At 41.6% G+C, this 229447-nt stretch overlaps 4 protein-coding genes across 4 annotated transcripts; 2 read left to right on the forward strand and 2 right to left on the reverse strand.

Annotated features, from left to right (window-relative positions):
• The first annotated feature begins 2877 nt into the window (after window positions 1-2877).
• LOC139368277 (calcium binding protein 5a) lies at window positions 2878-8886 on the forward strand. The gene is made up of 7 exons (XM_071107006.1): window positions 2878-3083; window positions 3993-4042; window positions 5403-5433; window positions 5831-5974; window positions 6300-6409; window positions 7992-8139; window positions 8457-8886. Exons 2-7 carry the CDS (start codon window positions 3995-3997, stop codon window positions 8483-8485), a joined length of 510 nt encoding a protein of 169 aa, XP_070963107.1. The 5' UTR covers window positions 2878-3083; window positions 3993-3994; the 3' UTR covers window positions 8486-8886.
• A 7828-nt stretch (window positions 8887-16714) lies between these two features.
• LOC139368278 (NIF3 NGG1 interacting factor 3-like 1 (S. cerevisiae)) lies at window positions 16715-25869 on the forward strand. The gene is made up of 8 exons (XM_071107007.1): window positions 16715-16759; window positions 17876-18045; window positions 18139-18498; window positions 19468-19624; window positions 19729-19852; window positions 20876-21014; window positions 22173-22256; window positions 25157-25869. Exons 2-8 carry the CDS (start codon window positions 17886-17888, stop codon window positions 25339-25341), a joined length of 1209 nt encoding a protein of 402 aa, XP_070963108.1. The 5' UTR covers window positions 16715-16759; window positions 17876-17885; the 3' UTR covers window positions 25342-25869.
• Window positions 25870-60868: 34999 nt separating this feature from the next.
• Window positions 60869-120121, reverse strand: LOC139368285 (eukaryotic translation initiation factor 3 subunit C-like). The gene is made up of 24 exons (XM_071107020.1): window positions 119999-120121; window positions 119848-119913; window positions 117033-117222; window positions 116818-116943; window positions 114938-114989; window positions 114387-114499; window positions 106058-106186; window positions 105683-105847; window positions 102825-102953; window positions 102421-102514; window positions 101922-102109; window positions 98018-98242; window positions 76429-76620; window positions 75210-75381; window positions 72619-72778; window positions 72250-72315; window positions 71407-71494; window positions 71045-71210; window positions 66319-66360; window positions 65746-65790; window positions 65511-65558; window positions 64877-64918; window positions 64353-64394; window positions 60869-61495 (listed from the first exon to the last, which is right to left on the reverse strand). The coding sequence occupies exons 1-24, from the start codon at window positions 120097-120099 to the stop codon at window positions 61269-61271; spliced, it is 2868 nt and encodes a 955-aa protein (XP_070963121.1). The 5' UTR covers window positions 120100-120121; the 3' UTR covers window positions 60869-61268.
• Window positions 120122-127414: 7293 nt separating this feature from the next.
• On the reverse strand, window positions 127415-198758 carry LOC139367292 (uncharacterized). Its single transcript, XM_071105517.1, has 13 exons — window positions 198683-198758; window positions 190324-190635; window positions 189666-189968; window positions 177447-177755; window positions 176833-176943; window positions 152816-152977; window positions 150985-151218; window positions 149398-149505; window positions 148857-149111; window positions 137556-137900; window positions 137022-137300; window positions 136332-136598; window positions 127415-127446 (listed from the first exon to the last, which is right to left on the reverse strand). The coding sequence occupies exons 1-13, from the start codon at window positions 198732-198734 to the stop codon at window positions 127415-127417; spliced, it is 2769 nt and encodes a 922-aa protein (XP_070961618.1). The 5' UTR covers window positions 198735-198758.
• Window positions 198759-229447: the final 30689 nt, after the last annotated feature.

The following is a 229447-nucleotide window of genomic DNA, read 5'->3' on the forward strand; positions in this document are numbered from 1 at the left end:
GTGCAAAAGAGCCGAAAAGTAAATAAAAACGATATGGGGATGAGGTAGGTAGATTGGGTGGGCTATTTACAGATGGGCTATATACAACTGCAGGGATCGGTTAGCTGCTCAGATAGCTGATGTTTAAAGTGACTGACCAGGTTTAGCAGCTCTTTCAGAGCATCTGCTATCTGGATTTGGGTGAAAGAGACGCTGGGGAGGCTCGGGCAGGTAGCTGCGTGGGCGGGGGGGGGGGGGGGGGGGGGGGGGGCTGTTGGCTGGGGTTGGGGTAGCCAGAAGGAAAGCATGGCCAGACGTAGAGAAATGCTTATTGAAATGTTCGATTATCATGGATTTATCGGTGGTGACCGTGCTACCTAGCCTCAGGGCAGTGGGCAGCTGGGAGGAGGTGCTCTTGTTTTCCATGGACTTTACAGTGTCCCAAAACTTTTTGGAGCTAGAGCCAAAGGATGCAAATTTCAGTTTGAAAAAGCTAGCCTTTGCTTTCCTGACTAACTGCGTGTATTGGTTCCTGACTTCCCTGAACAGTTGCATATCGCAGGGACTTTTCAATGCTATTGCAGTCCGCTACAGGATGTTTTTGTGCTGGTCAAGAGCAGTCAGGTCTGGAGTGAACCAAGGGCTACATCTGTTCTTAGTTCTACATTTTTTGAAAGGGCATGCTTATTTAAGATGGTGAGGAAATTACTTTTAAAGAATTACCAGGCATCCTCCACTTATGGGATGAGGTCAATATCCATCCAGGATACCCGGGCCAGGTCGATTAGAAAGGCCTGCTCGCAGAAGTTTTTCAGGGAGCATTTGACAGTGATGAGGGGTGGTCGTTTGACCGCAGACCCATAGTGGATGCAGGCAATGAGGCAGTGATTGCTGAGATCCTGATTGAAAACAGTAGAGGTGTATTTGAAGTACAAGTTGGTCAGGATAATATCGATGAGGGTGCCCATGTTTACGAATTTAGGGTTGTACCTGGTGGGTTCCTTGATAATTTGTGTGAGATTGAGGGCATCTATTTTAGATTGTAGGGCTGCTGGGGTGTTAAGCATATCCCAGTTTAGGCCACCTAACAGAATGAACTCTGAAGATTGATGAGGGCCAACCAATTCACATATGGTGTCCAGGGCACAGCTGGGAGCTGAGGGGGGTCTATAACAGGCGGCAACAGTGAGAGACTTATTTCATATGATGTATATGAGTCTTTCTATAAATATTGGGGCCAATGTGTGACATTGGGATGTCACACATAAAAGATAAAAGGCCTGCTCGGTCCTCCTTTTCCTGTAGTTCACAATCATCTCCTTTGTCTTGATCACATTGAGGGAAAGGTTGTTGTCCTTGCACCACACAGTCAGGTCTCTGACCACCTCCCTATAGGCTGTCTCATCGTTGTCTGTGATCAGGCCTACCACTGTTGTGTCATCGGCAAACTTAATGATGGTGTTGGAGTCGTGCCTGGCCGTGCAGTCATGAGTGAACAGGGAGTACATGTGGGGACTGAGGACGCACCCTGAGGGGTCCCCGTGTTGAGGATCAGCATGGCGGATGTGTTGTTACCTACCCTTTCCACCTGGGGGCAGTCCATCAGGAAGTCCAGGATCCAGTTGCAGAGGGAGCTGTTTATTCCCAGGGTCCTTAACTTAGTGATTAGCTTTGAGGGCACTATGGTGTTGAACGCTGAGCTGTAGTCAATGAATAGCATTCTCACATAGGTGTTCCTTTGTCCAGGTGGGAAAGGGCAGTGTGGAGTGCAATAGAGATTGCATCATCTGTGGATCTGTTGGGGCGGTATGCAAATTGGAGTGGGTCTAGTGTCTTTGGGATAATGGTATTGATGTGAGCCATGACCAGACTTTCAAAGCATTTCATGGCTACAGATGTGAGTGCTACGGGTCGGTAGTCATTTAGGCAGGTTACCTTAGTGTTTTTTGGCACAGGGACTATGGTGGTCTGCTTGAAACATGTTGGTATAACAGACTCAGACAGGGAGAGGTTGAATGTCAGTGAAGACACTTGCCAGATGGTCAGCACATTCTCGGAGTACATGTCCTGGTAATCCGTCTGGCCCTGCGGCCTATTGAATGTTGACCTGTTTTACAGTCTTACTTGGGTGTGGAGAGCGTGATGACATAGTCGTCCGGAACAGCTAATTCCCTCATGCGTGTTTCAGTGTTACTTGCCTAGTATCGAGCATAGAAGTTTTTTAGCTCGTCTGGAAGGCTCATATCACTGGACAGCTATCGGCTGTGCTTCCCTTTGTAGTCTGTAATAGTTTGCAAGTCCTGCCAGATTTGACGAGTGTCGGAGCTGGTTTAGTGCGATTCGATCTTAGTCCTGTGTTGACGCTTTGCTTAACGAAATGTTAAGACGTTACACTGCATTTCTGAGCGGTCTATACAAAACACTGTCCAACAGTTAGATCCTGGATTCTTACAGGGTTCAAGTTCAATGTCTAATTTAACTGATTAATGCTTAATTTATGATATAATAACAACTTACACTGCCATAAATGCAAGAACAGAAAAGTAATGTTTTAAGTTACACGATTTTGGACAAATCCCTCAAGACACCGACCATGTCCATTATAAAGCGTTAAACAGGTTTTAAATCAACTCATCAATTGTATTGAATATAGCTATGATCCCCCTTATATCTTCATGGAATGACATGAAAAAATTGGGCAGATTATTATCAGTGACTTATCAACAGTTTGATAACAAGTTGTCCAGTGTAGGAAATCCTCACTGTTACCCTAGTTTATAAAAATACCCATATCAGTTGTAATCATTTACAACCGATTCGATCATCCATGACCAGCCTTCCAAACCCTCCCCCATCCCACTCCTGTCACTCATATACCCCTCCATCCTAAATGCAGCCTTAGACACACCACACCTTCTCACCATCCTCACAGAATTCAAGAGTGTCGGTCAGTCAGACAGAGAGGCAGGGCAGACTGCTGAAAGGGGGAGTGGACACATATAGAGCAGAGGGGAAAAGAGGAGAAGAGAGAAAGAGGGCTATCCACTCATCTCCGACAGTAGGGATATTGATGCACATACTTGAGTGAAGAGGAAAATAAAACGGTAAGTGAATATACACCATTCTGTTTTGTTTACAAAATAGCAACATTTGCAGATAAACATCATCATGATAATGCCTGCATTAATTTACTGTGTGACAGTCATAGATGCTGTATGTGGATTAAAAAGCCTACAATAGAAATGGAAAGGAAAATACAATGGATTTTCACCATGCATATAGTTTTAGTATCAATACATATGTTTTATTGAAAAACAACACACACTCTTATCCAGAGTGACTTGCTAGGGTTAAGCGCCTTGCTCATGGGCATATCGACAGATTTTCACCTAGTCGGCTCGGTGATTCGAACCAGCAACCTTACGGTTTTACTGGCCCAACACTGTTGACCGCTAGGCTACCTGCCGCTATACTGTTAGGTTACCTGACACACACACACACACACACACACACACACACACACACACACACACACACACACACACACACACACACACACACACACACACACACACACACACACACACACACACACACACACACACACACACACACTCACACTCACACTCACACTTTTAAACTAACTGAATTTGCTGATAGCTACTTTACTGAGGAAAAATGTTCTTACTGTGACTGAGATATGTGGTTGTCTTACCTAGCTATTTTAAGACGAATGCACTAACTGTAAGTCGCTCTGGATAAGAGCGTCTCCTAAATAACTCAAATGTAAATGTGAAGTACAAACACTCAAAGTACAAACATATACTTTAAATATTAACATGTATAAATATTCAATCCTGTAGATCACAAAAACAGACTAGTCAGTGCAGACTAATCCTGTCCCCCCCAGTGATGCCAAACACAGAAGAGTAGAGTACAATAAAGTAAAATACATTTAATTAAAGAACGACAAGGGACCTTTGCTAATCTTTGACTGTTTCCCTATCTAACAGACATGAGTTTAGGAGCAGCATGTGTCTTCCTGAGGGGAGGGAAGCATATTGTAAGTTTTACAAACATTTTATTCTAAAATATGCTGTGTGTGTGGAAGTGCTGGCAAACTAATATGATATGTTGAGTGGATTGTGAAGAAAAAAAATATTATAGAGAGAGAGACATATTTATGTTTATTTATTTTCCCTTTTGTACTTTTAACTATTTGCACATCGTTACAACACTGTATATAGCCATAACATGACATTTGAAATGTCTCCATTCCTTTGTAACTTTTGTGAGTGTAATGTTTACTGTTCATTTTTTATTGTTTATTTAACCTTTGTTTATTATCTATTTCTCTTGCTTTGCCAATATATCCCTTTGAATTGAATTGAATTGAGAGAGAGTGAGAGAGAAAGAGAGAAAGATGGGCATTATCTCTCTACCTGCTAGCAGCGCTGGGGAAGCTACTTTGAAAATATAGTTTACCAAGCTACCAATTTATTCACACTGGAAGAAGTTAAGCTAACTAAATCTACCCTTAAGAAAATGTAGTTTACTTAACTAAAGTTACTTTGATAAAGTCATTCATTACATTTATTTAAAGAACAACACACATACACACACAAAAGCTTAAGGATAATTTTAGTATAGCTTAACTTCTTCTAATGTGAATAGACTACAATTTGCAAGACAGATCACTTTCACAGCCATATGCTACCAGAATGTGTAATATAGCATATTTAACATTACAAAAAAAATTTCAAGTGACAATTAAGTAGGTCTGATGCCGAAAAAGAAAATAAATTATTGCCTACATCACCTATTTTATGTTTTATTTTTGCAAAAAAAATGTAGTTCCTGTAGTTAGCAACACCACTACATGGCAAAAAAGTATTTAACCAATGAAAAAACTACCTAGATTTGAATTTGGTTCAACTACCACCAAGCTACTGCAAATAATGTAGTTAAATTACTAGCTGAACTACATGTGGTTCATACTCCCCAAATATTGCCTGCTAGATGGGCATTATTTTCATATATGGGTAGCCTTGCACATGCCTTGCACATGCACTCTAACCGCTCTAAATATCTGGGCATAATCTCATTTCGGTTTGTGTCATTTTAAATCAAAATGTTGGGTGCAATAGGGAAAGGATGCTTTTCATGTGTGAGCGCGCACGTGCGTGTGTGTGTGTGTGTGTGTGTGTGTGTGGGGGGGGGGGGGGGGGGGGTGAGAGAGAGTAGAAAAATATTAGGTGTTGTGTTATAGAGAAATATTTGCATTATCATGTATCAAATGAAAAGCACACTTTATGGTAATATGTTAAATTGAAGTATTCTTCATGCAACTTACTGTACCATCTCTCTAAGCAGACATTCTATCAAATCCGACATAAATTTACTCTGGTAAATACTGTTTGCAGGACAGAGAGCTGGCCGATGACGAAATTGAAGGTAAAAGAAAATTGTGTCAGCGTCATCTCACTCTTTCCATTTGTCCTCCATTCCATTTGGTCAATGTAACAGGGTTTCTAAGTTATATTAGTAACTTTTTACAACCAATTTCTAAATAATGCTCAATGTTGGTTGATTTCTGATCAAATGGAAAATACTTTTTTATAAGATTATCCTTACAGTAAATTTCAAATGTCCATCTACCAATTATGTTTCATGTATCATGTATCTTGAAGAAAACTCAAAAACAGTCTTCATTCCATTATAGATGTATGTACCCTCTGAAGCAAATGAAAATACAGAGAAAGAAATGTTCCAACTTCCCCAAGAGGTTTGCCAACTCTTGGTCTCTCACAGTATCTTTTTAGAATGATAAGTTGTTCCTACTGTCTCTCAGAGCTGCGCGAGGCGTTTGCTGAGTTCGACAAGGACAAGGATGGGCTGATCAGCTGCAAGGACCTGGGCAACCTGATGAGGACAATGGGCTACATGCCCACTGAGATGGAGCTGATCGAGCTGAGCCAGAACATCAACATGAACCGTGAGTCATTAGACAATTAATTCTCTGTTGAAAATTCAAGAAACTTTCCCAGGTTCTAGAAAATTCCCAGGTTTGTCATAAATCCCGGTTGCAGGAATGAGGAGAGAATAAGGAGGGAGGGAATTCTCCAACTGGGGATCCTCCAACCAAGACTTCAGAAAAACCTGGGAACTTTGGGAAAGTTGCATGAATTTTGCAACCCTAGAAGTATTTCAGATAAATATACTGAAGAGGACCACAGTACCAGAATAGCAGTCATAACTAGAGCAAATTAAGGTTAGTGGAACTCTCGTTATAATTGATTTAATCTCTTTCAATTTCCTAGTTGGTGGGAGAGTAGACTTTGAGGACTTTGTTGAGCTGATGGCCCCAAAGCTGCTGGCTGAGACTGCTGGGATGATCGGCGTGAAAGAACTGAAGGACGCTTTCAAAGAGGTGAGAGAGAGAAGTCTTCCAAGTTCCCTGAATAACCCATATGAAATGGTCAGGGAATTGTGCAAAGACAACCAACATGATACCCTAACAAAAAAAAACTTTCCTGATGCTCTCCCTATTCAACCATATCCAGTGGTGTAAGGTACTTAAGTAAAAATACGTACGTCGTTTTTGGGGGTTATCTGTACTTTACTTTGCTATTTCTATTTTTGACAACTTTTACTCCACTACATTCCTAAAAGAATCAATGGACTTTTTACTCCATACATTTTCCCTGACACCCATAAGTACTCGTTACATTTCTAATGTTTAGCAGGACAGGAAAATGGTCAAATTCACACACCTATCAAGAGAACATTCCTGGTCATCCCTACTGCCTTTGATTTGGTGGACTCACTAAACACAAATGCTTTGTTTGTAAATTATTGCCTAACTATTGGAGTGTACACCTGTCTTGCCGTAATTAAAAAAAACAAGGACATTTTGCTGTCTGATTTGCTTAATATAATGATTATGAAATGATTTATACTTTTACTTTGACTTCTGATACTTAAGAATATTTTAGAAATTACAGTATATTTAAAACCAAATACTTTTAGACTTTTACTCAAGTAATATTTGACTGTGTGACTTTCATTTTTACTGGAGTGTCACGCTGGCATAAAGGATCCGGAGGCAGACGCAGGAATGCGTAATCGTTTTTTTTATTAAACCCAAATTACGGCGTGCTGTGTAAAGGCACTGGGACGAAGACCAAACAAACACTTTACAAAAACACAGGGTTGAAACCCAAACAAAAGAGCGAAGAGTACCTCAAATAAATAACACATGCGCACAATGATCATCACACGGGACGAGACCCGTAACCACCTGCGCAATCCACAAGGGCACGAAAGCCCAGGTACTCACACGCACAGATGGATATTGTAACAATAATCGACAAGACCATGGAAATCAAAGGGCACATATATACCAATACTAATCAGTGGGAATAGGGGCAGGTGTGCGTGATGAAAGTTCCGGAGGGATCCGTGACATTGAGTTATTTTGTATCAAGGTACCTTTACTTTTACTCAAGTATGACTATTGGGTATTTTTTCCACCACTGACCATAGAAAATCAAATGCTATTTGTCACATGTTGTGTAAACAACAGGCGTAGACTAACAGTGAAATGCTTACTAACAGGTTATTTTCCATCAGTGCGGAGTTAAAGAAAAAGATACAAAAATCTCAAATAAAAATAGAAACAGTGACAAGAGGAATAAATACATAGTGAATAACGAATAACAATAAACGAGTCCAGTGTGCGTGCATAGAGTCAGTGCAAGATAGTTAGTTCAATATCACCATATCAAGACCATAATCCTACTCAGAACCACTTTTTTCTAGTTTTGTTATGATTTTGTATGATGGTAAGACTTTGTACATTCATACCATTCTCTTAACCAGGGTTTGGATCAATATGGTTTCAATTAGTCTGACTCTTTCATTGGAATTGTACTCTTCGCTACCCTCCGTTTAATAATATTATCTAGCTGGTTGATTATGCAAACTCAAATCCTTGCCCCCTCTCTGGTTAGTTTGACGCGGACGGAGACGGAGAGATCACAACAGAGGAGTTACGAAACGCCATGACCAAGCTGATGGGGGAGCACATGTCTCGAAGAGAGATTGACTCTGTGGTACGAGAGGCTGACAACAACGGCGACGGGACAGTAGACTTTGAAGGTAAGGAGAATTGACAATGGTCATCTAAACAAAAACAAATAACATAGTCAGACGCTACAGTATTCTAGACACAAACAGCAGTAACACAGACGTCAACAATGGCAGCATAGACAAAACAACAGATGACAAAAAACACAGCACCAATACACATTGACATTGTTGTTGTTGACCATTGAATCCTACTGTAGGGAATGAATGAGGAGCTATTTGCAGAATATAAGTGATACAGATGTATATATTAATGAATGAACTGTATTTATATTTTGTACTGTATGTTTTGTGTAGTATCTTACATTCTCGTTTTTTCTCTCCCACAGAGTTTGTTAGAATGATGTCACGCCAGTGAGGAGGACTTCTTGGAAAAATGATTATTTCTCACACACACGTTTGTATTACTATCCTTGTGGGGATCAAACAATTGATTCCCATTAAAATCCTATTTTCCCTAACCCCTAACCCTAAGCCTAAAATAGCCTTTTTCCTTGTTGGGACCGGCAAAATGTCCCCACAACCAAAACCAAACACAAACACAGCCACGCGCGCACACACACACACACACACACACACACACACACACACACACACAGGGCTGCAATTGATACACAGCCACACATTAACAGAAAGATAGAATGTCTATGCAATCTTCAGGATGTTTTTATGCAATTTGAAAAATGATATTAATACAATTATTTTATTAACACACATAATACAATAAAAATATATAATACAATAATTAATAACATGACCACAAATGCTTTTTTCAAGCACATACATTGTTTTATGTAATTTGTATATATATATGGGAAATTATGCAATTCTATTTGTCTAGCTTGTTTTTTGTTTCGTTTTTGAAGGTATTCTACAATAAATTATTCGGAAAAAAACACTTTGGTTATGTTTAACCTATGTCAAAGGAGCGTTAACATACCATTCTGAATCCAATTTCGGTTGAACAATCATCCGTTATCAATGTCCATGCATATGATATTTGGCAGACTTGATCAAATATATGTATCTTTACACTAACGGGGCATTCACATGGTCGTCGGATGTGGGAAACTTCCCAATAAGGAGGTCATAAGTCCAACATGTTTGTGTTCAAGTGCTTTTAAGTCAGAACAATTGTTCAACCAATACGATTTTAGCTAGCTAGACAAAGTTATCTAGCTTGCTTATCATTGACAATATGGTCAAACTAGCTACATTATTCACATTTACATATTTGTAAATATGTAAATATTTGTCAAAAACTAATTTGTGGTAATCTTTTAGTTGATAAAGTGAAAAGCCAGTGGTGAAACGTCACAACTTGGTTAATTAACATTTTCTCTGAGTTTCCCACTTGTAATTACGATCAGGAGGGTCATTCAAGTGAGATTTCCCAGTCGGAACTACGGACTTCAGATAACTCTAATAGCATGTGAACACCCCATAAATCCAGACCTCTTATATAGACGGTTAGAGGCAACTCAGTGTGAAATAAGAGTGACACCATCAATTTATGAATGGAGTCAGACAGGATTAACCCCTGTAAATAAACAACATGTCCACTAATCTGCATTTCTTTGAAAATCATCAGAATATCTGTAATCTGTGTAATGGAAGTTTGGTAGAGAACAGATGGTGGAGAAAGAAAGATGGAGTGGGAAAGCTGGGGAGTGGAGTTACTTAACGTAGCTGTCTGAAAGTGGCTTCATGAGATAAGGGGAAATATTTAATGTAAACGAGTGGAGAAAGTGATAAGGGGTAGAAAGGCAGATACGAAGGAAGGAAGATATGAAATAATTACACATACATAGCTATTCAATGTTATACTTATACACATAGTTAATCAGTCTAAATAAAAATGCTTGTAACTGGTATTGACAGATCATCAATAGGTCTTCATATTCTAACAATCACACTAAGAATGAATTTATCAAACTACTATTGACCCAACATTACCATCATCGCGATTCTATTATTTGAGTGCTGACCCTTACGTTGATTTACATAATCGTAGAGCAAAGACTTCAAAGAAACTATACATTTTGGTATAAAAAATATTTGTATGATGAGTAAGATATGACGATGAGTTTGCATAACGGAACACGTGGGTACTATGGGTATTTGGCTTGGGCAATGAAAAAGATAAGTCATTGTGATTACACTGTGGGATAAAAAGGTTCAGGATTTGATGTTGGCTGCATAGGGATAGGAAGGACGTTTGAAGGTTAAAAGTTATTGCGTGACCGAAAGTGGACACTCTAGTGATTTAACAGAGCCCCTCTCATGCTATGCAGGCTCAAAATGACGACATCGTGAGTCAATTGGTCAAAACATCGGATTTGGAGCTATTAAAAGCCGAAACACTGAACGTTTTCTTGAGCCCAAAAATCTGGCAGAGGAAAAAGTGCACTCTGAGTCCCTCCTTAAATTAAGAAGCTCTAACTTTGATTAAATTCTCACCCCCTCTTTTGGGTGGGGGGGGGGGGGGGATTTGTATGTTAATCTGACCAGTAGCTTTCTAGTGTAGTAGAAGTGGGTTACATACTTTTCCACTTCGTCTTTGCACATTTGTTCGACTCATTAGACTCGGAAGCCAATTATTTTTGAACAAGAAACATAGTGCAGGTGCAGCATACTGACAGTGCTGACGTGGACATTGTGTGAGACTCCGATATGGCACACTATTCCCTACGTATGCACTACTTTTGACCAGTTGTGCACTACATTGGGAATAGGGTGCTGTTTTGGAAGCCAACTTTTCTACAGAGGCCTGGTAGTGTAAGATGCGTGACAGACTGGGCAGGTTATCAGACCGGGTTGACAGCTGGGGCGCGATGGCTTAGAGCACCAATTAACAAAAGTGATGTGACACCCTCGCAGAACACCGTTTCCAGACCTAATAATTTATTTGCAATTCTGTCAAACAGGGAATCTAGAAAATAAATACAGCTGTGTCGAAAGTGCATACACCATAGGCCTCGTACTACAGTGTCAAATTGTGGATTCATACTGAGGTAGAAAATAATAAAATTCTGTGATTTTAGTGAGCTTTGAAAAGGGATGCACTCCTACAGCTGCGTCAGAATGTTGCTGCGCAGATTTTTGTCACAGTGTTGGGATGGATCCCTAGGAGTCCCTTGCAGGTGCACTATAACATATTATAACATGATATTAAATAAGTTGTTCCACTATACTTGCTTAATTGTAAAGTTTGATGATATCAACATTTGCAGGAGAGAGAGCGAGAGACAGAGAGAGAAATTTACATTTCAACTGGCATTTTTTGGCGCATTTTAAAGTCAAAAACTTGATTTTCCCGTGTTTGATATATATTTCCACGTTATGAGGTTGGAATAATAAAGGGAAATTGTGAAAATTATAATAATGCCCTTTGAAAGAGCTGTTTGAAAAAACCGCCTGAAATTTCAGCCTGTTTTGGTGGGATGGAGTTTTGGCCTGCCTGGTGATAACACATTGGCCCTTTAAGAATGAAATATCAAGCAATTACACAGCCAGATGACAAAGTCCATAATCCAAGTCCCTGATATAAAAAAACAACACAACTATAATACTGAACAAAATGTGGGATTAATAATTTAGGGGGGAGGGGGGAGATAAAAAATGCTGTAATGCTGATGGCGTGAGCCCTCTAACATCCAGGGCAGGCTTCACTTTCATTAATCCAAATTAATCTTTCTTTCTCTTGCTCGCACTCACTCTCCCTCTCTCTCTCTCTCTCTCTCTCTCGTTTCCCAAATGGCACCGTATTCCTTATATAGTGCATTTCTATAATGCACTACCATTGGGGGATAGATTTTCTTTCTGCTCCCTGTCAATTCCAACATGCCTGGATGCAACCCTGGCTACAGTAGTTTATAGTGAGTCCATCCATGACAGTATTAACCCCTACGCTCTTAGGGTCTAATCTCCTGTATCCCTGAAGCCTCTTTCTCTTTCCCTCTCTCCCTTTCCTTGTGTCCGGATTGAATTCCCTTTAAACGACTCCATTTCCTGTTAATACTTCTGAGAACGGATCATCTGAGTTTTTAGGGGTGTGAATACATACACTACCGTTTAAAAGTTTGGGGTCACTTAGAAATGTCCTTGTTTTCCATGAAAACATACATGAAATGAGTTGCAAAAGGAATAGGAAATATAGTCAAGACGTACGTTGACAAAGTTATATATAATGATTTTTAATTGAAATAATAATTGTGTCCTTCAAACTTTCGTCAAATAATCCTTAATTTGCAGCAATTATAGCCTTGCAGACCTTTGGCATTCTATCTGTCAATTTGTTTAGGTAATCTGAAGAGATTTCATCCCATGCTTCCTGAAGCACCGCCCACAAGTTGAATTGCTTGATGGGCACATCTTATGTACAATTGCATACGGTCAAGCTGTTCCCACAACAGCTCAATAGGGTTGACGTCCAGTGACTGACCAGTCTGCTGTCCAGTGTCTGTGTTCTTTTGCCCATCTTAATCTTTTATTTTTATTGGCCAGTCTGAGATATAGCTTTTTCTTTGCAACTCTGCCTAGAAGGCCAGCATCCCGGAGGCGCCTCTTCACTGTTGACGTTGAGACTGGTGTTTTGCGGGTACTATTTAATGAAGCTGCCAGTTGAGGACTTGTGAGGCGTCTGTTTCTCAAACTAGACATGGTTTCTGATAATGGGCCTCTGTACGCCTATGTAGATATTCCATTAAAAATCTGCCGTTTCCATCTACAATAGTAATTTACAACATTAACAATGTCTACATTGTATTTCTGATCAATTTGATAATATTTTAATGGGCAATTATTTACAATTTCTTTCAAAAACAAGGACATTTCTAGGTGACCCCTAACATTTGAATGTTAGTGCATGTAAATGAGATATTTCTGTATTTCATTTTCAATACATTTGTAAAAAAATGAATTCAAGCTGTAACACAACTAAATGTGGAATAAGTCAAGGGGTATGAATACTTTATGAAGGCACTGTATACACACTATATACTGTACACACTCAAACACACACTACACTGACACTTTCACACAAAACCCACACACATCACATACACTGCATGCGCACACACACACATAAAACACACATATATACCAACAACACACATACACACAGACACACACATACGCATACCGAAACAACACAAACACACATACACACACACACAATTGTACACTTATTATATGCTGCTGCTACTCTATTCTTCATTTTACTTGTATTACTATCTATCCTGAGTTAATAATTACATTGCATTGTATTCGGCGCATGTGACAAATAAAATTTGATTTAATTTGATTTGAGCTCGCCCGTTACATTTTTCCACCTTCACCAGCCTCCACTATTACGGTCAGTCTCTCACCAATAGAATAAAAGGAAGATCATTCATTAATGCAGTTTAGAGCAATGTGGAATGTTATGAAGGTCACACATCAATTTAGAGAAAGATTTAATGGGGCAACAGTGTTATATTTTTTTGTCTGAAATCGAGGTCCATCATTTATTTGATTGATTTATTATTTGATTGATTTATTTGCACCAAAGAAAACAGGTGATAAACAACAATACAGATGAACAATCTTACCTCATTTGCACTCCCTGCATATAGACTTTTTGTTTTATTTTTTCTACTGTATTATTGACTGTATGTTTTGTTTATTCCATGTGTAACTCCATGTGTGTTGTTGTATGTGTCGAATTGCTATACGTTTATCTTGGCCAGGTCGCAGTTGCAAATGAGAACTTGTTCTCAACTACCATACCTGGTTAAATAAAAGGTGAAATAAAAAAATAAAAAATTATTTTACTTTTTTTTTAACAGTGTGCAGGTGTGGTTGGAAGCCCAAGGGCTTATATACAAAAACCACACAACAACAAAAACCATATACAGTATATATAGTACACAAATACAAAAAGGTTTGTTAAAATAGATAACAAGACCTACTAATTATAAATGTATAAATTAATTCATCAGTAATCATGAAAAAAATGCACCATTAACATTGTTTGCGGACCTGAAGAATAAGAAGAAGGCATTCCTAAAGTTATTCTTCCGGTATCAAAAGTAATTTCTGGACAGAGCGTGACTGAGGGGCACAGGGTCTGAGCAAGCGAATCGAGGAATCCGTGAGAAAGGGAGCACACTTGTTTGAAATGGAAAAGCGTTGCGGTAGCTATTGATAAAGAATAACATCAAGACAAAGTAGCTGCTTTACAAGCGGGATGCACTGTTGAGCGTTACATCCCGAGGGGATTGTGCTGATTGTACAGAGATTGTGACAGCCAGTTAAATGGCGTCCCTTGACAAGTCAAGAACAAGATGTATGTCAGGAGAAGTGCAGCATTATCATAACGAGACTTATACTTGGAATACGGAGGAGCAATGGAGAGAAAGGAGAGGCAGAGGTGGGAAAAAAACGGTGAGAAAAAAGGAGCTGGTTAGTTAAAGAAGAATGGTAGAAAGTGTAAGCAGAGTGCGTTGAAGACAGGTGGAGACATGGAAGTGAATGAGGGCGAAGTATTGGAGTTCATAGGTGTGGGGAAGTTCTCGGAGCCCGAGGCTTGCACTGAGGGTCAGGATAAAGATGAGTCTTTGACAGTAGTTAAGTTTTTGGCTGATCCATTTGTGGTTTCAGGGTGGTTTCAGGGTGGGTAAAAACAGTTGGATGCTGTGGAATAGGCGAGGGTAACCAGAAGTGGCCTTGTGATAATTGTTTGTGTTTCTGCTGGTCAGAGGGAGCAGGCACTCCGTGTTAAACGAATGGGGGCAAGAGATGTGAACGGTTTTGCTCTCAAGAAAAGGGCACCATTGAAAGGAGAGATTACTGGGGTAGCGGTAAATGTGAAAGCTGACCAACTGAAGGGGAAGATTCCCGGTGTTTGTGATGCTCGTCATTTGGTGTGACGCAGACTGGGTGGAAGAGTGGAGAAACAGAAGAGTCATAATCTGTTCTTTTGCCCGACAAAGTTATGTTAGGATATATAAGTTATCCTGTATGAGCTTTTGTGCCAAATACATTACGTTGTTACAGGTGCCAAGCTTATGGGCATGTGGCAGCAGTGTGTAGGAGGGAGGTTCCTAGGTATGAGAAGTGTGCAGAAGAGCATGAGACAAAGGAAGGTGTAGCATTGGGGAAAGTAGTGTTATGTGTTAATTGTAGGGGTGCCCATGGGGCTGGGGATCAGAAATGTCCTGTGTGAGAGAGGCAGGTTGAGGTTTCCAGGGTTAGTCTAGTGCAGAAGTTGTCATATGCTGAGGCAGTGAAGAAAGTAGAGGAAGATGGGTCAAGGGGGAGGGATCCTGAGAGGAGTGGTGTGAGTATTCGATCTGTACCAGTACAGAGGGATAAACCAACAAGTGATACATGTTTCAGTAAGATTGCATTTTTGGCATTTAAGCAATGGTTATCAACTGTTCTGCAGGGATGGAACGTAAGTTGCAGAAAATAGAGGTTGAGGTGGCGGCTGCAGAGGTATTTTGGTGTGCGAGACTTGACATCAGAAGAGTTACAGGGTGTGTTACAGTAAGTGGTAGTGTTCCTTCCTTTCAGGTTGTTGGCCTGAAGTAGCACTAAATAGATTGAAATAGTGGAGTATTTTACTTATTTATTTTATTTCACCTTTATTTAACCAGGTAGGCCAGGTAGGCCAAGTTCTCATTTACAACTGCGACCTGGCCAAGATAAAGCAAAGCAGTGCTACAAAAACAACAGAGTTATGCATAAACAAACGTACCGTCAATAACACAATAGAAAAATATATGTACAGTGTGTGCAAATGTAGAAGAGTAGGGAGGTAAGGCAATAAATAGGTCATAGATGTGAAATATTTACAATTTTGCATTAACACTGGAGTGATAGATGTGTAGATGATGATGTGCAAGTAGAGATACTGGCATGCAAAAGAACAAGAAGATAAATAACAATATGGGGATGAGTTAGTTGGGTGTGCTATTTACAGATTGGCTGTGTACAGATACAGTGATCGGTAGGCTGCTCTGACAGCTGATGCTTAAAGATATTAGACTGCAGCTTCAGTGATTTTTGCAATTCATTCCAGTCATTGGCAGCAGAGAACTGGAAGAAAAGGCAGACAATGGAAGTTTTACTAGCATTTAAAAGCAGTTGGAGGCCATGGAAGGAGTGTTGTATGGCATTGATGCTCGTCTGGAGGTTTGTTAACACAGTGTCCAAAGAAGGGCCAGAAGTATATGGAATGGTGATGTCTGAGTAGAGGTGGATCAGAGAATCACCAGCAGCAAGAGTGACATCATTGATATTTACTGAGAAAAGAGTCAGCCCGGGAATTGAACCCTGTGGCACCCCCATAGAGACTACCAGAGGTCCGGACAACAGGCCCTCTGATTTGACACACTGAACTCTGAGAGGTTGTTGGTGATCCAGGCGAGGCAGTCATTTGAGAAAATGTTATCATTATGATTATTTTTGGTGTAATGTTAGATGGTTGGGGATTTGTATTTTTTTATTTAAAATGTTTCAAGCAAAGTATATGGGAGTTATACTCCAGTCTAGTAGGTGGCAGTAATGCAACATTTATTGGATGCCAACTGCGGTTAAACCTCATCGAAGAAGAAGGTAACCCCAATAGCTGGCTCTCTCTCCACCAGTAAGTGCTGTTACCATGCTTGCATTTCCAATTCATAGTTTTTGCCTATTAATTGGAAACTTACATTTAAAATGTAACGTATGAATCACACCAGTCTGAACATGCAAACAGAAACACCTTTGTTTGTTGGTAGCTAGCGTATTGCTGTGGGCCCTGTTCCAGGTTGGGAGCCAGCTATGTAATGTTAGCGAAGCTATTATAAATGCCTCTTAAGTTAATTTACCTAGCTAGTTTGTGGAGTTGCTCTGGCTCATATTCGTGTGAGTTAAATTACTTCGATTCTAACGTTACCTTGGCCATTAAACCCGTGCAGTTGATTTAATTTGTAAACAATGCACCTTAACCATGCACAAAATGGTAACAGCAGCCATTGCAATCCAAACCTATTAGCTAGCCTACTAAATGTAGCTAGAACAGTGCACCTTAGCAGTGGTGTAATGTACTAAAGAAGTTTGAGGGTATCTGTACTTCACTTTACTATTTATATTTTTGACTACTTTTACCACATTCCTAAAGAAAATAATGTTTTTACTCCATACATTTTCCTTGACACCCAAAAGTAATCGTTACAGTTTGAATGCTAAGTAGGACAGGGAAGTGGTCCAATTCACGCACTTAACATAACATCCCTTGTGATCCATACTGGCTCAGATCTGGCAAACTCACTGAACACACACAATTCGTTTGTAAATTATGTTGGAGTGTGCCTATCCGTGAAAAATAAAATAAAATGGTGCCATCTGGTTAGTCTAATATGAGGAATTTTAAATAATTTAAACTTCTACTTTTGATACTTAAGTATATTTTAAACCAAATACTTTTAGACTTTTACTCAAGTAGGATTTTACTGGGTGACTTTTACTTGTCGTTTCTATTAAGGTATCTTTACTTTTACTCAAGTATGACAATTGGGTACTTTTTCCACCACTACATTTGAATGGGAGTTTTGACAGATATTGACAATTGGCCTTTTAAATAATAGATGACAAGACTGATAGGTGACAAGATTAACCCTTCATGATGTTTTAAGAAAATACAGCCTATTTGTTGCAGATGAACCTTGCTCTTGGATGCAAACAATATTTATTAATATCAAATGAACTCTTTTGCACACAGGTCTACACTAATGTTGACTGGATACAAGAATGTTTTCCAGAGAATTCTGTCATTGACCTGCAGAAGGAGCTACCACGAAAGCATCTCTCAAACACTCGCTTGTTCCACTTTCTCTTCTCACTCCAAATTGTCTGCCCTTCGCTCATCCTTTTTTTCTGACCCCTCTCATTGTAATATTAGGTCTTATCAGCTTTCTACCCATCTCCATCTCTGTCATTGCTACTCTTTTTCGTGCTCCCTTTCCCATTCTTCTCGTACAACAGGTCCAATGGATTTAAAGGAGGTTCTCAAGGTTCTGGAGGAGCTCGCCCCTCTATCACTGGCAGAGTCCTGGGATAACGTTGGCCTATTAGTTGAGCCCATTAAATGTCGGCCTATCAAAACCATCCTGTTAACCAATGACCTGACCGATTCTGTCATGTCGGAAGCAGAAGCCATGAACTGCGATCTCATCATCTCTTACCACCCCCCGCTGTTTCATCCAATCAAGTGCTTGGTTTCAAAGAACTGGAAGCAGCGATTGGCTATCCGGGCGATTACGGCTGGAATAGCAGTGTTTTCTCCTCACACCTCTTGGGACAGCGTCAAAGGAGGCGTGAATGACTGGCTGGTTGGAGGAGTTGGTAAGAGACTGCTGTCAGTGTTTCCCCTAGCTTTATAATAAGCAAAGTGGACTGCTGTAGCTCTGTTTTGGGCTTCAACAACTGCTCAATATTGTAAACGTTGGTGTGAGAGGTCCTGGATGTTATTATGCTGCTTTGTTGGTCCATTATGGTAAAGGAGAAACTGGTTTTTGGGTATGGTGAGTATGAAAAAAAAGTGGTATAAGCCTATAGTACTCCCAAATTGGGTTGTTGTTCACTTACTATCAAATCAAATAGTGCTTATGCAGCCGATGTTAAATTGCTAGCTAGTTAGCGGTTGTGCGCGCTTGTGGCGTTTCAATCGGTGACGTCACTTGCTCTGAGACCTTGAAGTAGTGGTTCCCCTTGCTCTGCAAGGGCTGCGGCTTTTGTGGAGCGATGGGTAGCGATGCTTCGAGGGTGACTCTTGACGTGTGCAGAGCGTCCCTGGTTCGCGCCCAGGTCGGGGCGAGGGAACGGACGTAAAGTCTATACTGTTACACTTAGGCTATAAGATTGAGTGCTTTATTATATCTGGGACCTTTTACACTCAGGATATGCGCTATGAAAGTGACGCAGAATTTTCCAAGAACTCGTTTTTGAACTTTTGCATGCTTTTTGAATGGTCTTCAATGGGCAAAAACGTAGCGCAATGGTTTTGAGCTCAAAAACCCCCAAAAGGCATCTGGCAGATGTAAACTCATCCACAAATATAGTTTTATATACCTATTTAAGGTATTTAAGGTAAGGACTGTGTTTTCACAAATTGTATTAGAATTTTCAAGCCCAATCCAAAGATTAGGGTAGGATGATGTCACTTTCACAGTTTATTGAAGATGTGTATAGAGTGTCATATTTGTTCTACTCAAATTATCTGAATGTTCTGGAGTGTTCTCCCCACCTGAATAAGTTCATGATGTTTGAAAAGCACTGCGGAGTAACGAGTGCTGTTTCTGTTGTCTTGCTCAGGGAGTGGCAAAGTTTCGGTGTTGAGTCAAGCCTTCAGTAGCGCCCCCCAGAGCCACAAACTGGAGTTTACAACCAGGAGTCAGGAGCAGCTCAACACCATCATGGCAGAACTGAAGGGGACGAATAGCGGTATCAATTTACAGCACACAACTGTCAGGTACTGGATACTCTGTCAGTTTGTGTGTGCGTGCTTAAATCTGTATACACCTCTTCACTGTTGTTTACACTGTTACTGTACATATCTCCTCCATCTGTCTCTAGCTCTGAAACTGATGGCTTCTTCATAAGTCTGATCTGTCCAGACTCAGGGCTGACCCCCAGTGTTCAAACTCTGTTACAACACGCCACTCCCAGCCAGTCTCTCAGTATCCTTCAAGTAAAAAAGGTATAGTACTGCTGCTAGCCTGGTCCCAGATCTGTTTGTGCTGTATAGCCATCTCCTATGGTCATTGTCATGGGAAATATGACCATAGCAGTTGGCAAAACAACAAACAGACCTGGGGCCATATGTATCCAGCGTATTACACCCTAACACACAAAGTGGACAGTTTGGTCAGAGTGCTGATGTAAGATAATTTTTGCCTTTTAGATCATAATGGCTGATATTTTTTTCATTAATTGGTATTTTGATCAATCAGATCAATTCTGAAAAATATCTGATGTGAAAGGATCTGATGTGATTGGTTAAAGAACCAATTAGTGGAAAAGATATCAGAATTGGGCTACCTGTGTCAACGCAAGATAAGATTACATGGAAAGGGGAAGGCAGACTGTATATCAGCATGCTTGACAGGGATTAACATTTAAATGAGTATTTTTTTTGGTTGCCCGAAGATTGACCACTTGCGCAAAAAATGTAAATTAGATATTTACACGCAGTAGTGCCATATATTGACAGCCATTCATCTACACACGGGAGAAATCAGAAAGATCAGTGCTGGAATTCTTTATATTTTGGTTGTTATCAGTAAAACATTTCTCAGAGCTGGCTCAACTTGCCCGACTGCCGTCTGTCTTTTACTTAAACAATGGGAAACAGAAATATCAGTTTTAGGCTACTAGAGGTCTTTGCAGTTTGGTTGTTTGAACTTATTTTATCACCTGCCCAATGGGGCAACCTCAGAGCAGGCCCCAGGCAATAGGACAACACTTAATGTGCTTGATAAATATCCCCTGGGATCATATTCCTGCTATCCCGAATCAATAGGCTTAGCTTGCCACAGTGTGAATAGGACTGGAATTGAACTTCAATGAATTTTACTAAATGTTTTCACTCTTTTTACGTGTGACATCTTATTCATTAGTGCACACTAGCAAAACAAAAAGTTCAGGCAGTCCCTCCCTGTTTGTCTGTTTTATTCCTCTTGGTGCCTAGTGAATACGACCCTGGCTGTTTCTCACCCTGTAGCGTCCTCTCCCAGGCTACGGCCAAGGGCGACTAAGTGTTTTGGACGAGCCCGTAACTGTGGCGGCAGCCGTCCAGCGAATGAAATCACACCTGGGTTTGAATCACCTTCGACTGGCCCTCGGAGCCCAGCAAACTTTAGGTGAGTGAGAAGTCTAAACAAACATCTATGTCTTCCTTTTTGTTACCGGATTACTAACTTGTATGCGTCCCAAATGGCACACTATTCCCTATATAGTGCCCTGATCAAAAGTAGCTATAAAGTAGTGACAGGAGGATACCAATTTCGCGATACGTGTTTTTCTTTAGGAAAACAGCCCTAATGTCATTATGTTGTCATCCAGAGTCACATTTATTTATTTTTTGATATAGCACACAATATTTTACATACAGCAGGTTTTTAAAGGACCAAAGTGTTTGCTCTTCTTTTTGTTTATTTTTGCCATGGAAAAAATATTGCGATACTGGTATTGTCCCAGCCTTACTCTAAAGAGAATAGGGTGCCGTTTGGGGGACACACCATGTCTTTTAATTATACTGAACAACGATTTTACTGAATTACAGTTCATAGAAGGAAATCAGTCAATTGAAATAAATAAATTAGTCCATAATCTATGGATTTCTTCATGACTGGGCAGGACGGCATAGGCCCATCCACTTGGCAACCAGGCCAACCCACTGGGGAGCCAGGCCTAGCCAATCAGAATGAGTTTTTCCCCCACAAAAGGGCTTTATTACAGGTTGAGCGGTTGTGAAGCCAGTTGGATGTACTGACAAATTCTCTAAAACAACGTTGAAGGCAGCTTATGGTAGAGAAATGAACATTCAATTATCTGGCATCAGCTCTCTTGGACATTACTGCAGTCAGCATGCCAATTCCACGCTCCTTCAAAACTTGAGACATTTGTGGCATTGTTGTACGACAAAAGTGCATATTTTCTGGCCTTTTATTGTCCCCAGCACAAGGTACACCTGTGTAATGATCATGCTGTTTAATCAGCTTCTTGATATGCCACACCTATCAGGTGGGAGAAATGCTCACCTATCTTGGCAAAGGAGAAATGCTCACTAACAACGATGTAAACAAAATTGTGCTCAAAATTTGAGGGAAATAGGCTTTTTGTGCCCATGGACATTTTCTGGGATCTTTTATTCCGGCTCATGAAACATGGGACCAACACTTCACATGTTGGGTTTATATATTTTTTTAGTGTATATATTTGCTGCAATAAGTATATTATGTTGACAGCTAGTGAGGGGCTGAGAGGATAACGTAATTGTATGTGATTGTTCATTTTAGAGTCCATTGTAAGCACTGTGGCAGTGTGTGCTGGGTCCGGAGGCTCAGTATTGAATGGAGTGAAAGCAGACCTCTACATCACAGGTACAGTCGCTATAAACGCCAGCTGCTAGAATCAAACAAATACGGTCAAGAATACTGAACAATTTATTTTGCATATACAGTGCCTTCGGGAATTATTCAGACCCCTTGACTTTTTCCACTTTTTGTTACGTTAGCCTTATTTTAAAATATATATTTTTAAAGATCCTCAGCAATCTACACACACCACCACATAATGGCAAAGCAAAAACAGGATTTTAGAATTTTTTGGAAATATATTAAAAATAAAAAACCTTATTTACATAAGTATTCAGACACTTTGCTATGAGCTCAGGTGCATCCTGTTTCCATTGATCATTCGTGAGATGTTTCTACAACTTGATTGGAGTCCACCTGTGGTAAATTCAATTGATTGGACAGGATTTGGAAAGGCACACACACCTGTCTAGAGTACCAGTCAAAAATTTGGACACACCTATTCATTCAAGGGTTTACTTTATTTTTACTATTTTCTACATGTTGAATAATAGTGAATACATTAAAACTATGAAATAACACATGTAATTATGTAGTAACCAAAAACGTAAGTGTTAAACAAATCAAAATATATTTTAGATTCTTCAAAATAGCCACCCTTTGCCTTGATGACAGCTTTGCACACTCTTGGCATTCTCTCAACCAGCTTCACCTGGAATGTTTTTCCAACAGTCTTGAAGGAGTTCCCTTGTTGGCTGCTTTTCCTTCACCCTGCTGTCCAAACCATCTCAATTGGGTTGAGGTCAGGTGATTGTGGAGTCCAGGTCATCTGATGCAGCACTCCATCACTTTCCTTCTTGGTCAAATAGCCCTTACACAGCCTGGAGGTGTGTTGGGTCATTATCCTGTTGAAAAACAAATAAATAGTCCCACTAAGCGCAAACCAGATGGGATGGCATATTGCTGCAGAATGCTTTGGTAGCCATGCTGGTTAAGTGTGCCTTGAATTCTAAATAAATCATTGTCACCAGCAAAGCACCCCCACACCACCTCCTCTATGCTTTTTGACCGAGACTTGCGCTCCAGTACCGCTTGCCGTGCGTTAGCAGAGAGAACAGTATGTTTAGGGTGGCTGGAGTCTGACCATTTTTATGGTCTTCGTCTGACACAGCCTGGTATAGAGGTCCTGGATGGCAGGAAGCTTGGACCCAGTGATGTACACATGCAGAGATCATCCGTGGTTGGAACCAAAAATCTCAAATTTGGACTCAGACCAAAGGACAGATTTTCACCGGTCTAATGTCCATTGCTTGTGTTTCTTGGCTCAAGCAAGTCACTTATTATTGGTGTCCTTTAGTAGTAGTTTCTTTGCAGCAATTTCGACCACGAAGGCCTGATTCACACAGTCTCCTCTGAACAGTTGATGTTGAGATGTCTGTTACTTGAACTCTGAAGCATTTATTTGGGTTGCAATATGAGGCTGGCAACTTTTGAACTTATCCTCTGCAGCAGAGGTAACTCTGGGTCCTCCTTTCCTGTGGCGGTCCTCATGAAAGCCAGTTTCATCATAGCACTTGATAGTTTTTGTGACTGCACTTGAAGAAACGTTCAAAGTTCTTGAAATTTTCCGCATTGACTGACCTTTGTGTCTTGAAGTAATGGACTGTCGTTTCTCTTTGCTTATTTTCTTATTTTACCAAATAGGGCTGTATTCCACCCCTACCTTGTCACAACACAACTGATTGGCTCAAACGCATTAAGGAGGTAAGAAATTCCACAAATTAATTAACAGGCACGCCTGTTAATTGAAATGCATTCCACGTGACTACCTCATGAAGCTGGTTGAGATAATGTCAAGAGTGTGCAAAGCTGTCAAGGCAAAGGGTGGCTACTTTGAAGAATCTCAAATATAAAATATTTTGATTTGTTTAACACTTTTTTTGGTTACTACATGATGCCATATGTTATTTCATAGTTTGTCTTCACTATTATTCTACAATGTAGAAAATACTAAAAATAAAGAAAAACCCTTGATTGAGTAGGTGTGTCCAAACTTTTGATTGGTACTTTTATATAAGGTCCCACAGTTGACAGTGCATGTCAGCAAAAACCAAGCCATGAGGTGGAAGGAATTTTCCGTAGAGCTCCAAGACAGGATTGTGTCGAGGCACAGATCTGGGGTTCCTCTGTGGAGAGGGCAGAACCTTCCAGAAGGACAACCATCTCTGCAGCACCACCAATCAGGCCTTTATGGTAGAGTGGCCAGACGGAAGTCACGCCTCAGTAAAAGGCACATGACAGCCCACTTGGAGTTTTTTCAAAAGGCACAAAATGGACTCTCAGACCATGAGTAACAAGATGTTCTGGTCTGATGAAACCAAGATTGAACAATTTGGCCTGAATGCCAAGCGTCACTTCTGGAGAGAACCCGGCACCATCCCTACAGTGAAGCATGGAGGTGGCAGAATCATGCATGATTTTAACCGGTCTCCTCCCCTTCATCTACACTGATTTGAAGTGGATTTAACAGGTGACATCAAAAAAGGATCATAGCTTTCACCTGGATTTACCTGGTCAGTCTATGTCATGGAAAGTGCAGTTTTGTATACTCGGTGTACATGCAATGCATTCCAGTGTTTAATTGCTATATTGTAATTACTTCACCACCATGGCCTATTTAATGCCTTAACTTACCTCATTTGCACTCACTGTATATAGACTTGTTTTCTTTTGTTCTACTGTATTATTGACTATGTTTTTATTCCATGTGTAACTCTGTGTTGTTGTGTGTCGAATTGCCATGCTTTATCTTGGCCTGGTCGTAGTTGCAAATGAGAACTTGTTCTCAACTAGCCTACCTGGTTAAATAAAGGTGAAATTGAAAAACAATTACGACACACACACACTTTTACTTGACTTGTGTTTCAATGTCCAGACATTTACCTCTGACCTCATTTCTCCCCCAGGTGAGATGTCCCATCACGAGGTCCTGGACTCCGTCGCTGCCGGTGCCAGTGTGATCCTCAGTGACCATAGCAACAGCGAGCGTGGTTTCCTGGCCGTGTTCAAGAAGAGGCTGGCAGGGCATCTGTCCAACTCTGTTACCGTGGCGCTGTCACGGGCTGACAGGGACCCCCTGGAGGTGGTCTGAGATGCTTACAGTTTTCCCCAACTGGCAGCCCACAGACCGAATCTATTCCGCAGGTGGTTTTCTTAGCAAATAATTAATACATTCATATTTAGACATAAGGCTGTAAAAACACAAGGAAATCAACTTAAGTGATTTTTTTTTGTGTTTTTTGGGGGGGGTAATCTGTTCAAGTATTCCCACACATAAGAGATGTGATCGTATACTAATGTAAGCAAGGTTTGAAATGATTGTTTAAGTGAAATATGTTTGGGCTTCTTCCTGTCTATTTCCAGTCTACAAATGATTTGTAATTATGTTCCAACCTTCCCCTCAATGAAGAAAATAGGACTGTGTTTGAATCTAGTTGATGATCTCTGCGTTAAAGGATTTAATAAATAATGCGATAAGGAAATGCAGGACTAATGTATACAACTGAATAAGGTAATCCTTTGGGTGATATTCAAAGTATGCATCTACATCAGTGGTCACCACAGCATTCCTAGTCAATCACCAAACAATGTAAAAAAAATAAATATTTAAATCCTTGCATTCCTATTTTTTTAAATTGCTTTTGCACTGTTGGTGGTAGGTGCACTTGATTCAGAAGTCCTAGCGCCCGGAAAGGTAAAGTGTTCCCATTTTGAACTACTTCATGTGTCTGAAGGTAGATCTCCACATACCCAGCAGGCCCAGAGAGCAAATCAAGTGCACCTATAGGCCTATCACTGTCCAATCAGATAGCTCAGATCACTGTCTCCAGTTTCCTTGCCATAGACTGGAAAAATCAGCCTCGAACGCACAGAAAAGATACTGAGACTTCAAAACTTTTAAAACCATGACTAGAGACACAAACAGCAGCTCTACTGTATTCATTGAATGTTTAAGTTGTTATTCAGCACTGTCAACACTTTATAAAACATAAAATGTGCATTCTCCTAACTTCCACATGCTGCAATTAATAAGTATAAAAGTGTTCCGATAAGCTTGCATTATTAGCGTCTTGTCTTTTAATAGAGGAATATTTCACGTTCTCTGGTCATAGGAGTAAAAACATGAATTATTGTATGAGGCAGGAATAATGCAGTGCGACATGAGTTTCACCATCAGCTGGAAGACTGCCCTTTTTTCTCAGTAGAGGGAAGGAGGGCAGAGGGACGGTGAGCCGGGTGAGAAGCAACCTCACCGCTGCTCCCTTGCTCCCCGCAGACTGACCACTTCAAATCACCAGCAAAGCACCATCACACCTTCTCCATGCTTCATAGTGGGAAAAACACATTCAGAGATCATCCGTTCACCTATTCTGCAAAGACACGGCGGTTGGAACCAAAAATCTAAAATGGACTAATCAGACCAAAGGGCAAATTTCCACCAGTCTAATGTCCATTGCTCGTTTTTCTTGGCCCATGTCCTTTAGTAGTGGTTTCTGTGCAGCAATTTGACCATGAATGCCTGATTCCCGCAGTCTCCTCTAACCAGTTAGTTGATGTTGAGATGTGTCTGTTACTTGAACTCTGAAGCTCAGTTAAGTCTAATGAACTTATTCTCTGCAGCAGAGGTAACTCTGGGTCTTCCTTTTCCTGTGGCGCTCCTCATGAGAGCCAGTTTCATAGCACTTGATGATTTTTGCGACTGCACTTGAAGAAACATTAAAAGTTCTTAATGTTCCGCATTGACTGACCATGTCATGATGGACTGTCGTTTCTCTTCTCTTCGCTTATTTGAGCTGTTCTTGCCATAATATGGACTTGGTCTTTTACCAGATAGGGGTGGTATACAGAAGATAGCCCTATCTTATCACAACACAACTGAAACGCATTGAGGAAAGAAATTTCACAAATTATGGCTTGGGGGTAGAAGCTATTTATAGGGGCCTCTCCGGTACCACTTGCCGTGCGGTAGCAAAGATAAGTCTATGACCAGGGTGGATGGATTCTGAATTTTTAAGGCCTTCTGTCGTGCCCTCTTCACAACTGTCTTGGTGTGCTTGGACCAGGTGGGAAAGGGCAGTGTGGAAATTGCATCATTTGTGGATCTGTTGGAGTGGGTTTCTGGGATAATGGTGTGAGCCATGACCAGCCTTTCAAAGCATTTCATGGCTACAGACGTGAGGTCTACGGGTCGGTAGTCATTTAGGCAGGTTACCATGGTGGTCTGCTTGAAACATGTTGGTATTACAGACTCAGACAGGGAGGTTGAAAATGTCAGTTGGTCAGCACATGCTCGGCGTACACGTCCTGGTAATCCGTCTGGCCCTGCGACCTTGTGAATGTTGACCTGTTTTACGGTCTTACATCAGCTGCGGTGAGCATGATCACACAGTCGTCTGTAACAGCTGATGCTCTCATGCATGCCTCAGTGTTACTTGCCTCGAAGCGAGCATAGAAGTTATTTAGCTCGTCTGGCAGGCTCATGTCCCTGGGCAGCTCTCGGCTATGCTTCCATTTGTAGTCTAATAGTTTGCAAGCCCTGCCACATCCGACGAGTGTCGGAGCCAGTGTTGTACGATTCAATCTTAGTCCTGTGTTGACGCTTTGTCTGTTTGATGATTCGTCGGAGGGTATAGCTGGATTTCTTATAAGCTTCCGAGTTAGAGTCCCGCTCCTTGACAGCGGCAGCTCTACCCTTTAGCTCAGTGCAAATGTTGCCTGTAATCCATGGCTTCTGGGTGGGGTATGTATGTACAGTCACTGTGGGGACGACGTCCTCGATGCACTTATTGATAAAGCCAGTGACTGATGGTGTACTCCAATGCCATCCGAAGAATCCCAGAACATAGTCCAGTCTGTGCTAGCAAAATAGTCCTGTAGTTTTTGATTTAGTTTCTGCTTCATCTGACCACTTTTTTATAGACCGTGTCACTGGTGTTTCCTGCTTTAATTTTTGCTTGTATGCAGGAATCATATCATGAAGCTGGTTGAGAGAATGCCAATAGTATGCAACGCTGTCAAAGCAAAGGGTGGTTACTTTGAAAAATCTAAAATAACCTTTAGATTTGTTTGAGACTTTTTTTGGTTACTACATGATTCCATGTGTTTTTTCATAGTTTATCTTCACTATTATTCTACAATGGAGAAATAATGTCCAAACTTTTGACTGGTACTGTATATTAACACAAACAGCAAATCCTCTAATTAATCTCATAGGCCTAATAGTACTGTAGAGCTCTTTTTTTTACTTGCACACAATAGCTTGGTTGCTTCGTCGGTCTCTAGGGGTGCAGCGCTCCAACCCAACACACCCCACTCAGCTTTAGGATCTTAGTGAAACATTCATTATTGGTTTCGGTTGTGTTAGCCCAAGACCTGAGTGACAACCCACAGGACAGCAGACCCCCAGGACCAGGACTGAGCAGCCCAGCAGCTAGGGATTGCCTAAAAATATAAAACGGTATTTCCCCTTTGTTACGAACGCCTCTAGGAAGAGGGAACGCAACACCCTGCTATAACTTAACTCCCCATGGAGTGAGAGGTATGGGATTGTAGGTGCAGGTAAGGATGAAAGACAGAGAGTAGTACCGTTTACCAGGAATTTATTCCGTCACATGGTAATTTTGGGGAAAAGGGGCTGGACGGAACCCAAGCAAAGAAAGTAAATATCAAAGCCCCCTCTCCTACCTTACCTGCCTACTCACTACTTAACTTGCACCACCTGGTGCACTAACCAAAATACAGGGGGTGGTCCGCCCAGGTCTTACCTAGTGTGCATAGGCAGTGAATACTACGGGTTATGTATGCCCACGGGCCTCTTGCCTAAGCATTCCCTAGGTGCCTTCCCCTTCCCCCCTGGGAACAAACAAAACAGAATATTACAAACTATTTCACAACAAAAAAAACTAACTCAGGACATTGAAGAAGCTCTCTCTGAGCAACAAACTAACACAGAACATAACAATCAGCTCTCTCAGCAACAACTAACACAGTACATACCAAATCTCTTCACAACATGCTATAGCCATTAGCCTCTCTCTCTTCTGCGCAACAGAACTCTGGCTTATATAGCTTCAGAAGGAGTTGGTAATTGAAGACAGCTGCGTCCTGACAGGGGGCAGGGTCAGCTCTCCAATCATCAATGGGGGCCGACCAATCAGCTTCTTGGGGAGAAGTTCAGGAAGCCATTTCCTGAAACACACACTCACAAATACACAAACCACAACACAGAAACTGGGGAACGTAACACCCTGATGTGGGCATGTTTTCAATAGACTCCTTTAGTCGTACTGTATTCCATATAAGGCATCCAGACCTTATGAAAGTTGCCCAAGTATACCCTTAATCTGGTAATAAATCAAAGATAGTGATACATAATTTGACATTATGGGAGGATAACTAACCTTCCAATTAATGACAGTGCATTTCTTAGCCGCTATAAATGCTTGGTTACCAGTGGCGATTTTAGCATGTAAATCTCCCACTTTTTTTTTAACACACATGCCAGCAAAGCCACAACACTAAACCAATAAATGTAATTGCACTATAATGGTGACAAACAGTGCCTACATAAAGCTGTCCTAACAGCAGAGTGTGAATCCTTACCACTGCTACACCTGGCTATCAGCAGAGCCTTGTCTGGCAGCGAAACAGTTCATTCAGCCTCATTTACTGTCTTTAAAAAAACATGGCTGACTTGCTTAAACAAATGTGGTTTCTACTGAAAATTGAGATGTACATGGCATAAGGGGACAGCGAGTGGATGAGAGGTAATCCGTAATTTCGATTAAGACATTGAGGGTGCTAGGATGGACGTAGTCAATAACTATTTGTTTTGCACTTGAAATATACATTGACAGAATTCAGAACATGGTCCGTTCTTAAAGTATTCTCCCTGTATATCAAGTCAGAACCGTAGGATGAGTAAAGCGAGCATGTAACGTATTTTCCCAGTCGGAGTTTCCAGTTGTCTTGAACTCACTGAAGTCTGAGATTTCCGTGTTTCCAGGTGTTTTGAACAAGGCAGAAATCATGCTGGATTAACAGCATGACAATGATGAATGTTTATCCTTTTAAGCTTAGAAAAGAGACCCTTAAACCCAGACCTGGACCACACACCCACGCCACTGAATAGCAGGTTAGTGATTGCTTTGCAGCGCTTGCAGTTAGCCACTGATTGTGGCTTTTTGCGATTTACTTTTGTCCAATGGCTGATGGCAATGATACGTTTTATCTTTCATTTCTCTTCATTTGACAAGGATTGTCGACTTGATTCATGATGATGACTGCTAGCTAAAAGTATGATGTTGACATGATCAGTCCAATCAAATATTGATCAGTCCAATCAATATTTATTTCACCTTTATTTAACCAGGTAGGCAAGTTGAGAACAAGTTCTCATTTACAATTGCGACCTGGCCAAGATAAAGCAAAGCAGTTCGACACATACAACGACACAGAGTTACACATGGAGTAAAACAAACATACAGTCAATAATACAGTATAAACAAGTCTATATACGATGTGAGCAAATGAGGTGAGATAAGGGAGGTAAAGGCCAAAAAAAGGCCATGGTGGCAAAGTAAATACAATATAGCAAGTAAAACACTGGAATGGTAGATTTGCAGTGGAAGAATGTGCAAAGTAGAAATAAAAATAATGGGGTGCAAAGGAGCAAAATAAATAAATACAGTAGGGAAAGAGGTAGTTGTTTGGGCTAAATTATAGGTGGGCTATGTACAGGTGCAGTAATCTGTGAGCTGCTCTGACAGTTGGTGCTTAAAGCTAGTGAGGGAGATAAGTGTTTCCAGTTTCAGAGATTTTTGTAGTTTGTTCCAGTCATTGGCAGCAGAGAACTGGAAGGAGAGGCGTCCAAAGAAATAATTGGTTTTGGGGGTGACCAGAGAGATAGACCTGCTGGAGCGCGTGCTACAGGTGGGTGATGCTATGGTGACCAGCGATCTGAGATAAGGGGGGACTTTACTTAGCAGGGTCTTGTAGATGACATGGAGCCAGTGGGTTTGGCGACGAGTATGAAGCGAGGGCCAGCCAACGAGAGCGTACAGGTCGCAATGGTGGGTAGTATATGGGGCTTTGGTGACAAAACGGATTGCACTGTGATAGACTGCATCCAATTTGTTGAGTAGGGTATTGGAGGCTATTTTGTAAATGACGTCGCCGAAGTCGAGGATTGGTAGGATGGTCAGTTTTACAAGGGTATGTTTGGCAGCATGAGTGAAGGATGCTTTGTTGCGAAATAGGAAGCCAATTCTAGATTTAACTTTGGATTGGAGATGTTTGATGTGGGTCTGGAAGGAGAGTTTACAGTCTAACCAGACACCTAGTCAGAGCCGTCCAGAGTAGTGATGTTGGACAGGCGGGCAGGTGCAGGCAGCGATCGGTTGAAGAGCATGCATTTAGTTTTACTTGTATTTAAGAGCAAGCTGGAGGCCACGGAAGGAGAGTTGTATGGCATTGAAGCTTGCCTGGAGGGTTGTTAACACAGTGTCCAAAGAAGGGCCAGAAGTATACAGAATGGTGTCGTCTGCATAGAGGTGGATCAGAGACTCACCAGCAGCAAGAGCAACATCATTGATGTATACAGAGAAGAGAGTCGGTCCAAGAATTGAACCCTGTGGCACGGACAGCAGACCCTCCGATTTGACACACTGAACTCTATCAGAGAAGTAGTTGGTGAACCAGGCGAGGAAATCATTTGAGAAACCAAGGCTGTCGAGTCTGCCGATGAGGATGTGGTGATTGACAGAGTCGAAAGCCTTGGCCAGATCAATGAATATGGCTGCACAGTAACGTTTCTTATCGATGGCGGTTAAGATATCGTTTAGGACCTTGAGCATGGCTGAGGTGCACCCATGACCAGCTCTGAAACCAGATTGCATAGCAGAGAAGGTATGGTGAGATTCGAAATGGTCGGTAATCTTTTTGTTGACTTGGCTTTCGACAGACCTAAGAAAGGCAGGGTAGGATAGATATAGGTCTGTAGCAGTTTGGGTCAAGAGTGTCCCCCCCTTTGAAAAGGGGGATGACCGCAGCTGCTTTCCAATCTTTGGGAATCTCAGACGACACGAAAGAGAGGTTGAACAGGCTAGTAATAGAGGTGGCAACAATTTCGGCAGATCATTTTAGAAAGAAAGGGTCCAGATTGTTGTCTAGCCCGGCTGATTTGTAGGGGTCCAGATTTTGCAGCTCTTTCAGAACATCAGCTGACTGGATTTGGGAGAAGGAGAAATGGGGAAGGCTTGGGCGAGTTGCTGTGCGGGGTGCAGTGCTGTTGACCAGGGTAGGGGTAGCCAGGTGGAAAGCATGGCCAGCCGTAGAAAAATGCTTATTGAAATTCTCAATTATAGTGGATTTATCAGTGGTGACAGTGTTTCCTATCTTCAGTGCAGTGGGCAGCTGGGAGGAGGTGTTCTTATTCTCCATGGACTTTACAGTGTCCCAGAACTTTTTTGAGTTAGTGTTGCAGGAAGCAAATTTATGCTTGAAAAATTTAGCCTTGGCTTTTCTAACTGCCTGTGTATATTGGTTTCTAGCTTCCCTGAAAAGCTGCATATCACGGGGGCTGTTCGATGCTAATGCAGAACGCCATAGGATGTTTTTGTGTTGGTTAAGGGCAGTCAGGTCTGGGGAGAACCAAGGGCTATATCTGTTCCTGGTTCTAAATTTCTTGAATGGGGAATGCTTATTTAAGATGGTTTAAAAAAAAACAAAACAGGCATCCTCTACTGACGGGATGAGATCAATATCCTTCCAGGATACCCCGGCCAGGTCGATTAGAAAGGCCTGCTCGCTGGAGCGTTTGACAGTGATGAGTGGAGGTCGTTTGACCGTTGACCCATTACGGATGCAGGCAGTGATCGCTGAGATCTTGGTTGAAGACAGCAGAGGTGTATTTAGAGGGCAAGTTGGTTAGGATGATATCTATGAGGGTGCCCGTGTTTACGGCTTTGGGGAGGTACCTGGTAGGTTCATTGATAATTTGTGTGAGATTGAGGGCATCAAGTTTAGATTGTAGGATGGCTGGGGTGTTAAGCATGTTCCAGTTTAGGTTGCCTAGCAGCGCAAGCTCTGAAGATAGATGGTGGGCAATCAGTTCACATATGGTGTCCAGAGCACAGCTGGGGGCAGAGGGTGGTCTATATCAGGCGGCAATGGTGAGAGACTTGTTTTTAGAGAGGTGGATTTTTAAAAGTAGAAATTCAAATTGTTTGGGTACAGACCTGGATAGTAGGACAGATCTCTGTAGGCTATCTTTGCAGTAGATTGCAACACCGCCCCCTTTGGCAGTTCATTCTTGTCTGAAAATGTTGTAGTTAGGGATGAAAATTTCTGAATTTTTGGTGTTCCTAAGCCAGGATTCAGACACAGCTAGAACATCCGGGTTGGCAGAGTGTGCTAAAGCAGTGGATAGAACAAACTTAGGGAGGATTCTTCTAATGTTAACATGCATGAAACCAAGGCTATTACGGTTACAGATGTCACCAAAAGAGATTGCCTGGTGAATAGGAGTGGAGCTAGGCACTGCAGGGCCTGGATTCACCTCTACATCACCAGAGGAAAGAGGAGGAGTAGGATAAGGGTACGGCTAAAAGCAATGAAAATTGGTTGTCTAGAACGTCTGGAACAGAGAGTAAAAGGAGGTTTCTGGGGGCGATGAAATAGCTTCAAGGTATAATGTACAGACAAAGGTATGGTAGGATGTGAATACAGTGGAGGTAAACCTAGGTATTGAGTGATGAATAGAGAGATATTGTCTCTAGAAACATCATTGAAACCAGGAGATGTCATCGCATGTGAGAGTGGTGGAACTAATAGGTTGGATAAGTGTTAGAGGAATTAAATTCCTATATGTTTATTACCCAATTCAATTTATAAACTCAGACCATTTCTAAGGATTTGTAAGATACTTATTTGCATAAAATGGGCGGAGACCTGTCTCAAAATCAACCAATAGCGTTTATTCTCGAGAGTACTGAACATGATACAATTTACAACAGGTTATAAACTGAAAATGACGTCCTAGGTTTTAAACTGTCCCATCCCTCCTCCACTCCGATACAATGGCAGTATAGTTCAAAAGCCTTCCTACTTCGACCCCCACCGGTTTAGATAATTACACACATTATATTCAGTACTAGGATTAAAATAACATTTATACATCTATACAGTAACATAATAGTATTCTGATTAGTCAGTCCTGATTGAAATGTATACATCATTTAGTGATTATTGATAAAATCCCTTAACAGTAAGGTACAGTGAGCAGGACTAGAGGCTCTACAGTGAAATAAGCCAATAAACACTAACCAGAACAGCAATGGACAAGGCATATTGACATCAAGGAGAGGCATGCTTAGTCGAGTGATCAAAAGGGTCCAGTGAGTTGTGAGATTGGTTGGGGTCACGGCGATTCAGACAGCTAGCCGGGCCATCGGTAGCAAGCTAGCATAGGATGGAGGTCTGTTTTTAGCCACCTCGTGCGTTTCCGTCAGTAGGATTAGTGGGGCTCCGTGTGGTAGAGGGGATCAATCCAATTCGCAAAAAAAATAGATATAGTTATAGAGGCCCAAGAAAAGAAAAATAATCTAAAATAAAAAAATTGTCCGATAGATCTATTCAGATAACAGCCGATAAGACAGCTAACGATTAGCAGGCCGCAGATGGTCGTTCAGGTAACGTTGCGACGGAGGAGCCAGCTGGATAACTCCCTCGGGCAGATAACGTCGGTAGTCCAGCTGTGAAGGCCCGGTGGGGCTCCGCGTTGGCAGTAAAACGGGTCTGGATAGGTGATTGGATGGGAGTGGCTGATGGAACTCTTCAGCTGGCTAGCTCCGGAATAATTGATGTTTGCTTCGGGATCGACGTAAGCCGATAGTCACACGGATAGCAGCTAGCTAGCAGCGAGATCCAGGTGTACATGTCCAGAGCTTGCGGTTGAAATCCGGGGACATGGAGAGAAAAATAGGTCCGGTATTTTCCGGTCCGAGCCGCGCCGTACAAAACTGGCGATAGATTTTCGAGCTAAAGGATAGCTGATGACCACAAACAGTGGTTAGCTGAATACTAACGATTAGCCAGTAAAGAAGCTAGCTAGCACTGATTAGCTTCTGGATAGCTTCTGGTTAGCTTCTGGCTGCTTCTGGTTAGCTTCTGGCTAGCTTCTGATTAGCTTCTATGGAGGATTTCAGATTTGAGGTAAATAATACTTTATTTTTTTTATTTTTTATTAATTGGTGAGGCGGGTTGCAGGAGAGTGTTTTGAAGTTGAGTTTGTGGAAAATAAAACATAAATATAAAAAGGTATGCGAAGAAAGTTGTAAAAAGAAAGCTCCACCTCCAAATTGATCCCGCTCCAGAGTACAGGCCTCGGTATAATGCTAATTCCTCCGATGATAAGCGCGACCCGACCATCACACCTGATGAGACAAAACCACAGTGAAGAGCACTTTTTGCCAGTCCTGTCTGGTCCAGCGACGGTGGGTTTGTGCCCTTAGGCGACGTTGTTACCGGTGATGCCTTAAAACAGGCCTACAAGCCCTCAGTCCAGCCTCTCTCAGCCTATTGCGGACAGTCTGAGCACTGATGGAGGGATTGTGCGTCCTTGGTGTAACTCGGGCAGTTGTTGTTGCCATCCTGTACCTGTCCCGCAGGTGTGATGTTTGGTCTACCGATTCTGTGCAGATGTTGTTACACATGGTCTGTCACTGCGAGGACGATCAACTCTCTGTCCTGTCTCGCTGTCTTAGGCGTCTCACAGTTCGGACATTGCAATTTATTGCCCTGGCCACATCTGCAGTCCTTATGCCTCCTTGCAGCATGTCTAAGGCACGTTCACACAGATGAGCAGGGATCCTGGGCATCTTTCTTTTGATGTTTTTCAGTCAGTAGAAAGGCCTCTTTAGTGTTCTAAGTTTTCATAACTGTGACCTTAATTGCCTACCATCTGTAAGCTGTTAGTGTCTTAATGACCGTTCCACAGGTGCATGTATGTATGGTTCACGGGAACAGTGTTTAAACCCTTTACAATGAAGATCTGTAAAGTTATTTGGATTTTTACGAATTATCTTTGAAAGACAGGGTCCTGAAAAAGGGACGTTTCTTTCTTTGCTGAGTTTATATTCTGGCCCGCCAACCATCTGCTGAAGAAAAAATTGGCCCGTGGCTGAATCTAGTTGATGATCTCTGCTTTAGAGCATATGCCATCCTTCAGCACAACATGTAATCCTTTATAAAGCACACGTTTAATACAGTATAATATTTGACATAGTGGTTTGTCACATTTGACATTGGTGATTGTCACAGTTATGCCACATTTAGGAACCCTTTATAAAGCATGTCATAATACTTAATAAAACAGCAAAACTGATAGGCTTTCCTCCTTTCTGTCCATCATTGGGGTTAAACAACATGTTTTACTACTCCAGGCATGACCGTACTTATTTTCTGGTACAATTATTAACATTTAATGTCCATTCCGCCACCTACTGTAGTAAACTAGAAAATACATGTCCATTGCAGAATATAATTTTTTGTACAAAAGACAACTGATAAATAAAAAAACAAACATCCCACTTCTTCGGTCACAGTCCAAATCAAATCCCTACACAGGTTCAGGGGCCTGGGAGAGGGGGGTAACATGTTCATTCAGTATTCCCTGCAATGCTTCGGCTTTTAAAGATGCACTATGCAGAAATAGCTCCGCCATTTCCTGGTTGCTAAAATTGTAATAGTTTGCCTAATTTCAGTTAATGTGACAACAAACAAGTATAGTGTACCATCTAAATCGCTGTGAAATATATTTTCCATAACCAAAAATGTATTTTCAGCTGTTTGAAGCTGGTATACAAAACCAAAAGTGAAATACACAAAAACAAAACTTAAGAACAGGAAGCATTGGAATAGCGCACATAGAACAGATCTCCCGCTTCTTAGACTTGCTTTCAAGGAGAATGACAGATCTATACATTTCTATGTGAATTTGGTCACATATTGAAGATTTAAAACAACCGAATTCACTGCACCTATCCGGTGTATGTGATAATAAAACCTTTAAATTCCTGCAGACCCAAAAACCTTTCAGCCACACCTACATTCTGTCCAGTTTCTTAGACTTCTTGTTTGTTTGGGCAGTACAATTAATCACCTGCGCAATAAACACCACAATATCCACCTTCTTTACAATCAATGTATCAGTATCCCTCAAATGTTCGGTGACAATCTGAACAGATTGAGGGTCATCCACTGCCATAGCTTCCTCAGCTTCACTTGCTCCTATTTTCCACACCTCTCTGTAGGAGACCTGTTGTACATCTCAGATCCTTGCAACTTCAAACTCCTTTACCCTAGCAGGGCACTCCAGGAACTCTGTGATTGAGATTTCCACCACAATTGCTACACTGTACATCATCAGATTCTTCAACTAAATATTCAGGTTCCTCTCTAGGTTTCTTCCTAGGTTTTGGCCTTTCTAGGGATTTTTTCCAAGCCACCGTGCTTCTACACTTGCATTGCTTGCTGTTTGGGGACTTAGGTTTCTGTACAGCACTTTGTGGCATCAGCTGAAGTAAGAAGGGCTTTATAAATACATTTGATTTGATTCTGTTGACACACCCTTGAGACATGGCCATACTTTGACATTTCTGCACTTTAACGGTTAATTTATAAAGGCTATTACAGTGTATCCCATCTTTACATGTGTAGGCAGATACTCTTCATCAAACATCAGTAAAATCAGCTAGCGCTACAAAGTATTAACTTAAGGGGGCTGAACAATTTTGCACGCCCAATTTTTCAGTTTTTGATTTGTTAAAAAAGTTTGAAATATCCAATAAATGTCGTTCCACTTCATGATTGTGTCCCACTTGTTGTTGATTCTTCACAAAAAAATACAGTTTTATATCTTTATGTTTGAAGCCTGAAATGTGGCAAAAGGTCGCAAAGTTCAAGGGGGCCGAATACTTTCGCAAGGCACTGTATGTAAAGATAATATTAAGAATATATCAAGAATAGTCTGATGGGTGACAATATTAGCTTATCACTTCTGAATTATATATTATCACTTGTGAATGATGCCCAGCGTAAGGCAAGAAACAATTCATTTTTTGCGACTTTTTCTAATCATAGTCGCACACCTCATGTAGCCTGGCCCTAACATGCTGACCAAACCGGACCAAACCATGCGACATCACGCACACGTTGATTTTGTTCACCCACACCAGAAGCGATTAGGATACGCAGGTTGAAATATCAAAACAAACTCTGAACCAATTATATTAATTTGGGGACAGGTCAAAAAGCATTAAATTTATGGCAATTTAGCTCATTTGTCCTGGATAAACATTGCGTTGTTATTTTACCTGAAATGCACAAGGTCCACTACTCCAACAACTAATCCACAGATAAAACGGTAAACCGAACTCTTCCTTCAGGCTTCTTTTTCTTCTTTGGACTTTATATGGCGGATGGCAAACAACTTTACAGCATTACTACAACCTACCGGAGTGTGGACCTACGTTAGTCTTTCAATCACCCGACTGGGTATATACTCCTAAAAACGAATGAGGTGGTGGCACGTGGGTATATGCTTCTAAAAACAATGAGGAGATGGGAGAGGCTGGACTTGCAGTGCTTTGAGCGTCACAAATAGAACCCATTTCTATTTAAGCGCCTGGCCATGGAGAAGCTCGCTGAGGCGCACGAGCAGTGTGGGTGCAATGATTGAATAACATGTATGTGTACATTTATTTGCAAGCACGCGACGCCAGTGGTGTGGTCAGCAAGTTAGGCATATATGTTTTGATAAGGTTTGTATCACAACTAAAGTGGCCAAATAAATTCTTAAAATTAAGCACATTAATGCTTTACAAGGGGTGTAGAGCCTAACTGGCATACATAAGCAGCGCGTGAATTTCAAGTTGGGGAAAGAATTTACCATAAAAAAAATCCACCTTTTATAATAAAAGCATTACATGCATAATTGCAGTTGCGATCACTTTTGATAATGGTGTTTTCCTGCTAATGGAACATTTGGACTTATAGCCTACTGCCGTGAGCACTTTGCTGCGCTTATAATGTGAAGAAATAGCCCAATAGCTTATCACATTTTAAGATACATGTTCTGATCTGTTGCGTTAGCCTCATTGCGTAAAAACGTTTTTGGAATGCTAGTGGTTGTATTCATTTGGGATCTACCGCATCCCACAACTATCCCAGACTGTTCGGAATATTTATTTCTCGCACAGAATAGGTCAACTTTTGTACTATGGGGGATAGTCGATTGACATAGGCTAGTGCTTTTGCTGTTTGTTAGGCCTATTCATCTTGTTGGCTGACGAAAAGTAAATGTGGACAGTTCTTCCAAGATCTTCAATATGCACCTTGTAATTGGATAAGGATGTGAGCAGTTGCGTCCCTGAAGTGTTTATCTTCACTTGTAGCCTGTGAGAAAGACCCAATCACGTGACGGCGAGCCATGTGAGTGAGAGGTGCTTCCGAGCACGCAGCACTCAAGGAGAATTAACAACGGCCACAAAAGGCATGGATTTTTTTTAGGGTGCATTACGGCCACAAAGGGAATGCCGCCGAGAAATTTTAGGCATTATCAAGTGCTTGTCATATTGTGAATGAGAGACTGGTGAAGTGTGTACAGCCTGCGCAAAAAAACAAAGCAGAGTTCATGCCTTTCAAGTGACTTTTTTCAAAATCATCAGTCGCATCATGCAGTCTTACCATGTATTAAAAATCAAAACATATAGCTCAACGTTTGTAGAACTAACGTTCAGCATTTAGGAGTACCTACAGTTGAAGTTGGAAGTTTACATACACTTAGGTTGGAGTCATTAAAACTCGTTTTTCAACCACTCCACAAATTTCTTGTTAACAAACTATAGTTTTGGCAAGTCAGTTAGGACATCTACTTTGCATGACACAAGTCATTTTCCCAACAATTGTTTACAGACAGATTATTTAACTTATTATTCACTGTATCTCAATTCCAGTGGGTCATAATTTTACATACACTAAGATGACTGTGCCTTTAAACAGCTTGGAAAATTCCAGGAAATTATGTCATGGCTTTAGAAGCTTCTGATAGGCGAATTGACATAATTTGAATCAATTGCAGGTGTACCTGTGGATGTATTTCAAGGCCTACCTTCAAACTCAGTGCCTCTTTGTTTGACATCATGGGAAAATCAAAAGAAATCAGAAAAGACCTCAGAATAAAATTGTAGACTTCCACAAGTCTAGTTCATCCTTGGGAGCAATTTCCAAACGCCTGAAGGTACCATGTTCATCTGTACAAACAATAGTATGCAAGTATATGCAAGTACACCATGGGACCATGCAGCTGTCGTACCGCTCAGGAAGGAGACGCGTTCTGTCTCTTAGAGATGAACATACTTTGTTGCGAAAAGGCCAATCAATCCCAGAACAACAGCAAAGGACCTTGTGAAGATGCTGGAGGAAACAGGTACAAAAGTATCTATATCCACAGTAAAATGAGTCCTATATTGACATAACCTGAAAGGCCACCCAGCAAAGAAGAAGCCCCCATAAAAAAGCCAGACTACGGTTTGCAATTGCACATCGGGACAAAGATCGTACTTTTTGGAGAAATGTCCTCTGGTCTGATGAAACAAAAGTAGAACTGTTTGGCCATAATGACCATCCATGTGTTTGGAGGAAAAAGGGGGAGGCTTGCAAGCCGAAGAACACCGTCCCAACCGTGAAGCACAGGGGTGGCAGCATCATGTTGTTGGGGTGCTTTGCTGCAGGAGGGACTGGTGCACTTCACAAAATAGATGGCATCATGAGGGCAAAAGATTATGTGGATATATTGAAGCAACATCTCAAGACTTCTGTCAGGAAGTTAAACATCGGTCGCAAATTGGTCTTCCAAATAGACAATGACCCCAAGCATACTTCCAAAGTTGTGGCAAAATGGCTTAAGGACAACAAAGTCAAGGTTTTGGAGTGGCCATCACAAAGCCCTCACCTCAATCCTATAGAACATTTGTGTACAGAACTGAAAAAGCTTGTGCGAGCAAGGAGGCCTACAAACCTGACACAGTTACACCAGCTCTGTCAGGAGGAACGGGCCAAAATTCACCCAAATTATTGTAGGAAGCTTGTGGAAAGCTACCCGAAACGTTTGACCCAAGTTAAACAATTTAAAAGCAATGCTACCAAATACTAATTGGGTGTATGTAAACCTCTGACCCACTGGGAATGTGATGAAAGAAATAAAAGCTGAAATAAATCACTCTTAACTATTATTCTGACATTTCATATTCTTAAAATAAAGTGGTGATCCTAACTGACCTAAGACAGGGTATTTTTACTAGGATTATATGTCAGGAATTGTGAAAAACGGAGTTCAAATGTATTTGGCAAAGGTGTATGTAAGCTTCCAACTTCAACTGTATTTCTTTGTTTACCGCTCAACACAGAATATCCGCATGTGCGCACGCCATCAAATCGTTTGGATGAAATATGGTTTTCTATTTTATTCAACTTTGTTCAATTGTGTTCTTCATTATATATAATAATGCCACGGAATTCTAAGTAAATCTTCTCTGCTAAATGAACAAGTGTAGCCCACAGCCATATGGTATAGCCAGATCAGGACAACTCAGAGTATGCTATTCTGTTCTTCTGAAATAGACTACATTTTCTTCATATCATGTTTCTTTCGACAGGTCTAAAATAAATGGATTTATTGTTAAGTGTAGGCTATATTACATGGATTTATTAGACTTTTTAAAATATAGATGTTCCAAAGGTCTGCATCCGTGGCTTGTGTGAAAGCCAGGAGATGCTAAATGTGTTTATGTTAATTAACCGACAATTATCTTGAGACCAACAGTTATTTGCTTGACCATCACCGGCTGATGAAACTTAGTGACCGCCACAGCCCTACTCTTGACCCACCGGCTGTCCTTACATTACAGTATGGTATTCACTTGCCTATGCAAAACTCATAGAAAAATAAATTAATAGAATGTCAATGATGGCATAATGGGTGGATTGGATGCCATTTTGAGTGTACCCATGCCAGAAAGTAAAAACAGGAAGTGTACCCTTCAACCTGTGCTGTTATTTGTTGAGTTAATTTGAACTGACATTACAAAAAATGTATACCATGGCATTGTTGAATGCTCGTTTCTCATTTTTAAAATTTCACTAACCCCTCCACCACCCTCCCCCTCTTCGGAGGACAAATATCTTCATTTTACATTTGTTTTTGCCACATATACATACACATTTGACATACATGGTACTTTTATATAAAGCAGTCACATAACAATAATACATTACCAAACATAAGCTCTTTAATCCCAACCCTCAGCCACTCTCAGCCCATCCCATCTATCACCATAGACCACCCTCGTTTGGTTTCCATGTTTCCATGTTTTACAAAATTTGAACCTTTCTAATCGTATGCTATCCACAGATTGTGAGCTAAAGACGAAAACCTTTCCTACGAGTATTATATGTTTTATTGACTGACTATGGCTTTCCAAATTGACCAAACTGCTATTTGCAAGGTCCTTTTAAGTGCATGTGATTTTTTAACCATTCCTGAACCTGTGACCAGAAACAAGCTACATAGTTGTAATATCAGAATACATGTTTTATTGATTATGTCTCTTCACAGTAAAATCTGCAGAGCTGAGATTGTTGTATGTCCCATATAAAGAAGCGTTCTGTTGGTGGCAAGAATTTTATATAATAATTTAAATTGAAAAACTAAGTGTTGAATCAAGTGTAGTTTTTTGTACCAGTTCATAAACCATCGAAAATCTCCTCCCATTTATTTTGCAACCTCTTGGGCGCAGCTGTCAACATTTTTGTCCTCAGATGAAACTGGTATATTTTTCTATTTTTGCCAGTTCCTTTCAACCAATTTGTATCTTTAATATATGGCAGGCAAACAAGTTCCCTATCTTCTCCCTTTTCCACTTGCCGCTTTTATTTTTGTGGTAGTGCTGCAATCAGTTGGTTGTAAATTTGGATTGAGCAGATATTCCCATATGTTTTCAATAACAGCATATGCGACATAACTCCTCCATTTCTATTCATAATATCATTAATAAATATAATACAATAAAATAAATCCATAAAGAATGTTTTGTTATTAATCAGTATATTTGTGTTTAACCATAACATTTGTTGCAATACTTGTTCTATCTTTTCTGGAGGATGAAACATATTGTAACCAGCTTTGTATGGCTTGTTTAAGAAAGGGCGATACTTTAAACCAAATCTAATTTTCAATTAGTCGGATATGAGAAGTTGTAATCTGTATGATGGCAAAAAGGCAATTTTGTAACAAAGGATGGGCCTTTAATAATCTACTGGAGAACCATTTAAGTGTAATTTATATATGAGTGAAGCTTTTAGTGAGATGTTTAAAGCTTTAATATTTAATCATTTTTGCCCCCAATATAAATATAAATATATAAATAGGCACATTTAATTTTGTCTGGTTTATCATTCTAAATAAAATGAAATATTTTTTTCTCGTATGATTTATAAAAGAGTCATCTGGAGTAGGCAGTGCCATTAGTAAGTAAGTAAATTGTGATTTTTCCATAAATAGACAAGTATTTACCTCTCCATGGTTGCAGAATCTTATCTATTTTTGCTAACTTTATTGAAATTGTGGTAAGTTCATTTATATTTTTTGAGATGTGAATACCAAGTATGTCTACTTCACAATTCACCCATTTTATTGGTAAACTACAAGGTAGTGTAAACACTATTTTTTAAACGATCCAATACGTAATATGGTACTCTTGTCATAATTAGGTTTTAATCCAGAGAGGATCTCAATGAGACTGTGCAGGGATCCAGATTGCAGACTTAAGAAAAAACACTAGAGTTATTGGCATACATGGACACTTTTTTTTTTATCCCCTTGATGTCTAACCCCTTGATGTTCTAGTTGGATCTAATTTTAATAGCTAGCATTTCAATTGTCATAATAAATAGATATAGAGACAACGGGCAGCCTTGTTTAACTCCTGTTAAAAGCTCAATACTTTCTGAGAAGTAACCATTATTTACTATTTTACATCTGGGGTTGCTGTACATAACTTTAACCCATTGTATAAGAGATTCACCAAAATTAAAGTAATCCATTTCTATATAAATTCTAGTCGTGTTTTATCAAATGCCTTTTTCGAAATTTGCTATGAAGACCAGGCCTGGTATCTTCGATGTTTCATACTGTTCAATTGTTTCAAGTAATTGTTGCATATTATCTCCAATATATTGTCCATGTAAAAAACCTGTCTGATCAGGATGAACAATATTTGGTATAACTTTTTTTATTCTATATGTTATGCATTTCGCCAGGATTTTTGCATCACAACATTGAAGTGTTAGAGGCCTCCAATTTTTTTTTTTTAATTGACTGGATCTTTATACTTACCACCTGGGTCCTGTTTTAGTAGTAATGAAATCAAACCTTCTTGTTGAGTATCTGAAAGTCTACCATTTGTATAAGAGTAATTAAAACATGCTAATAATGGATCTTTGAGTACATCAAAAAAGGTCTGATATACCTCTACTGGTATACCGTCAAGCCCTGGTGTTTTTCCATACTGAAAATATTTTATTGCCTCAAAAGGTTCCTCTTCTGTAAGTTGGCCTTCACACAGGTCTGTCTGTAAATGTGTTAATTTTACATTATTATTAGGAAATAAATCCTTACAGTTAACATCATTCAATGGACATGGAGGAGACTGAAAAGAAAACATATGCTTCCTCTTTCAAAATATAACTTGGTGAATCATGGATAAATAATTTTTGGTTAAATTCCTATGTTTAAGATTCAAGAACATTTTTCCATCCTTTTCACTTTATTTTTGTAATACATTACACTTGATCATTCTTGAATAAGTAACTCCAATTCTTTTTGTTTTTCTTCTAACCTATTTTGTGCCTCTATTGTACAGTTTCCATTACCATCGACCTGCACTGTTACTTCCTCTATTTACTTTATTAGTCTAATCTCTTTTGACCTAAACTGCTTTTGTTTTAATGATGAGTATTGTATTGAATGTCCTCTAAAAGTACATTTGAAAGTGTCCCATACAATAAGGGGATCTACTGTACCTATGTTGTACAAAAAAAGTCAATTATGAATGATTTTGTCTTAGTTAAGAACAAATTGTCATCCAATAGGCTTTGATTAAATGTCCAATATCCCCGTCCAGGTGGTATAAAAGTATAAGAGTTATAAGGAGGCCAATTAGATGGTAGTCCGATCGCATTCGGTCTCCTATTTACACAGCAAGGAGGAGACTGAAGGGCATTCTTGAGCATGCATTGTTTCCCTCTAACGCACGCTATATCAGCACGGTAGAATTCAATGACTATAGTTCATTCTTACATGTTCTATGTTAAAGCTGCATTTGAAAGCGAAAGTCAAATTAAAAACATTATTCGCACTGTTGAATTCGATTTTCATAATAGCAAGCTAGGACTGATGGTTTGGTTACCAAGGCAACTAGTGTATGTATCTAGTAAACTTGCTAGCTACTTCAGTGGATGTTGAACATATGAATAAAATGAAGTAATCAAGTAATGATGTCATAATGGGTGGACTGACCAGTGGCGACCCATCGTTCAGAGCCCTAAAAATGTGGGGCTCAAAACAGATTTTTTGGGGTGGGCTTGACTGTTTTGCATGTTATTTTAGCATTAATACGTGTCACATATCAGTTTGCAAACAATGTAAAAAAATATATATATCACTGAATTAATAAAGCCTTTTACAAACATGGTCTCTTTTGTTTTCTTGTTTAAGGCAGCTACAAAATGCAGGTGTTTCAGCCTAGCTCAGGGCTTTCTGTAGGGGTGGGGAAAACGAGCAGAAAATATGGAGCTTTGCGCCGTGATTGGCTCAATGTTCTGTCACTCATGGGGACACTACGTCACCGCCAAGTCTAAGGGTAGAGCTACAAAATTCAAACCCCTTGGGTGCTGCTTATAGATTAGAAGTGCCCATCCAAAGAGGCTCAAGGTCATTGGCCACAGATAAAATAACATCAAATCACATTATATCTACAGTAGCTTTGATTGGACTTTCAAAATCTTAGCAGTCATGAATCAAGTCGACAATCTACTGGCAAATCCTTGTCATATTTAGATTTTTTTTAGATAAAACGTATCTGTGCTCATCAGCCATTGGACATAAACATTACACAAGAAGTTGGAAATCGCAAATTAAACAATGAGGGGTTTGGAAGGAATCAGTGGCTAACTGCAAGCATTGCAAAGCAATCATTAGCCTGTGTCGTGGAAATTTCCTGTATTACCAAATCATGAGAGATCAAACCACACACAAGTCAGAGTTATCATAAAGTCCATCTTTAATTATATGAGCTTCACCATAGCCCTGTGACTCTCAGATCAATTCCGTGTCTATAAATGAATTCTCTGAGAGTGCCTACAAAACAGTTCTTAGTATCATTTATAGCTTAGGAACATTACACAAAGGAAGATTTACTAGTCAGAGGAGTATCCCATAGCCAGACAGCATTAGCTATAAATTATTGTTCAGTTTGCTCTCCTAAAACAAAGCTCTTATCTCATTCTTGGTACAACATAGTACCAAGACATTACCTCATCCAATGGTATATATCAATTGTCATTTTAGATACTCCCATCTCAAATACAACCCCTCCTGGACAAGCTCACGGAGACAAGGGCAACCTCAGAGGGGACATGTAAATAGTTAGACACATTCCCGTAAGAAGACAAGCCTAACCTCTCCCCAATGGAAAAAGTATCCTTTCCCACATAAGCATACTTATGAAAATTAATAAAACATCTTATTTATAAATGTTACCTAAAGGATTCTGATTCTGCTACCACACCTGCTATTCAGTGGAGTGGCTGTGTGGTCCCAAATCTGGGATTAAGGGGCTCTGAGTTCAAGACAACTGGGAACTCTGAAAAAACGAGCTACGACTGGGAAAATAAGTTTGATGAAAGTTCAAAACTCGGGCCTCTTTCTAGAGCTACGACTTGAAGATCACTAAAGTCATCACGATTTAACCTTTTTTTCCACCCACCAGAGTTCCCAGTTGTCTTGAAAGCACCATAAATCCAGAGAATGACAGACTTTGATGACAATTTGCCCACGAAGGACCGCCGCCCCACCTTCTTGTTCAAGTGAGCACAGCACAACAAGGCGAGTCCAAAAATGTTCTTGTATGCTGCTTCATAAATGATTTAATATGCCAGGGAGATATGTATAGTGTATCTAAGAAAGTAATATGTGTATGTTGTGTAGTAAGCTGTTAGTAGCCCATTTCCCTCACCCTAATAATTTGGTATATTTTCACCTCTTAATTTTGCCTACTATTCTGACTTGGTGGTGCACATGTAGCCTTTAACCTGTTTTTGAAAAATGGAATCAATGAATATTGTAAGAGCTTTCATTGTCTGCTTATATGCCCCCTTTATTTGTCCTACGATTCTGACTTGGTGTACAGGGAGAACACTAAGAACGGCCCATGTTCTGAATTCTGTCACTGTACATTTCAAAAGTGCTGAACAAATAGTTATATTGACTACGGACGTCCTAGCTCGCTCATTAATGTCTTAATCGTAATTACGGATTGCCTCTTATCCATTTGTCGTCCCCTTATGACATAGTTTGTCCATCTCAATTGTCATTAGAAACCACATTTGTTTAATCAAGTCAGCCACGGCAGCTATGTATTTTTAAAAGGCAGTAAATGAGGCTGAATGAGTGGTTTTGCTGCCAGACAAGGCTCCGCTGATAGCCACGTGTAGCGGTGGCAAGATGTTGGGACTCTGCTGTTGGGACATGTTTATATAGGCCCTAACAGTTTGTGGGCACCGTTTGTCACCGTGATAGTGCAATTAATGTATTGTTCAGTGTTGTGTAGTGGCTTTGCTGGCATGTATCCCATGATTTACATGCTAAAATCACCACTGGGACTGATAGACATGTTGAGTGTACCCATTGCCAGAAAGAAAAAGCAGGGAGTGTACCCTTCAATCTGTTCTGTGTTTTGTTGAGTCAACTGAACATTACAAAAAAATTAATTCCATTGCATGATCAACATCAGTTAGCATAATTTGAATATACATTCTACTTTACCATGGAAATCCATCAGAACATTACAAAATACCATGGAAATGATTGCATCACAATACCAGGCAGCCATTGCAAGTGTACCCATGACTTTACCGGTCAAATTGCCAGCGTTAGAGCTTCTAAGTCCGATATATTCATTCATTTTCTATGATGTTGAACACGTTTCTACAGTCAAATTAACACATTATTAACAGCAAATGTGTTAAATTATAGCCATGGTGTGAAAGGGATAATCAACTCGGGGCTCTATGTGTTCCCTTGAAAATAAAACAACTCCGTGGAAGGTTAGTAGAACACACCTAGTTGATTATTTTCCATAGAACGCATACCCATTCCATTGCATGAGCCATATCAGTTAGCATAATTTGAATGAACATTCTACATTACCATGGCAATCCAGCATCAGTTGATAGAACATTTGAAAATACAATGGCAATTATTGCATCACAATACTAGGCAGCCACAGATGCAGTAAAGCGGCCAATTGAACTTGACCAAAACAATGGAATTGCTATGGAAATGGGGGGGGGGAAAGATGGTCTCCTCACTGCCCCCCAGTAAAATGTCTACATTTAGGCTATTATTTATGTGTATTTTATACTATGTTGAGGTAAAAATCAGAGTATAATGATTGTATGGATGTCAACCCAAACACATGTTCATGTCATCCTCACCAATCAATTGCATTACAGTTAAACGACTGACTACCATCAATGATTTCTGTATGCTAGCGAGTTTATACTAATGGGAGTTAGCAGTCACTTTTAAAACTGAAAAGGGACAACTTCTACATGTTATGCAGTGAAAACAGCCAAATATATCCAAATCGGACTTAAGTAAGCACAGTGGGCATGTTAAAACGCATCATGACGGATTTGACAAATATTCACTTTGTTAGATTAGATTTGTTGAACATGTGCCAATCTGGTCAATGGAACATCTGCTTTCCATTGACTTATTTAACGCATCTGTTGGGAGTGTACCCAAGTCTTTTTTAGTTTTACATTTTATTTCACCTTTATTTAACTAGGTAGGCCAGTTGAGAACAAGTTCGCATTTACAACTGCGACCTGGCCAAGATAAAGCAAAGCAGTGCGACACAAACAACAACACAGAGTTACACACGGGATAAACAATAAACAAGTCAATAGCACAATATAAAAATCTATATACAGTGTGTGCAAAGGTAGTAAGATTAGGGAGGTAAGGCAATAAATAGCCAATAGAGGTGAAATAATTACACTTTAGCAATTAAACACTGGAGTGATAGATGTGCAGAAGATGAATGTGCAAGTAGAGATACTGGGGTGCAAAGGAGCAAAAAAATAAATAACAATATGGGGATGAGGAAGTTGGGTGGGCTCTTTACAGATGGGCTGTGTACGGGTGCAATGATCGGTAAGCTGCTTTGACAGCTGACGCTTAAAGATATCAGACTCCAGCTTCAGGGATTTTTTTTCAATTTGTTCCAGTCATTGGCAGCAGAGAACTGGAAGGAGAGGGAGCCAAAGGGGGAGTTGGCTTTGGGGATGACCAGTGAAATATACCTGTTGGAACGCGTGCTACGGGTGGGTGCTGCTATGGTGACCAGTGAGCTGAGATGAGGCGGGGCTTTACCTAGCAAAGACTTATAGATGAACTGAAGCCAGTGGGTTTGGCAATGAATATGAAGCTAGGGTCAGCCAACAAGAGCATACAGGTCGCAGTGGTGGGTAGTATATGGGGCTTTGGTGACAAAATGGATGGCACTGTGATAGACTATATCCAATTTGCTGAGTAGAGTGTTGGAGGCTATTTTGTAAATGACATCGCCGAAGTCAAGGATCGGTAGGATAGTCAGTTTTATGAGGGTATGTTTGGCAACATGAGTGAAGGATGCTTTGTTGCGAAAAAGGAAGCCAATTCTAGATTTACTTTTGGATTGGAGATGCTTAATGTGAGTCTGGAAGGAGAGTTTACAGTCTAACCAGACACCTAGGTATTTGTCGTGTTCCACATATTCTACAGTGCCTTGCGAAAGTATTCGGCCCCCTTGAACTTTGCGACCTTTTGCCACATTTCAGGCTTCAAACATAAAGATATAAAACTGTATTTTTTTGTGAAGAATCAACAACAAGTGGGACACAATCATGAAGTGGATTGACATTTATTGGATATTTCAAACTTTTTTAACAAATCAAAAACTGAAAAATTGGGCGTGCAAAATTATTCAGCCCCTTTACTTTCAGTGCAGCAAAATCTCCAGAAGTTCAGTGAGGATCTCTGAATGATCCAATGTTGACCTAAATGACTAATGAGGATAAATACAATCCACCTGTGTGTAATCAAGTCTCCGTATAAATGCACCTGCACTGTGATAGTCTCAGAGGTCCGTTAAAAGCGCAGAGAGCATCATGAAGAACAAGGAACACACCAGGCAGGTCCGAGATACTGTTGTGAAGAAGTTTAAAGCCGGATTTGGATACAAAAAGATTTCCCAAGCTTTAAACATCCCAAGGAGCACTGTGCAAGCGATAATATTGAAATGGAAGGAGTATCAGACCACTGCAAATCTACCAAGACCTGGCCGTCCCTCTAAACTTTCAGCTCATACAAGGAGAAGACTGATCAGAGATGCAGCCAAGAGGCCCATGATCACTCTGGATGAACTGCAGAGATCTACAGCTGAGGTGGGAGACTCTGTCCATAGGACAACAATCAGTCGTATATTGCACAAATCTGGCCTTTATGGAAGAGTGGCAAGAAGAAAGCCATTTCTTAAAGATATCCATAAAAAGTGTTGTTTAAAGTTTGCCACAAGCCACCTGGGAGACACACCAAACATGTGGAAGAAGGTGCTCTGGTCAGATGAAACCAAAATTGAACTTTTTGGCAACAATGCAAAACGTTATGTTTGGCGTAAAAGCTTGCTTTTCTTCAGCAGGGACAGGGAAGATGGTTAAAATTGATGGGAAGATGGATGGAGCCAAATACAGGACCATTCTGGAAGAAAACCTGATGGAGTCTGCAAAAGACCTGAGACTGGGACAGAGATTTGTCTTCCAACAAGACAATGATCCAAAACATAAAGCAAAATCTACAATGGAATGGTTCAAAAATAAACATATCCAGGTGTTAGAATGGCCAAGTCAAAGTCCAGACCTGAATCCAATCGAGAATCTGTGGAAAGAACTGAAAACTGCTGTTCACAAATGCTCTCCATCCAACCTCACTGAGCTCGAGCTGTTTTGCAAGGAGGAATGGGAAAAAATGTCAGTCTCTCGATGTGCAAAACTGATAGAGACATACCCCGAGCGACTTACAGCTGTAATCGCAGAAAAAGGTGGCGCTACAAAGTATTAACTTAAGGGGGCTGAATAATTTTGCACGCCCAATTTTTCAGTTTTTGATTTGTTAAAAAAGTTTGAAATATCCAATAAATGTCGTTCCACTTCATGATTGTGTCCCACTTGTTGTTGATTCTTCACAAAAAAAAAATACAGTTTTATATTTTTATGTTTGAAGCCTGAAATGTGGCAAAAGGTCGCAAAGTTCAAGGGGGCCCAATACTTTCGCAAGGCACTGTAAGTTAGAACCGTCCACAGTAGTGATGCTAGACGGGCGGTCCTGTATTGCAGCAAAGGCAGCAATCGGATGAAGAGCAGTTGGAGGCCACGGAAGGAGTGTTGTATGGCATTGAAGATCGTCTGGAGGTTTGTTAACACAGTGTTCAAAGAAGGGCCAGAAGTATACAGAATGGTGTCGTCTGCGTAGAGGTGGATCAGAGACTCACCAGCCGCAAGAGCAACATCATTGATGTATACAGAAAAAAGAGTCGGCCCGAGAATTGTGGCACCCCAATAGAGACTGCCAGAGGTCCGGACAACAGGCCCTCTGATTTGACACACTGAACTCTATCTGAGAAGTAGATGGTGAACCAGGCGGTCATTTGAGAAAGCAAGGCTGTTGAGTCTGCTGATAAGAATGCGGTGATTGACAGAGTCAAAGCCTTGGCCAGGTCGATAAATACGGCTGCACAGTATTGTCTTTTATTGATGGCGGTTATGATATCGTTTAGGACCTTGAGCATGGCTGAGGTGCACCCATGACCAGCTCAGAAACCAGATTGCATAGCGGAGAAGGTACGGTGGGATTCGAAATGTTCGGTGATCTGTTTGTTAACTTGGCTTTCAAAGACTTTAGAAAAGCACGGTAGGATAGATATAGGTTGGTAACAGTTTGGGTAGAGAGTCTATCCCCCTTTGTAAAGGGGGATGACCGCGTCAGCTTTCCAGTCTTTAGGGATCTCAGACGATCCGAAAGAGAGGTTGAACAGGCTAGTAATAGGGGTTGCAACAATTGCGGCAGAAAATGATTGAAGGGAGGGTCCAGATTGTCTTGCCCAGCTGATTTGTAGAGGTCCAGATTTTTAATCTCTTTCAGAACATCAACTATCTGGATTTGGGTGAATGAGAAATGGGGGAGGCTTGGGCAAGTTGCTGTGAGTGGCACAGTGCTGCTCACCGGGGTAGGGGTAGCCATGTGGAAAGCATGGCCATCCGTAGAAAAATGCTTATTGAAATTCTCTATTGTAGATTCATCAGTGGTGACTGTGTTTCCTTGCCTCAGTGCAGTGGACAACTGGGAGAAGGTGCTCTTATTCTCCATGGACTTTACAGTGTCCCAGAACTTTTTGGAGTTTGTGCTACAGGATGCAGATTTCTGTTTGAAAAAGCTAGCCATTACGTTCCTAACTGCCTGTGTATATTGGTTCCCAACTTCCCTGAAAAGTTGCATATCGCGTGGGCTATTGAATGCTAATGCAGTACGCCACAGGATGTTTTTGTGCTGGTCAAGGGCAGTCAAGTCTGGAGTGAACCAAGGGCTCTATCTGTTCTTAGTTCTACATTTTTTGAATGGGGCATGCTTATTTAGGATGGTGAGGAAAGCACTTTTAAAGAGCATCCAGGCATCCTCTACTGACCCATGTTTATGGATTTAGGGTTGTACCTGGTAGGTTCCTCGATAATTTGTGTGAGATAGAGGGCATCTAGCTTAGATTGTTGGACGGCTGGAGAGTTAAACATATCCCAGTTTAAGTCACCTAATTGTACAAACTCTGAAGATAAATGGGGGGCAATTAATTCACATATGGTGTTCAGGGTACCGCTGGGGGCTGAGTGGGGTCTATAACAAGCGGCAACAGTGAGCGACTTATTTCTGGAAAGGTGGATTTTTAAAAGAAGATGCTCGATCTGTTTGGGTACAGAACTGGATAGCATGGCAGAACTCTGCAGACTAACTCCACCCTCTTTGGCAGTTCTATCTTAGCGGAAAATATTGTAGTTGGAAATTTCAGATTTTTTGGCGGCCTTCCTAAGTCAGGATTCAGACACGGCTAGGACATCAGGGTTGGCAGAGTGTGCTAAAGCAGTGAATAAAACAAACTTAGGGAGGAGGCTTCTGATGTTAACATGCATGAAACCAAGGCTTTTACGGTTACAGAAGTCAACAAATGAGAGCGCCTGGGGAATAGGAGTGGAACTCTGGGCTACAGGGCCTGGGTTAACCACTACATAACCAGAGGAACAGAAGAGGAGTAGGGTAAGGGTATGGCTGAAGGCTATAAGAACTGGTCATCTAGTGATTTGGGGACAGAGAATGAGGAGCAGATTTCTGGGCGTGGTAGAATAGATTCCGGGCATAATGTACAGACAATGGTATGGTAGGATGTGAGTACCATGGAGGTAAACTTAGGCGTTGAGTGACGATGAGGTTGCATCTCTGGAGGCACCAGTTAAGCCAGGTGAGGTCTCCGCATGTGTGTGGGGTGGGACAAAAGAGCTTTTGAAGGCATTTTGAGTGGGACTGAAGGCTCTACAGTGAAATAAAACAACAAGCACTAGCCAAGACAGTAGTAGACAAGGCATATTGACATTAGAGAGGCATAAAGCAGTCACAGGTGTTGATCAGGAGAGCCAAGACAACAACGGGTAAATGGCGATGAATGGGCAGAGCGGGTCAGTTAGGTACATACAGGACCGGAGTTCGAGGCTGGGGCCGACAGGTAAACAAAATGAGGTACCGTGTTATTGAAACAGTCCAGGGGGCATCAGCTGTGCAGCCGAGTGATCATAGGGTCAAAAGAGCAGCAATAGGTAAGTCAGGGTGCCGTTCGGTAGTCGCTACTATGCAAGGTGAGCAGGGGACACAGCATTCAGAAAAGCTAGCGGGCCAGGGCTAGTAGATGGTTCTTCGTAACAGAATAGCCTGTTGAGGACACAGTGGGCGATCACGTCGGCAGTCCAGTCGTGATGGATTGGCGGGGCTACGTGTCGACAATAAAGGGTCCAGGCCAATTGGCACAGGAGGTATTGTAGCCCTAGAATTAGCTGGTATATGGGCCTAGCTCGAGGCTAGCTGGTGCTTGCTTTGGGACAGCGGCGTTAGCTAACAGTAGCCACTCGGTTGCAGCTAGCTAGCTGCGATGATCCGGTGTAATGATCCAGAGCGGCAGGAATCCGGTGATGTGGTAGAGAGAAGCAGTCCAATATGCTCTGGATTGATATCATGCTGTGCAGGATGGCAAGTGATGTCCGAGCTAAGGCTTGCTGGTGCCCGAGAAATAGGTGAAGACCGTTAGCCGTGGCTAACAAAGACTAGTTAGCTGGCTAGATCCTGATGAAAGTTCCAGTTATAAGGAATAAAAATAGCAGATCCGTACCACATTCTCAGATTATTGCATTGTTTGCTTTTTCTGTCAAGTTTTTTAAAAATCTGACACAGCGGTTGCATTAAGGTATATCTATATTTCCATGTCTAACAATTGTATTATCATCGACATTTATAATGAGTATTTCTGTAAAATGATGTGGCTCTCTGCAATATCGCCGGATGTTTTTGGAACTAGTGAACGTAACGCGCCAATGTATACTGAGATTGTTTTATATAAATATGACCTATCAAACAAAACATACATGTATTGTGTAACATGAAGTCCTAATAGTGTCATCTGATGAAGATCGTCAAAGGTTAGTGATTAATTTTGATCTCTATTTGTGCTTTTTGTGACTCCTCTCTTTGGCTGGAAAAATGGCTGTGTCTTTCTGTGAGTTGGTGGTGACCTAACATAATCGTTTGTGGTGCTTTCGCTGTAAAGCCTGTTTGAAATCGGACATGGCGGTGGGATTAACAACAAGATTACCTTTAAAACGGTATAAAATACATGTATGTTTGAGGAATTTTAATTATGAGATCTGTTGTTTTGAATTTGGCGCCCTGCACTTTCACTGGCTGTTGTCATATCGATCCCATTAACGGGATTGCAGCCCTAAGAAGTTTATTCCAGAAGGAAAAAGCTTATTCCAGTCCGCAGTGAGTAATCACTTTTCTGATGTCCAGAAGTTATTTTCAGTCATAAGAGACGGTATCAGCAACATTATGTACACAATAAGTTAAAAAATAAGTTACACCATAAGTTTTTTATATATTTTTTTAAATTTCACAATTGGTTAGGAGAATGTAAAACATCAGCCATGTTCTTCGTCGCCATCTTATACACAGTTTTACAGACTAAATGAATAAATAAACAAACATTAAGACAAATCACTTCTACCTAATCCTTTACTTAGAAAATAAAAAATAGACTTTTTGTAAATATTTTCCTTTATAATTTCCCCCTAACCCTACCATCCCTCCCCTAATTGGAGTAAACTAATGGACAACAACACTTAGGTTTCTACTTCCAGTTTATACATACTAAATACATTTCACGGACACAGTATATTTTACAATAGTTATCTTTTGTTTGTTTTTAGTCCCATCCTTCAGATCCACTCAACCCCTCCCATCTATCTCTGAACAGCATACAGTTGAGTTCTATTTCCATATTTTTTTCAACTGTGCTGTTTCACAACAGTTCTGAAACGTTCTATTCTCACGTGTAGAATCTGTAAATTAAAAATAAACATTTTTGTTAAGAGCATTATTATATTATTGATAGATTGACTATGACTTTCTAAATCTCCCAGCAGTGCTATTTGCAGAGGGGTACATAACTTGGCAGGGGGTCCTCACATTTTTGGGGGCATCTAAAGCACATTTCCTGCATTTCTACACAATCTAATATGACCCAAGGCCCTTCTTGGCGTAGATACATGATAATTCAAATATCAATATTGTGTTGCACCTTTTAACCAATAGCCTGAACAGTGAACAACTTTTACAGAAAGTACAAAGACAACTTTGCATTGTCTTAAGACATCCTCTATATAAAATTTCAGCCAGACCGCCCAGCCAAAAAATGTAATCATGATTGAAAAGGAAAAGGCACTATGGTGTCCGAGCATTTACGCCTTTTCATTTTCAATTAATATGAATTACCCATTTGTCTCTGCCTGCAAATCCTCTCTCCGAAAAGGTAAGCTATGTCCTATAGGACTATGCAAAACGTAGTAGCAAGTGTTGCTGTCATCATTATTGCTGCTTTCTGTTCAGTAGATCAGGTGCTCGTGTGGTCTACTTAAATAGAGAAGGCTATAGCCTATGTATACATGGGCGGAGAAGCATGGGACAGCTATCTTTCTAAGGAAATGTACCTCCTAAATAGGCCTATGATTAGGCTATAGTTTACTACATTGCCTAGAAATAGGCCTAAATATTGATCACCCATATTTCTCAGCCTCCTAAAAGGTAGGCTATGCAAATCGCTCAAGAGAAAGTGCAAGTCTCTCCAACTGTTCTCGTCAAACTACATCTAACATATTGGCTGTTATAGCCCATTAACACAATGTAAGGGCCATGTGAGAATCTCTGGTATTTTAACCTATTTTTTAAGTTATTTTTGCGCATTTGATATTGCCTATAGGGCACAACATTGCTGGGACCATGGCTGGCAAGTGAGCTGCGTCACATATGGCTAAAATAACATTGCGGGACTGCTGTTGGGTTTGGGACCAATTCTTGCGGTAGCCGGACAGAATGCCAGCAGGAGCGGAGCCTGTAACATTAAAGCTGTTTATTACTGTGTCATTGTGAAAAATAGGGAATTAGTTAAGGAAACTGACAGATCAATAACGTTACATTGACATACTGACCAAGACCGGTCAAATTGCACTGAAAAAACCCCCAGCAGAATATATATCTTCAATTGTTTCACCAATAGTTTCATCGTTTGAGTCAGGTGTAGTTTGATTGAGGCAAAAATAATAGCTAATGTAAGCCAACTTTTGGCCAGCTCTCTCTGTTTCTGTATGATGTTAGATTAAAAAATAAAGACAGGCACAAATGTCAAATTCAATAGCCATGTTCAAGCATTGTACAAGTCCCAACATATGGGGTCCGGGGAGCAGCCCAGCTAGTCGATTACCTATCAACTAGACTCTAACATAATCCTTTTCAATAGAAAGTGCAAACATAACAGCACAACATTAACAACTTAAGTCAAGTCATTACATTTTATTTTTACTTCAGTTGTCATCGACCTCTTTTTTTGTTATATATATATATATATTTTTATATAAGAGGAAACGTTAACACACTCCCTTTGCTTATTGAGTAAGCCTGTCTGGTGGCTTACACAGCCAACCCACCCGGTAGTAAGTGTGGGCTCTGACAGAAGCTGGAGAGCTTGGTGGGGTAGAAACCTCACCCTCAGTTGGCTCATGTCTCAATTCTGCGCCCCTTAGGCCTGGACTGTGATCCAGCTCCTCTAGGTGAGTCGCAGATCCACCCAATTGCGATGATAGAGGGAGCCACTGACATCCACCAGGTAAGAACGTGGTACAACTCTGTCATCAAGTGCCCATCCTCAAGTCCTGCATGGTCTCCCGGTAGCGGTTTCATCCTTATCGTTTCACCCACCTCCAGCTCTGGTAGGTCTCAAGCAGTCCGGTCGTAGAAGCACTTAGCAAGCTGCTTTCTGTGGCACAGTTCGTCCGTGATGCCAACCATGACGTAGGGCTCAAGTAGCTTCTTAGCTACGGGGATGGTAGTATTCAGACGTCTGGACAGAAGGCATTGCGCTGGGCTGCTGTCCATGTTTTCGGTCGGTGTGTTCCTCCGCTGTAAGATGGCTTTCCAGGGGTCGTTGCTGTCAGGTAAGGCCTTGTGCAATACGGTTTATCAATTTGTCAATCTTTGACAGCTGACTCTGCCTTGCCATTTGCCTTTGAGAGGTCGTCACATGGTCAAACTCCCATTCTGAGGCGAAAACGCTTGAACTTTGCAGTGAATTGTGGGCCATTGTCTGTGACCTTGTCAGGCTGGCCTTTCAAACTGCGTCTTGCAGCGCTTTATGACCGTCTCTGCAGACAAGTCAGGGAGCAGTTCAATTTCCTAAAAGTCAGAGTAGTGATCAACGATGAGAACATAGTCCCTTTGCCTGTGGCTGAATAAATCCATGCTGACGTTTTGCCCTTGAGGGCAGTTCGTGCGACATAATGGTTTCATTTGGCTGATTATGGGCGTACTTGTTGCATGTGGTACAACTGCTGACAGTCTAGTTTCTGCTTGCATGTTTGGCCGGTATATTTTGCGTGCCTGGTGGTAGCATGTGTCACCTCCAATGTGACTGGAGTGTGCGCAGGTAAGCATCTCTGGATGTAGTGATTTGGGGAGAATGACCCTCTGACCTCTGAACAAGATGTTATTGTGCACACTGATCTCATCTCGAAAGGTCCAGTATATTCTCACACTAAGGGGTATCCTCTTTCAGGTATGGCCAACCTGTGAGAACCATGGATTTCAGTAACTGTAGGTGTTTGTCCTTGTCTTGCCTGATCGGGGCTAAGCAGTGATCTGTGACGTTTAAGTAGTCTGACTGATTGATCTGTTGAACATCTTGTTGTTCCTGCTATAGCAAACAGATAGCATGCTGCTGATAGGCAGTGCCTCTGCCTGTATATTGTGCTGTTGCCCTTCTCAATGTGTCGCTGATGTACATCTCTGGTCCTGGCTTATAGACGACCTTCAGGCTGTAGTTTTGCAGAGTCAGGAGCATGCTTTGAAGCCTCTTGGGTGTGTTGAGGAGAGGTTTATTGAATATGGCAATGAGTGGTTTGTGGTCAGTTTCAGCGGTGACCAGCTCTCGACCATGGGGTTGAGAGCTGCGGTGGGGTTGAGTGCTCTCGAGGCAAACGCAATGGGATAGCCTTTCTGCATAAGGCAACATCCAAATCCACTTTGGCTGGAGTCGCTCTGGATTGTGACAGGCTTCGTAACGTTGTAGTAGCACAACACTGGCATGGATGAAGCCAGAGATTCAATCTCCTTCACTAAGGCCTCGTGTTTGGGTAGCCAGTGCCATGGTGTGTCATTGTCCAGCAGCCGGCGCAGAGGCTCACAGACTGCTGATATGTGTGGCATGAACTTTGCAAGATAGTTGCAAAGCCGATGAGACGGTGCACCCCTTTTACATCAGACAGGTTTGGCATGTCGAGGATCACGCTGACTTTGTCTGTGTCTGGCCTCTGGCCGAGAGAATGTGACCATGGTAGTGAACGTCTCACTTTGAACTGCATCTTTTTCAGCCCAAGGCGCAGCTTAACTGATTGGCAGTGCTCCATCAGTGCCAGGAGCTTCACCTCGAGGTCGTGATGAGGACATCATCAGCGATGGGTTCAATGCCCTTGAGCCCAGCCAGTAACTCGTGCTGCTTCCGTTGGTATACATCAGGCTCCACGAAAACACCAAACGGGAACTAGCCAGAAGGTAGTCATGAAACTGCTTTCTTCGGCCATTTTGCATTGCAGGAATGCATCTCGGGTGTCCACCAAGGTGAAAATCCTGGTCTTGGGACGTTTGTAGAGGACATCCTCCAGTGCCGGCATGATGTAGAGAGAGCGTTATAGTGCTTGGTTCAGATGCTTTGGGTCGATGCAGACTCCGCTTCTCTGACTTTTTCACTATGACCATATTGCTGATCCAGTCAGTTGGTTCAGTCACGTGGACATCGGCCTCATACTTGTCCAGCTGGGCCTTCACAGCCACTTTCATTGCAATGGGCACACTGCGCGGAGCACACTGGACAGGAGTGACACTCTCATCCAATTCAATGTATAGTACCTCCCCAGGTACTAATTCAACAGGCCTGTTGAATACATTGTCATATCTGATGAGTAGTTGTTCTTTGGACAGGGGTCCATGCTGGACATGATCCACAATGTGCAGGTCATTTGGTACGGCAAACTGCATCAGTCCCAGGCGTTTGCATGTAGAGCCTGAAAGAAGATGTTGACTGGTTTTCATGATCTCAAATTGCAACTTGTTTTTGTGTCCCCGAATAACACATTCAGTCTCAAAGATGCCCATAGAGCTCATTAGCTTTCCTGAGTACAGCTTTAGTCTAGTGTCGCTGGATAAGAGATGTGTGTCAGGTGCCAGATTGATTTTGCTGTAGTTATCATTAGAGGGCAACAATGTTTTGATTCGTCTCCAAAAAACAATGTTTTAATGGACTTAAAGAATCAGACAAAACCATATATTGATTCAATAATGTTTATTTCAGAGGTTACAACTGAAAATACTTTACTTGACATGTCTCTTTCCCTGATACACTGCCAAACTGCCAAACACACTGCAACTGCATTAATCTCGTCACACACAATTATTCAACACCATTAGTCTAAACACATTCACACTCGACAAAAAGCATAGTCAATTCAGATATTATACTACAAAGTTTAAATATATAGGGAAACTGACTTGAATAAGTACAACGGTTTTCAAGCCTGTCATGTAGAGGGAAAGCTGATCAATGTTGTACAAAGGGAGAAAAGCGTAGTAGAGCTGCAATGTCAAGTGATACAACCCAAGATAATATAGTTTTGGAATGAAGACGGGCTGGCTCTGTTGGACCAGGTTCCGAGGGCAGCTCCTCTGGCTCAGTAGTCTCTCCTGTCCTGGTAGCCCCCCTTGTAGCCTCCCCTGTAGCCACCACTGCCACCACCACCCTGGTAGCCGCCACCACCACCCTGGTAGCCGCCACCACCACCCTGGTAGCCGCCACCACCACCCTGGTAGCCACCACCACCACCCTGATAGCCACCACCACCACCCTGATAGCCCCCCCTGTTCTGCCCCTGGTAGCCACCACCGCCTCGGTTTCCATCTGTGAAGAGAAACAAAGATGGAGAAAGAAAGAAAAGAACGATTAAATGAGGAAAATGTGAACAGAAAAGTAAAATGTCCAGACAAAAAGAGCTGAAAAGACCGAGACATTTTTGTTACATTACAGCCTTATTCTAAAATGGTGAAATAGTTTTCTCCCCCCCTCAATCTACACACAATACCCCATAATGACAAAGCAAAAACAGGTTTTTAGAAATTTTTGCAAATATATATAAAAAAGTATTTACACTGTTTCCTCAGTACATTGCTGGAGCACATTTGGCAGAGATCATAGTCTCGAGCCTTCTTGGTTAGGACTATAGAAATGTTTGCAAATTTATTACAAATAAAAACAAATTACATTTACACCATTATTCAGACCCTTTACTCAGTAATCTGTTGAAGCAGCTTTGGCAGCGATTACAGCATGACGCTACAAGCTTGGCACAACTGCATTTGGGTAGTTTCTCCCATTCTTCTCTACAAATCTTCTCAAGCACTGTCAGGTTGGATGGGGAGTGTCGCTACACAGCTTTTTTCAGGTCACTCTAGAGATGTTTGATCGGGTTTAAGTCCGGGCTCTGGCTGGGCCACTTAAGGACATTCAGAGATTACTCCTGCGTTGGCTGGCTGTGTGCTTAGGATAGTTGTGATGTTGGAAGGTAAACCTTCGCCCCAGTCGGAGCAGGTTTCCATCAAGGATCTCGCTCTGTACTTTGCTCCGTTCATCTTTCCCTCGATCCTGATTAGTTTCCCAGTCCCTGCCGCTGAAAAACATCCCCACAGCATGATGCTGCCACAGCCATGCTTTACCGTAGGGGTGCCTTTCCCCAGATCTGTGCCTCGACACAATCCTGTCTCGGAGCTCTACGGACAATTCCTTCGACTTCATGGCTTGGTTTTTGGTCTGAAATGCACTGTCAATTGCGGGACCTTATAAACAGTGTATTTGTTAAGTATTCAGATCCCTTGACTTTTTTTCATATTTTGTTACGTTACAAATATTCAGACCCTTTGCTATCAGACTTAAAGTTGAGCACATGTGCATCCTGTTTCCATTGATTAGCCTTGAGATGCTTCTACAACTTGATTGGAGTCCACCTGTGGTAAATTTAATTGATTGGACATGATTTGGAAAGGCACACACACTTGCCTGTATAAGGTCCAACAACTGACAGTGCATGTCAGAGCAAAAACCAAGCCATGAGGTTGAAGGAATTGTCCGTAGAGCTCCGAGACAGGATTGTGTCAAGGCACATGTCTGGGGAAGGGTACCAAAAAATGTCCGCAGCATTGAAGGTCCCCAAGAACACAGTGGCCTCAATCATTCTTAAATGCAAGAAGTTTGGAACCGCCAAGACTTTTCCTAGAGCCGGCCACTGCCAAACTGAGCAATCGGGAGATGAAGAATAACCCGTTGGTCACTTTGACAGAGCTCCAGAGTTCCTCTGTGGAGGTGGGAGAATCTTCCAGAAGGACAACCATCTCTGCAGCACTCCACCAATCAGGCCTTTATGGTAGAGTGGCGAGACGGAAGCCACTTCTCAGTTAAAGGGAAGACAGCCCGCTTGGAGTTTGCCAAAAGTCACCCAAAGACCATGAGAAACAAGATTATCTGGTCTGATGACACCAAGATGTAACTCTTTGGCCTGAATACCTAGCGTCACGTCTGGCGGAAACCTGGTACCATCCCTACGGTGAAGCATGGTGGTGGCAATGTTTGTCAGTGGCAGAGAGACTAGTCCAGGATCGAGGGAAAGATGAGCTGAGCAAGTTACAGAGAGATACTTGATGAAAACCTGCTCCAGAGCACTAAGGACCTCAGACTGGGGCGAAGGTTCATACAGCCAAGACAATGCAGGAGTGGCTTCGGGACAAGTCTCTGAATGTCCTTGAGTGGCCCAACTAGAGCTCGGACCTGAACCCAATCTAACATCTCTGGAGAGACCTGAAAATAGCTGTGCAGCGATGCTCCCCATCCAACCTGACAGAGCTTGAGAGGATCTGCAGAGAAGAATGGGAGAAACTCCTTGTAGCGTCATACCCAAGTAGAGTCAAGGCTGTAATCGCTGCCAAAGGCGCTTCAACAAAGTACTGAGTAAAGGGTCTGAATACCTATGTAAATGTCATCCATTTGTAATAAATTAGCTCAAATTTCTATAAACCTGTTTTTGCTTCGTCATTAAGTGGTATTGTGTGTAGATTGAAGGGAAAAAACAATTTAATAATTTGTAGAATAAGGCTGTACCGTAACAAAATGTGGAAAAAGTCAAGAGGTCTGAACACTTTTCGAATGCACTGTAGACCGGAGTGTGCCTTTCCAAATCATGTCCAATCAATTGAATTTACCACAGGTGGACTCCAATCAAGTTGTAGAAAAATCAAGGATGATCAATGGAAACAGGATGCACCTGAGGTCAATTGAGTCTCATAGCAAAGGGTCTGGATACTTACGTAAAAAAAAATATGAGATCTATATTTTATATATTTTATACATTTCTAAAAACCTGTTTTTGCTTTGTCATTATGGGGTATTGTGTGTAGTATGATGAGAGAAAAAAAACAATGCAGTCAATTTTAGAATGAGGCTGTAACATAACAAATGTGGAAAAAAGTCAAGGGGTCTGAATACTTTCCAAATGCATTGTACTATGTGTGGGTTAATGCTAACAAGTTGTGCGAAGAACAGAAGTGAAAGACAGAGAGAATGAAATGTTGGGGGGACGTTTTTAGAGGGGCCAGAGGTTCAGGCATGAAGGGATGATAAGGGGGACTGCAGGTCACAGACTGGATTTAAGAAAAAAGAGAAGTAAAATTCAGACATTTAGAGGATTAAGGTGGTATAAATTAATATGCACCTCGGTTGTAACTGCCTTGCCTCTGTTGGTAACCGCCTCCGTCTGAAACCAACCATAAATGGTAAGCATGTGCCAGGCCACAACTAATGTGTCCAATATATTCTAAAAATGACTTTTGTGCTTGTTTGCATTGGGTGCTTATGCGGTGGTTAGTTACGCTTTCATCATTTGCATGTGGCTTTAGGGTACTTTTCTTGATCAAATAAAATTTGTTTTTTTCCTCTAACTAAATATGAAGTTGATAGTATGTTTGAAATACCGGTTTCTTTAGACCTACCTAAACACAACCAATGCATTGTTTTTACGATGGTATATATTAACTGAAATTAGTACACTTAAAAGGATAATTCTGTTTATAGGTGTCAAATCCCATTCTAGACTACTATTAATAGTGTCCAAGGCTTGGGCATTGCGAAATGGGAAAAGAGGGGACTGCAAGCTCACTGACAGTGGCTTTAAGAAGAAAATGAAAAATTCAGACATTCATAAGAAAATAAAGGTGGTATAAAATGGTTCATAAGCACCTCGGTTGTAACCGCCTTGCCTCTGTTGGTAACCGCCTCCGTCTGAAACCAACCGTAACCATAAACTGTAAGCACGAGCGAGGCCACAACTGATGTGTCCAATTATAATCCACAAATGACTTGTGCACTTTAATAATGTCTATACATTTGTGCTTGTTCACACTTTTTATTTTATTTTTAATCGAGTAGTTGTTCAGCTACGCTTTCATCAATTGACCTTACATCTTGCATGCGGGTTTCGGTCAAATATTTCTCATAGCAAGAAGCTGTTACTGGGTTCAATTACATGTTCTTTCTGTTTCATAGTTTAAGCTAGAGCAATCCTTAAATAAAATGGATTAAACATTTAATTGCTGTTTTTTTCTTCTTCCAAAGACACATTTTTCTTTTAAACAGTTATAGTATTTACAGAACAGTAAACCCATGAATACATAATGTTTCTCGAAAACCGCCTAAACACAACCACATCCTGATGGTTCTAGACTACTGACAACCATGTCCAGCGGCTCTGGCACGACAGAATGATCGGTCTGCAGCTCACTCATAGTGGCTTTAAAAATATTCTAAGCATTTAATTTTTTAAATAAAGACATTCTTTAGAAAATAAAGGCAGTAGAAATGTGTTCATAAGCACCTCTGTTGTAACCTCCTTGCTTCTGTTGGTAGCCGCCTCTCTGACCGTCTGAAAACGTACAATGAAAACCGTTTACACACACAGCTGTGACACGTCATGTGAGGGGAAAAAAAACACGTTTGACTACATATAATAAAAACGTCTCTCTCACATACAAACTGAAATAAGACACATATACAGTCGCTATCCTATAAGATTCAGACAAGCATGCATTTCAATCAATGATTTTAAACACCTCGGTTGTAACCGCCTTGCTTCTGTTGGTAACTGCCTCTCTGGCCTGAAACCGTACAGTGAAAACAGTTTAGAAACACACAGCTGCGGCACGTAATGAGCGTGGGCATACACACACAAGGATAAAAAAATAAAATAAAAAAAAAAAAAAAATCTTCCTGTTTTTTTCCCCACACAATATATGCCTATTGCCTACAGGCACCAATACCTTTTTCACACTATCATGCCAGCCACAATCTCATTGTGCTACTGTAATATTTTATCTTCACATTGTCCTCTTTGGCACAGTTCCAGTATTTATGGTGGATGTATAACCAGGCCTGTGCAGTACAGCTCTGCATAGTGAGAAATGGGCAATACACACCACCACAATCACACATATTAAATATAACATGCATATTAATTAGTGCTCAATGTATTAGGAGAAAAAAAATACATCATTACAACATTCAAAATACAGGACAGCGACCTCCTGCGTTGGTGCAGGTTTGCTAAGGATAATATTGTGGTCAGTGGTACGGAAACACACACCCTAAGGCCTGTGTGGACCTGTGTGTACAAGATTGGCACTTACCTCTGTTGTAGCCACCCTGCTTCTGCTGGTAGCCTTTTTGATCTGTAAAAAAAACAAACAAACACACAAACACACACGTTAAAAACACTTCGTCAGTGTTACTTGTATGTGGTGCTTTGTGTGTCCTAAGGCACCAAGAGGATTCAATTAAGTGGTATTTGTGGCAAATTTCATCATGTCACACAACAGGGCATACAAAAAATACTGATACATAATCAGTATGCTAGTATTAGTGTTCTTGTTGGACTATTTAGGAGTAAGGCATTTCATTCTATCCCATATTGCAACATTTGGATAAAAGCCCTAGAAGCTGCCACATTTTAAAAACTACATTTCAGCAAAAACTTTCTCCATCTAAAACCAGATTAGTTCTAAGATAATTCTGGTCTTCATTTTGACAGTTTGTCAAGAGAAGGTGCCTCTACGTCATCAAGGGAGGAGTTTGGCATGAAACACGCTCCCCTCTAGATGTGCTGGCTGGTACCACCTCGAAGCTTACTATAAAAGCAGGAGACAGCGCGCCTTATTTGGCAATGGGGTGTGCCAATGTATTTAGCCTGATGCTTCTCTGACGACACTACTGACGTTAAACACAATTCAAAAGGCAGTAAGGCACATTTCCACATGACCAAATTCAAAGTTCACACACGCGTTTTTCAAAAGACAAATAAACATGTAGTCTATGAGGATTATATGACTATATTTGTACCTACACTATATACAGTACCAGTCAAAAGTTGGGACGCACCTGCTCAACCAAGGGATTTTCTTTATTTTTTACTATTGTGTACATTGTAGAATAATAGTGAAGACATCAACACTATGAAATAACATATGGAATCATGTAAAAGTGTTTAAACAAATCAAAATAGATTTTATATTTGAGATTCTTCAAAGCAGCCACCGTTTGCCTTGACAGCTTTGCACACTCTTGGCATTCTCTCAAACAGCTTCATGAGATAGTCACGTGGAATGCATTTCAGTTAACAGGTGTGCCTTGTTAAAAGTTAATTTGTGGAATTTCTTTCCTTAATGCGTTTGAGCCAATCAGTTGTGTTGTGACAAGGTAGGGGTGGTAAACAGAAGATAGCCCTATTTGGTAAAAGACCAAGTCCATATTATGTCCATATTATGACAAGAACAGCTCAAATAAGCAAAGGAACGACATTCCAGCATTACTTTATGACATGAAGGTCAGTCAATCCGGAAAATTTCAATTGCAGTTGCAAAAACCACCAAGCGCTATGATGAAACTGGCTCTCATGAGAACCGCCTCAGATTGCAGCCCAAATAAATGCTTCAGAGTTCAAGTAACAGACATCTCAACATCAACTGTTCAGATTTAATTGCTGCAAAGAAACCACTACTAAAGGACACCAATAATAATAAGAGAATTGTTTGGGCCAAGTCCAGAATTGTTTGGTCTGATGTGTCCAAATTTTGGTTCTAAACACTGTCTTTCTGAGACGCAGGGTAGGTGAACGAATGATCTCCGCATGGGTGGTACCCACCGTGAAGCATGGAGGTGCTGTGATGGTACTTTGCTGGTGACACCGTCTAATTTATTTAGAATTCAAGGCACACTTTACCAGCATGGCCACCACAGCATTCTGCAGCAATACGCCATCCCATCTGGTTTGGGCTTAGTGGGACTATCATTTGTTTTTCAACAGGACAATGACCTAACACACCTCCAGGCGGTGTAAGGGCTATTTGACCAAGAAGGAGAGTGATGGAGTGCTGCATCAGATGATCTGGCCTCCACAATCACAGGACCTCAACCCAAATGAGATGGTTTGGGATGAGTTAGAGCTCAGAGTGAAGGAAAAGCAGCCAACAAGTGCTCAGCATATCTGGAGCAGTGGAAACGCGTGCTCGGGAGTGATGAATCACGCTTCACCATCTGGCAATCCAATGGACAAATCTGGGTTTGGTAAATGCCAGGAGAACGTACCTGCTCGAATGCACAGTGCCAACTGTAAAGTTTGGTGGAGGAGGAATAATGATCTGGGGGATTTTCATGGTTCGGGCTAGGCCCCTTAGTTCCAGTGAAGGGAAGTCTAAACGCTACAGCATACAATGACATTCTAGACAATTCGGTGCTTCCAACTTTGTGGCAACAGTTTGGGGAATGCCTTTTCCTGTTTCAGTAAGACAATGCCCCCGTGCACAAAGCGAGGTCCATACAGAAATGGTTTGTCGAGATCGGTGTGTAAGAACTAGACTGGCCCGCACAGAGCCCCTCTGACACCTTTAGGATGAGTTGGAACGCCGACCGTGAGCCAGGCCAAATCTCCCAACATCAATCAGTGCCTGACCTCACTAATGCTTGTGAAAGCAATGTTCAACATCTAGTGATAAGCCTTCCCAGAAAAGTGGAGGCTATTATAGTCAACTAGCCTTTTCCCCCAAAACCTATGACTAATTGGTGGCACAGTCTGCTAAAACAGTTGGCTCTTGGTTCAATGGTTGTGAGTTATAGTCCCACATGGGGCATATATATAAACTCAGCAAAAAAAGAAACGCCCCCTTTTCAGGACCCGGTCTTTCAAAGATAATTCGTAAAAATCCAAATAAATGTAGAGATCTTCATTGTAAAGGGTTTAAATGCTGTTTCCCATGCTTATTCAATGAACCATGAACATGCACCTGTGGAACGGTCGTTAAGACACTAACAGATTACAGACGGTAGGCAATTAAGGTCACAGTTCTGAAAACTTAGGACACTAAAGAGGCCTTTCTACGGACACCAAAAGAAAGATGCATGGGTTCCCTGCTCATCTGCATGAACGTGCCTTAGACATGCTGTAAGGAGGCATGAGGACTGCAGATGTGGCCAGGGCAATAAATTGCAATGTCCGTACTGTGAGACGCCTAAGACAGCGCTACAGGGATACAGGACGGACAGCTGATCGTCCTTGCAGTGGCAGACCACGTGTAACAACACCTGCACAGGATCGGTACATCCGAACATCACACCTGCAGGACAGGTACAGGATGGCAACAACAACTGCCCAAGTTACACCAGGAACGAACAATCCCTCCATCAGTGCTCAGACTGTCCGCAATAGGCTGAGAGAGGCTGGACTGAGGGCTTGTAGGTCTGTTGTAAGGCAGGTCCTCACCAGACATCACAGGCAACAACGTTGCCTATGGGCACAAACCCACCGTCGCTGGACCAGACTGGCAAAAAGTGCTCATCACTGATGAGTTGCGGTTTTGTCTCACCAGGTGTGTTATTTTCTCCGCTCATCTCTTTCTGCTGCGCCGCTTCTAGCAAAAGCAGTAGCACCACAGAAATATAAAGAATAGATCGGCCGTTCCCATTCAAGTCAATGATGGAATCATGGGTGGACTGGCAAGAAGTACCCATGCCAGGAAGTAAAATAACCCTTCAATCTGTTCTGTGATTTATTGAGTAAACGCAACAAAAAATACCTTAAATTGCATGAGCCATATCAGTAAGCATAATTTTAAATGAACATTCCAAGTTACCATGGCAATCGAGCATCAGTTGATAGAACATCCAAAATGACCATGAACATTATTGCATCACAATACCAGGCAGACATTGCTAGTGTACCCATGAGTATATCAGTCAAATTGCCAGGGTTAGAGCTTCAAAGCCTAATCTAGTCATTCTATTTCCATTGCCTAGCAACTGCAGTAAACAAGTCTATCACATAGTCACAGATAGAACAATGAACCAGATGTTTCTAAAAATTGCGTTGTTCAAAAGGAGTGCAAGGGCAAATTTAGTTATTGCACACCAGCACTAACGGAAATATGCAAATACATGCTAGACCACACCAATAGGATCTTGCTTGCGCGTGCTTGGCTCTGCCCACCACCTTGCTTGTTCTGCCCACTATGATTGATGTGCGTTCCCATTGGAAACAACAGGCTGTGGTCTTTCTTGGGTTATTATTACAAATATTTGAAGCAGTGATCATGCAGTTGCAGTGTGCAGCTGTTGCACACATACTTCACATTTGCTAGTCTAGCATGGATTTCAACTTCGGTTTTCATCGGTCATGGCTAGAAGAGATAGTCAAATTAACGTCAAAATATTTTTGGGGGGCCATTTGATCTAACCCTAACCCTAACCCTTTTCATAACCTTAAACTAATTATCCTAACTTTCTATCCTAAACTGCTGCGGAAGTGCTAACATGCTACAAAGTCAAATCTGACAAAAGCTGTATCCCATCTAGTCAAAAACGATTTCATCACCGTCTCAGATTCACATTCCCTTATAAAGGTCCACACTCACCAAGAATCACATTTGGTAGTTCATTTCAGCAGAAATGGTGTCTTTTAGCATCTTTACAAACCGGATAAAATGTATAGCCAGAGCACATAGGGTAGATACAGATCATATTATCAAAAGGAACACATTTTTAAGGAGAGAGAGCATAGAGGGAGGAGAATGAGATAATCCGTCAAACTATAATCATTAATGTACAATACAGCTATTGGGCATATTTACTTAAAAATACTATAAAAATGAACGGTTATGATGGTTATTTTATTTACGGTCTTCATCCATAATCGTCAGTTACACGGTTATACAATTACCGTGCCAGCCCTAGAAGGGGTGACCATATGAATGGTGGACACAGGGATCGAACCCCAGTCTCTGCGGTTGGCATGTATGTGCTAGGAGTCAGGTGTTACCACTAGACGAAAGGCTCTGCACATGTATTCTATGCGGCTGCTCCACTAACCTCTGTTGAAGTAGCCACCGTAGACGCCCTGCTTGAGGTCAAAGACGCGCTCGTTATTCTCCACCAGGCCACCCAACTTCTCTGCCAGCTGCAGGGCCATGTTCTGCAGGGAGGTGGGCTCTGTGCGGTGCATCACCACCGTCTGGGTGGGCTGGTCCAGGGATGCCTGGGGGAGGAAAGACAGACGAGACACAGATGACATATGGACAGACCGACACACATGCGAAAGCCATTCAGAGACACACACACACACACAAACATGTTACAGCTCCAGGTTCATAAAAAAATATAATATATCTAGCTTTATTAAGTCTATGGTGCTGAACGGTCTACACATGACACATTGATGCCGTGGGTTTTACCATGAGCTCTTCGTTGATGATCATCTTGCTGATGATGCTGTGCACCATGGGCAGCTCCAGCTCAAACATCTCCTTCAGTGTCTCCATACTGAGACACAAAGGGGAAGGAGAAAGATTGTATTTAATCCATTCATCCATTTAACCAGGCGATAATTATATGAGGCACAGTAGATGTAGCCTGGTCCCAGATCCTTTTGTGCTGTATAACCAAATGGTAGCAGAATCCCAGGCTTCTCACAGTAGTTAGAAAACCTGGGGAAGTAACTCCTCAGGAAGTATTCTTGCTTGGGTTGAGTTCGGTAGTCTAGATGGAAACCAGTGACGGGTTGACACATCAAACCAATCAAAGATTTTGCATGTCGTATATATGTTGTAAATATGTTGTATTTCAAAAACAAATGTTGACTTGCAACAAGTTGGCATGCATAAGATACAAAACTAATGCCGCATAGGCAACTAAAACCGAGATATGGCCAAATAAATGAAAGACAAGGAAATGCCTCTCCAGAGGGGAAACGCCATTTTTACTCAGAGCCAATCAAATGCGAGTGCTGAATGTCACCGACTCAGGCAGAAATCCAAACAGGAAGTTCACCAGACATCCAATAGCTGAGTGAACAGGATGTGATTTTGGAAGGTTGACTACACGGGAATAAGCCTATAGTAATCCCTATGGCCATTGTCATGCCATAGGAGTTGGCAATAACAAACAGTTGGGGACCAGGCTACAGTAGTTAAGAATAGAACATTGAATAGAGAATCTCCGTTGAAAGTTATTTTTAGTCCAGGACTAGGCTTAGTTTGTAACTGGGAAACCGTTTAGTTAGTTTGAAAAGTTATTACCTGATGGAGTCGTAAACGCTGCTGTAGGTGAACAGGTAAGTCCTCAGAGACTCCTCCTGGATCTTCCTGCAACCACAAACCATCAAGATAAGTTACAGGAGTGCTACCTCTGAAGGAGGCATTGTGTTGCCAAAACATTAGTTCAGTCATGAAATTACAAACTACTTGTGTACTAGTGTGCAACTTTATTTTTCTAAAGGGTTGTTTTATTAGTCCTTCTATGGACTTGATTGAATAAATTTTATTCGACCATTCCAGGCTGCGATTCGTTGATACTACCTACTGAAACACGACTACTGATAAAACGAGGGACAGTTGCATAATAGGGGTGAAAGCAGACCTTTAATATCATCCATTTGACACACTAACCTGACAAGCATCTCTCGCACGCACTGCGTCTCAGGGAATAGATCGCAAACCTTGCTGTTCATCTTCTCGTTGATGATGAATGAGTGGCAGGTGCGCCAGTCGCCCATCTTCATGGACTTGCTGGCCGCGACCACGTGCTCACGCATGCTCTCTGGGGGTCCTGGAAGGGCCACGGAGAGGGATGGATTTGTTTAGTGTTTTATGGTATGCCCATTGCTGTATCTGTATTGGTACTGGTCTGTATCAGCTGTACAATCTTATCGTAAGGCTTAATGACATTCTTAGCCACCCACTTTCCTCAAAGTACATTTTTGTTTAAATATACATTGTGTGTTGACATCTCGGGATTACTGGATATCATAAAGGCCAATCGGGGAAAAAAATATATATATATATCCCACTCTATAATAAATATGTTTATAGATGTGTTTATTTTATGTATTGATACAGGGCTCATCTGTAAAAGTATTCTTACAGATTTTTTTTTCTTCCATCGTGCTAGGGACTTGGATAAACAATGGGAACCCCCAAAGTCAAGGTGTCCATCCCCCACTCATTCAGACGTTGAAGCATCTGAGCCCCGCCTGGTCATCTAAGAGGTGTGAAGAGGCCAGCCAAGAAGTAGAGGAGGGGAAGTGCAACAGCTGTAACCGAAGAGGCAGGGGACCGTTGGCACACTGTGCTAGATGATGATTTGGAGCCACCAACATCTTGACCGAAAAGGCAGACAGAACCTCGGCTGGACATAACTAGAAAGTACAGCCTCCTTCATCGTTTACAGATGTGTTTCTCCTTGTCAGTTCTTGATTCGCTGGTGTCTAACACCAGCAAGTGTGGGGCTAAAAAGCAAGCAGGCAAGAAAGAGGCATGGAAGCCATTTTCCATCCAATACCTGTACTGTTACATCTCACTGGTCATTTACATGGATGGGGCTTGTGAAGCTGAAAAACCTGAAGGACTACTGGAGAAGCTCAACACTCTACCAACTGCCTTTTCCCACCACTGTCATATCTACTAAAAGGTTTCTAACTCGCGGGCGTTTCATATCAGTGACCCACAAGCTGACGACAACAATGACAAGAGAGGCACAGCAAGCTTTGATCGGTTTGATTTTGCAGAGCCTCTCTACCCCAGCATGGTTGAGGCCTGCAAGACCCACTTTCAGCCTGACCAAAAACCTGTCCATAGATGAGAGGATGGTTCTGTGTTTGGAGACATTGGATCAGCATTCTTGTTATGTAGGGAAGCTAGTGATCCATCATGTATGACATTCCTGGGTGTAAACTTGTGTTTTTTTTACTAGCATAGCATTTTTGTATGTTCTCTGTAGTTATTTTCTTGAAAATGTATCCATTTACCAATTAGGCCACTTGGGTACATTTGGGCAACTCGTGAGGGACACCTGGGTGACTTCATACTAAATGTCATGTAGCTCTTGAAGTTATCAGTCTGAAACTTTGCACATATACTGTTGCCCTCTTGTGGACACCATCTAAATTATCTCCAGCATCCTATCTGAATGTATGGCTTTTCTTTTTCTTGTTTGTTTTATCTTTTACCAGATCTATTGTGTTATGTTCCCTTACATTCATTTCACATTTCCACAAACTTCAAAGTGTTTCCTTTCAAATGGTATCAAGAATATGCATATCCTTGCTTCAGATCCTGAGCTACAGGCAGTTAGATTTGGGTATGTCATTTTAGGCGGAAATTGAAAAGGGCTTGATCCTTAGGTCCAATGCAGCCGTATTTAATCACAATATCAAATAATTTCTGGTTAACAATGAAGTACCTTCCTGTGATTGTTTTCAATTAAAATGGTCAAAAAGAAAAACAGCTTCTTAGAAAAATGCTATTTCTCAAGCAAGAATTCTGGGAGTCGGAGTGGTCAGAGAGGGGCAATATTGTTGGTCTATTAACTTATACCGCCTGGTGGTCACCAGGCAGTCCATAACCCCACCCAGCCTAACAAATAGAAATTTCAGGCTGTCTTTTCATGCAGCTCTTTTGTGGCTACCGAGTGGCGCAGCGGTCTAAGGCACTGCATCTCAGTGCTAGAGGCGTCACTACAGACCTTGGTTCGATCCCGGGCTGTATTACAACCGGCCGTGATTGGGAGTCCCATAGGGCGGCGCACAATTGGCCCAGCGTCGACTGGTTTAGGGGAGGGTTTTTGCCAGGGTAGGCCGTTATTGTAAAATAAGAATTTGTTCTTAACTGATTTGCCTAGTTTAAAAAATAAAAATGTTTACCTTTTTATTTAACACTAAAATGCATTTTCATAAATTTCACACTATTATTCCAAACTCAGTGTGGAAATAGATATAAACCACAAGAAATCATGTTTGACTGCACTGCCACTTTAAATACTGTCCGTCTCTTATCTAGGTATGAGTTACTTGTACCCGCCCACATTTTGGTCTAAAACTAGGCTGTGTACATTAGGGCACTCAATGAACAAAACAAAAATGAAAAAAAGTACATTTATTATTGGACAGGTCTTGGTAGTTCCTCCCAGTTTCAGCATTTTTCTTCCAATTGGTGCCTAATGAACACAATCCTGCTTTGTCTTCACAGCCTACTGTACGTACCCAGAAGGGGCTGCCTCTCGCCCACCCTCAGCTGGTGGTGGAACTGCTTGCTGATCATCCTGCGGCGGGCGTCAAACTCGTGGGCCGCCATGTAGGGGATCTCCAGCAGCATGGCAGACACCAGGTACACGCACTCCAGCAGCTCCAGGTTGATGTGCATGTGGAAGGGCACCTGGAACAAGATGGATAACAATGTCATGTTGTAAACTAATCACAGTCAGTGTGGTATATCAGTGTGATACTGTACAATATTCATAAAGGAGGCTCTAGTACACTATAGGAGAGCCGTACACTCTAGGAGCTCAGATGCAAAAATGTAATATCCAATGTTTCGACAGCCAAGCTGTCTTCATCAGGGTATAATCACAAACACTGCGGGATGACTCGTTTATATAGTGTGACTTACCCAGTTGCGGCCCACTTTTTGGAAGAAAACCACTCGATTTCGTCTCTGCGTAATATTGGCATCGAACATGTCACCCTCCTTAGGAGAGGGGGTGACCTTGATAATTTATTGTTAAAAAGAGGCTGCCTGGATCTTTAACTTAAAGACCCTTGCTCCCTTCGGTCTCAACGTAGACTTTGATCTGAAGCCATTCTTGTGATTGTGACTTTGCCATTGTAATCGTTTGTAACCTTGTGTAGTCTGAAATGAATCTATGATCGTATGCTATCCATTTGTTTTTTTGTATGCTGTTCTTTTGTATGCAATTTTTATATTTGAGAATGAACCAATTAACCATTTTGCAACGACAGCGCTTAATTTGAGCCAATTTCAAATTGACAAAGGCTTTACAGCTCAGAACTTATGTGGAAGAGGTCGCTGATCCCGACGTGCACATGGGTTTCACCTCGCCTACGTTTAGCCTAGTCTACATATTTAGTCTAGCCGAGCTTGGCCTACCTGTCGTCTCGATCCTTTCCTGTTCGGCTGGTTTAGCCTTGCCTAGCCTAACCCTAGCATACATGTTGCGTCTTCTGCTTGGTTTAGCCTAGCCTACTAGTCATTAGTTCTGCTGGGTTTAGCCTTGTCTACCTATTGCCTCCTCTGTTGTTTTTGATTAGCCTAGCGTACAGGTAGTTCTCAATCCTCTACTGTTCTGCTGGCTTCAATCAGCCCATCCTCAGGTTACCTCTGGTCTTTTCTGCTGGATTTAGCCTAGCCGTAACCAACCAGTGGTCTCTTCGCGGAGTTTAGCTTAGCTGAGCCGTAGCTTACCTGTCGCCTCTTCTCGATTTTCTCCTGCTCGGCGTTCCTCTCCTGCATGTTCCTCATGAGCAGGCCCTGACCCAGCAGCTCCTTGGCGCGGCCACTCGATTGGATGTCCAGCAGGGCATTGTGGGCATCCTTGATCATGCCCTGGCGGAAGGCACAGATCCCCAGCTGCACCATGGTTCTGTTGTACAGGATCTGGAGGGGGGAGAGAGTGGGGGAGAGAGTCACACACACATGGCTGGCTCTAGAGTGGGACCATTTAAATCACATGTTGCGTCTCTTTGACTTGGCTGTGCAAGTTTAATGTTTACTTGGTCGCATCAGTGCCAGCTGCAAATTCTAGTCGGTCACTTCACTCAAAGCTTTCGGTTTTTGGAGCGGCTTTAACTTTGAGGATTTGGTCAAACAGGCTTATCTTAATCCCTGCACTCAAAGTGTCTGGCCTGAAAATGTCCCTCCCTCCCACTGGGCACTTCGAGTAGACAGCTTGTGTAGACATAACAATGGATTTCTGAACTCTCAGAAAGAGATTTTAGGCACCTTTTTTTACAACAAAGGCTGCTATGTTAGTTTTGGGTTTGTTGTAACTGTCGGAATTCGGAAGAAGGTGAACACAAGATTGGTATATTATTGCGGCCCTGGTGGCACCAAATAAAAATTCGGACATGGAGATGCTTGGGAATATGGTCAAAACGGGGGACTGTGTTGTGGGTGTTTCAGGGAAAAGGTGTACATTGACCTACATCATCTAGGACGTGACAATGGTTAATAAAATCTCCCCATTTCTGCCCATTTGTTTGCACAGTCTTGCAGGCCTTCTCATACAGCTGCAACTGTATATGCATTTGTAAATCAAGACCTTTCTTGAGTTGGGCTCTGGGATGGTGCAACTGTAAAGGGTTTAGTGTGTATGTGCGTATCCCACAACTGTTGCGGAGTAAAATATGTTAGGGACAATAGAAGATGATTCACAACAATTGTTTGCTAATATAATAATTGCTTGTAATAATGTAATTTTGTTAATGGCGAGACTGGTGAGAGGTAAAATCCTTTTCATAAATTGCCTACATTACTACAAATATGAATAGCTAATTATGGAAAATAAGAAACAGGTTCTTAAAATATATATTTTTTGATGACTATATATAATACAAATCGAGGTGAGGGCGATGGAAATGCATTTGATCTACTTCTGTTCTGTAAATGGCACTGTGTGCTCTTTTCGAAGGATGGATCCCAGTCTCTTCAGGGCTAAGGGATACGGGGGGTCGGAGGTGGTCTGCCGGGCATTGGGATGACAACCCAACTCGGGATGAGGAGGGCTTTTAGAGGGTGGAATAGTGGGGACCAATTGGAGGTTTACTTAGTAGCAATGCAAATAACATGGTGCAGCTATATAGACACTCAATCATTATGTTACTTTTTAATGGTACGTTTACAAACATATTATGATAATTAGAATTGAAAGTTGTGTCTCATTATGGTAAGTGGTGAAACAAGTATAGCCAGTTACAATTGTAATGGATAATAAGAAAAGACGATCAGTATTTACCTGGCTAAGAGAGAAGAAATATAATATCTATTGTTTACAGGGAACTCATTCAACAATTTTAGATTAGGTTTTGTGGAAAAAGGACTGGGTGGGACGAAATATATTTCTCCCATGGGCAAATAAATTCAAAAGGGGTGATGGTTTTAATTAACAGTAATTTTGATCCAAATGTGCAAATTGTCCAAACAGATCATCAAGGTAGATGGATTATTTTAAATATGTTATTGGACAATAAACAGATATGGCTTATTAACCTATACGGTCCAAATAATGATTATCCAAGCTTCTTTGAAAATATATATAAGAATTTATCAACTCTTACAAGCAACACTAGACTCTATTATTACGGTGGGAGATTTTAATACTGTCTTAAATACCTCTATAGACGGTAAAGGAAATCACACTACAAACTATCACCCTCAGGCACTTAAGGAAATCGCGAATGTCATGGATATATTGGAATTAGTGGATATATGGAGACTTAAATACCCTGACCTAGTGAGATCTTCTTTCTTATGCCATTCTTTCTGGCACCAAAAGTTTAAAAAGTGTTGATAGGGGACAGAATGCGGTCGGATCATCACATAATTGGCATATATATTTCTCTTACAGAATTTCCACGTGGGCGATGATATTGGAAATTTAATCAAAGGCTACTAGATGATAAATTGTTTAGAACTAGTACAGAAGAATTTATAACTGACTTTTTCAGACACAACATACAGTGGGGAGAACAAGTATTTGATACACTGCCGGTTTCGCAAGTTTTCCTACTTACAAAGCATGTAGAGGTCTGTAATTTTTATCATAGGTACACTTCAACTGTGAGAGACGTAATTAAAAATCCAGAAAATCACATTGTATGATTTTTAAGTAATTAATTTGCATTTTATTGCATGACATAAGTATTTGATACATCAGAAAAGCAGAACTTAATATTTGGTATAGAAGCCTTTGTTTGCAATTACAGAGATCATACGTTTCCTGTAGTTCTTGACCAGGTTTGCACACACTGCAGCAGGGATTTTGGCCCACTCCTCCATACAGACCTTCTCCAGATCCTTCAGGTTTCGGGGCTGTCGCTGGGCAATACAGAATTTCAGCTCCCTCCAAAGATTTTCTATTGGGTTCAGGTCTGGAGACTGGCTAGGCCACTCCAGGACCTTGAGATGCTTCTTACGGAGCCACTCCTTAGTTGCCCTGGCTGTGCGTTTCGGGTCATTGTCATGCTGGAAGACCCAGCCACAACCCATCTTCAATGCTCTTACTGAGGGAAGGAGGTTGTTGGCCAAGATCTCGCGATACATGGCCCCATCCATCCTTCCCTCAATACGGTGCAGTCGTCCTGTCCCCTTTGCAGAAAAGCATCCCCAAAGAATGATGTTTCCACCTCTGTGCTTCACGGTTAAGATGGTGTTCTTGTGGTTGTACTCATCCTTCTTCCTCCAAACAGGGCGAGTGGAGTTTAGACCAAAAAGCTATATTTGCAGTGCAGTTAATACAGGTATTGAGTGGAGAACAGGAGGGCTTCTTAAAGAAAAACTAACAGGTCTATGAGAGCCGGAACTCTTACTGGTTATAGGTGATCAAATACTTATGTCATGCAATAAAATGCTAATTACTTATTTAAAAATCATACAATGTGATTTTCTGGATTTTTGTTTTAGATTCCGTCTATCACAGTTGAAGTGTACCTATGATAAAAATTACAGACCTCTACATGCGTTGTAAGTAGGAAAACCTGCAAAATCAGCAGTGTATCAAATACTTGTTCTCCCCACTGTAGGTACAGCAGATCCCCTTATTGTATGGGACACTTTTAAGTGTGCCTTTAGAGGCCATGCAATTCAGTAAATCATCTATAAAACAAAAGCAAAAATGGAGGAACTTATTCAAGAAAGATCCAGTGTAATATATCATAAAACTAAAGCGAACTGGATGGAATATGGGGAAAAAAATGAACCAAATTATTTTTCAATCTTCAATATAGAAATGCTACAAAAAAAGTATTAAACCTTGTTACAAATGGAGTCACGCATGATTCACTGAATTATATTTTGAAAGAGGAAGTACTTTAAGAATATGTTTTTGTTTCAGTCTCCTCCATCTCCACTAACTGAAAATAATTGTATGTATAATAATGTAAAATGAACATTTGTACAGAAAGACTCATGTGAAGGCCAAATTACAGAGGAGGAACTTCTTGATGCAATTGGGGCCTTTAAGGATGGGAAAACTCCAGGGCTGGATGGCATACCAGTGGAAGTTTTCAACACTTTTTTTTATATACTCAGATGACCATTATTAGCATGTTAACACTCCTATATAAATGGTAGATTATCAGACACGCAACAAGAAGGTCTGATATCATTTTTACTGAAACAGGACCCAAGTGGTATATATAAAGATCCAGTCCATTTAAAAATTTGGAGACCTCTTACACTTCAGTGTTGTGATGCAAAATGCTTGGTGCATAGAATTAAAAAGTATTGTCAGATATTATTCATCCTAATCAGACAGGTTTTTTACATGGATGATACATTGGAGATAATATAAGACAAGTACTGGAAACAATAGAACACTATGAAATATCGGGGACACCAGGCCTGGTATTTATACCTGATTTTGAAAAGGCTTTTGATAAAGTATGACTGGAGTTTATATATAAATGCCTAGAATATTCCATTTTGGAGAATCTCTAATAAAATGGGTTAAAATGATGTATAGTAACCCTAGGTGTAAAATAGTAAATAATGGCTACATCTCAGAATGTTTTAAACTATCTAGAGGAGTAAAACAAGGTTGTCCACTATCGGCATATCTATTTATTATTGCCATCGAAATGTAAGCTGTTAAAATTAGATCAAGCAATAATATTAAGGGATTAGAAATCCGTGGTTTAAAACTAAGGTGTCATTGTACGCTGATGATTCATGTTTCCTTTTAAAACCATAATTAGAATCTCTCCACGACCTTATAGAAGATCTAGATACTTTTGCTATCCTGTCTGGATTAAAACCATATTATGATAAGTGTTTACATATGAATCTTAATGTTAATATATTATAACATGAATGAAAATTACATTTATATGGATGTTGCCAAAAATATTATTGGTAAATGTTGAATTAATATGGAAATGACTAAAAGTAACTCCACTACATGGAACTGTTGTTATTATTATTACGTATTGGATCACAAAAAAATTCTATTTTTTTACCATGTAGTTTACCAATCAAATGGTCTGACGGAGATGTCGACATACTCGGTATACAAATCCCACAAGAGAAGAAATTATCTCTCTAATAAATTTTTATAGAAAGTTAGCAAAAATAGATAAGATCTTGCTACCATGGAAAGGAAAATACATTTGTGGAAAAATCACCCTGATTAACTCTTTAGTCATATCACAGTTTACCTATTTGCTTATGGTTTTGCCTACACCTTAGTGACCTGCTTTTTAAATTATATGAACAAAACAATATTCAATTTGATTTGGAACAGCAAGCCAGACAAAATTAAAAGGGCCTATTTATATAACGAATATGAATTCAGAGGGCAGAAATGATTAAATATTAAAACATTAGACCTCTCATTGAAGCATCAGTCATACAAAAGTTATACTTAAATCCAAACTGGTTCTATAGTAAATTGGAAGGAATGTCTCATCCTATGTTCAAGAATGGCCTTTTTGCCTTTATTCAGATTACACCTGCTCACTTCCGGTTGTTTTAAAAGGAGATAATCTCCAAAATATCGTTATTTTTTAAACAAGCCTTAGAAAGTTGGTTGCAATTTCAGTTTAATCCACCTGAAAAGACAGAACAAATAATACAACAAATGTTGTGGTTAAACTCAAATATACTAATTGATAAAAAAAAAAAAAAAGAAATGTTAAAAAAAAGGTATAATTTTAGTGAATGACATAAATAGGACTGGTGGCGTTGTCACACATGCAGCTAACACAGAAAAATGGCTGCTCTACCCAAATTTACAACCAATTAATTGCAGCATTACCACAAAAATGGAAGAGGCAAGTAGAAGGGGGGAAAAAGTAAGGAACTTGTATGTCGGCCCTGTATTAAAGAAAAGTGTGATAAATAAAAACATATACCAATTTAATTTAAGGACCAAAAAACTGACAGCTGTGCCATATAAATTGCAAAATAGTTGGGAAGAGATTTTTGATGTACCCATTCCATGGCACATGGTTTATGAATTAATACGCAAAACAACGGCGGATTCAAAACTTCTAATTCTTCAATTTAAATGACTATACAAAATTCTTGCAACCAATAGAATGTTATATATATGGGGGATACAATCTGCTGTGAGGAGGCAGAGTCATTAGATTTTTTATTTTGGTATTGTCCATATGTAGCTCGTTTTTGGTCACAGGTCCAGGAATAGCTGAAGAATTGCAACATTTGCCTAGAACTAATGCTGCAGATAGCAATACTGGGTGATTTGAAAAGCCATAGTCAATCAATAATATAATTATTTTACCAAAAATGTTTATTTTGAATTTACAATCTGTAGAAGCTATGAGAATAGAAAGGTTCAGTACAATTGTGAAGCATCACAGCACAGTTGAAAAATATATGGCAAATAGAAATCCAATATGGATGATGTTGAAAGATAGATGGGAGGGGTTGAATGGAGCTGAAGGGTGGGGCTAATAACAAGATAACCAATGTAAAACATACGGGGTCTGTAAAATGTATATAGGTTCAGAAATGTTGTGAAATAGCACAGTTACAAATAGAAATCAAACTGGATGGACATCAGAAATAGAGGAAGGACTTAAAACAAACAAAATATAACTATTGTAAAATAGATTGTGTCTGTCAAATGTGTATAAAATGTATAAACTGAAGGTAGAAGCCTAAGTGTTTATTAGTTTACTCCAATTGGGGGAAGGGTGCTAGGGTTTGCGGGGAATAATAAAGGTATATTCTTTAAAAAGTATGTATATCTACATAGATATGTGTATATGTATGCATGCGTGTATATATATGGATATATATATTTACTCCCAAAAAAATATGGCGGATTGGAAATGATGCAGACAATTACATTGATGGAAGCAACAATCTTTCTGCAATATTAAGATGATCCACCCCTTTTAAAAAAATGTAAAAAAGATTGGTAGACCTGAACTGACAATTTTAATTTCTACATAATCCCAAAATCATGCTGTGTTTGGGGGTGCAAGGCCGTATTTTCAAAAAGAGGGGGGGATTAGGGTTTTATCGATTCGCCACAGGGAAATAATAAATTGTGAAAAGTCAAAGAAGCTTGAATAAACAAGCTCAAAACAAGAAGATCCTGATTAAGCTACTCTACAAACGGTTGCTCCTTTCCAGCGATGGTGTTTGGTAAACAAAGGAAAAACAGCAAACGACTGGCAGCCTACGATTAACCATCAGATTTGTGGGAAACACTTTGTAACAAGTTGCAAGAATAGTTTCTTACTTTGGTTTCATTGTAGGTTGCATGAGTCATTAGCCGGCAACAACGTGGCTAACATTAGCTACACTAACAGCTGACCAGACCACGTCAATGCGCGCATGTTGATTTTGTCCACCTACACCAGACGCGATCAGGACACGCAGGTTGAAATATCAAAACAAACTCTTTGCTGTTGCTAGCTAATTTGCCCTGGGATATAAACATTGGGTGGTTATTTGACCTGAAATGCACAAGGTCCCCTACTCCGACAAATGAATCCACAGATAAAAGGGTAAACTCAGTTTGTTTCTAGTGATCTCTCCTCCTTCAGGCTTCTTCTTCTTTGGACTTTATACGGCGATTGGCAACAAACTTTAAGGTGACGTACTACCGTCAACTGGAGTGTGGACCTCAGTTCATCTTTCAATCCCCCACGTGGGTATATGCTCCTAAAAAACTATGGGAGATGGGAGAGGCGGGACTTGGAGCGCATCAAGCATCACAAATGGAACCAAGTTCTATTTTATCGCATGGCTACGCAGACGCTCGTTGATGAGCGCGAGCAGTGTGGGTGCAATGATTGAAAAACATGTGTACATTTATTTTGCAACGTGAGCAGTGTGGTCAACATGTAACGCTTGTTTTTCGAACTGTCCAGTGCAGTGGTTTGCTTAGATAACATTTGATTGCTGTAAAGCACTGTCTGTTGCAAATGTTGCTACTCAATAGAATCGTCAATGCATATAAATACAAGACACTGATGTCATGAGGGGCCTGTGAGGATCAGGTTACAATGAATCACGGTTCTACAGAGATATCCCTACCTCCCGCAGAGAGGGAGCGGTATAGAGGGATTGATTGGGGGGGGGGGGGGTTTACGACCTCACGCCCATCGTAATTTATAAGGCAGTAGCCCAACTCCTTCCTAGTCTCTAATGTAAGAGACTGGAATGCGTGTGCCTCATGGAGAATCTACCTTAGAACTATAACATGCAATAAAATGGACTATGGACACGTTATATTTCATCAGCCAAAATGGTAGTATCAATGATCGATGGAATATGAACATTTCATTTTTGTTATGTAATTAAAAGTTAAATGAAGACGGTACAACGGAAAAAATGTCACTTGAAGAGATTTCATAATATGTACATGACGTTTACATATTGTGCGTTGTGTAGAAAATATCCAGATCAAAGAGAATGTTTATTTATTTTTTTCACCTTAATTTAGCCAGGTAGGCAAGTTGAGAACAAGTTCTCATTTACAACTGCAACCTGGCCAAGAATAAAGCAAAGCAGTTTGACATATACAACAACACAGAGTTACATATGGAATAAACAAAACATACAGTCAATAATACAGTTGAAGAAAATCTATGTACAATAAATAGGCCATGGTGGCAAAGTAATTACAATATACCAATTAGATATTAGAGTGATTGATGAGCAGGAGATGAATGTGCAAGGAGAGATGCAGGGGTGCAAAGGAGCAAGATAAATAAATAAATACAGTATGGGGATGAGCTATTTACAGATGGACTATGTACAGGTGCAGTGATCTGTGAGCTGCTCAGACAGCTGGTGCTTAAAGCTAGTGAGGGAGGTAAGAGTCTCCAGCTTCCTTCCAGTCATTGGCAGCAGAGAACTGGAAGGAAAGGCAGCCAAAGGAGGAATTGGCTTTGGGGGTGACAAGAGAGATATACCTGCTGGAGTGCGTGCTATGGGTGGGTGCTGCTATGGTGACTTGTAGATGACCTGAAGCCAGTGGGTTTGGCGACAAATATGAAGCGAGGGCCAGCCAACGAGAGCGTACAGGTCGCAGTTGTGGGTAGTATATGGGGCTTTGGTGACAAAACAAATGGCATTGTGATAGACTCCAATTTGTTGAGTAGAGTGTTGGGGGCTATTTTGTAAATGACATCGCCGAAGTTGAGGATCGGAAGGATGGTCAGTTTTTAGAGGGTATGTTTGGCAGCATGAGTGAAGGGTGCTTTGTTGCAAAATAGGAAGCCGATACTAGATTTAATTTTGGATTGGAGATGCTTAATGTGAGTCTGGAAGGAGAGTTTACAGTCTAACCAAACACCTACTAGGTGTTTGTAGTTTTCCACATATTCTAAATCAGAACCGTCCAGAGTAGTGATGCTGGGTGGGCGGGCAGGTGTGGGCAATGATCGGTTGAAGAGCATGCATTTAGTTTTACTTGCATTTAAGAGCAGTTGGAGGCCACGGAAGAAGAGTTGTATGGCATTGAAGCTCGTCTGGAGGTTAGTTAACACAGTGTCCAAAGAAGAGCCAGAAGTATACAGAATGGTGTCGTCTGTGTAGAGGTGGACCAGAGAATCACCAGCAGCGAGAGCGACATCATTGATATATACAGAGAAGAGAGTCGGCACGAGAATTGAACCCTGTGGCACCCCCATAGAGACTGCCATAGGTACGGACAACAGGCCCTCCGAATTGACACACTGAACTCTGAGAAGTAGTTGGTGAACCAGGCGAGGCAGTCATTTGAGAAACCAAGGCTGTTGAGTCTGCCGATAAGAATGCGGTGATTGACAGAGTCGAAAGCCTTGGCCAGGTCGATGAATACGGCTGCCCAGTAATGTCTCTTATCGATGGCAGTTATGATATTGTTTAGGACCTTGAGCGTAGCTGAGGTGCACCCATGACCAGCTCAGAAACCAGATTGCATAGCGGAGAAGGTACGGTGGGATTCAAAATGGTTGGTAATCTGTTCGTTAACTTGGCTTTCAAAGACCTTAGAAAGGCAGGGTAGAATAGACATAGGTGTGTAGCAGTTTGGGTCTAGAGTGTCTCCCCCTTTGAAGAGGGGGATAACCGCAGCAGCTTTCCAATCTTTGGGAATCTCAGACGATACAAAAGAGAGGTTGAACAGGCTAGTAATAGTGGTTGGGTGAAGGAGAAATGGTAGGGGCTTGGGCGGGTTGCTGTGGAGGGTGCCAGGCAGTTGACCGGGGTAGGGGTAGCCAGGTGGAAAGCATGGCCAGCCGTAGAGAAATGCTTATTGACAGTCTCAATTATAGTGGATTTATCGGTAGTGTTTCCTAGCCTCAGTGCAGTGGGCAGCTGGGAGGAGGTGCTCTGATTCTCCATGGACTTTAGTGTCCCAGAACATTGAGTTTGTACTACAGGATGCAAATTTCTGTTTGAAAAAGATAGCCTTTGCTTTCTTAACTGCCTGTGTATATTGGTTCCTAACTTGCATATCACAGGGGCTATTCGATGCTAATGCAGAACGCCACAGGATGTTTTTGTGCTGGTCAAGGGCAGACAGGTCTGGAGTGAACCAAGGGCTATATCTATTCTTGGTTCTACATTTTTTGAATGGAGCATGCTTATTTAATATGGTGAGGAAGGCACTTTTAAAGAATAACCAGGCATCCTCTACTGACGGGATGAGGTCAATGTCATTCCAGGATACCCCGGCCAGGTCGATTATAAAGGCCTGTTCGCTGAAGTGTTTTAGGGAGCATTTGACAGGGGTGGCCGTTTGACCGCAGACCCATTACGGATGCAGGCAATGAGGCAGTGATCGTTGAGATCTTGGTTGAAAACAGCAGAGGTGTATTTAGAGGGCGAGTTAGTTAGGATGACATCTATGAGGGTGTCCGTGTTTACGGATTTGGGGTTGTACCTGGTAGGTTCCTTGATAATTTGTGTGAGATTGAGGGCATCAAGCTTAAGATTGTAGGATGGCCGGGGTGTTAACCTCTTGAGTGTAGGGGGCAGTATTTTGATGTTTGGATGAAAAACGTACCCATATTAAACCGCCTATTTCTCAGGCCCAGAATCTAGAATATGCTTATAATTGTCAGATTAGGATAGAAAACACTCTAAAGTTTCCAAAACTGTCAAAATATTGTCTGTCAGTATAACATAACTGATATTGCAGGCGAAATCCTGAGGAAAATCAAACCAGGAAGTGGCTTCTATTTTGAAAGCTCCATGGTCCATAGCCTGCCTTCGCTCCATTTAAAAGGATATCAACCAGATTAATTTTTCTATGGCTTCCCCATGGTGTACATGGGAACAGTCTTTAGACATAGTTTCAGGCTTTTATTTAGAAAAATGAGCGAGAAAGATCACATTGCGTCATTGTATGGCTGGGTGCCAGCAGTGTTTTGTATGCGCAACAGCTTGGTGCAGCCATTTTCTCTCTCTCTACTATTGAAGAAGCTACATTCCCGGTTGATATATTATTGATTATATATTGTAAAAACAACCTGAGGATTGATTAAAAAAAACATATGAAAGGTTTCTACGAACATTACGGATGCCATTTGGAATCTTCGTCTGCGATGTCGTGACCGCTCGAGCCTGTGGATTTCTGAACATAACGCGCCAAACAAATGGAGGTATTTTGGATATAAAAATAATCTTTATGGAACAAAATGAACATTTATTGTGTAACTGGGAGTGAGTGCAAACATCCGAAGATCATCAAAGGTAAGCAATTTAATTTATTGCTTTTCTGACTTTCGTGACCAATCTACTTGGCTGCTAGCTGTTTGTAATATTTTGTCTACTGAGAGAGATGTCCTTACATAAACGCTTGGTATGCTTTCGCCGAAAAGCATTATTGAAATCTGACACGCCAGGTGGATTAACAACAAGCTAAGCTGTGTTTTGCTATATTGCACTTGTGATTTCATGAAAATTAAATATTTTTAGTAATTTAATTTGAATTTTGCGCTCTGCAATTCAGCGGTGGTTGACGAAAATGATCCTGCTAACGGGATGGGTGCATCAAGAAGTTAAACATGTCCCGGTTTAGGTCACCTAGCAGCATGATGAACTGTGATTTTAGTTGTCTAAACGAGATCTTAGTAAGTTCTAATACCTTGCCTTGTAACGGGCTACACATCATAAAGACGGAAACTCCCCTTTGTGACCCGAGGGTATAAAACATGTGAGTTAAGAATTTACATGCAGTATAAGTTTACCAAGTGCTGCAGCCGAGGTTAACGACTAGTCGTGACCCCGAAACGCAACACGAGGTTGAAGACAAAGAAAATCATGGTGGAGTAGCTATTCTGTATCTAAGAAGGTGAATTCAAGAAGGACAATCCGGATATTCTCTTCAAATTATCGGTTGTCTACACGGCCCTCCTACTCAAGCTGGGAGCATCAACATGGCTGATTAGCCTCCTAAGAAGACTATTCTCACAGAACGAGTTCAAGGAAACAGACAACCAAGAGAAAGAACATTGTGACATGTGGACAGAGACTTACACCCGGTAACGAAGGAGACGAGGCCATCAAAAGAAAAGGGCGTGGGCCAAACCTATCCCACTAAGTGGAACTCGGTCTACGAAGAGATACCCAACGGAGACCTTCAACACATAAATACATAAATTATAATTCTGACCCATAAAAGCAGCAGTTCGGGGGCAAGGTGTTAGGGCTAAACTAAGCATAGTTTACAAATGTATCCAAGTGTGCTTTTCTCTCGTGCACGCTATCTCTCTCTTTAAATCTCCATCTTGTGTAACACATGTCATATTGTGTTGGTCCGCTAGGGACCTGTTGCCATTGTAGGTCTAATCAATAGACTAGACTGTGTGTGTATCTTATGTTATCATTTAGTAGTAGTAGTAGTAGTAGTAGTTAGCAAATAAATAAATCAACTCAATTTGTGGCACGGAATGATTGTGAGACATGGGGCTTGTGCAGATTTACAAATTATGCAACGTTCCGAATGAGACTGATGCAATTAATTAGTGACTAATGACGTTGATATTCTTTGAGTTAAATCATTTAAAAAAAACTTATCCCGTGGTGCCTGAGGCTACGGAGTTAATGGTTACCTGATTAACGTAACGTTATTTTAAAACATAGTTAATTATTCAATAAATAGAATGTCATCACATTAACGATAATACGTCACAACACTGATTTATGCTTGACATCACATTCAATGTTTACTCACTTGCCATCTAGATAGTTAGGCATTTTGTTTTCTTAAACACTGAGTGTACAAAACATTAGGAACTCTTTAAATGACTTACCAGGTGAATCCAGGTTGAAGCTAAGATCTCTTATTGACGTCACCTGTTAAATCCACTTCAATCAGTGTAGATAAAGGGGAGGAGACCGGTTAAAGAAGGATTTTTAAAAGTCTTGAGACATTGATTGTGTGTGTGTCATTCAGAGGGTGAATGGACAAGACAAAAGATTTAAGTGCCTTTGAACGGGGTATGGTAGTAGGTGCCAGGTGCACCGGTTTGAGTGTGTCAAGTACTGCAATACTGCTAGGTTACATCAGAGAGAGACTTCCACAAAGAGAAGGCATCTAAATCCTCTGACACCTTTACAAGCAGAAACAGCAATGGACCACGAAGAGGGAGGGGAAAGAGATCTTTCTAGTACTACTGTTGGATTCCCAGCATGGCTGTTTGTGTGTGGTATCTGGTATCACAATTCATTAGTGAGAGGATTCTTTACAGTGCTCCTTACATTGGTTAAGTTACGCCAGTGGTATTAAAAGTCAGGGTCACAGCCCCAGGGAACTGCAGTATGGTCGCCAATTTTTTTTTTAAAAAGGAACTTTTAAAAAGGAAATTTTTTTTGAAGACCATCAGGGACCAAATAAGGTGAGAAAATTGGTCAACTACAACAGCTAAGATGTTTGCTACCTTTTGAAAACTGTGAGGTAACTATTAGTTGCAACAGCACCAACTTAGCCATCTATTCACGGTTATTCATCAATGCTAAATCTTGCTCTTCAATGCTAACGTTACCCATCTGCACAAATTTGGGGTAAAGGCTGTCGTTATGGTTATAAAATTTTATTAGTCACATGCAACGAATACAACAGGTGTAGACCTTAGTCAAATGCTCACTTACGAGCCCCTAACCAACAACGCAGTTAAAAAGAACATGGATAAGAATATGAAATAAAAGTAATTAAAGAGCAGCAGTAAAATAACAATAGCGATACAATATACAGGGGGGCACCGGTTAGTTGATGTAATATGTACATGTTGATAGAGTTATTAAAGTGACTCTGCATAGAAGCAGAGAGTAGCAGCAGTGTAAAAGAGGAGGAGGGGGCAATGCAAATAGTCTGGGTAGCCATTTGATTAGACGTTCAGGGGGTAGAAGCTGTGGCTCGGGGGTAGAAGCTGTTTAGAAGCCTCTTGGACCTAGACTTGGTGCTCCGGTACCGCTTGCCGAGAGGTAGCAGAGAGAACAGGGTGGCTGGAGTCTGACCATTTTTAGGGCCTTCCTCTGACACAGCCTGGTAAAGAGATCCTGGAGGGCAGGAAGCTTGGCCCCTGTGATGTACTGGGCCGATCGCACTACCCTCTGTAGTGCCTTGCGGTCGGAGGCTGAGCAGTTGCCATACCAGGCAGCAGTTGCCATACCAGGCAGTGATGCAACCAGTCAGGATGCTCTCAATGGTGCAGCTGTAGAACCTTTTGAGGATCTGAGGACCCATGCCAAATCTTTTCAGTCTCCTGAAGGGTAATAGGTTTTGTCATGCCCTCTTTACGACTGTCTTGGTGTGCTTGGACCATGTTAGTTTGTTGGTGATGTGGACACCAAGGAACTTGAAGCTCTCAACCTGCTCCACTGCAGCCCTGTCACTGAGAATGGGGGCGTGCGCTATCCTATTTTTCTTGTAGTCCACAATAATCTCCTTTGTCTTGATTACGTTGAGGGAGAGGTTGCTGTCCTGGAACCACACAACCAGGTGTCGGACCTCCTCCCTATAGGCTGTCTCGTCGTTGATCAGGCCTACCACTGTGGTGTCATCGGCAAACTTAATGATGGTGTTGGAGTCGTGGCTGGCCATGCAGTCATGAGTAAACAGGGAGTACAGGAGGGGACTGAGGATCAGCGTGGCGGATATGTTGTTACCTACCCTTACCACCTGGGGGCGGCTCGTCAGGAAGTCTAGGATCCAGTTGCAGTGGGAGCTGTTTAGTCCCAGGGTCCTTAGCTTATTGATGAGCTTCGAGGGCAATATGGTGTTGAACGCTGAGCTGTAGTCAATGAATAGCATTCTCACATAGGTGTTCCTTTTGTCCAGGTGGGAAAGGGAAGTGTGGAGTGCAATAGAGATTGCATCATCTGTGGATCTGTTGGAGCGGTATGCAAATTGGAGTGGGTCTAGGGTATTGGAGTGGGTAAAACATTAAAGTATCCAATTTTAGGGAATATTAATGTATTTGTTTGATTTCTCGATAGCCATTGGTATTTGATTAGGATCCTTATTAGCTGTTGCAAAAGAAGCAGCTGCTCTTCCTGGGGTCCACACAAAGCATGACATAATACAGAACATTAAGACAACAGCTCAAGGACAGAACTACATTAAAAAAAAGTTTTACAAAAAGGCACACATAGCCTACATATCAATACATACACAAACTATCTAGGTCAAATAGGGGATAGGTGTTGTGCCGTGAGGTGTTGCTTTATGTTTTTTGAAACCAGGTTTGCTGTTCACTTGAGGAATATGAGGGAGTTCCATGTAATAATGGCTCTATATAAAGCTTTCTTGAATTTGTTCTGGATTTGGGGACTGTGAAAAGAGTTCATGGAACGTTGAGTCAAATATAACCCATTTTTAAAACCTCTTATAAAGTTGGTTTTGTAGCATAAACTGGGAATTTGATATTTGACTAATTTTAGGATTGTCTTTTCATATCTGCAAAGTAGTTAAAACGCTGTCAGTTCCATTTTAAACTTTAGATCACCGTTTACTTTGTGTGCTAAACGTGACAATTTTTTTGCAATAGAAGTAACAAACTCGGCAAAAAAAATGAATGTCCCCTTTTCAGAAACCTGTCTTTCAAAGATAATTCGTAAAAATCTAAATAACTTTACAGATTTTCATTGTAAAGGGTTTAAAAACTGTTTCCCATGCTTGTTCAATAAACAATTAATGAACATGCACCTGTGGATCGGTCGGTCGTAAGACACTAACAGCTTAGTGTCACTAACAGCTTACAGACAGGTCACAGTTATGAAGACTTGGGACACTAAAGAGGCCTTTCTATGGAAAACACCAAAAGAAAGATGCCCAGGGTCCATGCTCATCTGCGTGAACATACCTTAGACATGCTGCAAGGAGGCATGAGGACTGCAGATGTGGCCAGGGCAATAAATTGCAATGTCTGTACTGTGAGACGCCTAAGACAGCGCTAGAGGGAAACAGGATGGACAGCTGATCGTCCTCACAGTGGCAGACCACGTGTAACAACACCTGCACAGGGTTGGTACATCACACCCGGGACAGGTACAGGATGGCAACAACAACTGCCCGAGTTACACCAGGAACGCGCAATCCCTCCATCAGTGCTCAGGCTGTCCGCAAAGGCCTGAGAGAGGCTGGACTGAGGGCTTGAAGGCTTGTTGTAAGGCAGGTCCTCACCAGACATCACCGGCAACAATGTTGCCTATGGGCGCAAACCCACCGTCACTGGACCAGACAGGACTGGCAAAAAGTGCTCATCACTGACGAGGCGCGGTTTTGTCTCACCAGGGGTGATGGTCATTGTTGAAGGAATGAGCATTACACCGAGGCCTGTACTCTGGAGCGGGATTGATTTGGAGGTGGTCTGGGGTGGTGCGTCACAGCATCATCGGACTGAGCTTGTTGTCATTGCAGGCAATCTCATCGCTGTGTGTTACAGGGAAGACATCCTCCTCCCTCATGTGGTACCATTCCTGCAGGCTCATCCTGACATGACCCTCCAGCATGACAATGCCACCAAGCCATACTGCTTGTTCTGTGCGTAATTTCCTGCAAGACAGGAATGTCAGTGTTCTGCCATGGCCAGCGAAGAGCCCGGATCTCAATCCCATTGAGCACATCTGGGACCTGTTGGATCGGAGGATGAAGGCTAGGGCCATTCCCCCCAGAAATGTCTGGGAACTTGCAGGTGCCATGGTGGAAGAGTGGGGTCACATCTCACAGCAAGAACTGGCAAATCTGGTGCAGTCCATGAGGAGGAGATGCACTGCAGTACTTAATGCAGCTGGTGGCCATATCAGATACTGACTGTTACTTTTGATTTTGACTCCCAACTTTGTTCAGGGACACATTATTCAATTTCTGTTAGTCACATGTCTGTGGAACTTTTTCAGTTCATGTCTCAGTCGTTGAATCCTGTTATGTTCATACAAATATTTACACATGTTAAGTTTGCTGAGAATTAACGCAGTTGACAGTGAGGACGTTTCTTTTTTTTGCTGAGTTTAGTTGTACATTTCAACAGGGAAATGGTTGTGTTTTTGTATTCTTATGATTGGGACCTCCTGGCTTATTATGTCCTAGTTTATGCACTGCCTATCCTTTAACATCATGCTGTGTGTGAATGCTGTCTTTCCATCGGCCCTATGCAGTGGTGTCGTGGTGCCTGAAGTGGGTATACTCAAATTTTGCCAAAAAGTTCCCAAACGGCCCACCCAGTGAATGAATGGCACCTGGTGTGAAAAATCCACAGTTTTCGTATAGATTGTTCACTCTCAAATCACACTTTTTTTTATATAGAAAAAGTCAACAACAATGCTTAAACCAAAATCTGATTGGGTTGGCCTGGCTCCCCAGTGGATGGGCCTCTGTCCACCCAGGCCAATCCATGTCTATGCTCCTGATGTAAACAGGCATCATGACAACTGCGCATCACAAATTGTCCAGTAACAAACACCAAACTTTTTCAATACCTGCTTTGCATACCCATTGTTGCCTTAGTTAGAATTTGTTAGAATTTGCCACATGCCTCTTGTGTCTGAGCCGTTGAATTGAGATTCTACTTTGTCTCTGTACTGACGCTTAGCTTGTTTGATAGCCTTGCGGAGGGAATAGCTGCACTGTTTGTATTCGGTCATGTTACCAGACACCTTGCCCTGATTAAAAGCAGTGGTTTGCGCTTTCAGTTTCACGCGAATGCTGCCATCAATCCACGGTTTCTGGTTAGGGAATGTTTTAATCGTTGCTATGGGAACGACATATTCAACGCACGTTCTAATGAACTCGCACACCGAATCAGCATATTCGTCAATATTGTTATCTGACGCAATACGAAACATATCCCAGTCCACGTGATGGAAGCAGTCTTGGAGTGTGGAGTCAGCTTGGTCGGACCAGCGTTGGACAGACCTCAGCGCGGGAGCTTCTTGTTTTAGTTTCTGTCTGTAGGCAGGGATCAACAAAATGGAGTCGTGGTCAGCTTTTCCGAAAGGGGGGCGGGGCAGGGCCTTATATGCGTCGCGGAAGTTAGAGTAACAATGGTCCAAGATCTTTCCACCCCTGGTTGCGCAATCGATATGCTGATAAAATTTAGGGAGTCTTGTTTTCAGATTAGCCTTGTTAAAATCCCCAGCTACAATGAATGCAGCCTCCGGATAAATGGTTTCCAGTTTGCAAAGAGTTAAATAAAGTTTGTTCAGAGCCATCGGTGTGTCTGCTTGAGGGGGGATATATACGGCTGTGATTATAATCGAAGAGAATTCTCTTGGTAGATAATGCGGTCTACATTTGATTGTGAGGAATTCTAAAATCAGGTGAACAGAAGGATTTGAGTTCCTGTATGTTTCTTTCATCACACCATGTCTCGTTAGCCATAAGGCATACGCCCCCGCCCCTCTTCTTACCAGAAAGATGTTTGTTTCTGTCGGCGCGATGCGTGGAGAAACCCGTTGGCTGCACCGCCTCGGATAGCGTCTCTCCAGTGAGCCATGTTTCCGTGAAGCAAAGAACGTTACAGTCTCTGATGTCCCTCTGGAATGCTACCCTTGCTCGGATTTCATCAACCTTGTTGTCAAGAGACTGGACATTGGCAAGAAGAATGCTAGGGAGTGGTGCACGGTGTGCCTGTCTTTGGAGTCTGACCAGAAGACCGCCTCGTTTCCCTCTTTTTCTGAGTCGTTTTTTGGGTCGCTGCATGGGATCCACTCCGTTGTCCTGTTTGTAAGGCAGAACACAGGATCCGCGTCGCGAAAAACATATTCTTGATCGTACTGATGGTGAGTTGACGCTGATCTTATATTCAGTAGTTCTTCTCGACTGTATGTAATGAAACCTAAGATGACCTGGGGTACCAATGTAAGAAATAACACGTAAAAAAACAAAAAACTGCATAGTTTCCTAGGAACGCGAAGCGAGGCGGCCATCTCTGACGGCTGGTCAGATCAGCACACCAGTAAATAGCTAACATTAGACCGTAAGTCAGATGGCTCGTTGCAGAAAAAGGTGCATGTTCAAAATGATAACCAGATAACATTAGCTAGCTATGTTGGCTATTAGTTCCTATCTAGCTAGCATAGTAGGTAATATAGCTAGCTAGCCAACACCACAGATGAAAGGGTTAGATATCGTCATCTTTGCCTGCATATAGCTATGCTAAGCTAGGTCACAAGCACTTCGCTACACTAGCAATAAAATCTGCTAACCATGTGTATGTAAAAAATACAATTTGATTGCATGCAGGTCAAGTCATGTTGACACAATCCTGATTATTAGTGAATTAACTAAACTAGTATTTGCAACAAGAGTTCGATTTTGGTCACTATGTTCAATTCATCCTTTTCTCAAAACTGCACCATTCTTTTGAGCTTGCTGCTGATGATTATTTTCTCTGTTAGACATTCCTCGACATTGTGCAGTGCTCGTGGCTCAGGCGGTGAGTGGCAGCAGCTTTGTTATGTAGAGGGACTATCGGCAAACCCGATATAAAAGGGCTGATAGCCTAGAAAAGGCTAATATCGGCTTGGCCGATTTTCGATTGATCTCTATACAAATATTAGGAACACCTTCCTAATATTGAGTTGCATCCCTTTTTTGCCCTCAAAACAGCCTCAAATTAGACTGGGCATGGACTCTACAAGGTGTCGAAAGCATTCCACAGGGATGCTGCCCCATGTTGACTCCAAGGCTTCCCACAGTTGTGTGAAGTTGGCTGAAAGTCCTTTGGGTGGTGGACCATAACCGTTCAAAGGGCCACTCACACAATCCATGTCTCAATTGTCTCAAGGCTTAAAAATCCTTCTTAAACGTGTCTCCTCCCCTTCATCTACACTGATTTAAGTGGATATAATAGGTGACATCAATAGGGGATAATAGATTTCACCTGGATTTACCTGGGTAGTATGTCATGGAAAGAGCCGGTGTTCCTACTGTTTTGTGCAGTCAGTGTACAACAATTGAAACAAAACAAAAACCTTTCAGTTATACAACTTATCAAGCTTTGGAAATACACAGAACAATAATAAACGCAACATGTTAAGTGTTGGTTCCATGTTTCATGAGCTGAAATAAATACTCAGAAATGTTCCATTTCGCACAAAAATATTATTTCTCTAAAATGTTGTGCACAAATTTCTTTATATTTCTGTTGGTGAGAATTTCTCCTTTACCAAGATAATCCATCCACCTGAAAGGTGTAGCACATCAAGAAGCTAATTACACAGGTGCACCATGTGCTGGGGACAATAAAATGCCACTTTAAAATGTGCAGTTGTGTCACAACACAATGTCTGAAGTTGAGGGAGTGCGCAATTGGCATGCTGACTGCAGGAATGCCCAACAGAGCTGTTGCCCAAGAAGTTAATGTTAATTTCTCTACCATAAGCTGCATCCAATGTCGTTTTAGAGAATTTGGAAGTGCGTCCAACCAGCCTCACAACCACAGACCACGTGTAACCACGCCAGCCCAGGACTTCCACATCCGGCTTCTTCACCTGTGGGATTGTCTGAGGGCGTGTGTTTGTGGGGTAAAACTCATTCTGATTGGCTTGGCCTGGCTCCGCAGTGGGTGGGCCTATGCCCTCCCAGGCCCACCCATGGCTGCACCACTGCCCAGTCATGTGAAATCCATAGATTAGGGCCTATTGAAATTATTTCAATTGACTGCTTTCCTCATATGAACTGTAACTCAGTAAAGTCGTTGAAATTGTTGCACGTTGCGTTTCTACTTTTGTTCAGTACAAAATATGCAACCTTTTCTGAATAGTCATTCAAGTTTTTCCTGATTATAGTTTTGGTTTTCGTTGCATTTTCTGCAAACAGGGTTACTCAAATGTATAATCTCCCTTAAATCGCAGGCTGTACCAAGCAAATCATCTTCATTTATGGCATTGAAGCTACCTTTTTTAATTGCCAGTATCCTGCTTCTCAACTGCGCTCACAAGGATCTTTGATTTCTTGTTAAGCGACAGGTGACATAGGGTTCTAGATCATAGGTGTTTTGGATCTGGTTATAAGTTCTGAGCTTAAGTTTTAGCCATATATCAGTTGCCCATTTTGCTTTGTAGCTAAGGGTTAACTTGTGTTTGATCAAGTTGACATTGCATCGTAACTTGTTTCTAAATATGCTTTGTAGATCAGCTTCCTTAAATATATCATTAAGTTCCTTTGTCCAATGGTAATTGTGTGTTTTAGTGGCACTGGCACCAGTGCCACCCAGGGAAAGAGTTAGTCTGGAGCCCTGTAGCCTGCCGGATGTTGCCCAGCAGGTGTGTGTGCCCCTACATGTATGAACAGCTTGGCATACTGGGTGCTGCCCTGTTGTGTGTGTGTGTGTGTGTGTGTGTGCCCACACTCACGTGCTCATACCTGTACAGGCGGGTCAGCGTGCTGAATATTATCCTGCAGGTGGCTCATGAGCATCAGATCACGGGCTTGATACCAGCGCGAGTGAAGTGCGTGGTGGTAGATGTGGCACAGGATGGCACATGTGCGGATGCGGTCTGTGCGGTCCTTAGCGTAGATGAACTTGCACAGGCGGTCCATGATGAAGGAACTGTCCTCGCCTTCGCTCTCCTCCGCATCCTGCTCAGACTAGGGAGGAAATACAAAGAGAGCAGGGGGAGAGGGATAAAGTGACAATTCAATAGTAGGCGAGTATAGTGTTGCACAGTGTACCGGTACCACGAAATCAAAATGTCATGACACTTAAAACATTTAAAAATGCCGTAGTACCGTGTCATATAATAATAACCAACCTTTTCAGCCCTACCGATCTAAAGAACCTACAAGAACATGCCTGTTATAAAATCAGCAACAGTTACTAGTCTCTTGTACGCACAAGTCCAATAATATCCACTTCACTTTTCAAGTGCCAACCACATATGGCAGCTGGAATCAGCTGCCATATTTTTATACCTTTATTTAACTAGGCAAGTCAGTTAAGAACAAATTCTTATTTTCAATGATGGCCTAGGAACAGTGGGTTAACTGCCTGTTCAGGGGCAGAACGACAGATTTGTACCTTGTCAGCTCGGGGATTCGAACTTGCAACCTTTCGGTTACTAGTCCAACGCTCTAACCACTAGGCTACCCTGCCGCATCTATTCCCCCGTCAGTTTAAATAATACACACTTCCGTTCAAAAGTTTGGGGTCACTTAAAAATGAGCTTTTCTTTCAAAAACAAGGACATTTTTTGTCCATTAAAATAACATCAAATTGATCAGAAAGTGTAGACATTGTTAATGTTGTAAATTACTATTGTTGCTTGAAATTGATGATTTTTAAGGGAATATCAACATGGATGTAGAGGCTCATTATCAGCAACCATCACTCCTGTGTTCCAATGGCATGTTGTGTTAGCTAATCCAAGTTAATAATTTAAAAGGCTAATTCAATATTAGAAAACCCTTTTGCAATTATGTTAGTACAGCTGAAATGTTTTGTTCTGATTAAAGAAGCAATAAAACTGGTCTTCTTTAGGCTAGTTGAGTATCTGGAGCATCAGCATTTGTGGGTTCGATTACAGGCTCAAAATGGCCAGAAACAAAGCACTTTCTTCTGAAACTCATCAGTCTATTCTTGTTCTGAGAAATGAAGGCTATTCCATAAGAGAAATTACCAAGAAACTGAAGATCTCGTATAACACTACTCCCTTCACAGAACAGTACAAACTGGCTCTAACCAGAATAGAACGAGTGGGAGTAACAACCTAGTTTAGGCAAATTTGATTGGCACAGGAAGAAAGGAAAAAGGGTCTGCTACTCATGAGATGTGCTTCAAAATGGTAGGATTCATATAGACCTAATAGTAAGCCTAAACCATTTCAAAAATATATTTCTTGTGCTCCTTAAATTCTGTTTAGTGCCTAATGTTTTAAAAGATGGGAGCAGTATGTGTGTTTGTGGGAGAGAGAGGGATGTGTGTTTTTATGAGAGTGAGGGAGGGAGAGTATGTGAGGAAGGGAGGGAGAGTGTGTGTGTGTGTGTTAACTGAAGAGCAACGGTTTCATGCAGTGTTTTCCCCATTCCTGACAAAATTACATGCAGATCATGATGCATGTTTTTTCTTTCCTCCCACCAAATCACAGGTAGGCCTTTGCAAATATGAGCAAATTAGCCATTCTATGCAGTATTCCATTTTTCACTTAACAGTGTGAAGTTAAACTCAATGAGTTGTATTGAGTAGAAGTGTGAATTTCAGCGACAGGTTTTTGGAGAACGTTTAGAAAACGTGACTAAGCGTTCAGGGGACAGGGCGAACAGGATGCTAGGCCACTTTTTTTCTACCGCTAGGATTTTTTAAAATTATGTCATCGTGATACTAGGCCTGGTATCGTAACGACACTAGGTGAGGACAAGGTTGGGTTATGACTAGGGGTGTGATGTTAAAACATTTAAAAGAAATTGGGATTTTTAATGTTCAGAAATTTGTGACTTCATGTCCTTTTATGATTCTTCGTTCAAACATGTTATACAAATTCCTAGTAAGTATCCGCCACATTGCTTACATCTCTCCCATCCTGCAACTTAAAACGAGAAAGAGACCATGGAAGTATACAGTGCCTTGCGAAAGTATTCGGCCCCCTTGAACTTTGCGACCTATTGCCACATTTCAGGCTTCAATCATAAAGATATAAAACTGTATTTTTTTGTGAAGAAACAACAACAAGTGGGACACAATCATGAAGTGGAACGACATTTATTGGATATTTCAAACTTTTTTTAACAAATCAAAAACTGAAAAATTGGGCGTGCAAAATTATTCAGCCCCTTTACTTTCAGTGCAGCAAACTCTCTCCAGAAGTTCAGTGAGGATCTCTGAATGATCCAATGTTGACCTAAATGACTAATGATGATAAATACAATCCACCTGTGTGTAATCAAGTCTCCGTATAAATGCACCTGCACTGTGATAGTCTCAGAGGTCCGTTAAAAGCGCAGAGAGCATCATGAAGAACAAGGAACACACCAGGCAGGTCCGAGATACTGTTGTGAAGAAGTTTAAAGCTGGATTTGGATACAAAAAGATTTCCCAAGCTTTAAACATCCCAAGGAGCACTGTGCAAGCGATAATATTGAAATGGAAGGAGTATCAGACCACTGCAAATCTACCAAGACCTGGCCGTCCCTCTAAACTTTCAGCTCATACAAGGAGAAGACTGATCAGAGAGGCCCATGATCACTCTGGATGAACTGCAGAGATCTACAGCTGAGGTGGGAGACTCTGTCCATAGGACAACAATCAGTCGTATATTGCACAAATCTGGCCTTTATGGAAGAGTGGCAAGAAGAAAGCTATTTCTTAAAGATATCCATTTAAAGTTTGCCACAAGCCACCTGGGAGACACACCAAACATGTGGAAGAAGGTGCTCTGGTCAGATGAAACCAAAATTGGACTTTTTGGCAACAATGCAAAACGTTATGTTTGGCCTAAAAGCAACACCCTGAACACACCATCCCCACTGTCAAACATGGTGGTGGCAGCATCATGGTTTGGGCCTGCTTTTCTTCAGCAGGGACAGGGAAGATGGTTAAATTTGATGGGAAGATGGATGGAGCTAAATACAGGACCATTCTGGAAGAAAACCTGATGGAGTCTGCAAAAGACCTGAGACTGGGACGGAGATTTCTCTTCCAACAAGACAATGATCCAAAACATAAAGCAAAATCTACAATGGAATGGTTCAAAAATAAACATATCCAGGTGTTAGAATGGCCAAGTCAAAGTCCAGACCTGAATCCAATCGAGAATCTGTGGAAAGAACTGAAAACTGCTGTTCACAAATGCTCTCCATCCAACCTCACTGAGCTCGAGCTGTTTTGCAAGGAGGAATGGGAAAAAATTTCAGTCTCTTGATGTGCAAAACTGATATAGACATACCCCAAGCGACTTACAGCTGTAATCGCAGCAAAAGGTGGCGCTACAAAGTATTAACTTAAGGAGGCTGAATAATTTTGCACGGCCAATTTTTCAGTTTTTGATTTGTTAAAAAAGTTTTAAATATCCAATAAATGTCGTTCCACTTCATGATTGTGTCCCACTTGTTGTTGATTCTTCACAAAAAAATACAGTTTTATATCTTTATGTTTGAAGCCTGAAATGTGGCAAAAGGTCGCAAAGTTCAAGGGGGCCGAATACTTTCGCAAGGCACTGTAATTACTAAAACATACATTCCCATTCAAGTTCTATGATTGGTGCACCGGCTACCATATTGAGTGTACCCATAACCTGAAAGTAATTTTGTGTTTATGATGGGTCCATTTCCTTACCTTGGTCTCTCCCTGGAGGCCCAGGGTGCGGCGATGAGCCTTGTAGTCAAACTTGTAGTAGGTGTGCATGATGCGGCGTAGGTAGACGCGGCACACCTCCTCCGAGCTGCCCTTGGTCTCCAGGTAGCCCAGCAGGCGGTCGATGATGCCGCACACACGCCCCTCGTCCTTCAAGTTGTCCACGTACTCTGGGGGAGGGAGAGAGAGTGAGTGATTAAATATCATCGTGTGAAATTTAAAGTTGGTGTGAAAAAGAGATCAGGGTATGGGTTTTCATAGGTAAAAAAAAAAGTGATCCCAATAATGTGTGTTATGTACATGGTACAGGTTTTCATAGGAATTCTATTGCTGTCTATTCCATTAATCCCGTTACTTCATATGCGTCTATAGTGATTGAGTATCAATTCAGTTGGTCATTGACAGACGCACAAGTGACTTGGATAATGCGAAAATGCGAGTGTGGATCTAAAATAGCGAGAACACTATGAGAGGGCCTCACCTTGAGAGTGGGGGTCAGTGTTCTGCATGATCTTGGTGAACTCCTCGTCCATCCTCTCCACCAAGGTCAGAATGCAGCCGCGCACCCTGAATGGCTGAGGAATGGATAGAGAAACTAAATGTATTTGTACCATCTACTGCAAACTGCAGCCTATCACATGAAGTGTATTGCCATGCCTGTCTTCTTGCCAAAAAGACCACAATGGCAATAAGTAAAAGACTAATGTATTCGATAGGTGCTTGTTCTTGACTGTATATGTATTTATTTTTTAGAATGATATTAAAACTTTAATTTTCCTGTGGGGAACTACTCGTTTGGAGTAGTTCAAATAAATGAACCAATCAATCATTCATTCACTGAAAGAAACTCAATCAACCACTAAGAGTTTTATGTGAGAGAATTACCTGTGAGTCAATAATGGCCAGGTTCTCGCTGTCCTCGGCGATGTTCTCGCCGATAAAGATGTTGTTGTTGTTAAAGAGGATGTCCAGCAGCTCGTCAATGCAGTCCAGACACTTCTTCCACATATCAGCCTGGGAGAGGGGTGGGGCGGGACAGGAAAAATGGATGAGGAGATATTAGCGTGATTTGGTGTCACACTTGGGCCGGATACGGGAGAATCCAGGACGAAAACGCACATGAAATATTATTTATTTTTTTCCCTCCTCAAATGTGTTGTCATTTCATATTGAGGTAGCAGAATTAAGACCGCTCAGGCTCAATCCCTTCAGACTATGATGGACAGTCTATTCCGTTAGCATATAGCCACACATCTGTGGAGTGGGCAGATGGACGGTAAGAAAACAGGAAAGTTTTAGCATTTAGCAATTTAAGCATTTAACCATTTGGAATTTAGCAACTTAGCATTTAACGCCAGTGAGTCTGACCTTCATGAAGGCGGCCAGGTTAGGGTTGTAGTCGTACAGGGAGGCGATGATGTTAAACTTGATCTTGACCAGGATGCCCTCGCCCAGAATGTTCTCATTGGAGATGTTGGCCAGGGCGTGGAGAAGCTCGATCTGGGCAGCTCTGAACAAAGCATAAGGTAGAGGAGGGAGGTAGAGAGAATAACGGGTGTAGGGACAGTGCTAAGTTAGTTTAGGGTCTTTTCAGGCTTTGGTGTCATATCGGCCAGAGCTTTTACTGAATGGCGTTTTTATCTGGTAGCAAAAGAAACCCCAAAATCATACCTGATGTCCCCTTGTAGACATGAAAGTGCTATATCTGTGAAAGGCTAAAATTTTGCATAGCCTTAGGTACAACCAATACCATATTGTTTACTTCAGCATGGTTTTCACATCGACAAAGGGCCATCGACTAGGGGCACATTTTGGGACCGAGTATTTATGTCAATGTAGTCAAATGAGTCATACCTGTCTGTTCCCTTCTTTCCACGGGCCTGCAGAATCTCGTTGAGTTTCTTTACAACAACTGTTGTGTTGATTTCTGTTCCCTTGGTAAACATCTTAAAGGGTGGGAAGCATGAGTTTTTACTCACTAAAGTAACAACACACTGTGGTCAAAGACTTAGTAACTTAGTTGAAGGCACGATCTGGTTAGCTATAAATACAAACAGTTATGTTTTTTTTAAACATATTTATTCACTTATTTCTGTATAACCACAATTAACTATTTTCTCAAAGTCATATGGAGAATCTACTCGGCGTTAGCTAGCTCAAGCTGGCTAATGTTAGCCACTAGCCATGCAGACAGGCTGCTGGCAGTGATGAGCTACAATTTACCAATCACGAGGTAGTGTGATGTTAACAGCCAATCAAATTCCCCACACCTGGGGGGGCGCATGATCCCTCTCACCTGCTTCATGCGGCTCTGACTTCTGCACCGGCAGGCTTGCCTCTGGTGCAAAAGGAAAGTGGAAAATAATTCCTGCCTGCTCTAATTGTTTAGTACCTCGTCTGTTCTTCGTTTTTGTCCTACAATTTACTTGGTCAACTTTTTGACGTGTTTTGAGTTTTTCAACCTTAGCTTAGTACTAGCGCCCTACAGTAGCTGACTGACTGTGCTGTTGTGATAACTTCAATCTGCCTGGAGCCTTCATCAGATCAACGTTTTATTGTTGTCTCTTCCCCTCGTCCCCTGTGCCCAATGCCGACTCTGGATTATTGTCTCTGGAATCTACTTTAGATTTGCCTCACTATAGGATTAGCTGACTCTCCCCTCTGCCGGTGAAATGGCGTCTCCCTTTGAAATGTCTCTGTCCTTGGCCATTCTTTGGTAGCCAACTCAGCCACATATCAGTCTCCACTCTCTGTACTTTATATCTGACGGCTTTTTTGTGTGTGTTCTTTGGGTTCCTGTGCTAGACCAGGTGGTGTTGTTTTTTGGCTTACTATTCAGTTATGTCGCCCGTGGTGGTTGGCTAGCTAGTCTAGTTAGCTGGCTAAAATAACAAACCGTAGCTGGCTGGCTAAGAACTGCATACACTGGCAACATTGTTTGGTAACTGGTGAGATGGCGTCCAAAACCTTGGTTTACTTTAATGTAGCTGTAAGCTAGGTGTTTATAGCAACTGGCTGACCCATGCAGTGCTAACATAACGTTTGCAGGCTGGTTGGCTAGCAGCCTCAACAAATCAGCTTGCAACAATACATTCATAAAGTATTTGCTTGTAAGAGCTGAATTTAATGATTTGGTTGAATTTGAAGTTATTTCTGTTGGAGTTCACATTATAGGGAATAGGCTGGCTTGCCGGGTCCTCCATATTACATCAGACCCACAAAAACATTTTCTGGCATGAATACGGCATTCTGATAGGTTTTATGTAATAACACAAAAAATTAAAAAGTGAGGTGAAACTTTGCATTGGGACTTTTGATGCATATACTAACCATATGTTAAATGTGGTTACGTTCATGCTACCTAACCTTTAAACTTCTCCTGTTGGGAAAAGCAATTAGCACTATCCACATTCACTGGCAGGTTTGGCTCTGTACTCAAAGCATTTCAGAGTAGCAGTGCTGATCTAGGATCAGGTCAATACAATCTAAGAGGCAGAAATGATCCTAGATTAGCAGCACTTCTACTCTGAGACGCGTTATGACCATATAGGACCATTGGGTTGTGTTCATTTGGGGACTAGAGAGAAAATGCTTTAAAACGTTTTGCAATGAAAAACTAAAAATGTGTTTCTTATTAGTAAAGGTCAGGTGGTCCCTCTCCGTTTGTCAATTCTTACATTTGGTGGTTAATGAACACAAACTATACATACAGATAAGTGGAGTGCCATAACTTGATTACCCACCTTAACGAGGGGCACTCCTCCCTTCACCTTCTCCCATTCTCCTTCGTCCTCCTCTTGGGCCTCTTCCTCTGCCTCTTCCTCCACGCGCCCCTTCCGCTTGTGTCTCTTCTTCCTATCCTCCTTTTTCTTCTCACAAGAAAAAATTGAGGGGCTCGAAAAAAATCGCTTTGGGGCCAAAATGTTTCTCGCAGGCTGTCTGTTGCCAAGCACTGCTCTAGAGTATCGTTTAACATACAGAGTGAGATATAGTGAATGAAAGTCAGAGGCAGGATGTTTAGACTTCGAGGAATGTTCGGTAACCGAGGCAGTGGTATTGACTCTAGACTCAATCCACAATAATTCCATCCTAACACACAAGGTACAAAGGACAGGGACTGACTTCTTGAGGAAGATTTTGGCAATGGCGTTATTGCCCTCTTCGTCTTCACTACCACTGCCGCTTTCCGCTGTGTCTGAGTCCCAGTCTTCGTCATCCACGTCACTGCTGCTGGAAGACTCCTCATCCTGTTGAAGACATATACTGTTATTACATACACAAGTTAGATTAAAGCCCCCATGCAGTCTTAATGTCATTTTTAAATCATCCCTGTATATCTAATCAATCACTATTAATTTATTGAAAACAACACCAATATATTTGCAATAATTTATTTCCCTGAACCTCCTTGGGCCACTGAAATCTTCAGTCAGATTGATACAAATTTGAAGAGATTTACATATACAGGCCTGATTGGCTAATATAATAATCTAAAGCCCAACAACTTACCCCTTCAAAAAAGGCACATGGTATTCAACCTGTCAGTTGGAGTTGGACCCAGAAAGCCACGAACTTCCACAAGCATGTAGGATTCATTTTGTCATCAAAACTAAAAAAGGCATCTATCATGCATCTTAATTTGCAGTATCATTGATGTACTGTGTTCAATAGGTCGTCAGAAGATGCAGTGGGTCGCCAGAAGACGAAGGACCAGGATCGTAGACAAGGTTATAAAGAAAGTCTAAATCATAGCATGCAAGTATCTTTTCCAGTTATTGATTTAGATGTGCTCAAGCTCTGGAAGGTGTCCCTGTGAGAGGAAAGATCATGGAGAAAGCAAGAGGGTGTTAGCTAAACATAATCAGATAGGTCTAAAATGTAGAGCAGCAGCATAGTTGTCCTCGATGGTATGAAGTACAAAAGTAGTGTCACGTTTCTTCAAAATCGAACCCAGAAGCAGACCAGGACAAGGAGAGTAGGAAGAAGGTGAGTATTTATTTACAAGTGAATGTGAATGGGTAGATATATCCAGGTGGCGTAGCGGGTAGCGGTGGTGAGTTGATGGGAGTAAATAGGTGGATCCAATGGGGAAGCGGAATCCGACGACGACCAGGCGGGAATGGGGTAAATGATCCGGGTGAGTAACTGAAGACAGAACAAACGGAGGTAAGTTCAAGGCAAGCAATATGTAACAAAACAAATTCTATCCAACTTGAGACTGATACTCTGGCACAACATACTGTTCATGGCTAACGATCCGGCAGGGAATGGATGTCAGGTCCGGGCTTATGAAGAGGAGAGATGATGATCAGGACCAGGTGTGCAGATAGCTGATGGGATACAGGTGCGGGTAATCAGAAACCCCAACTGGCTACATTGCCCGGCAACCAGACAGGGTGCGTTCCAGGACGCCGGAAAAAACTCTCCAGGACAGAACATAGGCAAAAAACAGACTCAGGAAACGGGATTCGTGACAAGTAGTGGTTTTATTTACATTGTCCTCACCAGCATGCTCAAACACTGACATTACTATAACCTCATCCCATGACAGGAAAGGCGGAAGAGTTAGAATTGCAAACACACAATTACACGTAGCTTCTCAACAACAACTTGTTTGGCAGAATCTGTTGTGATTTGTGATGGTTGGGTGAAAATCTACCGGAGAATAGATCTCCAGGAGGATGGTTGTTGACCACTGCCCCTACACACACTACAAATGTGTTTTCAAGTAGTCATACAGTCAATCGCAGATAGACCCATAGCCCCTACCCATTGACAATTCCTACTAAAAAGGAACTGGAACTGGCCCCCATAGCAGAACAAGCGTGGGTCTATATTAGCGATGTTAACGATTAACTGTTGACCGGTTAGCGGCCCAAAAAATACATTTGACCGCTCATGCTTATCGGACAATGGGTGAATTAGCAAAATGGAGTGGAATTCAATTGGTGCGTGTATATTCGTTAGTTCGTCATACAGCTCATTTATCAAACACACACAGGATATGCTACAGAGACTAGTAGGCTATGAGCAGAACGATATCACCTGTTGGACAACGCAGCTCTCAAACAGCTGGATGCTGCTGGAGTGAAACGTGTTCTTATAAGCACAGTCATTGCGCGACAATTCTAAATGCAATCGCATGTTAAAAACATAGTTTTGATTGCCACAATTAACAAGAGGAGGATATCAGCTTGATATTGCTACTATTTTTATTAATTGAAGCCAGTCATCCATTTGAGTGCATGGGCAATACAATAGGCAAGGCTACGAGCGCATCACCCACCACCTAATCTTTAGACTCCCCCTCTTTCTACGTTGGAGATTTTCAGCTCTGTCGCATATGGAACCACATGCATCAGGTGCGCTATTTAGAATGGTATTTTCCCGGGAATAGCATTTTGGAAAATATTTGAAATTCTGTTTTATATTGGTTGCTTCATTAGAGAAGTATGTTCAATAACATAGCATTTTGGGGGGGCTGTGAGAGGATTGGCTTGCACACATCATATTTTCTGTTGGTCACGTTTAGGGCTTTTTAAAATTGAACCTTTATTTAACTAGGCAAGTCAGTTAGTTATGAACAAATTCTTTTTTACAATGACGGCCTAACAAAAGGCCTCCTGCGAGTACCGGGAGGGCTGTGGCGGTCACGAAATTTTGTCAGCCGGTGATTGTCAAGCAAATAAAACTGTCGGTGTCACGGTAATTGACCGTTAATTAGCAAACACATTTAGCATCTCCTGGCTTCCATACATAGCCTACAAGCCACTGATGCAGACTTCGAACATCTACATTTTAATAATCCATGTAAAATAGCCTACACCTTCACAATACATCTATTAATTTAGACAGGTCTAAAGAAGCATGATATGAAGAAAATATAGTCTATTACAGAAGAACAATAGCCAAATGACTGTGGGCTACACTAGTTCATTTAGCAGACAAGATTTGCTTAGAATTCCGTGGCATTATTTTATAATATGAAGAATACAATTGAACAAAGCTGGATAAAATAGAAAGGATATTCTCAAACGATTTGAGGGCGTGTGCAGATGAGGCTAACCTGTGTTGAGCGGTTAACAAAGAAATAGGTAGTACTATATGCTTCATTTAGATTTATTGATGTATAGAACAGTGTTCTACAAACGTTGGGCTATATGTGATTTTTAATACATACAAACTGCATGATGCGACTCTGACAATTTGAAAAAAGTTGCTTGAAAGGCATGAGCTCTGCTTTGTTTTTTTGCGCAGGCTGTTCACACGCCAATAGTCTCTCATTCACAATTTGACAAGCACTTGAAAATGCCTCAAATTGTGTGGCCGTTGTGCCCTTGGCCTGGAGTGCTGTGTTATGCCCTTTTTCCTGAGCGCTGCGTGCTCCGAAGCACCTCTCACTCACATGGCTTTCCATCAAGTGTTTGGGTCTTTCTCACGGGCTACAAGTGAAGACAGACACTTCGGGGACGAAACAGCGCACGTCCTTATCTAATTCTGAGGGGCATTCTGAAGATATTGGAAGAATTGCGCACATTTACTTTTGGCCAGCCAACAAGATTAGTAGGCCTAACGAACAGCAAAAGCACTAGCCTATGTCAATCTACTATCCCCCATAGTACAAAAGTTGACCTATTCTATTCTGTGCGAGAAATAAATATTCCAAAGTCTGGGACAGTTGTGGGATGTGAAAGATCCCACATTAATACAACCACTAGCATCAAAAACCAATTTTTTTTTGTTACACAATGTGGCTGACGCAACAGATCAGAACGTTCAGCTTTAAATATTGATAAACTATTAGTCAATTTCTTCACATTATAAAAGCAGCAATGTGCACATGGCAGTAGGCTATAAACACACATGTTCCATTAGCAGAAAACACCATTATCAAAAGTGACAGCAAATGCAACTATGCATGTAATGCTTTTATTATAAAAAGGTGTAATGCTTTTATTATAAAGGTTTTTATGGTGAAAAATATCTTCCCCAAACTTGAAACTCACAAGCTGCTTATGTTTGCCAGTTAGGCGCTACACCCCTTCTAAAGTGGATTAACGTGTTTACATTTAAGAAGTTATTTGGCCACTTTAGTTTACGATACAAACCTTATTAAAACATAGGCCTATGAGCTAGGCTACATGAGGTGTGCGACTATGATTCAAAAAAGGCGTTGTTTCTGGCCTTATGTCGGGCATCATTCACTACAATAATGGCGCCAGAGAGGATGGCTGCCATTTTATGGGCTCTTAACCAACCGTGCTATTTTGTTTGTTTTTCGCATCGGTTTTAACTTATTTTGTACATAATGTTACTGCTTCTGTCTCTTATGACAGAAAATAGCTTCTGGACATCAGAACAGCGATTACTCACCTTGAATTGGACTAATCATTTTTCTTTAATGAGTTGGACGAGACGGATTTCCTCCAAACACCCTAACAGGCCCTCATCCCTGTAATTTGCAGGAGAAAGAGACAGAGGTTTTGTGGAAGGAGATTAGGTTGCCTTGTGAGGATCAGGCGAAGAGTACTATTGGGCAACGTACAATCGCTGGATTATAAAACGGACAAACTAAAAGCATATATATCCTACCAATAGGACATTAAAAAATAATATCTTATGCTTCACAGAGTCGTGGCTGAACGATGACATGAATAACATACAGCTGGCGGGTTATACACTGTACCGGCAGGACAGAAAAGCAGCCTCTGGTAAGGCAAGGGGTGGCAGTCTATTTATGTTTGTAAACAACAGCTGGAGCACGATATCAAAGGAAGTCTCAAGGTTTTGCTCGCCTGAGGTAGAGTATCTCATGATAAGCTGTAGACCACACTGTCTACCTAGAGAGTTTATCTGTATTTTTCGTAGCTGTTCATTTACCACCACAAACCAATGCTGGCACTAAGACCGCTCTCAATGAGCTGTATACGGCCATAAGTAAACAGGAAAACGCTCATCCAGAGGCTGCGCTCTTAGCGGCCGGGGACTTTAATGCAGAGAAACTTAAATCAGTTTTAGCTAATTTTTACCAGTATGTTAAATGAGCAACCAGAGGGGGAAAAAAATCAAGAGCATCTTTACTCCATACACAGAGACACGAACAATGCTCTCCCCTCCATTTGGCAATCTGACAATTTTTCGATCCTCCCGATTCCTGCTTACAAGCAAAAATTAAAGCAGGAAGCACCAGTGACTCGGTCTGTAAAAAAAGTGGTCAGATGAAGCAGATGCTAAACTATAGGACTGCTTTGCTAGCACAGACTGGAATATGTTCCGTGATTCTTACGATGCCAATGAGGACTACACCACATCAGTCACTGGCTTCATCAATAAGTGCATCAATGACGTCAGCCCCACAGTGACTGTACGTACATACTCCAACCAGCTCCGACGCTCGGCAAATGTGGCAGGGCTTGCAAACTATTAGACTACAAAGGGAAGCTCATCCGAGAGCTGCTAAGTTACACAAGTCAACCAGACGAGCTAAATCACTTCTTTGCTCCCTGCGAGGCAAGTAACACTGAAACATGCATGAGAGCATCAGCTGTTACGGACGACTGTGTGATCGCGCTCTCCGCAGCCGATGTGAGTAAGACCGTAAAACAGGTCAACATTCACAAGGCCGCAGGGCCAGACAGATTACCAGGACGTGTACCCCGAGCATGCGCTGACCAACTGGCAAGTGTCTTCACTGACAATTTCAACAACTCCCTGTCTGAGTCTGTTATACCAACATGTTTCAAGCAGACCACCATAGTCCCTGCGCCCAAGAACACTAAGGTAACATGACTAAATGACTACTGACCCATAGCTCTCACGTCTGTAGCCATAGAGTACTTTGAAAGGCTGGCTCACATCAACACCATTATCCCAGAAACCCTAGACCCACTCAAATTTGCATACCGCCCTAACAGATCCACAGATGATGCAATCTCTATTGCACTCCACACTGCCCTTTAACATCTGGACAAAAGGAACACCAGTCATTCACTCAGCGTAGGACCTCCCGGGTGGCGCAGTGGTTAAGGGCGCTGTACTGCAGCGCCAGCTGTGCCATCAGAGTCCCTGGGTTCGCGCCCAGGCTCTGTCGTAACCGGCCGCAAACGGGAGGTCCGTGGGGCGACGCACAATTGGCCTAGCGTCGTCCGGGTTAGGGAGGGATTGGTCGGTTGGGATCTCCTTGTCTCATCGCGCACCAGCGACTCCTGTGGCGGGCCGGGCGCAGTGCGTGCTAGCCAAGGTTGCCAGGTGCACGGTGTAGCCTCCGACACATTGGTGCGGCTGGCTTCCGGGTTGGATGCGCGCTGTGTTAAGAAGCAGTACGGCTGGTTGGGTTGTGTATCGGAGGACGCATGACATTCAGCCTTCGTCTCTCCCGAGCCCGTACGGGAGTTGTAGCAATGAGACAACAATTGGATACCACGAAATTGGGGAGAAAAAGGGGTAAAATTCAAAAAAAAAAAAAAAAAAAGACTATAGACTATAGCGTTCAACACCATAGTGCCCTCAAAGCTCATCACTAAGCTAAGGACCCTGGGAATAAACACCTCCCTCTGCAACTGGATCCTGGACTGTCCTGATGGGCCGCCCCAACGTGGTAAGGGTTGGAAACACATCCGCCACGCTGATCCTCAACACAGGGGTGCCTCAGGGGTGTGTGCTCAGTCCCCTCCTGTACTCCTTGTTCACTCATGACTGCACAGCCAGACACGACTCCAACACAATCATTATGTTTGCCAATGACAACCAACAGTCAAAAGAAAGGTTGCAAGTTCATATCCCCGAGCTGACAAGGTACAAATCTGTCGTTCTGCCCCTGAACAAGGCAGTTAACCCACTGTTCCTAGGCCGTCATTGAAAATAAGAATTTGTTCTTAACTGACTTGCCTAGTTAAATAAAGGTTAAAAAAAATATTTAAAAAATGAAAAGATTTGGCAGGGGTCCTCAGATCCTCAAAAAAGCTTCTGCTGCTCCATCGAGAGCATCCTGACTGGTTGCATCACTCCCTGGTATGGCAACTGCTCGGCCTCCGACCGCAAGGCACCACAGAGGGTAGTGCGTACAGCCCAGTACATCACAGGAGCCAAGCTTCCTGCCATCCAGGACCTGTATACCAGGCGGTGTCAGAGGAAGGCCCTAAAAATTGTCTCCAGCCACCCTAGTCATAGACTGTTCTCTCTGCTACTGCACAGCAAGCGGTACTGGAGCGCCAAGCCTAGGTACAAGAGGCTTCTAAAATAGTTTCCACAAGCCAGTAAGACTCCTGAACATCTAATCAAATGGCTACCCAGACTATTTGCATTGCCCCCCCCCCTCTTTTATGCTGCTACTCTGTTATCATCTATGCATAGTCACTTTAATAACTCTACCTACATTGTTGGTTAAGCATTTCACTCTAAGGTGTTGTATTCGGCACCTCAAATTCTATAATTGGCTAATATTGTCACCCGACTACTCTTTATTTAATCTCGTCTTTACACATACTAAATAATGTGTGACATTTGTTTTGATTTAGAATGGACCATTATCATGCATCTGTCCCGAAACAGGGGCAGCGGGGGAAAAATACATGTCATCTATGCACTTAAATAGCGACTGGATGATGCTTTTCCCGTGGTACATGTTCATGCCAACCATGTAGGCTATACTCCTGTTGTAAAGATAAGCAATGAGCTTAATATTAGAAAAGTTGATAAATAAATAGTAGGCCTAGCCTATAGATTGCTGATGGGATCTTCTTTTTAATAGAGGCCACCACTCTTGCGCAATTGCATAGCCTATACTGCTCTACCAAGCAAAAAGGCAGTAACTGCTCATAACGTTGGATTGAGAAAAATGGCTTTCATTTACATTGGTTTCACAGTAACTTTATGCTGTTACTTTTAACATGACCCCCATTTTCTCCAAAACACAGAGGTAGGATACTTGTCCACCTGATTAAGCATGTTTTTAATGTAGAAAAGAATTACAACTCATTTTCAACCAAATTAGCAGTTACTGCCTTTTTGCTTGATCGGCAGTATAAAAATGTTGCGCAACACGCGCTCATGGACTTTCATGAATTGTTTTGATTTTCGATTACATTTGTATTGATTTCAGAGCGATTAGAGGGACAATAGAGTGGTGCAGTTTGGTAGGCTACTATTGACCATCAGCAGTATCAGAGCTGGGGGAAGTCTAATTACTGTGACTAAATGGTCGCATGGATTTTTCCAATTTTATTTAACTAGGCAAATTGTTAGTTACAATGACAGCCTACCCCGGCAAAACCCTAACCCGGATGACGCTGGGCCAATTGTGCGCTGCCCTATGGGACTCCCAATCACAGCCAGTTGTGATACAACCTGGAATCGAGCAATTAGGCTACCCTGAGTAAGCCACTAGGCTACCCTGAGTAAGTTAACTGTGCACTACAACAGAGCCACTGAGCGCGTCCTCCATCTTACCGCTGCTCCCTTCAGGAACTTGCTGCTGTCCGGCGGAAGTGCCTCGGTGGCCGGTTTCTTCTTCAGGAAGCTCTTGGCGTCTCCCGGCTCGTCATCACTATCTGACGATACCCCTACAGACATCAAGGAAGATGGGTGATTCTAAAAGAAACAGCAGTTAAAACAGTGGCTAGTCCATAGAATGAATGCATCAATGTCATCCTGAGATTGTAATGGTGGAGAGTCAATCCCAAAAGACTCTAAAAATGGGACCCGATGCGTCTCTGCTTGGCACTTGGCACTAAAGAGATTGATTGGGGGTAAGTCAATAGAATGGAATAGCCTGCAATAGAATAGCCTCCTGTCCAGGGGGTATACTTGTACATCAAGCTGCCTCTATATCGAAACAGGAGGGAGGCTCCTGCCCTATTGGCTCTAATGGCTTGGCAAGGCTAGCACCCAAATTTGAGCTAGCACCCAAATTACCTAAGCAGACGTTTGAGTCTTTCATTAATGGCATTTACTGTAGACATAGATCGAGGTGTAATGAAAAGGCATGGTAAGAAACTCACCCGATTCAACCTCATCCTTCTCATCCTCCTCATCCGCAGAGACCATTGGGTTCTGAAAGAGAGAGAAAATATTGCTATTATACCACGAAGCCATTAGTAGGAACTAAGCATCTCACACTGGCTCAGAGTGTCTTGGGAAAGATGCATTAAGCCGAAAATACACGGGGGACGTCTTACAACGAAGTGAATTCTGATTTACATGAGTCAACACTTTGTAGAAGTGGCTAGACAAATTAATTACTTAAAAATCATACAATGTGATTTTCTGGATTTTTGTTTTGTATTCCGTCTCTCGCAGTTGAAGTGTACCTATGATAAAAATGACAGACCTCTACATGCTTTGTAAGTAGGAAAACCTGCAAAATCGGCAGTGTATCAAATACTTGTTCTCCCCACTGTATATGACATATATTCTCATTACCTCGAATTCACAGGTGTCCAGCTCAATAAAACTGGGTTTACCTGGAACTACCACTCTCGTTGTCGGAGAGTCAGAATGCATTCGGCATCATGGCTGCAAGGATGAGGATTCTTGGATGCAGACTCAGTTCTGTGTGCACTGTGAACCAGTAGAGTTTATTTATCTTGTTAATAAAATGAAACCAGATTCTGGGATGGCTCAGAGTGGAGTAAATTAGATTAGACTGTACTACTACACAAGTAGAAGAAAATCTGTGGCACACAGCTCTTCTGTATGTTGTCAGCACTTGATGTTCAAATAGAATGCATTGAAACACCTTGAAGAAATGCCAACCAAGCTTTTTCAGCACACAAATAAACCTTTATTCTTGCTTCTGAAAGTAAACCACAATACAAAAAGTGTCTGCTGAGAACAGACATGTAAAAGTGTCTATGGAATAAAATGTGTCAGAATAGTTCAATATTCCTGAATATAAATATCTCTGAACAATAGTACAACAGTGTCTTATTAACAGACCTGTAGATAAAAGAAAGTGTCTATGGGAAAAAAATGAACGTTTCTAGTGTCTGACTGTTTGAAATTCCTTGCTCAAGGAACCTTACAGATGACAGCTTTGCACACTCTTGTCAGTTAAGGCAAAGGGTGGCTACTTTGAAGAATCTCAAATATAAAATATTTGTTAACATGTTTTTGGTTACTACATGATTCCATGTGTGTTACTTCATAGCACTATTATTCTACAATGTAGACAATAGTAAAACCAGACTGGAAGTGTTCAGAGACTTTTTCCTATTTTTTCAGTTTAGCATTTTGCCTCCAGCACCTCCACTTATCGGTTTTGGGTGTGTGGTAGATTCTGCCTATTATCTACAATTACACAGGTAGCAATGCACAAACAGTCTAATTTATTAGATTTGATATTCCAAACATATTGCTCACTATTTGTCTGTTTCAGAGACAAGAAAGAGAATGAGAAAATTAGTTTTGATCAGCCATGGAAATAAAAGTTCTGAAAACGTGATGGCTGACTATTTAAGAAGACGGAGAACAAGGTACAGGATCAAATATACCCAAGTGTTGGTGCAGGTACAGCCAACTAACGCTAGCATTTCATTAATTTATCGATAATTGGAGTCAAAGTACCAATATAATATTTTTCAAAATAATATTGTGATAAATAACTATTGATCCCCCCCATCACCACAATTTATCCGGAAATTTGACCAGCATTGCTCCGCATAGAGATATGAACCTTAGACTTGCTTCCTAATTTGACACACTATATGCTCGCGACACCGTTGAAGCTCTCATGCATTCGATTTCCACGTTCCCCGGGTGATTGACTCAAAAAGGTTACAAAAATGTTGCCAAACACTTGGTAAGTGTTATTTGCTAAAAAACAACAACAACAGATTACTAAGAATCTACCATCCTGTGTTGTCATAGCGAAAAGCCTCACCTCCTTGTAGCTGGCGATCTCCGTCTCGTAGTCCCTGTTGTACTTGCGGATCTTCTGCCGCAGGGTGCTGAGTGCTTTGGCGTTGTTCTTGTTCATCTTCTTCTTCCCTTCTTTGTCCTCCCAAAGCTGTAGGGAAACATTAACCATCATCGTGCTTAGCCATAGTGGTAGGAGTGTGTGTCTTAATAGAAACCGTGTGAACTGTGAATGTTTACCTGATTTAAATAGTCTTCTAGGTCGGACAGAAGACGGATGTAGAAGGGAGGCATCCCTTCCTTGTCCACTATAGTCTTGCTTTTGAGGAATGCTCGACATAGCTGCTCAAACTCCTCCAGACACTTGGACATATCTCGGATCTTCATGGCGTTGCGGATCGTCTTGATCAGGTTAGTTAGCTCCTCGAACCTATGACATAATCCTTATTTTTAATGATTGTTTATTGAGATAGCCTACATTAAATACAACACCAGTTTGATTTTGTTTAATTTGAGGGACATAGGAAAATAGGTGTGTGTGTGTGTGTGTGTGTCCCAACTAGAGGTCGACTGATTAATCGGAATAGCCGATTAATTAGGGCCGATTTCAAGTTCACCTTTATTTCATCTTTATTTACTAGGAAAGTCAGTTAAGAACACATTCTTAATTTCAATGACGGCCTAGGAACGAGGCAGAACGACAGATTTTTACCTTGTCAGCTCGGGGGATCCAATCTTGCAACCTTACAGTCAACGCTCTAACCACCTGCCTCACGAGGAGCCTGCCTGTTACGCGAATGCAGTAAGCCAAGGTAAGTTGCTAGCTAGCATTAAACTTATCTTATAAAAAACAATCAATCAACGACTGTCGTTGCTCCAATGTGTACTTAACCATAAACATCAATGCCTTTCTTAAAATCAATACACAAGTATATATTTTTAAAGCTGCATATTTAGCTAAAAGAAATCCAGGTTAGCAGGCAATATTAACCAGGTGAAATTGTGTCACTTCTCTTGCGTTCATTGCACGCAGAGTCAGGGTATATGCAACAGTTTGGGCCACCTGGCTCTTTGCGAACTAATTTGCCAGAATTTTACGTAATTATGACATAACATTGAAGGTTGTGCAATGTAACAGCAATATTTAGACTTAGGGATGCCAACCGTTAGATAAAATACGGAACGGAATAAACGTTTGGTTTTTAAAGAGGTGATAGTTTCCGGATTTGACCTAAGGCTCGTATTTCTGTGTGTCTATTATAGTTAAGTCTATGTTTTGATATTTGATAGAGCAGTCTTTCTGAGGGTGGTAGGCAGCAGCAGGCTCGTAATAGTCAAAGGTATATGGTTTAGAGAGAAATAGTTGACGCGTTATAATTCCTGTAATAACTTGCGGCTGAACTTGAAAGGAGTTCCTTCGTTATTCTACTTCCATAGAGAATGTCTTGATCTACTTCAAATAAGGTCTGTGTTTCGTACAGGCTTCAACCGCCTCGGCATTTTGATACCCGTGTAAATCTCACTAGGATAAGGTCACGTTTGTCAACATATTTTCATAAATCCACTCTACAAAAAAAAAGATTTTCGCTTAAATTTAGCCAATATTGATCAGTTACCTTGTCCTATGGATATCTACACAGTTATAAAATTGGCAAGGTGGTGTAAGCCTACACGAAACACAGACCTTATTTTAAGTGAATCTAAAAATATCCTATGGAATAAATGAATGACGGAACCGCTTTTCAGATTTTGCTAGGTGTCATGGGAATTATGACTCACACTTTGGTAGTCAATTCCTACCATGTCCATTTTTAAAATAGGATTTCCTGCATATAGAAATTACAGTTTTTGTTTTCAACATTCATCACAGGTAACTTAAACTATTTTTATTCAAACAGTTAAGAGTATTTGTCTCCTAAGCAAACTCTTCAGTATCATTGTCACATCAGAGCTGTGTGTGTGTTTTACAGATGGCAGAGAAAAGCATAGCACCAGTGTGGGACTATTACATGGAATTGGCACCAGGGAAAAAAAGGTGTCTTATTTGTGATAAAGATGTAAGCATGGGGTCAGCAACGGCTAAATCAAAAAATACCACCAACCTGTGGAATCACCTTAAGAACACCCATCCAAATGCCCATATATATTATATTATGTTAAAGTGTTCATTGTTCATTCAGTATTGTTGCAATTGTCATTATTACAAAAATGTGTGTGTATATATATATATATATATATATATATATACACACCGATTATGATTTTTTCAACGCCATATCGGTATCGGATTTTTTTTGTCCTCCAATAATCGGTATCGGTATTGAAAAATCATAATTGGTCGACCTCTAGTCCCAACTCTCATTTGTACATAGTTTAAATAGACTCATGACATCTTTTAGGTAGGCTATTTAATGAGAAGGAAAATAAAGTCTAGATCCGATTTCCACAAATGTTATCCGCTACCAAATATGTTTTATTATGATAATTTATATGAACATTCAATTTAATTATACATTCTCTTTTACAAAAAGTGAGTTGATCAATTGATGGCGACAGGGTGACACATTGTTTAAGTTTACTTCTTTGACTCCTCGTAGTTCAGCTTCTGAATGTCAGAGACAAACGAAAGATATTCCCATGTGCATCAGTCTCATATTCCTCTGGTGTTAAACAGCTTGTTTCTAGCCTAAAGCATTGCGGATTTCTGCATTGTTTTAGATTAGTATAAAGAACTGAGAATTGTACCAAAAAAAAAGTATTACGCTCCCCCCATAGGTTGGGAACCCCTGGGGCAGATGGCATAGTCCAGGGCAGGCATACCAACACATACTAGACTGCATCAGAGTCAGGGGATGGTAGCCTAGTCCCAGATATATTTATGTTGCACAGCCAACTCCTATGGGTGGTAGCCTGGTCCCAGATCAGTTTATGCCTATGCTGTATTGCCAACTCCTATCATCAGGCATAAAAGCCCCCATAGGAGTTGGCTATACAGCACATGGACAAGGCTAAGGAGATGGTACTATGGATAATGGAAGTAGAGTAAATGACTGACCTCTTGTCCTTGGCACTACGCACGACTCTCTTGGTGTCTTCCTCATCGTCACGAAGCAGCAATGACCTACGAGGAACAAATGTGGAAAAGTGAGAAAGCTGTGAAAACAGTCAGAGTGACTGAGGTTTCAGAGAGAGAAAGTAGTACTGACTGCTTGGTGAAAGTAGTGCCGGGTACTTTAGGGGTGATCTCATCAGACGACGAGGAATCCTCAGACTCGCTGTCGGACCCGGTGGCAAAGAAACGTGACATTGCTGAAGACTGCCGTCAATCTGTGGGGGTGGAATCCTGATATTTTATAATGGGGCTCAAACACATGGTGCGAAAGAGCAATTTGAAATTACAAATAACATTTTCTCTTAACCAAGTGTTTTCCATAAGCGCTATTTCCATTTCATAAATTAACAAGCCTTCATTTCATTTAAAAGATTCAATTCACCAGTCAGAAAAGTCTGCACAGCCTTTTCTAGATAGAATGAACCAAATAGATATTCTAGTGATCTATTGATTGGACAGGTGCCTGTCAGTCACAAAGCGAGCAATGACAGGGAAAAACTGCTGGCTCGTCAGTCTGCCCCGCCTCTCGGCACCTGTGTTCATTTTGTGCGTTGTGGTTGGGTGCAGTCAAATTTATTTTCACGGATAAGGGAGAGCATGATGCTTCTTCATTGTTTCCTGTGAGTGAATATACATATCACGTGTAACGTAAGTGGTAAAGAGGAGTTGAAATCGACATAATTATGGTTTTGTAGCACATTCATTTATTTTCTTTTGCGTGTTTCATAGGCCTATAGCCAGCCATGGAATCGGGGCGCATAGGCCATTTACTGTTGGATGACTGATGACGAACAGCTTGCATTTTTTAATTAAAGGTGTTGAACTGACGGAACAAATTCAATCTATATCCCTTTGTTATTCATAAATCATATAACGTAATTATGTCCATGGTATCGCATTGGGACAAATAAAACAAAACCTTGTTTGCTAAAATGCTAAAATGAGCAGAGCTGGGCGATAAGCTGCCTGAACTGATGCAAGAACAGTAAATAGAACGATAAGTTTATAACAATGTGCAATGTTTTTTCAAATGATCCTTTAAACTACTACTGCTGGTTTGATGATTGTAGCCATCAATTGTCCCATTAACAATCACCTATATTAGCATATGCATTTCTTTTCAAACTACACATTTCTAGTATAGGCTATTTATCGTAATGAACAATATCAGCAAAATGCCTCAAATAATTGGTGGTGTTGATATTTTTCAGTTTATTGTCCCAGCTCAAGTGTAGGCTAGTGACGAGCTGTTCACGATCTAACAGCTCTTTTTGAACTGATATTTTAGGTGAACTGGTCACTAAACCTTGAGTCCTGGTTCATGTGCTCAAGTCCTTGTCCAAGTGCTCAAGTCCTGGTCCAAGTGCTCAAGTCCTGGTCCAAGTGCTCAAGTTTGAAAAACTCTCTTGGCTGCTGGCTCTGCCACTTTCAGACATGCGCAGAGCAGACTTGAACCACAGGGGTTCTCTGTAAAGAGAGTAATCCAAAAGGCACAGACACACCCCTCGACTTTCAATTGGCACCGTTGACCTGTATGTATTCTCTCCTGATTGGCTCTGTGGTGCACAGTCTGACTAAAGTGCCAGCGCTATGAGGAGAGACATCCTCTTTTGTATTTATGGGAACAAATAAACGATATCATAATCACTATTCTTGGACAGTTAGAAGACACAATGCATCAATGCAAAAAATTCAATATGACTAATTACTGTCCATGAGTAATCTCAACCTTGTGGGTCTATGGGTGTTTGGGCAAATAAAGTGCCAACTCAATTCTACCACTGACTAGTCTCTCATGCCTCTGAACGGGGACACAGGGCAATCGTTTTTAATCTAAACCAGCTCTTTCTTACTGGAGTATATTAACCCCTAATTGGGGCTCTTTTCTTGACACATAGTAGCAGTTTACCAGATAGGAAGTCAAGAAGATCAAAAAGTAGATTGTTGTAAGGGTGTATTACATCATGTGCTGGCCCCATTGTCCTAACCATTCTGGATTCTGAGTGGTAAAGTCATAGCTGGAAAATGCCTCTATGTATGTGTATACATTTTCCGCCAAGACAGAACTGCCAAAGGGGGTGGAGTTGCAATCTACTGCTGAGACAGCCTGCAGAGTTCTGTCATGCTATCCAGGTCAGTGCCCAAACAGTTTGAGCTTGTACTTTTAAAAATCCACCTTTCCAGAAGTAAGTCTCTCACTGTTGCCGCTTGTAACAGACCCCCCTCAGCCCTCAGCTGCGCCCTGGACACCATAGGTGAATTAATTGCCCCCCGTGTATCTTCAGAGTTTGTACTGTTAGGTGACCTAAACTGGGATATGCAATCTAAACTAGATGCCCTCAATCTCACCCAAATTATCATGGAACCTACCAGGTAAACCTCCAAATCCGTAATATCGGGTACCTTCATAGATATCATCCTGATCAACACGTCCTCTAAATACACCTCTGCTGTCTTCAACCAGGATCTCAGCGATCACTGCATCATTGCCTGTGTCAGTAATGGGTCCGCGGTCAAACGACCACCACTCACCACAGTCAAACGCTCCCTAAAACACTTCAGCGAGCAGGCCTTTCTAATGGACCTGGCCTGGGTATCCTGGAAGGATATTGTACTCATCCCGGCAGTAGAGGATGCTGGGTTATTCTTTAAAAGTGCTTTCCTCACCATCTTAAATAAGCAAGCCCCATTGAAAAAATGTAGAACCAGGAACAGATATAGCCCTTGGTTCACTCCAGAACTGACTGCCCTTGACCAGCACAAAAACATCCTGTGGCGTTCTGCATTAGCATCAAATAGCCCCTGCAATATGCTACTTTTCAGGGAAGTTAGGAACCAATATACACAGGCAGTTAGGAAAGCAAAGGCTCGTTTTTTCAAACAGAAATTTGCATCCAGTAGCACAAACTCCAAAAGGTTCTGGGAAACTGTAAGGGCCATGGAGAATAAGAGCACCTCCTCCAAGCTGCCCACTGCACCGAGCCTAGGAACCACTGTCACCACCGATAAATCCACGATAATTTAGAATTTCAATAAGCATTTTTCTACGGCTGGCCATGCTTTCCACCTGGCTACCCCTACCCCGGTCAACAGTCCTGCACCCCCCACAGCAACTCGCCCAAGTCTAAGGTCTTTGAAAGCCAAGTTAACAAACAGATCACCGATTACCTTCTCCACTATATAATCTTGTTTCCAAGCTGGTCATGGGTGCATCTCAGCCACGCTCAAGGTCCTAAACGATATCATAACCACCATCGATAAAAGACAATACTGTGCAGCCGTATTCATTGACCTGGCCAAGGCTTTCGACTCTGTCAATCACCACATTCTTATCGGCAGACTCAACAGCCTTCGTTTCTGAAATGACTGCCTCGTCTGGTTCACCAACTACTTATAAGATAGAGTTCAGTGTGTCAAATCGGAGGGCCTGTTGTCTGGACCTCTGGCAGTCTCTATGGGGGTGCCACAGTGTTCAATTCTCGGGCCGACTCTTTCCTCTGTATACAACAATGTCACATTTGCTGCCGGTGATTCTCTGATCCACCTCTACACAGACGACACCATTCTGTATACTTCTGGCCCTTCTTTGGACACTGTGTTAACTAACCTCCAGACGAGGTTCAATGCCATACAACTCTCCTTCCGTGGCCTCCAACTGCTCTTAAATGCAAGTAAAACTAAATTCATGCTCTCACGCCTACTCGTCACTATTCTGGGCGGTTCTAACTTAGAATATGTGGACCACGACAAATACCTAGGTGTCTGGTTGGACTGTAAACTCTCCTTGCAGACTCACATTAAGCATCTCCAATCCAAAAGTAAATCTAGAATTAGCTTCCTATTTTGCAACAAAGTCGGCTTCATTCATGCTGCTAAACATACCCTCGGGAAACTGACTATTCGACCGATCCTTGACTTTGGCAATGTAATTTACAAAATAGCCTCCAACACTCAATTCAGCAATCTGAATGTAGTCTAACACAGTGCCATCCGTTTTGTCACTGAAGCCCCATATACTACCCACCACTGCGACTTGTATGCTCTCGTTGACTGGCCCTCGCTCATATTCGTCGCCAAACCCACTGGGCTCCAGGTCATCTATAAGTCTTTGCTAGGTAAAGCCCCGCCTTATCTCAGCTCACTGGTCACCATAGCAGCACCCACCCTTGGCACGCGCTCCAGCAGGTATACATCACTGGTCACCCCCAAAGCCAACACCTCCTTTGGCCGCCTTTCCTTCCACTTCTCTGCTGCCAATGACTGGAACGAATTGCAAAAATCACTGAAGCTGGAGACTCATATCTCCCTCACTAACTTTAAGCATCAGCTGTCAGAGCAGCGCACAGATCATTGCACCTGTACATAGCCCATCTGTAAATAGGCCATCCAACTACCTCATCCCCATTTTGTTATTTATTTATTTTTGCTCCTTTGCACCCCAGTATCTCTACTTGCACATTCATCTTCTGCACATCTATCACTTCAGTGTTTAATTGCTAAATTGTAATTACTTTGCCACTACAGCCTATTTTTTGTCTTACCTCCCTAATCTTACCTCCTTTGCACACACTGTATATAGACTTTTTCTATTGTGTTATTGACTGTACGTTTGTTTTTTCCATGTGTAACTCTGTTGTTTGTGTCGCACTGCTTTGCTTTATCTTGGCCAGGTCGCAGTTGTAAATGAGAACTTGTTCTCAACTGGCCTACCTAGTTAAATAAAGGGGAAATAAAATAAACAATAAAAAGTCTCAGAGCTCTACTGGCAATTCCTTCGACCTCATGGCTTGGTATTTGCTCTGACATGCACTGTCAACTGTGGGACCTTATATAGACAGGTGTGTGCCTTTCCAAATCATGTCCAATCAATTGAATTTACCACAGGTGGACTCCAATCAAGTTGTAGAAACACTCAAGGATGATCAATGGAACCAGGATGCACCTGAGCTCAATTTCGAGTCTCATAGCAAAGGGTCTGAATACTTATGTACATCAGGTATTTCTGTTTTCACTTTGTCATTATGGGGTATTGTGTGTAGATTTAGGAGGGAAATGTTTTAGTTAATCAATTTTAGAATAATAATAACATAACAACATGTGGAAAAAGTCAAGGGGTCTGAATACTTTCCGAAGACCCCTTGGACTTTTTCCACATGTTGTTATGTTGACTCCTAGACTTTTTCTACATTCTGTTATGTTACAGCCTTATTCTAAAATGGATTGTCGTTTTTTTCCTCATCAATCTATACACAATTCCTTATAATGACAAAGCAAAAACATGTTTTGGGAAATTTTTGCTAATTATATATCAGATTCACATAAGCATTCAGACCCTTTACTCAGTACTTTGTTGAAGCACCTTGGCATTGATTACAGCCTCAAATCTTATTGGGTATGACGTTACAAGTTTCTCCCATTGCTCTCTGCAGATCCTCTCAAGCTCTGTCATGTTGGATGGGGAGATTGGCTGCACAGCTATTTTCAGGTCTCTCCAGAGATGTTCGATCGGGTTCAAGGACATTCAGAGACGTTTCCCGAAGCCACTCCTGCATTGTCTTGGCTGTGTGCTTAAGGTCGCTGTCCTGTTGGAAGGTGAACCTTCGCCCCAGTTTGAGGTCCTGAGCGCTCTGGAGCAGGTTTTCATCAAGGATCTCTCTGTACTTTGCTCCGTTCATCTTTCCCTCGATCCTGACTAGTCACCAAGTCCCTGCCGCCGAAAAACATCCCCACAGTAATGATGCTTCCACCACCATGCTTTTTGGTGCCTGGTTTCCTCAGATGTGTAATTGCGACATCGGCGGATGTGGTGGATTTAGATGCTTCAAATGCAAAAAAAAACTGACAGATTATGATGGGTATTTTTTTTATAACGCACTGGTCCGTCAATCGACTCTAGTTAATAGACACTTACTTGTATGTTTTTATTTAACATTTTGAGACGGGAAACATGTTTTTCATAAAGTTGAACTTGTGCTCTTTATGAAAGAATGTTAAAATTAGGTGAAACTTTTTTGGTCCAAGTTAGACTTCTCAAAAGGCACAGAATTGGTGGAACGACCCAGTATTAGTAACAAAAGCTAGTACCATGGACAATTGTGCATAATATATAATTCTCTGTAGGCTATAGAAATGGTGTCCTTCAGTAATTTTTTTCAGCGCATAAACTCACCCAAACTGTCCAGAAAGTCCTCCCAGCATGAGAAAGGGGGCTTGCTGGTGAGTCCATATTTTGGTGTTTCAGTGGCTTCTTCGATAAGATGATAAACTTCAGATCAGAGTAGGCCTACATCAAACTGGAACCTGAGGTAAACTACTTCTTGGTATTTATTATTTTGTCAAACGCAGAGACAACATAAAATCCCATTAGTCAGTTGTAAAATAGGCCTATTAATTGTCCTACAAATAACTTTTCTGATGAGCGGTCTAAACGTGAGCAAATTTAAAAATGGGCATTTCGGTAATAGCTTGTAGAAATGTTGTTCTTGAGGCTGAGATGTCCAGTATACATCCATTTGAGGAAGAAGATAACTGAACGCATTACTAATTTTGGCACGTTGCATGCGCATCATTGCGGGAAGCGTGATCAATAGGATCGATAGTGTACGGCTGTAATGTAGGCTATATTAATAGTTTAAAACTATGTCTAAATCTATTACTTTATATCAAGATTAGTTGCAGACAGTGCTATACCACATGGATTCTTAATCACCTGGCAATTGGAAAAAAAATTTGCTGACCCATGTCTGCTTGACTATAAAAAGACAATAACCTTGTTCCTTTTTTGTATAAGAGTCCAAATCTATAAGGGCAAACAATGTAAACTAAATTAATATGTTAAATGTGGCTTTGGCTACACAAGAACCAACCCAATAATACAGATTATGCATTGACATTGCACAGAACATAAGTAATATAATTATAAATAATTAAAAAGTGAATACTTAACTATTAACACTGAGATCAAGGCAGAAGTGTGTGAAATGTGCAATGTGAAGGCAAGTGAAATGCACTCCCCTTGTTTCAATTGTGGTTGAGGTGAAAGCAAGAGACAGAGAACCACGTCTATTTTTGAAACGCATCAGGCTCACACATTTTGTCCCCATGTAAAATCAATGAACAACACAGTACAATGTCAGTGTAAAGGAAGATATAACTGTTTTGTCCCCCCAACTTAAATGAGATTCTGCACAAAAAGTGAACCAATATTTTATTGACAAAATTACATTTTCAAAAATGTATATGTTTTTAGAAGATTATGCGACACACGTTGTGCTGAACCTGAAAAGAAATATGACTTGAATATGAAATGTATGAATCATATAATTACAAATGACATTATGCGGGAAAAAGCATCAAATCAAATGTATTTGTCATAAGCTTTGTAAATAACAGGTGTAGACTAACAGTGAAATGCTTACTTATAGGATAAAGTGTGACATCCTGAGAAGTCGTATACCATAAGTATTTTATATCTATGTTATAAACAATAAACACCTTTTGTAGGCCCCATTCACAGTGAAGATGAAACCTCTTCCTTGGGCTCTGCAACAACAAAAAAAGAGTGAAATGCTTACTTATAGGATAAAGTGTGACATCCTGAGAAGTCGTATACCATAAGTATTTTATATCTATGTTATAAACAATAAACACCTTTTGTAGGCCCCATTCGCAGTGAAGAAGAAACCTCTTCCTTGGGCTCTGCAGCAACAAAAAAAGACAGGAGTTAGAGTTATGTCCTGTGATATATGTTGCATATAAGTTAAGTGTATTTCTTGTGATGCATTATATTCATTAATTAATGGGGCTTGCGAAAACGCCAACTTTAAATCTTTGACAAACGTCTGACTTATTATACTGTAGTTACACTGTATTATTAGTGGGGTTTGTGACGCACAACCCCCATTTTAAATCTTTGACATACTTCTTATTTTTCTTTGGAACGTGATTCCTCCTACACTGTTTAAGCTAGAAACGTCATTCAAAAGTCAAGACATGCAGATCGGTCTGGAATAGTGTGCTTGTAGAACATTGATATCTTTTTACTTTTCCTGGGATTTCCTCAGCATTCTAAAGGCCTCATTGTGACATCATCACTTTCAACATTCCATTCACTGTAAATGCAATGATTGCAACTCTTAACACAAAATCAGCTACTTTGACCACTTTGCCAACTACTTCTTAGACAAAAGGTTAGAACATTTAAAATCTTCCTCTACTTATCTGCTTTTCGAATCTGAACTCAGAAGTAATGTCAAAGACATTTTCATCTAACTTTTTATAAACAACTGGCATTTTGGCCACTTTCCCAACAAGTTAAACAAAAATGTAGAGGTCAGAACATCTTTGTCTACTTCTGTTATTCGAATCTGTCGTCGTAACAAAAAAAAAATATTTTACCAATCCAACAATACAGCTGTTTTAGTAACTGCATTGGCACATTGTTTCCCAAATGTTCCTCTACTTGTCTGCTTTTCAAATCTGAAATCAGAACAGGAATAGCTTCTGCCAATCAATAAGTAGAGCTGTTTCAGTAAACCACCAACTGCTTTCATTAAAGATGCATTAAGTCATGTCAGAGACTAGAAGATTCATTACTTACCAAAAACAGCTGCAAATTCCAATACAAGTACATGACATGTTGAAGTACTCTTTGCTTTGTCATGAAATTAGCAAATACGTTTTGACTTACCAAAAGTAATGACCACAACTACTGACAACAACCACACAACTACTGACCACAACTACTAAACCTCAAATACTGACCACAACCACAAAACTACTGACCACCACTACTGACCACAACAACTACTGACCACACAACTAATGACAACAACCACAAAACTACTGACCACAACCACACAACTACTGACCACAACTACTAAACCTGGAATACTGACCACAACCACAAAACTACTGACCACCACTGCTGACCACAACCACACACCTACTGGCCACTATTGACCACAACTACTAAACCACAAATACTGACCACAACCACAAAACTACTGACCATCTCTACATACCAAAACTACTGACCACAACCACACACCTACTGACCACAACCACACACCTACTGACCACAACTAATGAACCACACAACTACTAACCACAAAACTACTGAACCACACAACTTATGATCACAACGGCACAACTACTAAACACAACTACTGACCATGTCCACACTATAGGGCCCAAAGAACCTGCAACACAACCACTCAACTACTGACCATATAATTACTGACCACAATTACTAAACCTCAAATACTGACCACAACCACAAAACTACTGACCATAACTAGGGACAACACAACTACTGAACCACACAACTAATGACCATAACTACTAAACCTGGAATACTGTAGCTGTACATAGTCCATCTGTAAATAGCCCACCCAATCTACCTACCTCATCCCCATATTGTTTTTATTTACTTTGCTGCTCTTTAGCACACCAGTATCACTACTTACACACCATCTGCTCATCATCATCTGCTCATCTTTCACTCCAGTGTTAATTTGCTAAATTGTAAGTACTTTGCTACTATGGCCTATTTATTGCCATACCTCCTCATGCCATTTGCACACTCTGTATATAGACTTTCTTTTTTTTCCTATTCTGTTGACTGTACACTTGTTTATTCCATGTAACTCCGTGTTGTTGTTTCTGTCGCACTGCTTTGCTTTATCTTGGCCAGGTCGCAGTTGTAAATGAGAACTTGTTCTCAACTAGCTTACCTGGTGAAATAAAACAAATGTAAAAAACTACCACAACTACTGACTAAAACCACAAAACTGCTGACCACAATTAGCTACTGACCACAACCACACAACGACTGAACCACACACCTATGTATCAAAGCTACTGGCCACTATTGACCACAACCACACAACTACTGACCACAACCACAAAACTACTGACCACAACCACACACCTACTGACTACAACTAATGAACCACACAACTACGTACCAAAACTACTGACCAGAACCACACACCTACTGACCACAACTAATGAACCACACAACTACGTACCAAAACGACAGACCACAACCACACAACTACTAACCACAAAACTACTGAACCACAAAACTTATGCACTAAACTAAACAACAACTGACCACATAATTACTGACCACTACTGACCACAACACTACTTAACAAAACTACTGATCAAAACTACACAACTACTGACCACAACTAATGAATTACACAACTACTTACCAAAATGACTGACCACTACTGACCAAAATACTGACCACAACCACACAACGTATGGCCACAACTACTGACCATGTCCATACTGTAGGGCCCAAAGAACCTGCAACACAATCACACAACTACTGACCACACAACTACTGACCACAACTACTGGTCTGTTATGCACTAGCTCTGGTCCTGTGCATAGCGTGACAGCTAAAATGGCTTTGAAAACCCCCCTGATTTCAGCTAATAAATAAAGACAAGATTTCTAATGCTCACTAGCTTCATCCTCCTTCTCAGGATTGTGCCCCGTCCTCTAAGTAACTCAACTGGCAAGTTTGCCTGTCTGTAAAGTTAAGGGTGGGATGGACGTTGATCCTGCTGCTCTGATTAGATAGAGCAAAGCTGTCTCCATTCACTCGCTTCATATTTCACCCGAGCACTTCTCATCACACTTTTCAGTTTTCACACGCAACAACTGTAGTTTAGACTGACCACAACCACACAACTACTGAACGCTAACTAATGACCACAACCACAAAACTACTGACCACAACTAGCTTGACCTCAACCACACAACTACTGAAGACAACCATTGAACCACACACCTACTTACCAAAACTACTGACCACAACCACACAACTACTGACCACACAACTACTAAACCACATAACTAATGACCACTGGGTGTACTGCTAGTTCTGCTCCCCAAGGGACCCCATAGGCTCGCATGGATAGGCAGAGTTGAAGGTAAAGACAAAATGATGAACCTGGGACATTAAAAAAAATCCTGAGAACTCCATTCAAATTGAATATGTCTTTGAAAGTATAAATACCCTTAGACCAATAATCTGATATGTTTTCTTACACACTAAGAATTCTTTATTATGCCATATTGGAGAGTATGAAAGCCATTTAAGATTAGATCTCATATGCTTCTCTGTAGATTTCCACACATTTCCTGAGTATGCTATAATGGGTCCAAACAATAATGCACATTTTTTAGGAGTCAATCCAGATTTATTTTTTTGTAATCTAATTGGCGAAACTATTGACTCTTCCATAGCATGCCAAGGAACAGAAGCCTCTGGGTTTAAGCAGGTCTTCAGGAAATTTATTTGGAATGATAGGTGATACAATTTCTGATTTGGAACTGCAAGTCCACCTGATGCTTTTGTTCTCTATAGTGTTGCATATTTAATTTGTGGTCTCTTTCTCCCCCAAATTAACTTCTTTATGACAGAGTTTAGAACAATAGTCTATAGGAGGAGGCAGTGGTAACATGAAACTTTTAAAATTGAGGGAGGACATTCATTTTAATAATTGAGATTCTAGAATGCAAAGAAGTGGCCCTAGTGGACCATCTTTTTATGTATTTTTGGATCTTTTGAAAGATTTCTAAATCGTTCTTCCTGCAAGTAGTGGAATAGAATATGGTAATAGAATATGGTAATGCATACATTTGTTTCTTCACTGGGACCATGGGTGGTAGTTGCACGTTTCCCATAGCCAAGTTAAGACGTAGTAGAGCTGATTTAGACCAGTTGGTCTTGTAACCAGACCATGAGCTGAATGCTGTGAAAATAGACATTATTGGCTGGAGGGATTTCTGAGCGTTTGCGATGTAGAGCAGTATGCCATCTGCATACAGAGAAATTGCTTGTTCAGTTTGTTTGATTTTGATATGTGAGGAAGCCGAATTTTGACATATGCTTAGTGCCAGCGGTTCAAGGGAGAAAGCAAATAGCATAGGGGAGGCGGGACAACGTTGTTTACATCCTAGTTGTATGATAAATGGATTAGAATGGGTAGTGCCTGTAGATATAATAGAAGGATTCACATACATGGTGCGAATCATATGTATAAATCTAGCCCCAAAACCAAAATATGCAAGCCATAAATATTCCCACTCCAAGAGGTCAAATGCTTTCTTTGCATCTAAAGATAACACAGCACAGGCGCCGCATGTTATCGGCTGCATGACAACCCTTAATCGGAACAGAAATGAAGATGGATGCCAAAGTTCTAGCCATGCGTCTAGACAAAGTTATTAACAAGATCGTACATCCTTACCAAACAGGGTTTATTAAACTGATTGGCCGAAAATTTGCACAATTTGTGAGGTCTTCTCCTTTCTTAGGGATTAGGGATATAATAGCTGTATTGATGTCGCTGTGGAGTTGTCCTTTTTCAATAGCAATGTTAAGCAATTCAAGAATAACTGGTCCTAGGTCATCCCAAAAATGAGAATGAGTTCAGGAGGAATTCCATCAATACCAGGCACTTTATCTTTCTTCATATTTAAAAGAGCAGCTTTCAGTTGAGCTAGTGACAGATTCCTCTAATAAAACTGTTTCTTCTTGAGAAAGTTTGGGCAATGTAAGGTTCTCCAGGAACTGCCGAACAAGCAGAAGTGTCAAAGCTACGTGAGGAACTGTATAAATCTGAATAATATGCCGTAAAAGTTGTATTTATTTCTGTAGGATAAGATAACAGTCCCTTAGTAGGAGGTCTGATCAGCTGTATTGATGGTCTTGTTAAAGCATGTTTAAGCTGCAGCGCCAGTAAGTGGCTAGGCCTACTCCCTTGAAAATAATATTTTTGTTGCACCCTCTGCATAAGGAATTCTGCTCTACGTCACAACAAGTCATTAAGTTCCAGTCTACTTGTTTTTTTAGATACATTTCTCTCTCTGTTGAATGGTTGTTTTTAAGAGTCTTCCAGCATTTCCCAATGATTTTCCAATTCACTGATCTTCTAAAGTCTTAATTTCTGTAAATTAGAGGGAAGATGTGTAGTGTTTCCTCGTATGAAACCTTTTACAGCTAACCATACCATAGTTGAGTCCTCCACTGAGTGGTAACTTATTTCAATTTTTATTTTTTTTTAAGATCTAAACTTGAAGATGAAATCAGAGTTGTGTAGTAAAGTATTATTAAACCTCCATCTCAGTGCACACATATTCATTGGTAAGATTTTTAATTGACAAAGAATGGGATTATGATCAGATAGAATGGCCAGTAATGTTTTTATAAATTCCATGTTACCTGTAATATCAGTAGATGTTAAAACAGTACAAAACAGTACATTTTCGAGAAAGTCTTAAATCTAGCAGAAAAGCATGTATAGTTTTGGGATTATGACATTTCCAACAGGTACTAAAACTAAGATCTTTAAGAAATGGTTTAAGTTCATTGGAAGCAATCACTTGTGATGAGCTATGAGAAGGTCCAGATCTATCTAGCTAAGAATCAATAATAGCATTCATGTCAGCTCCAATAATATGCGTATAATCTGAAGGGAGAAAATCTTTGTTATAGGAGCATAAATAGATACAAATGCTATTTAAACACATACAGAGTGGAACATATGTTAGTAAGTCAGCCCTGTTTATAATTTCCACTTTTTTCAATTGTAAGGGGTAGATTGCGTAAATCTAAAGGGGTATTATTATGTAGAATAATACCCCTTTAGATTTAAAGGAAGGAAACAGCTGCCCGTTTGTCGTATTTGTTTTGAAGTCAATGGACATCACCCTCTAAAAGATGTCTCTTGCAATAGAGCAATGTCAACTTTATTCCTATGTAATACGTCAAGACATTTGCTTATTTGGCTCAGTAGAACCCCTCAGATTACAAGAAATTATCACAAAATTAGCCATGATCCATCTGTCCACATCACCAACAAACTAGAATGGTCCAAACACACCAAGAAAGCCTATTCCCCCTCAGGAAACAAAAAGATTTGGCATGGGTCCTGAGATCCTCAAAAGGTTCTACAGCTGCAACATCGAGAGCATGGTTGCATCACTGCCTGGTACGGCAATTGCTCGGCCTCTGACCGCAAGGCACTACATAGGGTAGTGCATACGGCCCAGTACATCACTGGGGCTAAGCTGCCTGCCATCCAGGACCTCTACACCAGGGGGTGTCAGAGGAAGACTCTAAAAATTGTCAAAGACCCCAGCCACCCCAGTCATAGACTGTTCTCTCTACTACCGCATGGCAAGCGGTACCGGAGTGCCAAGTCTAGGACAAAAAGGCTTCTCAACAGTTTTTACCACCAAGCCATAGACTCCTGAACAGGTAATCAAATGGCTTAATGGACTATTTGCATTGTGTGCCCCCCCAACCCCTCTTTTACGCTGCTGCTACTCTCTGTTTATATATGCATAGTCACTTTAACAATACATTCATGTACATATGTACATACTACCTCAATTGGCCCGACCAACCAGTGCTCCCGCACATTGGCTAACCGGGCTATCTTCATTGTGTCCCGCCACCCGCCAACCCCTCTAACGCTACTGATACTCTCTGTTCATCATATATGCATAGACACTTTAACCATATCTACATGTACATACTACCTCAATCAGCCTGACTAACCGGTGTCTGTATGTAGCCTCGCTACTTTTATAGCTTCGCTACTGTATATAGCCTCGCTACTGTTTTTCACTGTCTTTCTACTGTTGTTTTTATTTCTTTACTTACTTATTGTTCACCTAATACCTTTTTTGCACTATTGGTTAGAGCCTGTAAGTAATCATTTCACTGCAAGGTCTACACCTGTTGTATTCGGCGCACGTGACAAATACACTTTGATTTGATTTGATTCAGATCCTTTGCTATGAGTCTCAAAATTGAGCTCAGGTGCAGCATGTTTCCATCGATCATCCTTGAGATGTTTCTACAAATTGCTTGGTGTCCGCCTGTGGTAAATTTAATTGATTGGACATGATTTGGAAAGGCACGCACCTACAACTGTCTATATAAGGTCCCACAGCTTGCATGTCAGAGCAAAAACCAAGCCATGATGTCAAAGGATTTGTCCGTAGAGCTCTGAGACAGTATTGTGTCGAGGCACAGATCTGGGGAAGGGTATCTTGAAGTATTAAAGGTCCCCATGAACACAGTGCCCTCCATCATTCTGAAATGGAAGAACTTGGGAACCACCAAGACTCTTCCTAGGGCTGGCTGCCAGGCCAAACAGAGCAATCAGGGGAGAAGGGTCTTGGTCAGGGGGGTGATCAAGAACCCGATGGTCACTCTGACAGAGCTCCAGAAGGTTCAACTTCCAACAGAACAACGACCCTAAGCACAGTCAAGACAACGCAGGACTGGCTTCGGGACAAGTCTCTGAATGTCATTGAGTGGCCCAGCCAGAGCCCGGACTTGAATCCTATCTTACATCTCTAGAGAGAACTGAAAATCGCTGTGCTGTGACGCTCTCCATCCAACCTGACAGAGCTTGAGAGGATCTGCAGGAAAGACTGGGAGAAACTCCCCAAATACAGGCGTGCCACCTTGTAGCGTCATACCCAAGAAGAATCAAGGCTGTTATCACTGCCAAAGGTGCTTCAACAAAGTACTGAGTAAAGGGTGTAAATCACATTATGTAAATGTGATATTTCAGTTTTTATTTTAATGATTTTGCTTTGTCATTATGGGGTATTGTGTGTAGATTGATGATGAAAAAAACCAACAAGGCTGTAATGTAACAAAATGTGGAAAAAGTCAAGGGGTCTGAATACTTTCCGAATGCAATGTACAAACCTATTCTACATAGTTCTTCAACTACCACAAAAATACTTCTAAAGAGCTGCCATCACTATCATATTTCTTTCCACAAATAGCGTAACACTCTATTTTCATTACATCATCATTCAACTAAAATCAAATTTAATTTACACTAAACGTTTCACAAAAGTAAATTGCGCATCTATTTATCTGAAACTCACAGCATGAATGATTGAGTTGCTTTGCTTTCCTAAGAGTGTTGGCCACATGATCCAGCCTTTTATTCCCATCTTCTGACAGAAGATCGCTTTGTTCTGTATCTTTCTTGTATCAGTTTTCACACGCATCAACTGTAGTTTAGCCATTTTTGCGATCTAACTGCCACACAATTGAAAGAAATAAAGGTTGATATAGTAGTCTATCAAAAATAATTAGACCAAATATTTGACTTTGTCTATATGTATGATTTGCTTTAAATAGTAAAGTAAAACTTTTTAAACTTCTTCCATAACCACAAAAATACTTGTAAAGAGCTAAAGCAAGCCCAACAACTTTACTTTTAAAGTTACCATCTAGTTCATATATGCTGTTACTTTGACAGCATATAGCAATGTTATAGTATAAGTTTCATTGGATAGGCCTGTATGTGATATGGTATAGAAATAATACATTTGAATGATTTTATAGGATAAGCAGTGTAATACAGTACCTGTCCATGTTCGGTGCACAGGCAGCTTAAGGGCTGGGTGGGTGATCTCCACGCTCACTCTCAGTCGTGCTCTCTCCTCCCCTCTGGGCCCCTTTCTCACGTTCACCCTGTTTATGTGCAACGTTTCCACTCCTTCTTCCTCTTCCCTACTCTCATCCTCCATCTCCATCTGCGTCACCTTCCTTTCCACGTTGTTGTTCTCTCCGTCTCTTTCGTCAATGTACTCTATTCCTTCCGTTTCGGGGTCAGCGACTGCGGCTTTTGTTTCTACAGACATTAATAGATATAAAGAGATATTTAGTCACTTTACTGGATAAAATGTGAATGCATGTGAATGCATGTACAAGTACTGCATAGGATTTGTATTACTAATGAATATGCTTATGAAATGTTGCACACTTCCAGCTAATGTTTAAACTTAAATCATAGGCGCAATGAGTTTGCATAAACACACATAACATTGACTTAATTAGCTACAATAGCATTAGCTTGGGTCGAAACAGGGAGATGTTCAGTAAGGCAAATCATTGCAAATAGTTTTGAAACTGAAAACTAAATGAGCGTTCCTTATTAGACAAATGCTTGTAGTCCCTCCCTTTTCAGTCCGTTTTCTTCCATTTGATGCTTAATGAACACAATCCAGTTCTAACATGGACAGGTACTATTTCACTAGTGTTAATATAAACCCACTAAGTGTGTGTCCGTTTTTCCGACTGTCCATCTGACCATTTCCGTCTGTCTGACTGATCCAGCAAGTGGATCTCTCCAAAGCACACACGCTCCTAATCTCTCTCTGTCCGTCCACTCCTTTCCCGCCTGTCTCGTTGGACACCAGGGGTATGAGGGTGGTGCCCCCTGCTGCCCAGAGCACTTTAGCTTTTGGGTGGCCTCCCGTCAATAGGAGATTGAAAACCCCAACACCCTCGCTGGTCCAATGGACAGTAAGAGAGGAGGGGATGGAGGGAGCAGCTGGGAAAAAGAGAGAGAGAAAGAGGGAGGATTAAAGGTCAAAGTATTTTCAAAATGTATAGCAGATAGAATTCCTTGAATATAACATACAGTATACTTTAAAAAATATATATATACTGTTTGATAGTTTATATAAGAAAGTGCATACGACCAGTTAGTCTTAAAACAGTTGGTGTACTGCTAAACAACATTTAAATGAAGTCTATACTAACAATGTTCACATTACATGAATGTAGACTAAAGAGAGACAGGTACCGATAAGAATATTTCTCCACCGTCTCTCGATGGGCTCCTCCAGCGAACAGTGCTCCACTCGGCACACCACCCCTCCTGCGCTCTCCTTCTCTTCATTTGTTCCCCTCTTCCTCAGAGTGGCGTTGGCACGGTAGGTACTGGGACCGCTCAGCAGGGGCCCCCAGACTTCTCCTCCTTCTATCACCTCTTCCTCTCGGTCATCCACCTCTCCTTCTCTCAGATGGAGCCAGGTGACTGAGATGCCTGGAGGGTAGAACCCAGTCATGTCACAGCCCAATGTCAAATGTTGACCAGGGAAGGAGGCAGAGCTGATGATCTCGGACACATTGGGCCTCTTTATGAAACCTGCAAGGAACAAGATGTAATTGAAGATGAGTGGACCAATGTTCAAAAAAATTCTACACTGAGCAAATTTCAGGTCTGTTGAGTGCAAAATTGAACATTCTGTGCAACTTCCAGCGCACGTTTACTGTGACCACTGAGGCTGTACCCGCTTTAAATTACAGTTTTAACAGCCATGTAGGCTACTGTGGCTATTTGATCATAATGTACGTCTAACCAGTGTGGCCTACCATCAAAAACAATGGAATAAATGCTTCCCATAACATTTTAACATGGAAATAGCTGTTCTATCATTCAGCCTACAGTAGCAGCCAATGTGTGGTGTTCAATTTAGGCTGACATTCAATGAAACTTTTGAAAAAAAAACATGCAGGGGTTGACATTAACCTGTTTATCCACTTATCCTTCAGACAAGGAGGCGACTGAAAATGTTGTGTTGTTTTTTTGGAAGAAACCACTTTACCAAATAAAATACATTATTATTCTGATACCATTATTACAGAGAATCAGACAAATGATGCTACCCTCTGCCTATTGGCTACTTAGCTAATTCAAGACCGCCTCAAAATACAACAGTACCCCATTAAGACAAAGCTTTTCAAAGATGTCTAGAAATGTATTTGTTTTGTGCTCTTGCAAGAAGCAATCACTCCCCTACTGCTGACTACAAATTATCTGGTTCACCAACTACTTCTCAGATAGAGTTCAGTGTGTCAAATCGGAGGGCCTGTTGTCCGGACCTCTGGCAGTCTCTATGGGGGTGCCACAGGGTTCTATTCTCGGGCCGACTCTTTTCTTTGTATACATCAATGTTGTCGCTCTTACTGCTGGTGATTCTCTGATCCACTTCTACGCAGACAACACCATTCTGTATACTTCTGGCCCTTCAATGGACACTGTTAACTAACCTCCAGACGAGCTTCAATGCCATATAACTCTTCCGTGGTCTCCAACGGCTCTTAAATGCAAGTAAAACTAAATGCATGCTCTTCAACCGATCCTTGCCCGCACCTGCCTGCCCGTCCAGCATCCCTACTCTGGACGGTTCTGACTTAGAATATGTGGACAACTACAAATACCTAGGTGTCTGGTTAGACTGTAAACTGTCCTTCCAGACTCACATTAAGAATCTCCAATGTAAAATTAAATCTAGAATCGGCTTCCTATTTCGCAACAAAGCATCTTTCACTCATGCTGCCAAACATACCCTCGTAAAACTGACCATCCTACCGATCCTTGACTTCGGCGATGTCATTAGCAAAATAGCCGCCAACACTCTACTCAACAAATTTTCTACAAGAAATCTGCCTCCAGAAAAAAGCTTCTCCCAAGTGGGTGTGACACCTACTCCCGTTGCCTGCTACACTGCTGCTTGGATTCCACCTGGCGATCTGTTCTCCGTCTGCCCTGGTTGTCTCCCCCCGTCTGGTACAGGTACCCCCACCACACTCCCCCCTCTTTCCCGAGCTTTCGCTCACCTCCAGCACACAGGCACTGTTGGGGCGAGTGACTCTGAACTTACAATGGCTAGCCCCAAGTCGTTATATTTTTTTTCTTGTATATTTTGCTATTTGCCTCATGACTCCTGCATGCTTTGTTGACTATGAACTTTCTTGTTTACAAAACTGTGGGACAGATTGTTTGTTCCCACACTCGGTACTCTGACTCTCTATTGGTTACATGGACTCTTGGCCTCCCATCCTATTCGAACCATGTCTCTCCGGCTTTGCATTTATGTTACCTGATGAAATTGCTGTATAATATGATCGTTTCCATCTAATGCACATTCAAATGTCATAAATCAGCACTGCAGAGCTCTCCCTGTCCTCTGCTGTGCATTGATTGTATTAGTGTTGATGATATCTGGAAATGTGCATTTACACCCTGGCCCATTTACTGTTACTAGCCCCAATTTTGACTTTCTCCTCAATGTTATCCTCACAAATAATCCTGATAGGTATTAGTCTAGTGTTTTCTGTAATGACCTTAGTGATCACTATTTTACAGCCTGTGTTCATAATGGCTGCTCAGTGAAACAACATGTCCTGATTTGTCGTAGATGCTTTCTAAAAAACTTTAATGAGCAAGCCATCCTTCATGACCTGGCCTCTTTAAATTGGTATAGAATCAGTCTTTCGAAGAGGCTTGGACCTTTAAAAAAAATATGTTCACTGATATTGTTAACAAACACATCCCCATAAAGAAAATTAAAAACAGGTTCAGCCCCTGGTTCGACGGTGATCTTGCAGAGTTACTCCACCTCAAGAATTTCATTTGGTGAAAGGCTCGGCACACGCATACTCAGGCTGACTGGCTCTCTTTCAGGCAAATGAGAAATAAGTGCACTCAGGCTATCCGGAAGGCCAAAGTTAGTTACTTTAAGGAGCAGTTCTCTCTCTGTGGGCCCTAACCCCAAGAAGTTCTGGAAAATGGTTAAAGACCTGGAGAATAAACCCTCCTCCTCACAGCTGCACATATCCCTTAAAGTTGATGATGTGGTTGTTACTGACAAGAAGCACATGGCTGAGCTTTTAAATTACCACTTCATTAAGTCAACATTCCTATTAGACTCAGCCACGCCTCCTTGCCCATCCAACATTTCCTCATCTCCCACCCCTTCTAATGCGACTAGCCCTGATGATCCTCCCTCTGTCACACTACAAAGTTTCACCATGCAGGCAGTCACTGAGTCCGAGGTGCTAAAGGAGCTCCTTAAACTTGACCCCCAAAAAACTTCTGGGTCAGATGGTTTAGACCCTTTCTGCTGCCCCTATAATCGCCAAGCCTGTCTCTTTTCTCTGAGGAAGTTCCCATTGCTTGGAAGGCAGCCACGGTTCGTCTTTTATTATAAGGGGCTGATCCTAGCTGTTATAGGCCTATTTTGCCATGTTCATCAAAAGTGTTTGGAAAGCTTGTCAATAATCAACTGACTGGCTTTCTTGATGTCTATAGTATTCTCTCTGGTATGCAATCTGGTTTCCGCTTTTAAACTTCTGACCCACTGGAATTGTGATACAGTGAATTATAAGTGAAATAATCTGTCTGTAAACAATTGTTGGAAAAATTACTTGTGTCATGCACAAAGTAGATGTCCTAACCGACTTGCCAAAACTATAGTTTGTTAACAAGACATTTGTGGAGTGGTTGAAAAACTAGTTTTAATGACTCCAACCAAAGTGTATGTAAACTTCCAGCTTCAACTGTAGTTGCGGAGAGTCCCTGTAATCCTAGATTCAGAACATTCAGGCGAGAAAAAACATCACCCAGATAGGCCAGTCATGTGAGAAACTCGTCATCATGCAAGCGGTCAGACAAGTGAAAAGGATGGTCAGTAAAGAAAACTTTAAGCTCGTCTCTCAATTTAAAAAAATGTGTCAATACTTTGCCTCTTGAAAACCAGCACACGGTATGTTGTAAAAGTGTTACATGGTCGCTGCCCATATCATTCCTTAGTGCAGAAAATATACAAGTACATCTCCTGCCATATCACTGATGAGTCGTGAAACAGTTGTTTGATGAAGACATTGTCTGTATAGTTTTTGGGGCCTTTTCCCCCAGCATTGTCCCAGCCATATCCACGGCAGCAGGAATAATTAAGTCCTCCATAATAGTATGAGTCTTGCCTGTCCTAGCCACTCAGTTGCTCATCATACAAAACGCTTCTAGCCCTTCTTATCTGTTGCTTTTATACATGTCTTACTATTCAAAAGTAGTCTTTATTCTCACTCAAACAACTCCTGTGGCTTATTTTTCAAATTGGCATGTTTTATTTCTAAATGTCTGCGCAAGAGTGAAGGTTTCATCGAGTTGTGAGATAGTACTTTTGCACATATAAACACACTCTGGCTGAGGAAAGGCACTACTCCCAATATAAGTGAACCCCAAATCAATGTAGTTCTCATCATATTTGCACCTCTTCGATGGTCCAACGTCCCTGTCTGTTGTTCGGTGATTTTCCAGGTAAGGGGGTTGTAGCTCTTCGGCTCCATCAGATTGACAACTGTCAGTGTCCATGCTAACAGGCTAAACACAAATGTAGAATTACTGATGCTAGCATTGGATGTGCTCGTAGAAGCAGAACAACTTGTGTCGTCGACAGGTGCAGGTATAGTACTGCTGGTAGTAGTAGTACTACCAGTAGAGCTGGTATGTGTCTCTATGGACGCGGGCATTACTTTTTTTAACCATTTATCCATTTTCGAGCAAACGGAATGAGCAGAAGCTACGTTTGGCTATATACGGACCGTTAGTGGAATTCCCGCGAGAGAGTAACGGTTAATGTGATTGGATGTTATTTATTTGACTAGGCTACCTGTATTTGACATTGTGTTTTTATTTCGCTGAACACTAGGTGGTTTAATTTTCTTTTTGGCAGTGAAACGAGGCTACTCAGGCGAGAAAGAAACCTCACCCAAATGTACAGCCCCATTGGAAAATATAGTATATTTTTATTTGGCGTACCCCGACGGCATTCCCCAGTTTGGGAATACCTGCGGTAGACCATTCCATTCTTGTGGGCCGGCTAAGGAGTATTGGTGTCTCTGAGGGGTCTTTGAGAAAGGTAGTTACCAAACCAGGCCAAAGAGTGCAGTGTATAATGTCAGAACATCTGCTGTCTCAGCCACTGCCTGTCACCAAGGGTGTACCCCAAGGCTCGATCCTAGGCCCCACGCTCTTCTCAATTTACATCAACAACATAGCTCAGCCAGTAGGAAGCTCTCTCACATCCATTTATATGCAGATGATACAGTCTTATACTCAGCTGGCCCTCCCTGTATTTTGTGTTAAACGCTCCACAACAAAGCTTTCTTAGTGCCCAACAAGCTTTCTCTGCCCTTAATTAACCTTGTTCTGAACGCATCCAAAACAAAGGTCATGTGGTTTGGTTATAAGAATTCCCCTCTCCCCACAGGTGTGATTACTACCTCTGAGGGTTTAGAGCTTGAGGTAGCCACCTCATACAAGTACGTGGGAGTATGGCTAGATGGCACACTGTCCTTCTCTCTGCACATATCAAAGCAGCAGGCTAAAGTTAAATCTAGACTTGGTTTCCTTTATCGTAATCGGTCCTCTTTCACCCTAGTTGCCAAACGAATCCTGATTCAGATGACCATCCTACCCATGCTAGATTACGGAGTCGTAATTTATAGATCGGCAGGTAAGGGTGCTCTCGAACGGCTAGATGTTCTTTACCATTCGGCCATCAGATTTGCCACCAATGCTCCTTATAGGACACATCACTGCACTCCATACTCTTCTGTAAACTGGTCATCTCTGTATACCCGTCACAAGACCCACTGGTTGATGCTTATTTACAAAACCCTCTTAGGCCTCACTCCCCACTATCTGACATATCTACTGCAGCCCTCATCCTCCACATACAACACCCGTTCACATTCTGTTAAAGGTTCCCAAAAAACACATATCCCTGGGTTGCTCATCTTTTCAGTTCGCTGCAACTAGCGACTGGAACGAGCTACAACAAACACTCAAACTTGACAGTTTTATCTCTTCATTCAGACTCAATCATGGACACTCTTACTGACAGTTGTGGCTGCTTTGCATGATGTATTGTTGTCTCTACCTTCTTGCCCTTTGTGCTGTTGTCTGTGCCCAATAATGTTTGTACCATGATTTGTGCTGCTACCATGTTATAGTGTTGCCATGTTGTGTTGCTACCATGTTGTTTTGCTACCATGCTGTGTTGTCATGTGTTGCTGCCATGCTATTTGTCGTCTTAGGTCTCTATGGAGTTTTGTGTTGTCTCTTGTCGTGATGTGTGTTTTGTCCTATATTTTGATTTTATTATTATTATTATTTTTAAATCCCAGCCCTCGTCCCTTCAGGAGGCCATTTGCCTTTTGGTAGGCCGTCATTGTAAATAACTGACTTGCCTAGTTAAAAGGTCAAATAAAAAAGCACCTTTGGCAGCGATTAGAGCCTTGAGTCTTCTTGGGTATGATTCTACAAGCTTAGCACACCTGTATTTGGGGAGTTTCTCCCATTCTTCTCCGCAGATTCTCTCAAGCTCTGTCAGGTTGGATGGGGAGTGTCTGTGCACAGCTATTTTCAGGTCTCTCCAGAGATGTTCGATCGGGTTCAAGGACATTCAGAGATTTGTCCCGAAGCCAATTCTGTGTTTTCTTGGCTGTGTGCTTAGGGTTGTTGTCCTTTTGGAAGGTGAACCTTCACCCCAGTCTGAGGTCCTGAGAGCTCTGGAGCAGGTTTTCATCAAGGATCTCTCTGTACTATGCTCCGTTCATCTTTCTCTCAATCCTGACTAGTTTCCCTGTCCTTGCCGCTGAAAAACATCCCAACAGCATGATGCTGCCACCACCATGCTTCACCGTAGGGATGGTGCAAGGTTTCCTCCAGGTGTGACTCTTGGCTTTCAGGCCAAAGAGTTCCATCTTGGTTTCATCAGGCCAGAGAATCTTGTTTCTCATGGTCTGAGAGTCCTTTAGGTGCCTTTTAGCAATGTGCCTTTTACTGAGCAGTGGCTTCCGTCTGGCCACTTTACCATAAAGGCCTGATTGGTGGTGCTGCAGAGATGGTTGTCCTTCTGGAAGGTTCTCCCATCTCCACAGAGGAACTCAGGATCTCTGTAAGAGTGACCATCGGGTTCTTGGCCACCTCCCTGACCAAGGCCCTTCTCCCCTGATTGCTCAGGAAGGTGCAACATCACTAGCTTTAGGAAGATTCTTGGTGGCTCCCAACTTCTTCCATTTAAAAATGATGGAGGCCACTATGTTCTTGGGGACTTTCAATGCTGCAGACATTTTTTGGTACCCGTCCCCAGATCTGTGCCTCGACACAATCCTGTCTCGGAGCTCTATGGACTATTCCTTCGACCTCATACCTTGGTTTATTGTCTGATGGGGGGTGTCAAAAGTAAAAGTGAACATCTGGTGTAGCCACCAGCTGCATTATGTACTGCAGTGCATCTGCTCCTCATGGACTGCAGCAGATGTGCCAGTTCTTGCTGTGAAATGTTACCCCACTCTTCCACCAAGGCACCTGCAAGTTCCAGGACATTTCTGGGGGGAATGGCCCTAGCCCTCACTCTCTGATCCAACAGGTCCCAGACGTGCTCAATGGAATTGAGATCTGGGCTCTTCGCTGGCCATGGCAGAACACTGAACGAGCAGTTTGGCTGGTGGCATTGTCATGCTGGAGGGTCATGTCAGGATGAGCCTGCAGGAAGGGTACCACATGAGGGAGGAGGATGTCTTCCCTGTAACGCACAGCGTTGAGATTGCCTGTAATTACAACAAGTTCCATCCGATGATGCTGTGACACACCGCCCCAGACCATGACGGATCCTCCACCTCCAAATCGATCCCGCTCCAGAGTACAGGCCTCGGTGTAACGCTCATTCCTTCGACGATAAACACGAATCCGACCATCACCCCTGGTGAGACAAAACCGCGATTCATCAGTGAAGAGCACTTTTTGCCAGTCTGGTCCAGCGACGATGGGTTTGTGCCCATAGGCAACGTTGTTGCTGGTGATGTCTGGTGAGGACCTGCCTTACATCAGGCCTACACGCCCTCAGTCAGGCCTCTCTCAGCCTATTGTAAACAGTCTGAGCACTGATGGGATTGTGCATTCCTGATGTAACTCGGGCAGTTGTTGTTGCCATCCTGTACCTGTCCTGGAGGTGTGATGTTCGGATGTACCGATCCTGTGCAGGTGTTGTTACACGTGGTCTGCCACTGCGAGGACAATCAGCTATCTGTCCTGTCTCCCTGTAGCACTGTCTTAGGCGTCTCACAGTACGGGCATTGAAATGTATTGCCCTGGCCACATCTGCAGTCCTCATGCCTCCTTGCAGCATGCCTAAGGCACGTTCACGCAGATGAGCAGGGACCCTGGGCATCTTTCTTTTGGTGTTTTTCAGAGTCAGTAGAAAGGCCTCTTTATTGTCCTAAGTTTTCATAACTGTGACCTTAGTTGCCTACAGTCTGCAAGCTGTTAGTGTCTTAACGACCGTTCCACAGGTGCATGTTCATTAATTGTTTATGGTTCATTGAACAAGCTTGGGAAACAGTGAAGATTTTACAATATAGATCTTTGAAGTTATTTGGATTTTTGCAAATTTCTCTTTGAAAGACAGGGTCCTGAAAAAGGAACTTTTTTTTTTTGCTGAGTTTACATTAATTTTGAAACGTGTAACTGGAGCATAGGAGCATATACCCACGTGCGTTATAGACAGATGAACAGAGGTCCACACTCCAGTCCAGTTAGTAGTGTTAATGCACCTTAAAGTTGATTGCCAACCGCCATAAAAAATCCAAAGAAGAAGAAGACTGAAGGAGGACAGATTACTAGAAACTAACTTGTTTTACCCTTTTATCTGTGAATTAATTGTCAGACTAGAGGACCTTGTGCATTTCAGGTGAAATAAGAACCCAATGTTTCCATCCACGGACAAATTAGCTAGCAACAGCAAGCTTGCTAGCTAAATTGCCATGTATGTTTCATGCGTTTAGACCTGTCGACAAATTAATTGGTCTACACGGACAAGTTCTGGCCTGGCTTAGATCTTATTTGTCGGAAAGATATCAGTTTGTCTCTGTGAATGGTTTGTCCTCTGACAAATCAACTGTAAATTTCGGTGTTCCTCAAGGTTCCGTTTTAGGACCACTATTGTTTTCACTATATATTTTACCTCTTGGGGATGTCATTCGAAAACATAATGTTAACTTTTACTGCTATGCGCATAATCCATGCTTTTGTCACTTCTAGGTTAGACTACTGCAATGCTCTACTTTCCGGCTACCCGGATAAAGCACTAAATAAACTTCAGTGCTAAATACGGCTGCTAGAATCCTGACTAGAACCAAAAAATTTGATCATATTACTCCAGTTCTAGCCTCCCTACACTGGCTTCCTGTCAAAGCAAGGGCTGATTTCAAGGTTTTACTGCTAACCTACAAAGCATTACATGGGCTTGCTCCTACCTATCTCTCTGATTTGGTCCTGCCGTACATACCTACACGTACGCTACGGTCACAAGACGCAGGCCTCCTAATTGTCCCTAGAATTTCTAAGCAAACAGCTGGAGGCAGGGCTTTCTCCTATAGAGCTCCATTTTTATGGAACGGTCTGCCTACCCATGTCAGAGACGCAAACTCAGTCTCAACCTTTAAGTCTTTACTGAAGACTCATCTCTTCAGTGGGTCATATGATTGAGTGTAGTCTGGCCCAGGAGTGGGAAGGTGAACGGAAAGGCTCTGGAGCAACGAACCACCCTTGCTGTCTCTGCCTGGCCGGTTCCCCTCTTTCCACTGGGATTCTCTGCCTCTAACCCTATTACAGGGGCTGAGTCACTGGCTTATTGGGGCTCTCTCATACCGTCCCTGGGAGGGGTGCGTCACCTGAGTGGGTTGAGTGGGTTGAGTCACTGATGTGATCATCCTGCCCTAGGACCATGCCTCAGGACTACCTGACATGATGACTCCTTGCTGTCCCCAGTCCACCTGGCTGTGCTGCTGCTCCAGATTCAACTGTTCTGCCTTATTATTATTGGACCATGCTGGTCATTTATGAACATTTGAACATCTTGGCCATGTTCTGTTATAATCTCCACCCGGCACAGCCAGAAGAGGACTGGCCACCCCACATAGCCTGGTTCCTCTCTAGGTTTCTTCCTAGGTTTGGGCCTTTCTAGGGAGTTTTTCCTAGCCACCGTGCTTCTACACCTGCATTGCTTGCTGTTTGGGGTTTTAGGCTGAGTTTCTGTACAGCACTTTGAGATATCAGCTGATGTACGAAGGGCTATATAAATAAATTTGATTTGATTTAATTAATATATTTGGTTCAGAGTTCGTTTTGATATTTCAACCTGCATGTCTTGATCGCGTCTGGTGTGAATGGACTAAATCAAAATGCCGCTAGCAGTTTGGATGAAATTATTGAATAACATGTATGTGTACATTAATTTTTCAATGCTCGCACACGTAACGCGAGCGTTGTGGTCAGTTACACGTGACACGTTTCGACCTGTCCCCAAATTAATATAAACTAAAAAAGAAACGTTCCTTTTTCATGACCCTGTCTTTCAAAGATAATTCTATATTGTAAAATCTTCAGCATGTTACTGCTGCAGTACTTGTTGTAGCGCTGAGAGGAAATAGGAAGAAAGCGATTTTATGGCTTATAAAAGTGTTGAATTCAAATTAAAAACAGCATCTCTTTGCTGTATTCGTTGACAGTCTCTCTCTAGTCATGGTTGTAAACGTTTTGTAGCTTTCTTTTGTGCCTGATTCGTTACTGCAGACAGGTCATCTGAGCCATCTGATTGGTCAGCGGTAGGCATGTAGTGCAGTTGATTTGCTCTCTGGGCCTGCAGGAAAGGTAGAGTTTGTACCTTCAGACAAATGATATGGTTCAAAATGGCAACAGTTCACCTACCCAGCACTGCAGTGCAGCTGAATCGGGTGCACCTACTACCAACAGCCCGAGAGAGAAAAAAGAAAATAGGAACAGAAGGCTTTATCATAGTTTTTTTTTACAGGAATGTTTGCAGATTGACTAGGAATGCCTTGGAGATCGACCGGTTGGTGACCACAGCTCCAGAAAGTTAAGTGAATTACAATCTTTGGGCTGATAGGTCTATTTCTGGGTGGTAGTCCAAAGGAGCTGTGCAACAATCTTAAGACTACTTACTGTATGCGCTCATGTTGGCAGTTTAGAGGGAACATTGGTCATTTCTCACACCTATTTATGTTACATTTATGAAACTTCTGTGGAAAAAGACACAAAATATGTCATTACTCCTGCCCCTCCTCCCTTAAAGGGGTAGTTGACCCAAATTATGAAATTATGTATTTGTGTCCTTAGCCTAAAAGCTTAGGTAAATAAAACCAAAGCTTGGATTGCAGTCTTTTCCATAAACTATATTTAAGATAACAAATAATACACCTTTAACCCTCACAAACACCACCTTCCTCTCACCTCGGGTCTCGCGGGTGACGGGGTGCTTGAGAGCGATGTGATGGACGCTCACCCACACCTTGGTGCCGCCATGCTCCAGCTCGGCGCGGGGCAGCTTGCACTGGCTCATGGCCGAGAAGAAGCCCTGGGTGTCGGGCCGTGGGGCAGACAGGGCCTGAGAAGCCACGGGGCTCAGTTCGCCCCCCTGGCAGAACCAACGGAAGGTGATGATGTCTGGATGGAAGCACAAGGCCTGGGTGGTCAGGGTGACCACACCTGGAGGAGAGAGTGGAAAGAGACATGAAGCGTATAGACTTGTGTGGTTCAGTTGGTAACAGTGCAGCACTGGCAAAGCCAAGGTTGTGTGTTCAATTACCGCAGGGATCATACACACACAACATTTTTTGCACGGACTGAATTGTAAGTTGTTTTGGATAAAAATGTCTGCTATATTGTTAAAACTGTTAAAAACGTAATTGGTCAAGTTGAAATGGAATTGACTCCAATCCTGATATGCAATGTACTTTAATTTGTATTTAAAATTAACTTAAGTTCATCTTACTGGAGTCATCACCTGCCTCTGTGAGCTGAATCTCTGAGACCTTGGGGGGAGCTGAAGAAAAGTAAGAGAGGACAGGACAAGTAATTTGAAAGTATTTTTTCCACATTTTGTTGTGTTACAATCTGAAATTAAAATGGATGAAATTGAGATTTGTCGTCTCTGACCTACACACAATACCCCATAATGTCAAAGTGGAATTATGTTTTTTAGAAAAAAAAGGAAGTTCAGGAGTAAAAATGTGCTTAACAAGTAACATAGTAAGTTGCATGGACTCACTCTCGACAATAATAGTGTTTAACATGATTTTTGAATGGCTACCTCATCTCTGTACCCCACACATACAGATAATTTTAAGGTCCCACAGGCGAGCAGTGAATTTCAAAGACAGATTCAAAGACACATGAGCATGGTGAAGTTATTAATTACACTTTGGATGGTATATCAATACACACAGTCACTGCAAAGATACAGGCATCCTTCCTACCTCAGCTGCCGGAGAGTAAGGAAACCGCTTAGGGATTTCACCAAGAGGCCAATGGTGACTTTAAAACAGTTACAGTTTAATGGCTGTGATAGGAGAAACCTGAGGATGGATCATTGTAGTTACTCCACAATAGCAACCTAAATGACTGAGTGAAAAGAATGAAGCCTGTACAGAATAAAAATATTCCAAAACATGCATCCTATTTGCAATAAGACACTAAAGTAGAACTGCAAAAAAATGTGCCAAAGAAATTAACTTTGTCCTGAATACAAAACATTAATTTGGGGCAAATCCAACACAACGTCATATTTTCAAGCATTGTGGTGGCTGCATCATGTTATGGGTATGCTTATCATCGACAAGGACTAGGGTTTTGGGGGGGGATAAAAAATAAATGGAATAGAGCTAAGCACAGGCGAAATCCTAGAGGAAAGCCTGGTTCAGTGTGCTTTGCAACAGACACTGTGAGACAAATTATTATTTCAGCAGGATGATAACCTAAAACACAAAGTCAAATATACACTGGGGTTGCTTACCAAGAAAGACAACATTGAATGTTCCTAAGTGGCTTAGTTACAGTTTTTACTTAAATCTACTTGAAAATCTATGGCAAGATTTGAAAATGGCTTTCTAGCAATGATCAACAACCAACTTGAGAGAGCCTGAAGAATTTAAAAAATAATAATATGCTAATATTGTACAATCCCGGAGTGGAAAGCTCTTAGAGACTTAACCAGAAAGACTCACAGCTATAATCACTGCCAAAGGTGATTTTAATATGTAAATGAGGTATTTCTCGATCAATCAATTTGCAAAAATATATAAAAACATGTTTTCACTTTCTCATTATGGGGTATTGTGTGTATATGGGTGCCATTTTTATTTTATTTAATCCATTTTGAATTCAGGCTATAATGTGGAATAAGTCCAGGGGTATGAATACTTTCTGAAGGCACTGTAGACTGAGACAGAAGGAAGAGAAAAAGTAAAATACAGTGTTTCTGTAAAAGAGACAGGGATGTATTCAATTCCATTTTAATTCAATAACATTTCCTGACTTGAAGAAAATTGACACAAACCCTGTTGCGAGAGCTGTCCCTTACCTAATATGGTGAACTTGTCTGACACCCTCTCCACCACAACCTGATCTTTCCCCACATAAGACACCTGGCACTTGAACACCGCACCCTTGTGGATGGAGATCAGGGGGATGAAGGAGAGTGAGGACAGCAGTCGCTGCTTGCTGCTGTCCCCCGTCGAGTGCAGCGGGCCCTGGGTGTGCAGCTTGTAATAGCCCACGTCGCCACCAGAGGGCAGCAGAGGACCCTTCTCCGAGACTGAGGAGGTGAAAGTGAGACCGTAGGGTAGAAGCATGGTGCTTAGTTGGTTACGGAGAAAGTTAGTGTTGTTAGCGTACGCTTTGAATGTGGGACGGGATTCTGGTCATTTGACGTTGGACAATATTTGTTAGTAGAATTATGTCATGAAAAAAACAAAAGGCAACGAGTTACTTAAGATAATGTACTGAACAAAGGCAAAATGCTAAATAAATGACAAAATAAAGTAATACTTCACTTAATTAAAAGTCCTTGTATAATTACTTGTTTAATACTTTATAACTTGTATGTGCCTTTATGGTGCCTACTGTTGTCTCTCTATGTAGGACATTTTAAACTGGCTGAAAATTCTATACAAATTCTGTCAGTTATTCAGTCAGGATCATTATGAGATGATAATAAGACATAATACATGCATATGACATGTCTTACAATACATTCTAACTGTATAATAATGTTTTATACCTGTAGGCTGTAATTAAAGTGTTACCGAAAGAGACATTGTGGTCTGGCTCTATGTGTATATACACTCAACACAATATGCATTTGGACAGTGAAGCATTTTCAATTTGTCTCTATACTCCAGCATTTTGGATTTTAAATCAAATGTTTCATATGAGGCAACAGTACAGTGTCACCATTAATTTGAAGATATTTTCATACATATCCGTTTACCATTTTAAATTGAAAGCACTTATTTTATGCATCTACCCCCCCCCCCCCTACTTGAAGAAGTCATAAGTATTTGGACAAATTCACTTAAAGTGCATTAAAATAGTCCAATGTTTTGTAGTTGGTACCATATTCCTTGTAAGCAAATAACTACATCAGGCTTGTGACTTTACAAACTAGTTGGATGCATTTGCAGTTTGTTTTGGTTGTGTTTTGGTTTGGTTTACGTTTTGCCCAATCGTAACTGAAGGGTGAATAAGCAGTAATATTCTTTCTAAGTGAGTAGATCAAATGTTTCTGAACACATCTAAATTAATTCCTCTTATGCCATAATTAGGAAAACTCATGAATGAATCATGAATAACGATGAGGGATAATGTTAAAGAGGCTACAACAAAACATGCTAACCTCTCACTATTACTAACAACAGGGGAGGTTCGCAATTTTTTCGGGGGGGGGGGTGCAGTATGATATTTGTGACTCTAAACTTTCTCACTCATCATTATTCACGATCCAGTCATGATTTTCCATAATCATAGTAGCATCCACATGAATGTAAGTGTTCAGAAGCATTTCTTATTCTTACTCTAACAATAAAAGTGGCTCCAAAATGACACAAGACATAATCTGAAACACAACCAAAACAAACTGCAAATGCATCCAACAAGCTTGATGTAGCCATTGTGTGCAAGGAATATGGGACCAAATGCTAAACTTTTGACTACTTAATATACATAGCCACATTAAAGCCCCATTAAAACATGTAACTTCACTGTCCAAATACATGTTATAGAGTGTATATAATGCTATGATGCTTTATAATAGTATAATGCTTTATAACATATTATAATCATGAATGGGCCTCTAAAATGTCTTAGAATAAAGCTTACAATATGTTATGTAACATATTGTGGTTTGGCTCTACCTGTGTGTGAGGTGTCTGAAATGGGGGTGTCATTGAGAAACCAGGTGGTCTGGACCCTGTCCACCCTCCTCCCCTCCACACTGATGGTCACCCTGCCCTTCTGACCCACAATGACCCGGGGAGGCAGAATGATCCCCGATACATTTAGAAACTTCTGCTTCTCTGGGGAGGGAACGAGGGACAGAGAGAGAGGAGAGGGAGATATATGTCAGTGGTGATATGAACACAATTTTCTGAGACTAGTGGTGTTACAAAACTTCATAATAAAAGTGCAATTATATACATACAGTGGGGTCTGAAATTATGGCACCCTTGATAACTATGAGGGGAAAAAAGACTGTCCTGCGTCTGCGTTTACGGACTGCTCTCTTCAACTCAAACTACAGGTTCAAACTACAAGTCCAGAGATTGAAATTACCATTGCAAAATGTTGATTTTGTGGTTAATTAACAATTTATTTGTGGATTTTGACGTGTGCTTGAAGTTATTGTCTTGCTGGAAGATCCACTTGAGGCCAGGTTTTGGGCTAAAATGTCCTGGTACTGGGTAAGATTCATGATACTGTTGACATTAACAAGGGCCCCAAGACCGGTAGCACAAAATAGCACAATAACATCAAAGATCCACCACCTGATGTTACAGTAAGTATGGGGTACTTTTTCTGCATATGCATCTTTCCTTCGACACAAAATCCACCACTGGTGTGCATGACCAAAGAGCTCTATTTTCATGTAATCTGACCATAGCACCATGAAAATATAGCCCTTTGGCCACTCACACCAGTGCTGGGTTTTGCTTCAAAAGAAAGATGTATATGCAGAAAAATAGCCCATACCTACTGTAAAATCAGGTGGTGTATCTGTTATGTGGCCATCTTGCTTCCAGTGGTCCTGGAGCCCTTGTTAACACTAGAACCACCTGGCCTTTCAGCCTTTAAGTACACACTAGACAACATTGCCGGGCGTCCTATTTAGTATACTGAGCAGATGCATATCAACGCACAAGGTGAGCAAACATAAGCACCAAGGCTCAATAAATTGCAGATAAGCAATTGTAAACCATGAATTGCATCAAGAAATATTTGTGGAAATATATCCGTGTAAAAATATAACAAGAATGGTTATTTCTCTAAATAGAGTCAAGGATATTGGGGGGGTTGGCGCCCCTCCTTGGGTTGTGCCGTGGCGGAGATCTTTCTGGGCTATACTCGGCCTCGTCTCAGGATGGTAAGTTGGTGGTTGAAGATATCCCTCTAGTGGTGTGGAGGCTGTGCTTTGGCCAAGTGGGTGGGGTTATATTCTACCTGTTTGGCCCTGTGCGGGGGTGTCATCGGATGGGGCCACAGTGTCTCCTGACCCCTCCTGTCTCAGCCTCCAATATTTATGCTGCAGTAATTTGTGTGTCGGGGGGCTAGGGTCAGTCTGTTATATCTGGAGCATTTCTCCTGTCTTATCCGGTGTCCTGTGTGAATTTAAGTATGCTCTCTCTAATTCTCTCTTTCGCTCTTTCTTTCTCTCTCTCGGAGATCCTGAGCCCTAGGACCATGCCTCAGGACTACGTGGCATGATGACTCTTAGCTGTCCCCAGTCCACCTGGCCGTGTTGCTGCTCCAGTTTCAACTGTTCTGCCTGCGGCTATGGAACCCTTAACCTGTTCACCGGACGTGCTACCTGTCCCAGACCTGCTGTTTTCAACTCTCTAGAGACAGCAGGAGCGGTAGAGATACTCTGTGTCACTCCCTGACCTTAGTATTCTTTGTTTTCTTTATTATTTTGGTTAGGTCAGAGTGTGACAAGGGTGATATACGTTTTTTGTCCTGTCTAGGGTTTTTGTATGTTTATGGGGTTGGGATCAGTCTAGGGGTTTTGTATGTCTATGGTTGCCTAGATTGGTTCTCAATTAAGAGGCAGCTGTTTATCGTTGTCTCTGATTGGGAACCATATTTAGGCAGCCATAGTCCTTGAGTATTTTGTGGGTGATTATCTATGTCTATGTGTTAGTTGCCTGTGTCTGCACTTCATCATATATAGCTTCACGTTAGTTTTGTAAGTTTGTTTAAGTGTTCTTCGCTTCATTAAATAAGAAGATGTATTCATCTCACACTGCGCCTTGGTCTCATCCATACAACGAACGTGACACTCTGAATGATCGGCTATGAAAAGCCAACTGACATTTACTCCTGAGGTGCTGACTTGTTGCACCCTCGACAACTACTGTGATTATTATTATTTTTATTATTTGACCATGCTGGTCATTTATGAATATTTGAACATCTTGGCCATGTTCTGTTACAATCTCCACCCGGCACAGCCAGAAGAGGACTGGCCACCCCTCATAGCCTGGTTTCTTCCTAGGTTTTGGCCTTTCTAGGCAGTTTTTCCTAGCCACCGTGCTTTACACCTGCATTGCTTATTGTTTGTGGTTTTAGGCTGGGTTTCTGTACAGCACTTTGATATATGAGCTGATGTAATAAGGGCTATATAAATACATTTGATATATTTGTATAATTCCTAGTGAAAAAAAGCAAATTCTTCTAGCCAATGACGCATCAACATTCTAACAGTCTAATAAATAAATGTTATTTATGCTATCGGAAGAATAATAATTTGGTTGTTTTTATAAAGGTCTTAGGTAATATTAGAAAACCAAAAAACAATGTAGCATGTAGCAAAAATCCGAAAAAACACGTAGCATGTTGTAGTTTCTTTGACAATAAATGTGATTTGTAATGGCTTTATAGTTAATAAAACAGTCCCGTAACAGCCTTTTTTTTTTTTTTTACAAAGTACAACGTAAAAATGAATGGTATCAACCTGCAAGACGCGCGGTCAAATTATTAACATGAGCGCCAATGATGATAAATAGGCATAAACTCATCATTACACTTTCTAAATTAAAACCAACCTCTTCACCCTCATCATCATTCATTTAGGGCTCATTTCAATTCAATTGTGAAGTAATGTGCATAATTATCGCCCATTCATCCATTTTTTTCATTCATTCAGTGAGTTGAGAAAGATGCATTAGCATTAAGGTACCAATGCTAATTAGGGTACCAATGTCCTGAAAATGTTTACATTTAAAATAAACATTTTGGAAAAGTCATGGGGATATAAAAAAATACAAAAATACAAAATCAAAACTTCAGTGGGGGTTGGCCTATGGCGGTTCCACTGTTAAAGGAGAAGTTCTCTTTTTTTTTTTACAACAAAATATTTTTTGAATGTTATAGAAGGGTCCAGATAACTTTTAGTGATTTCACTTTTGGAGAAACTTACCCAAACAGGAAATCACTTCCTCATCCTCATTGTGTAGTATGGAAAAACATGAATAAAGTCTCCAAAAACAGTGAAATATGTCCTTTAAGAAACTGCAAAGTTCTCAGTATAGTGATGCAGGTCTTAAGATGTTGTACCGATAGGACACATGGGAGATAGTATCTCCGTTTTGTACCATCAAAAGTATGATTATATGTAGAAACCAGACAACATAGTTTAAGTCTTTAAAATCGATAGAACAATATATCCCAGAGCAACCGGGATTACGGCTGTGGCTGTCATGCAACGGTCTGCCCGTTTCAAGGTAATTGACTGTTAATTAACATGAACACATTTAGCCTCCACGCATAGAAACCGCTGATTGGCGCCTTTGCAACATCTACATTAAGATATTTGAATAAATCTATTTGATAATATACACCATCACAATAAATCCATTATTTCTTTTAGGCAGCTCTAAAGAAACATTATGACATGAAGAAAATGTATTTCAGAAGAACAGAACATGACTTGGCCTACTATACAGTGGGGCAAAAAAGTATTTAGTCAGACACCAATTGTGCAAGTTCTCCCACTTAAAAATATGAGAGAGGCCTGTAATTTTCATCATAGGTTCACTTCAACTATGACAGACAAAACGAGAAAAAATGAATCCAGAAAATCACATTGTAGGATTTTTAATGAATTTATTTGCAAATTATGGTGGTAAACAAGTATTTGGTCACCTACAAACAAGCAAGATTTCTGGCTCTCACAGACATGTAATTTCTTCTTTAAGAGGCTCCTCTGTCCTCCACTCGTTACCTGTATTAATGGCACCTGTTTGAACTTGTTATCAGTATAAAAGACCACAACCTCAAACAGTCACACTCCAAACTCCACTATGGCCAAGAAAAAAGAGCTGTCAAAGGACACCAGAAACAAAATTGTAGACCTGCACCAGGCTGGGAAGACTGAATCTGCAATAGGTAAGCAGCTTGGTTTGAAGAAATCAACTGTGGGAGAAATTATTAGGAAATGGAAGACATACAAGACCACTGATAATCTCCCTCGATCTGGGGTTCCATGCAAGATCTCACCCCGTGGGGTCAAAATGATCACAAGAACGGTGAGCAAAAATCCCAGAACCACACGGGGGGACCTAGTGAATGACCTGCAGAGAGCTGGGACCAAAGTAACAAAGCCTACCATCAGTAACACACTACGCCGCCAGGGACTCAAATCCTGCAGTGCCAGACATGTCCCCCTGCTTAAGCCAGTACATGTCCAGGCCCATCTGAAGTTTGCTAGAGAGCATTTGGATGATACAGAAGAAGATTGGGAGAATGTCATATGGTCAGATGAAACCAAAATATTACTTTTTGGTAAAAACTCAACTCGTCGTGTTTGGAGGACAAAGAATGCTGAGTTGCATCAAAAGAACACCATACCTACTGTCAGCATGAGGGTGGAAACATCATGCTTTGGGGCTGTTTTTCTGCAAAGGGACCAGGACGACTGATCCGTGTAAATGAAAGAATGAATGGGGCCATGTATCGTGAGATTTTGAGTGAAAACCTCCTTCCATCAGCAAGGGCATTGAAGATTAAACGTGGCTGGGTCTTTCAGCATGACAATGATCCCAAACACACCGCCCGGGCAACGAAGGAGTGGCTTCGTAAGAAGCATTTCAAGGTCCTGGAGTGGCCTAGCCAGTCTCCAGATCTCAACCCCATAGAAAATCTTTGGAGGGAGTTGAAAGCCCGTGTTTAGCAGCAACAGCCCCAAAACATCACTGCTCTAGAGGAGATCTGCATGGAGGAATGGGCCAAAATACCAGCAACAGTGTGTAAAAACCTTGTGAAGACTTACAGAAAACGTTTGACCTCTGTCATTGCCAACAAAGGGTATATAACAAAGTATTGAGATAAACTTTTGTTATTGACCAAATACTTATTTTCCACCATAATTTGCAAATAAATTCATAAAAAATCATCCTACAATGTGATTTTCTGGATTCATTTTTTCTCGTTTTGTCTGTCATAGTTGAAGTGTACCTATGATGAAAATTACAGGCCTCTCTCATCTTTTTAAGTGGGAGAACTTGCACAATTGGTGGCTGACTAAATACTTTTTTGCCCCACTGTATGTTACCTGGCTGTGTGCCATGCCATAGGCTGGAGGTTTGTTCATTTTTTTTTTTTGAGTTTATTTTTATTTTTACAGGGACAGTGCACATTAATCAACGTTTCAGTAAAAGTGCCGGTTTTAGCCAGCCGGCTAATTTTCAACCGCAGTCCCTGGGCAGGTTATTAAAAACAATTACAATATAGACAATAGCAGCATAGAACAAGCAAGACATAGCAACATAGGACAAGCAAGACATAGCATACAGAGCAACATAGGACAAGCAAGACGTAGCATACAGACAGAGCAACATAAAACAAAAAGCAGCAAGACAAAATTCATAAAAGCAACAAAGTGTTTCCACACCTCACAAGCTACAGACAACAGACAACATGGAAAGCGGCAACACACAGCTAGGGACCATGTTCACAAATCTGATTGACCTTTAGCCATGTCTTCAAGCATTTTGTGAAAGTGTGATATGTGGTGCAGTTATGTGTGTCTGATGGCAGTGTATTCCAGACATGGGAAGCTCTCACAGAGAATGCACATTTACTAAAGGTGCTTTTCCTTAGGGGAACTATACAGTCACCTCTCATGGCAGACCTTGTGGATCTGCTGCCATATGTCTGGGTTTTCTGTTTAACAAAAATATTGAGTGGAGGGGGAGCCAGGCCATTAAGGATCTTGAATACAAGACATGCGTCGGTGTATTGCACAAGATTTTCCCAACTCAAGAGCTCATGCTTTCTAAGAATGTGACAATGATGATGGCTATTGGGCTTCCTATCAAGCACTTTGAGAGCCTGTTTGTAGACAGACTGAATAGGTTTTAATGTTGTACAGCAAGCTTGGGCCCAACTAGTCAAGCAGTATGTTAAGTGGGGGAGTATCATAGTTTCGAAGTACAGTTTTGCTGCCTCTGTAGTCAAACAATTTCGTATAAATCGGAAATTAGCTAGGTTGAATTTGGTTATTTGAATTACTTTTTTCACATGCTTTTTAAAAGAGAGGTTGGAATCAAGTATGATGCCAAGGTACTTAAAATCGGATACCACCTGGAGCTTCTCCCCTGACACATAGACATCTGGCTCAGTAGCATCTGTTGCCCTCTTTGTGAAGAACATGCAAACAGTTTTTTTCACATTGAGATGCAAACACGAGTCACTGAGCCAATTTGTAACCTGGACCATTACAGTAGTGAGTTCTTGTGCAGCTTGTTGTTTGCTCTTTGCATGCACATATATCACTGTATCATCTGCATACATTTGAACTTCAGACCCAGTACAGACAGAAGGCAGATCATTAATGTACAGGCTGAACAGGAGGGGCCCCAGTATTGACCCTTGGGGCACGCCCACATCATAGCTACGAGTGGGCGACAGCTCATTGCTCACTCTGACACACTGAGTTCTGCCTTCAAGGTATGATTTCATCCATCTCAAGGCATCAGGGGAAAAGTTGAACTTGGACAATTTTGTGATGAGAATCTCATGGTTAACAGTATCAAAAGCCTTCCTTAGGTCCAGAAACACAGCCCCCACAACACCCCCTTTGTCCATCTTGGACTTCACATTTTCCAGAAGAAAGCAGTTGGCCGTTTCTGTGGAGTGTTTCGCTCTGAAGCCAAACTGCATGGAGTGTAATGTGAAGGGGCTGTTGTTGAGGTGGGCAATCAGTTGTTCTGCTACACACTTTTCAACAATCTTTGACACCACAGGTAGTATACTAATGGGCCTGTAGTTACTCACGTCAGCAGGGTCGCCTGATTTAAAGATGGCCGTTATTATGGCCGACTTCCATACCCTTGGAAACACACCGAGACCAATAGATGTGTTGGTGACCTTAGTAATGGGGCCAATGAGTGACTCTTTGTAGTTTTTAAGAAAGGTAGAGTCCATCCCAAACACATCTTTGGCTTTAGAGTTCTTTAGTGAGCTAATCACCTTGTTCACCTTTGACTCAGAAACCTCCCTTATGATGAAGACAGGTTGAGTGTCATTCACTAGCACTGGGCCCAGGAAACAAGTGGAGGGGTTCTGTGTCAGTGCCCTGACAGAGTCAATAAAGTAGGAATTGAAGGCTATTGCTATTTCGACTGCATCCTGTGTTAGATTGTTATTCACCATGATTTCTAGTCTTTTTGCAGTGTTACTATGGTCTTTCCCTGTTAACTTTTTTAGATTCTCCCATATCAATTTAGAATTTCCCTTTGCTTCACCAATTATGTTAATAAAGAAGTTTGCCTTGGCCTGTCTAATTTCTTTCATCACCTTATTTCTCAACATGGTAAACCTACGTCTGTCATGCTCTAATTTAGATTTTAGGGCTATTTTTAGAGCATAATCTCGTTCTTTCATCAATTTCCAGATTTCTCCATTTAGCCAAGGAAGAGTGCTCTTTTGGCCAGGTTTGGATTTGATTTTCTTTAGGAAGCCATTTATTGTAGTCTGGATTGTGGATAGAAAAACCTGACTATCAGCTTCCACGTCTGTATAGGACAAGAGATCATTCCAGTTTATTCCCTTAATTGCTTTTTCAAAATAGTTTAATTCACTCTTAGGTATTCTGAGTTGATCCGGCTTTCTAACAGTAGAGAGGTTAAACCTGCTCTTAGACAGCTTTCTGGCTATAAGTGTCAGATTATGATCAGACAGCCCAGTAACCATATTGAATGATTTAGTCACTCTCTCTGGTTTATTACTGAACACCAAATCAATCTGTGTTTTAGAGAAACAAGTCACCCTGGTTGGCCCTTTAACTAGCTGTGTAAGGTCAAAGGTATTAGTGATTCGTTTGAGGGTTTTCCTACAACACTTGTCTTCATAATTAATGTTAAAATCTCCCATTAAGATGACCTCTTTCCCAAAATCACATTCCCTAAGCATGGTATTAAACTGATCAAAAAACACACTTTAGCAGACACGACATGCTTATAAGTCAGGTGTCATTATTTTATATTGTATGATTTTATAGTAAGAAGAATATAATTTAACTTAGCTGAAAAAAATAGAAAGGATATTTTCCCCATTCCAGAGCGAGAGTGCACATATGAAGTGCCTATGTTGAGCGTAAAAGTGATCATTTGAAACAGGTTCTAGATGTTAGTTTGAGTTATTTGGCTACTTTAGTTGTGAAGGATTTAAACCATAAAATGCCTTAGAAATCAAAAGATACAGTATATGGGCTGCATGATGCGACTATAGGCTATTGATGATTTGAGAAGTCGCAAAAAAAGCTTATGCTCTGTTCCTTGCCTTAGGCTGCACAGCTGTTCTCTCTTCAAGAGATCATATCTCGTCTTTACTAATATGTCAAATTAGTTTCGATTTAGAATAGCCCATTAAATGGGCTGGAACAGATGCAAGAGAAAAAAGGTATGTCATCCATATGCACTTGAATACAGAATGGAGGCCACTTTCCCGCCCATGCTTTTCACTCATGTCAGGTAGGCTACTCTGGTTATTTCGCTAAGCGACAGGTCATATTTTGCCCAAACTCTGTAGGCTATTCCATGGTCTCTCAAACCTATTCCTGCAGCTACCCATTGCTTAATTAGGGAATCCAAGTGAAATCTGTTTGGGAACATCGCTAGTAACAACGAAACATTTAATTAAACTGTTAACTGTCTCTCGCTGGAGAACGAAATTAAGGAGAGAGGGGAGGGGATGGAAATGCACAGTGGTGAGATATTCTGTTGCTAAAGTTAACTGTCAGCCTATTAATCATGAAAATATTTAGAAAAATGCCCCATTACTAGGCTATTCAAAATCAAATACAAATGCACAATAATTATAGGCCTGTGTATGCCTACGCTCTAAAATGCATATGGGTCTTTTGCATTAATCATCACCTTAGAAAGCACTGTCCATTTTGTTGTGTTAGTCCTTGTGGATGTTGTTTCAAAGCCTACTTTTTCCACTCCATTTCAACCTGTTGTTGAACTTCTTACTTCAAATGTATCAATCACAGTGAGGTCAGTTTTAAAAGCACATAGTGTTTTGATGATAAGTGTTTGACGTGATTTTCAATTTCATTTGCATAGATATCAGAGTGCTTAGAGGGACAATAGAGCCCAGAGTACCAGTCTATTAGTGACCTGATAATCATTAACGAGTTGAGTACTGCTAAAACATGTTCAGAGTGCATAAGAGGAGATTACTGTAACTCTACCGTCATGTACAATTTTACGGTGGTCATGACTCTTACAATTTTACGGTGTTAATATGGTCACTGCAACAGGATAGAGTGAGCGGTCAGTTATACACAATAGCGAACCAATCTTTAATTAAAGTGACGCTGAGCCTCGAACCCAATGAGCCATGGCTTCCCTTAGAAGAAAAGACAAAGAACAACTTGCAGATGCAAATGAAAGCAACACACAGATAAAGGATATCCAGGAAAGCATAGCTAAAATGCTGTCAATGCTCACCAAAACAAACAAATTGTTACAATCTGTAAAAAACAAGATTTGCTCGAAAAGAAAGTAGTCTATTGTGTCAGATATGCATATACAGGGTGGGCGTGTGGACGAACAAGATAACAAAAATTGGCCTTCTGGAAACAAAAGGTACAAACAAACAAACTTTAGAAGATGAACTGATCAAGACATAATAATATGAAAATATTGTGCATACCCGAAGGCGAAGAAACAGAGAATGGAGTACACAAGCACCGATGAAGCCCAGAACAGGCTGCAGGAAACCTTGCAAGTTGAGAGAGAGCCTAGTACACTGAGGAGAGGTAAAAGTGGGAAAAAAAACTGATAAGAACACTAGGCTACATACAGTGATGCCCAAAACCAGCTTATCGTTAATTGAGACCATATTCCTTCCCTCTCCCCCTAATACAATCTAAACTATATTGTCCCCAAGTAACTGTTCTTCTCTAGGATGTAACGATAGAATTAGCCAATGCCAATGAGATATACACAGACACTGAAAATACAGTATAAGAGGAAATATAGCATGTAAGTCATTCATTGTCAATAATTGATTGATGTACAGTTGAAGTCAGAAGTTTACATACACTTAGGTTGGAGTCATTAAAACTCGTGTTTCAACCACGCCACAAATTTCTTGTTAACAAACTATAGTTTTGGCAAGTCGGTTAGGACATCTACTTTGTGCATGACACAAGTAATTTTTCCAACAATTATTTACAGACAGATTATTTCACTTTGTATTCACTATCACAATTCCAGTGGGTCTGAAGTTTACATACACTAAGTTGACTGTGCCTTTAAACGGCTTGGAAAATTCCAGAAAAAGATGTCATGGCTTTAGAGAATTCTGATAAGCTAAATGACATCCTTTGAGTCAATTGGAGGTGTACCTGTAGATGTATTTCAAGGCCTACCTTCAAACTTGCTTGACATCATGGGAAAATCAAAAGAAATCAGCCAAGACCTCAGAAAAATAATTGTAGACCTCCACAAGTCTGGTTCATCCTTGGGAGCAATTTCCAAATGCCTGAAGGCACCACCACGTTCATCGGTACAAACAATAGTACGCAAGAATAAACACCATGGGACCACACAGCCGTCATAATGCTCAGGAAGGAGACGCGTTCTGTCTCCTAGAAATGAACGTACTTTGGTGCGAAAAGTGCAAATCCATGCCAGAACAACAGCAAAGGACCTTGTGAAGATGCTGGAGGAAAAGGTACAAAAGTATCTATATCCACAGTAAAATGAGTCCTATATCAACATAACCTGAAAGGCCGCTCAGCAAGGAAGAAGCCACTGCTCCAAAACCGGCATAAAAAAGCCAGACTACGAATTGCAACTGCTCATGGGGACAAAGATCGTACTTTTTGGAGAAATGTCCTCTGGTCTGATGAAACAAAAATAGAAGTGTTTGGCCATAATGACCATCGTTATGTTTGGAGGAAAAAGGGGGAGGCTTGCAAGCCGAAGAACACCATCCCAACCGTGAAGCACGGGAGTGGCAGCATCATGTTGTGGGGGTGCTTTGCTGCAGGAGGGCCTGGTGCACTTCTCAAAATAGATGGCATCATGAGGTAGGAACATTATGTGGATATATTGAAAGGTCTCAAGACATCCGTCAGGAAGTTAAAGCTTGGTCGCAAATTGTTCTTCCAAATGGCCAATGACCCCAAGCATACTTCCAAAGTTGTGGCAAAATGGCTAAAGGACAACAAAGTCAAGGTTTTGGAGTGGCCATCACAAAGCCCTGATCTCAATCCTATAGAAATTGTTTGGGCAGAACTGAAAAAGCCTGAAAAAGCAAGGAGGCCTACAAATCGGACTCAATTATACCAGCTCTGCCAGGAGGAATGGGCCAAAATTCACCCAATGTAAGGGAGTGTGTAACTGGCGGCAGGGAAGTCAGGCGCAGGACAGCAAAACAGGGTAATCAACGGAGCAGTTTTATTCAGAAAACCACCGGAATCCAGAAAAACAAACAAATGGGTACTAAACCCGTCGCGCACCAGAGAAAATGTGCACTTACAATAAACGACCGCCGCCCGAACAAGGAGAGGACTGGACTTCGGAGGAAGTCGTGACACCCAACTTATTGTGGGAAGCTTGTGGAAGGCTACCCAAAACATTTGACCCGAGTTAAATTTAAAGGCAATGCTTCCAAATAGTAATTGAGTGTATGTAATCTTCTGACCCACTGGGAATGTGATGAAAAATAAATGCTGAAATAAAAAAAAATCTCTAGTATTAATCTGACATTTCACATTCTTAAAATAAAGTGGTGATCCTAACTGACCTAAAACAGGGAATTTTTACTTGGATTATATGTCAGGATTTATGAAAAACTGAGTTTAAATGCATTTGGCAAAGGTGTATGTAGAATTCAGAATTTAATTGTACATGTTGTGTGTGTGTGTATGCCTCTGCATACAAATGGGAGAGTGAAGGAGGGCGAATATGAATATGTGTAGGAGGGCGAGAGAGAATGGGTGTGCAGAGGCATAGGGTATATGTTGTGTGTGAATGAAGGAGAATGGATGAGTAAGTAGATGTGTAGAGGGTCGTAAGTAAATTTGTTTGAGAAGATGGGAGGCAGGAAAAACTTGGCCTAGATGGGTAAGGAGGGGAGATGGTAATAAGCTTGGCTTGGGGGGGCAAGTGTGGGTAAGGATGGAAGGGTGGGAAGAGCTTGGATTGGGGAGGGGGGAGGGGGGGGCAAGGGGGAGTAAAGATTGGTGGGGATGAGCTCGGCTTGGACGGGGTAAGGGGGGGAGAACAGGAAGGGGGTGTTGGAGAGCAATAGATTTGGTTTGGAAGAGAGAGAAGGAAGGACTTGATTATACTACACTGTAATTGTATTTATTTTGTTCATGACTAAAATGAATAAGAGTTCTGGACAGATTAGGAAAGGATATCGAATCATTATTATTCCGTGTTTGTCTTTACAACTAAGAGTTAATAATGGAGGTTATTCATGAGAATGGAGAGTGGCTATATCTGTTTGTCGGACAAGAATCATCTAATAATGATAAAATATAAATAAAATATTTTTATCTGGACACTTTCTGTATTTGATATTTCTACTATGCAAGTAAACACTTCACTGTACCGTTTACATCTTCTGTATACTGTGCATTTGACAAATAAACAGATTTTATTTCATATATATATATATATATATATATATATATATATATATATATATATATATATATATATATATATATATATATATATATAGCTAGTGTTTACCACATGGCCTCACATGTGAATCCTTAACGAGATGGGTGTGAGCGATGCTGAGTGGGTGTAGACAAAGAAGAGCTCTCCAGTAGGTGTATTGAAACATTCAAGGGCCATTTTCTCAAAAGTTGGGTTACAAGTTTATCAACTTTCAAAGCAGAATTTCTTTCCAATTGTTCCTCAACTGCAGTGTATGATATACAATTTTCTAGCTCTGAGTCTCTACTTTTATCCAATGCAAAAAAACACAATTTCAAATGTTGCTACATAAGACCGAATCGAGGTGGTCAGTCCAAGCTAAAAAGCCCTAAAAAGGCATGGCGCCTCAAGTACAAAGACATAAAATATGTCTTCTCAGCCCACATGCTCTATTTATGTAATGTTTACAATAACTATGTTTTTATTCTATTATCCTCCCATTTTTGGAATGCCGACCACGCTCATATGTCATGTCTGCTAAAATGTTGTACTTGGTTTTTCAATGATAGACGGAACAGATAAGGTTAACTTTGATTTGATACAAGACCAACAAAATCCAATTTATCACAGGGAATGTGCACGGGCTCCACGATGAAAAAAGAAAGCATATGGGTCTCAAACACTTAAAGATATTCTCAGTAGATGTGGTTCTCTTGCAAGAATTACATTTATAAAATGCAGAAAATGAACATTCAAAGAGGAGCTGGGTTGGAGAGACCTATGATGCCACCTACTGCTGTATCAGCAGAGGTGTAGGCATCCTGATAAAGAAGACTATACAATTTTGCCTTATATCCCAGCACATTGACCAAGAAGGACGTTTTTGAATGTTGAATTTTACCTTAAAATGGTGAAAATAGACATTGTTCTCATTGAATATCCGACCCGGGGCAAATCTAAGCTATATTAGATCAAATCCAGATAGGAAATATTATTTTAGCAGGTGACCTAAATTATACATTTGATTAGATTGACAGACGTAATAATAAAAAAGGTACATTGTGGGAGCCTCCAAAGAGGCTGAAAAATGTAATTTCTACAAATAATTTACAGGACCCCTGGAGATTATTATCCCATTACAGTCAAAGCCCTGTTTAAACCTGGCCGTACTAAGCTATATGAAACTGTTTTAAGAAGGTCATTCCAAGGATAATTTTGCTTTACTGCTATTATCCTATACAAAACGCATTGAATAACAGATTCACTACATGGAAGATCAGATAGTCCCCCCCCCCTAAAGGAAGTTTGTTCTGATGAGTCTGTCCTATATCTGAGAGATATCTGAGAGATATAAGAAAGATGTATTTAACCCCTAAATACCCCTTCATGTATTTAACCCCTTATTTTTGGCACTAAACGGTCTTTACTTCCATAAATTTTCTCAACTGCTACCTAGGAACCTTCAGACGAATCCTGTGAGGCCTGTGGGCATCTTAGACCAAAACAACTGATGTGTTTGTGAGAGCCTCACCTTTCCACTAACATATTAGTGTGTCACCCAAACGGCTTGAATGATACAGCCAGAAGTTGGCAGATCGGCTGTACCAACTTCAGACAGTCCCAAGACTTTGTGGGGGTCGTAGAGCAAAATGGAGAGCATCATTGTGTTCGGTCAGACTGTTCGGACACCACAGACAATTTTGTGAGAAGATCGAATTCGGGATGTCTCACGGTCTGACAAATATCGCTCTAGCTCTGTCACCTTTCATGGCAGATGCAGAAGTGCGACATCGGCGGATGCAGTGGATTGAGACGCAGATGTCTCTAGCTTAAACTGACAGATTTTTACAAGGAATTGTGTATTACGCTAATTAGATTTCCACGAGGTGTGGATATACCAACTTTAGGGCATTCATTTCCAAATATACAATGGGTGGGTCTAATCCTGAATGCTGATTGGTTAAAACCGCATTCCAGACGGTCTATTACACAAGTCACCACCGGATAAATCTATGACGTTAAAATTCCTATTTACTTTGTTCCATCTGACTGTGCAATCCACTGTCTCATCAGCCTAGCCAAGCAATTTATAAACTTGATCTCCACTATTAAAAGCATCTAGACATGATCTCATTTCTTTTAGACTAACATTTTGCTTTTAAAAGCATAGATTTGTATAAACCTTGCTGTCTGTCTCTCTGACATTTACAAAATTGTTTCAATATTCAAATTCGTTCTCCAGCTGTCCCATACTGTGGTAATGAACATGTCGGGAGTCGGGACGAAACAGACAGGCAGCCAGCGTTTCTTAACCAGTCGAAATCATGAATCAGCTGGCATCATTTTTATGGATATTTACAAAGAAATGTCAATTGATTTTTAATTACGAAACAAAGTGCAGCTAGTTTGCCGTCTTTCAGCTTCAGTTTGAAGTGATTGTGTTAGCTGTGTTGTTGGATAGCTACTCTGAACAACAGTGTCCTGACAAGCGAGCACATTTTCTATGCCAGGCGATGTCATGCCTCATTAGCTCATTGTTATGGATGTATCCAATTAAATGTCACTAGATAACTACTTAAACAAATGCAAATGCAGTTACTTTGTTGTTATTCTGGCTGCAATATTTGATGTGACTGTAAATTAGCCGTAGCTGGCTAGCTAACAAGCAAGGGATAAGAATGTTGTCAGCCAGAATGGCAATGGAACATTTAGAATGAACAACTGGGTCGGGTTCATAGATACAGAACAAAAAGACTGAACGACTGGGTCGCTTCTCCAGCAACCGAACCGATAGAACGAACGACCAGCCGGCTTGGGTAGCAACCCTAGATTTGTATCGGGACTATATCTTGTGGAATTATTAAATAGTTTGAATAAATTAAAAATAAAGTTTTTATTGAAAATGTCAATCATTATTTGAATATTTAGGTGACCCGTTGTATAAAAGTGATGAAGCTGATGTTTGGAGGATATATTGGCACGGTTTGCCAGCCCTCAAGTTCGCCTCGTGCCTAACAACACCCATGCCAATAAATCCTCCAAAAATTGTCTTCTCAGACATTATCACTTAATTACAAAATACTATTCCTTTATTTCTCAAAGTAAGAAAAGCTATTGAAGAATTGACTACATTTATATTTCCAAAAATGCACTAAACAATTTACTAGATAAAAAAATGTATCATATAGTGATCGGATCATTCTCCAGTATCATATTTAATTACAGCAATAGAACATACACTTAGCGACTGAGTTTGGAGAATGAACAGAACGCATCTTCTGGACCCGAAATGTATTAAATACATTTAAAAAAAAATCTACACTTTTACCATTACAAATGTAGACATGGAGAACAGAGAAAAGCAGACCCCCGATATAATTTGGGAAGCTAAGGCATATATTAGGGGGATTACAATCTCATGCTCTGCAAAAATTTAATCTGATTTAGAAATTAAAATGAAAGAAAAATAAATCACTATCTTAAATAAAGTCCATAAAAAATCTTTACCCAATAAGTAATATTAGATACTGTTAAAACATTCACGCGGAGAAAAGCACCAGGAATGGATGGCTTTCCCATATAATTCTATTCAACATTTTGGGACAAAGTAGCCCCCCTATTTACACAAATGACAACACGTCACTCAATTGACTAATTCCCAGTTCCATGTATGAAACAGTAATTTCAGTTATATTTAAAACAAGAAAATCTGGAGAGTGCCTTACTGTATAACTGGAGAGTGCCTTCTTGTATAAATGCCCTAAAGAAAAAAAATGCTTTAGAAAGGGGCACAAGGCTGGAATGTCCCCTATCCCCCCTCATTGAATCACTTGCAGAAGAATTAGACAGGATCCAAACGTGACAGTATTGGTAAACATTAATTAAAATAAACCTTTTTTTTACCCCTTTTTCGTGATATCCAAATTGGTAGTCTTGTCCCATCGCTGCAACTCCCGAACGGACTCAGGAGAGTCCTCCGAAACACAACTTCTTGACACAAAGCCCGCTTAACCCAGAAGCCTGCCGCACCAATGTGTCAAAGGAAACACTGTACACCTGCCAACCGTGTCAGCATGCATTGCACCCGGCCCGCCACAGGAGTCGCTAGTGTGCAATGGTACAGGAGCATCCCTGCCGGCCAAACCCTCCCCTAACTTGGATGACGCTGGGCCAATTGTGCGCCGCCTCATGGGTCTCCCAGTCGCGGCCGGCTGCAACAGAGCCTGGACTCGAACCAGGATCTCAGCTAGACCACTGTGCCACTCGAGAGGCCCCTATAAACTAAAGCTGTTTGATGATGATGATGATGATGATGATGATGGTCTTGATATACCTGACCAATATTGAAAACTCAATACCCCCTTTGCTAAAAATAAATAAATCTGAATAAACCAAAAAATCTGGATATAAAATGTAGGTGGAAAAAACTAAATAACTACTTAGGATCTTAATCAGTGACAACAAACAAAATATATAAAGATGATTGTACTCCATTAGTCAAAAATATGAAAGCAGATCTAATTAAATAGAATACATCTTCCAATAAATCTTACAGGTATAATAAACTTCTTTTAGAACAGCATGGCAACCAAAGTTTTTGTATTTATTTTCAGTAATACCAATTACCCCACCGAAAAAGTATACTCCAAAAAAGTCTACTCCGTCATAACAGAGTTCGTGTGGGCAAATAAAATTTGAAGAATAAAAAGGAACATTTTACATCTCCCTAAGTCTGAGGGTGGTTTTAACCTTGGAATTGGATCAACTCGCTACCCAAGGCTTTTACTTGCGACATATATAAAATGCACTAAAGAGGAGCAATGGTTACATATTTTAGACATGCATGCTCATCCCCAGAATATTTTTACATGTCTATTTTCAAAGGATTAAGCTAAGAACATTAACAACTTCATAGGTAAGAACGGTATAACAATATGGAATCAAATAAAACATATTTGACAAAAACCAATATGTCTTCCTAAAAACACCTTATAAAACAATCCACTTTTCAGAATTCACCAATAAATTGGTGCACATGGAAACTAAAGGCATAGAAACTGTAAATGACTTGGTAATAGGAAATACCTTTATTTCCAAGACAGTATTAAAAAGTAATTTTGGACTGACCAATGTAGATGGTTTAAAATACATACAACTTAAATGTTACATATACTGTAACTACATTTCATTTTGAAATCATTCAGACATCAGTGCAACCTTGAGGGAATACTATTTGAGTCAGAATAGGATGTTCATATGATAGGGAAGATATATAACACCTTGCATAGATCATATCCAAGAATGTATGATACAAGAGACAAAATTCAGAAATTATACAGCACAACAGCAGAGTCATGTCTTAAGTGTAAAACTAATAATGACTAATTAACCAATGCTTTCAAGGAATACTTCAACGTCCAGAAATTGTGGGCGGAGTAAGAAAGTTGGCTGTCAGAAGTATTACAATGTAAACGTACTTTTAATCCATCGGTCTGCATATTTCAAGACGTGGCACAGTGGCGTGTAGTGAGATACCCGATGGGTTGGACAATCCTCTTCTCATAACTTATCTTTAAAAAAGCGTATACTAAAGATTTGGAAATCAATAAATCTGCCATCATTAACACAATGGAAAAATAAAATAGGTTATTATTTAAATATTGAAAGTGTGTAGGCTACTTAGAGAAACAAAAAATGGTGCAGTTTCAGGCCATGTGGCGGAAAATGATGCGGGCGCTGGAGATGGGCTGTGTGTTAGTGGGTCTGAGCAGGTTTGATGTAGTTGATGTTGTCATTTGTATGTGTATGTATTGTACTGTTTATAAAAGATCAAATCAAATCGTAATTTTTACATTTTTATTGTGTAATTTCGAACTTTATCCGTAGCGTTATATTCCATTTTGTTGCGACTTGAGCAATAGCTCTCCCTTATTCTACAGGTAACTGCCAAAATAAAGGAAAAGCATATTGAAAGCATGGGGCGCTTATACACATTAAGAATCTATACACGTCTAGAATCTATGCCAAGGCGCATTGATGCTGTTCTGGCAGCTCATTTTGGGTTAACGCCTATTAAGACACTTTATGTTGGTGTTTCCTTTATTTTGGCAGTTACCTGTAGTAGCAGGCTACACGGAGAATGGAACAGCTGTATTGAGGAAATGGCTCTAGTTGCACAAAAGGGAATATGACATTGCGGATAAAGTTCGGAATGACACAATTTCATGTGTACAACTACAGACCTGCATCACTATGATGAGAGCTTTGCTTTTTCTAAAAGGACGTATTTGTTCATGTTTTTAAGGGCACCCATACTACACAATTAGGATGAGGAGTTGATTTGCAGTTTGGGGTAAGCTTCTCAAAATCAAGTGAAGTCACCAAAACAATGTGTCTGAACCTTTCTATAACATGCCATTTACATCCAAAATAGAGATTTCATTGTAAAACTTATCCTTCAAGGTCAACAGCATTATGAACTACCCAGCACCAGGACATGTTAGCTAAAAATCTGGTTGCCTCTGGCAGGAGGCTGAAACTTGGCCGCAAGTATATCTTTTAGCAAGACAATAACCCCAAGCACACATCCAAATCCACAAAGAAATGCCATAATTGACCACAAAATAAACATTTTTCAATGGCCATCTCTGCCTCTGGACTTAAAGCCCATTGTGGTTTGAATTGGAGAGGGCAGCCCATAAGTACAGAAAAAATATATCAAGGATCTGGAAATATTCTGTATGGAGGAATGGTCTAAGACCCCTCCCAAGTGTTCTCCAATCTCATAAAACATTTTAGAGAAAGGCTCAATGCTGTTAACCTCGCAAGGTGAGGTATTGAAAACAGGGGTGCCAATAATTTCCATTGAACATGCTTTTTAGTCCAGGACTAGTCTTAATCTGTTTCCGGGAAACCGACTCTATATGTAGCACCAGTCCATCTCAAATGACAGAAGTTTTGAACTTCAATTTGCTATTTATGGCCTGTAGGCCTCATTGACCAGAGCTCATACAACTCGTTTTTGAGTTGCATAAAGTATGGATTATTTTGACTATAACAAATACTCAGATTAAACACATTGTGCTATTTATCACAGACTACTTTGTGTCAAAGTTAAACGAGGACATTTGTTTCGAAATAGTGGCAGGATTTTATGTAATCAACCCGGGATATGGCGTATCTCGTTGGCTCTGGGGTCATCCAGATAACATTTCAGCCGACCTCTCCTCTCAGGTGGGGATGAAGACCAGGACAAATTCCCATTTTGGACCGGGATGTAACAAAAACCTCAACAGGGCCCTCTTTCTCATCACTAAATTGTTTCACATCGGATGTCTCTTGGTCTGGATCATATTCTTTGTCGTCATCAACTACTGACACTTCCTCCTCTAATGCATCTTCACTGTCAGTTTCCTGGCCTCTCTCCTCCTCACCAGTGTCGTGATCAAAGATATGATCAAGAGCCTCACATACAGTATATCATTTGGTCATTGTGCTGCCACAGAATTAATTGTTTGCAAGGCCTCAAAAAAGCTTTATATACCAGAGCTGAGAGAAAAGTTCTATATATTACTGAAACAATGTTGTGATTGTTTGTGAGAATGTCAACAGGTGTAGTTCTAATGGGGGAAAGATTACAGTTGAAGTCAGAAGTTTACATACACCTAAGCCAAATAGATTTAAACTCAGTTTCCCAATTCCTGACATTTAATCCTAATAAAAATTCCCTGTCTTTGGTCAGGTAGGATCACCACTTTATTTTAATAATGTGAAATGTCAGAATAATAGTAGAGAGAATGATTTATTTCAGATTTTATTTCTTTCATCACATTCCCAGTGGGTCAGAAGATTACATACACTCATTTAGTATTTGGTAGCATTGCCGTTAAATTGTTTAACTTGGCGCAAACGTTTCAGGTAGCCTTCCACAACCTTCCCACAATAAGCTGGGTGAATTTTGGCCCATTCTTCCTGACAGAGCTGGTGTAACTGAGTCAGGTTTGTAAGCCTCTTTGCTTGCACACGCTTTTTCAGTTCTGCCCACAAATTTGTATAGGATTAAGGTCAGGGCTTTGTGATGGCAATTCCAATACCTTGACTTGGTTGTCCTTAAGCCATTTTGCCACAACTTTGGAAGTATGCTTGGGGTCATTGTGAAATTGGAAGATCCATTTGCGACCAAGCTTTAACTTCCTGACTGATGACTTGAGATGTTGCTGCAATATATCCACATAATGTTCCTTCCTCATGAAGCCATCTATTTTGTGAAGTGCACCAGTCCCTCCTGCAGCAAAACACCCCAACAACATGATGCGGCCACTCCTGTGCTTCACGGTTGGGATGGTGATCTTCTGCTTGCAAGCCTCCCTCTTTTTCCTCCAAACATAACGATGGTCATTATGGCCAAACAGTTGTATTTTTGTTTCATCAGACCAGAGGACATTTCTCCAAAAAGTACGATCTTTGTCCCCATGATCAGTTGCAAGCCGCAGTCTGGCTTTTTTATGCCGGTTTTGGAGCCGTGGCTTCTTCCTTGCTGAGTGGCCTTTCAGGTTATGTCGATATAGGACTCGTTTTACTGTGGATACAGATACTTTTGTACCTGTTTCCTCCAGCATCTTCCCAATGTAATTTGCTGTTCTGGGATTGATTTGCACTTTTGTACCAAAGTACGTTCATCTCTAGGAGACAGAACTCATCTCCTTCTTGAGCGGTATGACGGCTGCGTGATCCCATGGTGTTTATACTTGCGTACTATTGTTTGAACAGATGAACATGGTACCTTCAGGCATTTGGAACTTGCTCCCAAGGATAAACCAGACATGTAAAATTTTTCTGAAGTCTTTGCTGATTTCTTTTGATTTTCCCATGATGTCAAGCAAAGAGGCACCGAGTTTGAAGGTAGGCCTTGAAATACATCCACAGGTACACCTCCAATTGACTCAAAGGATGTCAATTAGCCTATCAGAAGCTTCTAAATCCATGACATCGTTTTCTGGAATTTTCCAAGCTGTTTAAAAGGCACAGTCAACTTAGTGTATCTAACCTTCTGACCCACTGGAATTGTGATACAGTGAATTATAAGTGAAATAATGTGTGTAAACATTATTTGTGGAAAAATTACTTGTGTCATGCACAAAGTAGATGTCCTAACCGACTTGCCAAAACTATAGTTTGTTAACAAGAAATTTGTGGAACAGTTGAAAAACAAGTTTTAATGACTCCAACCGAAGTGTATGTAAACTTCCAACTTCAACTGTGTATTGGCAACCCCAAGAAGGGGAGTGAGGTGTGTGTGTGCGTGCGTTCAAACACATATGCATGTGGGGGTCTGGGAGAGGAAGTGTGTCCATTTGATGAATGGGCATGTGTCTGAACTAAATTTTATACCCAAATTGTAGTCTCACCCATTCATTTCTAATGACCGGTCATTTTTGACCGGGACCACCAGAGGTGTACAAAAGTTAAATAAAACACACAAAATGTAATGAATGTACTTATTTTCCACCATAATTTGCAAATAAATTCATAAAAAATCCTACAATGTGATTTTCTGGATTTTTTCTCTCATTTTGTCGGTCTTGGTTGTTTATCTATGATGAAAATTACAGGCCTCTCATCTTTTTAAGTGGGAGAACTTTCATAATTGGTGGCCGACTAAATACTTTTTTGCCCCACTGTAGCAAGTAAAACACTGGAATGGTAGATTTGCAGTGGATGAATATGCAAAGTAGGGGTGCAAAGTAGCAAAATAAATAAAGACAGTAGGGGGAGAGGTAGTTGTTTGGGCAAAATTATAGATGGGCTATGTACAGGTGCAGTAATCTGTGAGCTGCTCTGACAGCTGGTGCTTAAAGCTAGTGAGGGAGATAAGTGTTTCCAGTTGCAGAGATTTTTGTAGTTCGTTCCAGTCATTCATTGGCAGCAGAGAACTGGGAGGAGAGGCAGACAAAGGAAGAATAGGTTTTGGGGGTGACCAGAGAGATATACCTGCTGGAGCGCGTGCTACAGGTGGGTGCTGCTATGGTGACCAGCGAGCTGAGATAAGGGGGGACTTTACCTAGCAGCGTCTTGTAGATGACCTGGAGCCAGTGGGTTTGGCGACGAGTATGAAGCGAGGGCCAGCCAATGAGAGCGTACAGGTCGCAGTGATGGGTAGTATATGGGGCTTTGGTGACAGAACGGGTGGCACTGTGATAGACTGCATCCAATTTATTGAGTAGGGTATTGGAGGCTATTTTGTAAATGACATCGCCGAAGTCGAGGATCGGTAGGATGGTCAGTTTTACAAGGGTATGTTTGGCAGTATGAGTGAAGGATGCTTTGTTGCGAAATAGGAAGCCAATTCTAGATTTAACTTTGGATTGGAGATGTTTGATGTGAGTCTGGAAGGAGAGTTTAGAGGTGGATCAGAGACTCACCAGCAGCAAGAGCGACATCATTGATGTATGTACACAGAAGAGAGTTGGTCCAAGAATTGAACCGTGATGCTCCAGATACTCTTCAAGTTTAAAGAAGGCCAGTTTCATTGCTTCTTTAATCAGGACAGTTTTCAGCTGTGCTAACATAATTGCAAAAGGGTTTTCTAATTATCAATTAGCTTTTTAAAATTATAAACTTAGATTAGCTAACACTGCCTGCCATTATAACACAGGAGTAATGGTTGCTGATAATGGGCCTCTGTAGATATTCAATTTCCAGCTTCAATAGTCATTTACAACAATAACATATTATTTCTGATCAATTTGATGTTATTTTAATGGACAACATTTTTTGCATTTCTTTAAAAAACAAGAATTTCTAACTGACAACAAACTTTTGAACGGCGGTATATGTTGCACCAACCAATCTATATACTGTGTATACTACTTTCATTAAGATAGCATTAGCAGGTATTACAGTACACAGTGCATGAACACATCATTGATTATATACTGTATTTATATTCAGATACATATGGAAATATATGAATATTTAAATATGATGTACATTATTAATAAAGTGAAATAATATTCTGTTTTACTCACCATCCCGCCTTCTCCAGGAGAAGCCAAAGCAGAGCAGAAAGACCAGCACCAGAGAGATGCACATCAGAGCCACAGATGCCTTGGCAGACTTGGTCAGCGCAGTTTGTGTCTCTGGGAGAGGAGATACACAAGGGAGGAGGGTAGAATATGTTTGAATATGTTTGAGGCCAGGCCATGAATAGAATATATACTTTATTGTCCTTTTGGTAAGGACATACATTTGTTCTCTGCCTTTTCTCCAACCTCAGACACACACACACACACACACGTTGAGAGGCACAGGGTCAACCGTCTTACAGCGGCCCTGGATGGAGAGCTAGTTTTGGGGTTAAGTGCCTAGCTCAAGGGAACAACAGCATTGTTAGTAATGATTTACACCAGAAGCCCTCCAGTGGCCAGTTCAGTCCACGCTTTAAGTAATCCTTTTGGTTACTGGTCCATCTCTCTAACCTCTTACCACCCTCTGCTGTTTCTAAGAGCAGGTTATGGTGGAAACCCAGCTAAGAATTTGATCAAACCCAATGTTGGGATTTCTTGAATTTGTGAACATTCTCTCTGTCCCCTTCCGCTCTTCTCTCTCTTTCTCCCTATCCCCTCCCCCCTCTCTTTCTTACCTATGATGGGGTCGATGTCGGCCAGGGCTGCGGAGGTGACCACAGGTTCAGTGACGCTGGGCAGATGGACGACACACTCTACCTCCCCGGCTACCTCCCTCTGCTCGGGGCTCAGGGTGTAGTAGCGCCTGGTTCTGAAGGTGCCGTCCGGGCCCGACTCGCTCAGCAGAGGTGCGGGGAGCTCCGTGCCATTCTGTAGCCAGGAAACGGAGACATCCTCTGGATAGAAGCCCTCGATGTCGCAGGAGAGGGTGAGTGGGGAGTCGCGGGAGGGCAAAGGCATTGCGGAGAGGGTGACAGTCGGGAGGTCTGGGGAGGAAAGAGAAATTATACACTACCGTTCAAAAGTTTGGGGTCACTTAGAAATGTTTTTAAAATGACATCAAATTGATCAGAAATACAGTGTAGACATTGTTAATGTTGTAAATGACTATTGAAGCTGGAAAGGGAAGATTTTTCTATGGAATATCTACATAGGCGTACAGAGGCCCATTATTAGCAACAATCACTCCTGTGTTCCAATGGTACGCTGTGTTAGCTCATCCAAGTTGATCATTTTAAAAGGCTAATTGATCATTAGAAAACCCTTTTGCAATTATGTTAGCACAGCTGAAAACGGTTGTCCTGATTAGGGAAGCAATAAAACTGGCCTTCTTTAGACTAGTTGAGTATCTGGAGGATCAGCATTTCTGGGTTTGATTACAGGCTCAAATGGCCAAAAACAAATAACTTTCTTCTGAAACTTGTCAGTCTATTCTTGTTCTGTATTTGTTTGTGAAGAATCAACAACAAGTGGGACACAATCATGAAGTGGAACGACATTTATTGGATATTTCAAACTTTTTTAACAAATCAAAAACTGAAAGATTGGGCGTGCAAAATTATTCAGCCCCTTTACTTTCAGTGCAGCAAACTCTCTCCAGAAGTTCATTGAGGATCTCTGAATGATCCAATGTTGACCTAAATAACTAATGATGATAAATACAATCCACCTGCGTGTAATCAAGTCTCGGTATAAATGCACCTGCACTGTGATAGTCTCAGAGGTCCGTTAAAAGTGCAGAGAGCATCATGAAGAACAAGGAACACACCAGGCAGGTCCGAGATACTGTTGTGAAGAAGTTTAAAGCCGGATTTGGATACAAAAAGATTTCCCAAGCTTTAAACATCCCAAGGAGCACTGTGCAAGCGATAATATTGAAATGGAAGGAGTATAAGACCATTGCAAATCTACCAAGACCTGGCCGTTCCTCTAAACTTTCAGCTCATACAAGGAGAAGACTGATCAGAGATGCAGCCAAGAGGCCCATGATCACTCTGGATGAACTGCAGAGATCTACAGCTGAGGTGGGAGACTCTGTCCATAGGACAACAATCAGTCGTATATTGCACAAATCTGGCCTTTATGGAAGAGTGGCAAGAAGAAAGCCATTTCTTAAAGATATCCATAAAAAGTGTCGTTTAAAGTTTGCCACAAGCCACCTGGGAGACACACCAAACATGTGGAAGAAGGTGCTCTGGTCAGATGAAACCAAAATTGAACATTTTGGCAACAATGCAAAACGTTATGTTTGGCGTAAAAGCAACACAGCTCATCACCCTGAACACACCATGCCCACTGTCAAACATGGTGGTGGCAGCATCATGGTTTGGGCCTGCTTTTCTTCAGCAGGGACAGGGAAAATGGTTAAAATTGATGGGAAGATGGATGGAGCCAAATACAGGACCATTCTGGAAGAAAACCTGATGGAGTCTGCAAAAGACCTGAGACTGGGACGGAGATTTGTCTTCCAACAAGACAATGATCCAAAACATAAAGCAAAATCTACAATGGAATGGTTCAAAAATAAACATATCCAGGTGTTAGAATGGCCAAGTCAAAGTCCAGACCTGAATCCAATCGAGAATCTGTGGAAAGAACTGAAAACTGCTGTTCACAAATGCTCTCCATCCAACCTCACTGAGCTCGAGCTGTTTTGCAAGGAGGAATGGGAAAAAATGTCAGTCTCTCGATGTGCAAAACTGATAGAGACATACCCCAAGCGACTTACAGCTGTAATCGCAGCAAAAGGTGGCGCTACAAAGTATTAACTTAAGGGGGCTGAATAATTTTGCACGCCCAATTTTTCAGTTTTTGATTTGTTTAAAAAGTTTGAAATATCCAATAAATGTTGTTCCACTTCATGATTGTGTCCCACTTGTTGTTGATTCTTCACAAAACATACAGTTTAAATCTTTATGTTTGAAGCCTGAAATGTGGCAAAAGGTCGCAAAGTTCAAGGGGGCCGAATACTTTCGCAAGGCACTGTATATACACACACTCCAGTCATACTTTATCAAAAGCCTTTTTAAAGTCAGCTATGAATACCTGGCCTGGTTTCCCATATTTTTCATAGTGTTCTATTGTTTCCAGTACTTGTCTTATATTGTCTACACTGTATAACATCAGACAATAGCTTTTTAATTCTATGCATTTTCCTATAATTTTTGCACCACAACGCTGAAGATTTTTAATGGACTGGATCTTTATATTTACCACTTGGATTGTGTTTCAGTAATAATGAAATCAAACCTTCTTGGTATGTGTCTAATAATGTACCATTTTTATATGAGCGGTTAAAACATGCTAATAACGGCCCCCTGAGTATATCAAAAACGTTGGTATACTTCCACTGGTATGCCATCCAGCCCTAGTTTTCCCGGACCTAAAAGGCATTAATTGCGTCAAGAAGTTCTTCCTCTGTAATTTGGCCTTCACATCAGTCTTTCTGTACAGCTGTCAATTTTACATTATTAATAGAAAGGAAATCCATACAATTAGCTTCGGTTCGTAGAGATGGAGACAAATGTAAACATATTCTTAAAGTACTTTACTTCCTCTTTCAAAATATATATATACAACTTTCAGAAAATTATTTTTGGAAGCATGTCTATGTTAAAGATAAAACAATTATTTGGTGCATTTTCCCCCATATTCCATCGAGTTTGCTTTATTTTTTATAATATATTATACTTGATCCTTCTTGAATAAGTTCTTCCATTTCTTTTTGCTTTTCCTCTAACTTATTCTGAGCCTCTTATGGTACAGTTTTGATTGCTATCTGTACTGTTTGTTCTTCCCTTTCCTTTGTTAATATGGACTCTTGACCTAAATTACTTTTGCTTTTGAGATGAGTACTGAATTGCATGGCCTCCAAAGGCACATTTAAAAGTGTCCCATACATTAAGGGGATCTGTGTACGTATATTATGTCGGAAAAAGTCAGTTATAAATTCTTCTGCCCTAGTTAAAAACAACTTATCATCCAATAGGCTTTGATAAAATGTCCAATATCCTCTCGCACGTGGAAATTCTGTCAGAGTAATATATATGCCAATTATTTGATGGTCTGACCTCATTCTGTCCCCAATCAACACTTTTTAAACTTTTGGTGCCAGAGAGAATGACAATAGAAGGTAGTCAAGGTGACTAACTTGATTGAGCTTCCGCCATGCATATCTCCCTAGGTCAGGTGTAACGGAGATGCTGGGAATCAAGAAGCAAGGGGGTGACATGGAACGAGACAAAACAAGAGCAGCGTCTGGACATGAAACATAACTAATACTGTCTGCGGAATGAACCAAAGTGTATAGATATAGATACAGATATAGGTGAGGTAATCAGTAAAGTGATGGAGTCCAGGAGAGTCTGATAATAAGTCACAGGTGCGCATAACGATGGTGCCAGGTGTGTGTAATGGTTGTCAGAGCCAGTGATTAGTAAACTGGCGACGTCGAGCGGGAGTAGACGTGACATCAGGAAATTTAAGCCTCCATATATCCACTAGTTCCAACATATCCATGACATTCCTGATTTCCTTAAGTGCATGAGGGTGATAGTTTGTATTGTGATTTCCTTTACGGTCCATAGAGGTATTGAAAACCGTATTATAAACTTCCACCATAAAATAATAATATATTGTATTGCTTGTAAGGTTGAAAAATTATTATATTTTCAAAGCGTGGATCATCATTATTTGGACCGTATAGGTTAATGAGCCATATCTGTTTATGGTCCAATAACATATTTGAAATTATCCATCTACACTACTAAAAGCTTAAGAACACCTACTCATTCAAGGGTTTTTCTTTATTTATACTATTTTCTACATTGTAGAATAGTGAAGACATCAAAACTATGAAATAACACATGTGGAATCACGTAGTAACCATAAGAAGTGTTAAACAAATCAAAATATATTTTATATTGGAGATTCTTCAAATAGCCACCCTTTGCCCTTTGATGACAGTTTTGCACACTCCCTGCGTCGTTTCATGAGTTATTGGCGTTCAAACAGGCAGCAATCTGGCCGGTATTTTATTTTACATTTTTTTGGTGCCGTTGACAGAGTTATTATAGAAACGAGATAGGAATCAAATCAATTAATGTAAAACACCACACCCAACATACTGCTGACCAATCGCGTTCACGTTGTCATGCCCCTTCACGCGGTTTCTAAGCTAATCATTGCGCAGTACCTTCTCAAAGTCAGTGGAAATGTATAGAAAAGTTCTTATTTTCCTCGAATGTATGTAACGCCACGATTCCAGAGCTATACAATAATACAGAGAGTAAGTTCATTATCTCACATCTCGGGAAAAGATTAGCAAATTTGTACTTCGTGCAAATTTGTTTTTTTTGAACTAGCACAAAATAAACTCAAATTCATACCATGAAGGAGAGTGCTCCTTGTCACAGAATCTTCCAGAATGCAATACACGGCCCATTGACGTAGCATGGGCAACATTTCCCATCTCCTCAAAAGTGTATCTGTCGTTGCGAATGTCAGACTCCTGTCTGTGAGGCATATCAATCTGCAGGTTGGACATGGTGAGATTGTATCTGCTAACTGCTAATGCAGTTTGTTTAGACGATTTTACAGCTAACTAGTTACGCTACTGCCTCTGATCTGGAGGACAAACTAAACACAAATGCTTCATTTGTAAATTGTGTCTGAGTGTTGGAGTGTGCCCCTGGCTATCGTCAATAAAAAAATAATCATGCTGTCTGGTTCGCTTAATATAAGGAATTTGAAATGGTTTACACTTTTACTTTTGATACTTAAGTATATTTAAAACCAAATAATTTTAGACTTTTACTCAAGTAATATTTTACTGGGTGACTTTTACTTGAGTCATTTTCTATTAAGGTATCTTTACTTTTACTCAAGTATGACAATTGAGTACTTTTTCGACCACTGTTGCTACCTAGCTTGCCAGCCAGACCATAGAGAGCATTGTGGATTTTGTAGTCGACTTGACCTGCAACAGATTTCCACAACGATTTTCCATGTTGCTACCAACCTCATTATAACAAGAAAATGAAACATTTGTTCACAAAATATATTGTTCTCACCTATTAGTGTTATTTAAGATGGCAAATTAAAGGAATTAGTAGATTTTAATAAATTGCATGCTTTCCCGACAAGTTGTAATGGGAGAACCACACTCCAAGTTTACATTGATATGGTGGTGTCACACCCTGATCTGTTTCACCTGTCTTTGTGCTTGTCTCCACCCCCTTCCAGATGTCGCCAATCTTCCCCATTATCCCCAGTGTATTTATACCTGTGTTCTCTGTTTGTTTGTTGCCAGTTCGTTTTGTTTCGGGAAACCTACTAGTAGTATTCCACTTGCGCCTGTATGTTCTAGTGCCTGTTTTCTAGTTTATCCCAGTTTTTACCAGTCTGCCTACCCTGAGTCTGCCTGCAGTTCTGTACTTTGCCACACCACACTGGATTATTGACCCCTGCCTGCTCTGACTATGAGAGTGCCTGCAGTTCTGGACCTTTTGCACCCTATCTGGATTACCGACCTCTGCCTGCCCTTGACCTAGTAATACACTTTTGTTACTTCAACACTGTCTGCATCTGGGTCTTACCTAAAACGAACTGGCCATGACTGACCCAGCAAACTCGGACCAGCTCCACAACCGCATCTCCTCCCAAGGAGCCACCATTGGAACGTACGAGGAGGTGCTTCGGGGTCTTATGGATTTATGGATTTATGGCTTCCAGACCTTGGCCGAATGCCATGACCAAGCATTGAACACATTGCTGGAGCAATTCTGTGTGTTGTCTGTTAGGCAACCTACCACCACGGTAACCTCCCAGCTCTATAACCCGGCTGTAAGCAGCACTGCCTCACCGGTCACCCCGGTTTCCAAAGAACCCCTCTTACCTCTCCCCAGAATGCTTCGATGGAGAGTCGGGCCTGCTGGGCGTTTCTCGCTCAGTGTTCCCTCATCATTGTGCTGCAGCCCTCCTCCTTCACCTTGGGCCGCTCTAAGATAGCATAGCTCATTACACGGATGTCCAGGAGGGCTCACGCCTGTGCTACAGCAGTACAACAGTCGGCCGTATGATTCAGTCTGGAGGAGTTCGTGGCAGAGGTGAAAGTTTTTGATGCTCCATTGTCCAGGAGAGAGACTGCCCGGAAGTTACATCAGCTTCAGCAAGACTCCCGCAATGTGGCAGACTATGCGGTGGATTTCTGCACATTTGCAACTGTGTGCCTGGAACCCGGAAGCGCTGTTTGACATGTACCTGCACGGAGTATCGGAGGAAGTAAAGGACGAGCTTGCAAACCGGGAACTACTGACGGCTCTCGACTCGCTCATTGCCTTGACCATTCGTTTCGATGGGCGGCCACGGGAAGGAGAGGAGATTTCACCCGCCCATCCAAGGATTCCACCTCGCCTCCAAGGCATCCCGGAAGTCTCTGTTGCCGAGAGAACCCGAGGCTACCTGAGTTCCCCCGAGAGTCCCCGAAGGCTGCCTAGTCGCCTATTCAACTAGACAGCGCTAGGCTGTCTCCAGCAGGACTACCGGTCATTTCGTCTCCACCTGTCCACTAAAACACTTGGCTCACTGGTAGGAGCGAGAAATCTGGTGGGCCACACGGAGAACTTTTCCTCTCCCCTTATTCGCACCACTTTTCATGCAATTTTGCTATGAGGGAGTCAGTCAATCTCTCAAGGTACTCATTAACTCTGTGGCTGAGAGATTTATGGACGCTACCTTGGCTTCTAAGCTGGACATCCCTTCAGCCCTTCTCCATTCCCATGGATGTTAGAGCACTGGACGGCCGCTCTGTAGGCTGGGTCACCCACAATACCACCCCCATCAACCTACGTGTGTCAGGGAACCACAGCGAGACGATCCAATTCCTGCTTATTAACTTCTTTGGCTGCAGGGGCAGTAATTGAGAAGCTTGGATGAAAAGGTGCCCAGAGTAAACGGCCAGCTCCTCAGTCTCAGTTGCTAATATACAGTGCCTTGCGAAAGTATTCGGCCCCCTTGAACTTTGCGACCTTTTGCCACATTTCAGGCTTCAAACATAAAGATATAAAACTGTATTTTTTTGTGAAGAATCAACAACAAGTGGGACACAATCATGAAGTGGAACGACATTTATTGGATATTTCAAACATTTTTAACAAATCAAAAACTGAAAAATTGGGCGTGCAAAATTATTCAGCCCCCTTAAGTTAATACTTTGTAGCGCCACCTTTTGCTGCGATTACAGCTGTAAGTCGCTTGGGGTATGTCTCTATCAGTTTTGCACATCGAGAGACTGACATTTTTTCCCATTCCTCCTTGCAAAACAGCTCGAGCTCAGTGAGGTGTGATGGAGAGCATTTGTGAACAGCAGTTTTCAGTTCTTTCCACAGATTCTCGATTGGATTCAGGTCTGGACTTTGACTTGGCCATTCTAACACCTGGATATGTTTATTTTTGAACCATTCCATTGTAGATTTTGCTTTATGTTTTGGATCATTGTCTTGTTGGAAGACAAATCTCCGTCCCAGTCTCAGGTCTTTTGCAGACTCCATCAGGTTTTCTTCCAGAATGGTCCTGTATTTGGCTCCATCCATCTTCCCATCAATTTTAACCATCTTCCCTGTCCCTGCTGAAGAAAAGCAGGCCCAAACCATGATGCTGCCACCACCATGTTTGACAGTGGGGATGGTGTGTTCAGGGTGATGAGCTGTTTTAATTTTACGCCAAACATAACGTTTTGCATTGTTGCCAAAAAGTTCAATTTTGGTTTCATCTGACCAGAGCACCTTCTTCCACATGTTTGGTGTGTCTCCCAGGTGGCTTGTGGCAAACTTTAAACAACACTTTTTATGGATATCTTTAAGATATGGCTTTCTTCTTGCCACTCTTCCTTAAAGGCCAGATTTGTGCAATATACGACTGATTGTTGTCCTATGGACAGAGTCTCCCACCTCATCCAGAGTGATCATGGGCCTCTTGGCTGCATCTCTGATCAGTCTTCTCCTTGTATGAGCTGAAAGTTTAGAGGGACGGCCAGGTCTTGGTAGATTTGCAGTGGTCTGATACTCCTTCCATTTCAATATTATCACTTGCACAGTGCTCCTTGGGATGTTTAAAGCTTAGGAAATCTTTTTGTATCCAAAACTTCTTCACAACAGTATCTCGGACCTGCCTGGTGTGTTCCTTGTTCTTCATGATGCTCTCTGCGCTTTTAACGGACCTCTGAGACTATCACAGTGCAGGTGCATTTATACGGAGACTTGATTACACACAGGTGGATTGTATTTATCATCATTAGTCATTTAGGTCAACATTGGATCATTCAGAGATCCTCACTGAACTTCTGGAGAGAGTTTGCTGCACTGAAAGTAAAGGGGCTGAATAATTTTGCACGCCCAATTTTTCAGTTTTTGATTTATTAAAAAAGTTTGAAATATCCAATAAATGTCGTTCCACTTCATGATTGTGTCCCACTTGTTGTTGATTCTTCACAAAAAAATACAGTTTTATATCTTTATGTTTGAAGCCTGAAATGTGGCAAAAGGTCACAAAGTTCAAGGGGGCCGAATACTTTCGCAAGGCACTGTATGCATATTATTATTAGTATTGGATAGAAAACACGGGATTGCAGCCATAACAAGTTACATTTCCTCAGGTTCCCGTGGTATTGGGATTCTCTTGGCTCCAGCGACACAATCCCCACATTGACTGGTCTTCTGGTGCCATCATGGGCTGGGGCCCATTGCCTGAAGTCAGCACAACCTGCCCCAGGACGTCTTCCTGGGGGCTCGGAAGTTGCCATTCCTGAGTGTACCAGGACCGCCGGGAGTTCTTCAGTAAGGCCCAGGCTACTTCGCTTATGCCGCACTGACCCTATGACTGCGGGATAGACCTTCTCCCAGGCACTACTCCGCCTTGGGGACTACTGTACTCTGCCATAACCTTGGTCTCCGGATCTGACAAATGACAGATGTTCGTTCCTGATGCGGTCCGCTCCTTGGTCCTGGAGGCTTGCCTGCCTCCCGGGCTCCTGGTGGACCATGGCCTTTATGCAACAATACTTTTGGTGGCCTACCATGGTTCCTGGCATCTCGGTGTTCGTCGCCGCATGTACGATCTGTCCACAGAACAAGACTCTTCGGCAAGCTCTGCTTCAACCTCTGCCTGTCCCTCACCGTCCCTGGTCTCACATTGTGATGGGTCCCCCCCGTTTGATGGCCCCCCTCCCGTTCGATGGCAACACCGCCATCCTGACCATAGTGGATAAGCCGCCCGCATTCCTCTGCCAGGACGTCTTCCGGATCCATGGACATGGTCTCTGACAGTGGTCCTCAGTTCTCGTCCCGGTTCTGGAAGGTGGTCTGTACACTCATTGGGTCATCGGCCAGCCTGTCTTCCGGGTTTCACTCCCAGTCCGTCGGCCCGAGCCAACCAAGACCCGGAGACGACTCTACGACCACATGGAGCCAGCAACTAGTGTTGAAAACACCCACAACACCCTTCCTTGCTCTGCCACGGGTCTATCGCCCTTTGAGTGTTCCCTGGGGTATCAGCCCCTGCTCTTCCCTGAGCAGGAGGAAGATGTCAGCATACCTTCGGGCCAGATGTTTGTCCTCTGCTGTCATACCTGGACAAGAGCCTGGTTGGACCTTCTCTAAACCACCTCCAGATATTGATGACAAGCGGATTGACTCCGGTGCCCCGGTATCGTCAGGGGCAGAAGGTATGGCTGTCCACTCGGGATCTGCCCCTCCTGGTGGAATCCTGCAAACCCCCCCCCCCCCCGGTTTATCGACCCTTCCACATCTCCAAGATCATTAACCCCTCTGCTGTTCGTCTTCTGTTGCCTCGTACCCTTCATATACATCTCACTTTTCATGTTTCCAGAATGTCTCACAGCCCTTTGTCTCCTGTTTCCAGACCCATCCCTCTCCCTCGTCTCATCGACTGCCAACCGGTGTACATGGTGAGGTCTCCTGAAGATTCGACCTCAGGGCAGGGGGTTCCAGTACCTAGTTGACTGGGAGGGTCATGGCCCAGAGGAGAGGTGCTGGGTCCCCGCTAGGGACATCCTGGACCCAAGCCTTACTTTATTTCCAATGCCCACTCAACCAGGTAGGTGCCCAGGGAGGAGGCCAGGTGGCACCCTTGGGGGAGGAGGTACTGTCACACCCTGATCTGTTTCACCTGTCTTTGTGCTTGTCTCCACACTCCAAGTGTCGCCAATCTTCCCCATTACCCCCAGTGTATTTAGACCCGTTCTGTTTGCCTGTCTGCCGTTCTGTACCTTGCCACACCACGCTGGATTATTCACCCCTGCCTGCTCTGACCCTGAGACTGCCTGCCATTCTGAACCTTTTGCACCCTATCTGGATTACTGACCTCTGCCTGCCCTTGACCTGTCGTTTTGCCTGCCCCTCTACTAGCAATATTATATCAATATTTGGTTATAAGTGTTTCCACCTAAATGTTTTCTCACATAATTAATTTTACAGACACAAGAATATCTAACCTTGTGTAGTGTATTTTGTTTCTTAACATTTGGAAAGTTTACCGAAATGTTTTCTGTTTCCATTTGATCTGATATTTACTTAAGTCACAAAGGTTGGCTGGAAACCTGGTTAGTAGCTAGGTTTCCATCTAATTGGCAACATTTTTATGCGGCTATTCAAGTAAGCATAAAGAAAATATGTGCATTTTCCCACCAGTGGTGTTTCCATCAAACTGACTTGTTGCAGATAAAAATCAGTGTGGTGATAGTGCACACAATTCACTTAAGTTTTCAAGTACCGACTAAAATCTAATGTTCATTGTGTTTCCAGTGCCTTTTCAACTCTACCGATTAGTTTTGTCAAACTGTTGCGTTAAATATCAAATGGCCCTACTCTGGTCTTGGCACTTGCGCTCTAGGCAACAGCTCTCAGATACAGTGCTTGTAGGCTGTGTGGTTAGGCTAGCCTACATAATGGGATTATGAATAAGTGGGAATGGTGTTTTTATTTGTCAAAACTGCAGTCAAGTATTTATTTTGTCAGCAGAATAAGACCCTTGATATTTATCAGAAAGCAGCATCAAGCTCATACCATGCACTTTCACCACCCTGTGAAATTCATCACGTATTTTATCTGTAGCCTAATTTAAATTGCATGGTTTCCGAAATTGTAGTGGGTGGACCACAAACCATGTCATCTCGTGACTTACTTCAATATGGTTATATCAATATTTGCGCATAAAGGCATTTTCACAAATTTCTCGCATGATTAACTTTACTGGCACAAAAAGATCCCACCATGTCGAACGAACAAATGATCTGTCGGCATTTATAAAATTGCACAGAAATGTTCTGTTCCCATCATAGCTGTCATACATTTTTTATATATGGTATGACTTTACTCACAAACTGTGGATGGAAATGGATAGTGAGAATTCTAAATTACAAATTGTTAATGTTCAATGAACTTCTACAATCTAGAGGCGAAAGAAACGCACACCTACAGTATTCAAGCGAGGTGCTGGCTAGCGGAGTGGAACACTTAAAAAATAAAGGAGAGCCGCACACTCTAGGAGCTCAGATGCAACAATATTTATGTCCAACTTTTCGACAGACAAGTTGTCTTCATCAGGGTATAATGACAAACACTGAAGGATAACTCATTTATATAGTGTCAAAAGACACACACAGGTAGGTGGTAGGTGTCTGTGTTCATGGCCGGGTGTGGCCTGATATCATTGGTTAATTTTCATGTATTAAAATAGCATACAAAAACATCCTATATTTTTCAATGAACTTCTATACCATATAAAAAAATCTGAAAATGGTCTCTTGACATGTATCATGTTGATAACCATGTATTGTATTAATCAAATGATAGTAATTAATTGAAAAAGTTGACACTTACAGACGAAGCTGAGTTGAAACTCTAAGCTCAGCAGTTTGTCCAGGGCTGCGTGAGTGACCACACAGCCATAGATCACATTCTGGTCGTCCACCAAAGGGATAAATTTCAAGATGTTGACCGCCCAGTAGGTCCCTTCTGGGGTGCGGTCGACTGCTGTGACCGCTTGCTCTAGCTGGACCACCTCCCCAGCTCTGGTCCAGGAGAAGTAGATGAGTGGAGGGCTAAAACCCTCTGCAATACAGTGAAGCTCACTCTTCACATCCAGTACCACCATCGTGGAGGGAATGGAGAGAGTGGGTGGAACTAAGAAATGAGAGAGATTCATTTATTTGTTTCATGGTGAAGCATTCAGATTCACATGACCAGTTGTGTCCAATGTTTTTTTACTTAACTTCCTGTTGCCCTTACTTGTCTGAGAGAACTGGATACATGAATGTCATATGAGGGAACAACTACAAATTAGAAACTACTTCATGGCATCCTTTCCTTTCTCCCTTTAGTGAATGTTATTGGATTGGTGAACGCTGTGAAGAGGACCTCATGTTTTTACCTATCCAAACATGTTAGATCATTCAATACATCACGGAAGTGTGGAAGAGAGGTATTTGAGCAGGGCCTTAGACCTAATTTAAAACTGAAAGGACTACGAAAGACTTACCTTTGATGTCCAATGTAACATTGCTGGAGTGTAGCTCGGAGACGTTGTATCTGACTTGACACTCATACACGCCCTGTTGGTCAAGAGTGGCATTAAGCACAGTCAGAGAGTAGGTCCCATTGACAAATAAACTGGTGTCCCAACTGAAGCCTTTGTCGACATGGTTGTCGTCTGTCGTCCCGAAGGAGGCTATATGAGATCCGTTGAAGGTCCAACTGATCCCCAGGAGAGAGTCGCCTACAGGAGGGACTGAGATAGAACAGGGGAGAAGGGCAGACGTATGTGGCCGGACCCAGACTTCAGTTGGGGAGACTGAAAGAAAGAGTGAAAGAAATTGAAAATATCAGTGGTCTATATACATGTTCATAAAGGTTTTGTCCTTATTGACAAACAAAAGTATCATCAGAGATGGATGAAGCTACATCAAAATGTATCTAGTTACAAAACACGCTTAAGACTAACGTACCAAAGTAAAATACAAAATACTAGTACCGAAAAAATTCTGCTATTAAAATAAATGTATTTTGTATTTTCTAATCTGTAAAGGGGGAAAAATGCCCTTTTGGGATATTACAACAAAAAAAACAAGTTACTTCAAACAACAAACACAGTTTTTTCCCCCTCGGACATCATTGCACACGCGATAGAACACCAGAATATGTACTACAATTATTTTTACCAGAGACACTCCTCTCCTCTGTTTCATCAATAAAACTAAAACAATAACAAAGGTGCTGGGTCGAACAGTGGCGGTGTTTCCCACTTGACGGATTTCAGCTTTAAATTAGTTATAAATAAACTTGCGACCCTTGGCTAACACGCTATGAGCAGTACCAAAAGTCCAGTTAATTGGCACAGTTCATGGCGTGTTAATCTTCAGAGCTTTGTGGCACCCTTTAAGTCCAAATTCACTGCACTGGTGTCAGAAATGAGATATCAGAGGTGCAGGTAGAAAGTGGTTTGAAAGAAATGAGAGGCATGGCACTCATTACCCGAATGAGAGTGAGTGTAGTGATTGTGTGGCAATAACATTGTGTGTGTTTGCTTTCAAAGTTGAGTTCACTTCCCACTTTTGGTCTAAATTCACCCCATTATCCTCACTCTGGAAGTGCATCCCTGTGCATACAACTTTATTTCAAGGACCTCCACTCATCCATCAACACCTCTCATGGCCTCACACGATAGTGCCATCAGACTTCTGATACCAATGCAGCAAATTTGGCATGACGGGGGCCACAACATTTTGAAGTGCTATAAACAATGGTAGAAAAGTATTTTTAGTAATTTGAAAATGCAAAATACCATTCCCTGAAGTATCTTACTACAATTACATGTTTTTTTAGACGTTTCAAATAGAAATGACCAAATACTCAAAAGTAATTGAAATACATATGTCAAATACATAGAAATACTACCATAATAAAAATACTAGAAATAGAGATACTACCATCTCTGAGTATCAGCAACGTCTTAATTATGAAGTTATGTAAAGTTCAACATAACCTGTAAGATCAATAGCTATATATACATCTTGGTCAACTCACTGAAAGCTCAGTTGATGAAACATGAGTTAATTCAGTGAGTTTAGAGCAGATTTACTTATCCCAGCAGACCACAATCAATCAATAAATCAATCAGATGTATTTTATAAAGCCCTTTTTACATCAGCAGTTGTCACAAAGTGTTTTACAGATTCACAGCCTAAAACCCCAAAGAGCAATCAATGCAGAGCACAGTGGCTAGGGAAAACTCCCTAAAAGGCAAGAACCTAAGAAGAATCAGGCTCCAAGGGGTGGCCGGTCCTTTTCTGGCTGTACCAGGTATAGTTAAGACTACATGTGGCCAAATCATTTTTCAAGACATTCAAATGTTCATAGATTAAACATTTTTACCAGGCAAGTCAGTTAAGAACAAATTCTTGTTTTCAATGACAGCCTAAGAGCAGTGGGCTAACTGCCTTGTTCAGGGGCAGAACAACAGATATTTGTTGTCAGCTCAGGGATTTGATATTGCAACCTTTCAGTTACTAGTCCAACACTCTAACCACTAGGCTACTTGCTGCCTAGTAGATTACCAGCAGTGTCAAATAATATCCATGATGGCTATAGAGGGTGCAACACTTCAACGCTTCAAGATTCAGTGTCAGTTGGCTTTTCATAGTCAGACATTCAAACCGCAACGTAAGAATGGTAGCAGGTTGACGTTTATTGTCATGAATCTTGTCCAGGCGGCAGAACTGAGTGATTTCCCCTGAGATGGGCCAGCTGTAAAGTAAAAATTGGCAAGATTATAATACTTTTTTTTTAAATTCAGGGTTAGGCATTAGGGTTAGCAGTGTAATTAAGGTTAGGATTAAGGTTAGAGTTAGATTTAAAATGATATTTCATGACTTTGTGGTTGTGCCAGCTACTGACCACTCTGCAGAGCTGCTTCCAGAACAAGATTCATGATGAAAAACGTTAACCTGCAGAATGGTATCAGATGTATGTATCCTATGGCAAACTACATTCCTGACTGTTGCTTGTTCCACGAGTGGAATTTCTTGAGAAATACATATAACAGCCATTGTCATTAAGGCAATCAAGAGGAACACAAACCACAGAGATAAAAACTTACATCTACTTACAACAAAATGTTAGAACAGAAAATTATTGTTGTGAAAAGAATGCATTCCTATTGGCTTTGAACACACAGTAGGCCTACAGTACATGTATGCAATTTCACAACACACAAATCTAAACCATCAAGTTAAAAAGGAGGAGGGTTGGTGAAATTCCATTTCATACTTTCTTTCCAGGCTTTCTTCTCACCTCTGACCAGCATCTCTCTCAAAAGGTAAATTTAGCCTCAATTTTGCAGAATGCTATATATATATATATATATATATATATAGGGTAAATATAGCTAAATACAATAGGAAGGCTTGGGAGACAATGTTCCACTACAGGAACACTGGTAAGGCTGGTTCCCTATATTAATAAATAACAAGCGATATAAATATTAGTAGATAGGATTAAAGGCAAGCCGTGCAGTTTGATACTTGAGGAGAAGGTGAAGTGTTAATATTAGCACAACTTTCAGACTGATGGATGGATGGTGGGTGGAGTGACCAGGAGAGCGGAAGGAGAGGAGAGGCTGAGAGAAAAAAGAACATAGAGCTGTGTTGCTTAGTTGGTAGGGTTGTGGATTCGAATCCCACTGGGGCAACCCATTCGAAAATGTATGCGTGCACTACCGTAAATTGCTTTGGATAAAAGTGCCTGCTAAAAGGCAATATGTACAGTAGGAATCTTGATAAAGAGAAAGATCTGATTAGTGGACCCTAAGACTCCTAAGATCAGTGTCTGACCTGTAAGAAGAGAGACGACAAGATAGGTAATGAGTGACAACAAACAGAATACATGATGCATAAACTATCCCTATAAACATGGGGGTTGAATGTGAATTATGAGTGAAATTTATTTGCTGCATGTTCCTAAAAAGTAAAGAAAGATCTGAAAACTATTCTGAACTATTCTAATACAATACTATTCTCTAAGAAAATGTTTTTAGGGAGTTGGATAGAGCAAAACAAGATTACATTGTGATATGACTGTTGATGTTGTGCTTTTGGAGTACAGTGGCTTGTGAAAGTATTCACACCCCTTGGCATTTTTCATATTTTGTTGCCTTACAACCTGGAATGAAAATGTATTTTTGGGGGGTTTGTATCATTTGATTTGCACAGCATGCTTACCACTTTGAAGATGCAAAATATTTTTTATTGTGAAACAAACAAGAAATAAGACAAAAAATAAAAGAAAACTGTGCATAACTATTCACCCCCCAAAGTCAATACTTTGTAGAGCCACCTTTTACAGCAATTACAGTTGCAAGTCTCTTGGGGTATGTCTCTATGAGCTGGGAACATCTAGTCACTGGGATTTGTGCCCATTCTTCAAGGCAAAGCTTCTCCAGCTCCTTAAGTTGGATGTGTTCCACTGGTGTACATCAATCCTTAAAAAACTTCTCAGCGATAGCCCCCTTTTTTTCAATGTTCGCCTAAATGACATACCCACATCTAACTGCCTGTAGCTCAGGCCCTGAAGCAAGGATATACATATTATTGGTACCATTTGAAAGGAAACACTTTTAAGTTTGTGGAAATGTGAATTGAATGTAGGAGAATATAACACAATAGATCAGGTAGAAGAAAATACAAAGAAAAAAAACAACCAATCTTTTTCTACCACCATCTTTGAAATGCAAGAGAAAGGTCACAGTTAAAGCCATCACCCTGGTTGTAATTCCGACAGAGTCCACAAGATTGCAGAAGTGTGTGTGCAAAGTTTCAGATGGATAACTTGAAGTATGAGTGAACTGCAATACTTTTAGTGTGAAGTTCCCAGGTACATTTGGGCAAATCGTGAAGGAGACATTCGCATTCATATAACATTTTTCTGCAAGAATATAGTCAAATCTATATACCCGGACTTTGATTTGGCTTTCCAAGTATTAGCAAGTATTATAAGTTCAACATTTGCAAAACAACCAGTTTCATAACTTCATAACTCTGAATATCCTTATAATTCTTGTCCAAATTGAAAAGGCATGCTGTCGTACAAGGTTAATAGCTACATTTTATGACATATAAAGTCATAAACTCCCATATAGCCCAGCTCATTGGCTATCTAGCTAGCTTTGTTTGACCCCGAATGGTGCTTGTTTGACAAAGATACAGTCGTTCAAGTGATGACCGCCCGCGTCATCGGCGTGCCATGAAGGCGTCGCTTTCTGACCAAATATGGTGTCCTATAGGATATACTACACCCCTAATGATATAGTGAAGTCTTGTTACCTTCTAGGATCTCTGAGGAATATATACGAACGTGATTTGACTTGTTGAAACAACTTTTAGGGTGAGATTTTCACAGATTCCTTTCTTTTCAAATTGAACGAGTGGAAATAAAAAAATTATCGTGCATGCTACATGGACCTTTTTATGTTATCTCTGGGAGAGATAAGAGCAAGATTTCAGAATGTAAGTATACATTTCACCTTCAGAGGTGAACTTATCAAACCTATCGTGGTGAAAAAAGTGTTTTGTTGTTAGGAGCTCTCCTCAAACAATAGCGTGGCATTTTGTCGTAATAGCTACTGTAAATTGGACGGTGCTGGTATGTTAAGAAGAATTTAAGCTTTCAGCCGATATAAGACACTTATATGTACCGACATCTTTCGTTTCTCAAAAATTTGCGGTCTTGACATAACGCGCTGCATGATTTACAACGGTCCTGTTGATGGGACACCGATCCTTAGATCATACCACAGATTCTGAACTGGATTGAGGTCTGTGCTTTGACTAGGCCATTCCAAGAAATGTAAATGTCTCCCCTTAAATCACTCGAGTGTTGCTGTAACAGTACGCTTAGGGTCATTGTCCTGCTGGAAGGTGAATCGCCTTCCCAGTCTCAAATCTCTGGAAGACTGAAAAAGGTTTCCCTCAAGAATTTCCCTGTATTTAGCACCATCCATCATTCCCTCAATTCTGACCAGTTTTCCAGTTCGTGCTGATGAAAACTACCCTACAGCATGATGCTGCCACCACCATGCTTCACTGTGGGAATGGTGTTCTCAGGGTGATGAAAGGTGTTGGGTTTGCACCAGACATAGCATTTTCCTTGATGGCCAAAAAGATACATTTTAGAGTACCTTCTTCCATATGTTTGGGGAGTCTCCCACATGCCTTTTGGCGAACACCAAACGTGTTTGCTTATTTTTTTCTTTAAGCAACGGCTTTTTTTCTGGCCACTCTTCCGTAAAGCCGAGCTCTGTGGAGTGTATGGCTTAAAGTGGTCCTATGGACAGACACTTCAATCCACGCTGTGGAGCTTTGTAGTTTCTTCAGGGTTATCTTTGGTCTCTTTGTTTGCTCTCTGATTAATTTAAAATAGGAAATAATGCGCTCATTTACAGTAATGTCCTGGCCTTTATATTGGCCTAATACACAACAATGCAATAAAACAGTACAATAATTCAAACAAGATATGCAAATGTTTGATCACGGTAAGAAGTGTGTCACGGTGTGGGCTACTGGTTGAAGGTAAGTCAGGTGCAGGAGAGCAGACATGGGTGATAATAGGCGCACTTTATTCATATCCAATGAAAATAGTCATATACGCCCAAAGTACACGAAATGGTACAAAATAACTAACACACACGGGCCAAACACAGACCCGGTGCTAACCAGACTAATACGGGCTACAAGTAAAAAACAAACAAACAATTTCACACAAAGACATGAGGGGGAACAGAGTAATAAATACATGATGTGTGATTGGGAATGAAAACCAGGTGTGCAGGGAACAAGACAAAACAAATGGATAAATGAAAAATGGAGCGGCGATGGCTAGAAAGCCGGTGACGTCGACCGCCGAAAGTCGCCCATACAAGGAGAGGAGCCGACCTCGGCGGAAGTCGTGACAAAGTATAAGATGATGGAAGATGATCAGGCATTGCAAAAAGCAAATACCAGGCAAGTACAAGAGTTTCAACATGCACATTTAGTTGTGTTTTGTTATTTGGGTGTGCATTGAATTTATTCAGTTGATAATTCAAAACAATATCAGTGTACATTCAACACAGTGTGATGTTGGTTGCCCGCAGGCAAGATGGAAATCCAATTAAGTTTGTTTCAGAATATTTTGCAGCTCATTCTGGCAACGTAAAACAATAGTGAGAGGCCTTATACACAGCCCAAGAAGCATTCAAGCAAACTATGCAGATGAATGACCATGGTAAGAAGTGATAAGATGATAAGACATTACAAATACACTGTACTCGGCAAGTTCAAGAGTCTGTTATTAACCCTAAGCACTTTTGAGCATAGATGGAAACACAATTAGTTTGTTTCAGGATCTTCTGCAGCTCATTCAGTCAAAGTGAATCAATAGCGATCCAGGGCCGTAACATGTTGACTCGCCCTACTTGTAGAAAAGTGCAAATGCCATCCTCCTCTCTTTCATGTTGCCAAAACGGTCTATAACTATCATACAGTACATGATTTTAGTTTATTGTTCTAGGCTACCTGGCTAAAATGCTTGTTTGCCTAACTTCCTTTCATGTGCAACGATGAACCAGCTAATTAATCTAATCTAATCTAGTTACATATTGAACTTCCATCCTCTCAGGCAAGGGGAACAATGTACGTATTTAAGATTGGATCAGAATCGCCAATATATTCCTTGGCCAGTACGGAGAATTCAGTAAAACCATAAGTTCAAATCCCTATCTCCATCCCTGGATAAATTGCGGAAAGGGTCCACTTTAGCTAAGCTAGCTAGCTATAGCCACTGGAGGACAACAACATAACAAGATGCAACAATTCAAGTTTTTTCTCTAAATTCCGTTTGGCTTTTGGTGTGATGTGATTGGTGTGAATCCAAAGCCAGAACCATTTACAGTTGAGCTCACTCAGTTTAGCTCAACGCTGATGGGCTATTATTGTTATAAAAAATGTTTTATCAAGGGAGGCCAAATGCTGGCTTCCTTTGTATTCAATGCTATGGAGAGCAACAATATCATACTCTTTTTGACCGGATAGCATCAAATAGATGGGCTACACATAAAGAGACAGAGAGGCGCTATTTTGTTCGCTCTGATGTTTTCTTCAGTGAGATATATTCAGTCTCTTGTAAATTGAAGGAAAATTATGGATCACAAAGAGACTAAATAAAATGTATTATGTTTTTACCATGAATACACACCACTGACAATGTCTAGCTTAAACATGTTGATCTCATGGACAGTGGTCAGTCCTTGCATCATAGCTCTAATCAGAAAGTGGTTACATTTCTCCAACCCCATCCATTAGCTTTGTAGCAAACCAAGTGGCAGGACTGCCTTTTGGCTGAAAAACGTTAGATTGTGCCCTTTAATTCGTTTTAAAACAACTCTTTACATGGACATGTATCACATTTAAAGAAAAAGAAAATGGTTACCAACAAAACTGTCAAAATTAGGTGTCAAAATTAGGTGTTGCGGAAAAAACAATCCAATGTCTGACATATAAACCTTAGAATTCTCCATAAACAAAATTACCAACATTTTAGTTTTACCTGCATGCTAACATCATGTAAATCCAATGCTTACCAGAATAATGGTCTAACACTTACCCAATCCTCATTTAACTATTACTACTGCTATTGACACTATCAAAAAACGACATTACAGCAATCATTCAGCTATCTGAGATAGTTGAACGCACACAACGCCACACTCGCAGATTGTCACCTGGATTTAATGTGAAACTAGGGCAAACATGCAAATCAATGTGGCTTGTTTGTTATCATGAGTGTGAGGGCAGTGGCACAACACTCACCATGCTTTATGATTGTCAGGAAGTAGAGGCAGAGAAGGACTTTACACTGCATGGTCCGAGCTTGTCCCAAGACTAACTTCTTATCATCTCTCCCTCACCGGCTCTTATATGGGGGGTGGGGGGCAGTGGGCGGGCTTTTACCCATGAGGAGACAGGGGGACAAGACATTTTGTCCCGAAGCCCCTCAGGAGAGAAAAGAGGGGGTTTGTGCTGTAGTTGGCGAAATACCTCCCCCCCCCCCCCCCCCCCCCCCCCCCAGTCACACTGACAGATGGAGAGAAAAAGCAAAGGAAGAGTGAGAGTAATGTGCAAAGACACACAAATGAGATAGCAGTCACTTAAAATTCATTTGGGCCTACGGCCAAGGTTTTTGGGCTACTTTACATTGGTGCTGCGTTGCGATGGCCAAATGCTGGTGGGTGACCCCACTGAGCTTATGTAGGCAAACACCCAAGGAAGGCTACCCTTGGATTTGAATGAAGGGAAAGGACTGTTGCCAATTTGATGGGGGAGAAAGGGAGAGAGCAGTGAGAGCAGTTCACACCTTTCTTTCCTGATCTGTCCCTGTTCCAGCTATCTGGCCAGCCCCTATAATGATCTTTCATTTTGATTGTGGTTAACCATTAGCCAGACCCACTGCTTGAATTTTTAACAATAAAGTATTTACTACCTCCCTCACCAATTATTCATTAACTTTATTAGCTGTAACTGTCAAGGTTCAGGAGAAGACCCAGATGCAGAGAGTTTCGAAGTGACAAAAGTTTATTACAAAAACAGGAGGGCAGGCAATCGACAGGTCAAGGGCAGGCAGAGGGCAGTAGTCCAGAGCAGAGTCCGAAAGGTACAGAACGGCAGGCAGGCCCAGGGTCAGGGCAGGCAGTGGTCAGTAATCCAGGGTGGTATAACAAGGTACAGAACGATAGGCAGGCTCAGGGTCAAGGCAGGCAGAATGGTCAAAAACCGGGAAGGCTAGAAAACAGGAACTAGAGACAGACAGGAGCACGGGAAAACCGCTGGTAGCCTTGATGAAACAAAACAAACTGGCAACAGACAAACAGAGAACACAGGTATAAGTACACAGGGGATAATGGGAAGATCGGCGACACCTGGAGGGGGTGGAGACAAGCACAAAGACAGGTGAAACAGATCAGGGTATGACAGTAACTAGACAGTCGTTATTATTACTTAATTTTAACTCCAATCACACACGAAAGGTGTGTTAATCCCTGTTTGGAGATTATACGATGATCAGTCTAGCTAGTTTGTGTTTTCAATTACTCTCTGTCATTTACTCAATGTTGTATTTGACACACGTTTCTTTCTTAGTCTCGTTTCTTTATTTAGTTTTGGGTTACAGGTAAAAACATTTTTTAAATAAATGCATACAAAGATAACCCTGACACATTCTCCCCCCCGAAGAACGCATGCCGCCCACCCATTCCTATTCCACCCATACTTATCAATTCCCCTCCCACCCATGCATCCCCTGAGTCTCCTCTTAGGTTCCCCCAAATCCCCCCCTGCCCACCCACACAACAATACCAATGTTAAGTAACATAATGGCAAGCATGGAATATTACAATTTTTGCACTTCAAAATTGAATTCCGTAACTTTTCCCCGGAAGCATTCAACTGCAGGGCACTCCCACATCATATGAAGGAATGTTCCTACCTGATTTAGGGGACACAGTGAACAGTGTGGAGTTGGGGCCAGTTTCATTGTAAAACTTTTAATTGGCGTTAAATACAGTCTGTTAACAAACTTAAAATGTACAATTAATGGTTAAGATTATGGGATGCCAAGGTCATATTTACAGTGCCTTGCGAAAGTATTCGGCCCCCTTGAACTTTGCGACCTTTTGCCACATTTCAGGCTTCAAACATAAAGATATAAAACTGTATTTTTTTGTGAAGAATCAACAACAAGTGGGACACAATCATGAAGTGGAACGACATTTATTGGATATTTCAAACTTTTTTAACAAATCAAAAACTGAAAAATTGGGCGTGCAAAATTATTCAGCCCCCTTAAGTTAATACTTTGTAGCGCCACCTTTTGCTGCGATTACAGCTGTAAGTCGCTTGGGGTATGTCTCTATCAGTTTTGCACATCGAGAGACTGACATTTTTTCCCATTCCTCCTTGCAAAACAGCTCGAGCTCAGTGAGGTTGGATGGAGAGCATTTGTGAACAGCAGTTTTCAGTTATTTCCACAGATTCTCGATTGGATTCAGGTCTGGACTTTGACTTGGCCATTCTAACACCTGGATATGTTTATTTTTGAACCATTCCATTGTAGATTTTGCTTTATGTTTTGGATCTTTGTCTTGTTGGAAGACAAATCTCCGTCCCAGTCTCAGGTCTTTTGCAGACTCCATCAGGTTTTCTTCCAGAATGGTCCTGTATTTGGCTCCATCAATCTTCCCATCAATTTTAACCATCTTCCCTGTCCCTGCTGAAGAAAAGCAGGCCCAAACCATGATGCTGCCACCACCATGTTTGATAGTGGGCATGGTGTGTTCAGGGTGATGAGCTGTGTTGCTTTTACGCCAAACATAACGTTTTGCATTGTTGCCAAAAGTTCAATTTTGGTTTCATCTGACCAGAGCACCTTCTTCCACATGTTTAGTGTGTCTCCCAGGTGGCTTGTGGCAAACTTTAAACAACACTTTTTATGGATATCTTTAAGAAATGGCTTTCTTCTTGCCACTCTTCCATAAAGGCCAGATTTGTGCAATATACGACTGATTGTTGTCCTATGGACAGAGTCTCCCACCTCAGCTGTAGATCTCTGCAGTTCATCCAGAGTGATCATGGGCCTCTTGGCTGCATCTCTGGTCAGTCTTCTCCTTGTATGAGCTGAAAGTTTAGAGGGACAGCCAGGTCTTGGTAGATTTGCAGAGGTCTGATACTCCTTCCATTTCAATATTATCGCTTGCACAGTGCTCCTTGGGATGTTTAAAGCTTGGGAAATCTTTTTTGTATCCAAATCCGGCTTTAAACTTCTTCACAACAGTATCTCGGACCTGCCTGGTGTGTTCCTTGTTCTTCATGATGCTCTCTGCGCTTTTGACGGACCTCTGAGACAATCACAGTGCAGACTTGATTACACACAGGTGGATTGTATTTATCATCATTAGTCATTTAGGTCAACATTGGATCATTCAGAGATCCTCACTGAACTTCTGGAGAGAGTTTGCTGCACTGAAAGTAAAGGGGCTGAATAATTTTGCACGCCCAATTTCTCAGTTTTTGATTTGTTAAAAAAGTTTGAAATATCCAATAAATGTCGTTCCACTTCATGATTGTGTCCCACTTGTTGTTGATTCTTCACAAAAAAATACAGTTTTATATCTTTATGTTTGAAGCCTGAAATGTGGCAAAAGGTCGCAAAGTTCAAGGGGGCCGAATACTTTCGATAAGGCACTGTAGGTGCTGGCTTTGGGGGATGACCAGTGAGATATACCTGCTGGAGTGCGTGCTACGTGTGGGTGTTGTTATCATGACCAGTGAGCTGAGATAAGGCGGAGCTTTACCGAGCAAAGACTTATAGATGACTTGGAGCCAGTGGGTCTGGCGACGAATATGTAGCGAGGGCCAGCCGACAAGAGCATACAGGTCGCAGTGGTGGGTGATGTATGGGGCTTTGGTGACAAAACGGATGGCACAGTGATAGACTGCATCCAATTTGCTGAGTAGAGTGTTGGAGGCTATTTTGTAAATGACATCGCCGAAGTTGAGGATCGGTAGGATGGTCAGTTTTACGAGGGTATGTTTGGCGGCATGAGTGAAGGAGGCTTTGTTGCGAAATAGGAAGCCGATTCTAGATTTAGTTTTGGATTGGAGATGTTTAATATGAGTCTGGAAGGAGAGTTTACAGTCTAGCCAGACACCTAGGTATTTGTAGTTGTCCACATATTCTAAGTCAGAACTGTCCAGAGTAGTGATGCTAGTCGGGCGGGCAGGTGTGGGCAGCAATTGGTTGAAAAGCATGCATTTAGTTTTACTAGTGTTTTAGAGCAGTTGGCGGCCACAGAAGGGGTGTTGTATGGCATTGAAGCTGGTTTGGAGGTTTGTTAACACAGTGTCCAAAGAATGGCCAGATGTATACAGAATGGTGTTGTCTGCGTAGGGGTGGATCAAGGAATCATCCGCAGCAAGAGCGACATCATTGACATTTACAGAGAAACGAGTCGGCCCAAGAATTGAACCCTATGGTAACCCCATAGACTGCCAGAGGTCCGGACAACAGGCCCTCCGATTTGACACACTGAACTCTACCTGAGAAGTAGTTGGTGAACCAGGCGAGGCAGTCATTTGAGAAACCAAGGCTGTTATCTGCCGATAAGAACATGGTGATTGACAGAGTCGAAAGCCTTGCACAGTACTGCTTTTTATTGATGGCGATTATGATATCGTTTAATACCTTGAGCGTGGCTGAGGTGCACCCGTGGCCAGCTCGGAAATCGGATTGCACAGCGAAGAAGGTACGGTGGGATTCGAAATGGTCAGTGATCTGTTATTATTATTATGAAGACTTTAGAAAGGCAGGGCAGGATGAATATAGGTCTGTAACAGTTTGGGTCTAGAGTGTCACCCCATTTGAAGAGGGGGATGACCGTTGCAGCTGTCCAATCTTTAGGGATCTCAGACGATATGAAAGAGAGGTTGAATAGACTGGTAAAGGGGGTTGTGACAATGGCGGCGGATAATTTTAGAAAGAGAGGGTCCAGATTGTCAAGCCCAGCTGATTTGTACGGCTCCAGGTTTTTCAGAACATCTGCTATCTGGATTTGGGTGAAGGAGAAGCTGGGGAGGCTTGGGCAAGTTGCTGTGGGTGGTGCGGAGCTGTTGGCCGTGGTTGGGGTAGCCATGAGGAAAGCATGGCCAGTCGTAGAGAAATGCTTATTGAAATTCTCGATTATTGTGGATTTATCGGTGGTGACAGTGTTTCCTAGCCTCAGTGCAGTAGGAAGCTGGGAGGAGGTGCTCTTAGTCTCCATGGACTTCACTGTGTCACAAAACATTTTGTCTTTAGAGCTACAGGATGAAAATTTCTGTTTGAAAAAGCTAGCCTTCGCTTTCCTGACTGACTGCGTGTATTGGTTCCTGACTTCCCTGAAAAGTTGCATATCGCGCTGGGACTATTCGATGCTAGCGGATTCCTGCACAGGATGTTTTTGTGCTGGCCGAGGGCAGTCAGGTCTGTTCTAAGTTCTACATTTTTTGAAAGGGGCATGCTTATTTAAGATGGTGAGGGAATTACTTTTAAAGAACGACCAGGCATCCTCTACCGACGGGATGAGGTCAATATCCTTCCAGGATACCCAGGCCAGGTCAATTAGAAAGGCCTGCTCACAGAAGTGTTTTAGGGAGCGTTTGACAGTGATGAGGGGTGGCCGTTTGACCACGGATCCATAGCAAAGAGGCAGTGATCGCTGAGATCCTGATTGAAAACAGCAGAGGTGTATTTGGAGGGCAAGTTGGTCAGGATAATATCTATGAGGGTGCCCATGTTTACGGATTTAGGGTTGTACCTAGTGGGTTCCTTGATCATTTGTGTGAGATTTAGGGCACCTAATTTAGATTGTAGGACTGCTGGGGTGTTAAGCATATCCCAGTTTAGGTCACCTAACAGAACGAACTCTGAAGATAGATGGGGGGCATCAATTCACATATCAATTCACATATGGTGTCCAGGGAAAAGCTGGGAGCTGAGGGGGTCTATAACAGGAGGCAACAGTGAGATTTCTGGAAATTGTGGAAAACTGAGTTTAATTGTATTTGGCTAAGGTGTAGGTAAACTTCCGACTTTAACTATATATATATATACAGTATATCACAAAAGTGAGTACAACCCTCACATTTCTGTAAATATTTGAGTATATCTTTTCATGTGACAACACTGAAGAAATGACACTTTGCTACAATGTAAAGTAGTGAGTTTCCAGCTTGTATAACAGTGTAAATTTGCTGTCCCCTCAAAATAACTCAACACACAGCCATTAATGTCTAAACTGCTGGCAACAAAAGTGAATACACCCTTAAGTGAAAATGTCCAAATTGGGCACAATTAGCCATTTTCCCTCCCCGGTGTCATGTGACTCATCAGTGTTACAAGGTCTCAGGTGTGAATGGGGAGCAGGTGTGTTAAATTTGGTGTCATCGCTCTCACACTCCCTCATACTGACTGGTCACTGGAAGTTCAACATGGCACCTCATGGCAAAGCACTTTGAGGAAATCCAAGGCTTAAAAACAAAGGTGTCCATGTATATTAAGTCCGCAAGCTAGATACCTGCAATATCTCATTGAAGATCAAGATAACTTTGGAACATTGGATCTTTAAAAAATACAACTTTTACATTACCCATGCAGTTTACCTATAAAATTGGCTGATGGTGAAGTAGACATACTCACTATTCATATCACAAAAGATAGAAATAAGCTCTCCACAATCAATTTCAATAGAAAACTTGTAAAAATAGACAATTATTGGAAAATTGCCCAGATTAAGTCCTTAGTCATATCTCAGTTTACTCACTTACTTATGGGTTGAGATTATTAAATATAAAAGCACTAATCCTCTCTCTAAAAGCTTCACTCATTCAAAAGTTTGTTTAACCCTAAAGTAGATTACTAAATAGATTACTAAGAAAAGCTCATCCATTGTTTAAAAAATTGCCTTTTTGCCTTTGTGCAGATTGCCATGTCTCATTTTGAATTAATTGAAAATTATACTTTTTTCAAAGTATCTCTCTTTTTCAAAAAATCATTGCAGAGCTGGCTACAATTTCAGTTTCATCCCCCTGAAAAGATAGAACAAATATTATGGCTGAACTCAAACGTCATACATGCAAAGCATGCACTCTACCACTGAGATACATCCCCTTTCCGGGAAAGGAAATAACATAAAAATTATAATAACTTGTTCAAGTATGCCATTATATTCTTGAGATATGTGTTGACTGAATATAAGCAAGTGATGTCTGCTTGTTTTGCCTTTTTCTTGCTCACTCTAGGTTAAATGAAAACTAAATCTCTAAAATATTGTTACTTTTTAAACAAAGTGATTATTATTATTATTAATTAATTTAGAATGATATAAAATCCCCTTAGATATTCTCAGATATTCTCACAGATCCTAATGGAAAGTGCCCCTTAGATATTTATTTAGAGTCCTCCAATCCTCGAAATGTAATTATGGTCGGAGAGTTACGTCATTGAAAAAAGTATTTTTCAATATACTGTAGACCTACCATAGGCGAAATGAGTCTCACTTGTGTTGAGTAATGTCTAATGAAGGCAAACAATTTACAATCTTGCAATCCTGTTGCCTACTCCTGACCATCACGTTTCACTGGCTTTATTTACAAATTAGTGAGAATGTCTCACCCCATGTTCAAGAATGGCCTTTTTCTCGCTCACTCTAGGTTAAATGAAAACAAGCGGGAATTTGAACCTCGGTCTCCCACTTGTCCCGCATTCTGTAGTAGACATCACAACTATGTTGTGAAGACATCACAACCATAAAAATAACAAATATGGAATCAGTTAACCTGTTGGATCTCTGGGGGCGCTATTTCATTTTTGGATAAAAAACGTTCCCGTTTTAAGCGCGATATTTTGTCACGAAAAGATGCTCGACTATGCATATTCTTGACCGTTTTGGAAAGAAAACACTCTGAAGTTTCAGAATCTGCAAAGATTTTGTCTGTAAGTACCCCAGAACTCATTCTACAGGCGAAACCAAGATGATGCATCACCCAGGAATTAGCAGAATTTCTGAAGCTCTGTTTTCCATTGTCTCCTTATATGGCTGTGATTGCGCAAGGAATGAGCCTACACTTTCTGTCGTTCGCCCAAGGTCTTAGCAGCATTGTGACGTATTTGTATGCATATCATTGGAAGATTGACCATAAGAGACTACATTTTCCAAGTGTCCGCCTGGTGTCCTGCGTCGAATTCGGTGCGCAATTGCCAGCTGCTTCCACTTTACCATTTGATTCAGGGGAGAAAGCATGTGTCCAAGAACGATGTATCAATGAAGAGATATGTGAAAAACACCTTGATGATTGATTCTAAACAGCGTTTGCCATGTTTTCAGTCGATATTATGGAGTTAATTTGGAAAAAAGTTCGCGTTTTGAGGACTGAATTTTCGGTTTTTTTTTGGTAGCCAAATGTGATGTATAAAACGGAGCTATTTCTAATACACAAAGAATCTTTTTGGAAAAACTGAGCATCTGCTATCCAACTGAGAGTATCCTCATTGAAAACATCAGAAGTTCTTCAAAGGTAAATGATTTTATTTGAAGGCTTTTATGTTTTTGTTGAAATGTTGCGTGCTGGATGCTAACGCTAATGCTAACGCTAAATCCTTTGTTTGCTAGCTACTGTTACACAAATTATTGTTTTCCTATGGTTGAGAAGCATATTTTGAAAATCTGAGATGACAGTTTTGTTTACAAAAGGCTAAGCTTGCGAGATGGCATATTTATTTCATTTAATTTGCGATTTTCATGAATAGTTAACGTTGCGTTATGGTAATGAGCTTGAGTCTGTATTCCTGATACCGGATCCGGTATGGGGAGTTCCAAGAGGTTAAGAACAAAGACAGCCTACTCCTTCCTCTCCATTGCTGTTCTCTGCACAACACAGGGATTCTTTAGCTAAATAGCCCAGTACTGTACTGCCTACCATCACGTTGTACAGCACCATATTTTCCGCTCCATTCTAAAAGAAACCAAGAGGTTTTTTGGTTTTTCATGGAATAGAAACACCATAAAATGTATCAAATTAATTAAGCAAGTACCAGTTAAAAGTTTGAACACCTACTCATTCCAGTATTTTTCTTTATTTTTACAATTTTCTACATTGTAGAATAATAGTGAAGACATCACAACTATGAAAAAACACATATGGAATCAGTTAAGAACCAATTCAGTTAAGAATCAGTTAACTGATTCTTAACTGTAATTTTTATTTGAAATCTGTAATTTTTATTTGAAATCTTGAAGAAGCTTTCAAAGTTCTTGAAATGTATTTACTGACCTTCATGTCTTAAAGTAATAATGATGGATTGTCATTTCTCTTTGCTTATTTGAGCTGTTCTTGACATAATATGGAGTTGGTCTTTTACCAAATAGGGCTATCTTCTGTATACAATCCTACCTTGTCACAACACAACTGATGGGCTCAAACAGATTTTTAAAGCAGGTTTCTCTGGTTACACTTGAACTTGTTATAGTGGGCAAGCTAACTAATTATATTTTTACATAAGGCTCAGGCATTCTATCTTGAAAAAATTACAGAAGGCTAGATTTACTAAATTAACTGGTTCTATTCAAACTGTCACACCTAGATCTGTTTCAACTGTCTTTGTGCTTGTCTCCACACCCCTCCTGGTGTCGCCCATTTTCCTCATCCCCAGTGTATTTATACCTGTGTCCTCTGTTTGTCTGTTGCCAGTTTGTCTTGTCTTGTGTCAGGTCTTACAGGCGTGGTTTCCCATCTCCCTGCTTTCTCAAGTTCTGTTTCCTAGTTTCCCCAGGTTCTGACCATTCTGCCTGCCCTGAACCCGAGCCTGCCTGCCGTTCTGTACCTGCCTGACTCTGACCCGTTTACGAACCTCTGCCCATCCTGACCCCGAGCCTGCATGCTGTTCTGTACCTTATTGACTCTGCCCTGAATTACGGACCTCTGCCTGACTTTGACCTGTCTTTTGCCTGCCCCCTGTTTGGGTCAATAAACATCTGTGGCTCTAGCTGTCTGCGTCTGGGTCTTATCCTGAGTTCTGATACAAACTCAAATCCTATGTAAATTCCTTTTACTTCTGGGTATGTGCGCCTTACGGAAGAGATGACAAACAAAGGGATGACCTCTTCCAAATGTCCCTTGTCCCCATAGGGTGAACTGGCGATAAGCTGCCAGCCTGTATGCTCTGCAAACAATATCATAAGAAAAGTTAGTCTGATACCAAATCTAAATCACAATGTATTTATATTGAGTAGAATGAGATTTCATGAATGATGATGCTGTCTGCAATTCGAGCTCCGGTTGTCTAATCAAAAGGTGAATTTGTTACCACCACACCAAACAGTGCTTGTGTATAATTTTCCAGAGCTTGAAGAATATTTTCAAGAATGGATAAATATCATACAATCCAGGTGTGCAAAGCTCTTAGACTCTTACCCAAAAAGGCATTCTACAAAGTATTGACTATTTATGTAAATGATTTATTTCTGTATTTCATTTTCAAAAGCATGTTTTCACAATTATGTGGTATTATGTGTAGGAAAAAAAATATTGCATCGGTTTTGAATTCAGGTTGTAACAACCTATTCCAAAATGTGGAAAAAGTCAAAGGGTATGAATACTTTCTGAGGCACTGTATATGAGAGGACTCGGTCAAGTTGGGCACCATTCAATGTGCAGATATTAATAAATCCTGTTGGGGCTAGGGGGCAGCATTTTCACTTTTGGATGAAAGGCGTGCCCAGAGTAAACTGCCTCCTACTCTTTCCCAAATGGGAATATATGCATATTATATTACTGGTGGATAGAAAACACTCTGAAGTTTCTAAAAAGGTTTGAATTATGTCTGTGAGTATAACAGAACTCATATGGCAGACAAAAACCTGAGAAGAAATCCAAACAGGAAGTGAGAACTTGATTTTGAAAACAGTGCCATTTGATGTCCATTTTAGATATGGATGTGCATGCACTTCCTAGGGCTTCCACAAGATGTCACCGTCTTTAGATTCTGGTTGTATGATACTACTATAAAGGAGGAGTTCATAATAGCTCTTTGAGTGAGTGGTCTGGCAGAAAGCCTCGTTGTCATTGCGCGCGGTCACGAGAGAGTGTCCTCACGTTCCAATGCATTTCTTCAGACAATGAAATTCTCCGGTTGGAAGCTTATTGCTGATTAATGTTTAAAACATCCTAAATATGGATTGCATACATCATGTGACTTGTTTCTACGATCTGTAACGGAACTTTTTGAGTTTTTGTCTGGAGGAATTTGCTCGTGCTTTTTGAGGTTTGAATGCTGGGCTGAACAAGCGGCTAAATGATGGGCTTTATGGAACTTTATGGAACAAATCAGTCATTTATTTTCAAACTGGAATTCCTGGAACTGCCTTCTGATGAAGATATTCAAAGGTAAGTGAATATTTATACTGTTTTTTGTAGCTTCTGTTGACGCCAAAATGGCGGCTATTTCTTTGGGTTCTGAGCACCGTTCTCAGATTATTATTTTTCCATAAAGTTTTTTTGAAATCTGTCACAGCGTAGAGAATCTGTTGCATAGAGGATACGTTTATCTTTAATTCTGTGAATAACACTTGCATCTTTTATCAATGTTTATTGTGAGTATTTCTGCAAAATCACCAGATGTTTTGGAATCAAAACATTACTGCACGTAACGCGCCAATGTAAACTGAGATTTTTTATATATATACTGTATATATGCACATTATCGAACAAAACACACAATACATGTATAACATGATGTCCTATGAGTGATGGAGATAATCAAAGGTTAGTGATTCATTTTATCTATAATTCTGCTTTTGTGACTATCTTTGGCTGTGAAAAATGGCTGTGTTTTTGAATTTGGTGGTGATCTAACATAAATATATGTTATGTTTTCGCTGTAAAACAAAAATCGGACACGATGGGTAGATTAACAAGATGTTTATCTTTCATTTGCTGTATTGGACTTGTTAATGTGTGAAAGTTAAATATTTCTAAATAATATTTTTTGAATTTCCCGCGCCACCTTTTCAGCTGAATGGGGGGGGAGTTCCCCTAGGGGAACGCCTAGCCATGACAAGTTTTAATGTCTGTGGAGTCAATGTTGTGGGCTATTGAGAATAGCATATACATTGTTTTATCTGTATTCAGTACCGGTTTGTCAACAATAGCTTTTTGTATGACAAATATCAGCTATAGCCTGTTTCACAGAGTAGGCAGAAGAGTACAGCACAGTGTAATCAGACTTTGTGCACAGACATTAATATCTGCACATTGAATGGTGCCCAAATTGAGTGATTCCCCTCATAGAAATACTTTGGCATTTAAAACACATGTGGATGAGCGAACATAGAAACTGATATAAAAACTGGACTTCTTATTCAGAAATACATTGTGCCTTTTGTTTGACAGTAGAAAAAAATAGTTCAGCGGTGACAGGACAACAACCTCTCTCTCAACGTCAGCAAGACAAAAGAGCTGACTACAGGAAACGGACATCTGAGCACTCCGCCATCCACATCGACGGGGCTGTAGTGGAGTGGTTCAAGAGCTTCAAGTTTCTCTGTGTCCACATCACTAAGGAATTAACACGGTCCACACACACCAACACAGTCGTGAAGAAGGCATGAGAGCGCCGCTTCTCCATCAGGAGGCTGAAAAGATTTGGCATGGGCAGCTGCACAATTGAGAGCTTCTTGACTGGATTCCTAACGGCTTGGTATGGCAACTGCTTGGCAATCGACCGCAAGGCTCTACAGAGGGTAGTGTGTACAGACCAGTGCATCACGGGGGCCAAAAGTCCTATCATCCAGGACCTCTATACCAGGCAGTGTCAGAGGAAGGCCCTAAAAATAGCCAGGAACCAAAAGGAAGCTGAACAGCTTCTTAACCCCAAGCCGTAAGACTGCTAAATACTTAACTAAGTAGCTACCCGGACAATCTGGATTGACACCACTTTTGATTCATCACATACTCTGCTGATACTGCTTATTATCTATCGTGTTGCCTGGTCACTATACCCCTTCACATTGACTCGATAATGGTACCCCGTGTATATAGCCAAGATATATAGCCACTCATTGTGAATTTATTCCTTGTGTTATTATTTTTACATTTTTCTTTCTGCCTTGTTGAGAAGGGCCCATAAATAAGCATTTCACTGTTAGTCTACACCTGTTGTTTACAAAGAATGTTACAAATAACATTTGATTTGATATGTTACGTCCTGCTAAAAATGTCTGTATATACAGTGCATTCGGAAAGTATTCAAATCCCTCGACTTTTTCCACATTTTGTTACGATAAAGCCTTATTCTAAAATGTATTACGTTGTTTTTTCCCCTCATCATTTACATACAGTACCCCATAATGACATAGCAAGAAAAGGTTTTTAGAAATGTTTGCAGATGTATTAAAAATAAAAATGGAAATATCATATTTACAGAAGTATTCAGACCCTTTACTCAAGCTTTATACCACCTCAGCTAACGCTTGGCATTGCGCATGGTGATCTTAGGCTGCTCAGCCATGGAATCCCATTTCATGAAGCTCTAGACAAACAGTTATTGTGCTGAAGTTTCTTACAGAGGTAGTTTGGAACTCGATAATTAGTGTTGCAACCAAGGACAGAGACTACTTTTATGCGCTACACACTTCAACACTCGGCGGTCCCGTTCTGTAAGCTTGTGTGGCCTACCACTGATCTGTTGTTGTTCCTAGACGTTTACACTTCACAATAACAGCACTTACAGTTGACCGGGGCCGCTCTAGCAGGGCAGAAATTTGATGTACTGACTTGTTCGAAAGGTGGCATCCTATGCAACATTGAAAGTCACTGAGTGATTCAGTAAGGCCATTCATTATACTGTCAATGTTTGTCTATAGAGATTGCATGGCTGTGTGCTCGATTTTATACACCTGTTAGCAATGGGTGTGGCTGAAATAGCCAAATCCAGTAATTTGATGGGCGTGTCCACATGCTTTTGTATATATAGTGTATATTAACTGGATGTTAACCCAAGTAAATTCAAATATCCTAGTGAATTGCACCGGGACAGGATTATGAGAGCAGCAGACTAAAGTGATGAGCTGTGGCAACATCTCCTCCACTGAGAACATCTGCACTGGAGCAATGAACCTAGAGCAGGCAACAAGGGTTACTTCAGTTAAAGCATCCAGGTATAAATGCAGTATGATGCAGTTATAATGCATTGTAAGACTTGTCATGTATGATCCCTTAATAATGTATTATAAAGAGCTCTTAATGATCGGGATAAAATAACATCCAGTTTGAGACAGTTGCCAATTTTATGCATAGAGAGGCATTACATGCTGTATATTATAAGCCTTGTTTTAAGACATTATAAAGGCTCACAAATTGATACTTTAAGTGTTACCCATACTTCTCATGTTTGTTTCTTCAAAAAAGTATGTACAAGTTATAAAGCGTTATTCATAGGTAGCACCTCCGTCACTCGGCCGTGTCATGCCATTGTTATGAAGGTTCTTAAGCTATAAACCCAGTCATTCTGAACACAGGCTAATTTACACTATAGTGACCTGAAAACAGGTGTCAGGTGGGTATGCCAGCTAAAGAACAAAATGTTTAAAGACGGCTTCAAAAAAGTCAAATCAATCAAATCCCTATTAGAGTGCAATGGCTGTTTAACGTATTGATTGGCTGGCTTTAGGACCATGTGGAGCATCGCTCGTAGAGAAGCTGCCACCCAGCGACAACTTTCTCTTACCTTTGGTAAGCAGAGAGCAGCGGCTGTGCCAGACAGTTTGCTTTGCCAGTCAGCCGTTTAGACAGTGCGCAGATTGCTTTGAATTTGATGTAGGCCTTGTAAGCCTAGCCAACAGCTGTTGGCATATGCGGAGTGCCAAACAGGCTAGGAAAATATACACTTCCCCTACAGTAAATTGAATTACATTTGGAGAAAACATTTTTTTGGGGAGAATTAGTTCCTCCTCCGAGCTAGATTGACATCATATTGTACAATTTGTGTCTCCCCTTTTCGTAGGCCTAGGTTAGATGTTCAAGACAAAGTCATTTTTACTAATCTGTTTTTTCAGTGTCAGCAGAGTAGGCTTGTAACAATGTACGCTGAGAGTCGGGAAGCAAGTTCAGGTAGTGAATACATTTAATAAATAAAAGAACAAAACAAGAAACGCAAACAGCGCACTGACATGAAACAGCAACAATGACGACTGGGGAAAAAACCAACGGGAGTGACATATGTAGGGCAGGTAAACAAGGAGGTGATGGAGTCCAGGTGAGTGTCATTATGCGCTTGATGCTGGTGACAGGTGTGCACCCTGACGAGCAGCCTGGTGACCTAGAGGCAGAATTTCTGTCGTATAAAAAAACATGTTGCTCATGTCTCCAGTCATATAAAGCGTAGTAGAATTGTATGAAATGTGTTTATAAAAGGTGACATGTTTTCCAAATAGCATTTTTGAGTATTGAAATTGTGTAGAAATGCAGTAAATTAGCTTTTAAAAGAATTCCTTCCACCCCCTCCCACACCAAACCTTGTCATACCCTAGGTTTAGCTGAACTGACGCCACTCCCTGGAAATGCGATGACATTGCTAAAGTAGCCAAATATTAGTAGGATACGACTAAAGTTCCTCAAAAATGGCTAGTAACTAAAGTCCGGTGATGTCCCCTCAATCTTAGCTAGCTAGCTAATGTTAAATGCCACTTTAATAATGTTCACATATCTTGCATTACTCATCTCATATGTATATACTGTATTCTATAGTATCTATTGCATCTTAGCCTGCCGCTCTGTCATTGGATTACTGTACGGAAACCAAAAAACCCTGGCAGGAAAACGACAAGGCAATGTGATGCCTTGGAACTGGGAAACAGATACCGGGTATTGGAAGAGTAGGAGGTCTTTGCCGCTGGCCCCAAAGGAACAAACAACTCTGCCCGGAAGCAAGTGGATCCCCCGCCATCTAAACAATTTACAACAAAACAGCCCTACTACTAGCCCCAAACATTATTCATTTGAATGCTAGAAGCTTGATCCAAAAGTTAGATGTTATTGAAATACTGGTCTCACAATCAAATGCTGACATATTGATTATATCTGTATCCTGGCTCTGTGTCTCTGTTCCAGACTCAGATGTTCTGTTAGCTGGGTACAAAATATCTACAGAGCAGACAGAGTGGGTAAAGGTGGAGTTATTGCCATACATGTTCTTTTCGTAAATGTTTACCTCCATGGCAGATAAACACGCCCCATTAAAGCGACTTAGGGTAAAAAATCAAACTAATCCTTGTTTCTCCTCTGATTTGAAAATCCCTTTCCTGCAAAAGAATCAAGCATGGGCCTTGGCGAGGAAAACTGGTAAAACAGCTGATTGGCTCCTTTTTAGGCAATTGAGAAATAAATTGACCGTAGGAACAAAAAAGGCAAAATCTAGGTATATTCTTAGTGTTATGACAGTCTGCTGGTGATCCCTCTAAATTCTGGAAAACCGTTAACTCACTTAAACGAGGAAACTCCTCGACGTCCCTGTCAAAGCAAATTATATCGGAATCTGGGATCGTCAGTGACTAGACTGAAATTTGTGATGTTTTTAATAGGCACTTTATTTCTGCTGGTTTTCTTTTTGAAAGAAGAAAAAATGGCCTATATGATCCTGACCGGTCTATTGTTTCAGCCCCTCGGCCCCCAGCTGATGTGGAAAACAGTAAGACGGTTTTTAATTTCCAAAAAGTCACAGAAGATGAGGTCTTGTGCAGTGACGCACATCTTTAATCAAGCAGTCGTAGGAAAGATCCCTAAAGCTTGGAAAACATATTTTGTTTTACCACTCCTCAAGGGAGGTGATGGTAGTGAATTGGATAATTATTGTCCCATCTCTAAGCTCTCCTGTTTGGCAAAAATTCTAGAGCCATTGGTGAATAGGCAACTACAATCATTTTTAACTGTTAACAATACTCTTTCTAGCAATCAATCTGGCTTCAGACCTAAACACAGTGCCACTACGGCCATTATACACATTGTAAATGATTGCTAATGCCCTAGATAATTGAAAGTACTGTGCCCCCTTTGTTCATAGATTTGTCTAAAGCTTTTGACACTGTCGACTATGCAATACTTTTGCGTAAGCTGTCGTCAATAGGACTGGGATCGGATGCCTGTCGTTGGTTTCATGACTAGCTAAAGGATAGAAGTCAGGTTGTTAGAGTCTACGGCATCTAGTCAGAGCCATTGGAGTTGGTTAAAGGGGTGCCACACGTTTCTATACTTGGTTCATTACTGTTTACTCTCAACAAAAACAATATGATGAGGTAAGAAAGTATAAATTAATCTATATGCTGATGACACTGTCATGTAGGGTTGATGTCGGGAGGTTTACTTGCACTTAGGTTGGAGTCATTAAAACTCATTTTTCAACCACTCCACAAATGTCTTGTTAACAAACTATAGTTTTGGCAAGTCGGTTAGGACATCTACTGTGTGCATTTTCCAACAATTATTTACAGACAGATTATTTCACTTATAATTCACTGTATCACAATTACAGTGGGTCAGAAGTTTACATACACTAAGTTGACTGTGCCTTTAAACAGCTTGGAAAATTCCAGAAAATGATGTCATGGCTTTAGAAGCTTCTGATAAGCTAATTGACATCATTTGTGTCAATTGGAGGTGTACTTGTGGATGTATTTCAAGACATACCTTCAAACTGAGGGCCTATTTGCTTGACATCATGGGATAATCCAAATATATCAGCCAAGACCTCTATATCCACAATAAAACAAATCCTATTTAGACATAACCTGAATGGCCGCCCAGCAAGGAAGAAGTCACTGCTCCAAAACTACCATAAAAAAGCCAGACTATGGTTTGCAACTGCACATTGGGACAAAGATTGTACTTTTTGAAGAAATGTCCTCTAGTCTGATGAAACAAAAATAGAACTGTTTGGCCATAATGACCATCGTTATGTATGGAGGAAAAAGGGGGAGGCTTGCAAGTTGAAGAACACCATCCCAACCATGAAGCACGGGGGTGGCAGCATCATGTTGTGGGGGTGCTTTGCTGCAGGAGGGCCTGGTGCACTTCACAAAATAGAATGCATCATGAGGTAAGGAAAATTGTGTGGATATATTAAAGCAACATCTCAAGACATCAGTCAGAAGATTAAAGCTTGGTCGCAAATGGGTCTTCCAAATGGACAATGACCCCAAGCATACTTTCAAAGTTCAGCAAAATGGCCTAAGGACAACAAAGTCAAGGTATTGGAGTGGCAATCACAAAGCCCTGACCTCAATCCTATAGAAAATTTGTGGGCAGAACTGAAAAAGCATGTGCGAGCAAGGAGGCCTACAAAACCTGACTCAATTACACCAGCTCTGTCAGGAGGAATGGGCCAAAAATCATCCAACTTATTGTGGGAAGGTTGTGGAAGGCTACCTGAAACGTTTGACCCAAGTTAAACAATTTAAAGGCAATGCTACGAAATACTAATTGAGTGCATGTAAACTTCTGACCCACTGGGAATGTAATGAAAGAAATTAAAGCTGAAATAAATAATTCTCTCAACTATTATTCTGACATTTCACATTCTTAAAATAAACTGGTGATCCTAAACTGACCTAAGACAGGGAATTTTTACTCTGATTAAATGTCAGGAATTGTGAAAAACTGAGTTGAAATGTACTTGGCTAAGGTGTATGTAAACTTCCGACTTCAACTAAACATTACTCTATTGCTTCAACGGAGGACCAAGCTTTATGGTAGCTGGAGATGTTCCAAGGGTCTTTTTTACAGTTGAAACTTGTTGGTTAAAAATACATTTGCACTTACGAGCTTAGATGGCTCTTGAATTATTAATCAGGTTCTGCATATAAATTATTAGAATTATGGCTGGATGATAATCTGTCTTTTAAAATGCATGTTTACGAACTTTGTAAATGACTAAAAACCAAGCTAGGCTTCCTCTATAGAAACAGGACATGTTTGTCCTCCACAAATAGAAGACAAATTGTGCAAGGTACTTTTATGTCTGTTATAGATTATGGGGATATTATTTGCATGCATGCTACGGCATTCACACTTAAACCGCTGGATTGTATTTATCATTGCGCACTTAAATTTATTACGGGTGCTAGCTACAGAACTCACCACTGTGTTTTATATCCAAATGTGAGTTTTACTTCGCTGTCCATGAGACGAGAACAGCATGCTTTCGTGTTTGTCTCTAAAGCACTTCTGAATAAACTACCTTCTTATTTTTCATCACTTATCAACATTAGAATTTTAATTAAGGATTGCACTTGAGGCCCCTGCGATCTCCACAGAGTTGGGTATGGCTGACTTTTCCTGTTTCGCTCCTTGCTTATGGAATAGCCTGCAGACCAAACTTTAACTTGAGACTCTTGTCCCCCTTGTCACGAATCCCGCTGAAGATGATGCCTCTTCCTGTTTGTGCGGCGCTCGGCGATCATTGTCGCCGGCCTACTAGCTGCCACTGATCCCCTTTTCTGTTTCATTTAGTTGTATCTGATTTGTTGCACCTGTTTCGTGTTTAGGTTTGGTTGTGGGCTATTTAAACCCAGTAGGCCCCTCGGCTTTTGTGGTGGCTCCAGTGGTATGGGAGGTGGAAGCGGACATCGAGCGGGCGTTGCGGTTGGAACCTGCGCCTTCACAGTGTCCGACCGGTCTCAGGTATGTGCCGCTTGGTGTCCGTGATCAATTGATTCGGTGGGCTCACACACTACCTTCTTCAGGTCATCCGGGGATTGCGGAGGACAGTGCAGGGTCTTAGGGGGAAATACTGGTGGACCACCTTGGCCAAGGACGTGAGGCTCTATGTCTCCTCCTGTTCGGTGTGCGCTCAGAGTAAGGCTCCTAGGCACCTGCCTAGAGGGAAGTTACAGCCCCTCCCGGTTCTACAACGGCACTGGTCTCATCTATCGGTGGACTTTCTTACTGATCTTCCCCCATCTCAGGGGAACACTACCATTCTGGTCGTTGTGGATTGGTTCTCTAAGTCCTGCCGTCTCCTCCCATTGCCTGGTCTCCCTACGGCCCTACAGACTGCGGAGGTTCTATTCACCCACATCTTCTGGCACTATGGGGTGCCGGAGGACAGCGTTTGGAGGGCGTTTATGGAGCGTCTGGGGGTCTCGGTCAGCCTGACCTGGTTATCACCCCGAGAGTAATGGGGAGGTGGAAAGAGTGAACCCGGAAGTGGGTAGGTTTCTGCGGTCGTATTGCCAGGACCGGCCAGGAGAATGGGCGAGGTACGTCCCATGGGCGGAGTTGGCCCAGAACTCACTCCGTCACTCCTCCACGAACATGTCGCCATTCCAATGCGTGCTGGGCTACCAGCCGGTCCTGGCTCCGTGGCATCAGAGTCAGACTGAAGCTCCTGCGGTGGAGGAGTGGGTACAGCGCTCTAGGGAGACCTGGCGGGCAGTCCAGGACTCTCTTAAGCAGGCCGGTGGACCGCAGAAGAAGAGCGCTGACCGCCACCACAGTGAGACCCCTGTGTTCGCACCAGGGGACAGGGTCTGGCTCTTGACCCGAAACCTGCCCCTCCGCCTGCCCTGCCGGAAGCTGGGGCCGCAGTGTTTGGGGCCATTTAAAGTCCTGAGGAGGATAAACGAGGTGTGTTATAGATTGCATCTTCCCTCTTATTATCGCATTAACCCCTCGTTTCATGTGTCTCTCCTCAGGCCGGTGGTAGCTGGTCCCTACAAGAAGGTGAGGTGCCGGAGGTCCCTCCGCCCCCTCTGGACATCGAGGGGTCCCCGCCGTACATGATACGAGCTATTCTGGACTCGAGATGCCGGGTGAGGGGCCTGCAGTACCTCGTGGACTGGGAGGGGTACGGTCCAGAGGAGAGGTGCTGGGTACCAGTGGGGGACATTTTGGATCCTTCCCTCTTGAAGGACTTCCACCGCCTCCACCCAGATCGCCCTGCGCCTCGCCCTCCGGGTCGCCCTCGAGGCCGGGGTCGGGGGGGGGGGGGGGGGGTTATGGTGCCTCTTCCTGTACGGGCGGCGCTCGGCGGTCGTCATCGCCAGCCTACTAGCTGCCACTGATCTTTTTTGTTTCATTTAGTTGTGTCTGATTTGTTGCACCTGTTTCGTGTTTAGGTTTGGTTGTGGGCTATTTAAACCCAGTTGGCCCGTCGGCTTTTGTGCGGGCTTGTTTTTCTGTTTATGGTGTTTGATTGTTCTTGTGGTTTCTTTTTTCCGATCAGTTTCGTCCTGTTTGTTTGGACTGGGACTTCACGCGCCCTTGTGTGTGTAGTGTGACCGTTTCTCTGTTTTTTTGGGAATATTACAGATCCACATCTTTTGAACTACCCTGCTCTCTGCACCTGACTCCTGCACTCACTACTTATTGAAGCCGTGACACCCCTTGCCCATTTTAAACATTTATTGGAGGATTTTTATTTTAGTATTGTTTGTAACTGCTTCGGGTAATGCAAGTTCGTGTGCTATTAGGGGAATAACCTGTATGTGAATGTAACAATCTGCTGTTTTATTTTTTGATTGTTTTGCTTGTCTTGTGTAATTTCTTAATCATTGTAGCTAAACTGTATGTGTAAACATGTATACGCAGGGCCCAGCTGTAAAAGAGACCTTGGTCTCAGTCTGTGTTCCTTGTTGAAATAAAGGTATAATAATAATATTTATATAGTCTTACTCCATTCCTTTACTTAGATGTGTGTATTGGGTATTTGTTGTAGAATTGTTAGATATTACTTGATAGATATTGCTGAACTGTTGGAACTACAAGCGCAAGCATTTCACTACACTCGCAATAACATCTGCTTACCATGTGTATGTGACCAATCAAATTTGATCTGATTTATACTGCATCTAAACTAAATTTGGCAACTTAAAAATGATGACAAAAGGTTTTCTGTATAAATAATTTTCCAAGGCACTGTAATGCAGATCTTCATCAGCGCTCATTGAGTAGAATGCTCAATCGGGCATCAATCCTAAAACGAATGTTCAAAACAGTATTGTGACTAAACATGCAACCCATGATTACCGAGATGCTTTAAAACCTCTTGCACTTAGCCATCCCGGATCTGGGATCGTGAATACAGCCTCAAGCTCATTACCATAACGCAACGTTAACTATTCATGAAAATCGCAAATTAAATGAAATAAATATGCTAGCTCTCAAGCTTAGCCTTTTGTTAACAACACTGTCATCTCAGATTTTCAAAATATGCTTCTCAACCATAGGAAAACAAGCATTTGTGTAACAGTATTCATAGCTAGCGTAGCATTTAGCGTTAGCATTCAGCAGGCAACATTTTCACAAAAACCAGAAAAGCATTCAAATAAAATAATTTACCTTTGAAGAACTTCAGATGTTTTCAATGAGGAGACTCTGTTAGATAGCAAAGATTATTTGCTTAGGAGAAATCGGTCCGTTTGGTGCGTCACGTTTGGCTACCAAAAAAACCCGAAAATTCAGTCATCAAAACGCCAAACTTTTTTCCAAATTAACTCCATAATATCGACTGAAACATGGCAAACGTTGTTTAGAATCAATCCTCAAGGTGTTTTTCAAATATCTCTTCGATGATATATCGTTCGTGGAAGTGTGCTTTCTCTTCTGAATCCCAGGAGAAAATGCCTGCAGCTGAAGATTACGCACCAATTTAGACAAAGGACACTGGGCGGACCCCTGGTAAATGTAGTCTCTTATGGCCAATCTTCCAATGATATGCCTACAAATACGTCACAATGCTGCAGACACCTTGAAGAAACGACAGAAAGGGCAGGCTCATTCCTGGCGCATTCACAGCCATATAAGGAGACAATGGAAAACAGAGCCTCAAAAATTCTGCTCATTTCTTGTTTGAAGTTTCATCTTGGTTTTGCCTGTAGCATGAGTTCTGTGGCACTCACAGATAATATCTTTGCTGTTTTGGAAACGTCAGACTGTTTTCTTTCCAAAGCTGTCAATTATATGCATAGTCGAGCATCTTTTCATGACAAAATATTGCGCTTAAAACAGGCACGTTTTTTTATCCAATAATGAAATAGCGCCCCCATAGATTCAACAGGTTTTAAGTAAGGTGTTACCGATATGTCCTTGTCATTGCTGTGTGGTGAGGTAGGCTGTGAATGTGGGTGCAGGTCAGGAATATTCTCTCCCTGTTTAAGTGATTCTCATTTAATGTTGTTTGCTCTACAGGTGGCCCACTGTTCTGTAAGTCCAGCCAAGCATGGCTCAAGACTGGAGTGATAACAATGAATGAGCATGTAAATGGTACCAATTCTTGAGCGACTGAGATTCATGTTTTTGCCAAAACTTCCAGATTCGGGTACTTTTTTAACAAGATGGTCATTGACTTCTCCTTCCCGGCAACAACCACTGCCCCTAAAATCAACACAGGTCATGTCTCCCCCAGCTCTTCTTTTCTCTTTTTCTCCCCATTTTTCTCCATGTTCTTGCTGTCAGGCTGGTAGTTCCTACAATCTCTCTGTTTGGCAGTGACAAGAAACTTTATTAATGCACTTAAAGTGAACAAGGTTATTATTTTTTATTTTATTTAACCTTTATTTATACAGGTTTTTCTTATTGAGATAACATCTCTTTTCCAAGAGAGACCTGGTCCAATAGCAGCAGGGGAAACAATGTTTCAGACAAAACAACTTACATACACTAACACAACATTAAACAAAACTGCAAACACACATACAGTACAAGAATTACATATTACATTACAAAACACGAAAGTCTTGACTAAAAAAACAACTGTCCTAAAGACAATTATACTCTTCTATGATATATACAGTATATAACATCACTATGTAGCGTGAATCGTGAAAATATAACTTTCCGCTCCACAACCAGGGTAATGAAACGTAATGTTTACATTTGTGGTACCAAAGAAACAAACTAGCAATTTGACAAAAGCGTGAATGTCAGGAATAATCATTTTTTTAGGCACTTTTCCCCCCAATTTTATGATAGCAAATTGGTAGTGACAGTCTTGGCCAATCGCTGCAACTCCCCTACAGACTTGGGATGTCGAGAGCTATGCGTCCTTCAAAATAAAAACCTTCCAAACCTGCCGCACTGCTTCTTGACATACTGCTCGTTTAACCCAGAAGCAAGCCACACCAATGCATCGGAGGAAACACCATCCAGCTGGCGACCAAATTCAGCATGCATAAGCCTGGCTCACCACAAGGGGTCGCTAGAGAGTGATTGGACAAGGAAATCCCGGGTGGCCAAACCCTCCCCTAACCCGGACGACGCTGGACAATTGTGCGCCGCCTCATGGGTCTCCCGGTCACAGCCAGCTGTGACACAGCTTGGGATTGAACCAGGGGCTGTAGTGACGCCCCAAGCACGGCGATGCAGTGCCTTAGAGCGCTGCGCCACTCGGGAGAGGAATCATCATGCTATGAAACTAATGAACAAAACATTTTATGAATCAGTAATACATTGTTATAACTAGGGCTGTGGCGGTCACTAAATTTCATCAGCCGGGGATTGTCAAGCAAATAACTATCGGTCTCACGGTAATTGACCGTTAATTAACATAAACACATTTAGCATCTCCTAGCTTACACACATAGCCTACAAGATATGTGTGTCATTTTCAAAAGTCAAATAAATCCATGTAATATAGCCTACTCCTTCACAATAAATCCATTATTTGTTTTAGACAGGTCTAAAGAAGCATGATATGAAGAAAATGTAGTCTATTTCAGCAGAAGCTGTCCTTATGTTAGGTCCTGATGTGGCTATGCCAAATGGCTGTGGGCTACACTAGTTCATTTAGCAGACAATATTTGCTTATAATTCCGTGACATCATTTCATGTTATTTTATAGTATGAAGAATACAAAAAAAACCATAAAATCTACATATTTTCTCCAGACGATTTGAGGGAGTGCGCACATGCAGCTATTCTGTGTTGAGCGGTTACCAAAGAAATGGGTACTCCTATATTCTTACTTTAGAGTTATTCATGTAACTTTATTTGTTCTACAAACGTTGGGCTGTATAATGAGACTCCAATGATGGTTTGAAAAAAGTTGCTTGAAAGGCATGAGCTCTGCTTTGTTTTTTGCACAGGCTGTGCACACTCCAATAGTCTCTCATTCACAATTTGACAAGCACTTGATAATGCCTAGAATTTCACGGAGGCATCACCTTTGTGGCCATAATGCACCATAAAAAGATCCATGCCTTCTCCCTAGATGTGCTGCACAATCAGAAGCGCCTCTCACTCACATGGCTTTCTGTCAAGTGGTAGTTTTTTTTTCATAGGCTTACAAGTGGAGACAGACAAATCGGGGATGTAACTGCGTTTTTCCTTATTCAATTACGATGTGTATATTGAAGATATTGGAAGAACTGTCCACATTTACTTTTCGTCAACCAACAAGATGAGTAGGCCTAACGAACAGCAAAAGCACTAGCCTATGTCAATCTACTATCCCCGATAGTACAAAAGTCGACCTATTCTATTCTGTGCGAGAAATAAATATTCCAAACATAGTCTGGGACAGTTGTGGGATGCGATATATCCCAAATTTATACAACCATTAGCATCCAAAATGTTTTTTGATGCAATGTGGCTGACACAACAGATCAGAACATTTAGCTTAAAATGTTGATAAACTATTAGGCTATTTCTTCACATTATAAGCGCACCAATGCACACATAGGCTATAAGCGCAAATGTTACATTAGCAGAAAACACCGTTATCAAAAGTGACAGCAAATGCAATTATGCATGTAATACTTTTATTATAACGGTGCATTCTCACAGGCTGCTTACAATTTATATGCTAGCTAGGCTCTACACCTCTTGTAAAGTGGATCAATGTGCTTTATTTCAAGAGGTTATTTGGCCAATTTAGTTGGAATACAAACCTTATTAAAACATATAGGCCTATGGGCTAGGCTACATGATTGTGTGCAACTATGATTAGAAAAAGTCGCTAAAAATGTCACGCCCTGGTCTTAGTATTTTGTGTTTTCTTTATTATTTTGGTCAGGCCAGGGTGTGACATGGGTTTATTATGTGGTGTGTTTTGTCTTGTTTTTTTTTGTAGGTATTGAGATTGTATTATAGTAGGGTTATCTAGTATTGTCTATGGCTGTCTGGAGTGGTTCTCAATCAGAGGCAGGTGTTTATCGTTGTCTCTGATTGGGAACCATATTTAGGCAGCCATATTCTTTGAGTGTTTCGTGGGTGATTGTTCCTGTCTCTGTGTTAGTTTGCACCAGTATAGGCGCAGTCACTTTGGATTTTCTTTTTTCCTTGTTTTGGAAGAGAACGTGAGCCGGGTGCGCCATTCTCCTTGCGGAGGTGCAAAATCCATCAACACGGTCGGTCACTGGGATTGGGCTGGCCAACACGATTCGGTTTGCTTGGAAGGAAAATGAGTTGGAGCCTTTAGGACGGGAAACTTTTGGAAGGACAATCTTGATGGGGATTCTAAAGCTGACGGTGAAGGACGTGTTCTGCTTCCAAGGCAACTCGCTGGAGGGAGCATACGACGTGGCACACATACAGAGGAGAAACAATGATATCCTGAGAAGGGCAAGAGCAGTGGGAGGTGAGAGGCCGATGTGCCACTATGAAATAACAAGCCTGGCGAGGAACAACTTTAGGGTTGTAACTGTCAACATTTACAACCAATATGTTAAGGACGAAGAGGTGAGGGCCTTTCTAGGGAGATACATGGATAACGTCTCCTCAAAGGCACCTCAAAGACTCCCTTGGGTTTTGGAATGGGAGGAGAGGCTTCCAGGCCCTCCTCAGGGAGGACCCTAAGGGACATGGTGGCTACCTCCATCCTCCTGCTATGTTCTCTCTGGGGGCTGACAGGGGGACGTTGTTTTATGCACGTCAGCCCCCATTTTGCAGGCGCTGTATGGCCTATGGCCACATCTTCGCCTCGTGCAGCGCAAGAAAATGCAGATTTTGTGGATCTGGGGAGCACGAGGCGAAGGACTGTGACGAGCCTAAGGCGTGTCACGGGTGTGGCTCGTTAGCACACCTGTGGCGGGGGTGCCCGGCTTGTCAGAGGTAATACGCGTCTGTGGCTGGGGGGGGAGCAGGAGCGGGTAATTGGGGAAGAAGAGGGGAAGGAAGCACGCCTCATGACCAGAGTACAGGCCCAGAGGGGAAGGTCGCAAGGAAGGAGGAGGAGCAAGAAGTGGCGGATGGAAGAGAGAAGGAAACGGAAGGCACGGGAGTAGGAGAACCAGGAAAAGCGGCGGAAGAAGGCAAGCGAGTGGAGGAGCATGAGAGAGAAGAAAGCGAGGGAGGGGTGGTGGAGAAGGAGACGGTGGAAGAGCAAGTGGAGTGGGGGGAAAGTGCCCTGGTGGAAGAGATGAGGGGTATGGTGGAGGAGCTGGCGGGGGGGGGGGTGGTATCTCTCCACTGCCGCCATCACCAAAGAAGAGAATGAAGAGGAGGGTGCGATTGGCCGACAGTGAGAGGGAGGGGATGGCCAAGAGAGCGATGGGGGTGGGAGAAACCTCTGGTTTGCTGCTGGTTTCCCCAGGCCCTCAACTTCTGTTGGGTGGGGACACACCTAACAAGACTCAGGACTGGGTGCAGGAGGAGGTGGGGAGTTTTTTGTTTGGGGACTCAGCCTCCCCTATTTTTTTCCAAACCAGCTGCAGAGCTGGGGAGGGGGAGGAGGGTGGGGCTAGACCCAGGGTGCAGGGCACCCCGGAGCCAAACACTAGTCCTGCATCCTGGGTTGGTGAGATGGAGGAAGAGGGGGGGGACGTCGGGAGTACAGATGGTGTTATCACCGGTAGATATGGAGCAGGGGAGCATCGGGTGAGTCTCCTGTTTTTGTTTTTTTTCTGTCTGGGTTTAGTATTTGAGTGTATTACATGTTTTTATTTTATTCTTTCATGGGGTCAGATTTTACTTTTGTTAGTTTAAATGTAAGGGGTTTAAGGGATTTTGTTAAGAGGAGGGCGGTATTTAGTTATTTGGAGGGTGTGGGGTTTGATTTTAGTTTTTTACAGGAGGTTCACCTGAGGGATGGAGGGGATGTTAGTAGGTTTAAGAAGGAGTGGGACAAGGGGGAGTCGGTTTGGGGTATTGGGGGGGTGCACTCATCGGGGGTAGGGATTTTGTGTGGGCACAGGGAGGTAAAAGTGAAGTGTTCTTTTGTGGTGATGCAGGGGAGCGTTATGGGGGTGGATGTCACGATAAGGGATTGTGGTGGTGGTGGCAGACAGGAGGGAGATGGTGGACTGTCTGGCGCCCCTGTGTGTCACAAATAGGAAATTAGTGATGGGGGGGATTTTAACACAGATTTAGGAATAGGGGGGGATAGCAGTGCAGGCGCCATCACTGGGTTAATGGCTTGCCATGATCTGGTTGATGGTGGCCTGCACACTACTCCGAAAATGGCCGGTCCTACATGGCGCAACTCCAGGGGGAGTTGCGCGGAGGCTCGACTATATTTTTGTACCCAGGTCTTTGGGTAAGTTGTCTGGGCGGCTGTTGCCTGTTTTCTTTTCGGATCACGACGGGGTGCTCTTGCAGGTGGGGTCGCCAGTCTGCCTCTTTGGTAGGGGGTACTGGAAGTTAGATCGGGATGTGCTGGAGGAGCAGGCTTTTGTTGACGTTTTTTTTGGTTTCTTTTGGAGGCTTGAAGGCCTCAGGTCCATGTGCGAGGGGGTGTTAGAGTGGTGGGAATTAGTTAAGGTGAGGATTACGGCTTTTATAATAGGGTATTGCAAGAGGAAAAAAAGGGAGGAGAGGAGGGAGGTGGATCGTATCCAAAGGTTAATTGAACTTGAGTACGAGGCAGGCAACCTCGGTGGGTCGTTTGACTGGGAGAGATCCGCAACCCTAAAGGCGCAGCTCAGGGAGTTGCAGGAGCGAAAGGCTCGAGCTTTCCTGGAGCGTGCACATAGTGGCTTTCTAGAACACAATGAGACTTGTTCTGCTATGTTCTTTAAGTCGGTTAGGGCCAGACAGAGTAGGAAGGTAATGCATGGCGTTAGGGAAGAAAATGGTAGTATAGTTAGAAAACCAGAGGAAATGGTCAGGGTGACAACTGATCATTTCCAAGGTTTATTTAAGGAAAGGGAAATAGATGTAGAGCAGGGAACTGTGTTTTTAGAACACTTGTCCAGGCGGTTGCCGGAGGACATTAGAGAAGTGATGGAGGCCCAGATCTCACTAGAAGATGTTGAGAGCGCTCTTAGGAGGATGGGAAAAGGGAAGGTGCCTGGGATGGATGGGCTGCCGGCTGAGTTTTATCTCAAGTTTTGGGGTATACTTGGACCGGTGGTCCTCGAAGTCTTGAAGGCCATCCTTGAGACGGGGGTCCCGGGGGGATCAATGGCTGTTGGTGTGCTGTCACTTTTATATAAGAAGGGGGAAGTAACAGACCTTGGCAACTGGCGGCCGTTGACCATGCTGTGTATAGATTACAAGCTACTTGCAAAGGTTTTAGCAGACCAGTTGCGCACAGCCCTTCCCTATGTTGTCCATGAGGATCAGACGTGCGGGGTAGAGGGCCGCTCTATTAGATGGAACCTACAGTTAATCAGGGACTCCATCGCTTGGGTTGAAGATAGAGGACTGCCTTTAATGGTAGCAGCGCTAGATCAGGCGAAAGCCTTTGATCGCGTGAATAGATCCTTTTTATTCAGAGTGTTAGGTCGATTAGGATTTGGGGAGAAGTTCATAGGATGGATTCGTACATTATATGTCGGAGCGGGGTGCCGAGTTAGTGTAAATAGTGACGTTTTTGACCTCTCGTCTGGGGTCAGGCAGGGGTGCCCATTCTCGGCTTTCCTCTTCGTTCTGTACATGGAGCCTCTGGGGCTGCCATTAGGGCAGACACAGGGGTGGAAGGCTTGTTGATCCCTGGAAGTGGTGGGCTGCGTGTTAAGATGACGCAGTACGCCGACGACACTTCCTTGCTGCTGTGCAAGGACTCGTGCCTGACAAGGTCCCTTGCCATCTTTGGGGATTTCACCCGAGCGTCGGGAGCGGTTCTGAACCATGCAAAGTCTTCCGCCAAGTTTTTCGGAAGATGGCGCGGTAGAACGGATGTGCCCGGGGGGTTCTCTCTTTGTGAGGGGGCCCTGAGGATTCTCGGGGTCCATTTTGAGACCTCCGGCTCAGCGACGCTAAACTGGAACATGCGTATAGCAGTGGTACAGAGGAAGCTAGCAATGTGGAAGGCTAGGTATTTGTCTTTTATGGGCAAAGTCCTGGTCCTAAAGGTGGATGTGTTGCCGTCTCTTTTGTATTTGGCGTACATCTACCCATTGCCGGCTTGTCTGAGGAGGCCTCTAGTGAGGCTTGTGTTTCAGTTCATGTGGAGTGGCAGGTACGAGTGGGTCGCCAGGGCACGCATGCTCTGTCCCATCGGGGAGGGAGGTAGGGGGGTACCACATCTCCCCCTCAAGCTGGACGCAATTTTTGTTTCTTTCTTGTTAACGGAGCTTGCTCATCCAGTGATACATCCGTCCGGTTACCTCCTGCTTGTGTTCTTCTCGTATCAGGCGAGAAGCGTGATGGTGTGGTCTAACACGGGTCCTCGGGCGGAACAGCTGCCGAGAGGCTGCGTGCGCACCCTGAGGTTGAAGTTGCCCGAGTAGGTTTAGATCACAGGCACCTGTACGAGGAGGTCAGACAGGCAGGGAGTCCGGCGCCTGTCGTGGGCATCTCGGCAGTGGTCTGGGAGGGAGAGCAGGCGCGGGGTCTGGACAACAGGCTCAAGGACCTGAATTGGTTGAGCCTCCTACATTCCATCATGTACCGGCATAGTTTGGCGCAATCCCCCACCTGTCCAAGATCCTCTTGTGGCAGGGAGGAGACTGTGCGCCAAGGGGGGTAAGGGGGGATTTTGTATTGACGTGGACCAGGTTAGAGAGAGGTGTAGGGAGAGCGAGAGGGACGGATAGGGACAGGTTTCTGCTCTGGCTTCTCATGAGTCTCTTTAAACGGGGGCTGTGGGAAGCCAGGCAGAACATGGTGAAGACAGGG

Source organism: Oncorhynchus clarkii, chromosome 16 (genome assembly GCF_045791955.1).
Source record: "Oncorhynchus clarkii lewisi isolate Uvic-CL-2024 chromosome 16, UVic_Ocla_1.0, whole genome shotgun sequence".
Classification (NCBI taxonomy): Eukaryota; Metazoa; Chordata; class Actinopteri; order Salmoniformes; family Salmonidae; genus Oncorhynchus; species Oncorhynchus clarkii.

What these genes read in the sequence shown, in the direction of transcription:
- LOC139367292 (XM_071105517.1), bottom strand. Translation starts at nt 198,734, where the DNA reads ATGCAGTGTAAAGTCCTTCTCTGCCTCTACTTCCTGACAATCATAAAG. An exon ending in CTCCTGGAGAAGGCGGGATG is followed by an intron (nt 152,978 to 176,832) that starts GTGAGTAAAACA and finishes TTCCCTCCCCAG; the next exon opens with AGAAGCAGAAGTTTCTAAAT. An exon ending in AGAGGCAGGTGATGACTCCA is followed by an intron (nt 149,112 to 149,397) that starts GTAAGATGAACT and finishes TCTCTCCTCCAG; the next exon opens with GTGTGGTCACCCTGACCACC.
- LOC139368285 (XM_071107020.1), bottom strand. Translation starts at nt 120,099, where the DNA reads ATGTCACGTTTCTTTGCCACCGGGTCCGACAGCGAGTCTGAGGATTCC. An exon ending in CGAGAGGCAGCCCCTTCTGG is followed by an intron (nt 72,779 to 75,209) that starts GTACGTACAGTA and finishes TGGCCCTTCCAG; the next exon opens with GACCCCCAGAGAGCATGCGT. An exon ending in AGCGTTTACGACTCCATCAG is followed by an intron (nt 71,495 to 72,249) that starts GTAATAACTTTT and finishes TTTGTGTCTCAG; the next exon opens with TATGGAGACACTGAAGGAGA.
- LOC139368278 (XM_071107007.1), top strand. Translation starts at nt 17,886, where the DNA reads ATGTTGACTGGATACAAGAATGTTTTCCAGAGAATTCTGTCATTGACC. An exon ending in TTTTTCTGACCCCTCTCATT is followed by an intron (nt 18,046 to 18,138) that starts GTAATATTAGGT and finishes CTCGTACAACAG; the next exon opens with GTCCAATGGATTTAAAGGAG. An exon ending in CGGAGCCCAGCAAACTTTAG is followed by an intron (nt 21,015 to 22,172) that starts GTGAGTGAGAAG and finishes TGTTCATTTTAG; the next exon opens with AGTCCATTGTAAGCACTGTG.
- LOC139368277 (XM_071107006.1), top strand. Translation starts at nt 3,995, where the DNA reads ATGAGTTTAGGAGCAGCATGTGTCTTCCTGAGGGGAGGGAAGCATATT. An exon ending in TGAGGGGAGGGAAGCATATT is followed by an intron (nt 4,043 to 5,402) that starts GTAAGTTTTACA and finishes TACTGTTTGCAG; the next exon opens with GACAGAGAGCTGGCCGATGA. An exon ending in GGCCGATGACGAAATTGAAG is followed by an intron (nt 5,434 to 5,830) that starts GTAAAAGAAAAT and finishes ACTGTCTCTCAG; the next exon opens with AGCTGCGCGAGGCGTTTGCT.